This window comes from Balaenoptera borealis (assembly GCF_965194805.1).
Source record: "Balaenoptera borealis genome assembly, chromosome: 4".
Classification (NCBI taxonomy): Eukaryota; Metazoa; Chordata; class Mammalia; order Artiodactyla; family Balaenopteridae; genus Balaenoptera; species Balaenoptera borealis.
Window position 1 is genome coordinate 21576080 of NC_138861.1, and position 288358 is coordinate 21864437.

A 288358-nucleotide genomic window follows, 5' to 3' on the forward strand; every position below is an offset into this window, starting at 1 on the left:
AATGTGATTTCTTTATAATGGGTGTGTTCCTTATCTTATCCTAGTGTCTAAACTCTTCTCCATGAATGGACCCCCAAATAATATTCCTTTACGTGCTAAGGGGTATCTAGAGAGTAGGATAGGTTTAATAACTACCCTAACCCCAACGCGTACCCTAACCCTAACCCCTAACCTAACCCTAACACGTACCCTAATCCTAACCCGTACCCTAAACCGAGCCCTAACCCTAACACTAACCCTAACCCTAACCCTAACCCATACCCTACGCCATACCCGAACCCCTCCCCGAACCCGTACCCTAAGCCGTACCCTAAGCCTAACCCTAAGCCTAACCGTAACCCTAGGCTACCCTTGACTGCTTCTGCCTCCCATAGATTTCCTAAGCACTAGTGTTTTAAGGAACAGCTGAAAAAGAGAATCCTAATGTGATTTCTTTATAATGGGTGTGTTCCTTATCTTATCCTAGTGTCTAAACTCTTCTCCATGGCTGGACCCCCAAATAATATTCCTTTACGTGCTAAGGGGTATCTAGAGAGTGGGATAGGTTTAATAACTACCCTAACGCTAACGCGTACCCTAACCCTAACCCCTACCCTAACCCTAACACGTACCCTAAACCTAACCCGTACCCTAAACCGAGCCCTAACCCTAACACTAACCCTAACCCTAACAGTAACCCATACCCTACGCTGTACCCGAACCCCTCCCCGAACCCGTACCCTAAGCCGTACCCTAAGCCTAACCCTAAGCCTAACCCTAACCCTAGGCTACCCTTGACTGCTTCTGCCTCCCATAGATTTCCTAAGCACTAGTGTTTTAAGGAACAGCTTAAAAAGAGAATCCTAATGTGATTTCTTTATAATGGGTGTGTTCCTTATCTTATATTAGTTTCTAAACTCTTCTCCATGGCTGGACCCCCAAATAATATTCCTTTACGTGCTAAGGGGTATCTAGAGAGTGGGATAGGTTTAATAACTACCCTAACCCCAACGCGTACCCTAACCCTAACCCCTAACCTAACCCTAACACGTACCCTAATCCTAACCCGTACCCTAAACCGAGCCCTAACCCTAACACTAACCCTAACCCTAACCCTAACCCATACCCTACGCCATACCCGAACCCCTCCCCGAACCCGTACCCTAAGCCGTACCCTAAGCCTAACCCTAAGCCTAACCCTAACCCTAGGCTACCCTTGACTGCTTCTGTCTCCAATAGATTTCCTAAGCACTAGTGTTTTAAAGAACAGCTTAAAAAGAGAATCCTATTGTGATTTCTTTATAATGGGTGTGTTCCTTATCTTATCCTAGTGTCTAAACTCTTCCCCATGGCTGAACCCCCAAATAATATTCCTTAACGTGCTAAGGGGTATCTAGAGAATGGGATAGGTTTAATAACTACCCTAACCCTAACGCGTACCCTAACCCTAACCCCTACCCTAAACCTAACACGTACCCTAATCCTAACCCGTAACCTAAACCGAGCCCTAACCCTAACACTAACCCTAACCCTAACCCTAACCCCTACCCTACGCCGTACCCGAACCCCACCCCGAACCCGTACCCTAAGCCGTACCCTAAGCCTAACCCTAAGCCTAACCCTAACCCTAGGCTACCCTTGACTGCTTCTGCCTCCAATAGATTTCCTAAGCACTAGTGTTTTAAGGAACAGCTGAAAAAGAGAATCCTAATGTGATTTCTTTATAATGGGTGTGTTCCTTATCTTATCCTAGTGTCTAAACTCTTCCCCATGGCTGAACCCCCAAATAATATTCCTTTACGTGCTAAGGGGTATCTAGAGAGTGGGATAGGTTTAATAACTACCCTAACCCTAACGCGTACCCTAACCCTAACCCCTACCCTAACCCTAACATGTACCCTAACCATAACCCGTTCCGTAAACCGAGCCATAACCCTAACCCTAACCCATACCCTACGCTGTACCCGAACCCCTCCCCGAACCCGTACACTAAGCGGTACCCTAAGCCTAACCCTAAGCCTAACCCTCACCCTAGGCTACCCTTGACTGCTTCTGCCTCCCATAGATTTCCTAAGCACTAGTGTTTTAAGGAACAGCTTAAAAAGAGAATCCTAATGTGATTTCTTTATAATGGGTGTGTTCCTTATCTTATCCTAGTGTCTAAACTCTTCTCCATGGCTGGACCACGAAATAATATTCCTTTACGTGCTAAGGGGTATCTAGAGAGTGGGATAGGTTTAATAACTACCCTAACCCCAACGCGTACCCTAACCCTAACCCCTAACCTAACCCTAACACGTACCCTAATCCTAACCCGTACCCTAAACCGAGCCCTAACCCTAACACTAACCCTAACCCTAACCCTAACCCATACCCTACGCCATACCCGAACCCCTCCCCGAACCCGTACCCTAAGCCGTACCCTAAGCCTAACCCTAAGCCTAACCCTAACCCTAGGCTACCCTTGACTGCTTCTGCCTCCCATAGATTTCCTAAGCACTAGTGTTTTAAGGAACAGCTGAAAAAGAGAATCCTAATGTGATTTCTTTATAATGGATGTGTTCCTTATCTTATCCTAGTGTCTAAACTCTTCTCCATGGCTGGACCCCCAAATACTATTCCTTTACGTGCTAAGGGGTATCTAGAGAGTGGGATAGGTTTAATAACTACCCTAACCCTAATGCGTACCCTAACCCTAACCCCTACCCTAACCCTAACACGTACCCTAATCCTAACCCGTACCCTAAACCGAGCCCTAACCCTAACACTAACCCTAACCCTAACCCTAACCCATACCCTACTCCGTACCCGAACCCCTCCCCGAACCCGTACCCTAAGCCGTACCCTAAGCCTAACCCTAAGCCTAACCCTAACCCTAGGCTACCCTTGACTGCTTCTGCCTCCAATAGATTTCCTAAGCACTAGTGTTTTAAGGAACAGCTGAAAAAGAGAATCCTAATGTGATTTCTTTATAATGGGTGTGTTCCTTATCTTATCCTAGTGTCTAAACTCTTCTCCATGGCTGGACCCCCAAATAATATTCCTTTACGTGCTAAGGGGTATCTAGAGAGTGGGATAGGTTTAATAACTACCCTAACCCTAACGCGTACCCTAACCCTAACCCCTACCCTAACACTAACACGTACCATAACCATAACCTGTTCCGTAAACCGAGCCCTAACCCTAACACTAACCCTAACCCTAAACCATACCCTACGCCGTACCCGAACCCCTCCCCGAACCCATACCGTAAGCCGTACCCTAAGCCTAACCCTAAGCCTAACCCTAACCCTAGGCTACCCTTGACTGCTTCTGTCTCCAATAGATTTCCTAAGCACTAGTGTTTTAAAGAACAGCTTAAAAAGAGAATCCTATTGTGATTTCTTTATAATGGGTGTGTTCCTTATCTTATCTTAGTGTCTAAACTCTTCCCCATGGCTGAACGCCCAAATAATATTCCTTTACGTGCTAAGGGGTATCTAGAGAGTGGGATAGGTTTAATAACTACCCTAACCCTAACGCGTACCCTAACCCTAACCCCTACGCTAACCCTAACACGTACCCTAATCCTAACCCGTAACCTAAACCGAGCCCTAGCCCTAACACTAACCCTAACCCTAACCCTAACCCATACGCTACGCCGTACCCGAACCCCTCCCCGAACCCGTACCCTAAGCCGTACCCTAACCCTAACCCTAAGCCTAACCATAACCCTAGGCTACCCTTGTCTGCTTCTGCCTCCAATAGATTTCCTAAGCACTAGTGTTTTAAGGAACAGCTGAAAAACAGAATCCTAATGTGATTTCTTTATAATGGGTGTGTTCCTTATCTTATCCTAGTGTCTAAACTCTTCTCCATGACTGGACCCCCAAATAATATTCCTTTACGTGCTAAGGGGTATCTAGAGAGTGGGATAGGTTTAATAACTACCCTAAACCTAACGCGTACCCTAACCCTAACCCCTACCCTAACCCTAACACGTACCCTAATCCTAACCCGTACCCTAAACCGAGCCCTAACCCTAACACTAACCCTAACCCTAACCCTAACCCATACCCTACGCCGTACCCGAACCCCTCCCCAAACCCGTACCCGAAGCCGTACCCTAAGCCTAACCCTAACCCTAGGCTACCCTTGACTGCTTCTGCCTCCAATAGATTTCCTAAGCACTAGTGTTTTAAGGAACAGCTTAAAAAGAGAATCCTAATGTGATTTCTTTATAATGGGTGTGTTCCTTATCTTATCCTAGTGTCTAAACTCTTCTCCATGGCTGGACCACGAAATAATATTCCTTTACGTGCTAAGGGGTATCTAGAGAGTGGGATAGGTTTAATAACTACCCTAACCCCAACGCGTACCCTAAACCTAACCCCTAACCTAACCCTAACACGTACCCTAATCCTAACCCGTACCCTAAACCGAGGCCTAACCCTAAAACTAAACCTAACCCTAACCCTAACCCATACCCTACGGCGTACCCGAACCCCTCCCTGAACCCGTACCATAAGCCGTACCCTAAGTCTAACCCTAAGCCCAACCCTAACCCTAGGCTACCCTTGACTGCTTCTGCCTCCCATAGATTTCCTAAGCACTAGTGTTTTAAGGAACAGCTTAAAAAGAGAATCCTAATGTGATTTCTTTATAATGGGTGTGTTCCTTATCTTATCCTAGTGTCTAAACTCTTCTCCATGGCTGGACCCCCAAATAATATTCCTTTACGTGCTAAGGGGTATCTAGAGAGTGGGATAGGTTTAATAACTACCCTAAACCTAACGCGTACCCTAACCCTAACCCCTACCCTAACCCTAACACGTACCCTAATCCTAACCCGTACCCTAAACCGAGCCCTAACCCTAACACTAACCCTAACCCTAACCCTAACCCATACCCTACGCCGTACCCGAACCCCTCCCCGAACCCATACCCTAAGCCGTACCCTAAGCCTAACCCTAAGCGTAACCCTAACCTTATGCTACCCTTGACTGCTTCTGCCTCCAATAGATTTCCTAAGCACTAGTGTTTTAAGGAACAGCTGAAAAAGAGAATCCTAATGTGATTTCTTTATAATGGGTGTGTTCCTTATCTTATCCTAGTGTCTAAACTCTTCCCCATGGCTGAACCCCCAAATAATATTCCTTAACGTGCTAAGGGGTATCTAGAGAATGGGATAGGTTTAATAACTACCCTAACCCTAACGCGTACCCTAACCCTAACCCCTACCCTAACCCTAACACGTACCCTAATCCTAACCCGTACCCTAAACCGAGCCCTAACCCTAACACTAACCCTAACCCTAACCCTAACCCATACCCTACTCCGTACCCGAACCCCTCCCCGAACCCGTACCCTAAGCCGTACCCTAAGCCTAACCCTAAGCCTAACCCTAACCCTAGGCTACCCTTGACTGCTTCTGCCTCCAATAGATTTCCTAAGCACTAGTGTTTTAAGGAACAGCTGAAAAAGAGAATCCTAATGTGATTTCTTTATAATGGGTGTGTTCCTTATCTTATCCTAGTGTCTAAACTCTTCTCCATGGCTGGACCCCCAAATAATATTCCTTTACGTGCTAAGGGGTATCTAGAGAGTGGGATAGGTTTAATAACTACCCTAACCCTAACGCGTACCCTAACCCTAACCCCTACCCTAACACTAACACGTACCATAACCATAACCTGTTCCGTAAACCGAGCCCTAACCCTAACACTAACCCTAACCCTAAACCATACCCTACGCCGTACCCGAACCCCTCCCCGAACCCATACCGTAAGCCGTACCCTAAGCCTAACCCTAAGCCTAACCCTAACCCTAGGCTACCCTTGACTGCTTCTGTCTCCAATAGATTTCCTAAGCACTAGTGTTTTAAAGAACAGCTTAAAAAGAGAATCCTATTGTGATTTCTTTATAATGGGTGTGTTCCTTATCTTATCTTAGTGTCTAAACTCTTCCCCATGGCTGAACGCCCAAATAATATTCCTTTACGTGCTAAGGGGTATCTAGAGAGTGGGATAGGTTTAATAACTACCCTAACCCTAACGCGTACCCTAACCCTAACCCCTACGCTAACCCTAACACGTACCCTAATCCTAACCCGTAACCTAAACCGAGCCCTAGCCCTAACACTAACCCTAACCCTAACCCTAACCCATACGCTACGCCGTACCCGAACCCCTCCCCGAACCCGTACCCTAAGCCGTACCCTAAGCCTAACCCTAAGCCTAACCATAACCCTAGGCTACCCTTGTCTGCTTCTGCCTCCAATAGATTTCCTAAGCACTAGTGTTTTAAGGAAGAGCTGAAAAACAGAATCCTAATGTGATTTCTTTATAATGGGTGTGTTCCTTATCTTATCCTAGTGTCTAAACTCTTCTCCATGACTGGACCCCCAAATAATATTCCTTTACGTGCTAAGGGGTATCTAGAGAGTGGGATAGGTTTAATAACTACCCTAAACCTAACGCGTACCCTAACCCTAACCCCTACCCTAACGCTAACACGTACCCTAATCCTAACCCGTACCCTAAACCGAGCCCTAACCCTAACACTAACCCTAACCCTAACCCTAACGCATACCCTACGCCGTACCCGAACCCCTCCCCGAACCCGTACCCGAAGCCGTACCCTAAGCCTAACCCTAACCCTAGGCTACCCTTGACTGCTTCTGCCTCCAATAGATTTCCTAAGCACTAGTGTTTTAAGGAACAGCTTAAAAAGAGAATCCTAATGTGATTTCTTTATAATGGGTGTGTTCCTTATCTTATCCTAGTGTCTAAACTCTTCTCCATGGCTGGACCACGAAATAATATTCCTTTACGTGCTAAGGGGTATCTAGAGAGTGGGATAGGTTTAATAACTACCCTAACCCCAACGCGTACCCTAAACCTAACCCCTAACCTAACCCTAACACGTACCCTAATCCTAACCCGTACCCTAAACCGAGGCCTAACCCTAACACTAAACCTAACCCTAACCCTAACCCATACCCTACGGCGTACCCGAACCCCTCCCTGAACCCGTACCATAAGCCGTACCCTAAGTCTAACCCTAAGCCCAACCCTAACCCTAGGCTACCCTTGACTGCTTCTGCCTCCCATAGATTTCCTAAGCACTAGTGTTTTAAGGAACAGCTGAAAAAGAGAATCCTAATGTGATTTCTTTATAATGGGTGTGTTCCTTATCTTATCCTAGTGTCTAAACTCTTCTCCATGGCTGGACCCCCAAATAATATTCCTTTACGTGCTAAGGGGTATCTAGAGAGTGGGATAGGTTTAATAACTACCCTAACGCTAACGCGTACCCTAACCCTAACCCCTACCCTAACCCTAACACGTACCCTAATCCTAACCCGTACCCTAAACCGAGCCCTAACCCTAACACTAACCCTAACCCTAACCCATACCCTACGCCGTACCCGAACCCCTCCCCGAACCCATACCCTAAGCCGTACCCTAAGCCTAACCCTAAGCGTAACCCTAACCTTAGGCTACCCTTGACTGCTTCTGCCTCCAATAGATTTCCTAAGCACTAGTGTTTTAAGGAACAGCTGAAAAAGAGAATCCTAATGTGATTTCTTTATAATGGGTGTGTTCCTTATCTTATCCTAGTGTCTAAAGTCTTCTCCATGGCTGGACCCCCAAATAATATTCCTTTACGTGCTAAGGGGTATCTAGAGAGTGGGATAGGTTTAATAACTACCCTAACCCTAACGCGTACCCTAACCCTAACCCCTACCCTAACCCTAACATGTACCCTAACCATAACCCGTTCCGTAAACCGAGCCCTAACCCTAACACTAACCCTAACCCTAACCCATACCCTACGCTGTACCCGAACCCCTCCCCGAACCCGTACCCTAAGCGGTACCCTAAGCCTAACCCTAAGCCTAACCCTAACCCTAGTCTACCCTTGACTGCTTCTGTCTCCAATAGATTTCCGAAGCACTAGTGTTTTAAGGAACAGCTGAAAAAGAGAATCCTAATGTGATTTCTTTATAATGGGTGTGTTCCTTATCTTATCCTAGTGTCTAAACTCTTCTCCATGGCTGGACCCTCAAATATTATTCCTTTACGTGCTAAGGGGTATCTAGAGAGTGGGATAGGTTTAATCACTACCCTAACACTAATGTGTACCCTAACCCTAACCCCTACCCTAACCCTAACACGTACCCTAATCCTAACCCGTACCCTAAACCGAGCCCTAACCCTAACACTAACCCTAACCCTAACCCTAACCCATACCCTACGCTGTACTCGAACCCGTACACTAAGCTGTACCCTAAGCCTAACCCTAAGCCTAACCCTAACCCTAGGCTACCCTTGACTGCTTCTGCCTCCCATAGATTTCCTAAGCACTAGTGTTTTAAGAAACAGCTTAAAAAGAGAATCCTAATGTGATTTCTTTATAATGGGTGTGTTCCTTATCTTATCCTAGTGTCTAAACTCTTCTCCATGGCTGGACCACGAAATAATATTCCTTTACGTGCTAAGGGGTATCTAGAGAGTGGGATAGGTTTAATAACTACCCTAACCCCAACGCGTACCCTAACCCTAACCCCTAACCTAACCCTAACACGTACCCTAATCCTAACCCGTAACCTAAACCGAGCCCTAACCCTAACACTAACCCTAACCCTAACCCTAACCCATACCCTACGCCATACCCGAAACCCTCCCCGAACCCGTACCCTAAGCCGTACCCTAAGCCTAACCCTAAGCCTAACCCTAACCCTAGGCTACCCTTGACTGCTTCTGTCTCCAATAGATTTCCTAAGCACTAGTGTTTTAAAGAACAGCTTAAAAAGAGAATCCTATTGTGATTTCTTTATAATGGGTGTGTTCCTTATCTTATCCTAGTGTCTAAACTCTTCCCCATGGCTGAACCCCCAAATAATATTCCTTAACGTGCTAAGGGGTATCTAGAGAATGGGATAGGTTTAATAACTACCCTAACCCTAACGCGTACCCTAACCCTAACCCCTACCCTAACCCTAACACGTACCCTAATCCTAACCCGTACCCTAAACCGAGCCCTAACCCTAACACTAACCCTAACCCTAACCCTAACCCATACCCTACTCCGTACCCGAACCCCTCCCCGAACCCGTACCCTAAGCCGTACCCTAAGCCTAACCCTAAGCCTAACCCTAACCCTAGGCTACCCTTGACTGCTTCTGCCTCCAATAGATTTCCTAAGCACTAGTGTTTTAAGGAACAGCTGAAAAAGAGAATCCTAATGTGATTTCTTTATAATGGGTGTGTTCCTTATCTTATCCTAGTGTCTAAACTCTTCTCCATGGCTGGACCCCCAAATAATATTCCTTTACGTGCTAAGGGGTATCTAGAGAGTGGGATAGGTTTAATAACTACCCTAACCCTAACGCGTACCCTAACCCTAACCCCTACCCTAACACTAACACGTACCATAACCATAACCTGTTCCGTAAACCGAGCCCTAACCCTAACACTAACCCTAACCCTAAACCATACCCTACGCCGTACCCGAACCCCTCCCCGAACCCATACCGTAAGCCGTACCCTAAGCCTAACCCTAAGCCTAACCCTAACCCTAGGCTACCCTTGACTGCTTCTGTCTCCAATAGATTTCCTAAGCACTAGTGTTTTAAAGAACAGCTTAAAAAGAGAATCCTATTGTGATTTCTTTATAATGGGTGTGTTCCTTATCTTATCTTAGTGTCTAAACTCTTCCCCATGGCTGAACGCCCAAATAATATTCCTTTACGTGCTAAGGGGTATCTAGAGAGTGGGATAGGTTTAATAACTACCCTAACCCTAACGCGTACCCTAACCCTAACCCCTACGCTAACCCTAACACGTACCCTAATCCTAACCCGTAACCTAAACCGAGCCCTAGCCCTAACACTAACCCTAACCCTAACCCTAACCCATACGCTACGCCGTACCCAAACCCCTCCCCGAACCCGTACCCTAAGCCGTACCCTAAGCCTAACCCTAAGCCTAACCATAACCCTAGGCTACCCTTGTCTGCTTCTGCCTCCAATAGATTTCCTAAGCACTAGTGTTTTAAGGAACAGCTGAAAAACAGAATCCTAATGTGATTTCTTTATAATGGGTGTGTTCCTTATCTTATCCTAGTGTCTAAACTCTTCTCCATGACTGGACCCCCAAATAATATTCCTTTACGTGCTAAGGGGTATCTAGAGAGTGGGATAGGTTTAATAACTACCCTAAACCTAACGCGTACCCTAACCCTAACCCCTACCCTAACCCTAACACGTACCCTAATCCTAACCCGTACCCTAAACCGAGCCCTAACCCTAACACTAACCCTAACCCTAACCCTAACCCATACCCTACGCCGTACCCGAACCCCTCCCCGAACCCGTACCCGAAGCCGTACCCTAAGCCTAACCCTAACCCTAGGCTACCCTTGACTGCTTCTGCCTCCAATAGATTTCCTAAGCACTAGTGTTTTAAGGAACAGCTTAAAAAGAGAATCCTAATGTGATTTCTTTATAATGGGTGTGTTCCTTATCTTATCCTAGTGTCTAAACTCTTCTCCATGGCTGGACCACGAAATAATATTCCTTTACGTGCTAAGGGGTATCTAGAGAGTGGGATAGGTTTAATAACTACCCTAACCCCAACGCGTACCCTAAACCTAACCCCTAACCTAACCCTAACACGTACCCTAATCCTAACCCGTACCCTAAACCGAGGCCTAACCCTAACACTAAACCTAACCCTAACCCTAACCCATACCCTACGGCGTACCCGAACCCCTCCCTGAACCCGTACCATAAGCCGTACCCTAAGTCTAACCCTAAGCCCAACCCTAACCCTAGGCTACCCTTGACTGCTTCTGCCTCCCATAGATTTCCTAAGCACTAGTGTTTTAAGGAACAGCTTAAAAAGAGAATCCTAATGTGATTTCTTTATAATGGGTGTGTTCCTTATCTTATCCTAGTGTCTAAACTCTTCTCCATGGCTGGACCCCCAAATAATATTCCTTTACGTGCTAAGGGGTATCTAGAGAGTGGGATAGGTTTAATAACTACCCTAACGCTAACGCGTACCCTAACCCTAACCCCTACCCTAACCCTAACACGTACCCTAATCCTAACCCGTACCCTAAACCGAGCCCTAACCCTAACACTAACCCTAACCCTAACCCTAACCCATACCCTACGCCGTACCCGAACCCCTCCCCGAACCCATACCCTAAGCCGTACCCTAAGCCTAACCCTAAGCGTAACCCTAACCTTGGGCTACCCTTGACTGCTTCTGCCTCCAATAGATTTCCTAAGCACTAGTGTTTTAAGGAACAGCTGAAAAAGAGAATCCTAATGTGATTTCTTTATAATGGGTGTGTTCCTTATCTTATCCTAGTGTCTAAACTCTTCTCCATGGCTGGACCCCCAAATAATATTCCTTTACGTGCTAAGGGGTATCTAGAGAGTGGGATAGGTTTAATAACTACCCTAACCCTAACGCGTACCCTAACCCTAACCCCTACCCTAACCCTAACATGTACCCTAACCATAACCCGTTCCGTAAACCGAGCCCTAACCCTAACACTAACCCTAACCCTAACCCATACCCTACGCTGTACCCGAACCCCTCCCCGAACCCGTACCCTAAGCCGTACCCTAAGCCTAACCCTAAGCCTAACCCTAACCCTAGTCTACCCTTGACTGCTTCTGTCTCCAATAGATTTCCGAAGCACTAGTGTTTTAAGGAACAGCTGAAAAAGAGAATCCTAATGTGATTTCTTTATAATGGGTGTGTTCCTTATCTTATCCTAGTGTCTAAACTCTTCTCCATGGCTGGACCCTCAAATATTATTCCTTTACGTGCTAAGGGGTATCTAGAGAGTGGGATAGGTTTAATAACTACCCTAACCCTAATGCGTACCCTAACCCTAACCCCTACCCTAACCCTAACACGTACCCTAATCCTAACCCGTACCCTAAACCGAGCCCTAACCCTAACACTAACCCTAACCCTAACCCTAACCCATACCCTACGCTGTACCCGAACCCGTACACTAAGCTGTACCCTAAGCCTAACCCTAAGCCTAACCCTAACCCTAGGCTACCCTTGACTGCTTCTGCCTCCCATAGATTTCCTAAGCACTAGTGTTTTAAGAAACAGCTTAAAAAGAGAATCCTAATGTGATTTCTTTATAATGGGTGTGTTCCTTATCTTATCCTAGTGTCTAAACTCTTCTCCATGGCTGGACCCCCAAATACTATTCCTTTACGTGCTAAGGGGTATCTAGAGAGTGGGATAGGTTTAATAACTACCCTAAACCTAATGCGTACCCTAACCCTAACCCCTACCCTAACCCTAACACGTACCCTAATCCTAACTCGTACCCTAAACCAAGCCCTAACCCTAACACTAACCCTAACCCTAACCCTAAGCCATACCATAAGCCGTACGCGAACACCTCCCCAAACCCGTACCCTACGCCGTACACTAAGCCTAACCCTAAGCCTAACCCTAACCCTAGGCTACCCTTGACTGCTTCTGCCTCCAATAGATTTCCTAAGCACTAGTGTTTTAAGGAACAGCTGAAAAAGAGAATCCTAATGTGATTTCTTTATACTGGGTGTGTTCCTTACCTTATCCTAGTGTCTAAACTCTTCTCCATGGCTGGACCCCCAAATAATATTCCTTTACGTGCTAAGGGGTATCTAGAGAGTGGGATAGGTTTAATAACTACCCAAACGCTAACGCGTACCCTAACGCTAACCCCTACCCTAACCCTAACACTTACCCTAATCCTAACCCGTACCCTAAACCGAGCCCTAACCCTAACACTAACCCTAACCCTAACCCTAACCCATACCCTACGCCGTACCTGAACCCCTCCCCGAACCCGTACCCTAAGTCGTACCCTAAGCCGAACCCTAAGCCTAACCCTAACCCTAGGCTACCCTTGACTGCTTCTGTCTCCAATATATTTCCTAAGCACTAGTGTTTTAAGGAACAGCTGAAAAAGAGAATCCTAATGTGATTTCTTTATAATGGGTGTGTTCCTTATCTTATCCTAGTGTCTAAACTCTTCTCCATTGCTGGACCCCCAAATAATATTCCTTTACGTGCTAAGGGGTATCTAGAGAGTGGGATAGGTTTAATAACTACCCTAACCCTAACGCGTACCCTAACCCTAACCCCTACCCTAACCCTAACACGTACCCTAATCCTAACCCATACCCTAAACCGAGCCCTAACCCTAACACTAACCCTAACCCTAACCCATACCCTACGCCGTACCCGAACCCCTCCCCGAACCCGTACCCTAAGCCGTACCCTAAGCCTAACCCTAAGCCTAACCCTAACCCTAGGCTACCCTTGACTGCTTCTGCCTCCAATAGATTTCCTAAGCACTAGTGTTTTAAGGAAAAGCTTAAAAAGAGAATCCTAATGTGATTTCTTTATAATGGGTGTGTTCCTTATCTTATCCTAGTGTCTAAACTCTTCTCCATGGCTGGACCCCCAAATAATATTCCTTTACGTGCTAAGGGGTATCTAGAGAGTGGGATAGGTTTAATAACTACCCAAACCCTAACGCGTACCCTAACCCTAACCCCTACCCTAACCCTAACACGTACCCTAACCATAACCCGTTCCGTAAACCGAGCCCTAACCCTAACACTAACCCTAACCCTAACCCTAACGCATACCCTACGCTGTACCCGAACCCCTCCCCGAACCCATACACTAAGCGGTACCCTAAGCCTAACCCTAAGCCTAACCCTAACCCTAGTCTACCCTTGACTGCTTCTGCCTCCCATAGATTTCCTAAGCACTAGTGTTTTAAGGAACAGCTTAAAAAGGGAATCCTAATGTGATTTCTTTATAATGGGTGTGTTCCTCATCTTATCCTAGTGTCTAAACTCTTCTCCATGGCTGGACCACGAAATAATATTCCTTTACGTGCTAAGGGGTATCTAGAGAGTGGGATAGGTTTAATAACTACCCTAACCCCAACGCGTACCCTAACACAAACCCGTAACCTAACCCTAACACGTATCCTAATCCTAACCCTTAACCTAAACCGAGCCCTAACCCTAACACTAACGCTAATACTAACCCTAACCCATACCCTACGCCATACCCGAACCCCTCCCCGAACCCGTACCCTAAGCCGTAACCTAAGCCTAACCCTAACCCTAGGCTACCCTTGACTGCTTCTGCCTCCAATAGATTTCCTAAGCACTAGTGTTTTAAGGAACAGCTGAAAAAGAGAATCCTAATGTGATTTCTTTATAATGGGTGTGTTCCTTATCTTATCCTAGTGTCTAAACTCTTCTCCATGGCTGGACCCCCAAATAATATTCCTTTACGTGCTAAGGGGTATCTAGAGAGTGGGATAGGTTTAATAACTACCCTAACCCTAATGCGTACCCTAAACCTAACCCCTACCCTAACCCTAACACGTACCCTAATCCTAACCCGTACCCTAAACCGAGCCCTAACCCTAACACTAACCGTAACCCTAACCCTAACCCATACCCTACGCCGTACCCGAACCCCTCCCCGAACCCGTACCCTAAGCCTAACCCTAAGCCTAACCCTAACCCTAGGCTAACCTTGACTGCTTCTGCCTCCAATAGATTTCCTAAGCACTAGTGTTTTAAGGAACAGCTTAAAAAGAGAATCCTAATGTGATTTCTTTATAATGGGTGTGTTCCTTATCTTATCCTACTGTCTAAACTCTTCCCCATGGCTGAACCCCCAAATAATATTCCTTAACGTGCTAAGGGGTATCTAGAGAATGGGATAGGTTTAATAACTACCCTAACCCTAACGCGTACCCTAACCCTAACCCCTACCCTAACCCTAACACGTACCCTAATCCTAACCCGTACCCTAAACCGAGCCCTAACCCTAACACTAACCCTAACCCTAACCCTAACCCCTACCCTACGCCGTACCCGAACCCCTCCCCGAACCCGTACCCTAAGCCGTACCCTAAGCCTAACCCTAAGCCTAACCCTAACCCTAGGCTACCCTTGACTGCTTCTGCCTCCAATAGATTTCCTAAGCACTAGTGTTTTAAGGAACAGCTGAAAAAGAGAATCCTAATGTGATTTCTTTATAATGGGTGTGTTCCTTATCTTATCCTAGTGTCTAAACTCTTCCCCATGGCTGAACCCCCAAATAATATTCCTTTACGTGCTAAGGGGTATCTAGAGAGTGGGATAGGTTTAATAACTACCCTAACCCCAACGCGTACCCTAACCCTAACCCCTAACCTAACCCTAACAGGTACCCTAATCCTAACCCGTACCCTAAACCGAGCCCTAACCCTAACACTAACCCTAACCCTAACCCTAAACCATACCCTACGCCACACCCGAACCCCTCCCCGAACCCGTACCCTAAGCCGTACCCTAAGCCTAACCCTAAGCCTAACCCTAAACCTAGGCTACCCATGACTGCTTCTGCCTCCAATAGATTTCCTAAGCACTAGTGTTTTAAGGAACAGCTGAAAAAGAGAATCCTAATGTGATTTCTTTATAATGGGTGTGTTCCTTATCTTATCCTAGTGTCTAAACTCTTCTCCATGGCTGGACCCCCAAATAATATTCCTTTACGTGCTAAGGGGTATCTAGAGAGTGGGATAGGTTTAATAACTACACTAACGCTAACGCGTACCCTAACCCTAACCCGTACCCTAACCCTAACACGTACCCTAAACCTAACCCGTACCCTAAACCGAGCCCTAACCCTAACACTAACCCTAACCCTAACAGTAACCCATACCCTACGCTGTACCCGAACCCCTCCCCGAACCCGTACCCTAAGCCGTACCCTAAGCCTAACCTTAAGCCTAACCCTAACCCTAGGCTACCCTTGACAGCTTCTGGCTCCCATAGATTTCCTAAGCACTAGTGTTTTAAGGAACAGCTTAAAAAGAGAATCCTAATGTGATTTCTTTATAATGGGTGTGTTCCTTATCTTACCCTAGTGTCTAAACTCTTCTCCATGGCTGGACCCCCAAATAATATTCCTTTACGTGCTAAGGGGTATCTAGAGAGTGGGATAGGTTTAATAACTACCCTAACCCCAACGCGTACCCTAACCCTAACCCCTAACCTAACCCTAACACGTACCCTAATCCTAACCCGTACCCTAAACCGAGCCCTAACCCTAACACTAACCCTAACCCTAACCCTAACCCATACCCTACGCCATACCCGAACCCCTCCCCGAACCCGTACCCTAAGCCGTACCCTAAGCCTAACCCTAAGCCTAACCCTAACCCTAGGCTACCCTTGACTGCTTCTGCCTCCCATAGATTTCCTAAGCACTAGTGTTTTAAGGAACAGCTGAAAAAGAGAATCCTAATGTGATTTCTTTATAATGGATGTGTTCCTTATCTTATCCTAGTGTCTAAACTCTTCTCCATGGCTGGACCCCCAAATACTATTCCTTTACGTGCTAAGGGGTATCTAGAGAGTGGGATAGGTTTAATAACTACCCTAACCCTAATGCGTACCCTAACCCTAACCCCTACCCTAACCCTAACACGTACCCTAATCCTAACCCGTACCCTAAACCGAGCCCTAACCCTAACACTAACCCTAACCCTAACCCTAACCCATACCCTACGCCGTACCCGAACCCCTCCCCGAACCCATACACTAAGCGGTACCCTAAGCCTAACACCAAGCCTAACACTTACCCTAGGCTACCCTTGACTGCTTCTGCCTCCCATAGATTTCCTAAGCACTAGTGTTTTAAGGAACAGCTTAAAAAGAGAATCCTAATGTGATTTCTTTATAATGGGTGTGTTCCTTATCTTATCCTAGTGTCTAAACTCTTCTCCATGGCTGGACCACGAAATAATATTCCTTTACGTGCTAAGGGGTATCTAGAGAGTGGGATAGGTTTAATAACTACCCTAACCCCAACGCGTACCCTAACCCTAACCCCTAACCTAACCCTAACACGTACCCTAATCCTAACCCGTAACCTAAACCGAGCCCTAACCCTAACACTAACCCTAACCCTAACCCTAACCCATACCCTACTCCGTACCCGAACCCCTCCCCGAACCCGTACCCTAAGCCGTACCCTAAGCCTAACCCTAAGCCTAACCCTAACCCTAGGCTACCCTTGACTGCTTCTGCCTCCAATAGATTTCCTAAGCACTAGTGTTTTAAGGAACAGCTGAAAAAGAGAATCCTAATGTGATTTCTTTATAATGGGTGTGTTCCTTATCTTATCCTAGTGTCTAAACTCTTCTCCATGGCTGGACCCCCAAATAATATTCCTTTACGTGCTAAGGGGTATCTAGAGAGTGGGATAGGTTTAATAACTACCCTAACCCTAACGCGTACCCTAACCCTAACCCCTACCCTAACACTAACACGTACCATAACCATAACCTGTTCCGTAAACCGAGCCCTAACCCTAACACTAACCCTAACCCTAAACCATACCCTACGCCGTACCCGAACCCCTCCCCGAACCCATACCGTAAGCCGTACCCTAAGCCTAACCCTAAGCCTAACCCTAACCCTAGGCTACCCTTGACTGCTTCTGTCTCCAATAGATTTCCTAAGCACTAGTGTTTTAAAGAACAGCTTAAAAAGAGAATCCTATTGTGATTTCTTTATAATGGGTGTGTTCCTTATCTTATCTTAGTGTCTAAACTCTTCCCCATGGCTGAACGCCCAAATAATATTCCTTTACGTGCTAAGGGGTATCTAGAGAGTGGGATAGGTTTAATAACTACCCTAACCCTAACGCGTACCCTAACCCTAACCCCTACGCTAACCCTAACACGTACCCTAATCCTAACCCGTAACCTAAACCGAGCCCTAGCCCTAACACTAACCCTAACCCTAACCCTAACCCATACGCTACGCCGTACCCGAACCCCTCCCCGAACCCGTACCCTAAGCCGTACCCTAAGCCTAACCCTAAGCCTAACCATAACCCTAGGCTACCCTTGTCTGCTTCTGCCTCCAATAGATTTCCTAAGCACTAGTGTTTTAAGGAACAGCTGAAAAACAGAATCCTAATGTGATTTCTTTATAATGGGTGTGTTCCTTATCTTATCCTAGTGTCTAAACTCTTCTCCATGACTGGACCCCCAAATAATATTCCTTTACGTGCTAAGGGGTATCTAGAGAGTGGGATAGGTTTAATAACTACCCTAAACCTAACGCGTACCCTAACCCTAACCCCTACCCTAACCCTAACACGTACCCTAATCCTAACCCGTACCCTAAACCGAGCCCTAACCCTAACACTAACCCTAACCCTAACCCTAACCCATACCCTACGCCGTACCCGAACCCCTCCCCGAACCCGTACCCGAAGCCGTACCCTAAGCCTAACCCTAACCCTAGGCTACCCTTGACTGCTTCTGCCTCCAATAGATTTCCTAAGCACTAGTGTTTTAAGGAACAGCTTAAAAAGAGAATCCTAATGTGATTTCTTTATAATGGGTGTGTTCCTTATCTTATCCTAGTGTCTAAACTCTTCTCCATGGCTGGACCACGAAATAATATTCCTTTACGTGCTAAGGGGTATCTAGAGAGTGGGATAGGTTTAATAACTACCCTAACCCCAACGCGTACCCTAAACCTAACCCCTAACCTAACCCTAACACGTACCCTAATCCTAACCCGTACCCTAAACCGAGGCCTAACCCTAACACTAAACCTAACCCTAACCCTAACCCATACCCTACGGCGTACCCGAACCCCTCACTGAACCCGTACCATAAGCCGTACCCTAAGTCTAACCCTAAGCCCAACCCTAACCCTAGGCTACCCTTGACTGCTTCTGCCTCCCATAGATTTCCTAAGCACTAGTGTTTTAAGGAACAGCTTAAAAAGAGAATCCTAATGTGATTTCTTTATAATGGGTGTGTTCCTTATCTTATCCTAGTGTCTAAACTCTTCTCCATGGCTGGACCCCCAAATAATATTCCTTTACGTGCTAAGGGGTATCTAGAGAGTGGGATAGGTTTAATAACTACCCTAACGCTAACGCGTACCCTAACCCTAACCCCTACCCTAACCCTAACACGTACCCTAATCCTAACCCGTACCCTAAACCGAGCCCTAACCCTAACACTAACCCTAACCCTAACCCTAACCCATACCCTACGCCGTACCCGAACCCCTCCCCGAACCCATACCCTAAGCCGTACCCTAAGCCTAACCCTAAGCGTAACCCTAACCTTAGGCTACCCTTGACTGCTTCTGCCTCCAATAGATTTCCTAAGCACTAGTGTTTTAAGGAACAGCTGAAAAAGAGAATCCTAATGTGATTTCTTTATAATGGGTGTGTTCCTTATCTTATCCTAGTGTCTAAACTCTTCTCCATGGCTGGACCCCCAAATAATATTCCTTTACGTGCTAAGGGGTATCTAGAGAGTGGGATAGGTTTAATAACTACCCTAACCCTAACGCGTACCCTAACCCTAACCCCTACCCTAACCCTAACATGTACCCTAACCATAACCCGTTCCGTAAACCGAGCCCTAACCCTAACACTAACCCTAACCCTAACCCATACCCTACGCTGTACCCGAACCCCTCCCCGAACCCGTACCCTAAGCCGTACCCTAAGCCTAACCCTAAGCCTAACCCTAACCCTAGTCTACCCTTGACTGCTTCTGTCTCCAATAGATTTCCGAAGCACTAGTGTTTTAAGGAACAGCTGAAAAAGAGAATCCTAATGTGATTTCTTTATAATGGGTGTGTTCCTTATCTTATCCTAGTGTCTAAACTCTTCTCCATGGCTGGACCCTCAAATATTATTCCTTTACGTGCTAAGGGGTATCTAGAGAGTGGGATAGGTTTAATAACTACCCTAACCCTAATGCGTACCCTAACCCTAACCCCTACCCTAACCCTAACACGTACCCTAATCCTAACCCGTACCCTAAACCGAGCCCTAACCCTAACACTAACCCTAACCCTAACCCTAACCCATACCCTACGCTGTACCCGAACCCGTACACTAAGCTGTACCCTAAGCCTAACCCTAAGCCTAACCCTAACCCTAGGCTACCCTTGACTGCTTCTGCCTCCCATAGATTTCCTAAGCACTAGTGTTTTAAGAAACAGCTTAAAAAGAGAATCCTAATGTGATTTCTTTATAATGGGTGTGTTCCTTATCTTATCCTAGTGTCTAAACTCTTCTCCATGGCTGGACCCCCAAATACTATTCCTTTACGTGCTAAGGGGTATCTAGAGAGTGGGATAGGTTTAATAACTACCCTAAACCTAATGCGTACCCGAACCCTAACCCCTACCCTAACCCTAACACGTACCCTAATCCTAACTCGTACCCTAAACCAAGCCCTAACCCTAACACTAACCCTAACCCTAACCCTAAGCCATACCATAAGCCGTACCCGAACACCTCCCCAAACCCGTACCCTACGCCGTACACTAAGCCTAACCCTAAGCCTAACCCTAACCCTAGGCTACCCTTGACTGCTTCTGCCTCCAATAGATTTCCTAAGCACTAGTGTTTTAAGGAACAGCTGAAAAAGAGAATCCTAATGTGATTTCTTTATAATGGGTGTGTTCCTCATCTTATCCTAGTGTCTAAACTCTTCTCCATGGCTGGACCACGAAATAATATTCCTTTACGTGCTAAGGGGTATCTAGAGAGTGGGATAGGTTTAATAACTACCCTAACCCCAACGCGTACCCTAACACAAACCCGTAACCTAACCCTAACACGTATCCTAATCCTAACCCTTAACCTAAACCGAGCCCTAACCCTAACACTAACGCTAATACTAACCCTAACCCATACCCTACGCCATACCCGAACCCCTCCCCGAACCCGTACCCTAAGCCGTAACCTAAGCCTAACCCTAACCCTAGGCTACCCTTGACTGCTTCTGCCTCCAATAGATTTCCTAAGCACTAGTGTTTTAAGGAACAGCTGAAAAAGAGAATCCTAATGTGATTTCTTTATAATGGGTGTGTTCCTTATCTTATCCTAGTGTCTAAACTCTTCTCCATGGCTGGACCCCCAAATAATATTCCTTTACGTGCTAAGGGGTATCTAGAGAGTGGGATAGGTTTAATAACTACCCTAACCCTAATGCGTACCCTAAACCTAACCCCTACCCTAACCCTAACACGTACCCTAATCCTAACCCGTACCCTAAACCGAGCCCTAACCCTAACACTAACCGTAACCCTAACCCTAACCCATACCCTACGCCGTACCCGAACCCCTCCCCGAACCCGTACCCTAAGCCTAACCCTAAGCCTAACCCTAACCCTAGGCTAACCTTGACTGCTTCTGCCTCCCATAGATTTCCTAAGCACTAGTGTTTTAAGGAACAGCTTAAAAAGAGAATCCTAATGTGATTTCTTTATAATGGGTGTGTTCCTTATCTTATCCTACTGTCTAAACTCTTCCCCATGGCTGAACCCCCAAATAATATTCCTTAACGTGCTAAGGGGTATCTAGAGAATGGGATAGGTTTAATAACTACCCTAACCCTAACGCGTACCCTAACCCTAACCCCTACCCTAACCCTAACACGTACCCTAATCCTAACCCGTACCCTAAACCGAGCCCTAACCCTAACACTAACCCTAACCCTAACCCTAACCCCTACCCTACGCCGTACCCGAACCCCTCCCCGAACCCGTACCCTAAGCCGTACCCTAAGCCTAACCCTAAGCCTAACCCTAACCCTAGGCTACCCTTGACTGCTTCTGCCTCCAATAGATTTCCTAAGCACTAGTGTTTTAAGGAACAGCTGAAAAAGAGAATCCTAATGTGATTTCTTTATAATGGGTGTGTTCCTTATCTTATCCTAGTGTCTAAACTCTTCCCCATGGCTGAACCCCCAAATAATATTCCTTTACGTGCTAAGGGGTATCTAGAGAGTGGGATAGGTTTAATAACTACCCTAACCCTAACGCGTACCCTAACCCTAACCCCTACCCTAACCCTAACATGTACCCTAACCATAACCCGTTCCGTAAACCGAGCCATAACCCTAACCCTAACCCATACCCTACGCTGTACCCGAACCCCTCCCCGAACCCGTACACTAAGCGGTACCCTAAGCCTAACCCTAAGCCTAACCCTCACCCTAGGCTACCCTTGACTGCTTCTGCCTCCCATAGATTTCCTAAGCACTAGTGTTTTAAGGAACAGCTTAAAAAGAGAATCCTAATGTGATTTCTTTATAATGGGTGTGTTCCTTATCTTATCCTAGTGTCTAAACTCTTCTCCATGGCTGGACCACGAAATAATATTCCTTTACGTGCTAAGGGGTATCTAGAGAGTGGGATAGGTTTAATAACTACCCTAACCCCAACGCGTACCCTAACCCTAACCCCTAACCTAACCCTAACAGGTACCCTAATCCTAACCCGTACCCTAAACCGAGCCCTAACCCTAACACTAACCCTAACCCTAACCCTAAACCATACCCTACGCCACACCCGAACCCCTCCCCGAACCCGTACCCTAAGCCGTACCCTAAGCCTAACCCTAAGCCTAACCCTAAACCTAGGCTACCCATGACTGCTTCTGCCTCCAATAGATTTCCTAAGCACTAGTGTTTTAAGGAACAGCTGAAAAAGAGAATCCTAATGTGATTTCTTTATAATGGGTGTGTTCCTTATCTTATCCTAGTGTCTAAACTCTTCTCCATGGCTGGACCCCCAAATAATATTCCTTTACGTGCTAAGGGGTATCTAGAGAGTGGGATAGGTTTAATAACTACCCTAACGCTAACGCGTACCCTAACCCTAACCCGTACCCTAACCCTAACACGTACCCTAAACCTAACCCGTACCCTAAACCGAGCCCTAACCCTAACACTAACCCTAACCCTAACAGTAACCCATACCCTACGCTGTACCCGAACCCCTCCCCGAACCCGTACCCTAAGCCGTACCCTAAGCCTAACCTTAAGCCTAACCCTAACCCTAGGCTACCCTTGACAGCTTCTGGCTCCCATAGATTTCCTAAGCACTAGTGTTTTAAGGAACAGCTTAAAAAGAGAATCCTAATGTGATTTCTTTATAATGGGTGTGTTCCTTATCTTACCCTAGTGTCTAAACTCTTCTCCATGGCTGGACCCCCAAATAATATTCCTTTACGTGCTAAGGGGTATCTAGAGAGTGGGATAGGTTTAATAACTACCCTAACCCCAACGCGTACCCTAACCCTAACCCCTAACCTAACCCTAACACGTACCCTAATCCTAACCCGTACCCTAAACCGAGCCCTAACCCTAACACTAACCCTAACCCTAACCCTAACCCATACCCTACGCCATACCCGAACCCCTCCCCGAACCCGTACCCTAAGCCGTACCCTAAGCCTAACCCTAAGCCTAACCCTAACCCTAGGCTACCCTTGACTGCTTCTGCCTCCCATAGATTTCCTAAGCACTAGTGTTTTAAGGAACAGCTGAAAAAGAGAATCCTAATGTGATTTCTTTATAATGGATGTGTTCCTTATCTTATCCTAGTGTCTAAACTCTTCTCCATGGCTGGACCCCCAAATACTATTCCTTTACGTGCTAAGGGGTATCTAGAGAGTGGGATAGGTTTAATAACTACCCTAACCCTAATGCGTACCCTAACCCTAACCCCTACCCTAACCCTAACACGTACCCTAATCCTAACCCGTACCCTAAACCGAGCCCTAACCCTAACACTAACCCTAACCCTAACCCTAACCCATACCCTACGCCGTACCCGAACCCCTCCCCGAACCCATACACTAAGCGGTACCCTAAGCCTAACACCAAGCCTAACACTTACCCTAGGCTACCCTTGACTGCTTCTGCCTCCCATAGATTTCCTAAGCACTAGTGTTTTAAGGAACAGCTTAAAAAGAGAATCCTAATGTGATTTCTTTATAATGGGTGTGTTCCTTATCTTATCCTAGTGTCTAAACTCTTCTCCATGGCTGGACCACGAAATAATATTCCTTTACGTGCTAAGGGGTATCTAGAGAGTGGGATAGGTTTAATAACTACCCTAACCCCAACGCGTACCCTAACCCTAACCCCTAACCTAACCCTAACACGTACCCTAATCCTAACCCGTAACCTAAACCGAGCCCTAACCCTAACACTAACCCTAACCCTAACCCTAACCCATACCCTACGCCATACCCGAAACCCTCCCCGAACCCGTACCCTAAGCCGTACCCTAAGCCTAACCCTAAGCCTAACCCTAACCCTAGGCTACCCTTGACTGCTTCTGTCTCCAATAGATTTCCTAAGCACTAGTGTTTTAAAGAACAGCTTAAAAAGAGAATCCTATTGTGATTTCTTTATAATGGGTGTGTTCCTTATCTTATCCTAGTGTCTAAACTCTTCCCCATGGCTGAACCCCCAAATAATATTCCTTAACGTGCTAAGGGGTATCTAGAGAATGGGATAGGTTTAATAACTACCCTAACCCTAACGCGTACCCTAACCCTAACCCCTACCCTAACCCTAACACGTACCCTAATCCTAACCCGTACCCTAAACCGAGCCCTAACCCTAACACTAACCCTAACCCTAACCCTAACCCATACCCTACTCCGTACCCGAACCCCTCCCCGAACCCGTACCCTAAGCCGTACCCTAAGCCTAACCCTAAGCCTAACCCTAACCCTAGGCTACCCTTGACTGCTTCTGCCTCCAATAGATTTCCTAAGCACTAGTGTTTTAAGGAACAGCTGAAAAAGAGAATCCTAATGTGATTTCTTTATAATGGGTGTGTTCCTTATCTTATCCTAGTGTCTAAACTCTTCTCCATGGCTGGACCCCCAAATAATATTCCTTTACGTGCTAAGGGGTATCTAGAGAGTGGGATAGGTTTAATAACTACCCTAACCCTAACGCGTACCCTAACCCTAACCCCTACCCTAACACTAACACGTACCATAACCATAACCTGTTCCGTAAACCGAGCCCTAACCCTAACACTAACCCTAACCCTAAACCATACCCTACGCCGTACCCGAACCCCTCCCCGAACCCATACCGTAAGCCGTACCCTAAGCCTAACCCTAAGCCTAACCCTAACCCTAGGCTACCCTTGACTGCTTCTGTCTCCAATAGATTTCCTAAGCACTAGTGTTTTAAAGAACAGCTTAAAAAGAGAATCCTATTGTGATTTCTTTATAATGGGTGTGTTCCTTATCTTATCTTAGTGTCTAAACTCTTCCCCATGGCTGAACGCCCAAATAATATTCCTTTACGTGCTAAGGGGTATCTAGAGAGTGGGATAGGTTTAATAACTACCCTAACCCTAACGCGTACCCTAACCCTAACCCCTACGCTAACCCTAACACGTACCCTAATCCTAACCCGTAACCTAAACCGAGCCCTAGCCCTAACACTAACCCTAACCCTAACCCTAACCCATACGCTACGCCGTACCCGAACCCCTCCCCGAACCCGTACCCTAAGCCGTACCCTAAGCCTAACCCTAAGCCTAACCATAACCCTAGGCTACCCTTGTCTGCTTCTGCCTCCAATAGATTTCCTAAGCACTAGTGTTTTAAGGAACAGCTGAAAAACAGAATCCTAATGTGATTTCTTTATAATGGGTGTGTTCCTTATCTTATCCTAGTGTCTAAACTCTTCTCCATGACTGGACCCCCAAATAATATTCCTTTACGTGCTAAGGGGTATCTAGAGAGTGGGATAGGTTTAATAACTACCCTAAACCTAACGCGTACCCTAACCCTAACCCCTACCCTAACCCTAACACGTACCCTAATCCTAACCCGTACCCTAAACCGAGCCCTAACCCTAACACTAACCCTAACCCTAACCCTAACCCATACCCTACGCCGTACCCGAACCCCTCCCCGAACCCGTACCCGAAGCCGTACCCTAAGCCTAACCCTAACCCTAGGCTACCCTTGACTGCTTCTGCCTCCAATAGATTTCCTAAGCACTAGTGTTTTAAGGAACAGCTTAAAAAGAGAATCCTAATGTGATTTCTTTATAATGGGTGTGTTCCTTATCTTATCCTAGTGTCTAAACTCTTCTCCATGGCTGGACCACGAAATAATATTCCTTTACGTGCTAAGGGGTATCTAGAGAGTGGGATAGGTTTAATAACTACCCTAACCCCAACGCGTACCCTAAACCTAACCCCTAACCTAACCCTAACACGTACCCTAATCCTAACCCGTACCCTAAACCGAGGCCTAACCCTAACACTAAACCTAACCCTAACCCTAACCCATACCCTACGGCGTACCCGAACCCCTCACTGAACCCGTACCATAAGCCGTACCCTAAGTCTAACCCTAAGCCCAACCCTAACCCTAGGCTACCCTTGACTGCTTCTGCCTCCCATAGATTTCCTAAGCACTAGTGTTTTAAGGAACAGCTTAAAAAGAGAATCCTAATGTGATTTCTTTATAATGGGTGTGTTCCTTATCTTATCCTAGTGTCTAAACTCTTCTCCATGGCTGGACCCCCAAATAATATTCCTTTACGTGCTAAGGGGTATCTAGAGAGTGGGATAGGTTTAATAACTACCCTAACGCTAACGCGTACCCTAACCCTAACCCCTACCCTAACCCTAACACGTACCCTAATCCTAACCCGTACCCTAAACCGAGCCCTAACCCTAACACTAACCCTAACCCTAACCCTAACCCATACCCTACGCCGTACCCGAACCCCTCCCCGAACCCATACCCTAAGCCGTACCCTAAGCCTAACCCTAAGCGTAACCCTAACCTTAGGCTACCCTTGACTGCTTCTGCCTCCAATAGATTTCCTAAGCACTAGTGTTTTAAGGAACAGCTGAAAAAGAGAATCCTAATGTGATTTCTTTATAATGGGTGTGTTCCTTATCTTATCCTAGTGTCTAAACTCTTCTCCATGGCTGGACCCCCAAATAATATTCCTTTACGTGCTAAGGGGTATCTAGAGAGTGGGATAGGTTTAATAACTACCCTAACCCTAACGCGTACCCTAACCCTAACCCCTACCCTAACCCTAACATGTACCCTAACCATAACCCGTTCCGTAAACCGAGCCCTAACCCTAACACTAACCCTAACCCTAACCCATACCCTACGCTGTACCCGAACCCCTCCCCGAACCCGTACCCTAAGCCGTACCCTAAGCCTAACCCTAAGCCTAACCCTAACCCTAGTCTACCCTTGACTGCTTCTGTCTCCAATAGATTTCCGAAGCACTAGTGTTTTAAGGAACAGCTGAAAAAGAGAATCCTAATGTGATTTCTTTATAATGGGTGTGTTCCTTATCTTATCCTAGTGTCTAAACTCTTCTCCATGGCTGGACCCTCAAATATTATTCCTTTACGTGCTAAGGGGTATCTAGAGAGTGGGATAGGTTTAATAACTACCCTAACCCTAATGCGTACCCTAACCCTAACCCCTACCCTAACCCTAACACGTACCCTAATCCTAACCCGTACCCTAAACCGAGCCCTAACCCTAACACTAACCCTAACCCTAACCCTAACCCATACCCTACGCTGTACCCGAACCCGTACACTAAGCTGTACCCTAAGCCTAACCCTAAGCCTAACCCTAACCCTAGGCTACCCTTGACTGCTTCTGCCTCCCATAGATTTCCTAAGCACTAGTGTTTTAAGAAACAGCTTAAAAAGAGAATCCTAATGTGATTTCTTTATAATGGGTGTGTTCCTTATCTTATCCTAGTGTCTAAACTCTTCTCCATGGCTGGACCCCCAAATACTATTCCTTTACGTGCTAAGGGGTATCTAGAGAGTGGGATAGGTTTAATAACTACCCTAAACCTAATGCGTACCCGAACCCTAACCCCTACCCTAACCCTAACACGTACCCTAATCCTAACTCGTACCCTAAACCAAGCCCTAACCCTAACACTAACCCTAACCCTAACCCTAAGCCATACCATAAGCCGTACCCGAACACCTCCCCAAACCCGTACCCTACGCCGTACACTAAGCCTAACCCTAAGCCTAACCCTAACCCTAGGCTACCCTTGACTGCTTCTGCCTCCAATAGATTTCCTAAGCACTAGTGTTTTAAGGAACAGCTGAAAAAGAGAATCCTAATGTGATTTCTTTATACTGGGTGTGTTCCTTACCTTATCCTAGTGTCTAAACTCTTCTCCATGGCTGGACCCCCAAATAATATTCCTTTACGTGCTAAGGGGTATCTAGAGAGTGGGATAGGTTTAATAACTACCCAAACGCTAACGCGTACCCTAACGCTAACCCCTACCCTAACCCTAACACTTACCCTAATCCTAACCCGTACCCTAAACCGAGCCCTAACCCTAACACTAACCCTAACCCTAACCCTAACCCATACCCTACGCCGTACCCGAACCCCTCCCCGAACCCGTACCCTAAGTCGTACCCTAAGCCGAACCCTAAGCCTAACCCTAACCCTAGGCTACCCTTGACTGCTTCTGTCTCCAATATATTTCCTAAGCACTAGTGTTTTAAGGAACAGCTGAAAAAGAGAATCCTAATGTGATTTCTTTATAATGGGTGTGTTCCTTAACTTATCCTAGTGTCTAAACTCTTCTCCATTGCTGGACCCCCAAATAATATTCCTTTACGTGCTAAGGGGTATCTAGAGAGTGGGATAGGTTTAATAACTACCCTAACCCTAACGCGTACCCTAACCCTAACCCCTACCCTAACCCTAACACGTACCCTAATCCTAACCCATACCCTAAACCGAGCCCTAACCCTAACACTAACCCTAACCCTAACCCATACCCTACGCCGTACCCGAACCCCTCCCCGAACCCGTACCCTAAGCCGTACCCTAAGCCTAACCCTAAGCCTAACCCTAACCCTAGGCTACCCTTGACTGCTTCTGCCTCCAATAGATTTCCTAAGCACTAGTGTTTTAAGGAAAAGCTTAAAAAGAGAATCCTAATGTGATTTCTTTATAATGGGTGTGTTCCTTATCTTATCCTAGTGTCTAAACTCTTCTCCATGGCTGGACCCCCAAATAATATTCCTTTACGTGCTAAGGGGTATCTAGAGAGTGGGATAGGTTTAATAACTACCCAAACCCTAACGCGTACCCTAACCCTAACCCCTACCCTAACCCTAACACGTACCCTAACCATAACCCGTTCCGTAAACCGAGCCCTAACCCTAACACTAACCCTAACCCTAACCCTAACGCATACCCTACGCTGTACCCGAACCCCTCCCCGAACCCATACACTAAGCGGTACCCTAAGCCTAACCCTAAGCCTAACCCTAACCCTAGTCTACCCTTGACTGCTTCTGCCTCCCATAGATTTCCTAAGCACTAGTGTTTTAAGGAACAGCTTAAAAAGGGAATCCTAATGTGATTTCTTTATAATGGGTGTGTTCCTCATCTTATCCTAGTGTCTAAACTCTTCTCCATGGCTGGACCACGAAATAATATTCCTTTACGTGCTAAGGGGTATCTAGAGAGTGGGATAGGTTTAATAACTACCCTAACCCCAACGCGTACCCTAACACAAACCCGTAACCTAACCCTAACACGTATCCTAATCCTAACCCTTAACCTAAACCGAGCCCTAACCCTAACACTAACGCTAATACTAACCCTAACCCATACCCTACGCCATACCCGAACCCCTCCCCGAACCCGTACCCTAAGCCGTAACCTAAGCCTAACCCTAACCCTAGGCTACCCTTGACTGCTTCTGCCTCCAATAGATTTCCTAAGCACTAGTGTTTTAAGGAACAGCTGAAAAAGAGAATCCTAATGTGATTTCTTTATAATGGGTGTGTTCCTTATCTTATCCTAGTGTCTAAACTCTTCTCCATGGCTGGACCCCCAAATAATATTCCTTTACGTGCTAAGGGGTATCTAGAGAGTGGGATAGGTTTAATAACTACCCTAACCCTAATGCGTACCCTAAACCTAACCCCTACCCTAACCCTAACACGTACCCTAATCCTAACCCGTACCCTAAACCGAGCCCTAACCCTAACACTAACCGTAACCCTAACCCTAACCCATACCCTACGCCGTACCCGAACCCCTCCCCGAACCCGTACCCTAAGCCTAACCCTAAGCCTAACCCTAACCCTAGGCTAACCTTGACTGCTTCTGCCTCCCATAGATTTCCTAAGCACTAGTGTTTTAAGGAACAGCTTAAAAAGAGAATCCTAATGTGATTTCTTTATAATGGGTGTGTTCCTTATCTTATCCTACTGTCTAAACTCTTCCCCATGGCTGAACCCCCAAATAATATTCCTTAACGTGCTAAGGGGTATCTAGAGAATGGGATAGGTTTAATAACTACCCTAACCCTAACGCGTACCCTAACCCTAACCCCTACCCTAACCCTAACACGTACCCTAATCCTAACCCGTACCCTAAACCGAGCCCTAACCCTAACACTAACCCTAACCCTAACCCTAACCCCTACCCTACGCCGTACCCGAACCCCTCCCCGAACCCGTACCCTAAGCCGTACCCTAAGCCTAACCCTAAGCCTAACCCTAACCCTAGGCTACCCTTGACTGCTTCTGCCTCCAATAGATTTCCTAAGCACTAGTGTTTTAAGGAAAAGCTTAAAAAGAGAATCCTAATGTGATTTCTTTATAATGGGTGTGTTCCTTATCTTATCCTAGTGTCTAAACTCTTCTCCATGGCTGGACCCCCAAATAATATTCCTTTACGTGCTAAGGGGTATCTAGAGAGTGGGATAGGTTTAATAACTACCCAAACCCTAACGCGTACCCTAACCCTAACCCCTACCCTAACCCTAACACGTACCCTAACCATAACCCGTTCCGTAAACCGAGCCCTAACCCTAACACTAACCCTAACCCTAACCCTAACGCATACCCTACGCTGTACCCGAACCCCTCCCCGAACCCATACACTAAGCGGTACCCTAAGCCTAACCCTAAGCCTAACCCTAACCCTAGTCTACCCTTGACTGCTTCTGCCTCCCATAGATTTCCTAAGCACTAGTGTTTTAAGGAACAGCTTAAAAAGGGAATCCTAATGTGATTTCTTTATAATGGGTGTGTTCCTCATCTTATCCTAGTGTCTAAACTCTTCTCCATGGCTGGACCACGAAATAATATTCCTTTACGTGCTAAGGGGTATCTAGAGAGTGGGATAGGTTTAATAACTACCCTAACCCCAACGCGTACCCTAACACAAACCCGTAACCTAACCCTAACACGTATCCTAATCCTAACCCTTAACCTAAACCGAGCCCTAACCCTAACACTAACGCTAATACTAACCCTAACCCATACCCTACGCCATACCCGAACCCCTCCCCGAACCCGTACCCTAAGCCGTAACCTAAGCCTAACCCTAACCCTAGGCTACCCTTGACTGCTTCTGCCTCCAATAGATTTCCTAAGCACTAGTGTTTTAAGGAACAGCTGAAAAAGAGAATCCTAATGTGATTTCTTTATAATGGGTGTGTTCCTTATCTTATCCTAGTGTCTAAACTCTTCTCCATGGCTGGACCCCCAAATAATATTCCTTTACGTGCTAAGGGGTATCTAGAGAGTGGGATAGGTTTAATAACTACCCTAACCCTAATGCGTACCCTAAACCTAACCCCTACCCTAACCCTAACACGTACCCTAATCCTAACCCGTACCCTAAACCGAGCCCTAACCCTAACACTAACCGTAACCCTAACCCTAACCCATACCCTACGCCGTACCCGAACCCCTCCCCGAACCCGTACCCTAAGCCTAACCCTAAGCCTAACCCTAACCCTAGGCTAACCTTGACTGCTTCTGCCTCCCATAGATTTCCTAAGCACTAGTGTTTTAAGGAACAGCTTAAAAAGAGAATCCTAATGTGATTTCTTTATAATGGGTGTGTTCCTTATCTTATCCTACTGTCTAAACTCTTCCCCATGGCTGAACCCCCAAATAATATTCCTTAACGTGCTAAGGGGTATCTAGAGAATGGGATAGGTTTAATAACTACCCTAACCCTAACGCGTACCCTAACCCTAACCCCTACCCTAACCCTAACACGTACCCTAATCCTAACCCGTACCCTAAACCGAGCCCTAACCCTAACACTAACCCTAACCCTAACCCTAACCCCTACCCTACGCCGTACCCGAACCCCTCCCCGAACCCGTACCCTAAGCCGTACCCTAAGCCTAACCCTAAGCCTAACCCTAACCCTAGGCTACCCTTGACTGCTTCTGCCTCCAATAGATTTCCTAAGCACTAGTGTTTTAAGGAACAGCTGAAAAAGAGAATCCTAATGTGATTTCTTTATAATGGGTGTGTTCCTTATCTTATCCTAGTGTCTAAACTCTTCCCCATGGCTGAACCCCCAAATAATATTCCTTTACGTGCTAAGGGGTATCTAGAGAGTGGGATAGGTTTAATAACTACCCTAACCCTAACGCGTACCCTAACCCTAACCCCTACCCTAACCCTAACATGTACCCTAACCATAACCCGTTCCGTAAACCGAGCCATAACCCTAACCCTAACCCATACCCTACGCTGTACCCGAACCCCTCCCCGAACCCGTACACTAAGCGGTACCCTAAGCCTAACCCTAAGCCTAACCCTCACCCTAGGCTACCCTTGACTGCTTCTGCCTCCCATAGATTTCCTAAGCACTAGTGTTTTAAGGAACAGCTTAAAAAGAGAATCCTAATGTGATTTCTTTATAATGGGTGTGTTCCTTATCTTATCCTAGTGTCTAAACTCTTCTCCATGGCTGGACCACGAAATAATATTCCTTTACGTGCTAAGGGGTATCTAGAGAGTGGGATAGGTTTAATAACTACCCTAACCCCAACGCGTACCCTAACCCTAACCCCTAACCTAACCCTAACAGGTACCCTAATCCTAACCCGTACCCTAAACCGAGCCCTAACCCTAACACTAACCCTAACCCTAACCCTAAACCATACCCTACGCCACACCCGAACCCCTCCCCGAACCCGTACCCTAAGCCGTACCCTAAGCCTAACCCTAAGCCTAACCCTAAACCTAGGCTACCCATGACTGCTTCTGCCTCCAATAGATTTCCTAAGCACTAGTGTTTTAAGGAACAGCTGAAAAAGAGAATCCTAATGTGATTTCTTTATAATGGGTGTGTTCCTTATCTTATCCTAGTGTCTAAACTCTTCTCCATGGCTGGACCCCCAAATAATATTCCTTTACGTGCTAAGGGGTATCTAGAGAGTGGGATAGGTTTAATAACTACCCTAACGCTAACGCGTACCCTAACCCTAACCCGTACCCTAACCCTAACACGTACCCTAAACCTAACCCGTACCCTAAACCGAGCCCTAACCCTAACACTAACCCTAACCCTAACAGTAACCCATACCCTACGCTGTACCCGAACCCCTCCCCGAACCCGTACCCTAAGCCGTACCCTAAGCCTAACCTTAAGCCTAACCCTAACCCTAGGCTACCCTTGACAGCTTCTGGCTCCCATAGATTTCCTAAGCACTAGTGTTTTAAGGAACAGCTTAAAAAGAGAATCCTAATGTGATTTCTTTATAATGGGTGTGTTCCTTATCTTACCCTAGTGTCTAAACTCTTCTCCATGGCTGGACCCCCAAATAATATTCCTTTACGTGCTAAGGGGTATCTAGAGAGTGGGATAGGTTTAATAACTACCCTAACCCCAACGCGTACCCTAACCCTAACCCCTAACCTAACCCTAACACGTACCCTAATCCTAACCCGTACCCTAAACCGAGCCCTAACCCTAACACTAACCCTAACCCTAACCCTAACCCATACCCTACGCCATACCCGAACCCCTCCCCGAACCCGTACCCTAAGCCGTACCCTAAGCCTAACCCTAAGCCTAACCCTAACCCTAGGCTACCCTTGACTGCTTCTGCCTCCCATAGATTTCCTAAGCACTAGTGTTTTAAGGAACAGCTGAAAAAGAGAATCCTAATGTGATTTCTTTATAATGGATGTGTTCCTTATCTTATCCTAGTGTCTAAACTCTTCTCCATGGCTGGACCCCCAAATACTATTCCTTTACGTGCTAAGGGGTATCTAGAGAGTGGGATAGGTTTAATAACTACCCTAACCCTAATGCGTACCCTAACCCTAACCCCTACCCTAACCCTAACACGTACCCTAATCCTAACCCGTACCCTAAACCGAGCCCTAACCCTAACACTAACCCTAACCCTAACCCTAACCCATACCCTACGCCGTACCCGAACCCCTCCCCGAACCCATACACTAAGCGGTACCCTAAGCCTAACACCAAGCCTAACACTTACCCTAGGCTACCCTTGACTGCTTCTGCCTCCCATAGATTTCCTAAGCACTAGTGTTTTAAGGAACAGCTTAAAAAGAGAATCCTAATGTGATTTCTTTATAATGGGTGTGTTCCTTATCTTATCCTAGTGTCTAAACTCTTCTCCATGGCTGGACCACGAAATAATATTCCTTTACGTGCTAAGGGGTATCTAGAGAGTGGGATAGGTTTAATAACTACCCTAACCCCAACGCGTACCCTAACCCTAACCCCTAACCTAACCCTAACACGTACCCTAATCCTAACCCGTAACCTAAACCGAGCCCTAACCCTAACACTAACCCTAACCCTAACCCTAACCCATACCCTACGCCATACCCGAAACCCTCCCCGAACCCGTACCCTAAGCCGTACCCTAAGCCTAACCCTAAGCCTAACCCTAACCCTAGGCTACCCTTGACTGCTTCTGTCTCCAATAGATTTCCTAAGCACTAGTGTTTTAAAGAACAGCTTAAAAAGAGAATCCTATTGTGATTTCTTTATAATGGGTGTGTTCCTTATCTTATCCTAGTGTCTAAACTCTTCCCCATGGCTGAACCCCCAAATAATATTCCTTAACGTGCTAAGGGGTATCTAGAGAATGGGATAGGTTTAATAACTACCCTAACCCTAACGCGTACCCTAACCCTAACCCCTACCCTAACCCTAACACGTACCCTAATCCTAACCCGTACCCTAAACCGAGCCCTAACCCTAACACTAACCCTAACCCTAACCCTAACCCATACCCTACTCCGTACCCGAACCCCTCCCCGAACCCGTACCCTAAGCCGTACCCTAAGCCTAACCCTAAGCCTAACCCTAACCCTAGGCTACCCTTGACTGCTTCTGCCTCCAATAGATTTCCTAAGCACTAGTGTTTTAAGGAACAGCTGAAAAAGAGAATCCTAATGTGATTTCTTTATAATGGGTGTGTTCCTTATCTTATCCTAGTGTCTAAACTCTTCTCCATGGCTGGACCCCCAAATAATATTCCTTTACGTGCTAAGGGGTATCTAGAGAGTGGGATAGGTTTAATAACTACCCTAACCCTAACGCGTACCCTAACCCTAACCCCTACCCTAACACTAACACGTACCATAACCATAACCTGTTCCGTAAACCGAGCCCTAACCCTAACACTAACCCTAACCCTAAACCATACCCTACGCCGTACCCGAACCCCTCCCCGAACCCATACCGTAAGCCGTACCCTAAGCCTAACCCTAAGCCTAACCCTAACCCTAGGCTACCCTTGACTGCTTCTGTCTCCAATAGATTTCCTAAGCACTAGTGTTTTAAAGAACAGCTTAAAAAGAGAATCCTATTGTGATTTCTTTATAATGGGTGTGTTCCTTATCTTATCTTAGTGTCTAAACTCTTCCCCATGGCTGAACGCCCAAATAATATTCCTTTACGTGCTAAGGGGTATCTAGAGAGTGGGATAGGTTTAATAACTACCCTAACCCTAACGCGTACCCTAACCCTAACCCCTACGCTAACCCTAACACGTACCCTAATCCTAACCCGTAACCTAAACCGAGCCCTAGCCCTAACACTAACCCTAACCCTAACCCTAACCCATACGCTACGCCGTACCCGAACCCCTCCCCGAACCCGTACCCTAAGCCGTACCCTAAGCCTAACCCTAAGCCTAACCATAACCCTAGGCTACCCTTGTCTGCTTCTGCCTCCAATAGATTTCCTAAGCACTAGTGTTTTAAGGAACAGCTGAAAAACAGAATCCTAATGTGATTTCTTTATAATGGGTGTGTTCCTTATCTTATCCTAGTGTCTAAACTCTTCTCCATGACTGGACCCCCAAATAATATTCCTTTACGTGCTAAGGGGTATCTAGAGAGTGGGATAGGTTTAATAACTACCCTAAACCTAACGCGTACCCTAACCCTAACCCCTACCCTAACCCTAACACGTACCCTAATCCTAACCCGTACCCTAAACCGAGCCCTAACCCTAACACTAACCCTAACCCTAACCCTAACCCATACCCTACGCCGTACCCGAACCCCTCCCCGAACCCGTACCCGAAGCCGTACCCTAAGCCTAACCCTAACCCTAGGCTACCCTTGACTGCTTCTGCCTCCAATAGATTTCCTAAGCACTAGTGTTTTAAGGAACAGCTTAAAAAGAGAATCCTAATGTGATTTCTTTATAATGGGTGTGTTCCTTATCTTATCCTAGTGTCTAAACTCTTCTCCATGGCTGGACCACGAAATAATATTCCTTTACGTGCTAAGGGGTATCTAGAGAGTGGGATAGGTTTAATAACTACCCTAACCCCAACGCGTACCCTAAACCTAACCCCTAACCTAACCCTAACACGTACCCTAATCCTAACCCGTACCCTAAACCGAGGCCTAACCCTAACACTAAACCTAACCCTAACCCTAACCCATACCCTACGGCGTACCCGAACCCCTCACTGAACCCGTACCATAAGCCGTACCCTAAGTCTAACCCTAAGCCCAACCCTAACCCTAGGCTACCCTTGACTGCTTCTGCCTCCCATAGATTTCCTAAGCACTAGTGTTTTAAGGAACAGCTTAAAAAGAGAATCCTAATGTGATTTCTTTATAATGGGTGTGTTCCTTATCTTATCCTAGTGTCTAAACTCTTCTCCATGGCTGGACCCCCAAATAATATTCCTTTACGTGCTAAGGGGTATCTAGAGAGTGGGATAGGTTTAATAACTACCCTAACGCTAACGCGTACCCTAACCCTAACCCCTACCCTAACCCTAACACGTACCCTAATCCTAACCCGTACCCTAAACCGAGCCCTAACCCTAACACTAACCCTAACCCTAACCCTAACCCATACCCTACGCCGTACCCGAACCCCTCCCCGAACCCATACCCTAAGCCGTACCCTAAGCCTAACCCTAAGCGTAACCCTAACCTTAGGCTACCCTTGACTGCTTCTGCCTCCAATAGATTTCCTAAGCACTAGTGTTTTAAGGAACAGCTGAAAAAGAGAATCCTAATGTGATTTCTTTATAATGGGTGTGTTCCTTATCTTATCCTAGTGTCTAAACTCTTCTCCATGGCTGGACCCCCAAATAATATTCCTTTACGTGCTAAGGGGTATCTAGAGAGTGGGATAGGTTTAATAACTACCCTAACCCTAACGCGTACCCTAACCCTAACCCCTACCCTAACCCTAACATGTACCCTAACCATAACCCGTTCCGTAAACCGAGCCCTAACCCTAACACTAACCCTAACCCTAACCCATACCCTACGCTGTACCCGAACCCCTCCCCGAACCCGTACCCTAAGCCGTACCCTAAGCCTAACCCTAAGCCTAACCCTAACCCTAGTCTACCCTTGACTGCTTCTGTCTCCAATAGATTTCCGAAGCACTAGTGTTTTAAGGAACAGCTGAAAAAGAGAATCCTAATGTGATTTCTTTATAATGGGTGTGTTCCTTATCTTATCCTAGTGTCTAAACTCTTCTCCATGGCTGGACCCTCAAATATTATTCCTTTACGTGCTAAGGGGTATCTAGAGAGTGGGATAGGTTTAATAACTACCCTAACCCTAATGCGTACCCTAACCCTAACCCCTACCCTAACCCTAACACGTACCCTAATCCTAACCCGTACCCTAAACCGAGCCCTAACCCTAACACTAACCCTAACCCTAACCCTAACCCATACCCTACGCTGTACCCGAACCCGTACACTAAGCTGTACCCTAAGCCTAACCCTAAGCCTAACCCTAACCCTAGGCTACCCTTGACTGCTTCTGCCTCCCATAGATTTCCTAAGCACTAGTGTTTTAAGAAACAGCTTAAAAAGAGAATCCTAATGTGATTTCTTTATAATGGGTGTGTTCCTTATCTTATCCTAGTGTCTAAACTCTTCTCCATGGCTGGACCCCCAAATACTATTCCTTTACGTGCTAAGGGGTATCTAGAGAGTGGGATAGGTTTAATAACTACCCTAAACCTAATGCGTACCCGAACCCTAACCCCTACCCTAACCCTAACACGTACCCTAATCCTAACTCGTACCCTAAACCAAGCCCTAACCCTAACACTAACCCTAACCCTAACCCTAAGCCATACCATAAGCCGTACCCGAACACCTCCCCAAACCCGTACCCTACGCCGTACACTAAGCCTAACCCTAAGCCTAACCCTAACCCTAGGCTACCCTTGACTGCTTCTGCCTCCAATAGATTTCCTAAGCACTAGTGTTTTAAGGAACAGCTGAAAAAGAGAATCCTAATGTGATTTCTTTATAATGGGTGTGTTCCTCATCTTATCCTAGTGTCTAAACTCTTCTCCATGGCTGGACCACGAAATAATATTCCTTTACGTGCTAAGGGGTATCTAGAGAGTGGGATAGGTTTAATAACTACCCTAACCCCAACGCGTACCCTAACACAAACCCGTAACCTAACCCTAACACGTATCCTAATCCTAACCCTTAACCTAAACCGAGCCCTAACCCTAACACTAACGCTAATACTAACCCTAACCCATACCCTACGCCATACCCGAACCCCTCCCCGAACCCGTACCCTAAGCCGTAACCTAAGCCTAACCCTAACCCTAGGCTACCCTTGACTGCTTCTGCCTCCAATAGATTTCCTAAGCACTAGTGTTTTAAGGAACAGCTGAAAAAGAGAATCCTAATGTGATTTCTTTATAATGGGTGTGTTCCTTATCTTATCCTAGTGTCTAAACTCTTCTCCATGGCTGGACCCCCAAATAATATTCCTTTACGTGCTAAGGGGTATCTAGAGAGTGGGATAGGTTTAATAACTACCCTAACCCTAATGCGTACCCTAAACCTAACCCCTACCCTAACCCTAACACGTACCCTAATCCTAACCCGTACCCTAAACCGAGCCCTAACCCTAACACTAACCGTAACCCTAACCCTAACCCATACCCTACGCCGTACCCGAACCCCTCCCCGAACCCGTACCCTAAGCCTAACCCTAAGCCTAACCCTAACCCTAGGCTAACCTTGACTGCTTCTGCCTCCCATAGATTTCCTAAGCACTAGTGTTTTAAGGAACAGCTTAAAAAGAGAATCCTAATGTGATTTCTTTATAATGGGTGTGTTCCTTATCTTATCCTACTGTCTAAACTCTTCCCCATGGCTGAACCCCCAAATAATATTCCTTAACGTGCTAAGGGGTATCTAGAGAATGGGATAGGTTTAATAACTACCCTAACCCTAACGCGTACCCTAACCCTAACCCCTACCCTAACCCTAACACGTACCCTAATCCTAACCCGTACCCTAAACCGAGCCCTAACCCTAACACTAACCCTAACCCTAACCCTAACCCCTACCCTACGCCGTACCCGAACCCCTCCCCGAACCCGTACCCTAAGCCGTACCCTAAGCCTAACCCTAAGCCTAACCCTAACCCTAGGCTACCCTTGACTGCTTCTGCCTCCAATAGATTTCCTAAGCACTAGTGTTTTAAGGAACAGCTGAAAAAGAGAATCCTAATGTGATTTCTTTATAATGGGTGTGTTCCTTATCTTATCCTAGTGTCTAAACTCTTCCCCATGGCTGAACCCCCAAATAATATTCCTTTACGTGCTAAGGGGTATCTAGAGAGTGGGATAGGTTTAATAACTACCCTAACCCTAACGCGTACCCTAACCCTAACCCCTACCCTAACCCTAACATGTACCCTAACCATAACCCGTTCCGTAAACCGAGCCATAACCCTAACCCTAACCCATACCCTACGCTGTACCCGAACCCCTCCCCGAACCCGTACACTAAGCGGTACCCTAAGCCTAACCCTAAGCCTAACCCTCACCCTAGGCTACCCTTGATTGCTTCTGCCTCCCATAGATTTCCTAAGCACTAGTGTTTTAAGGAACAGCTTAAAAAGAGAATCCTAATGTGATTTCTTTATAATGGGTGTGTTCCTTATCTTATCCTAGTGTCTAAACTCTTCTCCATGGCTGGACCACGAAATAATATTCCTTTACGTGCTAAGGGGTATCTAGAGAGTGGGATAGGTTTAATAACTACCCTAACCCCAACGCGTACCCTAACCCTAACCCCTAACCTAACCCTAACAGGTACCCTAATCCTAACCCGTACCCTAAACCGAGCCCTAACCCTAACACTAACCCTAACCCTAACCCTAAACCATACCCTACGCCACACCCGAACCCCTCCCCGAACCCGTACCCTAAGCCGTACCCTAAGCCTAACCCTAAGCCTAACCCTAAACCTAGGCTACCCATGACTGCTTCTGCCTCCAATAGATTTCCTAAGCACTAGTGTTTTAAGGAACAGCTGAAAAAGAGAATCCTAATGTGATTTCTTTATAATGGGTGTGTTCCTTATCTTATCCTAGTGTCTAAACTCTTCTCCATGGCTGGACCCCCAAATAATATTCCTTTACGTGCTAAGGGGTATCTAGAGAGTGGGATAGGTTTAATAACTACCCTAACGCTAACGCGTACCCTAACCCTAACCCGTACCCTAACCCTAACACGTACCCTAAACCTAACCCGTACCCTAAACCGAGCCCTAACCCTAACACTAACCCTAACCCTAACAGTAACCCATACCCTACGCTGTACCCGAACCCCTCCCCGAACCCGTACCCTAAGCCGTACCCTAAGCCTAACCTTAAGCCTAACCCTAACCCTAGGCTACCCTTGACAGCTTCTGGCTCCCATAGATTTCCTAAGCACTAGTGTTTTAAGGAACAGCTTAAAAAGAGAATCCTAATGTGATTTCTTTATAATGGGTGTGTTCCTTATCTTACCCTAGTGTCTAAACTCTTCTCCATGGCTGGACCCCCAAATAATATTCCTTTACGTGCTAAGGGGTATCTAGAGAGTGGGATAGGTTTAATAACTACCCTAACCCCAACGCGTACCCTAACCCTAACCCCTAACCTAACCCTAACACGTACCCTAATCCTAACCCGTACCCTAAACCGAGCCCTAACCCTAACACTAACCCTAACCCTAACCCTAACCCATACCCTACGCCATACCCGAACCCCTCCCCGAACCCGTACCCTAAGCCGTACCCTAAGCCTAACCCTAAGCCTAACCCTAACCCTAGGCTACCCTTGACTGCTTCTGCCTCCCATAGATTTCCTAAGCACTAGTGTTTTAAGGAACAGCTGAAAAAGAGAATCCTAATGTGATTTCTTTATAATGGATGTGTTCCTTATCTTATCCTAGTGTCTAAACTCTTCTCCATGGCTGGACCCCCAAATACTCTTCCTTTACGTGCTAAGGGGTATCTAGAGAGTGGGATAGGTTTAATAACTACCCTAACCCTAATGCGTACCCTAACCCTAACCCCTACCCTAACCCTAACACGTACCCTAATCCTAACCCGTACCCTAAACCGAGCCCTAACCCTAACACTAACCCTAACCCTAACCCTAACCCATACCCTACGCCGTACCCGAACCCCTCCCCGAACCCATACACTAAGCGGTACCCTAAGCCTAACACCAAGCCTAACACTTACCCTAGGCTACCCTTGACTGCTTCTGCCTCCCATAGATTTCCTAAGCACTAGTGTTTTAAGGAACAGCTTAAAAAGAGAATCCTAATGTGATTTCTTTATAATGGGTGTGTTCCTTATCTTATCCTAGTGTCTAAACTCTTCTCCATGGCTGGACCACGAAATAATATTCCTTTACGTGCTAAGGGGTATCTAGAGAGTGGGATAGGTTTAATAACTACCCTAACCCCAACGCGTACCCTAACCCTAACCCCTAACCTAACCCTAACACGTACCCTAATCCTAACCCGTAACCTAAACCGAGCCCTAACCCTAACACTAACCCTAACCCTAACCCTAACCCATACCCTACGCCATACCCGAAACCCTCCCCGAACCCGTACCCTAAGCCGTACCCTAAGCCTAACCCTAAGCCTAACCCTAACCCTAGGCTACCCTTGACTGCTTCTGTCTCCAATAGATTTCCTAAGCACTAGTGTTTTAAAGAACAGCTTAAAAAGAGAATCCTATTGTGATTTCTTTATAATGGGTGTGTTCCTTATCTTATCCTAGTGTCTAAACTCTTCCCCATGGCTGAACCCCCAAATAATATTCCTTAACGTGCTAAGGGGTATCTAGAGAATGGGATAGGTTTAATAACTACCCTAACCCTAACGCGTACCCTAACCCTAACCCCTACCCTAACCCTAACACGTACCCTAATCCTAACCCGTACCCTAAACCGAGCCCTAACCCTAACACTAACCCTAACCCTAACCCTAACCCATACCCTACTCCGTACCCGAACCCCTCCCCGAACCCGTACCCTAAGCCGTACCCTAAGCCTAACCCTAAGCCTAACCCTAACCCTAGGCTACCCTTGACTGCTTCTGCCTCCAATAGATTTCCTAAGCACTAGTGTTTTAAGGAACAGCTGAAAAAGAGAATCCTAATGTGATTTCTTTATAATGGGTGTGTTCCTTATCTTATCCTAGTGTCTAAACTCTTCTCCATGGCTGGACCCCCAAATAATATTCCTTTACGTGCTAAGGGGTATCTAGAGAGTGGGATAGGTTTAATAACTACCCTAACCCTAACGCGTACCCTAACCCTAACCCCTACCCTAACACTAACACGTACCATAACCATAACCTGTTCCGTAAACCGAGCCCTAACCCTAACACTAACCCTAACCCTAAACCATACCCTACGCCGTACCCGAACCCCTCCCCGAACCCATACCGTAAGCCGTACCCTAAGCCTAACCCTAAGCCTAACCCTAACCCTAGGCTACCCTTGACTGCTTCTGTCTCCAATAGATTTCCTAAGCACTAGTGTTTTAAAGAACAGCTTAAAAAGAGAATCCTATTGTGATTTCTTTATAATGGGTGTGTTCCTTATCTTATCTTAGTGTCTAAACTCTTCCCCATGGCTGAACGCCCAAATAATATTCCTTTACGTGCTAAGGGGTATCTAGAGAGTGGGATAGGTTTAATAACTACCCTAACCCTAACGCGTACCCTAACCCTAACCCCTACGCTAACCCTAACACGTACCCTAATCCTAACCCGTAACCTAAACCGAGCCCTAGCCCTAACACTAACCCTAACCCTAACCCTAACCCATACGCTACGCCGTACCCGAACCCCTCCCCGAACCCGTACCCTAAGCCGTACCCTAAGCCTAACCCTAAGCCTAACCATAACCCTAGGCTACCCTTGTCTGCTTCTGCCTCCAATAGATTTCCTAAGCACTAGTGTTTTAAGGAACAGCTGAAAAACAGAATCCTAATGTGATTTCTTTATAATGGGTGTGTTCCTTATCTTATCCTAGTGTCTAAACTCTTCTCCATGACTGGACCCCCAAATAATATTCCTTTACGTGCTAAGGGGTATCTAGAGAGTGGGATAGGTTTAATAACTACCCTAAACCTAACGCGTACCCTAACCCTAACCCCTACCCTAACCCTAACACGTACCCTAATCCTAACCCGTACCCTAAACCGAGCCCTTACCCTAACACTAACCCTAACCCTAACCCTAACCCATACCCTACGCCGTACCCGAACCCCTCCCCGAACCCGTACCCGAAGCCGTACCCTAAGCCTAACCCTAACCCTAGGCTACCCTTGACTGCTTCTGCCTCCAATAGATTTCCTAAGCACTAGTGTTTTAAGGAACAGCTTAAAAAGAGAATCCTAATGTGATTTCTTTATAATGGGTGTGTTCCTTATCTTATCCTAGTGTCTAAACTCTTCTCCATGGCTGGACCACGAAATAATATTCCTTTACGTGCTAAGGGGTATCTAGAGAGTGGGATAGGTTTAATAACTACCCTAACCCCAACGCGTACCCTAAACCTAACCCCTAACCTAACCCTAACACGTACCCTAATCCTAACCCGTACCCTAAACCGAGGCCTAACCCTAACACTAAACCTAACCCTAACCCTAACCCATACCCTACGGCGTACCCGAACCCCTCACTGAACCCGTACCATAAGCCGTACCCTAAGTCTAACCCTAAGCCCAACCCTAACCCTAGGCTACCCTTGACTGCTTCTGCCTCCCATAGATTTCCTAAGCACTAGTGTTTTAAGGAACAGCTTAAAAAGAGAATCCTAATGTGATTTCTTTATAATGGGTGTGTTCCTTATCTTATCCTAGTGTCTAAACTCTTCTCCATGGCTGGACCCCCAAATAATATTCCTTTACGTGCTAAGGGGTATCTAGAGAGTGGGATAGGTTTAATAACTACCCTAACGCTAACGCGTACCCTAACCCTAACCCCTACCCTAACCCTAACACGTACCCTAATCCTAACCCGTACCCTAAACCGAGCCCTAACCCTAACACTAACCCTAACCCTAACCCTAACCCATACCCTACGCCGTACCCGAACCCCTCCCCGAACCCATACCCTAAGCCGTACCCTAAGCCTAACCCTAAGCGTAACCCTAACCTTAGGCTACCCTTGACTGCTTCTGCCTCCAATAGATTTCCTAAGCACTAGTGTTTTAAGGAACAGCTGAAAAAGAGAATCCTAATGTGATTTCTTTATAATGGGTGTGTTCCTTATCTTATCCTAGTGTCTAAACTCTTCTCCATGGCTGGACCCCCAAATAATATTCCTTTACGTGCTAAGGGGTATCTAGAGAGTGGGATAGGTTTAATAACTACCCTAACCCTAACGCGTACCCTAACCCTAACCCCTACCCTAACCCTAACATGTACCCTAACCATAACCCGTTCCGTAAACCGAGCCCTAACCCTAACACTAACCCTAACCCTAACCCATACCCTACGCTGTACCCGAACCCCTCCCCGAACCCGTACCCTAAGCCGTACCCTAAGCCTAACCCTAAGCCTAACCCTAACCCTAGTCTACCCTTGACTGCTTCTGTCTCCAATAGATTTCCGAAGCACTAGTGTTTTAAGGAACAGCTGAAAAAGAGAATCCTAATGTGATTTCTTTATAATGGGTGTGTTCCTTATCTTATCCTAGTGTCTAAACTCTTCTCCATGGCTGGACCCTCAAATATTATTCCTTTACGTGCTAAGGGGTATCTAGAGAGTGGGATAGGTTTAATAACTACCCTAACCCTAATGCGTACCCTAACCCTAACCCCTACCCTAACCCTAACACGTACCCTAATCCTAACCCGTACCCTAAACCGAGCCCTAACCCTAACACTAACCCTAACCCTAACCCTAACCCATACCCTACGCTGTACCCGAACCCGTACACTAAGCTGTACCCTAAGCCTAACCCTAAGCCTAACCCTAACCCTAGGCTACCCTTGACTGCTTCTGCCTCCCATAGATTTCCTAAGCACTAGTGTTTTAAGAAACAGCTTAAAAAGAGAATCCTAATGTGATTTCTTTATAATGGGTGTGTTCCTTATCTTATCCTAGTGTCTAAACTCTTCTCCATGGCTGGACCCCCAAATACTATTCCTTTACGTGCTAAGGGGTATCTAGAGAGTGGGATAGGTTTAATAACTACCCTAAACCTAATGCGTACCCGAACCCTAACCCCTACCCTAACCCTAACACGTACCCTAATCCTAACTCGTACCCTAAACCAAGCCCTAACCCTAACACTAACCCTAACCCTAACCCTAAGCCATACCATAAGCCGTACCCGAACACCTCCCCAAACCCGTACCCTACGCCGTACACTAAGCCTAACCCTAAGCCTAACCCTAACCCTAGGCTACCCTTGACTGCTTCTGCCTCCAATAGATTTCCTAAGCACTAGTGTTTTAAGGAACAGCTGAAAAAGAGAATCCTAATGTGATTTCTTTATACTGGGTGTGTTCCTTACCTTATCCTAGTGTCTAAACTCTTCTCCATGGCTGGACCCCCAAATAATATTCCTTTACGTGCTAAGGGGTATCTAGAGAGTGGGATAGGTTTAATAACTACCCAAACGCTAACGCGTACCCTAACGCTAACCCCTACCCTAACCCTAACACTTACCCTAATCCTAACCCGTACCCTAAACCGAGCCCTAACCCTAACACTAACCCTAACCCTAACCCTAACCCATACCCTACGCCGTACCCGAACCCCTCCCCGAACCCGTACCCTAAGTCGTACCCTAAGCCGAACCCTAAGCCTAACCCTAACCCTAGGCTACCCTTGACTGCTTCTGTCTCCAATATATTTCCTAAGCACTAGTGTTTTAAGGAACAGCTGAAAAAGAGAATCCTAATGTGATTTCTTTATAATGGGTGTGTTCCTTAACTTATCCTAGTGTCTAAACTCTTCTCCATTGCTGGACCCCCAAATAATATTCCTTTACGTGCTAAGGGGTATCTAGAGAGTGGGATAGGTTTAATAACTACCCTAACCCTAACGCGTACCCTAACCCTAACCCCTACCCTAACCCTAACACGTACCCTAATCCTAACCCATACCCTAAACCGAGCCCTAACCCTAACACTAACCCTAACCCTAACCCATACCCTACGCCGTACCCGAACCCCTCCCCGAACCCGTACCCTAAGCCGTACCCTAAGCCTAACCCTAAGCCTAACCCTAACCCTAGGCTACCCTTGACTGCTTCTGCCTCCAATAGATTTCCTAAGCACTAGTGTTTTAAGGAAAAGCTTAAAAAGAGACTCCTAATGTGATTTCTTTATAATGGGTGGTTTCCTTATCTTATCCTAGTGTCTAAACTCTTCTCCATGGCTGGACCCCCAAATAATATTCCTTTACGTGCTAAGGGGTATCTAGAGAGTGGGATAGGTTTAATAACTACCCAAACCCTAACGCGTACCCTAACCCTAACCCCTACCCTAACCCTAACACGTACCCTAACCATAACCCGTTCCGTAAACCGAGCCCTAACCCTAACACTAACCCTAACCCTAACCCTAACGCATACCCTACGCTGTACCCGAACCCCTCCCCGAACCCATACACTAAGCGGTACCCTAAGCCTAACCCTAAGCCTAAACCTAACCCTAGTCTACCCTTGACTGCTTCTGCCTCCCATAGATTTCCTAAGCACTAGTGTTTTAAGGAACAGCTTAAAAAGGGAATCCTAATGTGATTTCTTTATAATGGGTGTGTTCCTCATCTTATCCTAGTGTCTAAACTCTTCTCCATGGCTGGACCACGAAATAATATTCCTTTACGTGCTAAGGGGTATCTAGAGAGTGGGATAGGTTTAATAACTACCCTAACCCCAACGCGTACCCTAACACAAACCCGTAACCTAACCCTAACACGTATCCTAATCCTAACCCTTAACCTAAACCGAGCCCTAACCCTAACACTAACGCTAATACTAACCCTAACCCATACCCTACGCCATACCCGAACCCCTCCCCGAACCCGTACCCTAAGCCGTAACCTAAGCCTAACCCTAACCCTAGGCTACCCTTGACTGCTTCTGCCTCCAATAGATTTCCTAAGCACTAGTGTTTTAAGGAACAGCTGAAAAAGAGAATCCTAATGTGATTTCTTTATAATGGGTGTGTTCCTTATCTTATCCTAGTGTCTAAACTCTTCTCCATGGCTGGACCCCCAAATAATATTCCTTTACGTGCTAAGGGGTATCTAGAGAGTGGGATAGGTTTAATAACTACCCTAACCCTAATGCGTACCCTAAACCTAACCCCTACCCTAACCCTAACACGTACCCTAATCCTAACCCGTACCCTAAACCGAGCCCTAACCCTAACACTAACCGTAACCCTAACCCTAACCCATACCCTACGCCGTACCCGAACCCCTCCCCGAACCCGTACCCTAAGCCTAACCCTAAGCCTAACCCTAACCCTAGGCTAACCTTGACTGCTTCTGCCTCCCATAGATTTCCTAAGCACTAGTGTTTTAAGGAACAGCTTAAAAAGAGAATCCTAATGTGATTTCTTTATAATGGGTGTGTTCCTTATCTTATCCTACTGTCTAAACTCTTCCCCATGGCTGAACCCCCAAATAATATTCCTTAACGTGCTAAGGGGTATCTAGAGAATGGGATAGGTTTAATAACTACCCTAACCCTAACGCGTACCCTAACCCTAACCCCTACCCTAACCCTAACACGTACCCTAATCCTAACCCGTACCCTAAACCGAGCCCTAACCCTAACACTAACCCTAAACCTAACCCTAACCCCTACCCTACGCCGTACCCGAACCCCTCCCCGAACCCGTACCCTAAGCCGTACCCTAAGCCTAACCCTAAGCCTAACCCTAACCCTAGGCTACCCTTGACTGCTTCTGCCTCCAATAGATTTCCTAAGCACTAGTGTTTTAAGGAACAGCTGAAAAACAGAATCCTAATGTGATTTCTTTATAATGGGTGTGTTCCTTATCTTATCCTAGTGTCTAAACTCTTCCCCATGGCTGAACCCCCAAATAATATTCCTTTACGTGCTAAGGGGTATCTAGAGAGTGGGATAGGTTTAATAACTACCCTAACCCTAACGCGTACCCTAACCCTAACCCCTACCCTAACCCTAACATGTACCCTAACCATAACCCGTTCCGTAAACCGAGCCATAACCCTAACCCTAACCCATACCCTACGCTGTACCCGAACCCCTCCCCGAACCCGTACACTAAGCGGTACCCTAAGCCTAACCCTAAGCCTAACCCTCACCCTAGGCTACCCTTGACTGCTTCTGCCTCCCATAGATTTCCTAAGCACTAGTGTTTTAAGGAACAGCTTAAAAAGAGAATCCTAATGTGATTTCTTTATAATGGGTGTGTTCCTTATCTTATCCTAGTGTCTAAACTCTTCTCCATGGCTGGACCACGAAATAATATTCCTTTACGTGCTAAGGGGTATCTAGAGAGTGGGATAGGTTTAATAACTACCCTAACCCCAACGCGTACCCTAACCCTAACCCCTAACCTAACCCTAACAGGTACCCTAATCCTAACCCGTACCCTAAACCGAGCCCTAACCCTAACACTAACCCTAACCCTAACCCTAAACCATACCCTACGCCACACCCGAACCCCTCCCCGAACCCGTACCCTAAGCCGTACCCTAAGCCTAACCCTAAGCCTAACCCTAAACCTAGGCTACCCATGACTGCTTCTGCCTCCAATAGATTTCCTAAGCACTAGTGTTTTAAGGAACAGCTGAAAAAGAGAATCCTAATGTGATTTCTTTATAATGGGTGTGTTCCTTATCTTATCCTAGTGTCTAAACTCTTCTCCATGGCTGGACCCCCAAATAATATTCCTTTACGTGCTAAGGGGTATCTAGAGAGTGGGATAGGTTTAATAACTACCCTAACGCTAACGCGTACCCTAACCCTAACCCGTACCCTAACCCTAACACGTACCCTAAACCTAACCCGTACCCTAAACCGAGCCCTAACCCTAACACTAACCCTAACCCTAACAGTAACCCATACCCTACGCTGTACCCGAACCCCTCCCCGAACCCGTACCCTAAGCCGTACCCTAAGCCTAACCTTAAGCCTAACCCTAACCCTAGGCTACCCTTGACAGCTTCTGGCTCCCATAGATTTCCTAAGCACTAGTGTTTTAAGGAACAGCTTAAAAAGAGAATCCTAATGTGATTTCTTTATAATGGGTGTGTTCCTTATCTTACCCTAGTGTCTAAACTCTTCTCCATGGCTGGACCCCCAAATAATATTCCTTTACGTGCTAAGGGGTATCTAGAGAGTGGGATAGGTTTAATAACTACCCTAACCCCAACGCGTACCCTAACCCTAACCCCTAACCTAACCCTAACACGTACCCTAATCCTAACCCGTACCCTAAACCGAGCCCTAACCCTAACACTAACCCTAACCCTAACCCTAACCCATACCCTACGCCATACCCGAACCCCTCCCCGAACCCGTACCCTAAGCCGTACCCTAAGCCTAACCCTAAGCCTAACCCTAACCCTAGGCTACCCTTGACTGCTTCTGCCTCCCATAGATTTCCTAAGCACTAGTGTTTTAAGGAACAGCTGAAAAAGAGAATCCTAATGTGATTTCTTTATAATGGATGTGTTCCTTATCTTATCCTAGTGTCTAAACTCTTCTCCATGGCTGGACCCCCAAATACTATTCCTTTACGTGCTAAGGGGTATCTAGAGAGTGGGATAGGTTTAATAACTACCCTAACCCTAATGCGTACCCTAACCCTAACCCCTACCCTAACCCTAACACGTACCCTAATCCTAACCCGTACCCTAAACCGAGCCCTAACCCTAACACTAACCCTAACCCTAACCCTAACCCATACCCTACGCCGTACCCGAACCGCTCCCCGAACCCATACACTAAGCGGTACCCTAAGCCTAACACCAAGCCTAACACTTACCCTAGGCTACCCTTGACTGCTTCTGCCTCCCATAGATTTCCTAAGCACTAGTGTTTTAAGGAACAGCTTAAAAAGAGAATCCTAATGTGATTTCTTTATAATGGGTGTGTTCCTTATCTTATCCTAGTGTCTAAACTCTTCTCCATGGCTGGACCACGAAATAATATTCCTTTACGTGCTAAGGGGTATCTAGAGAGTGGGATAGGTTTAATAACTACCCTAACCCCAACGCGTACCCTAACCCTAACCCCTAACCTAACCCTAACACGTACCCTAATCCTAACCCGTAACCTAAACCGAGCCCTAACCCTAACACTAACCCTAACCCTAACCCTAACCCATACCCTACGCCATACCCGAAACCCTCCCCGAACCCGTACCCTAAGCCGTACCCTAAGCCTAACCCTAAGCCTAACCCTAACCCTAGGCTACCCTTGACTGCTTCTGTCTCCAATAGATTTCCTAAGCACTAGTGTTTTAAAGAACAGCTTAAAAAGAGAATCCTATTGTGATTTCTTTATAATGGGTGTGTTCCTTATCTTATCCTAGTGTCTAAACTCTTCCCCATGGCTGAACCCCCAAATAATATTCCTTAACGTGCTAAGGGGTATCTAGAGAATGGGATAGGTTTAATAACTACCCTAACCCTAACGCGTACCGTAACCCTAACCCCTACCCTAACCCTAACACGTACCCTAATCCTAACCCGTACCCTAAACCGAGCCCTAACCCTAACACTAACCCTAACCCTAACCCTAACCCATACCCTACGCCGTACCCGAACCCCTCCCCGAACCCGTACCCTAAGCCGTACCCTAAGCCTAACCCTAAGCCTAACCCTAACCCTAGGCTACCCTTGACTGCTTCTGCCTCCCATAGATTTCCTAAGCACTAGTGTTTTAAGGAACAGCTGAAAAAGAGAATCCTAATGTGATTTCTTTATAATGGGTGTGTTCCTTATCTTATCCTAGTGTCTAAACTCTTCTCCATGGCTGGACCCCCAAATAATATTCCTTTACGTGCTAAGGGGTATCTAGAGAGTGGGATAGGTTTAATAACTACCCTAACCCTAACGCGTACCCTAACCCTAACCCCTACCCTAACACTAACACGTACCATAACCATAACCTGTTCCGTAAACCGAGCCCTAACCCTAACACTAACCCTAACCCTAAACCATACCCTACGCCGTACCCGAATCCCTCCCCGAACCCATACCGTAAGCCGTACCCTAAGCCTAACCCTAAGCCTAACCCTAACCCTAGACTACCCTTGACTGCTTCTGTCTCCAATAGATTTCCTAAGCACTAGTGTTTTAAAGAACAGCTTAAAAAGAGAATCCTATTGTGATTTCTTTATAATGGGTGTGTTCCTTATCTTATCTTAGTGTCTAAACTCTTCCCCATGGCTGAACGCCCAAATAATATTCCTTTACGTGCTAAGGGGTATCTAGAGAGTGGGATAGGTTTAATAACTACCCTAACCCTAACGCGTACCCTAACCCTAACCCCTACGCTAACCCTAACACGTACCCTAATCCTAACCCGTAACCTAAACCGAGCCCTAGCCCTAACACTAACCCTAACCCTAACCCTAACCCATACGCTACGCCGTACCCGAACCCCTCCCCGAACCCGTACCCTAAGCCGTACCCTAAGCCTAACCCTAAGCCTAACCATAACCCTAGGCTACCCTTGTCTGCTTCTGCCTCCAATAGATTTCCTAAGCACTAGTGTTTTAAGGAACAGCTGAAAAACAGAATCCTAATGTGATTTCTTTATAATGGGTGTGTTCCTTATCTTATCCTAGTGTCTAAACTCTTCTCCATGGCTGGACCCCGAAATAATATTCCTTTACGTGCTAAGGGGTATCTAGAGAGTGGGATAGGTTTAATAACTACCCTAACCCCAACGCGTACCCTAACCCTAACCCCTACCCTAACCCTAACCCGTACCCTAATCCTAACCCGTACCCTAATCCGAGCCCTAACCCTAACACTAACCCTAACCCTAACCCTAACCCATACCCTACGCCGTACCCGAACCCCTCCCCGAACCCGTACCCGAAGCCATACCCTAAGCCTAACCCTAAGCCTAACCCTAACCCTAGGCTACCCTTGACTGCTTCTGCCTCCAATAGATTTCCTAAGCACTAGTGTTTTAAGGAACAGCTTAAAAAGAGAATCCTAATGTGATTTCTTTATAATGGGTGTGTTCCTTATCTTATCCTAGTGTCTAAACTCTTCTCCATGGCTGGACCACGAAATAATATTCCTTTACGTGCTAAGGGGTATCTAGAGAGTGGGATAGGTTTAATAACTACCCTAACCCCAACGCGTACCCTAAACCTAACCCCTAACCTAACCCTAACACGTACCCTAATCCTAACCCGTACCCTAAACCGAGCCCTAACCCTAACACTAAACCTAACCCTAACCCTAACCCATACCCTACGGCGTACCCTAACCCCTCCCTGAACCCGTACCATAAGCCGTACCCTAAGTCTAACCCTAAGCCCAACCCTAACCCTAGGCTACCCTTGACTGCTTCTGCCTCCCATAGATTTCCCAAGCACTAGTGTTTTAAGGAACAGCTGAAAAAGAGAATCCTAATGTGATTTCTTTATAATGGGTGTGTTCCTTATCTTATCCTAGTGTCTAAACTCTTCTCCATGGCTGGACCCCCAAATAATATTCCTTTACGTGCTAAGGGGTATCTAGAGAGTGGGATAGGTTTAATAACTACCCTAACGCTAACGCGTACCCTAACGCTAACCCCTACCCTAACCCTAACATGTACCCTAATCCTAACCCGTACTCTAAACCGAGCCCTAACCCTAACACTAACCCTAACACTAACCCTAACCCATACCCTACGCCGTACCCGAACCCCTCCCCGAAGCCGTACCCTAAGCGGTACCCGAAGCCTAACCCTAAGCCTAACCCTAACCCTAGGCTACCCTTGACTGCTTCTGCCTCCAATAGATTTCCTAAGCACTAGTGTTTTAAGGAACTGCTTAAAAAGAGAATCCTAATGCGATTTCTTTATAATGGGTGTGTTCCTTAACTTATCCTAGTGTCTAAACTCTTCTCCATGGCTGGACCCCCAAATAATATTCCTTTACGTGCTAAGGGGTATCTAGAGAGTGGGATAGGTTTAATAACTACCCTAACGCTAACGCGTACCCTAACCCTAACCCCTACCCTAACCCTAACACGTACCCTAAACCTAACCCGTACCCTAAACCGAGCCCTAACACTAACCCTAACCCTAACCCATACCCTACGCCATACCCGAACCCCTCCCCGAACCCGTACCCTAAGCCGTACCCTAAGCCTAACCCTAAGCCTAACCCTAACCCTAGTCTACCCTTGACTGCTTCTGTCTCCAATAGATTTCCGAAGCACTAGTGTTTTAAGGAACAGCTGAAAAAGAGAATCCTAATGTGATTTCTTTATAATGGGTGTGTTCCTTATCTTATCCTAGTGTCTAAACTCTTCTCCATGGCTGGACCCCCAAATATTATTCCTTTACGTGCTAAGGGGTATCTAGAGAGTGGGATAGGTTTAATAACTACCCTAACCCTAATGCGTACCCTAACCCTAACCCCTACCCTAACCCTGACACGTACCCTAATCCTAACCCGTACCCTAAACCGAGCCCTAACCCTAACACTAACCCTAACCCTAACCCTAACCCATACCCTACGCTGTACCCGAACCCGTACACTAAGCTGTACCCTAAGCCTAACCCTAAGCCTAACCCTAACCCTAGGCTACCCTTGACTGCTTCTGCCTCCCATAGATTTCCTAAGCACTAGTGTTTTAAGAAACAGCTTAAAAAGAGAATCCTAATGTGATTTCTTTATAATGGGTGTGTTCCTTATCTTATCCTAGTGTCTAAACTCTTCTCCATGGCTGGACCCCCAAATACTATTCCTTTACGTGCTAAGGGGTATCTAGAGAGTGGGATAGGTTTAATAACTACCCTAAACCTAATGCGTACCCTAACCCTAACCCCTACCCTAACCCTAACACGTACCCTAAACCTAACCCGTACCCTGAACCGAGCCCTAACCCTAACACTAACCCTAACCCTAACAGTAACCCATACCCTACGCTGTACCCGAACCCCTCCCCGAACCCGTACCCTAAGCCGTACCCTAAGCCTAACCCTAAGCCTAACCCTAACCCTAGGCTACCCTTGACTGCTTCTGCCTCCCATAGATTTCCTAAGCACTAGTGTTTTAAGGAAAAGCTTAAAAAGAGAATCCTAATGTGATTTCTTTATAATGGGTGTGTTCCTTATCTTATCCTAGTGTCTAAACTCTTCTCCATGGCTGGACCCCCAAATAATATTCCTTTACGTGCTAAGGGGTATCTAGAGAGTGGGATAGGTTTAATAACTACCCTAAACCTAACGCGTACCCTAACCCTAACCCCTACCCTAACCCTAACACGTACCCTAACCATAACCCGTTCCGTAAACCGAGCCCTAACCCTAACACTAACCCTAACCCTAACCCTAACCCATACCCTACGCTGTACCCGAACCCCTCCCCGAACCCATACACTAAGCGGTACCCTAAGCCTAACCCTAAGCCTAACCCTAACCCTAGTCTACCCTTGACTGCTTCTGCCTCCCATAGATTTCCTAAGCACTAGTGTTTTAAGGAACAGCTTAAAAAGGGAATCCTAATGTGATTTCTTTATAATGGGTGTGTTCCTCATCTTATCCTAGTGTCTAAACTCTTCTCCATGGCTGGACCACGAAATAATATTCCTTTACGTGCTAAGGGGTATCTAGAGAGTGGGATAGGTTTAATAACTACCCTAACCCCAACGCGTACCCTAACACAAACCCGTAACCTAACCCTAACACGTATCCTAATCCTAACCCTTAACCTAAACCGAGCCCTAACCCTAACACTAACGCTAATACTAACCCTAACCCATACCCTACGCCATACCCGAACCCCTCCCCGAACCCGTACCCTAAGCCGTAACCTAAGCCTAACCCTAACCCTAGGCTACCCTTGACTGCTTCTGCCTCCAATAGATTTCCTAAGCACTAGTGTTTTAAGGAACAGCTGAAAAAGAGAATCCTAATGTGATTTCTTTATAATGGGTGTGTTCCTTATCTTATCCTAGTGTCTAAACTCTTCTCCATGGCTGGACCCCCAAATAATATTCCTTTACGTGCTAAGGGGTATCTAGAGAGTGGGATAGGTTTAATAACTACCCTAACCCTAATGCGTACCCTAAACCTAACCCCTACCCTAACCCTAACACGTACCCTAATCCTAACCCGTACCCTAAACCGAGCCCTAACCCTAACACTAACCGTAACCCTAACCCTAACCCATACCCTACGCCGTACCCGAACCCCTCCCCGAACCCGTACCCTAAGCCTAACCCTAAGCCTAACCCTAACCCTAGGCTAACCTTGACTGCTTCTGCCTCCCATAGATTTCCTAAGCACTAGTGTTTTAAGGAACAGCTTAAAAAGAGAATCCTAATGTGATTTCTTTATAATGGGTGTGTTCCTTATCTTATCCTACTGTCTAAACTCTTCCCCATGGCTGAACCCCCAAATAATATTCCTTAACGTGCTAAGGGGTATCTAGAGAATGGGATAGGTTTAATAACTACCCTAACCCTAACGCGTACCCTAACCCTAACCCCTACCCTAACCCTAACACGTACCCTAATCCTAACCCGTACCCTAAACCGAGCCCTAACCCTAACACTAACCCTAAACCTAACCCTAACCCCTACCCTACGCCGTACCCGAACCCCTCCCCGAACCCGTACCCTAAGCCGTACCCTAAGCCTAACCCTAAGCCTAACCCTAACCCTAGGCTACCCTTGACTGCTTCTGCCTCCAATAGATTTCCTAAGCACTAGTGTTTTAAGGAACAGCTGAAAAACAGAATCCTAATGTGATTTCTTTATAATGGGTGTGTTCCTTATCTTATCCTAGTGTCTAAACTCTTCCCCATGGCTGAACCCCCAAATAATATTCCTTTACGTGCTAAGGGGTATCTAGAGAGTGGGATAGGTTTAATAACTACCCTAACCCTAACGCGTACCCTAACCCTAACCCCTACCCTAACCCTAACATGTACCCTAACCATAACCCGTTCCGTAAACCGAGCCATAACCCTAACCCTAACCCATACCCTACGCTGTACCCGAACCCCTCCCCGAACCCGTACACTAAGCGGTACCCTAAGCCTAACCCTAAGCCTAACCCTCACCCTAGGCTACCCTTGACTGCTTCTGCCTCCCATAGATTTCCTAAGCACTAGTGTTTTAAGGAACAGCTTAAAAAGAGAATCCTAATGTGATTTCTTTATAATGGGTGTGTTCCTTATCTTATCCTAGTGTCTAAACTCTTCTCCATGGCTGGACCACGAAATAATATTCCTTTACGTGCTAAGGGGTATCTAGAGAGTGGGATAGGTTTAATAACTACCCTAACCCCAACGCGTACCCTAACCCTAACCCCTAACCTAACCCTAACAGGTACCCTAATCCTAACCCGTACCCTAAACCGAGCCCTAACCCTAACACTAACCCTAACCCTAACCCTAAACCATACCCTACGCCACACCCGAACCCCTCCCCGAACCCGTACCCTAAGCCGTACCCTAAGCCTAACCCTAAGCCTAACCCTAAACCTAGGCTACCCATGACTGCTTCTGCCTCCAATAGATTTCCTAAGCACTAGTGTTTTAAGGAACAGCTGAAAAAGAGAATCCTAATGTGATTTCTTTATAATGGGTGTGTTCCTTATCTTATCCTAGTGTCTAAACTCTTCTCCATGGCTGGACCCCCAAATAATATTCCTTTACGTGCTAAGGGGTATCTAGAGAGTGGGATAGGTTTAATAACTACCCTAACGCTAACGCGTACCCTAACCCTAACCCGTACCCTAACCCTAACACGTACCCTAAACCTAACCCGTACCCTAAACCGAGCCCTAACCCTAACACTAACCCTAACCCTAACAGTAACCCATACCCTACGCTGTACCCGAACCCCTCCCCGAACCCGTACCCTAAGCCGTACCCTAAGCCTAACCTTAAGCCTAACCCTAACCCTAGGCTACCCTTGACAGCTTCTGGCTCCCATAGATTTCCTAAGCACTAGTGTTTTAAGGAACAGCTTAAAAAGAGAATCCTAATGTGATTTCTTTATAATGGGTGTGTTCCTTATCTTACCCTAGTGTCTAAACTCTTCTCCATGGCTGGACCCCCAAATAATATTCCTTTACGTGCTAAGGGGTATCTAGAGAGTGGGATAGGTTTAATAACTACCCTAACCCCAACGCGTACCCTAACCCTAACCCCTCACCTAACCCTAACACGTACCCTAATCCTAACCCGTACCCTAAACCGAGCCCTAACCCTAACACTAACCCTAACCCTAACCCTAACCCATACCCTACGCCATACCCGAACCCCTCCCCGAACCCGTACCCTAAGCCGTACCCTAAGCCTAACCCTAAGCCTAACCCTAACCCTAGGCTACCCTTGACTGCTTCTGCCTCCCATAGATTTCCTAAGCACTAGTGTTTTAAGGAACAGCTGAAAAAGAGAATCCTAATGTGATTTCTTTATAATGGATGTGTTCCTTATCTTATCCTAGTGTCTAAACTCTTCTCCATGGCTGGACCCCCAAATACTATTCCTTTACGTGCTAAGGGGTATCTAGAGAGTGGGATAGGTTTAATAACTACCCTAACCCTAATGCGTACCCTAACCCTAACCCCTACCCTAACCCTAACACGTACCCTAATCCTAACCCGTACCCTAAACCGAGCCCTAACCCTAACACTAACCCTAACCCTAACCCTAACCCATACCCTACGCCGTACCCGAACCCCTCCCCGAACCCATACACTAAGCGGTACCCTAAGCCTAACACCAAGCCTAACACTTACCCTAGGCTACCCTTGACTGCTTCTGCCTCCCATAGATTTCCTAAGCACTAGTGTTTTAAGGAACAGCTTAAAAAGAGAATCCTAATGTGATTTCTTTATAATGGGTGTGTTCCTTATCTTATCCTAGTGTCTAAACTCTTCTCCATGGCTGGACCACGAAATAATATTCCTTTACGTGCTAAGGGGTATCTAGAGAGTGGGATAGGTTTAATAACTACCCTAACCCCAACGCGTACCCTAACCCTAACCCCTAACCTAACCCTAACACGTACCCTAATCCTAACCCGTAACCTAAACCGAGCCCTAACCCTAACACTAACCCTAACCCTAACCCTAACCCATACCCTACGCCATACCCGAAACCCTCCCCGAACCCGTACCCTAAGCCGTACCCTAAGCCTAACCCTAAGCCTAACCCTAACCCTAGGCTACCCTTGACTGCTTCTGCCTCCAATAGATTTCCTAAGCACTAGTGTTTTAAGGAAAAGCTTAAAAAGAGAATCCTAATGTGATTTCTTTATAATGGGTGTGTTCCTTATCTTATCCTAGTGTCTAAACTCTTCTCCATGGCTGGACCCCCAAATAATATTCCTTTACGTGCTAAGGGGTATCTAGAGAGTGAGATAGGTTTAATAACTACCCAAACCCTAACGCGTACCCTAACCCTAACCCCTACCCTAACCCTAACACGTACCCTAACCATAACCCGTTCCGTAAACCGAGCCCTAACCCTAACACTAACCCTAACCCTAACCCTAACGCATACCCTACGCTGTACCCGAACCCCTCCCCGAACCCATACACTAAGCGGTACCCTAAGCCTAACCCTAAGCCTAACCCTAACCCTAGTCTACCCTTGACTGCTTCTGCCTCCCATAGATTTCCTAAGCACTAGTGTTTTAAGGAACAGCTTAAAAAGGGAATCCTAATGTGATTTCTTTATAATGGGTGTGTTCCTCATCTTATCCTAGTGTCTAAACTCTTCTCCATGGCTGGACCACGAAATAATATTCCTTTACGTGCTAAGGGGTATCTAGAGAGTGGGATAGGTTTAATAACTACCCTAACCCCAACGCGTACCCTAACACAAACCCGTAACCTAACCCTAACACGTATCCTAATCCTAACCCTTAAGCTAAACCGAGCCCTAACCCTAACACTAACGCTAATACTAACCCTAACCCATACCCTACGCCATACCCGAACCCCTCCCCGAACCCGTACCCTAAGCCGTAACCTAAGCCTAACCCTAACCCTAGGCTACCCTTGACTGCTTCTGCCTCCAATAGATTTCCTAAGCACTAGTGTTTTAAGGAACAGCTGAAAAAGAGAATCCTAATGTGATTTCTTTATAATGGGTGTGTTCCTTATCTTATCCTAGTGTCTAAACTCTTCTCCATGGCTGGACCCCCAAATAATATTCCTTTACGTGCTAAGGGGTATCTAGAGAGTGGGATAGGTTTAATAACTACCCTAACCCTAATGCGTACCCTAAACCTAACCCCTACCCTAACCCTAACACGTACCCTAATCCTAACCCGTACCCTAAACCGAGCCCTAACCCTAACACTAACCGTAACCCTAACCCTAACCCATACCCTACGCCGTACCCGAACCCCTCCCCGAACCCGTACCCTAAGCCTAACCCTAAGCCTAACCCTAACCCTAGGCTAACCTTGACTGCTTCTGCCTCCCATAGATTTCCTAAGCACTAGTGTTTTAAGGAACAGCTTAAAAAGAGAATCCTAATGTGATTTCTTTATAATGGGTGTGTTCCTTATCTTATCCTACTGTCTAAACTCTTCCCCATGGCTGAACCCCCAAATAATATTCCTTAACGTGCTAAGGGGTATCTAGAGAATGGGATAGGTTTAATAACTACCCTAACCCTAACGCGTACCCTAACCCTAACCCCTACCCTAACCCTAACACGTACCCTAATCCTAACCCGTACCCTAAACCGAGCCCTAACCCTAACACTAACCCTAACCCTAACCCTAACCCCTACCCTACGCCGTACCCGAACCCCTCCCCGAACCCGTACCCTAAGCCGTACCCTAAGCCTAACCCTAAGCCTAACCCTAACCCTAGGCTACCCTTGACTGCTTCTGCCTCCAATAGATTTCCTAAGCACTAGTGTTTTAAGGAAAAGCTTAAAAAGAGAATCCTAATGTGATTTCTTTATAATGGGTGTGTTCCTTATCTTATCCTAGTGTCTAAACTCTTCTCCATGGCTGGACCCCCAAATAATATTCCTTTACGTGCTAAGGGGTATCTAGAGAGTGGGATAGGTTTAATAACTACCCAAACCCTAACGCGTACCCTAACCCTAACCCCTACCCTAACCCTAACACGTACCCTAACCATAACCCGTTCCGTAAACCGAGCCCTAACCCTAACACTAACCCTAACCCTAACCCTAACGCATACCCTACGCTGTACCCGAACCCCTCCCCGAACCCATACACTAAGCGGTACCCTAAGCCTAACCCTAAGCCTAACCCTAACCCTAGTCTACCCTTGACTGCTTCTGCCTCCCATAGATTTCCTAAGCACTAGTGTTTTAAGGAACAGCTTAAAAAGGGAATCCTAATGTGATTTCTTTATAATGGGTGTGTTCCTCATCTTATCCTAGTGTCTAAACTCTTCTCCATGGCTGGACCACGAAATAATATTCCTTTACGTGCTAAGGGGTATCTAGAGAGTGGGATAGGTTTAATAACTACCCTAACCCCAACGCGTACCCTAACACAAACCCGTAACCTAACCCTAACACGTATCCTAATCCTAACCCTTAACCTAAACCGAGCCCTAACCCTAACACTAACGCTAATACTAACCCTAACCCATACCCTACGCCATACCCGAACCCCTCCCCGAACCCGTACCCTAAGCCGTAACCTAAGCCTAACCCTAACCCTAGGCTACCCTTGACTGCTTCTGCCTCCAATAGATTTCCTAAGCACTAGTGTTTTAAGGAACAGCTGAAAAAGAGAATCCTAATGTGATTTCTTTATAATGGGTGTGTTCCTTATCTTATCCTAGTGTCTAAACTCTTCTCCATGGCTGGACCCCCAAATAATATTCCTTTACGTGCTAAGGGGTATCTAGAGAGTGGGATAGGTTTAATAACTACCCTAACCCTAATGCGTACCCTAAACCTAACCCCTACCCTAACCCTAACACGTACCCTAATCCTAACCCGTACCCTAAACCGAGCCCTAACCCTAACACTAACCGTAACCCTAACCCTAACCCATACCCTACGCCGTACCCGAACCCCTCCCCGAACCCGTACCCTAAGCCTAACCCTAAGCCTAACCCTAACCCTAGGCTAACCTTGACTGCTTCTGCCTCCCATAGATTTCCTAAGCACTAGTGTTTTAAGGAACAGCTTAAAAAGAGAATCCTAATGTGATTTCTTTATAATGGGTGTGTTCCTTATCTTATCCTACTGTCTAAACTCTTCCCCATGGCTGAACCCCCAAATAATATTCCTTAACGTGCTAAGGGGTATCTAGAGAATGGGATAGGTTTAATAACTACCCTAACCCTAACGCGTACCCTAACCCTAACCCCTACCCTAACCCTAACACGTACCCTAATCCTAACCCGTACCCTAAACCGAGCCCTAACCCTAACACTAACCCTAACCCTAACCCTAACCCCTACCCTACGCCGTACCCGAACCCCTCCCCGAACCCGTACCCTAAGCCGTACCCTAAGCCTAACCCTAAGCCTAACCCTAACCCTAGGCTACCCTTGACTGCTTCTGCCTCCAATAGATTTCCTAAGCACTAGTGTTTTAAGGAACAGCTGAAAAAGAGAATCCTAATGTGATTTCTTTATAATGGGTGTGTTCCTTATCTTATCCTAGTGTGTAAACTCTTCCCCATGGCTGAACCCCCAAATAATATTCCTTTACGTGCTAAGGGGTATCTAGAGAGTGGGATAGGTTTAATAACTACCCTAACCCTAACGCGTACCCTAACCCTAACCCCTACCCTAACCCTAACATGTACCCTAACCATAACCCGTTCCGTAAACCGAGCCATAACCCTAACCCTAACCCATACCCTACGCTGTACCCGAACCCCTCCCCGAACCCGTACACTAAGCGGTACCCTAAGCCTAACCCTAAGCCTAACCCTCACCCTAGGCTACCCTTGACTGCTTCTGCCTCCCATAGATTTCCTAAGCACTAGTGTTTTAAGGAACAGCTTAAAAAGAGAATCCTAATGTGATTTCTTTATAATGGGTGTGTTCCTTATCTTATCCTAGTGTCTAAACTCTTCTCCATGGCTGGACCACGAAATAATATTCCTTTACGTGCTAAGGGGTATCTAGAGAGTGGGATAGGTTTAATAACTACCCTAACCCCAACGCGTACCCTAACCCTAACCCCTAACCTAACCCTAACAGGTACCCTAATCCTAACCCGTACCCTAAACCGAGCCCTAACCCTAACACTAACCCTAACCCTAACCCTAAACCATACCCTACGCCACACCCGAACCCCTCCCCGAACCCGTACCCTAAGCCGTACCCTAAGCCTAACCCTAAGCCTAACCCTAAACCTAGGCTACCCATGACTGCTTCTGCCTCCAATAGATTTCCTAAGCACTAGTGTTTTAAGGAACAGCTGAAAAAGAGAATCCTAATGTGATTTCTTTATAATGGGTGTGTTCCTTATCTTATCCTAGTGTCTAAACTCTTCTCCATGGCTGGACCCCCAAATAATATTCCTTTACGTGCTAAGGGGTATCTAGAGAGTGGGATAGGTTTAATAACTACCCTAACGCTAACGCGTACCCTAACCCTAACCCGTACCCTAACCCTAACACGTACCCTAAACCTAACCCGTACCCTAAACCGAGCCCTAACCCTAACACTAACCCTAACCCTAACAGTAACCCATACCCTACGCTGTACCCGAACCCCTCCCCGAACCCGTACCCTAAGCCGTACCCTAAGCCTAACCTTAAGCCTAACCCTAACCCTAGGCTACCCTTGACAGCTTCTGGCTCCCATAGATTTCCTAAGCACTAGTGTTTTAAGGAACAGCTTAAAAAGAGAATCCTAATGTGATTTCTTTATAATGGGTGTGTTCCTTATCTTACCCTAGTGTCTAAACTCTTCTCCATGGCTGGACCCCCAAATAATATTCCTTTACGTGCTAAGGGGTATCTAGAGAGTGGGATAGGTTTAATAACTACCCTAACCCCAACGCGTACCCTAACCCTAACCCCTAACCTAACCCTAACACGTACCCTAATCCTAACCCGTACCCTAAACCGAGCCCTAACCCTAACACTAACCCTAACCCTAACCCTAACCCATACCCTACGCCATACCCGAACCCCTCCCCGAACCCGTACCCTAAGCCGTACCCTAAGCCTAACCCTAAGCCTAACCCTAACCCTAGGCTACCCTTGACTGCTTCTGCCTCCCATAGATTTCCTAAGCACTAGTGTTTTAAGGAACAGCTGAAAAAGAGAATCCTAATGTGATTTCTTTATAATGGATGTGTTCCTTATCTTATCCTAGTGTCTAAACTCTTCTCCATGGCTGGACCCCCAAATACTATTCCTTTACGTGCTAAGGGGTATCTAGAGAGTGGGATAGGTTTAATAACTACCCTAACCCTAATGCGTACCCTAACCCTAACCCCTACCCTAACCCTAACACGTACCCTAATCCTAACCCGTACCCTAAACCGAGCCCTAACCCTAACACTAACCCTAACCCTAACCCTAACCCATACCCTACGCCGTACCCGAACCCCTCCCCGAACCCATACACTAAGCGGTACCCTAAGCCTAACACCAAGCCTAACACTTACCCTAGGCTACCCTTGACTGCTTCTGCCTCCCATAGATTTCCTAAGCACTAGTGTTTTAAGGAACAGCTTAAAAAGAGAATCCTAATGTGATTTCTTTATAATGGGTGTGTTCCTTATCTTATCCTAGTGTCTAAACTCTTCTCCATGGCTGGACCACGAAATAATATTCCTTTACGTGCTAAGGGGTATCTAGAGAGTGGGATAGGTTTAATAACTACCCTAACCCCAACGCGTACCCTAACCCTAACCCCTAACCTAACCCTAACACGTACCCTAATCCTAACCCGTAACCTAAACCGAGCCCTAACCCTAACACTAACCCTAACCCTAACCCTAACCCATACCCTACGCCATACCCGAAACCCTCCCCGAACCCGTACCCTAAGCCGTACCCTAAGCCTAACCCTAAGCCTAACCCTAACCCTAGGCTACCCTTGACTGCTTCTGTCTCCAATAGATTTCCTAAGCACTAGTGTTTTAAAGAACAGCTTAAAAAGAGAATCCTATTGTGATTTCTTTATAATGGGTGTGTTCCTTATCTTATCCTAGTGTCTAAACTCTTCCCCATGGCTGAACCCCCAAATAATATTCCTTAACGTGCTAAGGGGTATCTAGAGAATGGGATAGGTTTAATAACTACCCTAACCCTAACGCGTACCCTAACCCTAACCCCTACCCTAACCCTAACACGTACCCTAATCCTAACCCGTACCCTAAACCGAGCCCTAACCCTAACACTAACCCTAACCCTAACCCTAACCCATACCCTACTCCGTACCCGAACCCCTCCCCGAACCCGTACCCTAAGCCGTACCCTAAGCCTAACCCTAAGCCTAACCCTAACCCTAGGCTACCCTTGACTGCTTCTGCCTCCAATAGATTTCCTAAGCACTAGTGTTTTAAGGAACAGCTGAAAAAGAGAATCCTAATGTGATTTCTTTATAATGGGTGTGTTCCTTATCTTATCCTAGTGTCTAAACTCTTCTCCATGGCTGGACCCCCAAATAATATTCCTTTACGTGCTAAGGGGTATCTAGAGAGTGGGATAGGTTTAATAACTACCCTAACCCTAACGCGTACCCTAACCCTAACCCCTACCCTAACACTAACACGTACCATAACCATAACCTGTTCCGTAAACCGAGCCCTAACCCTAACACTAACCCTAACCCTAAACCATACCCTACGCCGTACCCGAACCCCTCCCCGAACCCATACCGTAAGCCGTACCCTAAGCCTAACCCTAAGCCTAACCCTAACCCTAGGCTACCCTTGACTGCTTCTGTCTCCAATAGATTTCCTAAGCACTAGTGTTTTAAAGAACAGCTTAAAAAGAGAATCCTATTGTGATTTCTTTATAATGGGTGTGTTCCTTATCTTATCTTAGTGTCTAAACTCTTCCCCATGGCTGAACGCCCAAATAATATTCCTTTACGTGCTAAGGGGTATCTAGAGAGTGGGATAGGTTTAATAACTACCCTAACCCTAACGCGTACCCTAACCCTAACCCCTACGCTAACCCTAACACGTACCCTAATCCTAACCCGTAACCTAAACCGAGCCCTAGCCCTAACACTAACCCTAACCCTAACCCTAACCCATACGCTACGCCGTACCCGAACCCCTCCCCGAACCCGTACCCTAAGCCGTACCCTAAGCCTAACCCTAAGCCTAACCATAACCCTAGGCTACCCTTGTCTGCTTCTGCCTCCAATAGATTTCCTAAGCACTAGTGTTTTAAGGAACAGCTGAAAAACAGAATCCTAATGTGATTTCTTTATAATGGGTGTGTTCCTTATCTTATCCTAGTGTCTAAACTCTTCTCCATGACTGGACCCCCAAATAATATTCCTTTACGTGCTAAGGGGTATCTAGAGAGTGGGATAGGTTTAATAACTACCCTAAACCTAACGCGTACCCTAACCCTAACCCCTACCCTAACCCTAACACGTACCCTAATCCTAACCCGTACCCTAAACCGAGCCCTAACCCTAACACTAACCCTAACCCTAACCCTAACCCATACCCTACGCCGTACCCGAACCCCTCCCCGAACCCGTACCCGAAGCCGTACCCTAAGCCTAACCCTAACCCTAGGCTACCCTTGACTGCTTCTGCCTCCAATAGATTTCCTAAGCACTAGTGTTTTAAGGAACAGCTTAAAAAGAGAATCCTAATGTGATTTCTTTATAATGGGTGTGTTCCTTATCTTATCCTAGTGTCTAAACTCTTCTCCATGGCTGGACCACGAAATAATATTCCTTTACGTGCTAAGGGGTATCTAGAGAGTGGGATAGGTTTAATAACTACCCTAACCCCAACGCGTACCCTAAACCTAACCCCTAACCTAACCCTAACACGTACCCTAATCCTAACCCGTACCCTAAACCGAGGCCTAACCCTAACACTAAACCTAACCCTAACCCTAACCCATACCCTACGGCGTACCCGAACCCCTCACTGAACCCGTACCATAAGCCGTACCCTAAGTCTAACCCTAAGCCCAACCCTAACCCTAGGCTACCCTTGACTGCTTCTGCCTCCCATAGATTTCCTAAGCACTAGTGTTTTAAGGAACAGCTTAAAAAGAGAATCCTAATGTGATTTCTTTATAATGGGTGTGTTCCTTATCTTATCCTAGTGTCTAAACTCTTCTCCATGGCTGGACCCCCAAATAATATTCCTTTACGTGCTAAGGGGTATCTAGAGAGTGGGATAGGTTTAATAACTACCCTAACGCTAACGCGTACCCTAACCCTAACCCCTACCCTAACCCTAACACGTACCCTAATCCTAACCCGTACCCTAAACCGAGCCCTAACCCTAACACTAACCCTAACCCTAACCCTAACCCATACCCTACGCCGTACCCGAACCCCTCCCCGAACCCATACCCTAAGCCGTACCCTAAGCCTAACCCTAAGCGTAACCCTAACCTTAGGCTACCCTTGACTGCTTCTGCCTCCAATAGATTTCCTAAGCACTAGTGTTTTAAGGAACAGCTGAAAAAGAGAATCCTAATGTGATTTCTTTATAATGGGTGTGTTCCTTATCTTATCCTAGTGTCTAAACTCTTCTCCATGGCTGGACCCCCAAATAATATTCCTTTACGTGCTAAGGGGTATCTAGAGAGTGGGATAGGTTTAATAACTACCCTAACCCTAACGCGTACCCTAACCCTAACCCCTACCCTAACCCTAACATGTACCCTAACCATAACCCGTTCCGTAAACCGAGCCCTAACCCTAACACTAACCCTAACCCTAACCCATACCCTACGCTGTACCCGAACCCCTCCCCGAACCCGTACCCTAAGCCGTACCCTAAGCCTAACCCTAAGCCTAACCCTAACCCTAGTCTACCCTTGACTGCTTCTGTCTCCAATAGATTTCCGAAGCACTAGTGTTTTAAGGAACAGCTGAAAAAGAGAATCCTAATGTGATTTCTTTATAATGGGTGTGTTCCTTATCTTATCCTAGTGTCTAAACTCTTCTCCATGGCTGGACCCTCAAATATTATTCCTTTACGTGCTAAGGGGTATCTAGAGAGTGGGATAGGTTTAATAACTACCCTAACCCTAATGCGTACCCTAACCCTAACCCCTACCCTAACCCTAACACGTACCCTAATCCTAACCCGTACCCTAAACCGAGCCCTAACCCTAACACTAACCCTAACCCTAACCCTAACCCATACCCTACGCTGTACCCGAACCCGTACACTAAGCTGTACCCTAAGCCTAACCCTAAGCCTAACCCTAACCCTAGGCTACCCTTGACTGCTTCTGCCTCCCATAGATTTCCTAAGCACTAGTGTTTTAAGAAACAGCTTAAAAAGAGAATCCTAATGTGATTTCTTTATAATGGGTGTGTTCCTTATCTTATCCTAGTGTCTAAACTCTTCTCCATGGCTGGACCCCCAAATACTATTCCTTTACGTGCTAAGGGGTATCTAGAGAGTGGGATAGGTTTAATAACTACCCTAAACCTAATGCGTACCCGAACCCTAACCCCTACCCTAACCCTAACACGTACCCTAATCCTAACTCGTACCCTAAACCAAGCCCTAACCCTAACACTAACCCTAACCCTAACCCTAAGCCATACCATAAGCCGTACCCGAACACCTCCCCAAACCCGTACCCTACGCCGTACACTAAGCCTAACCCTAAGCCTAACCCTAACCCTAGGCTACCCTTGACTGCTTCTGCCTCCAATAGATTTCCTAAGCACTAGTGTTTTAAGGAACAGCTGAAAAAGAGAATCCTAATGTGATTTCTTTATAATGGGTGTGTTCCTCATCTTATCCTAGTGTCTAAACTCTTCTCCATGGCTGGACCACGAAATAATATTCCTTTACGTGCTAAGGGGTATCTAGAGAGTGGGATAGGTTTAATAACTACCCTAACCCCAACGCGTACCCTAACACAAACCCGTAACCTAACCCTAACACGTATCCTAATCCTAACCCTTAACCTAAACCGAGCCCTAACCCTAACACTAACGCTAATACTAACCCTAACCCATACCCTACGCCATACCCGAACCCCTCCCCGAACCCGTACCCTAAGCCGTAACCTAAGCCTAACCCTAACCCTAGGCTACCCTTGACTGCTTCTGCCTCCAATAGATTTCCTAAGCACTAGTGTTTTAAGGAACAGCTGAAAAAGAGAATCCTAATGTGATTTCTTTATAATGGGTGTGTTCCTTATCTTATCCTAGTGTCTAAACTCTTCTCCATGGCTGGACCCCCAAATAATATTCCTTTACGTGCTAAGGGGTATCTAGAGAGTGGGATAGGTTTAATAACTACCCTAACCCTAATGCGTACCCTAAACCTAACCCCTACCCTAACCCTAACACGTACCCTAATCCTAACCCGTACCCTAAACCGAGCCCTAACCCTAACACTAACCGTAACCCTAACCCTAACCCATACCCTACGCCGTACCCGAACCCCTCCCCGAACCCGTACCCTAAGCCTAACCCTAAGCCTAACCCTAACCCTAGGCTAACCTTGACTGCTTCTGCCTCCCATAGATTTCCTAAGCACTAGTGTTTTAAGGAACAGCTTAAAAAGAGAATCCTAATGTGATTTCTTTATAATGGGTGTGTTCCTTATCTTATCCTACTGTCTAAACTCTTCCCCATGGCTGAACCCCCAAATAATATTCCTTAACGTGCTAAGGGGTATCTAGAGAATGGGATAGGTTTAATAACTACCCTAACCCTAACGCGTACCCTAACCCTAACCCCTACCCTAACCCTAACACGTACCCTAATCCTAACCCGTACCCTAAACCGAGCCCTAACCCTAACACTAACCCTAACCCTAACCCTAACCCCTACCCTACGCCGTACCCGAACCCCTCCCCGAACCCGTACCCTAAGCCGTACCCTAAGCCTAACCCTAAGCCTAACCCTAACCCTAGGCTACCCTTGACTGCTTCTGCCTCCAATAGATTTCCTAAGCACTAGTGTTTTAAGGAACAGCTGAAAAAGAGAATCCTAATGTGATTTCTTTATAATGGGTGTGTTCCTTATCTTATCCTAGTGTCTAAACTCTTCCCCATGGCTGAACCCCCAAATAATATTCCTTTACGTGCTAAGGGGTATCTAGAGAGTGGGATAGGTTTAATAACTACCCTAACCCTAACGCGTACCCTAACCCTAACCCCTACCCTAACCCTAACATGTACCCTAACCATAACCCGTTCCGTAAACCGAGCCATAACCCTAACCCTAACCCATACCCTACGCTGTACCCGAACCCCTCCCCGAACCCGTACACTAAGCGGTACCCTAAGCCTAACCCTAAGCCTAACCCTCACCCTAGGCTACCCTTGATTGCTTCTGCCTCCCATAGATTTCCTAAGCACTAGTGTTTTAAGGAACAGCTTAAAAAGAGAATCCTAATGTGATTTCTTTATAATGGGTGTGTTCCTTATCTTATCCTAGTGTCTAAACTCTTCTCCATGGCTGGACCACGAAATAATATTCCTTTACGTGCTAAGGGGTATCTAGAGAGTGGGATAGGTTTAATAACTACCCTAACCCCAACGCGTACCCTAACCCTAACCCCTAACCTAACCCTAACAGGTACCCTAATCCTAACCCGTACCCTAAACCGAGCCCTAACCCTAACACTAACCCTAACCCTAACCCTAAACCATACCCTACGCCACACCCGAACCCCTCCCCGAACCCGTACCCTAAGCCGTACCCTAAGCCTAACCCTAAGCCTAACCCTAAACCTAGGCTACCCATGACTGCTTCTGCCTCCAATAGATTTCCTAAGCACTAGTGTTTTAAGGAACAGCTGAAAAAGAGAATCCTAATGTGATTTCTTTATAATGGGTGTGTTCCTTATCTTATCCTAGTGTCTAAACTCTTCTCCATGGCTGGACCCCCAAATAATATTCCTTTACGTGCTAAGGGGTATCTAGAGAGTGGGATAGGTTTAATAACTACCCTAACGCTAACGCGTACCCTAACCCTAACCCGTACCCTAACCCTAACACGTACCCTAAACCTAACCCGTACCCTAAACCGAGCCCTAACCCTAACACTAACCCTAACCCTAACAGTAACCCATACCCTACGCTGTACCCGAACCCCTCCCCGAACCCGTACCCTAAGCCGTACCCTAAGCCTAACCTTAAGCCTAACCCTAACCCTAGGCTACCCTTGACAGCTTCTGGCTCCCATAGATTTCCTAAGCACTAGTGTTTTAAGGAACAGCTTAAAAAGAGAATCCTAATGTGATTTCTTTATAATGGGTGTGTTCCTTATCTTACCCTAGTGTCTAAACTCTTCTCCATGGCTGGACCCCCAAATAATATTCCTTTACGTGCTAAGGGGTATCTAGAGAGTGGGATAGGTTTAATAACTACCCTAACCCCAACGCGTACCCTAACCCTAACCCCTAACCTAACCCTAACACGTACCCTAATCCTAACCCGTACCCTAAACCGAGCCCTAACCCTAACACTAACCCTAACCCTAACCCTAACCCATACCCTACGCCATACCCGAACCCCTCCCCGAACCCGTACCCTAAGCCGTACCCTAAGCCTAACCCTAAGCCTAACCCTAACCCTAGGCTACCCTTGACTGCTTCTGCCTCCCATAGATTTCCTAAGCACTAGTGTTTTAAGGAACAGCTGAAAAAGAGAATCCTAATGTGATTTCTTTATAATGGATGTGTTCCTTATCTTATCCTAGTGTCTAAACTCTTCTCCATGGCTGGACCCCCAAATACTCTTCCTTTACGTGCTAAGGGGTATCTAGAGAGTGGGATAGGTTTAATAACTACCCTAACCCTAATGCGTACCCTAACCCTAACCCCTACCCTAACCCTAACACGTACCCTAATCCTAACCCGTACCCTAAACCGAGCCCTAACCCTAACACTAACCCTAACCCTAACCCTAACCCATACCCTACGCCGTACCCGAACCCCTCCCCGAACCCATACACTAAGCGGTACCCTAAGCCTAACACCAAGCCTAACACTTACCCTAGGCTACCCTTGACTGCTTCTGCCTCCCATAGATTTCCTAAGCACTAGTGTTTTAAGGAACAGCTTAAAAAGAGAATCCTAATGTGATTTCTTTATAATGGGTGTGTTCCTTATCTTATCCTAGTGTCTAAACTCTTCTCCATGGCTGGACCACGAAATAATATTCCTTTACGTGCTAAGGGGTATCTAGAGAGTGGGATAGGTTTAATAACTACCCTAACCCCAACGCGTACCCTAACCCTAACCCCTAACCTAACCCTAACACGTACCCTAATCCTAACCCGTAACCTAAACCGAGCCCTAACCCTAACACTAACCCTAACCCTAACCCTAACCCATACCCTACGCCATACCCGAAACCCTCCCCGAACCCGTACCCTAAGCCGTACCCTAAGCCTAACCCTAAGCCTAACCCTAACCCTAGGCTACCCTTGACTGCTTCTGTCTCCAATAGATTTCCTAAGCACTAGTGTTTTAAAGAACAGCTTAAAAAGAGAATCCTATTGTGATTTCTTTATAATGGGTGTGTTCCTTATCTTATCCTAGTGTCTAAACTCTTCCCCATGGCTGAACCCCCAAATAATATTCCTTAACGTGCTAAGGGGTATCTAGAGAATGGGATAGGTTTAATAACTACCCTAACCCTAACGCGTACCCTAACCCTAACCCCTACCCTAACCCTAACACGTACCCTAATCCTAACCCGTACCCTAAACCGAGCCCTAACCCTAACACTAACCCTAACCCTAACCCTAACCCATACCCTACTCCGTACCCGAACCCCTCCCCGAACCCGTACCCTAAGCCGTACCCTAAGCCTAACCCTAAGCCTAACCCTAACCCTAGGCTACCCTTGACTGCTTCTGCCTCCAATAGATTTCCTAAGCACTAGTGTTTTAAGGAACAGCTGAAAAAGAGAATCCTAATGTGATTTCTTTATAATGGGTGTGTTCCTTATCTTATCCTAGTGTCTAAACTCTTCTCCATGGCTGGACCCCCAAATAATATTCCTTTACGTGCTAAGGGGTATCTAGAGAGTGGGATAGGTTTAATAACTACCCTAACCCTAACGCGTACCCTAACCCTAACCCCTACCCTAACACTAACACGTACCATAACCATAACCTGTTCCGTAAACCGAGCCCTAACCCTAACACTAACCCTAACCCTAAACCATACCCTACGCCGTACCCGAACCCCTCCCCGAACCCATACCGTAAGCCGTACCCTAAGCCTAACCCTAAGCCTAACCCTAACCCTAGGCTACCCTTGACTGCTTCTGTCTCCAATAGATTTCCTAAGCACTAGTGTTTTAAAGAACAGCTTAAAAAGAGAATCCTATTGTGATTTCTTTATAATGGGTGTGTTCCTTATCTTATCTTAGTGTCTAAACTCTTCCCCATGGCTGAACGCCCAAATAATATTCCTTTACGTGCTAAGGGGTATCTAGAGAGTGGGATAGGTTTAATAACTACCCTAACCCTAACGCGTACCCTAACCCTAACCCCTACGCTAACCCTAACACGTACCCTAATCCTAACCCGTAACCTAAACCGAGCCCTAGCCCTAACACTAACCCTAACCCTAACCCTAACCCATACGCTACGCCGTACCCGAACCCCTCCCCGAACCCGTACCCTAAGCCGTACCCTAAGCCTAACCCTAAGCCTAACCATAACCCTAGGCTACCCTTGTCTGCTTCTGCCTCCAATAGATTTCCTAAGCACTAGTGTTTTAAGGAACAGCTGAAAAACAGAATCCTAATGTGATTTCTTTATAATGGGTGTGTTCCTTATCTTATCCTAGTGTCTAAACTCTTCTCCATGACTGGACCCCCAAATAATATTCCTTTACGTGCTAAGGGGTATCTAGAGAGTGGGATAGGTTTAATAACTACCCTAAACCTAACGCGTACCCTAACCCTAACCCCTACCCTAACCCTAACACGTACCCTAATCCTAACCCGTACCCTAAACCGAGCCCTTACCCTAACACTAACCCTAACCCTAACCCTAACCCATACCCTACGCCGTACCCGAACCCCTCCCCGAACCCGTACCCGAAGCCGTACCCTAAGCCTAACCCTAACCCTAGGCTACCCTTGACTGCTTCTGCCTCCAATAGATTTCCTAAGCACTAGTGTTTTAAGGAACAGCTTAAAAAGAGAATCCTAATGTGATTTCTTTATAATGGGTGTGTTCCTTATCTTATCCTAGTGTCTAAACTCTTCTCCATGGCTGGACCACGAAATAATATTCCTTTACGTGCTAAGGGGTATCTAGAGAGTGGGATAGGTTTAATAACTACCCTAACCCCAACGCGTACCCTAAACCTAACCCCTAACCTAACCCTAACACGTACCCTAATCCTAACCCGTACCCTAAACCGAGGCCTAACCCTAACACTAAACCTAACCCTAACCCTAACCCATACCCTACGGCGTACCCGAACCCCTCACTGAACCCGTACCATAAGCCGTACCCTAAGTCTAACCCTAAGCCCAACCCTAACCCTAGGCTACCCTTGACTGCTTCTGCCTCCCATAGATTTCCTAAGCACTAGTGTTTTAAGGAACAGCTTAAAAAGAGAATCCTAATGTGATTTCTTTATAATGGGTGTGTTCCTTATCTTATCCTAGTGTCTAAACTCTTCTCCATGGCTGGACCCCCAAATAATATTCCTTTACGTGCTAAGGGGTATCTAGAGAGTGGGATAGGTTTAATAACTACCCTAACGCTAACGCGTACCCTAACCCTAACCCCTACCCTAACCCTAACACGTACCCTAATCCTAACCCGTACCCTAAACCGAGCCCTAACCCTAACACTAACCCTAACCCTAACCCTAACCCATACCCTACGCCGTACCCGAACCCCTCCCCGAACCCATACCCTAAGCCGTACCCTAAGCCTAACCCTAAGCGTAACCCTAACCTTAGGCTACCCTTGACTGCTTCTGCCTCCAATAGATTTCCTAAGCACTAGTGTTTTAAGGAACAGCTGAAAAAGAGAATCCTAATGTGATTTCTTTATAATGGGTGTGTTCCTTATCTTATCCTAGTGTCTAAACTCTTCTCCATGGCTGGACCCCCAAATAATATTCCTTTACGTGCTAAGGGGTATCTAGAGAGTGGGATAGGTTTAATAACTACCCTAACCCTAACGCGTACCCTAACCCTAACCCCTACCCTAACCCTAACATGTACCCTAACCATAACCCGTTCCGTAAACCGAGCCCTAACCCTAACACTAACCCTAACCCTAACCCATACCCTACGCTGTACCCGAACCCCTCCCCGAACCCGTACCCTAAGCCGTACCCTAAGCCTAACCCTAAGCCTAACCCTAACCCTAGTCTACCCTTGACTGCTTCTGTCTCCAATAGATTTCCGAAGCACTAGTGTTTTAAGGAACAGCTGAAAAAGAGAATCCTAATGTGATTTCTTTATAATGGGTGTGTTCCTTATCTTATCCTAGTGTCTAAACTCTTCTCCATGGCTGGACCCTCAAATATTATTCCTTTACGTGCTAAGGGGTATCTAGAGAGTGGGATAGGTTTAATAACTACCCTAACCCTAATGCGTACCCTAACCCTAACCCCTACCCTAACCCTAACACGTACCCTAATCCTAACCCGTACCCTAAACCGAGCCCTAACCCTAACACTAACCCTAACCCTAACCCTAACCCATACCCTACGCTGTACCCGAACCCGTACACTAAGCTGTACCCTAAGCCTAACCCTAAGCCTAACCCTAACCCTAGGCTACCCTTGACTGCTTCTGCCTCCCATAGATTTCCTAAGCACTAGTGTTTTAAGAAACAGCTTAAAAAGAGAATCCTAATGTGATTTCTTTATAATGGGTGTGTTCCTTATCTTATCCTAGTGTCTAAACTCTTCTCCATGGCTGGACCCCCAAATACTATTCCTTTACGTGCTAAGGGGTATCTAGAGAGTGGGATAGGTTTAATAACTACCCTAAACCTAATGCGTACCCGAACCCTAACCCCTACCCTAACCCTAACACGTACCCTAATCCTAACTCGTACCCTAAACCAAGCCCTAACCCTAACACTAACCCTAACCCTAACCCTAAGCCATACCATAAGCCGTACCCGAACACCTCCCCAAACCCGTACCCTACGCCGTACACTAAGCCTAACCCTAAGCCTAACCCTAACCCTAGGCTACCCTTGACTGCTTCTGCCTCCAATAGATTTCCTAAGCACTAGTGTTTTAAGGAACAGCTGAAAAAGAGAATCCTAATGTGATTTCTTTATACTGGGTGTGTTCCTTACCTTATCCTAGTGTCTAAACTCTTCTCCATGGCTGGACCCCCAAATAATATTCCTTTACGTGCTAAGGGGTATCTAGAGAGTGGGATAGGTTTAATAACTACCCAAACGCTAACGCGTACCCTAACGCTAACCCCTACCCTAACCCTAACACTTACCCTAATCCTAACCCGTACCCTAAACCGAGCCCTAACCCTAACACTAACCCTAACCCTAACCCTAACCCATACCCTACGCCGTACCCGAACCCCTCCCCGAACCCGTACCCTAAGTCGTACCCTAAGCCGAACCCTAAGCCTAACCCTAACCCTAGGCTACCCTTGACTGCTTCTGTCTCCAATATATTTCCTAAGCACTAGTGTTTTAAGGAACAGCTGAAAAAGAGAATCCTAATGTGATTTCTTTATAATGGGTGTGTTCCTTAACTTATCCTAGTGTCTAAACTCTTCTCCATTGCTGGACCCCCAAATAATATTCCTTTACGTGCTAAGGGGTATCTAGAGAGTGGGATAGGTTTAATAACTACCCTAACCCTAACGCGTACCCTAACCCTAACCCCTACCCTAACCCTAACACGTACCCTAATCCTAACCCATACCCTAAACCGAGCCCTAACCCTAACACTAACCCTAACCCTAACCCATACCCTACGCCGTACCCGAACCCCTCCCCGAACCCGTACCCTAAGCCGTACCCTAAGCCTAACCCTAAGCCTAACCCTAACCCTAGGCTACCCTTGACTGCTTCTGCCTCCAATAGATTTCCTAAGCACTAGTGTTTTAAGGAAAAGCTTAAAAAGAGACTCCTAATGTGATTTCTTTATAATGGGTGGTTTCCTTATCTTATCCTAGTGTCTAAACTCTTCTCCATGGCTGGACCCCCAAATAATATTCCTTTACGTGCTAAGGGGTATCTAGAGAGTGGGATAGGTTTAATAACTACCCAAACCCTAACGCGTACCCTAACCCTAACCCCTACCCTAACCCTAACACGTACCCTAACCATAACCCGTTCCGTAAACCGAGCCCTAACCCTAACACTAACCCTAACCCTAACCCTAACGCATACCCTACGCTGTACCCGAACCCCTCCCCGAACCCATACACTAAGCGGTACCCTAAGCCTAACCCTAAGCCTAAACCTAACCCTAGTCTACCCTTGACTGCTTCTGCCTCCCATAGATTTCCTAAGCACTAGTGTTTTAAGGAACAGCTTAAAAAGGGAATCCTAATGTGATTTCTTTATAATGGGTGTGTTCCTCATCTTATCCTAGTGTCTAAACTCTTCTCCATGGCTGGACCACGAAATAATATTCCTTTACGTGCTAAGGGGTATCTAGAGAGTGGGATAGGTTTAATAACTACCCTAACCCCAACGCGTACCCTAACACAAACCCGTAACCTAACCCTAACACGTATCCTAATCCTAACCCTTAACCTAAACCGAGCCCTAACCCTAACACTAACGCTAATACTAACCCTAACCCATACCCTACGCCATACCCGAACCCCTCCCCGAACCCGTACCCTAAGCCGTAACCTAAGCCTAACCCTAACCCTAGGCTACCCTTGACTGCTTCTGCCTCCAATAGATTTCCTAAGCACTAGTGTTTTAAGGAACAGCTGAAAAAGAGAATCCTAATGTGATTTCTTTATAATGGGTGTGTTCCTTATCTTATCCTAGTGTCTAAACTCTTCTCCATGGCTGGACCCCCAAATAATATTCCTTTACGTGCTAAGGGGTATCTAGAGAGTGGGATAGGTTTAATAACTACCCTAACCCTAATGCGTACCCTAAACCTAACCCCTACCCTAACCCTAACACGTACCCTAATCCTAACCCGTACCCTAAACCGAGCCCTAACCCTAACACTAACCGTAACCCTAACCCTAACCCATACCCTACGCCGTACCCGAACCCCTCCCCGAACCCGTACCCTAAGCCTAACCCTAAGCCTAACCCTAACCCTAGGCTAACCTTGACTGCTTCTGCCTCCCATAGATTTCCTAAGCACTAGTGTTTTAAGGAACAGCTTAAAAAGAGAATCCTAATGTGATTTCTTTATAATGGGTGTGTTCCTTATCTTATCCTACTGTCTAAACTCTTCCCCATGGCTGAACCCCCAAATAATATTCCTTAACGTGCTAAGGGGTATCTAGAGAATGGGATAGGTTTAATAACTACCCTAACCCTAACGCGTACCCTAACCCTAACCCCTACCCTAACCCTAACACGTACCCTAATCCTAACCCGTACCCTAAACCGAGCCCTAACCCTAACACTAACCCTAAACCTAACCCTAACCCCTACCCTACGCCGTACCCGAACCCCTCCCCGAACCCGTACCCTAAGCCGTACCCTAAGCCTAACCCTAAGCCTAACCCTAACCCTAGGCTACCCTTGACTGCTTCTGCCTCCAATAGATTTCCTAAGCACTAGTGTTTTAAGGAACAGCTGAAAAACAGAATCCTAATGTGATTTCTTTATAATGGGTGTGTTCCTTATCTTATCCTAGTGTCTAAACTCTTCCCCATGGCTGAACCCCCAAATAATATTCCTTTACGTGCTAAGGGGTATCTAGAGAGTGGGATAGGTTTAATAACTACCCTAACCCTAACGCGTACCCTAACCCTAACCCCTACCCTAACCCTAACATGTACCCTAACCATAACCCGTTCCGTAAACCGAGCCATAACCCTAACCCTAACCCATACCCTACGCTGTACCCGAACCCCTCCCCGAACCCGTACACTAAGCGGTACCCTAAGCCTAACCCTAAGCCTAACCCTCACCCTAGGCTACCCTTGACTGCTTCTGCCTCCCATAGATTTCCTAAGCACTAGTGTTTTAAGGAACAGCTTAAAAAGAGAATCCTAATGTGATTTCTTTATAATGGGTGTGTTCCTTATCTTATCCTAGTGTCTAAACTCTTCTCCATGGCTGGACCACGAAATAATATTCCTTTACGTGCTAAGGGGTATCTAGAGAGTGGGATAGGTTTAATAACTACCCTAACCCCAACGCGTACCCTAACCCTAACCCCTAACCTAACCCTAACAGGTACCCTAATCCTAACCCGTACCCTAAACCGAGCCCTAACCCTAACACTAACCCTAACCCTAACCCTAAACCATACCCTACGCCACACCCGAACCCCTCCCCGAACCCGTACCCTAAGCCGTACCCTAAGCCTAACCCTAAGCCTAACCCTAAACCTAGGCTACCCATGACTGCTTCTGCCTCCAATAGATTTCCTAAGCACTAGTGTTTTAAGGAACAGCTGAAAAAGAGAATCCTAATGTGATTTCTTTATAATGGGTGTGTTCCTTATCTTATCCTAGTGTCTAAACTCTTCTCCATGGCTGGACCCCCAAATAATATTCCTTTACGTGCTAAGGGGTATCTAGAGAGTGGGATAGGTTTAATAACTACCCTAACGCTAACGCGTACCCTAACCCTAACCCGTACCCTAACCCTAACACGTACCCTAAACCTAACCCGTACCCTAAACCGAGCCCTAACCCTAACACTAACCCTAACCCTAACAGTAACCCATACCCTACGCTGTACCCGAACCCCTCCCCGAACCCGTACCCTAAGCCGTACCCTAAGCCTAACCTTAAGCCTAACCCTAACCCTAGGCTACCCTTGACAGCTTCTGGCTCCCATAGATTTCCTAAGCACTAGTGTTTTAAGGAACAGCTTAAAAAGAGAATCCTAATGTGATTTCTTTATAATGGGTGTGTTCCTTATCTTACCCTAGTGTCTAAACTCTTCTCCATGGCTGGACCCCCAAATAATATTCCTTTACGTGCTAAGGGGTATCTAGAGAGTGGGATAGGTTTAATAACTACCCTAACCCCAACGCGTACCCTAACCCTAACCCCTAACCTAACCCTAACACGTACCCTAATCCTAACCCGTACCCTAAACCGAGCCCTAACCCTAACACTAACCCTAACCCTAACCCTAACCCATACCCTACGCCATACCCGAACCCCTCCCCGAACCCGTACCCTAAGCCGTACCCTAAGCCTAACCCTAAGCCTAACCCTAACCCTAGGCTACCCTTGACTGCTTCTGCCTCCCATAGATTTCCTAAGCACTAGTGTTTTAAGGAACAGCTGAAAAAGAGAATCCTAATGTGATTTCTTTATAATGGATGTGTTCCTTATCTTATCCTAGTGTCTAAACTCTTCTCCATGGCTGGACCCCCAAATACTATTCCTTTACGTGCTAAGGGGTATCTAGAGAGTGGGATAGGTTTAATAACTACCCTAACCCTAATGCGTACCCTAACCCTAACCCCTACCCTAACCCTAACACGTACCCTAATCCTAACCCGTACCCTAAACCGAGCCCTAACCCTAACACTAACCCTAACCCTAACCCTAACCCATACCCTACGCCGTACCCGAACCCCTCCCCGAACCCATACACTAAGCGGTACCCTAAGCCTAACACCAAGCCTAACACTTACCCTAGGCTACCCTTGACTGCTTCTGCCTCCCATAGATTTCCTAAGCACTAGTGTTTTAAGGAACAGCTTAAAAAGAGAATCCTAATGTGATTTCTTTATAATGGGTGTGTTCCTTATCTTATCCTAGTGTCTAAACTCTTCTCCATGGCTGGACCACGAAATAATATTCCTTTACGTGCTAAGGGGTATCTAGAGAGTGGGATAGGTTTAATAACTACCCTAACCCCAACGCGTACCCTAACCCTAACCCCTAACCTAACCCTAACACGTACCCTAATCCTAACCCGTAACCTAAACCGAGCCCTAACCCTAACACTAACCCTAACCCTAACCCTAACCCATACCCTACGCCATACCCGAAACCCTCCCCGAACCCGTACCCTAAGCCGTACCCTAAGCCTAACCCTAAGCCTAACCCTAACCCTAGGCTACCCTTGACTGCTTCTGTCTCCAATAGATTTCCTAAGCACTAGTGTTTTAAAGAACAGCTTAAAAAGAGAATCCTATTGTGATTTCTTTATAATGGGTGTGTTCCTTATCTTATCCTAGTGTCTAAACTCTTCCCCATGGCTGAACCCCCAAATAATATTCCTTAACGTGCTAAGGGGTATCTAGAGAATGGGATAGGTTTAATAACTACCCTAACCCTAACGCGTACCGTAACCCTAACCCCTACCCTAACCCTAACACGTACCCTAATCCTAACCCGTACCCTAAACCGAGCCCTAACCCTAACACTAACCCTAACCCTAACCCTAACCCATACCCTACGCCGTACCCGAACCCCTCCCCGAACCCGTACCCTAAGCCGTACCCTAAGCCTAACCCTAAGCCTAACCCTAACCCTAGGCTACCCTTGACTGCTTCTGCCTCCCATAGATTTCCTAAGCACTAGTGTTTTAAGGAACAGCTGAAAAAGAGAATCCTAATGTGATTTCTTTATAATGGGTGTGTTCCTTATCTTATCCTAGTGTCTAAACTCTTCTCCATGGCTGGACCCCCAAATAATATTCCTTTACGTGCTAAGGGGTATCTAGAGAGTGGGATAGGTTTAATAACTACCCTAACCCTAACGCGTACCCTAACCCTAACCCCTACCCTAACACTAACACGTACCATAACCATAACCTGTTCCGTAAACCGAGCCCTAACCCTAACACTAACCCTAACCCTAAACCATACCCTACGCCGTACCCGAATCCCTCCCCGAACCCATACCGTAAGCCGTACCCTAAGCCTAACCCTAAGCCTAACCCTAACCCTAGACTACCCTTGACTGCTTCTGTCTCCAATAGATTTCCTAAGCACTAGTGTTTTAAAGAACAGCTTAAAAAGAGAATCCTATTGTGATTTCTTTATAATGGGTGTGTTCCTTATCTTATCTTAGTGTCTAAACTCTTCCCCATGGCTGAACGCCCAAATAATATTCCTTTACGTGCTAAGGGGTATCTAGAGAGTGGGATAGGTTTAATAACTACCCTAACCCTAACGCGTACCCTAACCCTAACCCCTACGCTAACCCTAACACGTACCCTAATCCTAACCCGTAACCTAAACCGAGCCCTAGCCCTAACACTAACCCTAACCCTAACCCTAACCCATACGCTACGCCGTACCCGAACCCCTCCCCGAACCCGTACCCTAAGCCGTACCCTAAGCCTAACCCTAAGCCTAACCATAACCCTAGGCTACCCTTGTCTGCTTCTGCCTCCAATAGATTTCCTAAGCACTAGTGTTTTAAGGAACAGCTGAAAAACAGAATCCTAATGTGATTTCTTTATAATGGGTGTGTTCCTTATCTTATCCTAGTGTCTAAACTCTTCTCCATGGCTGGACCCCGAAATAATATTCCTTTACGTGCTAAGGGGTATCTAGAGAGTGGGATAGGTTTAATAACTACCCTAACCCCAACGCGTACCCTAACCCTAACCCCTACCCTAACCCTAACCCGTACCCTAATCCTAACCCGTACCCTAATCCGAGCCCTAACCCTAACACTAACCCTAACCCTAACCCTAACCCATACCCTACGCCGTACCCGAACCCCTCCCCGAACCCGTACCCGAAGCCATACCCTAAGCCTAACCCTAAGCCTAACCCTAACCCTAGGCTACCCTTGACTGCTTCTGCCTCCAATAGATTTCCTAAGCACTAGTGTTTTAAGGAACAGCTTAAAAAGAGAATCCTAATGTGATTTCTTTATAATGGGTGTGTTCCTTATCTTATCCTAGTGTCTAAACTCTTCTCCATGGCTGGACCACGAAATAATATTCCTTTACGTGCTAAGGGGTATCTAGAGAGTGGGATAGGTTTAATAACTACCCTAACCCCAACGCGTACCCTAAACCTAACCCCTAACCTAACCCTAACACGTACCCTAATCCTAACCCGTACCCTAAACCGAGCCCTAACCCTAACACTAAACCTAACCCTAACCCTAACCCATACCCTACGGCGTACCCTAACCCCTCCCTGAACCCGTACCATAAGCCGTACCCTAAGTCTAACCCTAAGCCCAACCCTAACCCTAGGCTACCCTTGACTGCTTCTGCCTCCCATAGATTTCCCAAGCACTAGTGTTTTAAGGAACAGCTGAAAAAGAGAATCCTAATGTGATTTCTTTATAATGGGTGTGTTCCTTATCTTATCCTAGTGTCTAAACTCTTCTCCATGGCTGGACCCCCAAATAATATTCCTTTACGTGCTAAGGGGTATCTAGAGAGTGGGATAGGTTTAATAACTACCCTAACGCTAACGCGTACCCTAACGCTAACCCCTACCCTAACCCTAACATGTACCCTAATCCTAACCCGTACTCTAAACCGAGCCCTAACCCTAACACTAACCCTAACACTAACCCTAACCCATACCCTACGCCGTACCCGAACCCCTCCCCGAAGCCGTACCCTAAGCGGTACCCGAAGCCTAACCCTAAGCCTAACCCTAACCCTAGGCTACCCTTGACTGCTTCTGCCTCCAATAGATTTCCTAAGCACTAGTGTTTTAAGGAACTGCTTAAAAAGAGAATCCTAATGCGATTTCTTTATAATGGGTGTGTTCCTTAACTTATCCTAGTGTCTAAACTCTTCTCCATGGCTGGACCCCCAAATAATATTCCTTTACGTGCTAAGGGGTATCTAGAGAGTGGGATAGGTTTAATAACTACCCTAACGCTAACGCGTACCCTAACCCTAACCCCTACCCTAACCCTAACACGTACCCTAAACCTAACCCGTACCCTAAACCGAGCCCTAACACTAACCCTAACCCTAACCCATACCCTACGCCATACCCGAACCCCTCCCCGAACCCGTACCCTAAGCCGTACCCTAAGCCTAACCCTAAGCCTAACCCTAACCCTAGTCTACCCTTGACTGCTTCTGTCTCCAATAGATTTCCGAAGCACTAGTGTTTTAAGGAACAGCTGAAAAAGAGAATCCTAATGTGATTTCTTTATAATGGGTGTGTTCCTTATCTTATCCTAGTGTCTAAACTCTTCTCCATGGCTGGACCCCCAAATATTATTCCTTTACGTGCTAAGGGGTATCTAGAGAGTGGGATAGGTTTAATAACTACCCTAACCCTAATGCGTACCCTAACCCTAACCCCTACCCTAACCCTGACACGTACCCTAATCCTAACCCGTACCCTAAACCGAGCCCTAACCCTAACACTAACCCTAACCCTAACCCTAACCCATACCCTACGCTGTACCCGAACCCGTACACTAAGCTGTACCCTAAGCCTAACCCTAAGCCTAACCCTAACCCTAGGCTACCCTTGACTGCTTCTGCCTCCCATAGATTTCCTAAGCACTAGTGTTTTAAGAAACAGCTTAAAAAGAGAATCCTAATGTGATTTCTTTATAATGGGTGTGTTCCTTATCTTATCCTAGTGTCTAAACTCTTCTCCATGGCTGGACCCCCAAATACTATTCCTTTACGTGCTAAGGGGTATCTAGAGAGTGGGATAGGTTTAATAACTACCCTAAACCTAATGCGTACCCTAACCCTAACCCCTACCCTAACCCTAACACGTACCCTAAACCTAACCCGTACCCTGAACCGAGCCCTAACCCTAACACTAACCCTAACCCTAACAGTAACCCATACCCTACGCTGTACCCGAACCCCTCCCCGAACCCGTACCCTAAGCCGTACCCTAAGCCTAACCCTAAGCCTAACCCTAACCCTAGGCTACCCTTGACTGCTTCTGCCTCCCATAGATTTCCTAAGCACTAGTGTTTTAAGGAAAAGCTTAAAAAGAGAATCCTAATGTGATTTCTTTATAATGGGTGTGTTCCTTATCTTATCCTAGTGTCTAAACTCTTCTCCATGGCTGGACCCCCAAATAATATTCCTTTACGTGCTAAGGGGTATCTAGAGAGTGGGATAGGTTTAATAACTACCCTAAACCTAACGCGTACCCTAACCCTAACCCCTACCCTAACCCTAACACGTACCCTAACCATAACCCGTTCCGTAAACCGAGCCCTAACCCTAACACTAACCCTAACCCTAACCCTAACCCATACCCTACGCTGTACCCGAACCCCTCCCCGAACCCATACACTAAGCGGTACCCTAAGCCTAACCCTAAGCCTAACCCTAACCCTAGTCTACCCTTGACTGCTTCTGCCTCCCATAGATTTCCTAAGCACTAGTGTTTTAAGGAACAGCTTAAAAAGGGAATCCTAATGTGATTTCTTTATAATGGGTGTGTTCCTCATCTTATCCTAGTGTCTAAACTCTTCTCCATGGCTGGACCACGAAATAATATTCCTTTACGTGCTAAGGGGTATCTAGAGAGTGGGATAGGTTTAATAACTACCCTAACCCCAACGCGTACCCTAACACAAACCCGTAACCTAACCCTAACACGTATCCTAATCCTAACCCTTAACCTAAACCGAGCCCTAACCCTAACACTAACGCTAATACTAACCCTAACCCATACCCTACGCCATACCCGAACCCCTCCCCGAACCCGTACCCTAAGCCGTAACCTAAGCCTAACCCTAACCCTAGGCTACCCTTGACTGCTTCTGCCTCCAATAGATTTCCTAAGCACTAGTGTTTTAAGGAACAGCTGAAAAAGAGAATCCTAATGTGATTTCTTTATAATGGGTGTGTTCCTTATCTTATCCTAGTGTCTAAACTCTTCTCCATGGCTGGACCCCCAAATAATATTCCTTTACGTGCTAAGGGGTATCTAGAGAGTGGGATAGGTTTAATAACTACCCTAACCCTAATGCGTACCCTAAACCTAACCCCTACCCTAACCCTAACACGTACCCTAATCCTAACCCGTACCCTAAACCGAGCCCTAACCCTAACACTAACCGTAACCCTAACCCTAACCCATACCCTACGCCGTACCCGAACCCCTCCCCGAACCCGTACCCTAAGCCTAACCCTAAGCCTAACCCTAACCCTAGGCTAACCTTGACTGCTTCTGCCTCCCATAGATTTCCTAAGCACTAGTGTTTTAAGGAACAGCTTAAAAAGAGAATCCTAATGTGATTTCTTTATAATGGGTGTGTTCCTTATCTTATCCTACTGTCTAAACTCTTCCCCATGGCTGAACCCCCAAATAATATTCCTTAACGTGCTAAGGGGTATCTAGAGAATGGGATAGGTTTAATAACTACCCTAACCCTAACGCGTACCCTAACCCTAACCCCTACCCTAACCCTAACACGTACCCTAATCCTAACCCGTACCCTAAACCGAGCCCTAACCCTAACACTAACCCTAAACCTAACCCTAACCCCTACCCTACGCCGTACCCGAACCCCTCCCCGAACCCGTACCCTAAGCCGTACCCTAAGCCTAACCCTAAGCCTAACCCTAACCCTAGGCTACCCTTGACTGCTTCTGCCTCCAATAGATTTCCTAAGCACTAGTGTTTTAAGGAACAGCTGAAAAACAGAATCCTAATGTGATTTCTTTATAATGGGTGTGTTCCTTATCTTATCCTAGTGTCTAAACTCTTCCCCATGGCTGAACCCCCAAATAATATTCCTTTACGTGCTAAGGGGTATCTAGAGAGTGGGATAGGTTTAATAACTACCCTAACCCTAACGCGTACCCTAACCCTAACCCCTACCCTAACCCTAACATGTACCCTAACCATAACCCGTTCCGTAAACCGAGCCATAACCCTAACCCTAACCCATACCCTACGCTGTACCCGAACCCCTCCCCGAACCCGTACACTAAGCGGTACCCTAAGCCTAACCCTAAGCCTAACCCTCACCCTAGGCTACCCTTGACTGCTTCTGCCTCCCATAGATTTCCTAAGCACTAGTGTTTTAAGGAACAGCTTAAAAAGAGAATCCTAATGTGATTTCTTTATAATGGGTGTGTTCCTTATCTTATCCTAGTGTCTAAACTCTTCTCCATGGCTGGACCACGAAATAATATTCCTTTACGTGCTAAGGGGTATCTAGAGAGTGGGATAGGTTTAATAACTACCCTAACCCCAACGCGTACCCTAACCCTAACCCCTAACCTAACCCTAACAGGTACCCTAATCCTAACCCGTACCCTAAACCGAGCCCTAACCCTAACACTAACCCTAACCCTAACCCTAAACCATACCCTACGCCACACCCGAACCCCTCCCCGAACCCGTACCCTAAGCCGTACCCTAAGCCTAACCCTAAGCCTAACCCTAAACCTAGGCTACCCATGACTGCTTCTGCCTCCAATAGATTTCCTAAGCACTAGTGTTTTAAGGAACAGCTGAAAAAGAGAATCCTAATGTGATTTCTTTATAATGGGTGTGTTCCTTATCTTATCCTAGTGTCTAAACTCTTCTCCATGGCTGGACCCCCAAATAATATTCCTTTACGTGCTAAGGGGTATCTAGAGAGTGGGATAGGTTTAATAACTACCCTAACGCTAACGCGTACCCTAACCCTAACCCGTACCCTAACCCTAACACGTACCCTAAACCTAACCCGTACCCTAAACCGAGCCCTAACCCTAACACTAACCCTAACCCTAACAGTAACCCATACCCTACGCTGTACCCGAACCCCTCCCCGAACCCGTACCCTAAGCCGTACCCTAAGCCTAACCTTAAGCCTAACCCTAACCCTAGGCTACCCTTGACAGCTTCTGGCTCCCATAGATTTCCTAAGCACTAGTGTTTTAAGGAACAGCTTAAAAAGAGAATCCTAATGTGATTTCTTTATAATGGGTGTGTTCCTTATCTTACCCTAGTGTCTAAACTCTTCTCCATGGCTGGACCCCCAAATAATATTCCTTTACGTGCTAAGGGGTATCTAGAGAGTGGGATAGGTTTAATAACTACCCTAACCCCAACGCGTACCCTAACCCTAACCCCTCACCTAACCCTAACACGTACCCTAATCCTAACCCGTACCCTAAACCGAGCCCTAACCCTAACACTAACCCTAACCCTAACCCTAACCCATACCCTACGCCATACCCGAACCCCTCCCCGAACCCGTACCCTAAGCCGTACCCTAAGCCTAACCCTAAGCCTAACCCTAACCCTAGGCTACCCTTGACTGCTTCTGCCTCCCATAGATTTCCTAAGCACTAGTGTTTTAAGGAACAGCTGAAAAAGAGAATCCTAATGTGATTTCTTTATAATGGATGTGTTCCTTATCTTATCCTAGTGTCTAAACTCTTCTCCATGGCTGGACCCCCAAATACTATTCCTTTACGTGCTAAGGGGTATCTAGAGAGTGGGATAGGTTTAATAACTACCCTAACCCTAATGCGTACCCTAACCCTAACCCCTACCCTAACCCTAACACGTACCCTAATCCTAACCCGTACCCTAAACCGAGCCCTAACCCTAACACTAACCCTAACCCTAACCCTAACCCATACCCTACGCCGTACCCGAACCCCTCCCCGAACCCATACACTAAGCGGTACCCTAAGCCTAACACCAAGCCTAACACTTACCCTAGGCTACCCTTGACTGCTTCTGCCTCCCATAGATTTCCTAAGCACTAGTGTTTTAAGGAACAGCTTAAAAAGAGAATCCTAATGTGATTTCTTTATAATGGGTGTGTTCCTTATCTTATCCTAGTGTCTAAACTCTTCTCCATGGCTGGACCACGAAATAATATTCCTTTACGTGCTAAGGGGTATCTAGAGAGTGGGATAGGTTTAATAACTACCCTAACCCCAACGCGTACCCTAACCCTAACCCCTAACCTAACCCTAACACGTACCCTAATCCTAACCCGTAACCTAAACCGAGCCCTAACCCTAACACTAACCCTAACCCTAACCCTAACCCATACCCTACGCCATACCCGAAACCCTCCCCGAACCCGTACCCTAAGCCGTACCCTAAGCCTAACCCTAAGCCTAACCCTAACCCTAGGCTACCCTTGACTGCTTCTGTCTCCAATAGATTTCCTAAGCACTAGTGTTTTAAAGAACAGCTTAAAAAGAGAATCCTATTGTGATTTCTTTATAATGGGTGTGTTCCTTATCTTATCCTAGTGTCTAAACTCTTCCCCATGGCTGAACCCCCAAATAATATTCCTTAACGTGCTAAGGGGTATCTAGAGAATGGGATAGGTTTAATAACTACCCTAACCCTAACGCGTACCGTAACCCTAACCCCTACCCTAACCCTAACACGTACCCTAATCCTAACCCGTACCCTAAACCGAGCCCTAACCCTAACACTAACCCTAACCCTAACCCTAACCCATACCCTACGCCGTACCCGAACCCCTCCCCGAACCCGTACCCTAAGCCGTACCCTAAGCCTAACCCTAAGCCTAACCCTAACCCTAGGCTACCCTTGACTGCTTCTGCCTCCCATAGATTTCCTAAGCACTAGTGTTTTAAGGAACAGCTGAAAAAGAGAATCCTAATGTGATTTCTTTATAATGGGTGTGTTCCTTATCTTATCCTAGTGTCTAAACTCTTCTCCATGGCTGGACCCCCAAATAATATTCCTTTACGTGCTAAGGGGTATCTAGAGAGTGGGATAGGTTTAATAACTACCCTAACCCTAACGCGTACCCTAACCCTAACCCCTACCCTAACACTAACACGTACCATAACCATAACCTGTTCCGTAAACCGAGCCCTAACCCTAACACTAACCCTAACCCTAAACCATACCCTACGCCGTACCCGAATCCCTCCCCGAACCCATACCGTAAGCCGTACCCTAAGCCTAACCCTAAGCCTAACCCTAACCCTAGACTACCCTTGACTGCTTCTGTCTCCAATAGATTTCCTAAGCACTAGTGTTTTAAAGAACAGCTTAAAAAGAGAATCCTATTGTGATTTCTTTATAATGGGTGTGTTCCTTATCTTATCTTAGTGTCTAAACTCTTCCCCATGGCTGAACGCCCAAATAATATTCCTTTACGTGCTAAGGGGTATCTAGAGAGTGGGATAGGTTTAATAACTACCCTAACCCTAACGCGTACCCTAACCCTAACCCCTACGCTAACCCTAACACGTACCCTAATCCTAACCCGTAACCTAAACCGAGCCCTAGCCCTAACACTAACCCTAACCCTAACCCTAACCCATACGCTACGCCGTACCCGAACCCCTCCCCGAACCCGTACCCTAAGCCGTACCCTAAGCCTAACCCTAAGCCTAACCATAACCCTAGGCTACCCTTGTCTGCTTCTGCCTCCAATAGATTTCCTAAGCACTAGTGTTTTAAGGAACAGCTGAAAAACAGAATCCTAATGTGATTTCTTTATAATGGGTGTGTTCCTTATCTTACCCTAGTGTCTAAACTCTTCTCCATGGCTGGACCCCGAAATAATATTCCTTTACGTGCTAAGGGGTATCTAGAGAGTGGGATAGGTTTAATAACTACCCTAACCCCAACGCGTACCCTAACCCTAACCCCTACCCTAACCCTAACCCGTACCCTAATCCTAACCCGTACCCTAATCCGAGCCCTAACCCTAACACTAACCCTAACCCTAACCCTAACCCATACCCTACGCCGTACCCGAACCCCTCCCCGAACCCGTACCCGAAGCCATACCCTAAGCCTAACCCTAAGCCTAACCCTAACCCTAGGCTACCCTTGACTGCTTCTGCCTCCAATAGATTTCCTAAGCACTAGTGTTTTAAGGAACAGCTTAAAAAGAGAATCCTAATGTGATTTCTTTATAATGGGTGTGTTCCTTATCTTATCCTAGTGTCTAAACTCTTCTCCATGGCTGGACCACGAAATAATATTCCTTTACGTGCTAAGGGGTATCTAGAGAGTGGGATAGGTTTAATAACTACCCTAACCCCAACGCGTACCCTAAACCTAACCCCTAACCTAACCCTAACACGTACCCTAATCCTAACCCGTACCCTAAACCGAGCCCTAACCCTAACACTAAACCTAACCCTAACCCTAACCCATACCCTACGGCGTACCCTAACCCCTCCCTGAACCCGTACCATAAGCCGTACCCTAAGTCTAACCCTAAGCCCAACCCTAACCCTAGGCTACCCTTGACTGCTTCTGCCTCCCATAGATTTCCCAAGCACTAGTGTTTTAAGGAACAGCTGAAAAAGAGAATCCTAATGTGATTTCTTTATAATGGGTGTGTTCCTTATCTTATCCTAGTGTCTAAACTCTTCTCCATGGCTGGACCCCCAAATAATATTCCTTTACGTGCTAAGGGGTATCTAGAGAGTGGGATAGGTTTAATAACTACCCTAACGCTAACGCGTACCCTAACGCTAACCCCTACCCTAACCCTAACATGTACCCTAATCCTAACCCGTACTCTAAACCGAGCCCTAACCCTAACACTAACCCTAACACTAACCCTAACCCATACCCTACGCCGTACCCGAACCCCTCCCCGAAGCCGTACCCTAAGCGGTACCCGAAGCCTAACCCTAAGCCTAACCCTAACCCTAGGCTACCCTTGACTGCTTCTGCCTCCAATAGATTTCCTAAGCACTAGTGTTTTAAGGAACTGCTTAAAAAGAGAATCCTAATGCGATTTCTTTATAATGGGTGTGTTCCTTAACTTATCCTAGTGTCTAAACTCTTCTCCATGGCTGGACCCCCAAATAATATTCCTTTACGTGCTAAGGGGTATCTAGAGAGTGGGATAGGTTTAATAACTACCCTAACGCTAACGCGTACCCTAACCCTAACCCCTACCCTAACCCTAACACGTACCCTAAACCTAACCCGTACCCTAAACCGAGCCCTAACACTAACCCTAACCCTAACCCATACCCTACGCCATACCCGAACCCCTCCCCGAACCCGTACCCTAAGCCGTACCCTAAGCCTAACCCTAAGCCTAACCCTAACCCTAGTCTACCCTTGACTGCTTCTGTCTCCAATAGATTTCCGAAGCACTAGTGTTTTAAGGAACAGCTGAAAAAGAGAATCCTAATGTGATTTCTTTATAATGGGTGTGTTCCTTATCTTATCCTAGTGTCTAAACTCTTCTCCATGGCTGGACCCCCAAATATTATTCCTTTACGTGCTAAGGGGTATCTAGAGAGTGGGATAGGTTTAATAACTACCCTAACCCTAATGCGTACCCTAACCCTAACCCCTACCCTAACCCTGACACGTACCCTAATCCTAACCCGTACCCTAAACCGAGCCCTAACCCTAACACTAACCCTAACCCTAACCCTAACCCATACCCTACGCTGTACCCGAACCCGTACACTAAGCTGTACCCTAAGCCTAACCCTAAGCCTAACCCTAACCCTAGGCTACCCTTGACTGCTTCTGCCTCCCATAGATTTCCTAAGCACTAGTGTTTTAAGAAACAGCTTAAAAAGAGAATCCTAATGTGATTTCTTTATAATGGGTGTGTTCCTTATCTTATCCTAGTGTCTAAACTCTTCTCCATGGCTGGACCCCCAAATACTATTCCTTTACGTGCTAAGGGGTATCTAGAGAGTGGGATAGGTTTAATAACTACCCTAAACCTAATGCGTACCCTAACCCTAACCCCTACCCTAACCCTAACACGTACCCTAAACCTAACCCGTACCCTGAACCGAGCCCTAACCCTAACACTAACCCTAACCCTAACAGTAACCCATACCCTACGCTGTACCCGAACCCCTCCCCGAACCCGTACCCTAAGCCGTACCCTAAGCCTAACCCTAAGCCTAACCCTAACCCTAGGCTACCCTTGACTGCTTCTGCCTCCCATAGATTTCCTAAGCACTAGTGTTTTAAGGAAAAGCTTAAAAAGAGAATCCTAATGTGATTTCTTTATAATGGGTGTGTTCCTTATCTTATCCTAGTGTCTAAACTCTTCTCCATGGCTGGACCCCCAAATAATATTCCTTTACGTGCTAAGGGGTATCTAGAGAGTGGGATAGGTTTAATAACTACCCTAAACCTAACGCGTACCCTAACCCTAACCCCTACCCTAACCCTAACACGTACCCTAACCATAACCCGTTCCGTAAACCGAGCCCTAACCCTAACACTAACCCTAACCCTAACCCTAACCCATACCCTACGCTGTACCCGAACCCCTCCCCGAACCCATACACTAAGCGGTACCCTAAGCCTAACCCTAAGCCTAACCCTAACCCTAGTCTACCCTTGACTGCTTCTGCCTCCCATAGATTTCCTAAGCACTAGTGTTTTAAGGAACAGCTTAAAAAGGGAATCCTAATGTGATTTCTTTATAATGGGTGTGTTCCTCATCTTATCCTAGTGTCTAAACTCTTCTCCATGGCTGGACCACGAAATAATATTTCTTTACGTGCTAAGGGGTATCTAGAGAGTGGGATAGGTTTAATAACTACCATAACCCCAACGCGTACCCTAACACAAACCCGTAACCTAACCCTAACACGTATCCTAATCCTAACCCTTAACCTAAACCGAACCCTAACCCTAACACTAACGCTAACACTAACCCTAACCCATACCCTACGCCATACCCGAACCCCTCCCCGAACCCGTACCCTAAGCCGTAACCTAAGCCTAACCCTAACCCTAGGCTACCCTTGACTGCTTCTGCCTCCAATAGATTTCCTAAGCACTAGTGTTTTAAGGAACAGCTGAAAAAGAGAATCCTAATGTGATTTCTTTATAATGGGTGTGTTCCTTATCTTATCCTAGTGTCTAAACTCTTCTCCATGGCTGGACCCCCAAATAATATTCCTTTACGTGCTAAGGGGTATCTAGAGAGTGGGATAGGTTTAATAACTACCCTAACCCTAATGCGTACCCTAAACCTAACCCCTACCCTAACCCTAACACGTACCCTAATCCTAACCCGTACCCTAAACCGAGCCCTAACCCTAACACTAACCGTAACCCTAACCCTAACCCATACCCTACGCCGTACCCGAACCCCTCCCCGAACCCGTACCCTAAGCCTAACCCTAAGCCTAACCCTAACCCTAGGCTAACCTTGACTGCTTCTGCCTCCCATAGATTTCCTAAGCACTAGTGTTTTAAGGAACAGCTTAAAAAGAGAATCCTAATGTGATTTCTTTATAATGGGTGTGTTCCTTATCTTATCCTAGTGTCTAAACTCTTCTCCATGGCTGCACCACGAAATAATATTCCTTTACGTGCTAAGGGGTATCTAGAGAGTGGGATAGGTTTAATAACTACCCTAACGCTAACGCGTACCCTAACCCTAACCCCTACCCTAACACTAACACGTACCCTAAACCTAACCCGTACCCTAAACCGAGCCCTAACCCTAACACTAACCCTAACCCTAACAGTAACCCATACCCTACGCTGTACGCGAACCCCTCCCCGAACCCGTACCCTAAGCCGTACCCTAAGCCTAACCCTAAGCCTAACCCTAACCCTAGGCTACCCTTGAATGCTTCTGCCTCCAATAGATTTCCTAAGCACTAGTGTTTTAAGGAACAGCTGAAAAAGAGAATCCTAATGTGATTTCTTTATAATGGGTGTGTTCCTTATCTTATCCTAGTGTCTAAACTCTTCTCCATGGCTGGACCCCCAAAATAATATTCCTTTACGTGCTAAGGGGTATCTAGAGAGTGGGATAGGTTTAATAACTACCCTAACCCTAACGCGTACCCTAACCCTAACCCCTACCCTAACCCTAACACGTACCCTTACCATAACACGTTCCGTTAACCGAGCCCTAACCCTAACACTAACCCTAACCCTAACCCTAACCCATACCCTACGCTGTACCCGAACCCCTCCCCGAACCCATACACTAAGCGGTACCCTAAGCCTAACCCTAAGCCTAACCCTAACCCTAGTCTACCCTTGACTGCTTCTGCCTCCCATAGATTTCCTAAGCACTAGTGTTTTAAGGAACAGCTTAAAAAGAGAATCCTAATGTGATTTCTTTATAATGGGTGTGTTCCTTATCTTATCCTAGTGTCTAAACTCTTCTCCATGGCTGGACCACGAAATAATATTCCTTTATGTGCTAAGGGGTATCTAGAGAGTGCGATAGGTTTAATAACTACCCTAACCCCAACGCGTACCCTAACCCTAACCCCTAACTTAACCCTAACACGTACCCGAATCCCAACCCGTAACCTAAACCGATCCCTAACCCTAACACTAACCCTAACCGTAACTCTAACCCATACCCTACGCCATACCCGAACCCCTCCCCGAACCCGTACCCTAAGCCTAACCCTAAGCCTAACCCTAACCCTAGGCTACCCTTGACTGCTTCTGCCTCCAATAGATTTCCTAAGCACTAGTGTTTTAAGGAACAGCTGAAAAAGAGAATCCTAATGTGATTTCTTTATAATGGGTGTGTTCCTTATCTTATCCTAGTGTCTAAACTCTTCTCCATGGCTGGACCCCCAAATAATATTCCTTTACGTGCTAAGGGGTATCTAGAGAGTGGGATAGGTTTAATAACTACCCTAACCCTAACGCGTACCCTAACCCTAACCCCTACCCTAACCCTAACATGTACCCTAACCAAAACCCGTTCCGTAAACCGAGCCCTAAACCTAACCCTAACCCATACCCTATGCTGTACCCGAACCCCTCCCCGAACCCGTACACTAAGCGGTACCCTAAGCCTAACCCTAAGCCTAACCCTCACCCTAGGCTACCCTTGACTGCTTCTGCCTCTCATAGATTTCCTAAGCACTAGTGTTTTAAGGAACAGCTTAAAAAGAGAATCCTAATGTGATTTCTTTATAATGGGTGTGTTCCTTATCTTATCCTAGTGTCTAAACTCTTCTCCATGGCTGGACCACGAAATAATATTCCTTTACGTGCTAAGGGGTATCTAGAGAGTGGGATAGGTTTAATAACTACCCTAACCCCAACGCGTACCCTAACCCTAACCCCTAACCTAACCCTAACAGGTACCCTAATCCTAACCCGTACCCTAATCCGAGCCCTAACCCTAACACTAACCCTAACCCTAACCCTAAACCATACCCTACGCCACACCCGAACCCCTCCCCGAACCCATACCCTAAGCCGTACCCTAAGCCTAACCCTAAGCCTAACCCTCACCCTAGGCTACCCTTGACTGCTTCTGCCTCCAATAGATTTCCTAAGCACTAGTGTTTTAAGGAACAGCTGAAAAAGAGAATCCTAATGTGATTTCTTTATAATGGGTGTGTTCCTTATCTTATCCTAGTGTCTAAACTCTTCTCCATGGCTGGACCACGAAATAATATTCCTTTACGTGCTAAGGGGTATCTAGAGAGTGGGATAGGTTTAATAACTACCCTAACGCTAACGCGTACCCTAACGCTAACCCCTACCCTAACCCTAACATGTACCCTAATCCTAACCCGTACCCTAAACCGAGCCCTAACCCTAACACTAACCCTAATCCTAACCCTAACCCATACCCTACGCCGTACCCGAACCCCTCCCCGAAGCCGTACCCTAAGCGGTACCCGAAGCCTAACCCTAAGCCTAACCCTAACCCTAGGCTACCCTTGACTGCTTCTGCCTCCAATAGATTTCCTAAGCACTAGTGTTTTAAGGAACAGCTTAAAAAGAGAATCCTAATGCGATTTCTTTATAATGGGTGTGTTCCTTAACTTATCCTAGTGTCTAAACTCTTCTCCATGGCTGGACCCCCAAATAATATTCCTTTATGTGCTAAGGGGGATCTAGAGAGTGGGATAGGTTTAATAACTACCCTAACGCTAACGCGTACCCTAACCCTAACCCCTACCCTAAACGTAACACGTACCCTAAACCTAACCCGTACCCTAAACCGAGCCCTAACACTAACCCTAACCCTAACCCATACCCTACGCCATACCCGAACCCCTCCCCGAACCCGTACCCTAAGCCGTACCCTAAGCCTAACCCTAAGCCTAACCCTAACCCTAGTCTACCCTTGACTGCTTCTGCCTCCAATAGATTTCCGAAGCACTAGTGTTTTAAGGAACAGCTGAAAAAGAGAATCCTAATGTGATTTCTTTATAATGGGTGTGTTCCTTATCTTATCCTAGTGTCTAAACTCTTCTCCATGGCTGGACCCCCAAATATTATTCCTTTACGTGCTAAGGGGTATCTAGAGAGTGGGATAGGTTTAATAACTACCCTAACCCTAATGCGTACCCTAACCCTAACCCCTACCCTAACCCTAACACGTACCCTAATCCTAACCCGTACCCTAAACCGAGCCCTAACCCTAACACTAACCCTAACCCTAACCCTAACCCATACCCTACGCTGTACCCGAACCCGTACACTAAGCTGTACCCTAAGCCTAACCCTAAGCCTAACCCTAAGCCTAACCCTAACCCTAGGCTACCCTTGACTGCTTCTGCCTCCCATAGATTTCCTAAGCACTAGTGTTTTAAGAAACAGCTTAAAAAGAGAATCCTAATGTGATTTCTTTATAATGGGTGTGTTCCTTATCTTATCCTAGTGTCTAAACTCTCCTCCATGGCTGGACCCCCAAATACTATTCCTTTACGTGCTAAGGGGTATCTAGAGAGTGGGATAGGTTTAATAACTACCCTAAACCTAATGCGTACCCTAACCCTAACCCCTACCCTAACCCTAACACGTACCCTAATCCTAACCCGTACCCTAAACCAAGCCCTAACCCTAACACTAACCCTAAACCTAACCCTAAGCCATACCATAAGCCATACCCGAACACCTCCCCAAACCCGTACCCTACGCCGTACCCTAAGCCTAACCCTAAGCCTAACCCTAACCCTAGGCTACCCTTGACTGCTTCTGCCTCCAATAGATTTCCTAAGCACTAGTGTTTTAAGGAACAGCTGAAAAATAGAATCCTAATGTGATTTCTTTATAATGGGTGTGTTCCTTACCTTATCCTAGTGCCTAAACTCTTCTCCATTGCTGGACCCCCAAATAATATTCCTTTACGTGCTAAGGGGTATCTAGAGAGTGGGATAGGTTTAATAACTACCCTAACCCTAACGCGTACCCTAACCCTAACCCCTACCCTAACCCTAACACGTACCCTAAACCTAACCCGTACCCTGAACCGAGCCCTAACCCTAACACTAACCCTAACCCTAACAGTAACCCATACCCTACGTTGTACCCGAACCCCTCCTAGAACCCGTACCCTAAGCCGTACCCTAAGCCTAACCCTAAGCCTAACCATAACCCTAGGCTACCCTTGACTGCTTCTGCCTCCCATAGATTTCCTAAGCACTAGTGTTTTAAGGAAAAGCTTAAAAAGAGAATCCTAATGTGATTTCTTTATAATGGGTGTGTTCCTTATCTTATCCTAGTGTCTAAACTCTTCTCCATGGCTGGACCCCCAAATAATATTCCTTTACGTGCTAAGGGGTATCTAGAGAGTGGGATAGGTTTAATAACTACCCTAACCCTAACGCGTACCCTAACCCTAACCCCTACCCTAACCCTAACACGTACCCTAACCATAACCCGTTCCGTAAACCGAGCCCTAACCCTAACACTAACCCTAACCCTAACCCTAACCCATACCCTACGCTGTACCCGAACCCCTCCCCGAACCCATACACTAAGCGGTACCCTAAGCCTAACCCTAAGCCTAACCCTAACCCTAGTCTACCCTTGACTGCTTCTGCCTCCCATAGATTTCCTAAGCACTAGTGTTTTAAGGAACAGCTTAAAAAGGGAATCCTAATGTGATTTCTTTATAATGGGTGTGTTCCTCATCTTATCCTAGTGTCTAAACTCTTCTCCATGGCTGGACCACGAAATAATATTCCTTTACGTGCTAAGGGGTATCTAGAGAGTGGGATAGGTTTAATAACTACCCTAACCCCAACGCGTACCCTAACACTAACCCGTAACCTAACCCTAACACGTATCCTAATCCTAACCCTTAACCTAAACCGAGCCCTAACCCTAACACTAACGCTAACACTAACCCTAACCCATACCCTACGCCATACCCGAACCCCTCCCCGAACCCGTACCCTAAGCCGTACCCTAAGCCTAACCCTAACCCTAGGCTACCCTTGACTGCTTCTGCCTCCAATAGATTTCCTAAGCACTAGTGTTTTAAGGAACAGCTGAAAAAGAGAATCCTAATGTGATTTCTTTATAATGGGTGTGTTCCTTATCTTATCCTAGTGTCTAAACTCTTCTCCATGGCTGGACCCCCAAATAATATTCCTTTACGTGCTAAGGGGTATCTAGAGAGTGGGATAGGTTTAATAACTACCCTAACCCTAATGCGTACCCTAAACCTAACCCCTACCCTAACCCTAACACGTACCCTAATCCTAACCCGTACCCTAAACCGAGCCCTAACCCTAACACTAACCGTAACCCTAACCCTAACACATACCCTACGCCGTACCCGAACCCCTCCCCGAACCCGTACCCTAAGCCTAACCCTAAGCCTAGCCCTAACCCTAGGCTATCCTTGACTGCTTCTGCCTCCCATAGATTTCCTAAGCACTAGTGTTTTAAGGAACAGCTTAAAAAGAGAATCCTAATGTGATTTCTTTATAATGGGTGTGTTCCTTATCTTATCCTAGTGTCTAAACTCTTCTCCATGGCTGGACCACGAAATAATATTCCTTTACGTGCTAAGGGGTATCTAGAGAGTGGGATAGGTTTAATAACTACCCTAACGCTAACGCGTACCCTAACCCTAACCCCTACCCTAACACTAACACGTACCCTAAACCTAACCCGTACCCTAAACCGAGCCCTAACCCTAACACTAACCCTAAGCCTAACAGTAACCCATACCCTACGCTGTACGCGAACCCCTCCCCGAACCCGTACCCTAAGCCGTACCCTAAGCCTAACCCGAAGCCTAACCCTAACCCTTGGCTACCCTTGAATGCTTCTGCCTCCAATAGATTTCCTAAGCACTAGTGTTTTAAGGAACAGCTGAAAAAGAGAATCCTAATGTGATTTCTTTATAATGGGTGTGTTCCTTATCTTATCCTAGTGTCTAAACTCTTCTCCATGGCTGGACCCCCAAAATAATATTCCTTTACGTGCTAAGGGGTATCTAGAGAGTGGGATAGGTTTAATAACTACCCTAACCCTAACGCGTACCCTAACCCTAACCCCTACCCTAACCCTAACACGTACCCTTACCATAACACGTTCCGTAAACCGAGCCCTAACTCTAACACTAACCCTAACCCTAACCCTAACCCATACCCTACGCTGTACCCGAACCCCTCCCCGAACCCATACACTAAGCGGTACCCTAAGCCTAACCCTAAGCCTAACCCTAACCCTAGTCTACCCTTGACTGCTTCTGCCTCCCATAGATTTCCTAAGCACTAGTGTTTTAAGGAACAGCTTAAAAAGAGAATCCTAATGTGATTTCTTTATAATGGGTGTGTTCCTTATCTTATCCTAGTGTCTAAACTCTTCTCCATGGCTGGACCACGAAATAATATTACCTTACGTGCTAAGGGGTATCTAGAGAGTGCGATAGGTTTAATAACTACCCTAACCCCAACGCGTACCCTAACCCTAACCCCTAACCTAACACTAACACGTACCCGAATCCCAACCCGTAACCTAAACCGATCCCTAACCCTAACACTAACCCTAACCGTAACTCTAACCCATACCCTACGCCATACCCGAACCCCTCCCCGAACCCGTACCCTAAGCCTAACCCTAAGCCTAACCCTAACCCTAGGCTACCCTTGACTGCTTCTGCCTCCAATAGATTTCCTAAGCACTAGTGTTTTAAGGAACAGCTGAAAAAGAGAATCCTAATGTGATTTCTTTATAATGGGTGTGTTCCTTATCTTATCCTAGTGTCTAAACTCTTCTCCATGGCTGGACCCCCAAATAATATTCCTTTACGTGCTAAGGGGTATCTAGAGAGTGGGATAGGTTTAATAACTACCCTAACCCTAACGCGTACCCTAACCCTAACCCCTACCCTAACCCTAACATGTACCCTAACCAAAACCCGTTCCGTAAACCGAGCCCTAAACCTAACCCTAACCCATACCCTACGCTGTACCCGAACCCCTCCCCGAACCCGTACACTAAGCGGTACCCTAAGCCTAACCCTAAGCCTAACCCTCACCCTAGGCTACCCTTGACTGCTTCTGCCTCCAATAGATTTCCTAAGCACTAGTGTTTTAAGGAACAGCTTAAAAAGAGAATCCTAATGTGATTTCTTTATAATGGGTGTGTTCCTTATCTTATCCTACTGTCTAAACTCTTCTCCATGGCTGGACCACGAAATAATATTCCTTTACGTGCTAAGGGGTATCTAGAGAGTGGGATAGGTTTAATAACTACCCTAACCCCAACGCGTACCCTAACCCTAACCCCTAACCTAACCCTAACAGGTACCCTAATCCTAACCCGTACCCTAAACCGAGCCCTAACCCTAACACTAACCCTAACCCTAACCCTAAACCATACCCTACGCCACACCCGAACCCCTCCCCGAACCCGTACCCTAAGCCGTACCCTAAGCCTAACCCTAAGCCTAACCCTCACCCTAGGCTACCCTTGACTGCTTCTGCCTCCAATAGATTTCCTAAGCACTAGTGTTTTAAGGAACAGCTGAAAAACAGAATCCTAATGTGATTTCTTTATAATGGGTGTGTTCCTTATCTTACCCTAGTGTCTAAACTCTTCTCCATGGCTGGACCCCGAAATAATATTCCTTTACGTGCTAAGGGGTATCTAGAGAGTGGGATAGGTTTAATAACTACCCTAACCCCAACGCGTACCCTAACCCTAACCCCTACCCTAACCCTAACCCGTACCCTAATCCTAACCCGTACCCTAATCCGAGCCCTAACCCTAACACTAACCCTAACCCTAACCCTAACCCATACCCTACGCCGTACCCGAACCCCTCCCCGAACCCGTACCCGAAGCCATACCCTAAGCCTAACCCTAAGCCTAACCCTAACCCTAGGCTACCCTTGACTGCTTCTGCCTCCAATAGATTTCCTAAGCACTAGTGTTTTAAGGAACAGCTTAAAAAGAGAATCCTAATGTGATTTCTTTATAATGGGTGTGTTCCTTATCTTATCCTAGTGTCTAAACTCTTCTCCATGGCTGGACCACGAAATAATATTCCTTTACGTGCTAAGGGGTATCTAGAGAGTGGGATAGGTTTAATAACTACCCTAACCCCAACGCGTACCCTAAACCTAACCCCTAACCTAACCCTAACACGTACCCTAATCCTAACCCGTACCCTAAACCGAGCCCTAACCCTAACACTAAACCTAACCCTAACCCTAACCCATACCCTACGGCGTACCCTAACCCCTCCCTGAACCCGTACCATAAGCCGTACCCTAAGTCTAACCCTAAGCCCAACCCTAACCCTAGGCTACCCTTGACTGCTTCTGCCTCCCATAGATTTCCCAAGCACTAGTGTTTTAAGGAACAGCTGAAAAAGAGAATCCTAATGTGATTTCTTTATAATGGGTGTGTTCCTTATCTTATCCTAGTGTCTAAACTCTTCTCCATGGCTGGACCCCCAAATAATATTCCTTTACGTGCTAAGGGGTATCTAGAGAGTGGGATAGGTTTAATAACTACCCTAACGCTAACGCGTACCCTAACGCTAACCCCTACCCTAACCCTAACATGTACCCTAATCCTAACCCGTACTCTAAACCGAGCCCTAACCCTAACACTAACCCTAACACTAACCCTAACCCATACCCTACGCCGTACCCGAACCCCTCCCCGAAGCCGTACCCTAAGCGGTACCCGAAGCCTAACCCTAAGCCTAACCCTAACCCTAGGCTACCCTTGACTGCTTCTGCCTCCAATAGATTTCCTAAGCACTAGTGTTTTAAGGAACTGCTTAAAAAGAGAATCCTAATGCGATTTCTTTATAATGGGTGTGTTCCTTAACTTATCCTAGTGTCTAAACTCTTCTCCATGGCTGGACCCCCAAATAATATTCCTTTACGTGCTAAGGGGTATCTAGAGAGTGGGATAGGTTTAATAACTACCCTAACGCTAACGCGTACCCTAACCCTAACCCCTACCCTAACCCTAACACGTACCCTAAACCTAACCCGTACCCTAAACCGAGCCCTAACACTAACCCTAACCCTAACCCATACCCTACGCCATACCCGAACCCCTCCCCGAACCCGTACCCTAAGCCGTACCCTAAGCCTAACCCTAAGCCTAACCCTAACCCTAGTCTACCCTTGACTGCTTCTGTCTCCAATAGATTTCCGAAGCACTAGTGTTTTAAGGAACAGCTGAAAAAGAGAATCCTAATGTGATTTCTTTATAATGGGTGTGTTCCTTATCTTATCCTAGTGTCTAAACTCTTCTCCATGGCTGGACCCCCAAATATTATTCCTTTACGTGCTAAGGGGTATCTAGAGAGTGGGATAGGTTTAATAACTACCCTAACCCTAATGCGTACCCTAACCCTAACCCCTACCCTAACCCTGACACGTACCCTAATCCTAACCCGTACCCTAAACCGAGCCCTAACCCTAACACTAACCCTAACCCTAACCCTAACCCATACCCTACGCTGTACCCGAACCCGTACACTAAGCTGTACCCTAAGCCTAACCCTAAGCCTAACCCTAACCCTAGGCTACCCTTGACTGCTTCTGCCTCCCATAGATTTCCTAAGCACTAGTGTTTTAAGAAACAGCTTAAAAAGAGAATCCTAATGTGATTTCTTTATAATGGGTGTGTTCCTTATCTTATCCTAGTGTCTAAACTCTTCTCCATGGCTGGACCCCCAAATACTATTCCTTTACGTGCTAAGGGGTATCTAGAGAGTGGGATAGGTTTAATAACTACCCTAAACCTAATGCGTACCCTAACCCTAACCCCTACCCTAACCCTAACACGTACCCTAAACCTAACCCGTACCCTGAACCGAGCCCTAACCCTAACACTAACCCTAACCCTAACAGTAACCCATACCCTACGCTGTACCCGAACCCCTCCCCGAACCCGTACCCTAAGCCGTACCCTAAGCCTAACCCTAAGCCTAACCCTAACCCTAGGCTACCCTTGACTGCTTCTGCCTCCCATAGATTTCCTAAGCACTAGTGTTTTAAGGAAAAGCTTAAAAAGAGAATCCTAATGTGATTTCTTTATAATGGGTGTGTTCCTTATCTTATCCTAGTGTCTAAACTCTTCTCCATGGCTGGACCCCCAAATAATATTCCTTTACGTGCTAAGGGGTATCTAGAGAGTGGGATAGGTTTAATAACTACCCTAAACCTAACGCGTACCCTAACCCTAACCCCTACCCTAACCCTAACACGTACCCTAACCATAACCCGTTCCGTAAACCGAGCCCTAACCCTAACACTAACCCTAACCCTAACCCTAACCCATACCCTACGCTGTACCCGAACCCCTCCCCGAACCCATACACTAAGCGGTACCCTAAGCCTAACCCTAAGCCTAACCCTAACCCTAGTCTACCCTTGACTGCTTCTGCCTCCCATAGATTTCCTAAGCACTAGTGTTTTAAGGAACAGCTTAAAAAGGGAATCCTAATGTGATTTCTTTATAATGGGTGTGTTCCTCATCTTATCCTAGTGTCTAAACTCTTCTCCATGGCTGGACCACGAAATAATATTTCTTTACGTGCTAAGGGGTATCTAGAGAGTGGGATAGGTTTAATAACTACCATAACCCCAACGCGTACCCTAACACAAACCCGTAACCTAACCCTAACACGTATCCTAATCCTAACCCTTAACCTAAACCGAACCCTAACCCTAACACTAACGCTAACACTAACCCTAACCCATACCCTACGCCATACCCGAACCCCTCCCCGAACCCGTACCCTAAGCCGTAACCTAAGCCTAACCCTAACCCTAGGCTACCCTTGACTGCTTCTGCCTCCAATAGATTTCCTAAGCACTAGTGTTTTAAGGAACAGCTGAAAAAGAGAATCCTAATGTGATTTCTTTATAATGGGTGTGTTCCTTATCTTATCCTAGTGTCTAAACTCTTCTCCATGGCTGGACCCCCAAATAATATTCCTTTACGTGCTAAGGGGTATCTAGAGAGTGGGATAGGTTTAATAACTACCCTAACCCTAATGCGTACCCTAAACCTAACCCCTACCCTAACCCTAACACGTACCCTAATCCTAACCCGTACCCTAAACCGAGCCCTAACCCTAACACTAACCGTAACCCTAACCCTAACCCATACCCTACGCCGTACCCGAACCCCTCCCCGAACCCGTACCCTAAGCCTAACCCTAAGCCTAACCCTAACCCTAGGCTAACCTTGACTGCTTCTGCCTCCCATAGATTTCCTAAGCACTAGTGTTTTAAGGAACAGCTTAAAAAGAGAATCCTAATGTGATTTCTTTATAATGGGTGTGTTCCTTATCTTATCCTAGTGTCTAAACTCTTCTCCATGGCTGCACCACGAAATAATATTCCTTTACGTGCTAAGGGGTATCTAGAGAGTGGGATAGGTTTAATAACTACCCTAACGCTAACGCGTACCCTAACCCTAACCCCTACCCTAACACTAACACGTACCCTAAACCTAACCCGTACCCTAAACCGAGCCCTAACCCTAACACTAACCCTAACCCTAACAGTAACCCATACCCTACGCTGTACGCGAACCCCTCCCCGAACCCGTACCCTAAGCCGTACCCTAAGCCTAACCCTAAGCCTAACCCTAACCCTAGGCTACCCTTGAATGCTTCTGCCTCCAATAGATTTCCTAAGCACTAGTGTTTTAAGGAACAGCTGAAAAAGAGAATCCTAATGTGATTTCTTTATAATGGGTGTGTTCCTTATCTTATCCTAGTGTCTAAACTCTTCTCCATGGCTGGACCCCCAAAATAATATTCCTTTACGTGCTAAGGGGTATCTAGAGAGTGGGATAGGTTTAATAACTACCCTAACCCTAACGCGTACCCTAACCCTAACCCCTACCCTAACCCTAACACGTACCCTTACCATAACACGTTCCGTTAACCGAGCCCTAACCCTAACACTAACCCTAACCCTAACCCTAACCCATACCCTACGCTGTACCCGAACCCCTCCCCGAACCCATACACTAAGCGGTACCCTAAGCCTAACCCTAAGCCTAACCCTAACCCTAGTCTACCCTTGACTGCTTCTGCCTCCCATAGATTTCCTAAGCACTAGTGTTTTAAGGAACAGCTTAAAAAGAGAATCCTAATGTGATTTCTTTATAATGGGTGTGTTCCTTATCTTATCCTAGTGTCTAAACTCTTCTCCATGGCTGGACCACGAAATAATATTCCTTTATGTGCTAAGGGGTATCTAGAGAGTGCGATAGGTTTAATAACTACCCTAACCCCAACGCGTACCCTAACCCTAACCCCTAACTTAACCCTAACACGTACCCGAATCCCAACCCGTAACCTAAACCGATCCCTAACCCTAACACTAACCCTAACCGTAACTCTAACCCATACCCTACGCCATACCCGAACCCCTCCCCGAACCCGTACCCTAAGCCTAACCCTAAGCCTAACCCTAACCCTAGGCTACCCTTGACTGCTTCTGCCTCCAATAGATTTCCTAAGCACTAGTGTTTTAAGGAACAGCTGAAAAAGAGAATCCTAATGTGATTTCTTTATAATGGGTGTGTTCCTTATCTTATCCTAGTGTCTAAACTCTTCTCCATGGCTGGACCCCCAAATAATATTCCTTTACGTGCTAAGGGGTATCTAGAGAGTGGGATAGGTTTAATAACTACCCTAACCCTAACGCGTACCCTAACCCTAACCCCTACCCTAACCCTAACATGTACCCTAACCAAAACCCGTTCCGTAAACCGAGCCCTAAACCTAACCCTAACCCATACCCTATGCTGTACCCGAACCCCTCCCCGAACCCGTACACTAAGCGGTACCCTAAGCCTAACCCTAAGCCTAACCCTCACCCTAGGCTACCCTTGACTGCTTCTGCCTCTCATAGATTTCCTAAGCACTAGTGTTTTAAGGAACAGCTTAAAAAGAGAATCCTAATGTGATTTCTTTATAATGGGTGTGTTCCTTATCTTATCCTAGTGTCTAAACTCTTCTCCATGGCTGGACCACGAAATAATATTCCTTTACGTGCTAAGGGGTATCTAGAGAGTGGGATAGGTTTAATAACTACCCTAACCCCAACGCGTACCCTAACCCTAACCCCTAACCTAACCCTAACAGGTACCCTAATCCTAACCCGTACCCTAATCCGAGCCCTAACCCTAACACTAACCCTAACCCTAACCCTAAACCATACCCTACGCCACACCCGAACCCCTCCCCGAACCCATACCCTAAGCCGTACCCTAAGCCTAACCCTAAGCCTAACCCTCACCCTAGGCTACCCTTGACTGCTTCTGCCTCCAATAGATTTCCTAAGCACTAGTGTTTTAAGGAACAGCTGAAAAAGAGAATCCTAATGTGATTTCTTTATAATGGGTGTGTTCCTTATCTTATCCTAGTGTCTAAACTCTTCTCCATGGCTGGACCACGAAATAATATTCCTTTACGTGCTAAGGGGTATCTAGAGAGTGGGATAGGTTTAATAACTACCCTAACGCTAACGCGTACCCTAACGCTAACCCCTACCCTAACCCTAACATGTACCCTAATCCTAACCCGTACCCTAAACCGAGCCCTAACCCTAACACTAACCCTAATCCTAACCCTAACCCATACCCTACGCCGTACCCGAACCCCTCCCCGAAGCCGTACCCTAAGCGGTACCCGAAGCCTAACCCTAAGCCTAACCCTAACCCTAGGCTACCCTTGACTGCTTCTGCCTCCAATAGATTTCCTAAGCACTAGTGTTTTAAGGAACAGCTTAAAAAGAGAATCCTAATGCGATTTCTTTATAATGGGTGTGTTCCTTAACTTATCCTAGTGTCTAAACTCTTCTCCATGGCTGGACCCCCAAATAATATTCCTTTATGTGCTAAGGGGGATCTAGAGAGTGGGATAGGTTTAATAACTACCCTAACGCTAACGCGTACCCTAACCCTAACCCCTACCCTAAACGTAACACGTACCCTAAACCTAACCCGTACCCTAAACCGAGCCCTAACACTAACCCTAACCCTAACCCATACCCTACGCCATACCCGAACCCCTCCCCGAACCCGTACCCTAAGCCGTACCCTAAGCCTAACCCTAAGCCTAACCCTAACCCTAGTCTACCCTTGACTGCTTCTGCCTCCAATAGATTTCCGAAGCACTAGTGTTTTAAGGAACAGCTGAAAAAGAGAATCCTAATGTGATTTCTTTATAATGGGTGTGTTCCTTATCTTATCCTAGTGTCTAAACTCTTCTCCATGGCTGGACCCCCAAATATTATTCCTTTACGTGCTAAGGGGTATCTAGAGAGTGGGATAGGTTTAATAACTACCCTAACCCTAATGCGTACCCTAACCCTAACCCCTACCCTAACCCTAACACGTACCCTAATCCTAACCCGTACCCTAAACCGAGCCCTAACCCTAACACTAACCCTAACCCTAACCCTAACCCATACCCTACGCTGTACCCGAACCCGTACACTAAGCTGTACCCTAAGCCTAACCCTAAGCCTAACCCTAAGCCTAACCCTAACCCTAGGCTACCCTTGACTGCTTCTGCCTCCCATAGATTTCCTAAGCACTAGTGTTTTAAGAAACAGCTTAAAAAGAGAATCCTAATGTGATTTCTTTATAATGGGTGTGTTCCTTATCTTATCCTAGTGTCTAAACTCTCCTCCATGGCTGGACCCCCAAATACTATTCCTTTACGTGCTAAGGGGTATCTAGAGAGTGGGATAGGTTTAATAACTACCCTAAACCTAATGCGTACCCTAACCCTAACCCCTACCCTAACCCTAACACGTACCCTAATCCTAACCCGTACCCTAAACCAAGCCCTAACCCTAACACTAACCCTAAACCTAACCCTAAGCCATACCATAAGCCATACCCGAACACCTCCCCAAACCCGTACCCTACGCCGTACCCTAAGCCTAACCCTAAGCCTAACCCTAACCCTAGGCTACCCTTGACTGCTTCTGCCTCCAATAGATTTCCTAAGCACTAGTGTTTTAAGGAACAGCTGAAAAATAGAATCCTAATGTGATTTCTTTATAATGGGTGTGTTCCTTACCTTATCCTAGTGCCTAAACTCTTCTCCATTGCTGGACCCCCAAATAATATTCCTTTACGTGCTAAGGGGTATCTAGAGAGTGGGATAGGTTTAATAACTACCCTAACCCTAACGCGTACCCTAACCCTAACCCCTACCCTAACCCTAACACGTACCCTAAACCTAACCCGTACCCTGAACCGAGCCCTAACCCTAACACTAACCCTAACCCTAACAGTAACCCATACCCTACGTTGTACCCGAACCCCTCCTAGAACCCGTACCCTAAGCCGTACCCTAAGCCTAACCCTAAGCCTAACCATAACCCTAGGCTACCCTTGACTGCTTCTGCCTCCCATAGATTTCCTAAGCACTAGTGTTTTAAGGAAAAGCTTAAAAAGAGAATCCTAATGTGATTTCTTTATAATGGGTGTGTTCCTTATCTTATCCTAGTGTCTAAACTCTTCTCCATGGCTGGACCCCCAAATAATATTCCTTTACGTGCTAAGGGGTATCTAGAGAGTGGGATAGGTTTAATAACTACCCTAACCCTAACGCGTACCCTAACCCTAACCCCTACCCTAACCCTAACACGTACCCTAACCATAACCCGTTCCGTAAACCGAGCCCTAACCCTAACACTAACCCTAACCCTAACCCTAACCCATACCCTACGCTGTACCCGAACCCCTCCCCGAACCCATACACTAAGCGGTACCCTAAGCCTAACCCTAAGCCTAACCCTAACCCTAGTCTACCCTTGACTGCTTCTGCCTCCCATAGATTTCCTAAGCACTAGTGTTTTAAGGAACAGCTTAAAAAGGGAATCCTAATGTGATTTCTTTATAATGGGTGTGTTCCTCATCTTATCCTAGTGTCTAAACTCTTCTCCATGGCTGGACCACGAAATAATATTCCTTTACGTGCTAAGGGGTATCTAGAGAGTGGGATAGGTTTAATAACTACCCTAACCCCAACGCGTACCCTAACACTAACCCGTAACCTAACCCTAACACGTATCCTAATCCTAACCCTTAACCTAAACCGAGCCCTAACCCTAACACTAACGCTAACACTAACCCTAACCCATACCCTACGCCATACCCGAACCCCTCCCCGAACCCGTACCCTAAGCCGTACCCTAAGCCTAACCCTAACCCTAGGCTACCCTTGACTGCTTCTGCCTCCAATAGATTTCCTAAGCACTAGTGTTTTAAGGAACAGCTGAAAAAGAGAATCCTAATGTGATTTCTTTATAATGGGTGTGTTCCTTATCTTATCCTAGTGTCTAAACTCTTCTCCATGGCTGGACCCCCAAATAATATTCCTTTACGTGCTAAGGGGTATCTAGAGAGTGGGATAGGTTTAATAACTACCCTAACCCTAATGCGTACCCTAAACCTAACCCCTACCCTAACCCTAACACGTACCCTAATCCTAACCCGTACCCTAAACCGAGCCCTAACCCTAACACTAACCGTAACCCTAACCCTAACACATACCCTACGCCGTACCCGAACCCCTCCCCGAACCCGTACCCTAAGCCTAACCCTAAGCCTAGCCCTAACCCTAGGCTATCCTTGACTGCTTCTGCCTCCCATAGATTTCCTAAGCACTAGTGTTTTAAGGAACAGCTTAAAAAGAGAATCCTAATGTGATTTCTTTATAATGGGTGTGTTCCTTATCTTATCCTAGTGTCTAAACTCTTCTCCATGGCTGGACCACGAAATAATATTCCTTTACGTGCTAAGGGGTATCTAGAGAGTGGGATAGGTTTAATAACTACCCTAACGCTAACGCGTACCCTAACCCTAACCCCTACCCTAACACTAACACGTACCCTAAACCTAACCCGTACCCTAAACCGAGCCCTAACCCTAACACTAACCCTAAGCCTAACAGTAACCCATACCCTACGCTGTACGCGAACCCCTCCCCGAACCCGTACCCTAAGCCGTACCCTAAGCCTAACCCGAAGCCTAACCCTAACCCTTGGCTACCCTTGAATGCTTCTGCCTCCAATAGATTTCCTAAGCACTAGTGTTTTAAGGAACAGCTGAAAAAGAGAATCCTAATGTGATTTCTTTATAATGGGTGTGTTCCTTATCTTATCCTAGTGTCTAAACTCTTCTCCATGGCTGGACCCCCAAAATAATATTCCTTTACGTGCTAAGGGGTATCTAGAGAGTGGGATAGGTTTAATAACTACCCTAACCCTAACGCGTACCCTAACCCTAACCCCTACCCTAACCCTAACACGTACCCTTACCATAACACGTTCCGTAAACCGAGCCCTAACTCTAACACTAACCCTAACCCTAACCCTAACCCATACCCTACGCTGTACCCGAACCCCTCCCCGAACCCATACACTAAGCGGTACCCTAAGCCTAACCCTAAGCCTAACCCTAACCCTAGTCTACCCTTGACTGCTTCTGCCTCCCATAGATTTCCTAAGCACTAGTGTTTTAAGGAACAGCTTAAAAAGAGAATCCTAATGTGATTTCTTTATAATGGGTGTGTTCCTTATCTTATCCTAGTGTCTAAACTCTTCTCCATGGCTGGACCACGAAATAATATTACCTTACGTGCTAAGGGGTATCTAGAGAGTGCGATAGGTTTAATAACTACCCTAACCCCAACGCGTACCCTAACCCTAACCCCTAACCTAACACTAACACGTACCCGAATCCCAACCCGTAACCTAAACCGATCCCTAACCCTAACACTAACCCTAACCGTAACTCTAACCCATACCCTACGCCATACCCGAACCCCTCCCCGAACCCGTACCCTAAGCCTAACCCTAAGCCTAACCCTAACCCTAGGCTACCCTTGACTGCTTCTGCCTCCAATAGATTTCCTAAGCACTAGTGTTTTAAGGAACAGCTGAAAAAGAGAATCCTAATGTGATTTCTTTATAATGGGTGTGTTCCTTATCTTATCCTAGTGTCTAAACTCTTCTCCATGGCTGGACCCCCAAATAATATTCCTTTACGTGCTAAGGGGTATCTAGAGAGTGGGATAGGTTTAATAACTACCCTAACCCTAACGCGTACCCTAACCCTAACCCCTACCCTAACCCTAACATGTACCCTAACCAAAACCCGTTCCGTAAACCGAGCCCTAAACCTAACCCTAACCCATACCCTACGCTGTACCCGAACCCCTCCCCGAACCCGTACACTAAGCGGTACCCTAAGCCTAACCCTAAGCCTAACCCTCACCCTAGGCTACCCTTGACTGCTTCTGCCTCCAATAGATTTCCTAAGCACTAGTGTTTTAAGGAACAGCTTAAAAAGAGAATCCTAATGTGATTTCTTTATAATGGGTGTGTTCCTTATCTTATCCTACTGTCTAAACTCTTCTCCATGGCTGGACCACGAAATAATATTCCTTTACGTGCTAAGGGGTATCTAGAGAGTGGGATAGGTTTAATAACTACCCTAACCCCAACGCGTACCCTAACCCTAACCCCTAACCTAACCCTAACAGGTACCCTAATCCTAACCCGTACCCTAAACCGAGCCCTAACCCTAACACTAACCCTAACCCTAACCCTAAACCATACCCTACGCCACACCCGAACCCCTCCCCGAACCCGTACCCTAAGCCGTACCCTAAGCCTAACCCTAAGCCTAACCCTCACCCTAGGCTACCCTTGACTGCTTCTGCCTCCAATAGATTTCCTAAGCACTAGTGTTTTAAGGAACAGCTGAAAAAGAGAATCCTAATGTGATTTCTTTATAATGGGTGTGTTCCTTATCTTATCCTAGTGTCTAAACTCTTCTCCATGGCTGGACCCCCAAATAATATTCCTTTACGTGCTAAGGGGTATCTAGAGAGTGGGATAGGTTTAATAACTACCCTAACGCTAACGCGTACCCTAACCCTAACCCCTACCCTAACCGTAACACGTACCCTAAACCTAACCCGTACCCTAAACCGAGCCCTAACACTAACCCTAACCCTAACCCATACCCTACGCCATACCCGAACCCCTCCCCGAACCCGTACCCTAAGCCGTACCCTAAGCCTAACCCTAAGCCTAACCCTAACCCTAGTCTACCCTTGACTGCTTCTGCCTCCAATAGATTTCCGAAGCACTAGTGTTTTAAGGAACAGCTGAAAAAGAGAATCCTAATGTGATTTCTTTATAATGGGTGTGTTCCTTATCTTATCCTAGTGTCTAAACTCTTCTCCATGGCTGGACCCCCAAATATTATTCCTTTACGTGCTAAGGGGTATCTAGAGAGTGGGATAGGTTTAATAACTACCCTAACCCTAATGCGTACCCTAACCCTAACCCCTACCCTAACCCTAACACGTACCCTAATCCTAACCCGTACCCTAAACCGAGCCCTAACCCTAACACTAACCCTAACCCTAACCCTAACCCATACCCTACGCTGTACCCGAACCCGTACACTAAGCTGTACCCTAAGCCTAACCCTAAGCCTAACCCTAAGCCTAACCCTAACCCTAGGCTACCCTTGACTGCTTCTGCCTCCCATAGATTTCCTAAGCACTAGTGTTTTAAGAAACAGCTTAAAAAGAGAATCCTAATGTGATTTCTTTATAATGGGTGTGTTCCTTATCTTATCCTAGTGTCTAAACTCTTCTCCATGGCTGGACCCCCAAATACTATTCCTTTACGTGCTAAGGGGTATCTAGAGAGTGGGATAGGTTTAATAACTACCCTAAACCTAATGCGTACCCTAACCCTAACCCCTACCCTAACCCTAACACGTACCCTAATCCTAACCCGTACCCTAAACCAAGCCCTAACCCTAACACTAACCCTAAACCTAACCCTAAGCCATACCATAAGCCATACCCGAACACCTCCCCAAACCCGTACCCTACGCCGTACCCTAAGCCTAACCCTAAGCCTAACCCTAACCCTAGGCTACCCTTGACTGCTTCTGCCTCCAATAGATTTCCTAAGCACTAGTGTTTTAAGGAACAGCTGAAAAATAGAATCCTAATGTGATTTCTTTATAATGGGTGTGTTCCTTACGTTATCCTAGTGTCTAAACTCTTCTCCATGGCTGGACCCCCAAATAATATTCCTTTACGTGCTAAGGGGTATCTAGAGAGTGGGATAGGTTTAATAACTACCCTAACGCTAATGCGTACCCTAACGCTAACCCCTACCCTAACCCTAACACTTACCCTAATCCTAACCCGTACCCTAAACCGAGCCCTAACCCTAACACTAACCCTAACCCTAACCCTTACCCTACGCCGTACCCGAACCCCTCACCGAACCCGTACCCTAAGCCGTACCCTAAGCCTAACCCTAAGCCTAACCCTAACCCTAGGCTACCCTTGACTGCTTCTGTCTCCAATATATTTCCTAAGCACTAGTGTTTTAAGGAACAGCTGAAAAAGAGAATCCTAATGTGATTTCTTTATAATGGGTGTGTTCCTTATCTTATCCTAGTGCCTAAACTCTTCTCCATTGCTGGACCCCCAAATAATATTCCTTTACGTGCTAAGGGGTATCTAGAGAGTGGGATAGGTTTAATAACTACCCTAACCCTAACGCGTACCCTAACCCTAACCCCTACCCTAACCCTAACACGTACCCTAATCCTAACCCGTACCCTAAACCGAGCCCTAACCCTAACACTAACCCTAACCCTAACCCATACCCTACGCCGTACCCGAACCCCTCCCCGAACCCGTACCCGAAGCCGTACCCTAAGCCTAACCCTAAGCCTAACCCTAACCCTAGGCTACCCTTGACTGGTTCTGCCTCCAATAGATTTCCTAAGCACTAGTGTTTTAAGGAACAGCTTAAAAAGAGAATCCTAAAGTGATTTCTTTATAATGGGTGTGTTCCTTATCTTATCCTAGTGTCTAAACTCTTCTCCATGGCTGGACCCCCAATTAATATTCCTTTACGTGCTAAGGGGTATCTAGAGATTGGGATAGGTTTAATAACTACCCTAACGCTAACGCATACCCTAACCCTAACCCCTACCCTAACCCTAACTCGTACCCTAAACCTAACCCGTACCCTGAACCGAGCCCTAACCCTAACACTAACCCTAACCCTAACAGTAACCCATACCCTACGCTGTACCCGAACCCCTCCTAGAACCCGTACCCTAAGCCGTACCCTAAGCCTAACCCTAAGCCTAACCCTAACGCTAGGCTACCCTTGACTGCTTCTGCCTCCCATAGATTTCCTAAGCACTAGTGTTTTAAGGAAAAGCTTAAAAGAGAATCCTAATGTGATTTCTTTATAATGGGTGTGTTCCTTATCTTATCCTAGTGTCTAAACTCTTCTCCATGGCTGGACCCCCAAATAATATTCCTTTACGTGCTAAGGGGTATCTAGAGAGTGGGATAGGTTTAATAACTACCCTAACCCTAACGCGTACCCTAACCCTAACCCCTACCCTAACCGTAACACGTACCCTAACCATAACCCGTTCCGTAAACCGAGCCCTAACCCTAACACTAACCCTAACCCTAACCCTAACCCATACCCTACGCTGTACCCGAACCCCTCCCCGAACCCATACACTAAGCGGTACCCTAAGCCTAACCCTAAGCCTAACCCTAACCCTAGTCTACCCTTGACTGCTTCTGCCTCCCATAGATTTCCTAAGCACTAGTGTTTTAAGGAACAGCTTAAAAAGGGAATCCTAATGTGATTTCTTTATAATGGGTGTGTTCCTCATCTTATCCTAGTGTCTAAACTCTTCTCCATGGCTGGACCACGAAATAATATTCCTTTACGTGCTAAGGGGTATCTAGAGAGTGGGATAGGTTTAATAACTACCCTAACCCCAACGCGTACCCTAACACTAACCCGTAACCTAACCCTAACACGTATCCTAATCCTAACCCTTAACCTAAACCGAGCCCTAACCCTAACACTAACGCTAACACTAACCCTAACCCATACCCTACGCCATACCCGAACCCCTCCCCGAACCCGTACCCTAAGCCGTACCCTAAGCCTAACCCTAACCCTAGGCTACCCTTGACTGCTTCTGCCTCCAATAGATTTCCTAAGCACTAGTGTTTTAAGGAACAGCTGAAAAAGAGAATCCTAATGTGATTTCTTTATAATGGGTGTGTTCCTTATCTTATCCTAGTGTCTAAACTCTTCTCCATGGCTGGACCCCCAAATAATATTCCTTTACGTGCTAAGGGGTATCTAGAGAGTGGGATAGGTTTAATAACTACCCTAACCCTAATGCGTACCCTAACCCTAACCCCTACCCTAACCCTAACACGTACCCTAATCCTAACCCGTACCCTAAACCGAGCCCTAACCCTAACACTAACCGTAACCCTAACCCTAACACATACCCTACGCCGTACCCGAACCCCTCCCCGAACCCGTACCCTAAGCCTAACCCTAAGCCTAGCCCTAACCCTAGGCTAACCTTGACTGCTTCTGCCTCCCATAGATTTCCTAAGCACTAGTGTTTTAAGGAACAGCTTAAAAAGAGAATCCTAATGTGATTTCTTTATAATGGGTGTGTTCCTTATCTTATCCTAGTGTCTAAACTCTTCTCCATGGCTGGACCACGAAATAATATTCCTTTACGTGCTAAGGGGTATCTAGAGATTGGGATAGGTTTAATAACTACCCTAACGCTAACGCGTACCCTAACCCTAACCCCTACCCTAACACTAACACGTACCCTAAACCTAACCCGTACCCTAAACCGAGCCCTAACCCTAACACTAACCCTAACCCTAACAGTAACCCATACCCTACGCTGTACGCGAACCCCTCCCCGAACCCGTACCCTAAGCCGTACCCTAAGCCTAACCCTAAGCCTAACCCTAACCCTTGGCTACCCTTGAATGCTTCTGCCTCCAATAGATTTCCTAAGCACTAGTGTTTTAAGGAACAGCTGAAAAAGAGAATCCTAATGTGATTTCTTTATAATGGGTGTGTTCCTTATCTTATCCTAGTGTCTAAACTCTTCTCCATGGCTGGACCCCCAAAATAATATTCCTTTACGTGCTAAGGGGTATCTAGAGAGTGGGATAGGTTTAATAACTACCCTAACCCTAACGCGTACCCTAACCCTAACCCCTACCCTAACCCTAACAGGTACCCTTACCATAACACGTTCCGTAAACCGAGCCCTAACCCTAACACTAACCCTAACCCTAACCCTAACCCATACCCTACGCTGTACCCGAACCCCTCCCCGAACCCATACACTAAGCGGTACCCTAAGCCTAACCCTAAGCCTAACCCTAACCCTAGTCTACCCTTGACTGCTTCTGCCTCCCATAGATTTCCTAAGCACTAGTGTTTTAAGGAACAGCTTAAAAAGAGAATCCTAATGTGATTTCTTTATAATGGGTGTGTTCCTTATCTTATCCTAGTGTCTAAACTCTTCTCCATGGCTGGACCACGAAATAATATTCCTTTACGTGCTAAGGGGTATCTAGAGAGTGGGATAGGTTTAATAACTACCCTAACCCCAACGCGTACCCTAACCCTAACCCCTAACCTAACCCTAACACGTACCCGAATCCCAACCCGTAACCTAAACCGATCCCTAACCCTAACACTAACCCTAACCGTAACTCTAACCCATACCCTACGCCATACCCGAACCCCTCCCCGAACCCGTACCCTAAGCCTAACCCTAAGCCTAACCCTAACCCTAGGCTACCCTTGACTGCTTCTGCCTCCAATAGATTTCCTAAGCACTAGTGTTTTAAGGAACAGCTGAAAAAGAGAATCCTAATGTGATTTCTTTATAATGGGTGTGTTCCTTATCTTATCCTAGTGTCTAAACTCTTCTCCATGGCTGGACCCCCAAATAATATTCCTTTACGTGCTAAGGGGTATCTAGAGAGTGGGATAGGTTTAATAACTACCCTAACGCTAACGCGTACCCTAACCCTAACCCCTACCCTAACCGTAACACGTACCCTAAACCTAACCCGTACCCTAAACCGAGCCCTAACACTAACCCTAACCCTAACCCATACCCTACGCCATACCCGAACCCCTCCCCGAACCCGTACCCTAAGCCGTACCCTAAGCCTAACCCTAAGCCTAACCCTAACCCTAGTCTACCCTTGACTGCTTCTGCCTCCAATAGATTTCCGAAGCACTAGTGTTTTAAGGAACAGCTGAAAAAGAGAATCCTAATGTGATTTCTTTATAATGGGTGTGTTCCTTATCTTATCCTAGTGTCTAAACTCTTCTCCATGGCTGGACCCCCAAATATTATTCCTTTACGTGCTAAGGGGTATCTAGAGAGTGGGATAGGTTTAATAACTACCCTAACCCTAATGCGTACCCTAACCCTAACCCCTACCCTAACCCTAACACGTACCCTAATCCTAACCCGTACCCTAAACCGAGCCCTAACCCTAACACTAACACTAACCCTAACCCTAACCCATACCCTACGCTGTACCCGAACCCGTACACTAAGCTGTACCCTAAGCCTAACCCTAAGCCTAACCCTAAGCCTAACCCTAACCCTAGGCTACCCTTGACTGCTTCTGCCTCCCATAGATTTCCTAAGCACTAGTGTTTTAAGAAACAGCTTAAAAAGAGAATCCTAATGTGATTTCTTTATAATGGGTGTGTTCCTTATCTTATCCTAGTGTCTAAACTCTTCTCCATGGCTGGACCCCCAAATACTATTCCTTTACGTGCTAAGGGGTATCTAGAGAGTGGGATAGGTTTAATAACTACCCTAAACCTAATGCGTACCCTAACCCTAACCCCTACCCTAACCCTAACACGTACCCTAATCCTAACCCGTACCCTAAACCAAGCCCTAACCCTAACACTAACCCTAAACCTAACCCTAAGCCATACCATAAGCCATACCCGAACACCTCCCCAAACCCGTACCCTACGCCGTACCCTAAGCCTAACCCTAAGCCTAACCCTAACCCTAGGCTACCCTTGACTGCTTCTGCCTCCAATAGATTTCCTAAGCAGTAGTGTTTTAAGGAACAGCTGAAAAATAGAATCCTAATGTGATTTCTTTATAATGGGTGTGTTCCTTACGTTATCCTAGTGTCTAAACTCTTCTCCATGGCTGGACCCCCAAATAATATTCCTTTACGTGCTAAGGGGTATCTAGAGAGTGGGATAGGTTTAATAACTACCCTAACGCTAATGCGTACCCTAACGCTAACCCCTACCCTAACCCTAACACTTACCCTAATCCTAACCCGTACCCTAAACCGAGCCCTAACCCTAACACTAACCCTAACCCTAACCCTTACCCTACGCCGTACCCGAACCCCTCACCGAACCCGTACCCTAAGTCGTACCCTAAGCCTAACCCTAAGCCTAACCCTAACCCTAGGCTACCCTTGACTGCTTCTGTCTCCAATATATTTCCTAAGCACTAGTGTTTTAAGGAACAGCTGAAAAAGAGAATCCTAATGTGATTTCTTTATAATGGGTGTGTTCCTTATCTTATCCTAGTGCCTAAACTCTTCTCCATTGCTGGACCCCCAAATAATATTCCTTTACGTGCTAAGGGGTATCTAGAGAGTGGGATAGGTTTAATAACTACCCTAACCCTAACGCGTACCCTAACCCTAACCCCTACCCTAACCCTAACACGTACCCTAATCCTAACCCGTACCCTAAACCGAGCCCTAACCCTAACACTAACCCTAACCCTAACCCATACCCTACGCCGTACCCGAACCCCTCCCCGAACCCGTACCCGAAGCCGTACCCTAAGCCTAACCCTAAGCCTAACCCTAACCCTAGGCTACCCTTGACTGGTTCTGCCTCCAATAGATTTCCTAAGCACTAGTGTTTTAAGGAACAGCTTAAAAAGAGAATCCTAAAGTGATTTCTTTATAATGGGTGTGTTCCTTATCTTATCCTAGTGTCTAAACTCTTCTCCATGGCTGGACCCCCAATTAATATTCCTTTACGTGCTAAGGGGTATCTAGAGATTGGGATAGGTTTAATAACTACCCTAACGCTAACGCATACCCTAACCCTAACCCCTACCCTAACCCTAACACGTACCCTAAACCTAACCCGTACCCTGAACCGAGCCCTAACCCTAACACTAACCCTAACCCTAACAGTAACCCATACCCTACGCTGTACCCGAACCCCTCCTAGAACCCGTACCCTAAGCCGTACCCTAAGCCTAACCCTAAGCCTAACCCTAACGCTAGGCTACCCTTGACTGCTTCTGCCTCCCATAGATTTCCTAAGCACTAGTGTTTTAAGGAAAAGCTTAAAAGAGAATCCTAATGTGATTTCTTTATAATGGGTGTGTTCCTTATCTTATCCTAGTGTCTAAACTCTTCTCCATGGCTGGACCCCCAAATAATATTCCTTTACGTGCTAAGGGGTATCTAGAGAGTGGGATAGGTTTAATAACTACCCTAACCCTAACGCGTACCCTAACCCTAACCCCTACCCTAACCGTAACACGTACCCTAACCATAACCCGTTCCGTAAACCGAGCCCTAACCCTAACACTAACCCTAACCCTAACCCTAACCCATACCCTACGCTGTACCCGAACCCCTCCCCGAACCCATACACTAAGCGGTACCCTAAGCCTAACCCTAAGCCTAACCCTAACCCTAGTCTACCCTTGACTGCTTCTGCCTCCCATAGATTTCCTAAGCACTAGTGTTTTAAGGAACAGCTTAAAAAGGGAATCCTAATGTGATTTCTTTATAATGGGTGTGTTCCTCATCTTATCCTAGTGTCTAAACTCTTCTCCATGGCTGGACCACGAAATAATATTCCTTTACGTGCTAAGGGGTATCTAGAGAGTGGGATAGGTTTAATAACTACCCTAACCCCAACGCGTACCCTAACACTAACCCGTAACCTAACCCTAACACGTATCCTAATCCTAACCCTTAACCTAAACCGAGCCCTAACCCTAACACTAACGCTAACACTAACCCTAACCCATACCCTACGCCATACCCGAACCCCTCCCCGAACCCGTACCCTAAGCCGTACCCTAAGCCTAACCCTAACCCTAGGCTACCCTTGACTGCTTCTGCCTCCAATAGATTTCCTAAGCACTAGTGTTTTAAGGAACAGCTGAAAAAGAGAATCCTAATGTGATTTCTTTATAATGGGTGTGTTCCTTATCTTATCCTAGTGTCTAAACTCTTCTCCATGGCTGGACCCCCAAATAATATTCCTTTACGTGCTAAGGGGTATCTAGAGAGTGGGATAGGTTTAATAACTACCCTAACCCTAATGCGTACCCTAACCCTAACCCCTACCCTAACCCTAACACGTACCCTAATCCTAACCCGTACCCTAAACCGAGCCCTAACCCTAACACTAACCGTAACCCTAACCCTAACACATACCCTACGCCGTACCCGAACCCCTCCCCGAACCCGTACCCTAAGCCTAACCCTAAGCCTAGCCCTAACCCTAGGCTAACCTTGACTGCTTCTGCCTCCCATAGATTTCCTAAGCACTAGTGTTTTAAGGAACAGCTTAAAAAGAGAATCCTAATGTGATTTCTTTATAATGGGTGTGTTCCTTATCTTATCCTAGTGTCTAAACTCTTCTCCATGGCTGGACCACGAAATAATATTCCTTTACGTGCTAAGGGGTATCTAGAGATTGGGATAGGTTTAATAACTACCCTAACGCTAACGCGTACCCTAACCCTAACCCCTACCCTAACACTAACACGTACCCTAAACCTAACCCGTACCCTAAACCGAGCCCTAACCCTAACACTAACCCTAACCCTAACAGTAACCCATACCCTACGCTGTACGCGAACCCCTCCCCGAACCCGTACCCTAAGCCGTACCCTAAGCCTAACCCTAAGCCTAACCCTAACCCTTGGCTACCCTTGAATGCTTCTGCCTCCAATAGATTTCCTAAGCACTAGTGTTTTAAGGAACAGCTGAAAAAGAGAATCCTAATGTGATTTCTTTATAATGGGTGTGTTCCTTATCTTATCCTAGTGTCTAAACTCTTCTCCATGGCTGGACCCCCAAAATAATATTCCTTTACGTGCTAAGGGGTATCTAGAGAGTGGGATAGGTTTAATAACTACCCTAACCCTAACGCGTACCCTAACCCTAACCCCTACCCTAACCCTAACAGGTACCCTTACCATAACACGTTCCGTAAACCGAGCCCTAACCCTAACACTAACCCTAACCCTAACCCTAACCCATACCCTACGCTGTACCCGAACCCCTCCCCGAACCCATACACTAAGCGGTACCCTAAGCCTAACCCTAAGCCTAACCCTAACCCTAGTCTACCCTTGACTGCTTCTGCCTCCCATAGATTTCCTAAGCACTAGTGTTTTAAGGAACAGCTTAAAAAGAGAATCCTAATGTGATTTCTTTATAATGGGTGTGTTCCTTATCTTATCCTAGTGTCTAAACTCTTCTCCATGGCTGGACCACGAAATAATATTCCTTTACGTGCTAAGGGGTATCTAGAGAGTGGGATAGGTTTAATAACTACCCTAACCCCAACGCGTACCCTAACCCTAACCCCTAACCTAACCCTAACACGTACCCGAATCCCAACCCGTAACCTAAACCGATCCCTAACCCTAACACTAACCCTAACCGTAACTCTAACCCATACCCTACGCCATACCCGAACCCCTCCCCGAACCCGTACCCTAAGCCTAACCCTAAGCCTAACCCTAACCCTAGGCTACCCTTGACTGCTTCTGCCTCCAATAGATTTCCTAAGCACTAGTGTTTTAAGGAACAGCTGAAAAAGAGAATCCTAATGTGATTTCTTTATAATGGGTGTGTTCCTTATCTTATCCTAGTGTCTAAACTCTTCTCCATGGATGGACCCCCAAATAATATTCCTTTACGTGCTAAGGGGTATCTAGAGAGTGGGATAGGTTTAATAACTACCCTAACCCTAACGCGTACCCTAACCCTAACCCCTACCCTAACCCTAACATGTACCCTAACCATAACCCGTTCCGTAAACCGAGCCATAACCCTAACCCTAACCCATACCCTACGCTGTACCCGAACCCCTCCCCGAACCCGTACACTAAGCGGTACCCTAAGCCTAACCCTAAGCCTAACCCTCACCCTAGGCTACCCTTGACTGCTTCTGCCTCCCATAGATTTCCTAAGCACTAGTGTTTTAAGGAACAGCTTAAAAAGAGAATCCTAATGTGATTTCTTTATAATGGGTGTGTTCCTTATCTTATCCTAGTGTCTAAACTCTTCTCCATGGCTGGACCACGAAATAATATTCCGTTACGTGCTAAGGGGTATCTAGAGAGTGGGATAGGTTTAATAACTACCCTAACCCCAATGCGTACCCTAACCCTAACCCCTAACCTAACCCTAACAGGTACCCTAATCCTAACCCGTACCCTAAACCGAGCCCTAACCCTAACACTAACCCTAACCCTAACCCTAAACCATACCCTACGCCACACCCGAACCCCTCCCCGAACCCGTACCCTAAGCCGTACCCTAAGCCTAACCCTAAGCCTAACCCTAACCCTAGGCTACACTTGACTGCTTCTGCCTCCAATAGATTTCCTAAGCACTAGTGTTTTAAGGAACAGCTGAAAAAGAGAATCCTAATGTGATTTCTTTATAATGGGTGTGTTCCTTATCTTATCTTAGTGTCTAAACTCTTCTCCATGGCTGGACCCCCAAATAATATTCCTTTACGTGCTAAGGGGTATCTAGAGAGTGGGATAGGTTTAATAACTACCCTAACCCTAACGCGTACCCTAACCCTAACCCCTACCCTAACCCTAACACGTAACCTAACCATAACCCGTTCCCTAAACCGAGCCCTAACCCTAACACTAACCCTAACTCTAACCCTAACCCATACCCTACGCCGTACACGAACCCCTCCCCGAACCCGTACCCTAAGCCGTACCCTAAGCCTAACCCTAAGCCTAACCCTAATCCTAGGCTACCCTTGACTGCTTCTGCCTCCCATAGATTTCCTAAGCACTAGTGTTTTAAGGAACAGCTTAAAAAGAGAATCCTAATGCGATTTCTTTATAATGGGTGTGTTCCTTAACTTATCCTAGTGTCTAAACTCTTCTCCATGGCTGGACCCCCAAATAATATTCCTTTACGTGCTAAGGGGTATCTAGAGAGTGGGATAGGTTTAATAACTACCCTAACGCTAACGCGTACCCTAACCCTAACCCCTACCATAAACCTAACACATACCCTAAACCGAGCCCTAACCCTAACACTAACCCTAACCCTAACCCTAACCCATACCCTACGCCATACCCGAACCCCTCCCCGAACCCGTACCCTAAGCCGTACCCTAAGCCTAACCCTAAGCCTAACCCTAACCCTAGGCTACCCTTGACTGCTTCTGCCTCCCATAGATTTCCTAAGCACTAGTGTTTTAAGGAACAGCTGAAAAAGAGAATCCTAATGTGATTTCTTTATAATGGGTGTGATCCTTATCTTATCCTAGTGTCTAAACTCTTCTCCATGGCTGGACCAGGAAATAATATTCCTTTACGTGCTAAGGGGTATCTAGAGAGTGGGATAGGTTTAATAACTACCCTAACCCCAACGCGTACCCTAACCCTAACCCCTACCCTAACACGTACCCTAATCCTAACCCGTACCCTAAACCGAGCCCTAACCCTAACACTAACCGTAACCCTAACACTAACCCATACCCTATGCCATACCCGAACCCCTCCCCGAACCCGTACCCTAAGCCGTACCCTAAGCCTAACCCTAAGCCTAACCCTAACCCTAGGCTACCCTTGACTGCTTCTGCCTCCCATAGATTTCCTAAGCACTAGTGTTTTAAGGAACAGCTTAAAAAGAGAATCCTAATGTGATTTCTTTATAATGGGTGTGTTCCTTATCTTATCCTAGTGTCTAAACTCTTCTCCATGGCTGGACCCCCAAATACTTTTCCTTTACGTGCTAAGGGGTATCTAGAGAGTGGGATAGGTTTAATAACTACCCTAACCCTAATGCGTACCCTAACCCTAACCCCTACCCTAACCCTAACACGTACCCTAATCCTAACCCGTACCCTAAACCAAGCCCTAACCCTAACACTAACCCTAACCCTAACCCTAAGCCATACCATACGCCGTACCAGAACCCCTCCCCAAACCCGTACCCTAAGCAGTACCCTAAGCCTAACCCTAAGCCCAACCCTAACCCTAGCCTACCCTTGACTGCTTCTGCCTCCAATAGATTTCCTAAGCACTAGTGTTTTAAGGAACAGCTGAAAAAGAGAATCCTAATGTGATTTCTTTATAATGGGTGTGTTCCTTATCTTATCCTAGTGTCTAAACTCTTCTCCATGGCTGGACCCCCAAATAATATTCCTTTACGTGCTAAGGGGTATCTAGAGAGTGGGATAGGTTTAATAACTACCCTAACGCTAACGCGTACCCTAACGCTAACCCCTACCCTAACCCTAACACGTACCCTAATCCTAACCCGTACCCTAATCCGAGCCCTAACCCTAACACTAACCCTAACCCTAACCCTAAGCCATACCCTACGCCGTACCCGAACCCCTCACCGAACCCGTACCCAAAGTCGTACCCTAAGCTTAACCCTAAGCCTAACCCTAACCCTAGGCTACCCTTGACTGCTTCTGCCTCCAATAGATTTCCTAAGCACTAGTGTTTTAAGGAACAGCTGAAAAAGAGAATCCTAATGTGATTTCTTTATAATGGGTGTGTTCCTTATCTTATCCTAGTGTCTAAACTCTTCTCCATGGCTGGACCCCCAAATAATATTCCTTTACGTGCTAAGGGGTATCTAGAGAGTGGGATAGGTTTAATAACTACCCTAACGCTAACGCGTACCCTAACCCTAACCCCTACCCTAACCCTAAGACGTAACCTAAACATAACCCGTTCCCTAAACCGAGCCCTAACCCTAACACTAACCCTAACCCTAACCCATACCCTACGCCGTACCCGAACCCCTCCCCGAACCCATACCCTAAGCCATACCCTAAGCCTAACCCTAAGCCTAACCCTAAACCTAGGCTACCCTTGACTGCTTCTGCCTCCAATAGATTTCCTAAGCACTAGTGTTTTAAGGAACAGCTTAAAAAGAGAATCCTAATGTGATTTCTTTATAATGGGTGTGTTCCTTATCTTATCCTAGTGTCTAAACTCTTCTCCATGGCTGGACCCCCAAATAATATTCCTTTACGTGCTAAGGGGTATCTAGAGAGTGGGATAGGTTTAATAACTACCCTAACGCTAACGCATACCCTAACCCTAACCCCTAACCTAACCCTAACACGTACCCTAAACCTAACCCGTACCCTAAACCGAGCCCTAACCCTAACACTAACCCTAACCCTAACAGTAACCCATACCCTATGCTGTACTCAAACCCCTCCCCGAACCCGTACCCTAAGCCGTACCCTAAGCCTAACCCTAAGCCTAACCCTAACCCTAGGCTACCCTTGACTGCTTCTGCCTCCCATAGATTTCCTAAGCACTAGTGTTTTAAGGAACAGCTTAAAAAGAGAATCCTAATGTGATTTCTTTATAATGGGTGTGTTCCTTATCTTATCCTAGTGTCTAAACTCTTCTCCATGGCTGGACCACGAAATAATATTCCTTTACGTGCTAAGGGGTATCTAGAGAGTGGGATAGGTTTAATAACTACCCTAACCCCAACGCGTACCCTAACCCTAACCCCTAACCTAACCCTAACAGGTACCCTAATCCTAACCCGTACCCTAAACCGAGCCCTAACCCTAACACTAACCCTAACCCTAACCCTAAACCATACCCTACGCCATACCCGAACCCCTCCCCGAACCCGTACCCTAAGCCGTACCCTAAGCCTAACCCTAAGCCTAACCCTAACCCTAGGCTACCCTTGACTGCTTCTGCCTCCAATAGATTTCCTAAGCACTAGTGTTTTAAGGAACAGCTGAAAAAGAGAATCCTAATGTGATGTCTTTATAATGGGTGTGTTCCTTATCTTATCCTAGTGTCTAAACTCTTCTCCATGGCTGGACCCCCAAATAATATTCCTTTACGTGCTAAGGGGTATCTAGAGAGTGGGATAGGTTTAATAACTACCCTATCCCTAACGCGTACCCTAACCCTAACCCCTACCCTAACCATAACACGTACCCTAATACTAACCCGTACCCTAAACCGAGCCCTAACCCTAACACTAACCCTAACCCTAACCGTAACCCATACCCTATGCCGTAACCGAACCCCTCCCCGAACCCATACACTAAGCGGAACCCTAAGCCTAACCCTAAGCCTAACCCTAACCCTCGTCTACCCTTGACTGCTTCTGCCTCCCATAGATTTCCTAAGCACTAGTGTTTTAAGGAACAGCTTAAAAAGGGAATCCTACTGTGATTTCTTTATAATGGGTGTGTTCCTTATCTTATCCTAGTGTCTAAACTCTTCTCCATGGCTGGACCACGAAATAATATTCCTTTACGTGCTAAGGGGTATCTAGAGAGTGGGATAGGTTTAATAACTACCCTAACCCCAACGCGTACCCTAACACTAACCCGTAACCTAACCCGAACACGTATCCTAATCCTAACCCTTAACCTAAACCGAGCCCTAACCCTAACACTAACGCTAACACTAACCCTAACCCATACCCTACGCCATACCCGAACCCCTCCCCGAACCCGTACCCTAAGCCGTACCCTAAGCCTAACCCTAACTCTAGGCTACCCTTGACTGCTTCTGCCTCCAATAGATTTCCTAAGCACTAGTGTTTTAAGGAACAGCTGAAAAAGAGAATCCTAATGTGATTTCTTTATAATGGGTGTGTTCCTTATCTTATCCTAGTGTCTAAACTCTTCTCCATGGCTGGACCCCCAAATAATATTCCTTTACGTGCTAAGGGGTATCTAGAGAGTGGGATAGGTTTAATAACTACCCTAACCCTAATGCGTACCCTAAACCTAACCCCTACCCTAACCCTAACACGTACCCTAATCCTAACCCGTACCCTAAACAGAGCCCTAACCCTAACACTAACCGTAACCCTAACCCTAACCCATACCCTACGCCGTACCCGAACCCCTCCCCGAACCCGTACCCTAAGCCTAACCCTAAGCCTAACCCTAACCCTAGGCTAACCTTGACTGCTTCTGCCTCCCATAGATTTCCTAAGCACTAGTGTTTTAAGGAACAGCTTAAAAAGAGAATCCTAATGTGATTTCTTTATAATGGGTGTGTTCCTTATCTTATCCTAGTGTCTAAACTCTTCTCCATGGCTGGACCACGAAATAATATTCCTTTACATGCTAAGGGGTATCTAGAGAGTGGGATAGGTTTAATAACTACCCTAACCCTAATGCGTACCCTAACCCTAACCCCTACCCTAACCCTAACACGTACCCTAATCCTAACCCGTACCCTAAACCAAGCCCTAACCCTAACAGTAACCCTAACCCTAACCCTAAGCCATACCATACGCCGTACCCGAACCCCTCCCCAAACCCGTACCCTAAGCAGTACCCTAAGCCTAACCCTAAGCCTAACCCTAACCCTAGCCTACCCTTGACTGCTTCTGCCTCCAATAGATTTCCTAAGCACTAGTGTTTTAAGGAACAGCTGAAAAAGAGAATCCTAATGTGATTTCTTTATAATGGGTGTGTTCCTTATCTTATCCTAGTGTCTAAACTCTTCTCCATGGCTGGACCCCCAAATAATATTCCTTTACGTGCTAAGGGGTATCTAGAGAGTGGGATAGGTTTAATAACTACCCTAACGCTAACGCGTACCCTAACGCTAACCCCTACCCTAACCCTAACACGTACCCTAATCCTAACCCGTACCCTAAACCGAGCCCTAACCCTAACACTAACCCTAAGCCTAACAGTAACCCATACCCTACGCTGTACCCCAACCCCTCCCCGAACCCGTACCCTAAGCCGTACCCTAAGCCTAACCCTAAGCCTAACCCTAACCCTTGGCTACCCTTGAATGCTTCTGCCTCCAATAGATTTCCTAAGCACTAGTGTTTTAAGGAACAGCTGAAAAAGAGAATCCTAATGTGATTTCTTTATAATGGGTGTGTTCCTTATCTTATCCTAGTGTCTAAACTCTTCTCCATGGCTGGACCCCCAAAATAATATTCCTTTACGTGCCAAGGGGTATCTAGAGAGTGGGATAGGTTTAATAACTACCCTAACCCTAACGCGTACCCTAACCCTAACCCCTACCCTAACCCTAACACGTACCCTTACCATAACACGTTCCGTAAACCGAGTCCTAACCCTAACACTAACCCTAACCCTAACCCTAACCCATACCCTACGCTGTACCCGAACCCCTCCCCGAACCCATACACTAAGCGGTACCCTAAGCCTAACCCTAAGCCTAACCCTAACCCTAGTCTACCCTTGACTGCTTCTGCCTCCCATAGATTTCCTAAGCACTAGTGTTTTAAGGAACAGCTTAAAAAGAGAATCCTAATGTGATTTCTTTATAATGGGTGTGTTCCTTATCTTATCCTAGTGTCTAAACTCTTCTCCATGGCTGGACCACGAAATAATATTCCTTTACGTGCTAAGGGGTATCTACAGAGTGCGATAGGTTTAATAACTACCCTAACCCCAACGCGTACCCTAACCCTAACCCCTGACCTAACCCTAACACGTACCCGAATCCCAACCCGTAACCTAAACCGATCCCTAACCCTAACACTAACCCTAACCGTAACTCTAACCCATACCCTACGCCATACCCGAACCCCTCCCCGAACCCGTACCCTAAGCCTAACCCTAAGCCTAACCCTAACCCTAGGCTACCCTTGACTGCTTCTGCCTCCAATAGATTTCCTAAGCACTAGTGTTTTAAGGAACAGCTGAAAAAGAGAATCCTAATGTGATTTCTTTATAATGGGTGTGTTCCTTATCTTATCCTAGTGTCTAAACTCTTCTCCATGGATGGACCCCCAAATAATATTCCTTTACGTGCTAAGGGGTATCTAGAGAGTGGGATAGGTTTAATAACTACCCTAACCCTAACGCGTACCCTAACCCTAACCCCTACCCTAACCCTAACATGTACCCTAACCATAAACCGTTCCGTGAACCGAGCCATAACCCTAACCCTAACCCTAACCCTAACCGAGCCCTAACCCTAAGACTAACCCTAACCCTAACCCTAAACCATACCCTACGCCACACCCGAACCCCTCCCCGAACCCGTACCCTAAGCCGTACCCTAAGCCTAACCCTAAGCCTAACCCTAACCCTAGGCTACACTTGACTGCTTCTGCCTCCAATAGATTTCCTAAGCACTAGTGTTTTAAGGAACAGCTGAAAAAGAGAATCCTAATGTGATTTCTTTATAATGGGTGTGTTCCTTATCTTATCTTAGTGTCTAAACTCTTCTCCATGGCTGGACCCCCAAATAATATTCCTTTACGTGCTAAGGGGTATCTAGAGAGCGGGATAGGTTTAATAACTACCCTAACCCTAACGCGTACCCTAACCCTAACCCCTACCCTAACCCTAACACGTAACCTAACCATAACCCGTTCCCTAAACCGAGCCCTAACCCTAACACTAACCCTAACTCTAACCCTAACCCATACCCTACGCCGTACACGAACCCCTCCCCGAACCCGTACCCTAAGCCGTACCCTAAGCCTAACCCTAAGCCTAACCCTAATCCTAGGCTACCCTTGACTGCTTCTGCCTCCCATAGATTTCCTAAGCACTAGTGTTTTAAGGAACAGCTTAAAAAGAGAATCCTAATGCGATTTCTTTATAATGGGTGTGTTCCTTAACTTATCCTAGTGTCTAAACTCTTCTCCATGGCTGGACCCCCAAATAATATTCCTTTACGTGCTAAGGGGTATCTAGAGAGTGGGATAGGTTTAATAACTACCCTAACGCTAACACGTACCCTAACCCTAACCCCTACCATAAACCTAACACATACACTAAACCGAGCCCTAACCCTAACACTAACCCTAACCCTAACCGTAACCCATACCCTACGCCATACCCGAACCCCGCCCCGAACCCGTACCCTAAGCCGTACCCTAAGCCTAACCCTAAGCCTAACCCTAACCCTAGGCTACCCTTGACTGCTTCTGCCTCCCATAGATTTCCTAAGCACTAGTGTTTTAAGGAACAGCTGAAAAAGAGAATCCTAATGTGATTTCTTTATAATGGGTGTGATCCTTATCTTATCCTAGTGTCTAAACTCTTCTCCATGGCTGGACCAGGAAATAATATTCCTTTACGTGCTAAGGGGTATCTAGAGAGTGGGATAGGTTTAATAACTACCCTAACCCTAACGCGTACCCTAACCCTAACCCCTACCCTAACACTAACACGTACCATAACCATAACCTGTTCCGTAAACCGAGCCCTAACCCTAACACTAACCCTAACCCTAAACCATACCCTACGCCGTACCCGAACCCCTCCCCGAACCCATACCGTAAGCCGTACCCTAAGCCTAACCCTAAGCCTAACCCTAACCCTAGGCTACCCTTGACTGCTTCTGTCTCCAATAGATTTCCTAAGCACTAGTGTTTTAAAGAACAGCTTAAAAAGAGAATCCTATTGTGATTTCTTTATAATGGGTGTGTTCCTTATCTTATCTTAGTGTCTAAACTCTTCCCCATGGCTGAACGCCCAAATAATATTCCTTTACGTGCTAAGGGGTATCTAGAGAGTGGGATAGGTTTAATAACTACCCTAACCCTAACGCGTACCCTAACCCTAACCCCTACGCTAACCCTAACACGTACCCTAATCCTAACCCGTAACCTAAACCGAGCCCTAGCCCTAACACTAACCCTAACCCTAACCCTAACCCATACGCTACGCCGTACCCGAACCCCTCCCCGAACCCGTACCCTAAGCCGTACCCTAAGCCTAACCCTAAGCCTAACCATAACCCTAGGCTACCCTTGTCTGCTTCTGCCTCCAATAGATTTCCTAAGCACTAGTGTTTTGAGGAACAGCTGAAAAACAGAATCCTAATGTGATTTCTTTATAATGGGTGTGTTCCTTATCTTATCCTAGTGTCTAAACTCTTCTCCATGACTGGACCCCCAAATAATATTCCTTTACGTGCTAAGGGGTATCTAGAGAGTGGGATAGGTTTAATAACTACCCTAAACCTAACGCGTACCCTAACCCTAACCCCTACCCTAACCCTAACACGTACCCTAATCCTAACCCGTACCCTAAACCGAGCCCTAACCCTAACACTAACCCTAACCCTAACCCTAACCCATACCCTACGCCGTACCCGAACCCCTCCCCGAACCCGTACCCGAAGCCGTACCCTAAGCCTAACCCTAACCCTAGGCTACCCTTGACTGCTTCTGCCTCCAATAGATTTCCTAAGCACTAGTGTTTTAAGGAACAGCTTAAAAAGAGAATCCTAATGTGATTTCTTTATAATGGGTGTGTTCCTTATCTTATCCTAGTGTCTAAACACTTCTCCATGGCTGGACCACGAAATAATATTCCTTTACGTGCTAAGGTGTATCTAGAGAGTGGGATAGGTTTAATAACTACCCTAACCCCAACGCGTACCCTAAACCTAACCCCTAACCTAACCCTAACACGTACCCTAATCCTAAACCGTACCCTAAACCGAGCCCTAACCCTAACACTAAACCTAACCCTAACCCTAACCCATACCCTACGGCGTACCCGAACCCCTCCCTGAACCCGTACCATAAGCCGTACCCTAAGTCTAACCCTAAGCCCAACCCTAACCCTAGGCTACCCTTGACTGCTTCTGCCTCCCATAGATTTCCTAAGCACTAGTGTTTTAAGGAACAGCTTAAAAAGAGAATCCTAATGTGATTTCTTTATAATGGGTGTGTTCCTTATCTTATCCTAGTGTCTAAACTCTTCTCCATGGCTGGACCCCCAAATAATATTCCTTTACGTGCTAAGGGGTATCTAGAGAGTGGGATAGGTTTAATAACTACCCTAACGCTAACGCGTACCCTAACCCTAACCCCTACCCTAACCCTAACACGTACCCTAATCCTAACCCGTGCCCTAAACCGAGCCCTAACCCTAACACTAACCCTAACCCTAACCCTAACCCATACCCTACGCCGTACCCGAACCCCTCCCCGAACCCATACCCTAAGCCGTACCCTAAGCCTAACCCTAAGCGTAACCCTAACCTTAGGCTACCCTTGACTGCTTCTGCCTCCAATAGATTTCCTAAGCACTAGTGTTTTAAGGAACAGCTTAAAAAGAGAATCCTAATGTGATTTCTTTATAATGGGTGTGTTCCTTATCTTATCCTAGTGTCTAAACTCTTCTCCATGGCTGGACCCCCAAATAATATTCCTTTACGTGCTAAGGGGTATCTAGAGAGTGGGATAGGTTTAATAACTACCCTAACCCTAACGCGTACCCTAACCCTAACCCCTACCCTAACCCTAACATGTACCCTAACCATAACCCGTTCCGTAAACCGAGCCCTAACCCTAACACTAACCCTAACCCTAACCCATACCCTACGCTGTACCCGAACCCCTCCCCGAACCCGTACACTAAGCGTTACCCTAAGCCTAACCCTAAGCTTAACCCTAACCCTAGGCTACCCTTGACTGCTTCTGCCTCCCATAGATTTCCTAAGCACTAGTGTTTTAAGGAACAGCTTAAAAAGAGAATCCTAATGTGATTTATTTATAATGGGTGTGTTCCTTATCTTATCCTAGTGTCTAAACTCTTCTCCATGGCTGGACCCCCAAATAATATTCCTTTACGTGCTAAGGGGTATCTAGAGAGTGGGATAGGTTTAATTACTACCCTAACCCCAACGCGTACCCTAACCCTAACCCCTAACCTAACCCTAACACGTACCCTAATCCTAACCCGTACCCTAAACCGAGCCCTAACCCTAACACTAACTCTAACCCTAACCCTAACCCATACCCTATGCCATACCCGAACCCCTCCCCGAACCCGTACCCTAAGCCGTACCCTAAGCCTAACCCTAAGCCTAACCCTCACCCTAGGCTACCCTTGACTGCTTCTGCCTCCAATAGATTTCCTAAGCACTAGTGTTTTAAGGAACAGCTGAAAAAGAGAATCCTAATGTGATTTCTTTATAATGGGTGTGTTCCTTATCTTATCCTAGTGTCTAAACTCTTCTCCATGGCTGGACCCCCAAATAATATTCCTTTACGTGCTAAGGGGTATCTAGAGAGTGGGATAGGTTTAATAACTACCCTAACGCTAACGCGTACCCTAACGCTAACCCCTACCCTAACCCTAACATGTACCCTAATCCTAACCTGTACCCTAAACCGAGCCCTAACCCTAACACTAACCCTAACCCTAACCCTAACCCATACCCTACGCCGTACCCGAACCCCTCCCCGAAGCCGTACCCTAAGCGGTACGCGAAGCCTAACCCTAAGCCTAATCCTAAACCTAGGCTACCCTTGACTGCTTCTGCCTCCAATAGATTTCCTAAGCACTAGTGTTTTAAGGAACAGCTTAAAAAGAGAATCCTAATGTGATTTCTTTATAATGGGTGTGTTCCTTAACTTATCCTAGTGTCTAACCTCTTCTCCATGGCTGGACCCCCAAATAATATTCCTTTACGTGCTAAGGGGTATCTAGAGAGTGGGATAGGTTTAATAACTACCCTAACGCTAACGCGTACCCTAACCCTAACCCCTACCCTAACCCTAACCCGTACCCTAAACCTAACCCGTACCCTAAACCGAGCCCTAACACTAACCCTAACCCTAACCCATACCCTACGCCATACCCGAACCCCTCCCCGAACCCGTACCCTAAGCCGTACCCTAAGCCTAACCCTAACCCTAACCCTAACCCTAGTCTACCCTTGAATGCTTCTGTCTCCAATAGATTTCCGAAGCACTAGTGTTTTAAGGAACAGCTGAAAAAGAGAATCCTAATGTGATTTCTTTATAATGGGTGTGTTCCTTATCTTATCCTAGTGTCTAAACTCTTCTCCATGGCTGGACCCCCAAATATTATTCCTTTACGTGCTAAGGGGTATCTAGAGAGTGGGATAGGTTTAATAACTACCCTAACCCTAATGCGTACCCTAACCCTAACCCCTACCCTAACCCTAACACGTACCCTAATCCTAACCCGTACCCTAAACCGAGCCCTAACCCTAACACTAACCCTAACCCTAACCCTAACCCATACCCTACGCTGTACCCGAACCCGTACACTAAGCTGTACACTAAGACTAACCCTAAGCCTAACCCTAACCCTAGGCTACCCTTGACTGCTTCTGCCTCCCATAGATTTCCTAAGCACTAGTGTTTTAAGAAACAGCTTAAAAAGAGAATCCTAATGTGATTTCTTTATAATGGGTGTGTTCCTTATCTTATCCTAGTGTCTAAACTCTTCTCCATGGCTGGACCCCCAAATACTATTCCTTTACGTGCTAAGGGGTATCTAGAGAGTGGGATAGGTTTAATAACTACCCTAAACCTAATGCGTACCCTAACCCTAACCCCTACCCTAACCCTAACACGTACCCTAATCCTAACTCGTACCCTAAACCAAGCCCTAACCCTAACACTAACCCTAACCCTAACCCTAAGCCATACCATAAGCCGTACCCGAACACCTCCCCAAACCCGTACCCTACGCCGTACACTAAGCCTAACCCTAAGCCTAACCCTAACCCTAGGCTACCCTTTACTGCTTCTGCCTCCAATAGATTTCCTAAGCACTAGTGTTTTAAGGAACAGCTGAAAAATAGAATCCTAATGTGATTTCTTTATAATGGGTGTGTTCCTTACCATATCCTAGTGTCTAAACTCTTCTCCATGGCTGGACCCCCAAATAATATTCCTTTACGTGCTAAGGGGTATCTAGAGAGTGGGATAGGTTTAATAACTACCCAAACGCTAACGCGTACCCTAACGCTAACCCCTACCCTAACCCTAACACTTACCCTAATCCTAACCCGTACCCTAAACCGAGCCCTAACCCTAACACTAACCCTAACCCTAACCCTAACCCATACCCTACGCCGTACCCGAACCCCTCACCGAACCCGTACCCTAAGTCGTACCCTAAGCTGAACCCTAAGCCTAACCCTAACACTAGGCTACCCTTGACTGCTTCTGTCTCCAATATATTTCCTAAGCACTAGTGTTTTAAGGAACAGCTGAAAAAGAGAATCCTAATGTGATTTCTTTATAATGGGTGTGTTCCTTATCTTATCCTAGTGTCTAAACTCTTCTCCATGGCTGGACCCCCAAATAATATTCCTTTACGTGCTAAGGGGTATCTAGAGAGTGGGATAGGTTTAATAACTACCCTAACGCTAACGCGTACCCTAACCCTAACCCCTACCCTAACACTAACACGTACCCTAAACCTAACCCGAACCCTAAACCGAGCCCTAACCCTAACACTAACCCTAACCCTAACAGTAACCCATACCCTACGCTGTACGCGAACCCCTCCCCGAACCCGTACCCTAAGCCGTACCCTAAGCCTAACCCTAAGCCTAACCCTAACCCTAGGCTACCCTTGAATGCTTCTGCCTCCAATAGATTTCCTAAGCACTAGTGTTTTAAGGAACAGCTGAAAAAGAGAATCCTAATGTGATTTCTTTATCATGGGTGTGTTCCTTATCTTATCCTAGTGTCTAAACTCTTCTCCATGGCTGGACCCCCAAAATAATATTCCTTTACGTGCTAAGGGGTATCTAGAGAGTGGGATAGGTTTAATAACTACCCTAACCCTAACGCGTACCCTAACCCTAACCCCTACCCTAACCCTAACACGTACCCTTACCATAACACGTTCCGTAAACCGAGCCCTAACCCTAACACTAACCCTAACCCTAACCCATACCCTACGCTGTACCCGAACCCCTCCCCGAACCCATACACTAAGCGGTACCCTAAGCCTAACCCTAAGCCTAACCCTAACCCTAGTCTACCCTTGACTGCTTCTGCCTCCCATAGATTTCCTAAGCACTAGTGTCTTAAGGAACAGCTTAAAAAGAAAATCCTAATGTGATTTCTTTATAATGGGTGTGTTCCTTATCTTATCCTACTGTCTAAACTCTTCTCCATGGCTGGACCACGAAATAATATTCCTTTACGTGCTAAGGGGTATCTAGAGAGTGGGATAGGTTTAATAACTACCCTAACCCAAACGCGTACCCTAACCCTAACCCCTAACCTAACCCTAACACGTACCCGAATCCCAACCCGTAACCTAAACCGATCCCTAACCCTAACACTAACCCTAACCCTAACCCTAACCCTAACCCTAACCCTAACCCTAACCCTAACCCTAACCCTAACCCTAACCCTAACCCGTTCCCTAAACCGAGCCCTAACCCTAACACTAACCCTAACCCTAACCCTAACCCATACCCTACGCCGTACACGAACCCCTCCCCGAACCCGTACCCTAAGCCGTACCCTAAGCCTAACCCTAAGCCTAACCCTAAACCTAGGCTACCCTTGACTGCTTCTGCCTCCAATAGATTTCCTAAGCACTAGTGTTTTAAGGAACAGCTTAAAAAGAGAATCCTAATGTGATTTCTTTATAATGGGTGTGTTCCTTATCTTATCCTAGTGTCTAAACTCTTCTCCATGGCTGGACCCCCAAATAATATTCCTTTACGTGCTAAGGGGTATCTAGAGAGTGGGATAGGTTTAATAACTACCCTAACGCTAACGCGTACCCTAACCCTAACCCGTACCCTAACCCTAACACGTACCCTAATCCTAACCCGTACCCTAACACGAGCCCTAACCCTAACACTAACCCTAACCCTAACCCTAACCCGTACCCTCCGCCGTACCCGAACCCCTCCCCGAACCCGTACCCTAAGCCGTACCCTAAGCCTAACCCTAAGCCTAACCCTAACCCTAGGCTACCCTTGACTGCTTCTGCCTCCCATAGATTTCCTAAGCACTAGTGTTTTAAGGAACAGCTTAAAAAGAGAATCCTAATGTGATTTCTTTATAATGGGTGTGTTCCTTATCTTATCCTAGTGTCTAAACTCTTCTCCATGGCTGGACCACGAAATAATATTCCTTTACGTGCTAAGGGGTATCTAGAGAGTGGGATAGGTTTAATACCTACCCTAACCCCAACGCGTAACCTAACCCTAACCCCTAACCTAACCCTAACAGGTACCCTAATCCTAACCCGTACCCTAAACCGAGCCCTAACCCTAACACTAACCCTAACCCTAACCCTAAACCATACCCTATGCCACACCCGAACCCCTCCCCGAACCCGTACCCTAAGCCGTACCCTAAGCCTAACCCTAAGCCTAACCCTAACCCTAGGCTACACTTGACTGCTTCTGCCTCCCATAGATTTCCTAAGCACTAGTGTTTTAAGGAACAGCTGAAAAAGAGAATCCTAATGTGATTTCTTTATAATGGGTGTGTTCCTTATCTTATCTTAGTGTCTAAACTCTTCTCCATGGCTGGACTCCCAAATAATATTCCTTTACGTGCTAAGGGGTATCTAGAGAGTGGGATAGGTTTAATAACTACCCTAACCCTAACGCGTACCCTAACCCTAACCCCTACCCTAACCCTAACACGTAACCTAACCATAACCCGTTCCCTAAACCGAGCCCTAACCCTAACACTAACCCTAACCCTAATCCTAACCCATACCCTACGCCGTACACGAACCCCTCCCCGAACCCGTACCCTAAGCCGTACCCTAAGCCTAACCCTAAGCCTAACCCTAAACCTAGGCTACCCTTGACTGCTTCTGCCTCCAATAGATTTCCTAAGCACTAGTGTTTTAAGGAACAGCTGAAAAAGAGAATCCTAATGTGATTTCTTTATAATGGGTGTGTTCCTTATCTTATCCTAGTGTCTAAACTCTTCTCCATGGCTGGACCCCCAAATAATATTCCTTTACGTGCTAAGGGGTATCTAGAGAGTGGGATAGGTTTAATAACTACCCTAACGCTAACGCGTACCCTAACCCTAACCCGTACCCTAACCCTAACACGTACCCTAAACCTAACCCGTACCCTAATCCGAGCCCTAACCCTAACACTAACCCTAACCCTAACAGTAACCCATACCCTACGCTGTACCCAAACCCCTCCCCGAACCCGTACCCTAAGCCGTACCCTAAGCCTAACCCTAAGCCTAACCCTAACCCTAGGCTACCCTTGACAGCTTCTGCCTCCCATAGATTTCCTAAGCACTAGTGTTTTAAGGAACAGCTTAAAAAGAGAATCCTAATGTGATTTCTTTATAATGGGTGTGTTCCTTATCTTATCCTAGTGTCTAAACTCTTCTCCATGAATGGACCCCCAAATAATATTCCTTTACGTGCTAAGGGGTATCTAGAGAGTAGGATAGGTTTAATAACTACCCTAACCCCAACGCGTACCCTAACCCTAACCCCTAACCTAACCCTAACACGTACCCTAATCCTAACCCGTACCCTAAACCGAGCCCTAACCCTAACACTAACCCTAACCCTAACCCTAACCCATACCCTACGCCATACCCGAACCCCTCCCCGAACCCGTACCCTAAGCCGTACCCTAAGCCTAACCCTAAGCCTAACCGTAACCCTAGGCTACCCTTGACTGCTTCTGCCTCCCATAGATTTCCTAAGCACTAGTGTTTTAAGGAACAGCTGAAAAAGAGAATCCTAATGTGATTTCTTTATAATGGGTGTGTTCCTTATCTTATCCTAGTGTCTAAACTCTTCTCCATGGCTGGACCCCCAAATAATATTCCTTTACGTGCTAAGGGGTATCTAGAGAGTGGGATAGGTTTAATAACTACCCTAACGCTAACGCGTACCCTAACCCTAACCCCTACCCTAACCCTAACACGTACCCTAAACCTAACCCGTACCCTAAACCGAGCCCTAACCCTAACACTAACCCTAACCCTAACAGTAACCCATACCCTACGCTGTACCCGAACCCCTCCCCGAACCCGTACCCTAAGCCGTACCCTAAGCCTAACCCTAAGCCTAACCCTAACCCTAGGCTACCCTTGACTGCTTCTGCCTCCCATAGATTTCCTAAGCACTAGTGTTTTAAGGAACAGCTTAAAAAGAGAATCCTAATGTGATTTCTTTATAATGGGTGTGTTCCTTATCTTATATTAGTTTCTAAACTCTTCTCCATGGCTGGACCCCCAAATAATATTCCTTTACGTGCTAAGGGGTATCTAGAGAGTGGGATAGGTTTAATAACTACCCTAACCCCAACGCGTACCCTAACCCTAACCCCTAACCTAACCCTAACACGTACCCTAATCCTAACCCGTACCCTAAACCGAGCCCTAACCCTAACACTAACCCTAACCCTAACCCTAACCCATACCCTACGCCATACCCGAACCCCTCCCCGAACCCGTACCCTAAGCCGTACCCTAAGCCTAACCCTAAGCCTAACCCTAACCCTAGGCTACCCTTGACTGCTTCTGTCTCCAATAGATTTCCTAAGCACTAGTGTTTTAAAGAACAGCTTAAAAAGAGAATCCTATTGTGATTTCTTTATAATGGGTGTGTTCCTTATCTTATCCTAGTGTCTAAACTCTTCCCCATGGCTGAACCCCCAAATAATATTCCTTAACGTGCTAAGGGGTATCTAGAGAATGGGATAGGTTTAATAACTACCCTAACCCTAACGCGTACCCTAACCCTAACCCCTACCCTAAACCTAACACGTACCCTAATCCTAACCCGTAACCTAAACCGAGCCCTAACCCTAACACTAACCCTAACCCTAACCCTAACCCCTACCCTACGCCGTACCCGAACCCCACCCCGAACCCGTACCCTAAGCCGTACCCTAAGCCTAACCCTAAGCCTAACCCTAACCCTAGGCTACCCTTGACTGCTTCTGCCTCCAATAGATTTCCTAAGCACTAGTGTTTTAAGGAACAGCTGAAAAAGAGAATCCTAATGTGATTTCTTTATAATGGGTGTGTTCCTTATCTTATCCTAGTGTCTAAACTCTTCCCCATGGCTGAACCCCCAAATAATATTCCTTTACGTGCTAAGGGGTATCTAGAGAGTGGGATAGGTTTAATAACTACCCTAACCCTAACGCGTACCCTAACCCTAACCCCTACCCTAACCCTAACATGTACCCTAACCATAACCCGTTCCGTAAACCGAGCCATAACCCTAACCCTAACCCATACCCTACGCTGTACCCGAACCCCTCCCCGAACCCGTACACTAAGCGGTACCCTAAGCCTAACCCTAAGCCTAACCCTCACCCTAGGCTACCCTTGACTGCTTCTGCCTCCCATAGATTTCCTAAGCACTAGTGTTTTAAGGAACAGCTTAAAAAGAGAATCCTAATGTGATTTCTTTATAATGGGTGTGTTCCTTATCTTATCCTAGTGTCTAAACTCTTCTCCATGGCTGGACCACGAAATAATATTCCTTTACGTGCTAAGGGGTATCTAGAGAGTGGGATAGGTTTAATAACTACCCTAACCCCAACGCGTACCCTAACCCTAACCCCTAACCTAACCCTAACACGTACCCTAATCCTAACCCGTACCCTAAACCGAGCCCTAACCCTAACACTAACCCTAACCCTAACCCTAACCCATACCCTACGCCATACCCGAACCCCTCCCCGAACCCGTACCCTAAGCCGTACCCTAAGCCTAACCCTAAGCCTAACCCTAACCCTAGGCTACCCTTGACTGCTTCTGCCTCCCATAGATTTCCTAAGCACTAGTGTTTTAAGGAACAGCTGAAAAAGAGAATCCTAATGTGATTTCTTTATAATGGATGTGTTCCTTATCTTATCCTAGTGTCTAAACTCTTCTCCATGGCTGGACCCCCAAATACTATTCCTTTACGTGCTAAGGGGTATCTAGAGAGTGGGATAGGTTTAATAACTACCCTAACCCTAATGCGTACCCTAACCCTAACCCCTACCCTAACCCTAACACGTACCCTAATCCTAACCCGTACCCTAAACCGAGCCCTAACCCTAACACTAACCCTAACCCTAACCCTAACCCATACCCTACTCCGTACCCGAACCCCTCCCCGAACCCGTACCCTAAGCCGTACCCTAAGCCTAACCCTAAGCCTAACCCTAACCCTAGGCTACCCTTGACTGCTTCTGCCTCCAATAGATTTCCTAAGCACTAGTGTTTTAAGGAACAGCTGAAAAAGAGAATCCTAATGTGATTTCTTTATAATGGGTGTGTTCCTTATCTTATCCTAGTGTCTAAACTCTTCTCCATGGCTGGACCCCCAAATAATATTCCTTTACGTGCTAAGGGGTATCTAGAGAGTGGGATAGGTTTAATAACTACCCTAACCCTAACGCGTACCCTAACCCTAACCCCTACCCTAACACTAACACGTACCATAACCATAACCTGTTCCGTAAACCGAGCCCTAACCCTAACACTAACCCTAACCCTAAACCATACCCTACGCCGTACCCGAACCCCTCCCCGAACCCATACCGTAAGCCGTACCCTAAGCCTAACCCTAAGCCTAACCCTAACCCTAGGCTACCCTTGACTGCTTCTGTCTCCAATAGATTTCCTAAGCACTAGTGTTTTAAAGAACAGCTTAAAAAGAGAATCCTATTGTGATTTCTTTATAATGGGTGTGTTCCTTATCTTATCTTAGTGTCTAAACTCTTCCCCATGGCTGAACGCCCAAATAATATTCCTTTACGTGCTAAGGGGTATCTAGAGAGTGGGATAGGTTTAATAACTACCCTAACCCTAACGCGTACCCTAACCCTAACCCCTACGCTAACCCTAACACGTACCCTAATCCTCACCCGTAACCTAAACCGAGCCCTAGCCCTAACACTAACCCTAACCCTAACCCTAACCCATACGCTACGCCGTACCCGAACCCCTCCCCGAACCCGTACCCTAAGCCGTACCCTAACCCTAACCCTAAGCCTAACCATAACCCTAGGCTACCCTTGTCTGCTTCTGCCTCCAATAGATTTCCTAAGCACTAGTGTTTTAAGGAACAGCTGAAAAACAGAATCCTAATGTGATTTCTTTATAATGGGTGTGTTCCTTATCTTATCCTAGTGTCTAAACTCTTCTCCATGACTGGACCCCCAAATAATATTCCTTTACGTGCTAAGGGGTATCTAGAGAGTGGGATAGGTTTAATAACTACCCTAAACCTAACGCGTACCCTAACCCTAACCCCTACCCTAACCCTAACACGTACCCTAATCCTAACCCGTACCCTAAACCGAGCCCTAACCCTAACACTAACCCTAACCCTAACCCTAACCCATACCCTACGCCGTACCCGAACCCCTCCCCGAACCCGTACCCGAAGCCGTACCCTAAGCCTAACCCTAACCCTAGGCTACCCTTGACTGCTTCTGCCTCCAATAGATTTCCTAAGCACTAGTGTTTTAAGGAACAGCTTAAAAAGAGAATCCTAATGTGATTTCTTTATAATGGGTGTGTTCCTTATCTTATCCTAGTGTCTAAACTCTTCTCCATGGCTGGACCACGAAATAATATTCCTTTACGTGCTAAGGGGTATCTAGAGAGTGGGATAGGTTTAATAACTACCCTAACCCCAACGCGTACCCTAAACCTAACCCCTAACCTAACCCTAACACGTACCCTAATCCTAACCCGTACCCTAAACCGAGGCCTAACCCTAAAACTAAACCTAACCCTAACCCTAACCCATACCCTACGGCGTACCCGAACCCCTCCCTGAACCCGTACCATAAGCCGTACCCTAAGTCTAACCCTAAGCCCAACCCTAACCCTAGGCTACCCTTGACTGCTTCTGCCTCCCATAGATTTCCTAAGCACTAGTGTTTTAAGGAACAGCTTAAAAAGAGAATCCTAATGTGATTTCTTTATAATGGGTGTGTTCCTTATCTTATCCTAGTGTCTAAACTCTTCTCCATGGCTGGACCCCCAAATAATATTCCTTTACGTGCTAAGGGGTATCTAGAGAGTGGGATAGGTTTAATAACTACCCTAAACCTAACGCGTACCCTAACCCTAACCCCTACCCTAACCCTAACACGTACCCTAATCCTAACCCGTACCCTAAACCGAGCCCTAACCCTAACACTAACCCTAACCCTAACCCTAACCCATACCCTACGCCGTACCCGAACCCCTCCCCGAACCCATACCCTAAGCCGTACCCTAAGCCTAACCCTAAGCGTAACCCTAACCTTATGCTACCCTTGACTGCTTCTGCCTCCAATAGATTTCCTAAGCACTAGTGTTTTAAGGAACAGCTGAAAAAGAGAATCCTAATGTGATTTCTTTATAATGGGTGTGTTCCTTATCTTATCCTAGTGTCTAAACTCTTCCCCATGGCTGAACCCCCAAATAATATTCCTTAACGTGCTAAGGGGTATCTAGAGAATGGGATAGGTTTAATAACTACCCTAACCCTAACGCGTACCCTAACCCTAACCCCTACCCTAACCCTAACACGTACCCTAATCCTAACCCGTACCCTAAACCGAGCCCTAACCCTAACACTAACCCTAACCCTAACCCTAACCCATACCCTACTCCGTACCCGAACCCCTCCCCGAACCCGTACCCTAAGCCGTACCCTAAGCCTAACCCTAAGCCTAACCCTAACCCTAGGCTACCCTTGACTGCTTCTGCCTCCAATAGATTTCCTAAGCACTAGTGTTTTAAGGAACAGCTGAAAAAGAGAATCCTAATGTGATTTCTTTATAATGGGTGTGTTCCTTATCTTATCCTAGTGTCTAAACTCTTCTCCATGGCTGGACCCCCAAATAATATTCCTTTACGTGCTAAGGGGTATCTAGAGAGTGGGATAGGTTTAATAACTACCCTAACCCTAACGCGTACCCTAACCCTAACCCCTACCCTAACACTAACACGTACCATAACCATAACCTGTTCCGTAAACCGAGCCCTAACCCTAACACTAACCCTAACCCTAAACCATACCCTACGCCGTACCCGAACCCCTCCCCGAACCCATACCGTAAGCCGTACCCTAAGCCTAACCCTAAGCCTAACCCTAACCCTAGGCTACCCTTGACTGCTTCTGTCTCCAATAGATTTCCTAAGCACTAGTGTTTTAAAGAACAGCTTAAAAAGAGAATCCTATTGTGATTTCTTTATAATGGGTGTGTTCCTTATCTTATCTTAGTGTCTAAACTCTTCCCCATGGCTGAACGCCCAAATAATATTCCTTTACGTGCTAAGGGGTATCTAGAGAGTGGGATAGGTTTAATAACTACCCTAACCCTAACGCGTACCCTAACCCTAACCCCTACGCTAACCCTAACACGTACCCTAATCCTAACCCGTAACCTAAACCGAGCCCTAGCCCTAACACTAACCCTAACCCTAACCCTAACCCATACGCTACGCCGTACCCGAACCCCTCCCCGAACCCGTACCCTAAGCCGTACCCTAAGCCTAACCCTAAGCCTAACCATAACCCTAGGCTACCCTTGTCTGCTTCTGCCTCCAATAGATTTCCTAAGCACTAGTGTTTTAAGGAAGAGCTGAAAAACAGAATCCTAATGTGATTTCTTTATAATGGGTGTGTTCCTTATCTTATCCTAGTGTCTAAACTCTTCTCCATGACTGGACCCCCAAATAATATTCCTTTACGTGCTAAGGGGTATCTAGAGAGTGGGATAGGTTTAATAACTACCCTAAACCTAACGCGTACCCTAACCCTAACCCCTACCCTAACCCTAACACGTACCCTAATCCTAACCCGTACCCTAAACCGAGCCCTAACCCTAACACTAACCCTAACCCTAACCCTAACCCATACCCTACGCCGTACCCGAACCCCTCCCCGAACCCGTACCCGAAGCCGTACCCTAAGCCTAACCCTAACCCTAGGCTACCCTTGACTGCTTCTGCCTCCAATAGATTTCCTAAGCACTAGTGTTTTAAGGAACAGCTTAAAAAGAGAATCCTAATGTGATTTCTTTATAATGGGTGTGTTCCTTATCTTATCCTAGTGTCTAAACTCTTCTCCATGGCTGGACCACGAAATAATATTCCTTTACGTGCTAAGGGGTATCTAGAGAGTGGGATAGGTTTAATAACTACCCTAACCCCAACGCGTACCCTAAACCTAACCCCTAACCTAACCCTAACACGTACCCTAATCCTAACCCGTACCCTAAACCGAGGCCTAACCCTAACACTAAACCTAACCCTAACCCTAACCCATACCCTACGGCGTACCCGAACCCCTCCCTGAACCCGTACCATAAGCCGTACCCTAAGTCTAACCCTAAGCCCAACCCTAACCCTAGGCTACCCTTGACTGCTTCTGCCTCCCATAGATTTCCTAAGCACTAGTGTTTTAAGGAACAGCTGAAAAAGAGAATCCTAATGTGATTTCTTTATAATGGGTGTGTTCCTTATCTTATCCTAGTGTCTAAACTCTTCTCCATGGCTGGACCCCCAAATAATATTCCTTTACGTGCTAAGGGGTATCTAGAGAGTGGGATAGGTTTAATAACTACCCTAACGCTAACGCGTACCCTAACCCTAACCCCTACCCTAACCCTAACACGTACCCTAATCCTAACCCGTACCCTAAACCGAGCCCTAACCCTAACACTAACCCTAACCCTAACCCATACCCTACGCCGTACCCGAACCCCTCCCCGAACCCATACCCTAAGCCGTACCCTAAGCCTAACCCTAAGCGTAACCCTAACCTTAGGCTACCCTTGACTGCTTCTGCCTCCAATAGATTTCCTAAGCACTAGTGTTTTAAGGAACAGCTGAAAAAGAGAATCCTAATGTGATTTCTTTATAATGGGTGTGTTCCTTATCTTATCCTAGTGTCTAAAGTCTTCTCCATGGCTGGACCCCCAAATAATATTCCTTTACGTGCTAAGGGGTATCTAGAGAGTGGGATAGGTTTAATAACTACCCTAACCCTAACGCGTACCCTAACCCTAACCCCTACCCTAACCCTAACATGTACCCTAACCATAACCCGTTCCGTAAACCGAGCCCTAACCCTAACACTAACCCTAACCCTAACCCATACCCTACGCTGTACCCGAACCCCTCCCCGAACCCGTACCCTAAGCGGTACCCTAAGCCTAACCCTAAGCCTAACCCTAACCCTAGTCTACCCTTGACTGCTTCTGTCTCCAATAGATTTCCGAAGCACTAGTGTTTTAAGGAACAGCTGAAAAAGAGAATCCTAATGTGATTTCTTTATAATGGGTGTGTTCCTTATCTTATCCTAGTGTCTAAACTCTTCTCCATGGCTGGACCCTCAAATATTATTCCTTTACGTGCTAAGGGGTATCTAGAGAGTGGGATAGGTTTAATCACTACCCTAACCCTAATGTGTACCCTAACCCTAACCCCTACCCTAACCCTAACACGTACCCTAATCCTAACCCGTACCCTAAACCGAGCCCTAACCCTAACACTAACCCTAACCCTAACCCTAACCCATACCCTACGCTGTACTCGAACCCGTACACTAAGCTGTACCCTAAGCCTAACCCTAAGCCTAACCCTAACCCTAGGCTACCCTTGACTGCTTCTGCCTCCCATAGATTTCCTAAGCACTAGTGTTTTAAGAAACAGCTTAAAAAGAGAATCCTAATGTGATTTCTTTATAATGGGTGTGTTCCTTATCTTATCCTAGTGTCTAAACTCTTCTCCATGGCTGGACCACGAAATAATATTCCTTTACGTGCTAAGGGGTATCTAGAGAGTGGGATAGGTTTAATAACTACCCTAACCCCAACGCGTACCCTAACCCTAACCCCTAACCTAACCCTAACACGTACCCTAATCCTAACCCGTAACCTAAACCGAGCCCTAACCCTAACACTAACCCTAACCCTAACCCTAACCCATACCCTACGCCATACCCGAAACCCTCCCCGAACCCGTACCCTAAGCCGTACCCTAAGCCTAACCCTAAGCCTAACCCTAACCCTAGGCTACCCTTGACTGCTTCTGTCTCCAATAGATTTCCTAAGCACTAGTGTTTTAAAGAACAGCTTAAAAAGAGAATCCTATTGTGATTTCTTTATAATGGGTGTGTTCCTTATCTTATCCTAGTGTCTAAACTCTTCCCCATGGCTGAACCCCCAAATAATATTCCTTAACGTGCTAAGGGGTATCTAGAGAATGGGATAGGTTTAATAACTACCCTAACCCTAACGCGTACCCTAACCCTAACCCCTACCCTAACCCTAACACGTACCCTAATCCTAACCCGTACCCTAAACCGAGCCCTAACCCTAACACTAACCCTAACCCTAACCCTAACCCATACCCTACTCCGTACCCGAACCCCTCCCCGAACCCGTACCCTAAGCCGTACCCTAAGCCTAACCCTAAGCCTAACCCTAACCCTAGGCTACCCTTGACTGCTTCTGCCTCCAATAGATTTCCTAAGCACTAGTGTTTTAAGGAACAGCTGAAAAAGAGAATCCTAATGTGATTTCTTTATAATGGGTGTGTTCCTTATCTTATCCTAGTGTCTAAACTCTTCTCCATGGCTGGACCCCCAAATAATATTCCTTTACGTGCTAAGGGGTATCTAGAGAGTGGGATAGGTTTAATAACTACCCTAACCCTAACGCGTACCCTAACCCTAACCCCTACCCTAACACTAACACGTACCATAACCATAACCTGTTCCGTAAACCGAGCCCTAACCCTAACACTAACCCTAACCCTAAACCATACCCTACGCCGTACCCGAACCCCTCCCCGAACCCATACCGTAAGCCGTACCCTAAGCCTAACCCTAAGCCTAACCCTAACCCTAGGCTACCCTTGACTGCTTCTGTCTCCAATAGATTTCCTAAGCACTAGTGTTTTAAAGAACAGCTTAAAAAGAGAATCCTATTGTGATTTCTTTATAATGGGTGTGTTCCTTATCTTATCTTAGTGTCTAAACTCTTCCCCATGGCTGAACGCCCAAATAATATTCCTTTACGTGCTAAGGGGTATCTAGAGAGTGGGATAGGTTTAATAACTACCCTAACCCTAACGCGTACCCTAACCCTAACCCCTACGCTAACCCTAACACGTACCCTAATCCTAACCCGTAACCTAAACCGAGCCCTAGCCCTAACACTAACCCTAACCCTAACCCTAACCCATACGCTACGCCGTACCCAAACCCCTCCCCGAACCCGTACCCTAAGCCGTACCCTAAGCCTAACCCTAAGCCTAACCATAACCCTAGGCTACCCTTGTCTGCTTCTGCCTCCAATAGATTTCCTAAGCACTAGTGTTTTAAGGAACAGCTGAAAAACAGAATCCTAATGTGATTTCTTTATAATGGGTGTGTTCCTTATCTTATCCTAGTGTCTAAACTCTTCTCCATGACTGGACCCCCAAATAATATTCCTTTACGTGCTAAGGGGTATCTAGAGAGTGGGATAGGTTTAATAACTACCCTAAACCTAACGCGTACCCTAACCCTAACCCCTACCCTAACCCTAACACGTACCCTAATCCTAACCCGTACCCTAAACCGAGCCCTAACCCTAACACTAACCCTAACCCTAACCCTAACCCATACCCTACGCCGTACCCGAACCCCTCCCCGAACCCGTACCCGAAGCCGTACCCTAAGCCTAACCCTAACCCTAGGCTACCCTTGACTGCTTCTGCCTCCAATAGATTTCCTAAGCACTAGTGTTTTAAGGAACAGCTTAAAAAGAGAATCCTAATGTGATTTCTTTATAATGGGTGTGTTCCTTATCTTATCCTAGTGTCTAAACTCTTCTCCATGGCTGGACCACGAAATAATATTCCTTTACGTGCTAAGGGGTATCTAGAGAGTGGGATAGGTTTAATAACTACCCTAACCCCAACGCGTACCCTAAACCTAACCCCTAACCTAACCCTAACACGTACCCTAATCCTAACCCGTACCCTAAACCGAGGCCTAACCCTAACACTAAACCTAACCCTAACCCTAACCCATACCCTACGGCGTACCCGAACCCCTCCCTGAACCCGTACCATAAGCCGTACCCTAAGTCTAACCCTAAGCCCAACCCTAACCCTAGGCTACCCTTGACTGCTTCTGCCTCCCATAGATTTCCTAAGCACTAGTGTTTTAAGGAACAGCTTAAAAAGAGAATCCTAATGTGATTTCTTTATAATGGGTGTGTTCCTTATCTTATCCTAGTGTCTAAACTCTTCTCCATGGCTGGACCCCCAAATAATATTCCTTTACGTGCTAAGGGGTATCTAGAGAGTGGGATAGGTTTAATAACTACCCTAACGCTAACGCGTACCCTAACCCTAACCCCTACCCTAACCCTAACACGTACCCTAATCCTAACCCGTACCCTAAACCGAGCCCTAACCCTAACACTAACCCTAACCCTAACCCTAACCCATACCCTACGCCGTACCCGAACCCCTCCCCGAACCCATACCCTAAGCCGTACCCTAAGCCTAACCCTAAGCGTAACCCTAACCTTGGGCTACCCTTGACTGCTTCTGCCTCCAATAGATTTCCTAAGCACTAGTGTTTTAAGGAACAGCTGAAAAAGAGAATCCTAATGTGATTTCTTTATAATGGGTGTGTTCCTTATCTTATCCTAGTGTCTAAACTCTTCTCCATGGCTGGACCCCCAAATAATATTCCTTTACGTGCTAAGGGGTATCTAGAGAGTGGGATAGGTTTAATAACTACCCTAACCCTAACGCGTACCCTAACCCTAACCCCTACCCTAACCCTAACATGTACCCTAACCATAACCCGTTCCGTAAACCGAGCCCTAACCCTAACACTAACCCTAACCCTAACCCATACCCTACGCTGTACCCGAACCCCTCCCCGAACCCGTACCCTAAGCCGTACCCTAAGCCTAACCCTAAGCCTAACCCTAACCCTAGTCTACCCTTGACTGCTTCTGTCTCCAATAGATTTCCGAAGCACTAGTGTTTTAAGGAACAGCTGAAAAAGAGAATCCTAATGTGATTTCTTTATAATGGGTGTGTTCCTTATCTTATCCTAGTGTCTAAACTCTTCTCCATGGCTGGACCCTCAAATATTATTCCTTTACGTGCTAAGGGGTATCTAGAGAGTGGGATAGGTTTAATAACTACCCTAACCCTAATGCGTACCCTAACCCTAACCCCTACCCTAACCCTAACACGTACCCTAATCCTAACCCGTACCCTAAACCGAGCCCTAACCCTAACACTAACCCTAACCCTAACCCTAACCCATACCCTACGCTGTACCCGAACCCGTACACTAAGCTGTACCCTAAGCCTAACCCTAAGCCTAACCCTAACCCTAGGCTACCCTTGACTGCTTCTGCCTCCCATAGATTTCCTAAGCACTAGTGTTTTAAGAAACAGCTTAAAAAGAGAATCCTAATGTGATTTCTTTATAATGGGTGTGTTCCTTATCTTATCCTAGTGTCTAAACTCTTCTCCATGGCTGGACCCCCAAATACTATTCCTTTACGTGCTAAGGGGTATCTAGAGAGTGGGATAGGTTTAATAACTACCCTAAACCTAATGCGTACCCTAACCCTAACCCCTACCCTAACCCTAACACGTACCCTAATCCTAACTCGTACCCTAAACCAAGCCCTAACCCTAACACTAACCCTAACCCTAACCCTAAGCCATACCATAAGCCGTACGCGAACACCTCCCCAAACCCGTACCCTACGCCGTACACTAAGCCTAACCCTAAGCCTAACCCTAACCCTAGGCTACCCTTGACTGCTTCTGCCTCCAATAGATTTCCTAAGCACTAGTGTTTTAAGGAACAGCTGAAAAAGAGAATCCTAATGTGATTTCTTTATACTGGGTGTGTTCCTTACCTTATCCTAGTGTCTAAACTCTTCTCCATGGCTGGACCCCCAAATAATATTCCTTTACGTGCTAAGGGGTATCTAGAGAGTGGGATAGGTTTAATAACTACCCAAACGCTAACGCGTACCCTAACGCTAACCCCTACCCTAACCCTAACACTTACCCTAATCCTAACCCGTACCCTAAACCGAGCCCTAACCCTAACACTAACCCTAACCCTAACCCTAACCCATACCCTACGCCGTACCCGAACCCCTCCCCGAACCCGTACCCTAAGTCGTACCCTAAGCCGAACCCTAAGCCTAACCCTAACCCTAGGCTACCCTTGACTGCTTCTGTCTCCAATATATTTCCTAAGCACTAGTGTTTTAAGGAACAGCTGAAAAAGAGAATCCTAATGTGATTTCTTTATAATGGGTGTGTTCCTTATCTTATCCTAGTGTCTAAACTCTTCTCCATTGCTGGACCCCCAAATAATATTCCTTTACGTGCTAAGGGGTATCTAGAGAGTGGGATAGGTTTAATAACTACCCTAACCCTAACGCGTACCCTAACCCTAACCCCTACCCTAACCCTAACACGTACCCTAATCCTAACCCATACCCTAAACCGAGCCCTAACCCTAACACTAACCCTAACCCTAACCCATACCCTACGCCGTACCCGAACCCCTCCCCGAACCCGTACCCTAAGCCGTACCCTAAGCCTAACCCTAAGCCTAACCCTAACCCTAGGCTACCCTTGACTGCTTCTGCCTCCAATAGATTTCCTAAGCACTAGTGTTTTAAGGAAAAGCTTAAAAAGAGAATCCTAATGTGATTTCTTTATAATGGGTGTGTTCCTTATCTTATCCTAGTGTCTAAACTCTTCTCCATGGCTGGACCCCCAAATAATATTCCTTTACGTGCTAAGGGGTATCTAGAGAGTGGGATAGGTTTAATAACTACCCAAACCCTAACGCGTACCCTAACCCTAACCCCTACCCTAACCCTAACACGTACCCTAACCATAACCCGTTCCGTAAACCGAGCCCTAACCCTAACACTAACCCTAACCCTAACCCTAACGCATACCCTACGCTGTACCCGAACCCCTCCCCGAACCCATACACTAAGCGGTACCCTAAGCCTAACCCTAAGCCTAACCCTAACCCTAGTCTACCCTTGACTGCTTCTGCCTCCCATAGATTTCCTAAGCACTAGTGTTTTAAGGAACAGCTTAAAAAGGGAATCCTAATGTGATTTCTTTATAATGGGTGTGTTCCTCATCTTATCCTAGTGTCTAAACTCTTCTCCATGGCTGGACCACGAAATAATATTCCTTTACGTGCTAAGGGGTATCTAGAGAGTGGGATAGGTTTAATAACTACCCTAACCCCAACGCGTACCCTAACACAAACCCGTAACCTAACCCTAACACGTATCCTAATCCTAACCCTTAACCTAAACCGAGCCCTAACCCTAACACTAACGCTAATACTAACCCTAACCCATACCCTACGCCATACCCGAACCCCTCCCCGAACCCGTACCCTAAGCCGTAACCTAAGCCTAACCCTAACCCTAGGCTACCCTTGACTGCTTCTGCCTCCAATAGATTTCCTAAGCACTAGTGTTTTAAGGAACAGCTGAAAAAGAGAATCCTAATGTGATTTCTTTATAATGGGTGTGTTCCTTATCTTATCCTAGTGTCTAAACTCTTCTCCATGGCTGGACCCCCAAATAATATTCCTGTACGTGCTAAGGGGTATCTAGAGAGTGGGATAGGTTTAATAACTACCCTAACCCTAATGCGTACCCTAAACCTAACCCCTACCCTAACCCTAACACGTACCCTAATCCTAACCCGTACCCTAAACCGAGCCCTAACCCTAACACTAACCGTAACCCTAACCCTAACCCATACCCTACGCCGTACCCGAACCCCTCCCCGAACCCGTACCCTAAGCCTAACCCTAAGCCTAACCCTAACCCTAGGCTAACCTTGACTGCTTCTGCCTCCCATAGATTTCCTAAGCACTAGTGTTTTAAGGAACAGCTTAAAAAGAGAATCCTAATGTGATTTCTTTATAATGGGTGTGTTCCTTATCTTATCCTACTGTCTAAACTCTTCCCCATGGCTGAACCCCCAAATAATATTCCTTAACGTGCTAAGGGGTATCTAGAGAATGGGATAGGTTTAATAACTACCCTAACCCTAACGCGTACCCTAACCCTAACCCCTACCCTAACCCTAACACGTACCCTAATCCTAACCCGTACCCTAAACCGAGCCCTAACCCTAACACTAACCCTAACCCTAACCCTAACCCCTACCCTACGCCGTACCCGAACCCCTCCCCGAACCCGTACCCTAAGCCGTACCCTAAGCCTAACCCTAAGCCTAACCCTAACCCTAGGCTACCCTTGACTGCTTCTGCCTCCAATAGATTTCCTAAGCACTAGTGTTTTAAGGAACAGCTGAAAAAGAGAATCCTAATGTGATTTCTTTATAATGGGTGTGTTCCTTATCTTATCCTAGTGTCTAAACTCTTCCCCATGGCTGAACCCCCAAATAATATTCCTTTACGTGCTAAGGGGTATCTAGAGAGTGGGATAGGTTTAATAACTACCCTAACCCTAACGCGTACCCTAACCCTAACCCCTACCCTAACCCTAACATGTACCCTAACCATAACCCGTTCCGTAAACCGAGCCATAACCCTAACCCTAACCCATACCCTACGCTGTACCCGAACCCCTCCCCGAACCCGTACACTAAGCGGTACCCTAAGCCTAACCCTAAGCCTAACCCTCACCCTAGGCTACCCTTGACTGCTTCTGCCTCCCATAGATTTCCTAAGCACTAGTGTTTTAAGGAACAGCTTAAAAAGAGAATCCTAATGTGATTTCTTTATAATGGGTGTGTTCCTTATCTTATCCTAGTGTCTAAACTCTTCTCCATGGCTGGACCACGAAATAATATTCCTTTACGTGCTAAGGGGTATCTAGAGAGTGGGATAGGTTTAATAACTACCCTAACCCCAACGCGTACCCTAACCCTAACCCCTAACCTAACCCTAACAGGTACCCTAATCCTAACCCGTACCCTAAACCGAGCCCTAACCCTAACACTAACCCTAACCCTAACCCTAAACCATACCCTACGCCACACCCGAACCCCTCCCCGAACCCGTACCCTAAGCCGTACCCTAAGCCTAACCCTAAGCCTAACCCTAAACCTAGGCTACCCATGACTGCTTCTGCCTCCAATAGATTTCCTAAGCACTAGTGTTTTAAGGAACAGCTGAAAAAGAGAATCCTAATGTGATTTCTTTATAATGGGTGTGTTCCTTATCTTATCCTAGTGTCTAAACTCTTCTCCATGGCTGGACCCCCAAATAATATTCCTTTACGTGCTAAGGGGTATCTAGAGAGTGGGATAGGTTTAATAACTACCCTAACGCTAACGCGTACCCTAACCCTAACCCGTACCCTAACCCTAACACGTACCCTAAACCTAACCCGTACCCTAAACCGAGCCCTAACCCTAACACTAACCCTAACCCTAACAGTAACCCATACCCTACGCTGTACCCGAACCCCTCCCCGAACCCGTACCCTAAGCCGTACCCTAAGCCTAACCTTAAGCCTAACCCTAACCCTAGGCTACCCTTGACAGCTTCTGGCTCCCATAGATTTCCTAAGCACTAGTGTTTTAAGGAACAGCTTAAAAAGAGAATCCTAATGTGATTTCTTTATAATGGGTGTGTTCCTTATCTTACCCTAGTGTCTAAACTCTTCTCCATGGCTGGACCCCCAAATAATATTCCTTTACGTGCTAAGGGGTATCTAGAGAGTGGGATAGGTTTAATAACTACCCTAACCCCAACGCGTACCCTAACCCTAACCCCTAACCTAACCCTAACACGTACCCTAATCCTAACCCGTACCCTAAACCGAGCCCTAACCCTAACACTAACCCTAACCCTAACCCTAACCCATACCCTACGCCATACCCGAACCCCTCCCCGAACCCGTACCCTAAGCCGTACCCTAAGCCTAACCCTAAGCCTAACCCTAACCCTAGGCTACCCTTGACTGCTTCTGCCTCCCATAGATTTCCTAAGCACTAGTGTTTTAAGGAACAGCTGAAAAAGAGAATCCTAATGTGATTTCTTTATAATGGATGTGTTCCTTATCTTATCCTAGTGTCTAAACTCTTCTCCATGGCTGGACCCCCAAATACTATTCCTTTACGTGCTAAGGGGTATCTAGAGAGTGGGATAGGTTTAATAACTACCCTAACCCTAATGCGTACCCTAACCCTAACCCCTACCCTAACCCTAACACGTACCCTAATCCTAACCCGTACCCTAAACCGAGCCCTAACCCTAACACTAACCCTAACCCTAACCCTAACCCATACCCTACGCCGTACCCGAACCCCTCCCCGAACCCATACACTAAGCGGTACCCTAAGCCTAACACCAAGCCTAACACTTACCCTAGGCTACCCTTGACTGCTTCTGCCTCCCATAGATTTCCTAAGCACTAGTGTTTTAAGGAACAGCTTAAAAAGAGAATCCTAATGTGATTTCTTTATAATGGGTGTGTTCCTTATCTTATCCTAGTGTCTAAACTCTTCTCCATGGCTGGACCACGAAATAATATTCCTTTACGTGCTAAGGGGTATCTAGAGAGTGGGATAGGTTTAATAACTACCCTAACCCCAACGCGTACCCTAACCCTAACCCCTAACCTAACCCTAACACGTACCCTAATCCTAACCCGTAACCTAAACCGAGCCCTAACCCTAACACTAACCCTAACCCTAACCCTAACCCATACCCTACGCCATACCCGAAACCCTCCCCGAACCCGTACCCTAAGCCGTACCCTAAGCCTAACCCTAAGCCTAACCCTAACCCTAGGCTACCCTTGACTGCTTCTGTCTCCAATAGATTTCCTAAGCACTAGTGTTTTAAAGAACAGCTTAAAAAGAGAATCCTATTGTGATTTCTTTATAATGGGTGTGTTCCTTATCTTATCCTAGTGTCTAAACTCTTCCCCATGGCTGAACCCCCAAATAATATTCCTTAACGTGCTAAGGGGTATCTAGAGAATGGGATAGGTTTAATAACTACCCTAACCCTAACGCGTACCCTAACCCTAACCCCTACCCTAACCCTAACACGTACCCTAATCCTAACCCGTACCCTAAACCGAGCCCTAACCCTAACACTAACCCTAACCCTAACCCTAACCCATACCCTACTCCGTACCCGAACCCCTCCCCGAACCCGTACCCTAAGCCGTACCCTAAGCCTAACCCTAAGCCTAACCCTAACCCTAGGCTACCCTTGACTGCTTCTGCCTCCAATAGATTTCCTAAGCACTAGTGTTTTAAGGAACAGCTGAAAAAGAGAATCCTAATGTGATTTCTTTATAATGGGTGTGTTCCTTATCTTATCCTAGTGTCTAAACTCTTCTCCATGGCTGGACCCCCAAATAATATTCCTTTACGTGCTAAGGGGTATCTAGAGAGTGGGATAGGTTTAATAACTACCCTAACCCTAACGCGTACCCTAACCCTAACCCCTACCCTAACACTAACACGTACCATAACCATAACCTGTTCCGTAAACCGAGCCCTAACCCTAACACTAACCCTAACCCTAAACCATACCCTACGCCGTACCCGAACCCCTCCCCGAACCCATACCGTAAGCCGTACCCTAAGCCTAACCCTAAGCCTAACCCTAACCCTAGGCTACCCTTGACTGCTTCTGTCTCCAATAGATTTCCTAAGCACTAGTGTTTTAAAGAACAGCTTAAAAAGAGAATCCTATTGTGATTTCTTTATAATGGGTGTGTTCCTTATCTTATCTTAGTGTCTAAACTCTTCCCCATGGCTGAACGCCCAAATAATATTCCTTTACGTGCTAAGGGGTATCTAGAGAGTGGGATAGGTTTAATAACTACCCTAACCCTAACGCGTACCCTAACCCTAACCCCTACGCTAACCCTAACACGTACCCTAATCCTAACCCGTAACCTAAACCGAGCCCTAGCCCTAACACTAACCCTAACCCTAACCCTAACCCATACGCTACGCCGTACCCGAACCCCTCCCCGAACCCGTACCCTAAGCCGTACCCTAAGCCTAACCCTAAGCCTAACCATAACCCTAGGCTACCCTTGTCTGCTTCTGCCTCCAATAGATTTCCTAAGCACTAGTGTTTTAAGGAAGAGCTGAAAAACAGAATCCTAATGTGATTTCTTTATAATGGGTGTGTTCCTTATCTTATCCTAGTGTCTAAACTCTTCTCCATGACTGGACCCCCAAATAATATTCCTTTACGTGCTAAGGGGTATCTAGAGAGTGGGATAGGTTTAATAACTACCCTAAACCTAACGCGTACCCTAACCCTAACCCCTACCCTAACCCTAACACGTACCCTAATCCTAACCCGTACCCTAAACCGAGCCCTAACCCTAACACTAACCCTAACCCTAACCCTAACCCATACCCTACGCCGTACCCGAACCCCTCCCCGAACCCGTACCCGAAGCCGTACCCTAAGCCTAACCCTAACCCTAGGCTACCCTTGACTGCTTCTGCCTCCAATAGATTTCCTAAGCACTAGTGTTTTAAGGAACAGCTTAAAAAGAGAATCCTAATGTGATTTCTTTATAATGGGTGTGTTCCTTATCTTATCCTAGTGTCTAAACTCTTCTCCATGGCTGGACCACGAAATAATATTCCTTTACGTGCTAAGGGGTATCTAGAGAGTGGGATAGGTTTAATAACTACCCTAACCCCAACGCGTACCCTAAACCTAACCCCTAACCTAACCCTAACACGTACCCTAATCCTAACCCGTACCCTAAACCGAGGCCTAACCCTAACACTAAACCTAACCCTAACCCTAACCCATACCCTACGGCGTACCCGAACCCCTCACTGAACCCGTACCATAAGCCGTACCCTAAGTCTAACCCTAAGCCCAACCCTAACCCTAGGCTACCCTTGACTGCTTCTGCCTCCCATAGATTTCCTAAGCACTAGTGTTTTAAGGAACAGCTTAAAAAGAGAATCCTAATGTGATTTCTTTATAATGGGTGTGTTCCTTATCTTATCCTAGTGTCTAAACTCTTCTCCATGGCTGGACCCCCAAATAATATTCCTTTACGTGCTAAGGGGTATCTAGAGAGTGGGATAGGTTTAATAACTACCCTAACGCTAACGCGTACCCTAACCCTAACCCCTACCCTAACCCTAACACGTACCCTAATCCTAACCCGTACCCTAAACCGAGCCCTAACCCTAACACTAACCCTAACCCTAACCCTAACCCATACCCTACGCCGTACCCGAACCCCTCCCCGAACCCATACCCTAAGCCGTACCCTAAGCCTAACCCTAAGCGTAACCCTAACCTTAGGCTACCCTTGACTGCTTCTGCCTCCAATAGATTTCCTAAGCACTAGTGTTTTAAGGAACAGCTGAAAAAGAGAATCCTAATGTGATTTCTTTATAATGGGTGTGTTCCTTATCTTATCCTAGTGTCTAAACTCTTCTCCATGGCTGGACCCCCAAATAATATTCCTTTACGTGCTAAGGGGTATCTAGAGAGTGGGATAGGTTTAATAACTACCCTAACCCTAACGCGTACCCTAACCCTAACCCCTACCCTAACCCTAACATGTACCCTAACCATAACCCGTTCCGTAAACCGAGCCCTAACCCTAACACTAACCCTAACCCTAACCCATACCCTACGCTGTACCCGAACCCCTCCCCGAACCCGTACCCTAAGCCGTACCCTAAGCCTAACCCTAAGCCTAACCCTAACCCTAGTCTACCCTTGACTGCTTCTGTCTCCAATAGATTTCCGAAGCACTAGTGTTTTAAGGAACAGCTGAAAAAGAGAATCCTAATGTGATTTCTTTATAATGGGTGTGTTCCTTATCTTATCCTAGTGTCTAAACTCTTCTCCATGGCTGGACCCTCAAATATTATTCCTTTACGTGCTAAGGGGTATCTAGAGAGTGGGATAGGTTTAATAACTACCCTAACCCTAATGCGTACCCTAACCCTAACCCCTACCCTAACCCTAACACGTACCCTAATCCTAACCCGTACCCTAAACCGAGCCCTAACCCTAACACTAACCCTAACCCTAACCCTAACCCATACCCTACGCTGTACCCGAACCCGTACACTAAGCTGTACCCTAAGCCTAACCCTAAGCCTAACCCTAACCCTAGGCTACCCTTGACTGCTTCTGCCTCCCATAGATTTCCTAAGCACTAGTGTTTTAAGAAACAGCTTAAAAAGAGAATCCTAATGTGATTTCTTTATAATGGGTGTGTTCCTTATCTTATCCTAGTGTCTAAACTCTTCTCCATGGCTGGACCCCCAAATACTATTCCTTTACGTGCTAAGGGGTATCTAGAGAGTGGGATAGGTTTAATAACTACCCTAAACCTAATGCGTACCCGAACCCTAACCCCTACCCTAACCCTAACACGTACCCTAATCCTAACTCGTACCCTAAACCAAGCCCTAACCCTAACACTAACCCTAACCCTAACCCTAAGCCATACCATAAGCCGTACCCGAACACCTCCCCAAACCCGTACCCTACGCCGTACACTAAGCCTAACCCTAAGCCTAACCCTAACCCTAGGCTACCCTTGACTGCTTCTGCCTCCAATAGATTTCCTAAGCACTAGTGTTTTAAGGAACAGCTGAAAAAGAGAATCCTAATGTGATTTCTTTATACTGGGTGTGTTCCTTACCTTATCCTAGTGTCTAAACTCTTCTCCATGGCTGGACCCCCAAATAATATTCCTTTACGTGCTAAGGGGTATCTAGAGAGTGGGATAGGTTTAATAACTACCCAAACGCTAACGCGTACCCTAACGCTAACCCCTACCCTAACCCTAACACTTACCCTAATCCTAACCCGTACCCTAAACCGAGCCCTAACCCTAACACTAACCCTAACCCTAACCCTAACCCATACCCTACGCCGTACCCGAACCCCTCCCCGAACCCGTACCCTAAGTCGTACCCTAAGCCGAACCCTAAGCCTAACCCTAACCCTAGGCTACCCTTGACTGCTTCTGTCTCCAATATATTTCCTAAGCACTAGTGTTTTAAGGAACAGCTGAAAAAGAGAATCCTAATGTGATTTCTTTATAATGGGTGTGTTCCTTATCTTATCCTAGTGTCTAAACTCTTCTCCATTGCTGGACCCCCAAATAATATTCCTTTACGTGCTAAGGGGTATCTAGAGAGTGGGATAGGTTTAATAACTACCCTAACCCTAACGCGTACCCTAACCCTAACCCCTACCCTAACCCTAACACGTACCCTAATCCTAACCCATACCCTAAACCGAGCCCTAACCCTAACACTAACCCTAACCCTAACCCATACCCTACGCCGTACCCGAACCCCTCCCCGAACCCGTACCCTAAGCCGTACCCTAAGCCTAACCCTAAGCCTAACCCTAACCCTAGGCTACCCTTGACTGCTTCTGCCTCCAATAGATTTCCTAAGCACTAGTGTTTTAAGGAAAAGCTTAAAAAGAGAATCCTAATGTGATTTCTTTATAATGGGTGTGTTCCTTATCTTATCCTAGTGTCTAAACTCTTCTCCATGGCTGGACCCCCAAATAATATTCCTTTACGTGCTAAGGGGTATCTAGAGAGTGGGATAGGTTTAATAACTACCCAAACCCTAACGCGTACCCTAACCCTAACCCCTACCCTAACCCTAACACGTACCCTAACCATAACCCGTTCCGTAAACCGAGCCCTAACCCTAACACTAACCCTAACCCTAACCCTAACGCATACCCTACGCTGTACCCGAACCCCTCCCCGAACCCATACACTAAGCGGTACCCTAAGCCTAACCCTAAGCCTAACCCTAACCCTAGTCTACCCTTGACTGCTTCTGCCTCCCATAGATTTCCTAAGCACTAGTGTTTTAAGGAACAGCTTAAAAAGGGAATCCTAATGTGATTTCTTTATAATGGGTGTGTTCCTCATCTTATCCTAGTGTCTAAACTCTTCTCCATGGCTGGACCACGAAATAATATTCCTTTACGTGCTAAGGGGTATCTAGAGAGTGGGATAGGTTTAATAACTACCCTAACCCCAACGCGTACCCTAACACAAACCCGTAACCTAACCCTAACACGTATCCTAATCCTAACCCTTAACCTAAACCGAGCCCTAACCCTAACACTAACGCTAATACTAACCCTAAGCCATACCCTACGCCATACCCGAACCCCTCCCCGAACCCGTACCCTAAGCCGTAACCTAAGCCTAACCCTAACCCTAGGCTACCCTTGACTGCTTCTGCCTCCAATAGATTTCCTAAGCACTAGTGTTTTAAGGAACAGCTGAAAAAGAGAATCCTAATGTGATTTCTTTATAATGGGTGTGTTCCTTATCTTATCCTAGTGTCTAAACTCTTCTCCATGGCTGGACCCCCAAATAATATTCCTTTACGTGCTAAGGGGTATCTAGAGAGTGGGATAGGTTTAATAACTACCCTAACCCTAATGCGTACCCTAAACCTAACCCCTACCCTAACCCTAACACGTACCCTAATCCTAACCCGTACCCTAAACCGAGCCCTAACCCTAACACTAACCCTAACCCTAACCCTAACCCATACCCTACGCTGTACCCGAACCCCTCCCCGAACCCGTACCCTAAGCCGTACCCTAAGCCTAACCCTAAGCCTAACCCTAACCCTAGTCTACCCTTGACTGCTTCTGTCTCCAATAGATTTCCGAAGCACTAGTGTTTTAAGGAACAGCTGAAAAAGAGAATCCTAATGTGATTTCTTTATAATTGGTGTGTTCCTTATCTTATCCTAGTGTCTAAACTCTTCTCCATGGCTGGACCCTCAAATATTATTCCTTTACGTGCTAAGGGGTATCTAGAGAGTGGGATAGGTTTAATCACTACCCTAACCCTAATGTGTACCCTAACCCTAACCCCTACCCTAACCCTAACACGTACCCTAATCCTAACCCGTACCCTAAACCGAGCCCTAACCCTAACACTAACCCTAACCCTAACCCTAACCCATACCCTACGCTGTACTCGAACCCGTACACTAAGCTGTACCCTAAGCCTAACCCTAAGCCTAACCCTAACCCTAGGCTACCCTTGACTGCTTCTGCCTCCCATAGATTTCCTAAGCACTAGTGTTTTAAGAAACAGCTTAAAAAGAGAATCCTAATGTGATTTCTTTATAATGGGTGTGTTCCTTATCTTATCCTAGTGTCTAAACTCTTCTCCATGGCTGGACCACGAAATAATATTCCTTTACGTGCTAAGGGGTATCTAGAGAGTGGGATAGGTTTAATAACTACCCTAACCCCAACGCGTACCCTAACCCTAACCCCTAACCTAACCCTAACACGTACCCTAATCCTAACCCGTAACCTAAACCGAGCCCTAACCCTAACACTAACCCTAACCCTAACCCTAACCCATACCCTACGCCATACCCGAAACCCTCCCCGAACCCGTACCCTAAGCCGTACCCTAAGCCTAACCCTAAGCCTAACCCTAACCCTAGGCTACCCTTGACTGCTTCTGTCTCCAATAGATTTCCTAAGCACTAGTGTTTTAAAGAACAGCTTAAAAAGAGAATACTATTGTGATTTCTTTATAATGGGTGTGTTCCTTATCTTATCCTAGTGTCTAAACTCTTCCCCATGGCTGAACCCCCAAATAATATTCCTTAACGTGCTAAGGGGTATCTAGAGAATGGGATAGGTTTAATAACTACCCTAACCCTAACGCGTACCCTAACCCTAACCCCTACCCTAACCCTAACACGTACCCTAATCCTAACCCGTACCCTAAACCGAGCCCTAACCCTAACACTAACCCTAACCCTAACCCTAACCCATACCCTACTCCGTACCCGAACCCCTCCCCGAACCCGTACCCTAAGCCGTACCCTAAGCCTAACCCTAAGCCTAACCCTAACCCTAGGCTACCCTTGACTGCTTCTGCCTCCAATAGATTTCCTAAGCACTAGTGTTTTAAGGAACAGCTGAAAAAGAGAATCCTAATGTGATTTCTTTATAATGGGTGTGTTCCTTATCTTATCCTAGTGTCTAAACTCTTCTCCATGGCTGGACCCCCAAATAATATTCCTTTACGTGCTAAGGGGTATCTAGAGAGTGGGATAGGTTTAATAACTACCCTAACCCTAACGCGTACCCTAACCCTAACCCCTACCCTAACACTAACACGTACCATAACCATAACCTGTTCCGTAAACCGAGCCCTAACCCTAACACTAACCCTAACCCTAAACCATACCCTACGCCGTACCCGAACCCCTCCCCGAACCCATACCGTAAGCCGTACCCTAAGCCTAACCCTAAGCCTAACCCTAACCCTAGGCTACCCTTGACTGCTTCTGTCTCCAATAGATTTCCTAAGCACTAGTGTTTTAAAGAACAGCTTAAAAAGAGAATCCTATTGTGATTTCTTTATAATGGGTGTGTTCCTTATCTTATCTTAGTGTCTAAACTCTTCCCCATGGCTGAACGCCCAAATAATATTCCTTTACGTGCTAAGGGGTATCTAGAGAGTGGGATAGGTTTAATAACTACCCTAACCCTAACGCGTACCCTAACCCTAACCCCTACGCTAACCCTAACACGTACCCTAATCCTAACCCGTAACCTAAACCGAGCCCTAGCCCTAACACTAACCCTAACCCTAACCCTAACCCATACGCTACGCCGTACCCAAACCCCTCCCCGAACCCGTACCCTAAGCCGTACCCTAAGCCTAACCCTAAGCCTAACCATAACCCTAGGCTACCCTTGTCTGCTTCTGCCTCCAATAGATTTCCTAAGCACTAGTGTTTTAAGGAACAGCTGAAAAACAGAATCCTAATGTGATTTCTTTATAATGGGTGTGTTCCTTATCTTATCCTAGTGTCTAAACTCTTCTCCATGACTGGACCCCCAAATAATATTCCTTTACGTGCTAAGGGGTATCTAGAGAGTGGGATAGGTTTAATAACTACCCTAAACCTAACGCGTACCCTAACCCTAACCCCTACCCTAACCCTAACACGTACCCTAATCCTAACCCGTACCCTAAACCGAGCCCTAACCCTAACACTAACCCTAACCCTAACCCTAACCCATACCCTACGCCGTACCCGAACCCCTCCCCGAACCCGTACCCGAAGCCGTACCCTAAGCCTAACCCTAACCCTAGGCTACCCTTGACTGCTTCTGCCTCCAATAGATTTCCTAAGCACTAGTGTTTTAAGGAACAGCTTAAAAAGAGAATCCTAATGTGATTTCTTTATAATGGGTGTGTTCCTTATCTTATCCTAGTGTCTAAACTCTTCTCCATGGCTGGACCACGAAATAATATTCCTTTACGTGCTAAGGGGTATCTAGAGAGTGGGATAGGTTTAATAACTACCCTAACCCCAACGCGTACCCTAAACCTAACCCCTAACCTAACCCTAACACGTACCCTAATCCTAACCCGTACCCTAAACCGAGGCCTAACCCTAACACTAAACCTAACCCTAACCCTAACCCATACCCTACGGCGTACCCGAACCCCTCCCTGAACCCGTACCATAAGCCGTACCCTAAGTCTAACCCTAAGCCCAACCCTAACCCTAGGCTACCCTTGACTGCTTCTGCCTCCCATAGATTTCCTAAGCACTAGTGTTTTAAGGAACAGCTTAAAAAGAGAATCCTAATGTGATTTCTTTATAATGGGTGTGTTCCTTATCTTATCCTAGTGTCTAAACTCTTCTCCATGGCTGGACCCCCAAATAATATTCCTTTACGTGCTAAGGGGTATCTAGAGAGTGGGATAGGTTTAATAACTACCCTAACGCTAACGCGTACCCTAACCCTAACCCCTACCCTAACCCTAACACGTACCCTAATCCTAACCCGTACCCTAAACCGAGCCCTAACCCTAACACTAACCCTAACCCTAACCCTAACCCATACCCTACGCCGTACCCGAACCCCTCCCCGAACCCATACCCTAAGCCGTACCCTAAGCCTAACCCTAAGCGTAACCCTAACCTTGGGCTACCCTTGACTGCTTCTGCCTCCAATAGATTTCCTAAGCACTAGTGTTTTAAGGAACAGCTGAAAAAGAGAATCCTAATGTGATTTCTTTATAATGGGTGTGTTCCTTATCTTATCCTAGTGTCTAAACTCTTCTCCATGGCTGGACCCCCAAATAATATTCCTTTACGTGCTAAGGGGTATCTAGAGAGTGGGATAGGTTTAATAACTACCCTAACCCTAACGCGTACCCTAACCCTAACCCCTACCCTAACCCTAACATGTACCCTAACCATAACCCGTTCCGTAAACCGAGCCCTAACCCTAACACTAACCCTAACCCTAACCCATACCCTACGCTGTACCCGAACCCCTCCCCGAACCCGTACCCTAAGCCGTACCCTAAGCCTAACCCTAAGCCTAACCCTAACCCTAGTCTACCCTTGACTGCTTCTGTCTCCAATAGATTTCCGAAGCACTAGTGTTTTAAGGAACAGCTGAAAAAGAGAATCCTAATGTGATTTCTTTATAATGGGTGTGTTCCTTATCTTATCCTAGTGTCTAAACTCTTCTCCATGGCTGGACCCTCAAATATTATTCCTTTACGTGCTAAGGGGTATCTAGAGAGTGGGATAGGTTTAATAACTACCCTAACCCTAATGCGTACCCTAACCCTAACCCCTACCCTAACCCTAACACGTACCCTAATCCTAACCCGTACCCTAAACCGAGCCCTAACCCTAACACTAACCCTAACCCTAACCCTAACCCATACCCTACGCTGTACCCGAACCCGTACACTAAGCTGTACCCTAAGCCTAACCCTAAGCCTAACCCTAACCCTAGGCTACCCTTGACTGCTTCTGCCTCCCATAGATTTCCTAAGCACTAGTGTTTTAAGAAACAGCTTAAAAAGAGAATCCTAATGTGATTTCTTTATAATGGGTGTGTTCCTTATCTTATCCTAGTGTCTAAACTCTTCTCCATGGCTGGACCCCCAAATACTATTCCTTTACGTGCTAAGGGGTATCTAGAGAGTGGGATAGGTTTAATAACTACCCTAAACCTAATGCGTACCCTAACCCTAACCCCTACCCTAACCCTAACACGTACCCTAATCCTAACTCGTACCCTAAACCAAGCCCTAACCCTAACACTAACCCTAACCCTAACCCTAAGCCATACCATAAGCCGTACGCGAACACCTCCCCAAACCCGTACCCTACGCCGTACACTAAGCCTAACCCTAAGCCTAACCCTAACCCTAGGCTACCCTTGACTGCTTCTGCCTCCAATAGATTTCCTAAGCACTAGTGTTTTAAGGAACAGCTGAAAAAGAGAATCCTAATGTGATTTCTTTATACTGGGTGTGTTCCTTACCTTATCCTAGTGTCTAAACTCTTCTCCATGGCTGGACCCCCAAATAATATTCCTTTACGTGCTAAGGGGTATCTAGAGAGTGGGATAGGTTTAATAACTACCCAAACGCTAACGCGTACCCTAACGCTAACCCCTACCCTAACCCTAACACTTACCCTAATCCTAACCCGTACCCTAAACCGAGCCCTAACCCTAACACTAACCCTAACCCTAACCCTAACCCATACCCTACGCCGTACCCGAACCCCTCCCCGAACCCGTACCCTAAGTCGTACCCTAAGCCGAACCCTAAGCCTAACCCTAACCCTAGGCTACCCTTGACTGCTTCTGTCTCCAATATATTTCCTAAGCACTAGTGTTTTAAGGAACAGCTGAAAAAGAGAATCCTAATGTGATTTCTTTATAATGGGTGTGTTCCTTATCTTATCCTAGTGTCTAAACTCTTCTCCATTGCTGGACCCCCAAATAATATTCCTTTACGTGCTAAGGGGTATCTAGAGAGTGGGATAGGTTTAATAACTACCCTAACCCTAACGCGTACCCTAACCCTAACCCCTACCCTAACCCTAACACGTACCCTAATCCTAACCCATACCCTAAACCGAGCCCTAACCCTAACACTAACCCTAACCCTAACCCATACCCTACGCCGTACCCGAACCCCTCCCCGAACCCGTACCCTAAGCCGTACCCTAAGCCTAACCCTAAGCCTAACCCTAACCCTAGGCTACCCTTGACTGCTTCTGCCTCCAATAGATTTCCTAAGCACTAGTGTTTTAAGGAAAAGCTTAAAAAGAGAATCCTAATGTGATTTCTTTATAATGGGTGTGTTCCTTATCTTATCCTAGTGTCTAAACTCTTCTCCATGGCTGGACCCCCAAATAATATTCCTTTACGTGCTAAGGGGTATCTAGAGAGTGGGATAGGTTTAATAACTACCCAAACCCTAACGCGTACCCTAACCCTAACCCCTACCCTAACCCTAACACGTACCCTAACCATAACCCGTTCCGTAAACCGAGCCCTAACCCTAACACTAACCCTAACCCTAACCCTAACGCATACCCTACGCTGTACCCGAACCCCTCCCCGAACCCATACACTAAGCGGTACCCTAAGCCTAACCCTAAGCCTAACCCTAACCCTAGTCTACCCTTGACTGCTTCTGCCTCCCATAGATTTCCTAAGCACTAGTGTTTTAAGGAACAGCTTAAAAAGGGAATCCTAATGTGATTTCTTTATAATGGGTGTGTTCCTCATCTTATCCTAGTGTCTAAACTCTTCTCCATGGCTGGACCACGAAATAATATTCCTTTACGTGCTAAGGGGTATCTAGAGAGTGGGATAGGTTTAATAACTACCCTAACCCCAACGCGTACCCTAACACAAACCCGTAACCTAACCCTAACACGTACCCTAATCCTAACCCGTACCCTAAACCGAGCCCTAACCCTAACACTAACCGTAACCCTAACCCTAACCCATACCCTACGCCGTACCCGAACCCCTCCCCGAACCCGTACCCTAAGCCTAACCCTAAGCCTAACCCTAACCCTAGGCTAACCTTGACTGCTTCTGCCTCCCATAGATTTCCTAAGCACTAGTGTTTTAAGGAACAGCTTAAAAAGAGAATCCTAATGTGATTTCTTTATAATGGGTGTGTTCCTTATCTTATCCTACTGTCTAAACTCTTCCCCATGGCTGAACCCCCAAATAATATTCCTTAACGTGCTAAGGGGTATCTAGAGAATGGGATAGGTTTAATAACTACCCTAACCCTAACGCGTACCCTAACCCTAACCCCTACCCTAACCCTAACACGTACCCTAATCCTAACCCGTACCCTAAACCGAGCCCTAACCCTAACACTAACCCTAACCCTAACCCTAACCCCTACCCTACGCCGTACCCGAACCCCTCCCCGAACCCGTACCCTAAGCCGTACCCTAAGCCTAACCCTAAGCCTAACCCTAACCCTAGGCTACCCTTGACTGCTTCTGCCTCCAATAGATTTCCTAAGCACTAGTGTTTTAAGGAACAGCTGAAAAAGAGAATCCTAATGTGATTTCTTTATAATGGGTGTGTTCCTTATCTTATCCTAGTGTCTAAACTCTTCCCCATGGCTGAACCCCCAAATAATATTCCTTTACGTGCTAAGGGGTATCTAGAGAGTGGGATAGGTTTAATAACTACCCTAACCCTAACGCGTACCCTAACCCTAACCCCTACCCTAACCCTAACATGTACCCTAACCATAACCCGTTCCGTAAACCGAGCCATAACCCTAACCCTAACCCATACCCTACGCTGTACCCGAACCCCTCCCCGAACCCGTACACTAAGCGGTACCCTAAGCCTAACCCTAAGCCTAACCCTCACCCTAGGCTACCCTTGACTGCTTCTGCCTCCCATAGATTTCCTAAGCACTAGTGTTTTAAGGAACAGCTTAAAAAGAGAATCCTAATGTGATTTCTTTATAATGGGTGTGTTCCTTATCTTATCCTAGTGTCTAAACTCTTCTCCATGGCTGGACCACGAAATAATATTCCTTTACGTGCTAAGGGGTATCTAGAGAGTGGGATAGGTTTAATAACTACCCTAACCCCAACGCGTACCCTAACCCTAACCCCTAACCTAACCCTAACAGGTACCCTAATCCTAACCCGTACCCTAAACCGAGCCCTAACCCTAACACTAACCCTAACCCTAACCCTAAACCATACCCTACGCCACACCCGAACCCCTCCCCGAACCCGTACCCTAAGCCGTACCCTAAGCCTAACCCTAAGCCTAACCCTAAACCTAGGCTACCCATGACTGCTTCTGCCTCCAATAGATTTCCTAAGCACTAGTGTTTTAAGGAACAGCTGAAAAAGAGAATCCTAATGTGATTTCTTTATAATGGGTGTGTTCCTTATCTTATCCTAGTGTCTAAACTCTTCTCCATGGCTGGACCCCCAAATAATATTCCTTTACGTGCTAAGGGGTATCTAGAGAGTGGGATAGGTTTAATAACTACCCTAACGCTAACGCGTACCCTAACCCTAACCCGTACCCTAACCCTAACACGTACCCTAAACCTAACCCGTACCCTAAACCGAGCCCTAACCCTAACACTAACCCTAACCCTAACAGTAACCCATACCCTACGCTGTACCCGAACCCCTCCCCGAACCCGTACCCTAAGCCGTACCCTAAGCCTAACCTTAAGCCTAACCCTAACCCTAGGCTACCCTTGACAGCTTCTGGCTCCCATAGATTTCCTAAGCACTAGTGTTTTAAGGAACAGCTTAAAAAGAGAATCCTAATGTGATTTCTTTATAATGGGTGTGTTCCTTATCTTACCCTAGTGTCTAAACTCTTCTCCATGGCTGGACACCCAAATAATATTCCTTTACGTGCTAAGGGGTATCTAGAGAGTGGGATAGGTTTAATAACTACCCTAACCCCAACGCGTACCCTAACCCTAACCCCTAACCTAACCCTAACACGTACCCTAATCCTAACCCGTACCCTAAACCGAGCCCTAACCCTAACACTAACCCTAACCCTAACCCTAACCCATACCCTACGCCATACCCGAACCCCTCCCCGAACCCGTACCCTAAGCCGTACCCTAAGCCTAACCCTAAGCCTAACCCTAACCCTAGGCTACCCTTGACTGCTTCTGCCTCCCATAGATTTCCTAAGCACTAGTGTTTTAAGGAACAGCTGAAAAAGAGAATCCTAATGTGATTTCTTTATAATGGATGTGTTCCTTATCTTATCCTAGTGTCTAAACTCTTCTCCATGGCTGGACCCCCAAATACTATTCCTTTACGTGCTAAGGGGTATCTAGAGAGTGGGATAGGTTTAATAACTACCCTAACCCTAATGCGTACCCTAACCCTAACCCCTACCCTAACCCTAACACGTACCCTAATCCTAACCCGTACCCTAAACCGAGCCCTAACCCTAACACTAACCCTAACCCTAACCCTAACCCATACCCTACGCCGTACCCGAACCCCTCCCCGAACCCATACACTAAGCGGTACCCTAAGCCTAACACCAAGCCTAACACTTACCCTAGGCTACCCTTGACTGCTTCTGCCTCCCATAGATTTCCTAAGCACTAGTGTTTTAAGGAACAGCTTAAAAAGAGAATTCTAATGTGATTTCTTTATAATGGGTGTGTTCCTTATCTTATCCTAGTGTCTAAACTCTTCTCCATGGCTGGACCACGAAATAATATTCCTTTACGTGCTAAGGGGTATCTAGAGAGTGGGATAGGTTTAATAACTACCCTAACCCCAACGCGTACCCTAACCCTAACCCCTAACCTAACCCTAACACGTACCCTAATCCTAACCCGTAACCTAAACCGAGCCCTAACCCTAACACTAACCCTAACCCTAACCCTAACCCATACCCTACGCCATACCCGAAACCCTCCCCGAACCCGTACCCTAAGCCGTACCCTAAGCCTAACCCTAAGCCTAACCCTAACCCTAGGCTACCCTTGACTGCTTCTGTCTCCAATAGATTTCCTAAGCACTAGTGTTTTAAAGAACAGCTTAAAAAGAGAATCCTATTGTGATTTCTTTATAATGGGTGTGTTCCTTATCTTATCCTAGTGTCTAAACTCTTCCCCATGGCTGAACCCCCAAATAATATTCCTTAACGTGCTAAGGGGTATCTAGAGAATGGGATAGGTTTAATAACTACCCTAACCCTAACGCGTACCCTAACCCTAACCCCTACCCTAACCCTAACACGTACCCTAATCCTAACCCGTACCCTAAACCGAGCCCTAACCCTAACACTAACCCTAACCCTAACCCTAACCCATACCCTACTCCGTACCCGAACCCCTCCCCGAACCCGTACCCTAAGCCGTACCCTAAGCCTAACCCTAAGCCTAACCCTAACCCTAGGCTACCCTTGACTGCTTCTGCCTCCAATAGATTTCCTAAGCACTAGTGTTTTAAGGAACAGCTGAAAAAGAGAATCCTAATGTGATTTCTTTATAATGGGTGTGTTCCTTATCTTATCCTAGTGTCTAAACTCTTCTCCATGGCTGGACCCCCAAATAATATTCCTTTACGTGCTAAGGGGTATCTAGAGAGTGGGATAGGTTTAATAACTACCCTAACCCTAACGCGTACCCTAACCCTAACCCCTACCCTAACACTAACACGTACCATAACCATAACCTGTTCCGTAAACCGAGCCCTAACCCTAACACTAACCCTAACCCTAAACCATACCCTACGCCGTACCCGAACCCCTCCCCGAACCCATACCGTAAGCCGTACCCTAAGCCTAACCCTAAGCCTAACCCTAACCCTAGGCTACCCTTGACTGCTTCTGTCTCCAATAGATTTCCTAAGCACTAGTGTTTTAAAGAACAGCTTAAAAAGAGAATCCTATTGTGATTTCTTTATAATGGGTGTGTTCCTTATCTTATCTTAGTGTCTAAACTCTTCCCCATGGCTGAACGCCCAAATAATATTCCTTTACGTGCTAAGGGGTATCTAGAGAGTGGGATAGGTTTAATAACTACCCTAACCCTAACGCGTACCCTAACCCTAACCCCTACGCTAACCCTAACACGTACCCTAATCCTAACCCGTAACCTAAACCGAGCCCTAGCCCTAACACTAACCCTAACCCTAACCCTAAACCATACGCTACGCCGTACCCGAACCCCTCCCCGAACCCGTACCCTAAGCCGTACCCTAAGCCTAACCCTAAGCCTAACCATAACCCTAGGCTACCCTTGTCTGCTTCTGCCTCCAATAGATTTCCTAAGCACTAGTGTTTTAAGGAACAGCTGAAAAACAGAATCCTAATGTGATTTCTTTATAATGGGTGTGTTCCTTATCTTATCCTAGTGTCTAAACTCTTCTCCATGACTGGACCCCCAAATAATATTCCTTTACGTGCTAAGGGGTATCTAGAGAGTGGGATAGGTTTAATAACTACCCTAAACCTAACGCGTACCCTAACCCTAACCCCTACCCTAACCCTAACACGTACCCTAATCCTAACCCGTACCCTAAACCGAGCCCTAACCCTAACACTAACCCTAACCCTAACCCTAACCCATACCCTACGCCGTACCCGAACCCCTCCCCGAACCCGTACCCGAAGCCGTACCCTAAGCCTAACCCTAACCCTAGGCTACCCTTGACTGCTTCTGCCTCCAATAGATTTCCTAAGCACTAGTGTTTTAAGGAACAGCTTAAAAAGAGAATCCTAATGTGATTTCTTTATAATGGGTGTGTTCCTTATCTTATCCTAGTGTCTAAACTCTTCTCCATGGCTGGACCACGAAATAATATTCCTTTACGTGCTAAGGGGTATCTAGAGAGTGGGATAGGTTTAATAACTACCCTAACCCCAACGCGTACCCTAAACCTAACCCCTAACCTATCCCTAACACGTACCCTAATCCTAACCCGTACCCTAAACCGAGGCCTAACCCTAACACTAAACCTAACCCTAACCCTAACCCATACCCTACGGCGTACCCGAACCCCTCACTGAACCCGTACCATAAGCCGTACCCTAAGTCTAACCCTAAGCCCAACCGTAACCCTAGGCTACCCTTGACTGCTTCTGCCTCCCATAGATTTCCTAAGCACTAGTGTTTTAAGGAACAGCTTAAAAAGAGAATCCTAATGTAATTTCTTTATAATGGGTGTGTTCCTTATCTTATCCTAGTGTCTAAACTCTTCTCCATGGCTGGACCCCCAAATAATATTCCTTTACGTGCTAAGGGGTATCTAGAGAGTGGGATAGGTTTAATAACTACCCTAACGCTAACGCGTACCCTAACCCTAACCCCTACCCTAACCCTAACACGTACCCTAATCCTAACCCGTACCCTAAACCGAGCCCTAACCCTAACACTAACCCTAACCCTAACCCTAACCCATACCCTACGCCGTACCCGAACCCCTCCCCGAACCCATACCCTAAGCCGTACCCTAAGCCTAACCCTAAGCGTAACCCTAACCTTAGGCTACCCTTGACTGCTTCTGCCTCCAATAGATTTCCTAAGCACTAGTGTTTTAAGGAACAGCTGAAAAAGAGAATCCTAATGTGATTTCTTTATAATGGGTGTGTTCCTTATCTTATCCTAGTGTCTAAACTCTTCTCCATGGCTGGACCCCCAAATAATATTCCTTTACGTGCTAAGGGGTATCTAGAGAGTGGGATAGGTTTAATAACTACCCTAACCCTAACGCGTACCCTAACCCTAACCCCTACCCTAACCCTAACATGTACCCTAACCATAACCCGTTCCGTAAACCGAGCCCTAACCCTAACACTAACCCTAACCCTAACCCATACCCTACGCTGTACCCGAACCCCTCCCCGAACCCGTACCCTAAGCCGTACCCTAAGCCTAACCCTAAGCCTAACCCTAACCCTAGTCTACCCTTGACTGCTTCTGTCTCCAATAGATTTCCGAAGCACTAGTGTTTTAAGGAACAGCTGAAAAAGAGAATCCTAATGTGATTTCTTTATAATGGGTGTGTTCCTTATCTTATCCTAGTGTCTAAACTCTTCTCCATGGCTGGACCCTCAAATATTATTCCTTTACGTGCTAAGGGGTATCTAGAGAGTGGGATAGGTTTAATAACTACCCTAACCCTAATGCGTACCCTAACCCTAACCCCTACCCTAACCCTAACACGTACCCTAATCCTAACCCGTACCCTAAACCGAGCCCTAACCCTAACACTAACCCTAACCCTAACCCTAACCCATACCCTACGCTGTACCCGAACCCGTACACTAAGCTGTACCCTAAGCCTAACCCTAAGCCTAACCCTAACCCTAGGCTACCCTTGACTGCTTCTGCCTCCCATAGATTTCCTAAGCACTAGTGTTTTAAGAAACAGCTTAAAAAGAGAATCCTAATGTGATTTCTTTATAATGGGTGTGTTCCTTATCTTATCCTAGTGTCTAAACTCTTCTCCATGGCTGGACCCCCAAATACTATTCCTTTACGTGCTAAGGGGTATCTAGAGAGTGGGATAGGTTTAATAACTACCCTAAACCTAATGCGTACCCGAACCCTAACCCCTACCCTAACCCTAACACGTACCCTAATCCTAACTCGTACCCTAAACCAAGCCCTAACCCTAACACTAACCCTAACCCTAACCCTAAGCCATACCATAAGCCGTACCCGAACACCTCCCCAAACCCGTACCCTACGCCGTACACTAAGCCTAACCCTAAGCCTAACCCTAACCCTAGGCTACCCTTGACTGCTTCTGCCTCCAATAGATTTCCTAAGCACTAGTGTTTTAAGGAACAGCTGAAAAAGAGAATCCTAATGTGATTTCTTTATACTGGGTGTGTTCCTTACCTTATCCTAGTGTCTAAACTCTTCTCCATGGCTGGACCCCCAAATAATATTCCTTTACGTGCTAAGGGGTATCTAGAGAGTGGGATAGGTTTAATAACTACCCAAACGCTAACGCGTACCCTAACGCTAACCCCTACCCTAACCCTAACACTTACCCTAATCCTAACCCGTACCCTAAACCGAGCCCTAACCCTAACACTAACCCTAACCCTAACCCTAACCCATACCCTACGCCGTACCCGAACCCCTCCCCGAACCCGTACCCTAAGTCGTACCCTAAGCCGAACCCTAAGCCTAACCCTAACCCTAGGCTACCCTTGACTGCTTCTGTCTCCAATATATTTCCTAAGCACTAGTGTTTTAAGGAACAGCTGAAAAAGAGAATCCTAATGTGATTTCTTTATAATGGGTGTGTTCCTTATCTTATCCTAGTGTCTAAACTCTTCTCCATTGCTGGACCCCCAAATAATATTCCTTTACGTGCTAAGGGGTATCTAGAGAGTGGGATAGGTTTAATAACTACCCTAACCCTAACGCGTACCCTAACCCTAACCCCTACCCTAACCCTAACACGTACCCTAATCCTAACCCATACCCTAAACCGAGCCCTAACCCTAACACTAACCCTAACCCTAACCCATACCCTACGCCGTACCCGAACCCCTCCCCGAACCCGTACCCTAAGCCGTACCCTAAGCCTAACCCTAAGCCTAACCCTAACCCTAGGCTACCCTTGACTGCTTCTGCCTCCAATAGATTTCCTAAGCACTAGTGTTTTAAGGAAAAGCTTAAAAAGAGAATCCTAATGTGATTTCTTTATAATGGGTGTGTTCCTTATCTTATCCTAGTGTCTAAACTCTTCTCCATGGCTGGACCCCCAAATAATATTCCTTTACGTGCTAAGGGGTATCTAGAGAGTGGGATAGGTTTAATAACTACCCAAACCCTAACGCGTACCCTAACCCTAACCCCTACCCTAACCCTAACACGTACCCTAACCATAACCCGTTCCGTAAACCGAGCCCTAACCCTAACACTAACCCTAACCCTAACCCTAACGCATACCCTACGCTGTACCCGAACCCCTCCCCGAACCCATACACTAAGCGGTACCCTAAGCCTAACCCTAAGCCTAACCCTAACCCTAGTCTACCCTTGACTGCTTCTGCCTCCCATAGATTTCCTAAGCACTAGTGTTTTAAGGAACAGCTTAAAAAGGGAATCCTAATGTGATTTCTTTATAATGGGTGTGTTCCTCATCTTATCCTAGTGTCTAAACTCTTCTCCATGGCTGGACCACGAAATAATATTCCTTTACGTGCTAAGGGGTATCTAGAGAGTGGGATAGGTTTAATAACTACCCTAACCCCAACGCGTACCCTAACACAAACCCGTAACCTAACCCTAACACGTATCCTAATCCTAACCCTTAACCTAAACCGAGCCCTAACCCTAACACTAACGCTAATACTAACCCTAAGCCATACCCTACGCCATACCCGAACCCCTCCCCGAACCCGTACCCTAAGCCGTAACCTAAGCCTAACCCTAACCCTAGGCTACCCTTGACTGCTTCTGCCTCCAATAGATTTCCTAAGCACTAGTGTTTTAAGGAACAGCTGAAAAAGAGAATCCTAATGTGATTTCTTTATAATGGGTGTGTTCCTTATCTTATCCTAGTGTCTAAACTCTTCTCCATGGCTGGACCCCCAAATAATATTCCTTTACGTGCTAAGGGGTATCTAGAGAGTGGGATAGGTTTAATAACTACCCTAACCCTAATGCGTACCCTAAACCTAACCCCTACCCTAACCCTAACACGTACCCTAATCCTAACCCGTACCCTAAACCGAGCCCTAACCCTAACACTAACCGTAACCCTAACCCTAACCCATACCCTACGCCGTACCCGAACCCCTCCCCGAACCCGTACCCTAAGCCTAACCCTAAGCCTAACCCTAACCCTAGGCTAACCTTGACTGCTTCTGCCTCCCATAGATTTCCTAAGCACTAGTGTTTTAAGGAACAGCTTAAAAAGAGAATCCTAATGTGATTTCTTTATAATGGGTGTGTTCCTTATCTTATCCTACTGTCTAAACTCTTCCCCATGGCTGAACCCCCAAATAATATTCCTTAACGTGCTAAGGGGTATCTAGAGAATGGGATAGGTTTAATAACTACCCTAACCCTAACGCGTACCCTAACCCTAACCCCTACCCTAACCCTAACACGTACCCTAATCCTAACCCGTACCCTAAACCGAGCCCTAACCCTAACACTAACCCTAACCCTAACCCTAACCCCTACCCTACGCCGTACCCGAACCCCTCCCCGAACCCGTACCCTAAGCCGTACCCTAAGCCTAACCCTAAGCCTAACCCTAACCCTAGGCTACCCTTGACTGCTTCTGCCTCCAATAGATTTCCTAAGCACTAGTGTTTTAAGGAACAGCTGAAAAACAGAATCCTAATGTGATTTCTTTATAATGGGTGTGTTCCTTATCTTATCCTAGTGTCTAAACTCTTCCCCATGGCTGAACCCCCAAATAATATTCCTTTACGTGCTAAGGGGTATCTAGAGAGTGGGATAGGTTTAATAACTACCCTAACCCTAACGCGTACCCTAACCCTAACCCCTACCCTAACCCTAACATGTACCCTAACCATAACCCGTTCCGTAAACCGAGCCATAACCCTAACCCTAACCCATACCCTACGCTGTACCCGAACCCCTCCCCGAACCCGTACACTAAGCGGTACCCTAAGCCTAACCCTAAGCCTAACCCTCACCCTAGGCTACCCTTGACTGCTTCTGCCTCCCATAGATTTCCTAAGCACTAGTGTTTTAAGGAACAGCTTAAAAAGAGAATCCTAATGTGATTTCTTTATAATGGGTGTGTTCCTTATCTTATCCTAGTGTCTAAACTCTTCTCCATGGCTGGACCACGAAATAATATTCCTTTACGTGCTAAGGGGTATCTAGAGAGTGGGATAGGTTTAATAACTACCCTAACCCCAACGCGTACCCTAACCCTAACCCCTAACCTAACCCTAACAGGTACCCTAATCCTAACCCGTACCCTAAACCGAGCCCTAACCCTAACACTAACCCTAACCCTAACCCTAAACCATACCCTACGCCACACCCGAACCCCTCCCCGAACCCGTACCCTAAGCCGTACCCTAAGCCTAACCCTAAGCCTAACCCTAAACCTAGGCTACCCATGACTGCTTCTGCCTCCAATAGATTTCCTAAGCACTAGTGTTTTAAGGAACAGCTGAAAAAGAGAATCCTAATGTGATTTCTTTATAATGGGTGTGTTCCTTATCTTATCCTAGTGTCTAAACTCTTCTCCATGGCTGGACCCCCAAATAATATTCCTTTACGTGCTAAGGGGTATCTAGAGAGTGGGATAGGTTTAATAACTACCCTAACGCTAACGCGTACCCTAACCCTAACCCGTACCCTAACCCTAACGCGTACCCTAACCCTAACCCCTACCCTAACACTAACACGTACCATAACCATAACCTGTTCCGTAAACCGAGCCCTAACCCTAACACTAACCCTAACCCTAAACCATACCCTACGCCGTACCCGAATCCCTCCCCGAACCCATACCGTAAGCCGTACCCTAAGCCTAACCCTAAGCCTAACCCTAACCCTAGGCTACCCTTGACTGCTTCTGTCTCCAATAGATTTCCTAAGCACTAGTGTTTTAAAGAACAGCTTAAAAAGAGAATCCTATTGTGATTTCTTTATAATGGGTGTGTTCCTTATCTTATCTTAGTGTCTAAACTCTTCCCCATGGCTGAACGCCCAAATAATATTCCTTTACGTGCTAAGGGGTATCTAGAGAGTGGGATAGGTTTAATAACTACCCTAACCCTAACGCGTACCCTAACCCTAACCCCTACGCTAACCCTAACACGTACCCTAATCCTAACCCGTAACCTAAACCGAGCCCTAGCCCTAACACTAACCCTAACCCTAACCCTAACCCATACGCTACGCCGTACCCGAACCCCTCCCCGAACCCGTACCCTAAGCCGTACCCTAAGCCTAACCCTAAGCCTAACCATAACCCTAGGCTACCCTTGTCTGCTTCTGCCTCCAATAGATTTCCTAAGCACTAGTGTTTTAAGGAACAGCTGAAAAACAGAATCCTAATGTGATTTCTTTATAATGGGTGTGTTCCTTATCTTATCCTAGTGTCTAAACTCTTCTCCATGGCTGGACCCCGAAATAATATTCCTTTACGTGCTAAGGGGTATCTAGAGAGTGGGATAGGTTTAATAACTACCCTAACCCCAACGCGTACCCTAACCCTAACCCCTACCCTAACCCTAACCCGTACCCTAATCCTAACCCGTACCCTAATCCGAGCCCTAACCCTAACACTAACCCTAACCCTAACCCTAACCCATACCCTACGCCGTACCCGAACCCCTCCCCGAACCCGTACCCGAAGCCATACCCTAAGCCTAACCCTAAGCCTAACCCTAACCCTAGGCTACCCTTGACTGCTTCTGCCTCCAATAGATTTCCTAAGCACTAGTGTTTTAAGGAACAGCTTAAAAAGAGAATCCTAATGTGATTTCTTTATAATGGGTGTGTTCCTTATCTTATCCTAGTGTCTAAACTCTTCTCCATGGCTGGACCACGAAATAATATTCCTTTACGTGCTAAGGGGTATCTAGAGAGTGGGATAGGTTTAATAACTACCCTAACCCCAACGCGTACCCTAAACCTAACCCCTAACCTAACCCTAACACGTACCCTAATCCTAACCCGTACCCTAAACCGAGCCCTAACCCTAACACTAAACCTAACCCTAACCCTAACCCATACCCTACGGCGTACCCGAACCCCTCCCTGAACCCGTACCATAAGCCGTACCCTAAGTCTAACCCTAAGCCCAACCCTAACCCTAGGCTACCCTTGACTGCTTCTGCCTCCCATAGATTTCCCAAGCACTAGTGTTTTAAGGAACAGCTGAAAAAGAGAATCCTAATGTGATTTCTTTATAATGGGTGTGTTCCTTATCTTATCCTAGTGTCTAAACTCTTCTCCATGGCTGGACCCCCAAATAATATTCCTTTACGTGCTAAGGGGTATCTAGAGAGTGGGATAGGTTTAATAACTACCCTAACGCTAACGCGTACCCTAACGCTAACCCCTACCCTAACCCTAACATGTACCCTAATCCTAACCCGTACTCTAAACCGAGCCCTAACCCTAACACTAACCCTAACACTAACCCTAACCCATACCCTACGCCGTACCCGAACCCCTCCCCGAAGCCGTACCCTAAGCGGTACCCGAAGCCTAACCCTAAGCCTAACCCTAACCCTAGGCTACCCTTGACTGCTTCTGCCTCCAATAGATTTCCTAAGCACTAGTGTTTTAAGGAACTGCTTAAAAAGAGAATCCTAATGCGATTTCTTTATAATGGGTGTGTTCCTTAACTTATCCTAGTGTCTAAACTCTTCTCCATGGCTGGACCCCCAAATAATATTCCTTTACGTGCTAAGGGGTATCTAGAGAGTGGGATAGGTTTAATAACTACCCTAACGCTAACGCGTACCCTAACCCTAACCCCTACCCTAACCCTAACACGTACCCTAAACCTAACCCGTACCCTAAACCGAGCCCTAACACTAACCCTAACCCTAACCCATACCCTACGCCATACCCGAACCCCTCCCCGAACCCGTACCCTAAGCCGTACCCTAAGCCTAACCCTAAGCCTAACCCTAACCCTAGTCTACCCTTGACTGCTTCTGTCTCCAATAGATTTCCGAAGCACTAGTGTTTTAAGGAACAGCTGAAAAAGAGAATCCTAATGTGATTTCTTTATAATGGGTGTGTTCCTTATCTTATCCTAGTGTCTAAACTCTTCTCCATGGCTGGACCCCCAAATATTATTCCTTTACGTGCTAAGGGGTATCTAGAGAGTGGGATAGGTTTAATAACTACCCTAACCCTAATGCGTACCCTAACCCTAACCCCTACCCTAACCCTGACACGTACCCTAATCCTAACCCGTACCCTAAACCGAGCCCTAACCCTAACACTAACCCTAACCCTAACCCTAACCCATACCCTACGCTGTACCCGAACCCGTACACTAAGCTGTACCCTAAGCCTAACCCTAAGCCTAACCCTAACCCTAGGCTACCCTTGACTGCTTCTGCCTCCCATAGATTTCCTAAGCACTAGTGTTTTAAGAAACAGCTTAAAAAGAGAATCCTAATGTGATTTCTTTATAATGGGTGTGTTCCTTATCTTATCCTAGTGTCTAAACTCTTCTCCATGGCTGGACCCCCAAATACTATTCCTTTACGTGCTAAGGGGTATCTAGAGAGTGGGATAGGTTTAATAACTACCCTAAACCTAATGCGTACCCTAACCCTAACCCCTACCCTAACCCTAACACGTACCCTAAACCTAACCCGTACCCTGAACCGAGCCCTAACCCTAACACTAACCCTAACCCTAACAGTAACCCATACCCTACGCTGTACCCGAACCCCTCCCCGAACCCGTACCCTAAGCCGTACCCTAAGCCTAACCCTAAGCCTAACCCTAACCCTAGGCTACCCTTGACTGCTTCTGCCTCCCATAGATTTCCTAAGCACTAGTGTTTTAAGGAACAGCTGAAAAAGAGAATCCTAATGTGATTTCTTTATAATGGGTGTGTTCCTTATCTTATCCTAGTGTCTAAACTCTTCTCCATGGCTGGACCCCCAAATAATATTCCTTTACGTGCTAAGGGGTATCTAGAGAGTGGGATAGGTTTAATAACTACCCTAAACCTAACGCGTACCCTAACCCTAACCCCTACCCTAACCCTAACACGTACCCTAACCATAACCCGTTCCGTAAACCGAGCCCTAACCCTAACACTAACCCTAACCCTAACCCTAACCCATACCCTACGCTGTACCCGAACCCCTCCCCGAACCCATACACTAAGCGGTACCCTAAGCCTAACCCTAAGCCTAACCCTAACCCTAGTCTACCCTTGACTGCTTCTGCCTGCCATAGATTTCCTAAGCACTAGTGTTTTAAGGAACAGCTTAAAAAGGGAATCCTAATGTGATTTCTTTATAATGGGTGTGTTCCTCATCTTATCCTAGTGTCTAAACTCTTCTCCATGGCTGGACCACGAAATAATATTTCTTTACGTGCTAAGGGGTATCTAGAGAGTGGGATAGGTTTAATAACTACCATAACCCCAACGCGTACCCTAACACAAACCCGTAACCTAACCCTAACACGTATCCTAATCCTAACCCTTAACCTAAACCGAACCCTAACCCTAACACTAACGCTAACACTAACCCTAACCCATACCCTACGCCATACCCGAACCCCTCCCCGAACCCGTACCCTAAGCCGTAACCTAAGCCTAACCCTAACCCTAGGCTACCCTTGACTGCTTCTGCCTCCAATAGATTTCCTAAGCACTAGTGTTTTAAGGAACAGCTGAAAAAGAGAATCCTAATGTGATTTCTTTATAATGGGTGTGTTCCTTATCTTATCCTAGTGTCTAAACTCTTCTCCATGGCTGGACCCCCAAATAATATTCCTTTACGTGCTAAGGGGTATCTAGAGAGTGGGATAGGTTTAATAACTACCCTAACCCTAATGCGTACCCTAAACCTAACCCCTACCCTAACCCTAACACGTACCCTAATCCTAACCCGTACCCTAAACCGAGCCCTAACCCTAACACTAACCGTAACCCTAACCCTAACCCATACCCTACGCCGTACCCGAACCCCTCCCCGAACCCGTACCCTAAGCCTAACCCTAAGCCTAACCCTAACCCTAGGCTAACCTTGACTGCTTCTGCCTCCCATAGATTTCCTAAGCACTAGTGTTTTAAGGAACAGCTTAAAAAGAGAATCCTAATGTGATTTCTTTATAATGGGTGTGTTCCTTATCTTATCCTAGTGTCTAAACTCTTCTCCATGGCTGCACCACGAAATAATATTCCTTTACGTGCTAAGGGGTATCTAGAGAGTGGGATAGGTTTAATAACTACCCTAACGCTAACGCGTACCCTAACCCTAACCCCTACCCTAACACTAACACGTACCCTAAACCTAACCCGTACCCTAAACCGAGCCCTAACCCTAACACTAACCCTAACCCTAACAGTAACCCATACCCTACGCTGTACGCGAACCCCTCCCCGAACCCGTACCCTAAGCCGTACCCTAAGCCTAACCCTAAGCCTAACCCTAACCCTAGGCTACCCTTGAATGCTTCTGCCTCCAATAGATTTCCTAAGCACTAGTGTTTTAAGGAACAGCTGAAAAAGAGAATCCTAATGTGATTTCTTTATAATGGGTGTGTTCCTTATCTTATCCTAGTGTCTAAACTCTTCTCCATGGCTGGACCCCCAAAATAATATTCCTTTACGTGCTAAGGGGTATCTAGAGAGTGGGATAGGTTTAATAACTACCCTAACCCTAACGCGTACCCTAACCCTAACCCCTACCCTAACCCTAACACGTACCCTTACCATAACACGTTCCGTTAACCGAGCCCTAACCCTAACACTAACCCTAACCCTAACCCTAACCCATACCCTACGCTGTACCCGAACCCCTCCCCGAACCCATACACTAAGCGGTACCCTAAGCCTAACCCTAAGCCTAACCCTAACCCTAGTCTACCCTTGACTGCTTCTGCCTCCCATAGATTTCCTAAGCACTAGTGTTTTAAGGAACAGCTTAAAAAGAGAATCCTAATGTGATTTCTTTATAATGGGTGTGTTCCTTATCTTATCCTAGTGTCTAAACTCTTCTCCATGGCTGGACCACGAAATAATATTCCTTTATGTGCTAAGGGGTATCTAGAGAGTGCGATAGGTTTAATAACTACCCTAACCCCAACGCGTACCCTAACCCTAACCCCTAACTTAACCCTAACACGTACCCGAATCCCAACCCGTAACCTAAACCGATCCCTAACCCTAACACTAACCCTAACCGTAACTCTAACCCATACCCTACGCCATACCCGAACCCCTCCCCGAACCCGTACCCTAAGCCTAACCCTAAGCCTAACCCTAACCCTAGGCTACCCTTGACTGCTTCTGCCTCCAATAGATTTCCTAAGCACTAGTGTTTTAAGGAACAGCTGAAAAAGAGAATCCTAATGTGATTTCTTTATAATGGGTGTGTTCCTTATCTTATCCTAGTGTCTAAACTCTTCTCCATGGCTGGACCCCCAAATAATATTCCTTTACGTGCTAAGGGGTATCTAGAGAGTGGGATAGGTTTAATAACTACCCTAACCCTAACGCGTACCCTAACCCTAACCCCTACCCTAACCCTAACATGTACCCTAACCAAAACCCGTTCCGTAAACCGAGCCCTAAACCTAACCCTAACCCATACCCTATGCTGTACCCGAACCCCTCCCCGAACCCGTACACTAAGCGGTACCCTAAGCCTAACCCTAAGCCTAACCCTCACCCTAGGCTACCCTTGACTGCTTCTGCCTCTCATAGATTTCCTAAGCACTAGTGTTTTAAGGAACAGCTTAAAAAGAGAATCCTAATGTGATTTCTTTATAATGGGTGTGTTCCTTATCTTATCCTAGTGTCTAAACTCTTCTCCATGGCTGGACCACGAAATAATATTCCTTTACGTGCTAAGGGGTATCTAGAGAGTGGGATAGGTTTAATAACTACCCTAACCCCAACGCGTACCCTAACCCTAACCCCTAACCTAACCCTAACAGGTACCCTAATCCTAACCCGTACCCTAATCCGAGCCCTAACCCTAACACTAACCCTAACCCTAACCCTAAACCATACCCTACGCCACACCCGAACCCCTCCCCGAACCCATACCCTAAGCCGTACCCTAAGCCTAACCCTAAGCCTAACCCTCACCCTAGGCTACCCTTGACTGCTTCTGCCTCCAATAGATTTCCTAAGCACTAGTGTTTTAAGGAACAGCTGAAAAAGAGAATCCTAATGTGATTTCTTTATAATGGGTGTGTTCCTTATCTTATCCTAGTGTCTAAACTCTTCTCCATGGCTGGACCACGAAATAATATTCCTTTACGTGCTAAGGGGTATCTAGAGAGTGGGATAGGTTTAATAACTACCCTAACGCTAACGCGTACCCTAACGCTAACCCCTACCCTAACCCTAACATGTACCCTAATCCTAACCCGTACCCTAAACCGAGCCCTAACCCTAACACTAACCCTAATCCTAACCCTAACCCATACCCTACGCCGTACCCGAACCCCTCCCCGAAGCCGTACCCTAAGCGGTACCCGAAGCCTAACCCTAAGCCTAACCCTAACCCTAGGCTACCCTTGACTGCTTCTGCCTCCAATAGATTTCCTAAGCACTAGTGTTTTAAGGAACAGCTTAAAAAGAGAATCCTAATGCGATTTCTTTATAATGGGTGTGTTCCTTAACTTATCCTAGTGTCTAAACTCTTCTCCATGGCTGGACCCCCAAATAATATTCCTTTATGTGCTAAGGGGGATCTAGAGAGTGGGATAGGTTTAATAACTACCCTAACGCTAACGCGTACCCTAACCCTAACCCCTACCCTAAACGTAACACGTACCCTAAACCTAACCCGTACCCTAAACCGAGCCCTAACACTAACCCTAACCCTAACCCATACCCTACGCCATACCCGAACCCCTCCCCGAACCCGTACCCTAAGCCGTACCCTAAGCCTAACCCTAAGCCTAACCCTAACACTAGTCTACCCTTGACTGCTTCTGCCTCCAATAGATTTCCGAAGCACTAGTGTTTTAAGGAACAGCTGAAAAAGAGAATCCTAATGTGATTTCTTTATAATGGGTGTGTTCCTTATCTTATCCTAGTGTCTAAACTCTTCTCCATGGCTGGACCCCCAAATATTATTCCTTTACGTGCTAAGGGGTATCTAGAGAGTGGGATAGGTTTAATAACTACCCTAACCCTAATGCGTACCCTAACCCTAACCCCTACCCTAACCCTAACACGTACCCTAATCCTAACCCGTACCCTAAACCGAGCCCTAACCCTAACACTAACCCTAACCCTAACCCTAACCCATACCCTACGCTGTACCCGAACCCGTACACTAAGCTGTACCCTAAGCCTAACCCTAAGCCTAACCCTAAGCCTAACCCTAACCCTAGGCTACCCTTGACTGCTTCTGCCTCCCATAGATTTCCTAAGCACTAGTGTTTTAAGAAACAGCTTAAAAAGAGAATCCTAATGTGATTTCTTTATAATGGGTGTGTTCCTTATCTTATCCTAGTGTCTAAACTCTTCTCCATGGCTGGACCCCCAAATACTATTCCTTTACGTGCTAAGGGGTATCTAGAGAGTGGGATAGGTTTAATAACTACCCTAAACCTAATGCGTACCCTAACCCTAACCCCTACCCTAACCCTAACACGTACCCTAATCCTAACCCGTACCCTAAACCAAGCCCTAACCCTAACACTAACCCTAAACCTAACCCTAAGCCATACCATAAGCCATACCCGAACACCTCCCCAAACCCGTACCCTACGCCGTACCCTAAGCCTAACCCTAAGCCTAACCCTAACCCTAGGCTACCCTTGACTGCTTCTGCCTCCAATAGATTTCCTAAGCACTAGTGTTTTAAGGAACAGCTGAAAAATAGAATCCTAATGTGATTTCTTTATAATGGGTGTGTTCCTTACCTTATCCTAGTGCCTAAACTCTTCTCCATTGCTGGACCCCCAAATAATATTCCTTTACGTGCTAAGGGGTATCTAGAGAGTGGGATAGGTTTAATAACTACCCTAACCCTAACGCGTACCCTAACCCTAACCCCTACCCTAACCCTAACACGTACCCTAAACCTAACCCGTACCCTGAACCGAGCCCTAACCCTAACACTAACCCTAACCCTAACAGTAACCCATACCCTACGTTGTACCCGAACCCCTCCTAGAACCCGTACCCTAAGCCGTACCCTAAGCCTAACCCTAAGCCTAACCCTAACCCTAGGCTACCCTTGACTGCTTCTGCCTCCCATAGATTTCCTAAGCACTAGTGTTTTAAGGAAAAGCTTAAAAAGAGAATCCTAATGTGATTTCTTTATAATGGGTGTGTTCCTTATCTTATCCTAGTGTCTAAACTCTTCTCCATGGCTGGACCCCCAAATAATATTCCTATACGTGCTAAGGGGTATCTAGAGAGTGGGATAGGTTTAATAACTACCCTAACCCTAACGCGTACCCTAACCCTAACCCCTACCCTAACCCTAACACGTACCCTAACCATAACCCGTTCCGTAAACCGAGCCCTAACCCTAACACTAACCCTAACCCTAACCCTAACCCATACCCTACGCTGTACCCGAACCCCTCCCCGAACCCATACACTAAGCGGTACCCTAAGCCTAACCCTAAGCCTAACCCTAACCCTAGTCTACCCTTGACTGCTTCTGCCTCCCATAGATTTCCTAAGCACTAGTGTTTTAAGGAACAGCTTAAAAAGGGAATCCTAATGTGATTTCTTTATAATGGGTGTGTTCCTCATCTTATCCTAGTGTCTAAACTCTTCTCCATGGCTGGACCACGAAATAATATTCCTTTACGTGCTAAGGGGTATCTAGAGAGTGGGATAGGTTTAATAACTACCCTAACCCCAACGCGTACCCTAACACTAACCCGTAACCTAACCCTAACACGTATCCTAATCCTAACCCTTAACCTAAACCGAGCCCTAACCCTAACACTAACGCTAACACTAACCCTAACCCATACCCTACGCCATACCCGAACCCCTCCCCGAACCCGTACCCTAAGCCGTACCCTAAGCCTAACCCTAACCCTAGGCTACCCTTGACTGCTTCTGCCTCCAATAGATTTCCTAAGCACTAGTGTTTTAAGGAACAGCTGAAAAAGAGAATCCTAATGTGATTTCTTTATAATGGGTGTGTTCCTTATCTTATCCTAGTGTCTAAACTCTTCTCCATGGCTGGACCCCCAAATAATATTCCTTTACGTGCTAAGGGGTATCTAGAGAGTGGGATAGGTTTAATAACTACCCTAACCCTAATGCGTACCCTAAACCTAACCCCTACCCTAACCCTAACACGTACCCTAATCCTAACCCGTACCCTAAACCGAGCCCTAACCCTAACACTAACCGTAACCCTAACCCTAACACATACCCTACGCCGTACCCGAACCCCTCCCCGAACCCGTACCCTAAGCCTAACCCTAAGCCTAGCCCTAACCCTAGGCTATCCTTGACTGCTTCTGCCTCCCATAGATTTCCTAAGCACTAGTGTTTTAAGGAACAGCTTAAAAAGAGAATCCTAATGTGATTTCTTTATAATGGGTGTGTTCCTTATCTTATCCTAGTGTCTAAACTCTTCTCCATGGCTGGACCACGAAATAATATTCCTTTACGTGCTAAGGGGTATCTAGAGAGTGGGATAGGTTTAATAACTACCCTAACGCTAACGCGTACCCTAACCCTAACCCCTACCCTAACACTAACACGTACCCTAAACCTAACCCGTACCCTAAACCGAGCCCTAACCCTAACACTAACCCTAAGCCTAACAGTAACCCATACCCTACGCTGTACGCGAACCCCTCCCCGAACCCGTACCCTAAGCCGTACCCTAAGCCTAACCCGAAGCCTAACCCTAACCCTTGGCTACCCTTGAATGCTTCTGCCTCCAATAGATTTCCTAAGCACTAGTGTTTTAAGGAACAGCTGAAAAAGAGAATCCTAATGTGATTTCTTTATAATGGGTGTGTTCCTTATCTTATCCTAGTGTCTAAACTCTTCTCCATGGCTGGACCCCCAAAATAATATTCCTTTACGTGCTAAGGGGTATCTAGAGAGTGGGATAGGTTTAATAACTACCCTAACCCTAACGCGTACCCTAACCCTAACCCCTACCCTAACCCTAACACGTACCCTTACCATAACACGTTCCGTAAACCGAGCCCTAACCCTAACACTAACCCTAACCCTAACCCTAACCCATACCCTACGCTGTACCCGAACCCCTCCCCGAACCCATACACTAAGCGGTACCCTAAGCCTAACCCTAAGCCTAACCCTAACCCTAGTCTACCCTTGACTGCTTCTGCCTCCCATAGATTTCCTAAGCACTAGTGTTTTAAGGAACAGCTTAAAAAGAGAATCCTAATGTGATTTCTTTATAATGGGTGTGTTCCTTATCTTATCCTAGTGTCTAAACTCTTCTCCATGGCTGGACCACGAAATAATATTACCTTACGTGCTAAGGGGTATCTAGAGAGTGCGATAGGTTTAATAACTACCCTAACCCCAACGCGTACCCTAACCCTAACCCCTAACCTAACACTAACACGTACCCGAATCCCAACCCGTAACCTAAACCGATCCCTAACCCTAACACTAACCCTAACCGTAACTCTAACCCATACCCTACGCCATACCCGAACCCCTCCCCGAACCCGTACCCTAAGCCTAACCCTAAGCCTAACCCTAACCCTAGGCTACCCTTGACTGCTTCTGCCTCCAATAGATTTCCTAAGCACTAGTGTTTTAAGGAACAGCTGAAAAAGAGAATCCTAATGTGATTTCTTTATAATGGGTGTGTTCCTTATCTTATCCTAGTGTCTAAACTCTTCTCCATGGCTGGACCCCCAAATAATATTCCTTTACGTGCTAAGGGGTATCTAGAGAGTGGGATAGGTTTAATAACTACCCTAACCCTAACGCGTACCCTAACCCTAACCCCTACCCTAACCCTAACATGTACCCTAACCAAAACCCGTTCCGTAAACCGAGCCCTAAACCTAACCCTAACCCATACCCTACGCTGTACCCGAACCCCTCCCCGAACCCGTACACTAAGCGGTACCCTAAGCCTAACCCTAAGCCTAACCCTCACCCTAGGCTACCCTTGACTGCTTCTGCCTCCAATAGATTTCCTAAGCACTAGTGTTTTAAGGAACAGCTTAAAAAGAGAATCCTAATGTGATTTCTTTATAATGGGTGTGTTCCTTATCTTATCCTACTGTCTAAACTCTTCTCCATGGCTGGACCACGAAATAATATTCCTTTACGTGCTAAGGGGTATCTAGAGAGTGGGATAGGTTTAATAACTACCCTAACCCCAACGCGTACCCTAACCCTAACCCCTAACCTAACCCTAACAGGTACCCTAATCCTAACCCGTACCCTAAACCGAGCCCTAACCCTAACACTAACCCTAACCCTAACCCTAAACCATACCCTACGCCACACCCGAACCCCTCCCCGAACCCGTACCCTAAGCCGTACCCTAAGCCTAACCCTAAGCCTAACCCTCACCCTAGGCTACCCTTGACTGCTTCTGCCTCCAATAGATTTCCTAAGCACTAGTGTTTTAAGGAACAGCTGAAAAAGAGAATCCTAATGTGATTTCTTTATAATGGGTGTGTTCCTTATCTTATCCTAGTGTCTAAACTCTTCTCCATGGCTGGACCCCCAAATAATATTCCTTTACGTGCTAAGGGGTATCTAGAGAGTGGGATAGGTTTAATAACTACCCTAACGCTAACGCGTACCCTAACCCTAACCCCTACCCTAACCGTAACACGTACCCTAAACCTAACCCGTACCCTAAACCGAGCCCTAACACTAACCCTAACCCTAACCCATACCCTACGCCATACCCGAACCCCTCCCCGAACCCGTACCCTAAGCCGTACCCTAAGCCTAACCCTAAGCCTAACCCTAACCCTAGTCTACCCTTGACTGCTTCTGCCTCCAATAGATTTCCGAAGCACTAGTGTTTTAAGGAACAGCTGAAAAAGAGAATCCTAATGTGATTTCTTTATAATGGGTGTGTTCCTTATCTTATCCTAGTGTCTAAACTCTTCTCCATGGCTGGACCCCCAAATATTATTCCTTTACGTGCTAAGGGGTATCTAGAGAGTGGGATAGGTTTAATAACTACCCTAACCCTAATGCGTACCCTAACCCTAACCCCTACCCTAACCCTAACACGTACCCTAATCCTAACCCGTACCCTAAACCGAGCCCTAACCCTAACACTAACCCTAACCCTAACCCTAACCCATACCCTACGCTGTACCCGAACCCGTACACTAAGCTGTACCCTAAGCCTAACCCTAAGCCTAACCCTAAGCCTAACCCTAACCCTAGGCTACCCTTGACTGCTTCTGCCTCCCATAGATTTCCTAAGCACTAGTGTTTTAAGAAACAGCTTAAAAAGAGAATCCTAATGTGATTTCTTTATAATGGGTGTGTTCCTTATCTTATCCTAGTGTCTAAACTCTTCTCCATGGCTGGACCCCCAAATACTATTCCTTTACGTGCTAAGGGGTATCTAGAGAGTGGGATAGGTTTAATAACTACCCTAAACCTAATGCGTACCCTAACCCTAACCCCTACCCTAACCCTAACACGTACCCTAATCCTAACCCGTACCCTAAACCAAGCCCTAACCCTAACACTAACCCTAAACCTAACCCTAAGCCATACCATAAGCCATACCCGAACACCTCCCCAAACCCGTACCCTACGCCGTACCCTAAGCCTAACCCTAAGCCTAACCCTAACCCTAGGCTACCCTTGACTGCTTCTGCCTCCAATAGATTTCCTAAGCACTAGTGTTTTAAGGAACAGCTGAAAAATAGAATCCTAATGTGATTTCTTTATAATGGGTGTGTTCCTTACGTTATCCTAGTGTCTAAACTCTTCTCCATGGCTGGACCCCCAAATAATATTCCTTTACGTGCTAAGGGGTATCTAGAGAGTGGGATAGGTTTAATAACTACCCTAACGCTAATGCGTACCCTAACGCTAACCCCTACCCTAACCCTAACACTTACCCTAATCCTAACCCGTACCCTAAACCGAGCCCTAACCCTAACACTAACCCTAACCCTAACCCTTACCCTACGCCGTACCCGAACCCCTCACCGAACCCGTACCCTAAGTCGTACCCTAAGCCTAACCCTAAGCCTAACCCTAACCCTAGGCTACCCTTGACTGCTTCTGTCTCCAATATATTTCCTAAGCACTAGTGTTTTAAGGAACAGCTGAAAAAGAGAATCCTAATGTGATTTCTTTATAATGGGTGTGTTCCTTATCTTATCCTAGTGCCTAAACTCTTCTCCATTGCTGGACCCCCAAATAATATTCCTTTACGTGCTAAGGGGTATCTAGAGAGTGGGATAGGTTTAATAACTACCCTAACCCTAACGCGTACCCTAACCCTAACCCCTACCCTAACCCTAACACGTACCCTAATCCTAACCCGTACCCTAAACCGAGCCCTAACCCTAACACTAACCCTAACCCTAACCCATACCCTACGCCGTACCCGAACCCCTCCCCGAACCCGTACCCGAAGCCGTACCCTAAGCCTAACCCTAAGCCTAACCCTAACCCTAGGCTACCCTTGACTGGTTCTGCCTCCAATAGATTTCCTAAGCACTAGTGTTTTAAGGAACAGCTTAAAAAGAGAATCCTAAAGTGATTTCTTTATAATGGGTGTGTTCCTTATCTTATCCTAGTGTCTAAACTCTTCTCCATGGCTGGACCCCCAATTAATATTCCTTTACGTGCTAAGGGGTATCTAGAGATTGGGATAGGTTTAATAACTACCCTAACGCTAACGCATACCCTAACCCTAACCCCTACCCTAACCCTAACACGTACCCTAAACCTAACCCGTACCCTGAACCGAGCCCTAACCCTAACACTAACCCTAACCCTAACAGTAACCCATACCCTACGCTGTACCCGAACCCCTCCTAGAACCCGTACCCTAAGCCGTACCCTAAGCCTAACCCTAAGCCTAACCCTAACGCTAGGCTACCCTTGACTGCTTCTGCCTCCCATAGATTTCCTAAGCACTAGTGTTTTAAGGAAAAGCTTAAAAGAGAATCCTAATGTGATTTCTTTATAATGGGTGTGTTCCTTATCTTATCCTAGTGTCTAAACTCTTCTCCATGGCTGGACCCCCAAATAATATTCCTTTACGTGCTAAGGGGTATCTAGAGAGTGGGATAGGTTTAATAACTACCCTAACCCTAACGCGTACCCTAACCCTAACCCCTACCCTAACCCTAACACGTACCCTAACCATAACCCGTTCCGTAAACCGAGCCCTAACCCTAACACTAACCCTAACCCTAACCCTAACCCATACCCTACGCTGTACCCGAACCCCTCCCCGAACCCATACACTAAGCGGTACCCTAAGCCTAACCCTAAGCCTAACCCTAACCCTAGTCTACCCTTGACTGCTTCTGCCTCCCATAGATTTCCTAAGCACTAGTGTTTTAAGGAACAGCTTAAAAAGGGAATCCTAATGTGATTTCTTTATAATGGGTGTGTTCCTCATCTTATCCTAGTGTCTAAACTCTTCTCCATGGCTGGACCACGAAATAATATTCCTTTACGTGCTAAGGGGTATCTAGAGAGTGGGATAGGTTTAATAACTACCCTAACCCCAACGCGTACCCTAACACTAACCCGTAACCTAACCCTAACACGTATCCTAATCCTAACCCTTAACCTAAACCGAGCCCTAACCCTAACACTAACGCTAACACTAACCCTAACCCATACCCTACGCCATACCCGAACCCCTCCCCGAACCCGTACCCTAAGCCGTACCCTAAGCCTAACCCTAACCCTAGGCTACCCTTGACTGCTTCTGCCTCCAATAGATTTCCTAAGCACTAGTGTTTTAAGGAACAGCTGAAAAAGAGAATCCTAATGTGATTTCTTTATAATGGGTGTGTTCCTTATCTTATCCTAGTGTCTAAACTCTTCTCCATGGCTGGACCCCCAAATAATATTCCTTTACGTGCTAAGGGGTATCTAGAGAGTGGGATAGGTTTAATAACTACCCTAACCCTAATGCATACCCTAACCCTAACCCCTACCCTAACCCTAACACGTACCCTAATCCTAACCCGTACCCTAAACCGAGCCCTAACCCTAACACTAACCGTAACCCTAACCCTAACACATACCCTACGCCGTACCCGAACCCCTCCCCGAACCCGTACCCTAAGCCTAACCCTAAGCCTAGCCCTAACCCTAGGCTAACCTTGACTGCTTCTGCCTCCCATAGATTTCCTAAGCACTAGTGTTTTAAGGAACAGCTTAAAAAGAGAATCCTAATGTGATTTCTTTATAATGGGTGTGTTCCTTATCTTATCCTAGTGTCTAAACTCTTCTCCATGGCTGGACCACGAAATAATATTCCTTTACGTGCTAAGGGGTATCTAGAGATTGGGATAGGTTTAATAACTACCCTAACGCTAACGCGTACCCTAACCCTAACCCCTACCCTAACACTAACACGTACCCTAAACCTAACCCGTACCCTAAACCGAGCCCTAACCCTAACACTAACCCTAACCCTAACAGTAACCCATACCCTACGCTGTACGCGAACCCCTCCCCGAACCCGTACCCTAAGCCGTACCCTAAGCCTAACCCTAAGCCTAACCCTAACCCTTGGCTACCCTTGAATGCTTCTGCCTCCAATAGATTTCCTAAGCACTAGTGTTTTAAGGAACAGCTGAAAAAGAGAATCCTAATGTGATTTCTTTATAATGGGTGTGTTCCTTATCTTATCCTAGTGTCTAAACTCTTCTCCATGGCTGGACCCCCAAAATAATATTCCTTTACGTGCTAAGGGGTATCTAGAGAGTGGGATAGGTTTAATAACTACCCTAACCCTAACGCGTACCCTAACCCTAACCCCTACCCTAACCCTAACAGGTACCCTTACCATAACACGTTCCGTAAACCGAGCCCTAACCCTAACACTAACCCTAACCCTAACCCTAACCCATACCCTACGCTGTACCCGAACCCCTCCCCGAACCCATACACTAAGCGGTACCCTAAGCCTAACCCTAAGCCTAACCCTAACCCTAGTCTACCCTTGACTGCTTCTGCCTCCCATAGATTTCCTAAGCACTAGTGTTTTAAGGAACAGCTTAAAAAGAGAATCCTAATGTGATTTCTTTATAATGGGTGTGTTCCTTATCTTATCCTAGTGTCTAAACTCTTCTCCATGGCTGGACCACGAAATAATATTCCTTTACGTGCTAAGGGGTATCTAGAGAGTGGGATAGGTTTAATAACTACCCTAACCCCAACGCGTACCCTAACCCTAACCCCTAACCTAACCCTAACACGTACCCGAATCCCAACCCGTAACCTAAACCGATCCCTAACCCTAACACTAACCCTAACCGTAACTCTAACCCATACCCTACGCCATACCCGAACCCCTCCCCGAACCCGTACCCTAAGCCTAACCCTAAGCCTAACCCTAACCCTAGGCTACCCTTGACTGCTTCTGCCTCCAATAGATTTCCTAAGCACTAGTGTTTTAAGGAACAGCTGAAAAAGAGAATCCTAATGTGATTTCTTTATAATGGGTGTGTTCCTTATCTTATCCTAGTGTCTAAACTCTTCTCCATGGATGGACCCCCAAATAATATTCCTTTACGTGCTAAGGGGTATCTAGAGAGTGGGATAGGTTTAATAACTACCCTAACCCTAACGCGTACCCTAACCCTAACCCCTACCCTAACCCTAACATGTACCCTAACCATAACCCGTTCCGTAAACCGAGCCATAACCCTAACCCTAACCCATACCCTACGCTGTACCCGAACCCCTCCCCGAACCCGTACACTAAGCGGTACCCTAAGCCTAACCCTAAGCCTAACCCTCACCCTAGGCTACCCTTGACTGCTTCTGCCTCCCATAGATTTCCTAAGCACTAGTGTTTTAAGGAACAGCTTAAAAAGAGAATCCTAATGTGATTTCTTTATAATGGGTGTGTTCCTTATCTTATCCTAGTGTCTAAACTCTTCTCCATGGCTGGACCACGAAATAATATTCCGTTACGTGCTAAGGGGTATCTAGAGAGTGGGATAGGTTTAATAACTACCCTAACCCCAATGCGTACCCTAACCCTAACCCCTAACCTAACCCTAACAGGTACCCTAATCCTAACCCGTACCCTAAACCGAGCCCTAACCCTAACACTAACCCTAACCCTAACCCTAAACCATACCCTACGCCACACCCGAACCCCTCCCCGAACCCGTACCCTAAGCCGTACCCTAAGCCTAACCCTAAGCCTAACCCTAACCCTAGGCTACACTTGACTGCTTCTGCCTCCAATAGATTTCCTAAGCACTAGTGTTTTAAGGAACAGCTGAAAAAGAGAATCCTAATGTGATTTCTTTATAATGGGTGTGTTCCTTATCTTATCTTAGTGTCTAAACTCTTCTCCATGGCTGGACCCCCAAATAATATTCCTTTACGTGCTAAGGGGTATCTAGAGAGTGGGATAGGTTTAATAACTACCCTAACCCTAACGCGTACCCTAACCCTAACCCCTACCCTAACCCTAACACGTAACCTAACCATAACCCGTTCCCTAAACCGAGCCCTAACCCTAACACTAACCCTAACTCTAACCCTAACCCATACCCTACGCCGTACACGAACCCCTCCCCGAACCCGTACCCTAAGCCGTACCCTAAGCCTAACCCTAAGCCTAACCCTAATCCTAGGCTACCCTTGACTGCTTCTGCCTCCCATAGATTTCCTAAGCACTAGTGTTTTAAGGAACAGCTTAAAAAGAGAATCCTAATGCGATTTCTTTATAATGGGTGTGTTCCTTAACTTATCCTAGTGTCTAAACTCTTCTCCATGGCTGGACCCCCAAATAATATTCCTTTACGTGCTAAGGGGTATCTAGAGAGTGGGATAGGTTTAATAACTACCCTAACGCTAACGCGTACCCTAACCCTAACCCCTACCATAAACCTAACACATACCCTAAACCGAGCCCTAACCCTAACACTAACCCTAACCCTAACCCTAACCCATACCCTACGCCATACCCGAACCCCTCCCCGAACCCGTACCCTAAGCCGTACCCTAAGCCTAACCCTAAGCCTAACCCTAACCCTAGGCTACCCTTGACTGCTTCTGCCTCCCATAGATTTCCTAAGCACTAGTGTTTTAAGGAACAGCTGAAAAAGAGAATCCTAATGTGATTTCTTTATAATGGGTGTGATCCTTATCTTATCCTAGTGTCTAAACTCTTCTCCATGGCTGGACCAGGAAATAATATTCCTTTACGTGCTAAGGGGTATCTAGAGAGTGGGATAGGTTTAATAACTACCCTAACCCCAACGCGTACCCTAACCCTAACCCCTACCCTAACACGTACCCTAATCCTAACCCGTACCCTAAACCGAGCCCTAACCCTAACACTAACCGTAACCCTAACACTAACCCATACCCTATGCCATACCCGAACCCCTCCCCGAACCCGTACCCTAAGCCGTACCCTAAGCCTAACCCTAAGCCTAACCCTAACCCTAGGCTACCCTTGACTGCTTCTGCCTCCCATAGATTTCCTAAGCACTAGTGTTTTAAGGAACAGCTTAAAAAGAGAATCCTAATGTGATTTCTTTATAATGGGTGTGTTCCTTATCTTATCCTAGTGTCTAAACTCTTCTCCATGGCTGGACCCCCAAATACTCTTCCTTTACGTGCTAAGGGGTATCTAGAGAGTGGGATAGGTTTAATAACTACCCTAACCCTAATGCGTACCCTAACCCTAACCCCTACCCTAACCCTAACACGTACCCTAATCCTACCCCGTACCCTAAACCAAGCCCTAACCCTAACACTAACCCTAACCCTAACCCTAAGCCATACCATACGCCGTACCCGAACCCCTCCCCAAACCCGTACCCTAAGCAGTACCCTAAGCCTAACCCTAAGCCCAACCCTAACCCTAGCCTACCCTTGACTGCTTCTGCCTCCAATAGATTTCCTAAGCACTAGTGTTTTAAGGAACAGCTGAAAAAGAGAATCCTAATGTGATTTCTTTATAATGGGTGTGTTCCTTATCTTATCCTAGTGTCTAAACTCTTCTCCATGGCTGGACCCCCAAATAATATTCCTTTACGTGCTAAGGGGTATCTAGAGAGTGGGATAGGTTTAATAACTACCCTAACGCTAACGCGTACCCTAACGCTAACCCCTACCCTAACCCTAACACGTACCCTAATCCTAACCCGTACCCTAATCCGAGCCCTAACCCTAACACTAACCCTAACCCTAACCCTAAGCCATACCCTACGCCGTACCCGAACCCCTCACCGAACCCGTACCCTAAGTCGTACCCTAAGCTTAACCCTAAGCCTAACCCTAACCCTAGGCTACCCTTGACTGCTTCTGCCTCCAATAGATTTCCTAAGCACTAGTGTTTTAAGGAACAGCTGAAAAAGAGAATCCTAATGTGATTTCTTTATAATGGGTGTGTTCCTTATCTTATCCTAGTGTCTAAACTCTTCTCCATGGCTGGACCCCCAAATAATATTCCTTTACGTGCTAAGGGGTATCTAGAGAGTGGGATAGGTTTAATAACTACCCTAACGCTAACGCGTACCCTAACCCTAACCCCTACCCTAACCCTAACACGTAACCTAAACATAACCCGTTCCCTAAACCGAGCCCTAACCCTAACACTAACCCTAACCCTAACCCATACCCTACGCCGTACCCGAACCCCTCCCCGAACCCATACCCTAAGCCATACCCTAAGCCTAACCCTAAGCCTAACCCTAAACCTAGGCTACCCTTGACTGCTTCTGCCTCCAATAGATTTCCTAAGCACTAGTGTTTTAAGGAACAGCTTAAAAAGAGAATCCTAATGTGATTTCTTTATAATGGGTGTGTTCCTTATCTTATCCTAGTGTCTAAACTCTTCTCCATGGCTGGACCCCCAAATAATATTCCTTTACGTGCTAAGGGGTATCTAGAGAGTGGGATAGGTTTAATAACTACCCTAACGCTAACGCATACCCTAACCCTAACCCCTAACCTAACCCTAACACGTACCCTAAACCTAACCCGTACCCTAAACCGAGCCCTAACCCTAACACTAACCCTAACCCTAACAGTAACCCATACCCTACGCTGTACTCAAACCCCTCCCCGAACCCGTACCCTAAGCCGTACCCTAAGCCTAACCCTAAGCCTAACCCTAACCCTAGGCTACCCTTGACTGCTTCTGCCTCCCATAGATTTCCTAAGCACTAGTGTTTTAAGGAACAGCTTAAAAAGAGAATCCTAATGTGATTTCTTTATAATGGGTGTGTTCCTTATCTTATCCTAGTGTCTAAACTCTTCTCCATGGCTGGACCACGAAATAATATTCCTTTACGTGCTAAGGGGTATCTAGAGAGTGGGATAGGTTTAATAACTACCCTAACCCCAACGCGTACCCTAACCCTAACCCCTAACCTAACCCTAACAGGTACCCTAATCCTAACCCGTACCCTAAACCGAGCCCTAACCCTAACACTAACCCTAACCCTAACCCTAAACCATACCCTACGCCATACCCGAACCCCTCCCCGAACCCGTACCCTAAGCCGTACCCTAAGCCTAACCCTAAGCCTAACCCTAACCCTAGGCTACCCTTGACTGCTTCTGCCTCCAATAGATTTCCTAAGCACTAGTGTTTTAAGGAACAGCTGAAAAAGAGAATCCTAATGTGATGTCTTTATAATGGGTGTGTTCCTTATCTTATCCTAGTGTCTAAACTCTTCTCCATGGCTGGACCCCCAAATAATATTCCTTTACGTGCTAAGGGGTATCTAGAGAGTGGGATAGGTTTAATAACTACCCTATCCCTAACGCGTACCCTAACCCTAACCCCTACCCTAACCATAACACGTACCCTAATACTAACCCGTACCCTAAACCGAGCCCTAACCCTAACACTAACCCTAACCCTAACCGTAACCCATACCCTATGCCGTAACCGAACCCCTCCCCGAACCCATACACTAAGCGGAACCCTAAGCCTAACCCTAAGCCTAACCCTAACCCTCGTCTACCCTTGACTGCTTCTGCCTCCCATAGATTTCCTAAGCACTAGTGTTTTAAGGAACAGCTTAAAAAGGGAATCCTACTGTGATTTCTTTATAATGGGTGTGTTCCTTATCTTATCCTAGTGTCTAAACTCTTCTCCATGGCTGGACCACGAAATAATATTCCTTTACGTGCTAAGGGGTATCTAGAGAGTGGGATAGGTTTAATAACTACCCTAACCCCAACGCGTACCCTAACACTAACCCGTAACCTAACCCGAACACGTATCCTAATCCTAACCCTTAACCTAAACCGAGCCCTAACCCTAACACTAACGCTAACACTAACCCTAACCCATACCCTACGCCATACCCGAACCCCTCCCCGAACCCGTACCCTAAGCCGTACCCTAAGCCTAACCCTAACTCTAGGCTACCCTTGACTGCTTCTGCCTCCAATAGATTTCCTAAGCACTAGTGTTTTAAGGAACAGCTGAAAAAGAGAATCCTAATGTGATTTCTTTATAATGGGTGTGTTCCTTATCTTATCCTAGTGTCTAAACTCTTCTCCATGGCTGGACCCCCAAATAATATTCCTTTACGTGCTAAGGGGTATCTAGAGAGTGGGATAGGTTTAATAACTACCCTAACCCTAATGCGTACCCTAAACCTAACCCCTACCCTAACCCTAACACGTACCCTAATCCTAACCCGTACCCTAAACAGAGCCCTAACCCTAACACTAACCGTAACCCTAACCCTAACCCATACCCTACGCCGTACCCGAACCCCTCCCCGAACCCGTACCCTAAGCCTAACCCTAAGCCTAACCCTAACCCTAGGCTAACCTTGACTGCTTCTGCCTCCCATAGATTTCCTAAGCACTAGTGTTTTAAGGAACAGCTTAAAAAGAGAATCCTAATGTGATTTCTTTATAATGGGTGTGTTCCTTATCTTATCCTAGTGTCTAAACTCTTCTCCATGGCTGGACCACGAAATAATATTCCTTTACATGCTAAGGGGTATCTAGAGAGTGGGATAGGTTTAATAACTACCCTAACCCTAATGCGTACCCTAACCCTAACCCCTACCCTAACCCTAACACGTACCCTAATCCTAACCCGTACCCTAAACCAAGCCCTAACCCTAACAGTAACCCTAACCCTAACCCTAAGCCATACCATACGCCGTACCCAAACCCCTCCCCAAACCCGTACCCTAAGCAGTACCCTAAGCCTAACCCTAAGCCTAACCCTAACCCTAGCCTACCCTTGACTGCTTCTGCCTCCAATAGATTTCCTAAGCACTAGTGTTTTAAGGAACAGCTGAAAAAGAGAATCCTAATGTGATTTCTTTATAATGGGTGTGTTCCTTATCTTATCCTAGTGTCTAAACTCTTCTCCATGGCTGGACCCCCAAATAATATTCCTTTACGTGCTAAGGGGTATCTAGAGAGTGGGATAGGTTTAATAACTACCCTAACGCTAACGCGTACCCTAACGCTAACCCCTACCCTAACCCTAACACGTACCCTAATCCTAACCCGTACCCTAAACCGAGCCCTAACCCTAACACTAACCCTAAGCCTAACAGTAACCCATACCCTACGCTGTACCCGAACCCCTCCCCGAACCCGTACCCTAAGCCGTACCCTAAGCCTAACCCTAAGCCTAACCCTAACCCTTGGCTACCCTTGAATGCTTCTGCCTCCAATAGATTTCCTAAGCACTAGTGTTTTAAGGAACAGCTGAAAAAGAGAATCCTAATGTGATTTCTTTATAATGGGTGTGTTCCTTATCTTATCCTAGTGTCTAAACTCTTCTCCATAGCTGGACCCCCAAAATAATATTCCTTTACGTGCCAAGGGGTATCTAGAGAGTGGGATAGGTTTAATAACTACCCTAACCCTAACGCGTACCCTAACCCTAACCCCTACCCTAACCCTAACACGTACCCTTACCATAACACGTTCCGTAAACCGAGTCCTAACCCTAACACTAACCCTAACCCTAACCCTAACCCATACCCTACGCTGTACCCGAACCCCTCCCCGAACCCATACACTAAGCGGTACCCTAAGCCTAACCCTAAGCCTAACCCTAACCCTAGTCTACCCTTGACTGCTTCTGCCTCCCATAGATTTCCTAAGCACTAGTGTTTTAAGGAACAGCTTAAAAAGAGAATCCTAATGTGATTTCTTTATAATGGGTGTGTTCCTTATCTTATCCTAGTGTCTAAACTCTTCTCCATGGCTGGACCACGAAATAATATTCCTTTACGTGCTAAGGGGTATCTACAGAGTGCGATAGGTTTAATAACTACCCTAACCCCAACGCGTACCCTAACCCTAACCCCTGACCTAACCCTAACACGTACCCGAATCCCAACCCGTAACCTAAACCGATCCCTAACCCTAACACTAACCCTAACCGTAACTCTAACCCATACCCTACGCCATACCCGAACCCCTCCCCGAACCCGTACCCTAAGCCTAACCCTAAGCCTAACCCTAACCCTAGGCTACCCTTGACTGCTTCTGCCTCCAATAGATTTCCTAAGCACTAGTGTTTTAAGGAACAGCTGAAAAAGAGAATCCTAATGTGATTTCTTTATAATGGGTGTGTTCCTTATCTTATCCTAGTGTCTAAACTCTTCTCCATGGATGGACCCCCAAATAATATTCCTTTACGTGCTAAGGGGTATCTAGAGAGTGGGATAGGTTTAATAACTACCCTAACCCTAACGCGTACCCTAACCCTAACCCCTACCCTAACCCTAACATGTACCCTAACCATAAACCGTTCCGTGAACCGAGCCATAACCCTAACCCTAACCCTAACCCTAACCGAGCCCTAACCCTAAGACTAACCCTAACCCTAACCCTAAACCATACCCTACGCCACACCCGAACCCCTCCCCGAACCCGTACCCTAAGCCGTACCCTAAGCCTAACCCTAAGCCTAACCCTAACCCTAGGCTACACTTGACTGCTTCTGCCTCCAATAGATTTCCTAAGCACTAGTGTTTTAAGGAACAGCTGAAAAAGAGAATCCTAATGTGATTTCTTTATAATGGGTGTGTTCCTTATCTTATCTTAGTGTCTAAACTCTTCTCCATGGCTGGACCCCCAAATAATATTCCTTTACGTGCTAAGGGGTATCTAGAGAGCGGGATAGGTTTAATAACTACCCTAACCCTAACGCGTACCCTAACCCTAACCCCTACCCTAACCCTAACACGTAACCTAACCATAACCCGTTCCCTAAACCGAGCCCTAACCCTAACACTAACCCTAACTCTAACCCTAACCCATACCCTACGCCGTACACGAACCCCTCCCCGAACCCGTACCCTAAGCCGTACCCTAAGCCTAACCCTAAGCCTAACCCTAATCCTAGGCTACCCTTGACTGCTTCTGCCTCCCATAGATTTCCTAAGCACTAGTGTTTTAAGGAACAGCTTAAAAAGAGAATCCTAATGCGATTTCTTTATAATGGGTGTGTTCCTTAACTTATCCTAGTGTCTAAACTCTTCTCCATGGCTGGACCCCCAAATAATATTCCTTTACGTGCTAAGGGGTATCTAGAGAGTGGGATAGGTTTAATAACTACCCTAACGCTAACACGTACCCTAACCCTAACCCCTACCATAAACCTAACACATACACTAAACCGAGCCCTAACCCTAACACTAACCCTAACCCTAACCCTAACCCATACCCTACGCCATACCCGAACCCCGCCCCGAACCCGTACCCTAAGCCGTACCCTAAGCCTAACCCTAAGCCTAACCCTAACCCTAGGCTACCCTTGACTGCTTCTGCCTCCCATAGATTTCCTAAGCACTAGTGTTTTAAGGAACAGCTGAAAAAGAGAATCCTAATGTGATTTCTTTATAATGGGTGTGATCCTTATCTTATCCTAGTGTCTAAACTCTTCTCCATGGCTGGACCAGGAAATAATATTCCTTTACGTGCTAAGGGGTATCTAGAGAGTGGGATAGGTTTAATAACTACCCTAACCCTAACGCGTACCCTAACCCTAACCCCTACCCTAACCCTAACACGTAACCTAAACATAACCCGTTCCCTAAACCGAGCCCTAACCCTAACACTAACCCTAACCCTAACCCATACCCTACGCCGTACCCGAACCCCTCCCCGAACCCATACCCTAAGACATACCCTAAGCCTAACCCTAAGCCTAACCCTAAACCTAGGCTACCCTTGACTGCTTCTGCCTCCAATAGATTTCCTAAGCACTAGTGTTTTAAGGAACAGCTTAAAAAGAGAATCCTAATGTGATTTCTTTATAATGGGTGTGTTCCTTATCTTATCCTAGTGTCTAAACTCTTCTCCATGGCTGGACCCCCAAATAATATTCCTTTACGTGCTAAGGGGTATCTAGAGAGTGGGATAGGTTTAATAACTACCCTAACGCTAACGCATACCCTAACCCTAACCCCTAACCTAACCCTAACACGTACCCTAAACCTAACCCGTACCCTAAACCGAGCCCTAACCCTAACACTAACCCTAACCCTAACAGTAACCCATACCCTACGCTGTACTCAAACCCCTCCCCGAACCCGTACCCTAAGCCGTACCCTAAGCCTAACCCTAAGCCTAACCCTAACCCTAGGCTACCCTTGACTGCTTCTGCCTCCCATAGATTTCCTAAGCACTAGTGTTTTAAGGAACAGCTTAAAAAGAGAATCCTAATGTGATTTCTCTATAATGGGTGTGTTCCTTATCTTATCCTAGTGTCTAAACTCTTCTCCATGGCTGGACCACGAAATAATATTCCTTTACGTGCTAAGGGGTATCTAGAGAGTGGGATAGGTTTAATAACTACCCTAACCCCAACGCGTACCCTAACCCTAACCCCTAACCTAACCCTAACAGGTACCCTAATCCTAACCCGTACCCTAAACCGAGCCCTAACCCTAACACTAACCCTAACCCTAACCCTAAACCATACCCTACGCCATACCCGAACCCCTCCCCGAACCCGTACCCTAAGCCGTACCCTAAGCCTAACCCTAAGCCTAACCCTAACCCTAGGCTACCCTTGACTGCTTCTGCCTCCAATAGATTTCCTAAGCACTAGTGTTTTAAGGAACAGCTGAAAAAGAGAATCCTAATGTGATGTCTTTATAATGGGTGTGTTCCTTATCTTATCCTAGTGTCTAAACTCTTCTCCATGGCTGGACCCCCAAATAATATTCCTTTACGTGCTAAGGGGTATCTAGAGAGTGGGATAGGTTTAATAACTACCCTAACCCTAACGCGTACCCTAACCCTAACCCCTACCCTAACCATAACACGTACCCTAATCCTAACCCGTACCCTAAACCGAGCCCTAACCCTAACACTAACCCTAACCCTAACCGTAACCCATACCCTACGCCGTAACCGAACCCCTCCCCGAACCCATACACTAAGCGGTACCCTAAGCCTAACCCTAACTCTAGGCTACCCTTGACTGCTTCTGCCTCCAATAGATTTCCTAAGCACTAGTGTTTTAAGGAACAGCTGAAAAAGAGAATCCTAATGTGATTTCTTTATAATGGGTGTGTTCCTTATCTTATCCTAGTGTCTAAACTCTTCTCCATGGCTGGACCACGAAATAATATTCCTTTACGTGCTAAGGGGTATCTAGAGAGTGGGATAGGTTTAATAACTACCCTAACCCTAATGCGTACCCTAAACCTAACCCCTACCCTAACCCTAACACGTACCCTAATCCTAACCCGTACCCTAAACCGAGCCCTAACCCTAACACTAACCGTAACCCTAACCCTAACCCATACCCTACACCGTACCCGAACCCCTCCCCGAACCCGTACCCTAAGCCTAACCCTAAGCCTAACCCTAACCCTAGGCTAACCTTGACTGCTTCTGCCTCCCATAGATTTCCTAAGCACTAGTGTTTTAAAGAACAACTTAAAAAGAGAATCCTAATGTGATTTCTTTATAATGGGTGTGTTCCTTATCTTATCCTAGTGTCTAAACTCTTCTCCATGGCTGGACCACGAAATAATATTCCTTTACGTGCTAAGGGGTATCTAGAGAGTGGGATAGGTTTAATAACTACCCTAACGCTAACGCGTACCCTAACGCTAACCCCTACCCTAACCCTAACATGTACCCTAATCCTAACCCGTACCCTAAACCGAGCCCTAACCCTAACACTAACCCTAATCCTAACCCTAACCCATACCCTACGCCGTACCCGAACCCCTCCCCGAAGCCGTACCCTAAGCGGTACCCGAAGCCTAACCCTAAGCCTAACCCTAACCCTAGGCTACCCTTGACTGCTTCTGCCTCCAATAGATTTCCTAAGCACTAGTGTTTTAAGGAACAGCTTAAAAAGAGAATCCTAATGCGATTTCTTTATAATGGGTGTGTTCCTTAACTTATCCTAGTGTCTAAACTCTTCTCCATGGCTGGACCCCCAAATAATATTCCTTTATGTGCTAAGGGGGATCTAGAGAGTGGGATAGGTTTAATAACTACCCTAACGCTAACGCGTACCCTAACCCTAACCCCTACCCTAAACGTAACACGTACCCTAAACCTAACCCGTACCCTAAACCGAGCCCTAACACTAACCCTAACCCTAACCCATACCCTACGCCATACCCGAACCCCTCCCCGAACCCGTACCCTAAGCCGTACCCTAAGCCTAACCCTAAGCCTAACCCTAACCCTAGTCTACCCTTGACTGCTTCTGCCTCCAATAGATTTCCGAAGCACTAGTGTTTTAAGGAACAGCTGAAAAAGAGAATCCTAATGTGATTTCTTTATAATGGGTGTGTTCCTTATCTTATCCTAGTGTCTAAACTCTTCTCCATGGCTGGACCCCCAAATATTATTCCTTTACGTGCTAAGGGGTATCTAGAGAGTGGGATAGGTTTAATAACTACCCTAACCCTAATGCGTACCCTAACCCTAACCCCTACCCTAACCCTAACACGTACCCTAATCCTAACCCGTACCCTAAACCGAGCCCTAACCCTAACACTAACCCTAACCCTAACCCTAACCCATACCCTACGCTGTACCCGAACCCGTACACTAAGCTGTACCCTAAGCCTAACCCTAAGCCTAACCCTAAGCCTAACCCTAACCCTAGGCTACCCTTGACTGCTTCTGCCTCCCATAGATTTCCTAAGCACTAGTGTTTTAAGAAACAGCTTAAAAAGAGAATCCTAATGTGATTTCTTTATAATGGGTGTGTTCCTTATCTTATCCTAGTGTCTAAACTCTCCTCCATGGCTGGACCCCCAAATACTATTCCTTTACGTGCTAAGGGGTATCTAGAGAGTGGGATAGGTTTAATAACTACCCTAAACCTAATGCGTACCCTAACCCTAACCCCTACCCTAACCCTAACACGTACCCTAATCCTAACCCGTACCCTAAACCAAGCCCTAACCCTAACACTAACCCTAAACCTAACCCTAAGCCATACCATAAGCCATACCCGAACACCTCCCCAAACCCGTACCCTACGCCGTACCCTAAGCCTAACCCTAAGCCTAACCCTAACCCTAGGCTACCCTTGACTGCTTCTGCCTCCAATAGATTTCCTAAGCACTAGTGTTTTAAGGAACAGCTGAAAAATAGAATCCTAATGTGATTTCTTTATAATGGGTGTGTTCCTTACCTTATCCTAGTGCCTAAACTCTTCTCCATTGCTGGACCCCCAAATAATATTCCTTTACGTGCTAAGGGGTATCTAGAGAGTGGGATAGGTTTAATAACTACCCTAACCCTAACGCGTACCCTAACCCTAACCCCTACCCTAACCCTAACACGTACCCTAAACCTAACCCGTACCCTGAACCGAGCCCTAACCCTAACACTAACCCTAACCCTAACAGTAACCCATACCCTACGTTGTACCCGAACCCCTCCTAGAACCCGTACCCTAAGCCGTACCCTAAGCCTAACCCTAAGCCTAACCCTAACCCTAGGCTACCCTTGACTGCTTCTGCCTCCCATAGATTTCCTAAGCACTAGTGTTTTAAGGAAAAGCTTAAAAAGAGAATCCTAATGTGATTTCTTTATAATGGGTGTGTTCCTTATCTTATCCTAGTGTCTAAACTCTTCTCCATGGCTGGACCCCCAAATAATATTCCTTTACGTGCTAAGGGGTATCTAGAGAGTGGGATAGGTTTAATAACTACCCTAACCCTAACGCGTACCCTAACCCTAACCCCTACCCTAACCCTAACACGTACCCTAACCATAACCCGTTCCGTAAACCGAGCCCTAACCCTAACACTAACCCTAACCCTAACCCTAACCCATACCCTACGCTGTACCCGAACCCCTCCCCGAACCCATACACTAAGCGGTACCCTAAGCCTAACCCTAAGCCTAACCCTAACCCTAGTCTACCCTTGACTGCTTCTGCCTCCCATAGATTTCCTAAGCACTAGTGTTTTAAGGAACAGCTTAAAAAGGGAATCCTAATGTGATTTCTTTATAATGGGTGTGTTCCTCATCTTATCCTAGTGTCTAAACTCTTCTCCATGGCTGGACCACGAAATAATATTCCTTTACGTGCTAAGGGGTATCTAGAGAGTGGGATAGGTTTAATAACTACCCTAACCCCAACGCGTACCCTAACACTAACCCGTAACCTAACCCTAACACGTATCCTAATCCTAACCCTTAACCTAAACCGAGCCCTAACCCTAACACTAACGCTAACACTAACCCTAACCCATACCCTACGCCATACCCGAACCCCTCCCCGAACCCGTACCCTAAGCCGTACCCTAAGCCTAACCCTAACCCTAGGCTACCCTTGACTGCTTCTGCCTCCAATAGATTTCCTAAGCACTAGTGTTTTAAGGAACAGCTGAAAAAGAGAATCCTAATGTGATTTCTTTATAATGGGTGTGTTCCTTATCTTATCCTAGTGTCTAAACTCTTCTCCATGGCTGGACCCCCAAATAATATTCCTTTACGTGCTAAGGGGTATCTAGAGAGTGGGATAGGTTTAATAACTACCCTAACCCTAATGCGTACCCTAAACCTAACCCCTACCCTAACCCTAACACGTACCCTAATCCTAACCCGTACCCTAAACCGAGCCCTAACCCTAACACTAACCGTAACCCTAACCCTAACACATACCCTACGCCGTACCCGAACCCCTCCCCGAACCCGTACCCTAAGCCTAACCCTAAGCCTAGCCCTAACCCTAGGCTATCCTTGACTGCTTCTGCCTCCCATAGATTTCCTAAGCACTAGTGTTTTAAGGAACAGCTTAAAAAGAGAATCCTAATGTGATTTCTTTATAATGGGTGTGTTCCTTATCTTATCCTAGTGTCTAAACTCTTCTCCATGGCTGGACCACGAAATAATATTCCTTTACGTGCTAAGGGGTATCTAGAGAGTGGGATAGGTTTAATAACTACCCTAACGCTAACGCGTACCCTAACCCTAACCCCTACCCTAACACTAACACGTACCCTAAACCTAACCCGTACCCTAAACCGAGCCCTAACCCTAACACTAACCCTAAGCCTAACAGTAACCCATACCCTACGCTGTACGCGAACCCCTCCCCGAACCCGTACCCTAAGCCGTACCCTAAGCCTAACCCGAAGGCTAACCCTAACCCTTGGCTACCCTTGAATGCTTCTGCCTCCAATAGATTTCCTAAGCACTAGTGTTTTAAGGAACAGCTGAAAAAGAGAATCCTAATGTGATTTCTTTATAATGGGTGTGTTCCTTATCTTATCCTAGTGTCTAAACTCTTCTCCATGGCTGGACCCCCAAAATAATATTCCTTTACGTGCTAAGGGGTATCTAGAGAGTGGGATAGGTTTAATAACTACCCTAACCCTAACGCGTACCCTAACCCTAACCCCTACCCTAACCCTAACACGTACCCTTACCATAACACGTTCCGTAAACCGAGCCCTAACCCTAACACTAACCCTAACCCTAACCCTAACCCATACCCTACGCTGTACCCGAACCCCTCCCCGAACCCATACACTAAGCGGTACCCTAAGCCTAACCCTAAGCCTAACCCTAACCCTAGTCTACCCTTGACTGCTTCTGCCTCCCATAGATTTCCTAAGCACTAGTGTTTTAAGGAACAGCTTAAAAAGAGAATCCTAATGTGATTTCTTTATAATGGGTGTGTTCCTTATCTTATCCTAGTGTCTAAACTCTTCTCCATGGCTGGACCACGAAATAATATTACCTTACGTGCTAAGGGGTATCTAGAGAGTGCGATAGGTTTAATAACTACCCTAACCCCAACGCGTACCCTAACCCTAACCCCTAACCTAACACTAACACGTACCCGAATCCCAACCCGTAACCTAAACCGATCCCTAACCCTAACACTAACCCTAACCGTAACTCTAACCCATACCCTACGCCATACCCGAACCCCTCCCCGAACCCGTACCCTAAGCCTAACCCTAAGCCTAACCCTAACCCTAGGCTACCCTTGACTGCTTCTGCCTCCAATAGATTTCCTAAGCACTAGTGTTTTAAGGAACAGCTGAAAAAGAGAATCCTAATGTGATTTCTTTATAATGGGTGTGTTCCTTATCTTATCCTAGTGTCTAAACTCTTCTCCATGGCTGGACCCCCAAATAATATTCCTTTACGTGCTAAGGGGTATCTAGAGAGTGGGATAGGTTTAATAACTACCCTAACCCTAACGCGTACCCTAACCCTAACCCCTACCCTAACCCTAACATGTACCCTAACCAAAACCCGTTCCGTAAACCGAGCCCTAAACCTAACCCTAACCCATACCCTACGCTGTACCCGAACCCCTCCCCGAACCCGTACACTAAGCGGTACCCTAAGCCTAACCCTAAGCCTAACCCTCACCCTAGGCTACCCTTGACTGCTTCTGCCTCCAATAGATTTCCTAAGCACTAGTGTTTTAAGGAACAGCTTAAAAAGAGAATCCTAATGTGATTTCTTTATAATGGGTGTGTTCCTTATCTTATCCTACTGTCTAAACTCTTCTCCATGGCTGGACCACGAAATAATATTCCTTTACGTGCTAAGGGGTATCTAGAGAGTGGGATAGGTTTAATAACTACCCTAACCCCAACGCGTACCCTAACCCTAACCCCTAACCTAACCCTAACAGGTACCCTAATCCTAACCCGTACCCTAAACCGAGCCCTAACCCTAACACTAACCCTAACCCTAACCCTAAACCATACCCTACGCCACACCCGAACCCCTCCCCGAACCCGTACCCTAAGCCGTACCCTAAGCCTAACCCTAAGCCTAACCCTCACCCTAGGCTACCCTTGACTGCTTCTGCCTCCAATAGATTTCCTAAGCACTAGTGTTTTAAGGAACAGCTGAAAAAGAGAATCCTAATGTGATTTCTTTATAATGGGTGTGTTCCTTATCTTATCCTAGTGTCTAAACTCTTCTCCATGGCTGGACCCCCAAATAATATTCCTTTACGTGCTAAGGGGTATCTAGAGAGTGGGATAGGTTTAATAACTACCCTAACGCTAACGCGTACCCTAACCCTAACCCCTACCCTAACCGTAACACGTACCCTAAACCTAACCCGTACCCTAAACCGAGCCCTAACACTAACCCTAACCCTAACCCATACCCTACGCCATACCCGAACCCCTCCCCGAACCCGTACCCTAAGCCGTACCCTAAGCCTAACCCTAAGCCTAACCCTAACCCTAGTCTACCCTTGACTGCTTCTGCCTCCAATAGATTTCCGAAGCACTAGTGTTTTAAGGAACAGCTGAAAAAGAGAATCCTAATGTGATTTCTTTATAATGGGTGTGTTCCTTATCTTATCCTAGTGTCTAAACTCTTCTCCATGGCTGGACCCCCAAATATTATTCCTTTACGTGCTAAGGGGTATCTAGAGAGTGGGATAGGTTTAATAACTACCCTAACCCTAATGCGTACCCTAACCCTAACCCCTACCCTAACCCTAACACGTACCCTAATCCTAACCCGTACCCTAAACCGAGCCCTAACCCTAACACTAACCCTAACCCTAACCCTAACCCATACCCTACGCTGTACCCGAACCCGTACACTAAGCTGTACCCTAAGCCTAACCCTAAGCCTAACCCTAAGCCTAACCCTAACCCTAGGCTACCCTTGACTGCTTCTGCCTCCCATAGATTTCCTAAGCACTAGTGTTTTAAGAAACAGCTTAAAAAGAGAATCCTAATGTGATTTCTTTATAATGGGTGTGTTCCTTATCTTATCCTAGTGTCTAAACTCTTCTCCATGGCTGGACCCCCAAATACTATTCCTTTACGTGCTAAGGGGTATCTAGAGAGTGGGATAGGTTTAATAACTACCCTAAACCTAATGCGTACCCTAACCCTAACCCCTACCCTAACCCTAACACGTACCCTAATCCTAACCCGTACCCTAAACCAAGCCCTAACCCTAACACTAACCCTAAACCTAACCCTAAGCCATACCATAAGCCATACCCGAACACCTCCCCAAACCCGTACCCTACGCCGTACCCTAAGCCTAACCCTAAGCCTAACCCTAACCCTAGGCTACCCTTGACTGCTTCTGCCTCCAATAGATTTCCTAAGCACTAGTGTTTTAAGGAACAGCTGAAAAATAGAATCCTAATGTGATTTCTTTATAATGGGTGTGTTCCTTACGTTATCCTAGTGTCTAAACTCTTCTCCATGGCTGGACCCCCAAATAATATTCCTTTACGTGCTAAGGGGTATCTAGAGAGTGGGATAGGTTTAATAACTACCCTAACGCTAATGCGTACCCTAACGCTAACCCCTACCCTAACCCTAACACTTACCCTAATCCTAACCCGTACCCTAAACCGAGCCCTAACCCTAACACTAACCCTAACCCTAACCCTTACCCTACGCCGTACCCGAACCCCTCACCGAACCCGTACCCTAAGTCGTACCCTAAGCCTAACCCTAAGCCTAACCCTAACCCTAGGCTACCCTTGACTGCTTCTGTCTCCAATATATTTCCTAAGCACTAGTGTTTTAAGGAACAGCTGAAAAAGAGAATCCTAATGTGATTTCTTTATAATGGGTGTGTTCCTTATCTTATCCTAGTGCCTAAACTCTTCTCCATTGCTGGACCCCCAAATAATATTCCTTTACGTGCTAAGGGGTATCTAGAGAGTGGGATAGGTTTAATAACTACCCTAACCCTAACGCGTACCCTAACCCTAACCCCTACCCTAACCCTAACACGTACCCTAATCCTAACCCGTACCCTAAACCGAGCCCTAACCCTAACACTAACCCTAACCCTAACCCATACCCTACGCCGTACCCGAACCCCTCCCCGAACCCGTACCCGAAGCCGTACCCTAAGCCTAACCCTAAGCCTAACCCTAACCCTAGGCTACCCTTGACTGGTTCTGCCTCCAATAGATTTCCTAAGCACTAGTGTTTTAAGGAACAGCTTAAAAAGAGAATCCTAAAGTGATTTCTTTATAATGGGTGTGTTCCTTATCTTATCCTAGTGTCTAAACTCTTCTCCATGGCTGGACCCCCAATTAATATTCCTTTACGTGCTAAGGGGTATCTAGAGATTGGGATAGGTTTAATAACTACCCTAACGCTAACGCATACCCTAACCCTAACCCCTACCCTAACCCTAACACGTACCCTAAACCTAACCCGTACCCTGAACCGAGCCCTAACCCTAACACTAACCCTAACCCTAACAGTAACCCATACCCTACGCTGTACCCGAACCCCTCCTAGAACCCGTACCCTAAGCCGTACCCTAAGCCTAACCCTAAGCCTAACCCTAACGCTAGGCTACCCTTGACTGCTTCTGCCTCCCATAGATTTCCTAAGCACTAGTGTTTTAAGGAAAAGCTTAAAAGAGAATCCTAATGTGATTTCTTTATAATGGGTGTGTTCCTTATCTTATCCTAGTGTCTAAACTCTTCTCCATGGCTGGACCCCCAAATAATATTCCTTTACGTGCTAAGGGGTATCTAGAGAGTGGGATAGGTTTAATAACTACCCTAACCCTAACGCGTACCCTAACCCTAACCCCTACCCTAACCCTAACACGTACCCTAACCATAACCCGTTCCGTAAACCGAGCCCTAACCCTAACACTAACCCTAACCCTAACCCTAACCCATACCCTACGCTGTACCCGAACCCCTCCCCGAACCCATACACTAAGCGGTACCCTAAGCCTAACCCTAAGCCTAACCCTAACCCTAGTCTACCCTTGACTGCTTCTGCCTCCCATAGATTTCCTAAGCACTAGTGTTTTAAGGAACAGCTTAAAAAGGGAATCCTAATGTGATTTCTTTATAATGGGTGTGTTCCTCATCTTATCCTAGTGTCTAAACTCTTCTCCATGGCTGGACCACGAAATAATATTCCTTTACGTGCTAAGGGGTATCTAGAGAGTGGGATAGGTTTAATAACTACCCTAACCCCAACGCGTACCCTAACACTAACCCGTAACCTAACCCTAACACGTATCCTAATCCTAACCCTTAACCTAAACCGAGCCCTAACCCTAACACTAACGCTAACACTAACCCTAACCCATACCCTACGCCATACCCGAACCCCTCCCCGAACCCGTACCCTAAGCCGTACCCTAAGCCTAACCCTAACCCTAGGCTACCCTTGACTGCTTCTGCCTCCAATAGATTTCCTAAGCACTAGTGTTTTAAGGAACAGCTGAAAAAGAGAATCCTAATGTGATTTCTTTATAATGGGTGTGTTCCTTATCTTATCCTAGTGTCTAAACTCTTCTCCATGGCTGGACCCCCAAATAATATTCCTTTACGTGCTAAGGGGTATCTAGAGAGTGGGATAGGTTTAATAACTACCCTAACCCTAATGCGTACCCTAACCCTAACCCCTACCCTAACCCTAACACGTACCCTAATCCTAACCCGTACCCTAAACCGAGCCCTAACCCTAACACTAACCGTAACCCTAACCCTAACACATACCCTACGCCGTACCCGAACCCCTCCCCGAACCCGTACCCTAAGCCTAACCCTAAGCCTAGCCCTAACCCTAGGCTAACCTTGACTGCTTCTGCCTCCCATAGATTTCCTAAGCACTAGTGTTTTAAGGAACAGCTTAAAAAGAGAATCCTAATGTGATTTCTTTATAATGGGTGTGTTCCTTATCTTATCCTAGTGTCTAAACTCTTCTCCATGGCTGGACCACGAAATAATATTCCTTTACGTGCTAAGGGGTATCTAGAGAGTGGGATAGGTTTAATAACTACCCTAACGCTAACGCGTACCCTAACCCTAACCCCTACCCTAACACTAACACGTACCCTAAACCTAACCCGTACCCTAAACCGAGCCCTAACCCTAACACTAACCCTAACCCTAACAGTAACCCATACCCTACGCTGTACGCGAACCCCTCCCCGAACCCGTACCCTAAGCCGTACCCTAAGCCTAACCCTAAGCCTAACCCTAACCCTTGGCTACCCTTGAATGCTTCTGCCTCCAATAGATTTCCTAAGCACTAGTGTTTTAAGGAACAGCTGAAAAAGAGAATCCTAATGTGATTTCTTTATAATGGGTGTGTTCCTTATCTTATCCTAGTGTCTAAACTCTTCTCCATGGCTGGACCCCCAAAATAATATTCCTTTACGTGCTAAGGGGTATCTAGAGAGTGGGATAGGTTTAATAACTACCCTAACCCTAACGCGTACCCTAACCCTAACCCCTACCCTAACCCTAACAGGTACCCTTACCATAACACGTTCCGTAAACCGAGCCCTAACCCTAACACTAACCCTAACCCTAACCCTAACCCATACCCTACGCTGTACCCGAACCCCTCCCCGAACCCATACACTAAGCGGTACCCTAAGCCTAACCCTAAGCCTAACCCTAACCCTAGTCTACCCTTGACTGCTTCTGCCTCCCATAGATTTCCTAAGCACTAGTGTTTTAAGGAACAGCTTAAAAAGAGAATCCTAATGTGATTTCTTTATAATGGGTGTGTTCCTTATCTTATCCTAGTGTCTAAACTCTTCTCCATGGCTGGACCACGAAATAATATTCCTTTACGTGCTAAGGGGTATCTAGAGAGTGGGATAGGTTTAATAACTACCCTAACCCCAACGCGTACCCTAACCCTAACCCCTAACCTAACCCTAACACGTACCCGAATCCCAACCCGTAACCTAAACCGATCCCTAACCCTAACACTAACCCTAACCGTAACTCTAACCCATACCCTACGCCATACCCGAACCCCTCCCCGAACCCGTACCCTAAGCCTAACCCTAAGCCTAACCCTAACCCTAGGCTACCCTTGACTGCTTCTGCCTCCAATAGATTTCCTAAGCACTAGTGTTTTAAGGAACAGCTGAAAAAGAGAATCCTAATGTGATTTCTTTATAATGGGTGTGTTCCTTATCTTATCCTAGTGTCTAAACTCTTCTCCATGGATGGACCCCCAAATAATATTCCTTTACGTGCTAAGGGGTATCTAGAGAGTGGGATAGGTTTAATAACTACCCTAACCCTAACGCGTACCCTAACCCTAACCCCTACCCTAACCCTAACATGTACCCTAACCATAACCCGTTCCGTAAACCGAGCCATAACCCTAACCCTAACCCATACCCTACGCTGTACCCGAACCCCTCCCCGAACCCGTACACTAAGCGGTACCCTAAGCCTAACCCTAAGCCTAACCCTCACCCTAGGCTACCCTTGACTGCTTCTGCCTCCCATAGATTTCCTAAGCACTAGTGTTTTAAGGAACAGCTTAAAAAGAGAATCCTAATGTGATTTCTTTATAATGGGTGTGTTCCTTATCTTATCCTAGTGTCTAAACTCTTCTCCATGGCTGGACCACGAAATAATATTCCGTTACGTGCTAAGGGGTATCTAGAGAGTGGGATAGGTTTAATAACTACCCTAACCCCAATGCGTACCCTAACCCTAACCCCTAACCTAACCCTAACAGGTACCCTAATCCTAACCCGTACCCTAAACCGAGCCCTAACCCTAACACTAACCCTAACCCTAACCCTAAACCATACCCTACGCCACACCCGAACCCCTCCCCGAACCCGTACCCTAAGCCGTACCCTAAGCCTAACCCTAAGCCTAACCCTAACCCTAGGCTACACTTGACTGCTTCTGCCTCCAATAGATTTCCTAAGCACTAGTGTTTTAAGGAACAGCTGAAAAAGAGAATCCTAATGTGATTTCTTTATAATGGGTGTGTTCCTTATCTTATCTTAGTGTCTAAACTCTTCTCCATGGCTGGACCCCCAAATAATATTCCTTTACGTGCTAAGGGGTATCTAGAGAGTGGGATAGGTTTAATAACTACCCTAACCCTAACGCGTACCCTAACCCTAACCCCTACCCTAACCCTAACACGTAACCTAACCATAACCCGTTCCCTAAACCGAGCCCTAACCCTAACACTAACCCTAACTCTAACCCTAACCCATACCCTACGCCGTACACGAACCCCTCCCCGAACCCGTACCCTAAGCCGTACCCTAAGCCTAACCCTAAGCCTAACCCTAATCCTAGGCTACCCTTGACTGCTTCTGCCTCCCATAGATTTCCTAAGCACTAGTGTTTTAAGGAACAGCTTAAAAAGAGAATCCTAATGCGATTTCTTTATAATGGGTGTGTTCCTTAACTTATCCTAGTGTCTAAACTCTTCTCCATGGCTGGACCCCCAAATAATATTCCTTTACGTGCTAAGGGGTATCTAGAGAGTGGGATAGGTTTAATAACTACCCTAACGCTAACGCGTACCCTAACCCTAACCCCTACCATAAACCTAACACATACCCTAAACCGAGCCCTAACCCTAACACTAACCCTAACCCTAACCCTAACCCATACCCTACGCCATACCCGAACCCCTCCCCGAACCCGTACCCTAAGCCGTACCCTAAGCCTAACCCTAAGCCTAACCCTAACCCTAGGCTACCCTTGACTGCTTCTGCCTCCCATAGATTTCCTAAGCACTAGTGTTTTAAGGAACAGCTGAAAAAGAGAATCCTAATGTGATTTCTTTATAATGGGTGTGATCCTTATCTTATCCTAGTGTCTAAACTCTTCTCCATGGCTGGACCAGGAAATAATATTCCTTTACGTGCTAAGGGGTATCTAGAGAGTGGGATAGGTTTAATAACTACCCTAACCCCAACGCGTACCCTAACCCTAACCCCTACCCTAACACGTACCCTAATCCTAACCCGTACCCTAAACCGAGCCCTAACCCTAACACTAACCGTAACCCTAACACTAACCCATACCCTATGCCATACCCGAACCCCTCCCCGAACCCGTACCCTAAGCCGTACCCTAAGCCTAACCCTAAGCCTAACCCTAACCCTAGGCTACCCTTGACTGCTTCTGCCTCCCATAGATTTCCTAAGCACTAGTGTTTTAAGGAACAGCTTAAAAAGAGAATCCTAATGTGATTTCTTTATAATGGGTGTGTTCCTTATCTTATCCTAGTGTCTAAACTCTTCTCCATGGCTGGACCCCCAAATACTCTTCCTTTACGTGCTAAGGGGTATCTAGAGAGTGGGATAGGTTTAATAACTACCCTAACCCTAATGCGTACCCTAACCCTAACCCCTACCCTAACCCTAACACGTACCCTAATCCTACCCCGTACCCTAAACCAAGCCCTAACCCTAACACTAACCCTAACCCTAACCCTAAGCCATACCATACGCCGTACCCGAACCCCTCCCCAAACCCGTACCCTAAGCAGTACCCTAAGCCTAACCCTAAGCCCAACCCTAACCCTAGCCTACCCTTGACTGCTTCTGCCTCCAATAGATTTCCTAAGCACTAGTGTTTTAAGGAACAGCTGAAAAAGAGAATCCTAATGTGATTTCTTTATAATGGGTGTGTTCCTTATCTTATCCTAGTGTCTAAACTCTTCTCCATGGCTGGACCCCCAAATAATATTCCTTTACGTGCTAAGGGGTATCTAGAGAGTGGGATAGGTTTAATAACTACCCTAACGCTAACGCGTACCCTAACGCTAACCCCTACCCTAACCCTAACACGTACCCTAATCCTAACCCGTACCCTAATCCGAGCCCTAACCCTAACACTAACCCTAACCCTAACCCTAAGCCATACCCTACGCCGTACCCGAACCCCTCACCGAACCCGTACCCTAAGTCGTACCCTAAGCTTAACCCTAAGCCTAACCCTAACCCTAGGCTACCCTTGACTGCTTCTGCCTCCAATAGATTTCCTAAGCACTAGTGTTTTAAGGAACAGCTGAAAAAGAGAATCCTAATGTGATTTCTTTATAATGGGTGTGTTCCTTATCTTATCCTAGTGTCTAAACTCTTCTCCATGGCTGGACCCCCAAATAATATTCCTTTACGTGCTAAGGGGTATCTAGAGAGTGGGATAGGTTTAATAACTACCCTAACGCTAACGCGTACCCTAACCCTAACCCCTACCCTAACCCTAACACGTAACCTAAACATAACCCGTTCCCTAAACCGAGCCCTAACCCTAACACTAACCCTAACCCTAACCCATACCCTACGCCGTACCCGAACCCCTCCCCGAACCCATACCCTAAGCCATACCCTAAGCCTAACCCTAAGCCTAACCCTAAACCTAGGCTACCCTTGACTGCTTCTGCCTCCAATAGATTTCCTAAGCACTAGTGTTTTAAGGAACAGCTTAAAAAGAGAATCCTAATGTGATTTCTTTATAATGGGTGTGTTCCTTATCTTATCCTAGTGTCTAAACTCTTCTCCATGGCTGGACCCCCAAATAATATTCCTTTACGTGCTAAGGGGTATCTAGAGAGTGGGATAGGTTTAATAACTACCCTAACGCTAACGCATACCCTAACCCTAACCCCTAACCTAACCCTAACACGTACCCTAAACCTAACCCGTACCCTAAACCGAGCCCTAACCCTAACACTAACCCTAACCCTAACAGTAACCCATACCCTACGCTGTACTCAAACCCCTCCCCGAACCCGTACCCTAAGCCGTACCCTAAGCCTAACCCTCAGCCTAACCCTAACCCTAGGCTACCCTTGACTGCTTCTGCCTCCCATAGATTTCCTAAGCACTAGTGTTTTAAGGAACAGCTTAAAAAGAGAATCCTAATGTGATTTCTTTATAATGGGTGTGTTCCTTATCTTATCCTAGTGTCTAAACTCTTCTCCATGGCTGGACCACGAAATAATATTCCTTTACGTGCTAAGGGGTATCTAGAGAGTGGGATAGGTTTAATAACTACCCTAACCCCAACGCGTACCCTAACCCTAACCCCTAACCTAACCCTAACAGGTACCCTAATCCTAACCCGTACCCTAAACCGAGCCCTAACCCTAACACTAACCCTAACCCTAACCCTAAACCATACCCTACGCCATACCCGAACCCCTCCCCGAACCCGTACCCTAAGCCGTACCCTAAGCCTAACCCTAAGCCTAACCCTAACCCTAGGCTACCCTTGACTGCTTCTGCCTCCAATAGATTTCCTAAGCACTAGTGTTTTAAGGAACAGCTGAAAAAGAGAATCCTAATGTGATGTCTTTATAATGGGTGTGTTCCTTATCTTATCCTAGTGTCTAAACTCTTCTCCATGGCTGGACCCCCAAATAATATTCCTTTACGTGCTAAGGGGTATCTAGAGAGTGGGATAGGTTTAATAACTACCCTATCCCTAACGCGTACCCTAACCCTAACCCCTACCCTAACCATAACACGTACCCTAATACTAACCCGTACCCTAAACCGAGCCCTAACCCTAACACTAACCCTAACCCTAACCGTAACCCATACCCTATGCCGTAACCGAACCCCTCCCCGAACCCATACACTAAGCGGTACCCTAAGCCTAACCCTAAGCCTAACCCTAACCCTCGTCTACCCTTGACTGCTTCTGCCTCCCATAGATTTCCTAAGCACTAGTGTTTTAAGGAACAGCTTAAAAAGGGAATCCTACTGTGATTTCTTTATAATGGGTGTGTTCCTTATCTTATCCTAGTGTCTAAACTCTTCTCCATGGCTGGACCACGAAATAATATTCCTTTACGTGCTAAGGGGTATCTAGAGAGTGGGATAGGTTTAATAACTACCCTAACCCCAACGCGTACCCTAACACTAACCCGTAACCTAACCCGAACACGTATCCTAATCCTAACCCTTAACCTAAACCGAGCCCTAACCCTAACACTAACGCTAACACTAACCCTAACCCATACCCTACGCCATACCCGAACCCCTCCCCGAACCCGTACCCTAAGCCGTACCCTAAGCCTAACCCTAACTCTAGGCTACCCTTGACTGCTTCTGCCTCCAATAGATTTCCTAAGCACTAGTGTTTTAAGGAACAGCTGAAAAAGAGAATCCTAATGTGATTTCTTTATAATGGGTGTGTTCCTTATCTTATCCTAGTGTCTAAACTCTTCTCCATGGCTGGACCCCCAAATAATATTCCTTTACGTGCTAAGGGGTATCTAGAGAGTGGGATAGGTTTAATAACTACCCTAACCCTAATGCGTACCCTAAACCTAACCCCTACCCTAACCCTAACACGTACCCTAATCCTAACCCGTACCCTAAACAGAGCCCTAACCCTAACACTAACCGTAACCCTAACCCTAACCCATACCCTACGCCGTACCCGAACCCCTCCCCGAACCCGTACCCTAAGCCTAACCCTAAGCCTAACCCTAACCCTAGGCTAACCTTGACTGCTTCTGCCTCCCATAGATTTCCTAAGCACTAGTGTTTTAAGGAACAGCTTAAAAAGAGAATCCTAATGTGATTTCTTTATAATGGGTGTGTTCCTTATCTTATCCTAGTGTCTAAACTCTTCTCCATGGCTGGACCACGAAATAATATTCCTTTACATGCTAAGGGGTATCTAGAGAGTGGGATAGGTTTAATAACTACCCTAACCCTAATGCGTACCCTAACCCTAACCCCTACCCTAACCCTAACACGTACCCTAATCCTAACCCGTACCCTAAACCAAGCCCTAACCCTAACAGTAACCCTAACCCTAACCCTAAGCCATACCATACGCCGTACCCGAACCCCTCCCCAAACCCGTACCCTAAGCAGTACCCTAAGCCTAACCCTAAGCCTAACCCTAACCCTAGCCTACCCTTGACTGCTTCTGCCTCCAATAGATTTCCTAAGCACTAGTGTTTTAAGGAACAGCTGAAAAAGAGAATCCTAATGTGATTTCTTTATAATGGGTGTGTTCCTTATCTTATCCTAGTGTCTAAACTCTTCTCCATGGCTGGACCCCCAAATAATATTCCTTTACGTGCTAAGGGGTATCTAGAGAGTGGGATAGGTTTAATAACTACCCTAACGCTAACGCGTACCCTAACGCTAACCCCTACCCTAACCCTAACACGTACCCTAATCCTAACCCGTACCCTAAACCGAGCCCTAACCCTAACACTAACCCTAAGCCTAACAGTAACCCATACCCTACGCTGTACCCGAACCCCTCCCCGAACCCGTACCCTAAGCCGTACCCTAAGCCTAACCCTAAGCCTAACCCTAACCCTTGGCTACCCTTGAATGCTTCTGCCTCCAATAGATTTCCTAAGCACTAGTGTTTTAAGGAACAGCTGAAAAAGAGAATCCTAATGTGATTTCTTTATAATGGGTGTGTTCCTTATCTTATCCTAGTGTCTAAACTCTTCTCCATGGCTGGACCCCCAAAATAATATTCCTTTACGTGCCAAGGGGTATCTAGAGAGTGGGATAGGTTTAATAACTACCCTAACCCTAACGCGTACCCTAACCCTAACCCCTACCCTAACCCTAACACGTACCCTTACCATAACACGTTCCGTAAACCGAGCCCTAACCCTAACACTAACCCTAACCCTAACCCTAACCCATACCCTACGCTGTACCCGAACCCCTCCCCGAACCCATACACTAAGCGGTACCCTAAGCCTAACCCTAAGCCTAACCCTAACCCTAGTCTACCCTTGACTGCTTCTGCCTCCCATAGATTTCCTAAGCACTAGTGTTTTAAGGAACAGCTTAAAAAGAGAATCCTAATGTGATTTCTTTATAATGGGTGTGTTCCTTATCTTATCCTAGTGTCTAAACTCTTCTCCATGGCTGGACCACGAAATAATATTCCTTTACGTGCTAAGGGGTATCTACAGAGTGCGATAGGTTTAATAACTACCCTAACCCCAACGCGTACCCTAACCCTAACCCCTGACCTAACCCTAACACGTACCCGAATCCCAACCCGTAACCTAAACCGATCCCTAACCCTAACACTAACCCTAACCGTAACTCTAACCCATACCCTACGCCATACCCGAACCCCTCCCCGAACCCGTACCCTAAGCCTAACCCTAAGCCTAACCCTAACCCTAGGCTACCCTTGACTGCTTCTGCCTCCAATAGATTTCCTAAGCACTAGTGTTTTAAGGAACAGCTGAAAAAGAGAATCCTAATGTGATTTCTTTATAATGGGTGTGTTCCTTATCTTATCCTAGTGTCTAAACTCTTCTCCATGGATGGACCCCCAAATAATATTCCTTTACGTGCTAAGGGGTATCTAGAGAGTGGGATAGGTTTAATAACTACCCTAACCCTAACGCGTACCCTAACCCTAACCCCTACCCTAACCCTAACATGTACCCTAACCATAAACCGTTCCGTGAACCGAGCCATAACCCTAACCCTAACCCTAACCCTAACCGAGCCCTAACCCTAAGACTAACCCTAACCCTAACCCTAAACCATACCCTACGCCACACCCGAACCCCTCCCCGAACCCGTACCCTAAGCCGTACCCTAAGCCTAACCCTAAGCCTAACCCTAACCCTAGGCTACACTTGACTGCTTCTGCCTCCAATAGATTTCCTAAGCACTAGTGTTTTAAGGAACAGCTGAAAAAGAGAATCCTAATGTGATTTCTTTATAATGGGTGTGTTCCTTATCTTATCTTAGTGTCTAAACTCTTCTCCATGGCTGGACCCCCAAATAATATACCTTTACGTGCTAAGGGGTATCTAGAGAGCGGGATAGGTTTAATAACTACCCTAACCCTAACGCGTACCCTAACCCTAACCCCTACCCTAACCCTAACACGTAACCTAACCATAACCCGTTCCCTAAACCGAGCCCTAACCCTAACACTAACCCTAACTCTAACCCTAACCCATACCCTACGCCGTACACGAACCCCTCCCCGAACCCGTACCCTAAGCCGTACCCTAAGCCTAACCCTAAGCCTAACCCTAATCCTAGGCTACCCTTGACTGCTTCTGCCTCCCATAGATTTCCTAAGCACTAGTGTTTTAAGGAACAGCTTAAAAAGAGAATCCTAATGCGATTTCTTTATAATGGGTGTGTTCCTTAACTTATCCTAGTGTCTAAACTCTTCTCCATGGCTGGACCCCCAAATAATATTCCTTTACGTGCTAAGGGGTATCTAGAGAGTGGGATAGGTTTAATAACTACCCTAACGCTAACACGTACCCTAACCCTAACCCCTACCATAAACCTAACACATACACTAAACCGAGCCCTAACCCTAACACTAACCCTAACCCTAACCCTAACCCATACCCTACGCCATACCCGAACCCCACCCCGAACCCGTACCCTAAGCCGTACCCTAAGCCTAACCCTAAGCCTAACCCTAACCCTAGGCTACCCTTGACTGCTTCTGCCTCCCATAGATTTCCTAAGCACTAGTGTTTTAAGGAACAGCTGAAAAAGAGAATCCTAATGTGATTTCTTTATAATGGGTGTGATCCTTATCTTATCCTAGTGTCTAAATTCTTCTCCATGGCTGGACCAGGAAATAATATTCCTTTACGTGCTAAGGGGTATCTAGAGAGTGGGATAGGTTTAATAACTACCCTAACCCTAACGCGTACCCTAACCCTAACCCCTACCCTAACCCTAACACGTAACCTAAACATAACCCGTTCCCTAAACCGAGCCCTAACCCTAACACTAACCCTAACCCTAACCCATACCCTACGCCGTACCCGAACCCCTCCCCGAACCCATACCCTAAGACATACCCTAAGCCTAACCCTAAGCCTAACCCTAAACCTAGGCTACCCTTGACTGCTTCTGCCTCCAATAGATTTCCTAAGCACTAGTGTTTTAAGGAACAGCTTAAAAAGAGAATCCTAATGTGATTTCTTTATAATGGGTGTGTTCCTTATCTTATCCTAGTGTCTAAACTCTTCTCCATGGCTGGACCCCCAAATAATATTCCTTTACGTGCTAAGGGGTATCTAGAGAGTGGGATAGGTTTAATAACTACCCTAACGCTAACGCATACCCTAACCCTAACCCCTAACCTAACCCTAACACGTACCCTAAACCTAACCCGTACCCTAAACCGAGCCCTAACCCTAACACTAACCCTAACCCTAACAGTAACCCATACCCTACGCTGTACTCAAACACCTCCCCGAACCCGTACCCTAAGCCGTACCCTAAGCCTAACCCTAAGCCTAACCCTAACCCTAGGCTACCCTTGACTGCTTCTGCCTCCCATAGATTTCCTAAGCACTAGTGTTTTAAGGAACAGCTTAAAAAGAGAATCCTAATGTGATTTCTTTATAATGGGTGTGTTCCTTATCTTATCCTAGTGTCTAAACTCTTCTCCATGGCTGGACCACGAAATAATATTCCTTTACGTGCTAAGGGGTATCTAGAGAGTGGGATAGGTTTAATAACTACCCTAACCCCAACGCGTACCCTAACCCTAACCCCTAACCTAACCCTAACAGGTACCCTAATCCTAACCCGTACCCTAAACCGAGCCCTAACCCTAACACTAACCCTAACCCTAACCCTAAACCATACCCTACGCCATACCCGAACCCCTCCCCGAACCCGTACCCTAAGCCGTACCCTAAGCCTAACCCTAAGCCTAACCCTAACCCTAGGCTACCCTTGACTGCTTCTGCCTCCAATAGATTTCCTAAGCACTAGTGTTTTAAGGAACAGCTGAAAAAGAGAATCCTAATGTGATGTCTTTATAATGGGTGTGTTCCTTATCTTATCCTAGTGTCTAAACTCTTCTCCATGGCTGGACCCCCAAATAATATTCCTTTACGTGCTAAGGGGTATCTAGAGAGTGGGATAGGTTTAATAACTACCCTAACCCTAACGCGTACCCTAACCCTAACCCCTACCCTAACCATAACACGTACCCTAATCCTAACCCGTACCCTAAACCGAGCCCTAACCCTAACACTAACCCTAACCCTAACCGTAACCCATACCCTACGCCGTAACCGAACCCCTCCCCGAACCCATACACTAAGCGGTACCCTAAGCCTAACCCTAACTCTAGGCTACCCTTGACTGCTTCTGCCTCCAATAGATTTCCTAAGCACTAGTGTTTTAAGGAACAGCTGAAAAAGAGAATCCTAATGTGATTTCTTTATAATGGGTGTGTTCCTTATCTTATCCTAGTGTCTAAACTCTTCTCCATGGCTGGACCACGAAATAATATTCCTTTACGTGCTAAGGGGTATCTAGAGAGTGGGATAGGTTTAATAACTACCCTAACCCTAATGCGTACCCTAAACCTAACCCCTACCCTAACCCTAACACGTACCCTAATCCTAACCCGTACCCTAAACCGAGCCCTAACCCTAACACTAACCGTAACCCTAACCCTAACCCATACCCTACGCCGTACCCGAACCCCTCCCCGAACCCGTACCCTAAGCCTAACCCTAAGCCTAACCCTAACCCTAGGCTAACCTTGACTGCTTCTGCCTCCCATAGATTTCCTAAGCACTAGTGTTTTAAAGAACAACTTAAAAAGAGAATCCTAATGTGATTTCTTTATAATGGGTGTGTTCCTTATCTTATCCTAGTGTCTAAACTCTTCTCCATGGCTGGACCACGAAATAATATTCCTTTACGTGCTAAGGGGTATCTAGAGAGTGGGATAGGTTTAATAACTACCCTAACCCTAATGCGTACCCTAACCCTAACACCTACCCTAACCCTAACACGTACCCTAATCCTAACCCGTACCCTAAACCAAGCCCTAACCCTAACAGTAACCCTAACCCTAACCCTAAGCCATACCATACACCGTACACGAACCCCTCCCCAAACCCGTACCCTAAGCAGTACCCTAAGCCTAACCCTAAGCCTAACCCTAACCCTAGCCTACCCTTGACTGCTTCTGCCTCCAAGAGATTTCCTAAGCACTAGTGTTTTAAGGAACAGCTGAAAAAGAGAATCCTAATGTGATTTCTTTATAATGGGTGTGTTCCTTATCTTATCCTAGTGTCTAAACTCTTCTCCATGGCTGGACCCCCAAATAATATTCCTTTACGTGCTAAGGGGTATCTAGAGAGTGGGATAGGTTTAATAACTACCCTAACGCTAACGCGTACCCTAACGCTAACCCCTACCCTAACCCTAACACGTACCCTAATCCTAACCCGTACCCTAAACCGAGCCCTAACCCTAACACTAACCCTAACCCTAACCCTAACCCATACCCTACGCCGTACCCGAACCCCTCACCGAACCCGTACCCTAAGTCGTACCCTAAGCTTAACCGTAAGCCTAACCCTAACACTAGGCTACCCTTGACTGCTTCTGCCTCCAATAGATTTCCTAAGCACTAGTGTTTTAAGGAACAGCTGAAAAAGAGAATCCTAATGTGATTTCTTTATAATGGGTGAGTTCCTTATCTTATCCTAGTGTCTAAACTCTTCTCCATGGCTGGACCCCCAAATAATATTCCTTTACGTGCTAAGGGGTATCTAGAGAGTGGGATAGGTTTAATAACTACCCTAACGCTAACGCGTACCCTAACGCTAACCCCTACCCTAACCCTAACACGTACCCTAATCCTAACCCGTACCCTAAACCGAGCCCTAACCCTAACACTAACCCTAACCCTAACCCTAACCCATACCCTGCGCCGTACCCGAACCCCTCCCCGAACCCGTACCCTAAGTCGTACCCTAAGCTTAACCCTAAGCCTAACCCTAACCCTAGGCTACCCTTGACTGCTTCTGCCTCCAATAGATTTCCTAAGCACTAGTGTTTTAAGGAACAGCTGAAAAAGAGAATCCTAATGTGATTTCTTTATAATGGGTGTGTTCCTTATCTTATCCTAGTGTCTAAACTCTTCTCCATGGCTGGACCCCCAAATAATATTCCTTTACGTGCTAATGGGTATCTAGAGCGTGGGATAGGTTTAATAACTACCCTAACACTAACGCGTACCCTAACCCTAACCCCTACCCTAACCCTAACACGTACCCTAATCCTAACCCGTACCCTAAACTGAGCCCTAACCCTAACAGTAACCCTAACCCTAACCCATACCCTACGCCGTACCCGAACCCCTCCCCGAACCCGTACCCGAAGCCGTACCCTAAGCCTAACCCTAAGCCTAACCCTAACCCTAGGCTACCCTTGACTGCTTCTACCTCCAATAGATATCCTAAGCACTAGTGTTTTAAGGAACAGCTGAAAAAGAGAATCCTAATGTGATTTCTTTATAATGGGTGTGTTCCTTATCTTATCTTAGTGTCTAAACTCTTCTCCATGGCTGGACCCCCAAATAATATTCCTTTACGTGCTAAGGGGTATCTAGAGAGTGGGATAGGTTTAATAACTACCCTAACCCTAACGCGTACCCTAACCCTAACCCCTACCCTAACCCTAACACGTAACCTAACCATAACCCGTTCCCTAAACCGAGCCCTAACCCTAACACTAACCCTAACCCTAACCCATACCCTACGCCGTACTCGAACCCCTCCCCGAACCCGTACCCTATGCCATACCCTAAGCCTAACCCTAAGCCTAACCCTAAACCTAGGCTACCCTTGACTGCTTCTGCCTCCAATAGATTTCCTAAGCACTAGTGTTTTAAGGAACAGCTTAAAAAGAGAATCCTAATGTGATTTCTTTATAATGGGTGTGTTCCTTATCTTATCCTAGTGTCTAAACTCTTCTCCATGGCTGGACCCCCAAATAATATTCCTTTACGTGCTAAGGGGTATCTAGAGAGTGGGATAGGTTTAATAACTACCCTAACGCTAACGCGTACCCTAACCCTAACCCCTACCCTAACCCTAACACGTACCCTAAACCTAACCCGTACCCTAAACCGAGCCCTAACCCTAACACTAACCCTAACCCTAACAGTAACCCATACCCTACGCTGTACCCGAACCCCTCCCCGAACCCGTACCCTAAGCCGTACCCTAAGCCTAACCCTAAGCCTAACCCTAACCCTAGGCTACCCTTGACTGCTTCTGCCTCCCATAGATTTCCTAAGCACTAGTGTTTTAAGGAACAGCTTAAAAAGAGAATCCTAATGTGATTTGTTTATAATGGGTGTGTTCCTTATCTTATTCTAGTGTCTAAACTCTTCTCCATGGCTGGACCACGAAATAATATTCTTTTACGTGCTAAGGGGTATCTAGAGAGTGGGATAGGTTTAATAACTACCCTAACCCCAACACGTACCCTAACCCTAACCCCTACCCTAACCCTAACACGTACCCTAATCCTAACGCGTACCCTAAACCGAGCCCTAACCCTAACCCTAACCCTAACCCATACCCTACGCCATACCCGAACCCCTCCCCAAACCCGTACCCTAAGCCGTACCCTAAGCCTAACCCTAAGCCTAACCCTAACCCTAGGCTACCCTTGACTGCTTCTGCCTCCAATAGATTTCCTAAGCACTAGTGTTTTAAGGAACAGCTGAAAAAGAGAATCCTAATGTGATTTCTTTATAATGGGTGTGTTCCTTATCTTATCCTAGTGTCTAAACTCTTCTCCATGGCTGGACCCTCAAATAATATTCCTTTACGTGCTAAGGGGTATCTAGAGAGTGGGATAGGTTTAATAACTACCCTAACCCTAACGCGTACCCTAACGCTAACCCCTACCCTAACCCTAACACGTACCCTAATCCTAACCCGTACCCTAAACCGAGCCCTAACCCTAACACTAACCCTAACCCTAACCCTAACCCATACCCTACGCCGTACCCGAACCCCTCACCGAACCCGTACCCTAAGTCGTACCCTAAGCTTAACCCTAAGCCTAACCCTAACCCTAGGCTACCCTTGACTGCTTCTGCCTCCAATACATTTCCTAAGCACTAGTGTTTTAAGGAACAGCTGAAAAAGAGAATCCTAATGTGATTTCTTTATAATGGGTGTGTTCCTTATCTTATCCTAGTGTCTAAACTCTTCTCCATGGCTGGACCCCCAAATAATATTCCTTTACGTGCTAAGGGGTATCTAGAGAGTGGGATAGGTTTAATAACTACTCTAACGCTAACGCGTACCTTAACCCTAACCCCTACCCTAACCCTAACACGTACCCTAATCCTAACCCGTACCCTAAACTGAGCCCTAACCCTAACACTAACCCTAACCCTAACACATACCCTACGCCGTACCCGAACCCCTCCCCGAACCCGTACCCGAAGCCGTACCCTAAGCCTAACCCTAAGCCTAACCCTAACCCTAGGCTACCCTTGACTGCTTCTGCCTCCAATAGATTTCCTAAGCACTAGTGTTTTAAGGAACAGCTTAAAAAGAGAATCCTAATGTGATTTCTTAATAGTGGGTGTGTTCCTTATCTTATTCTAGTGTCTAAACTCTTCTCCATGGTTGGACCCCCAAATAATATTCCTTTACGTGGTAAGGGGTATCTAGAGAGTGGGATAGGTTTAATAACTACCCTAACCCTAACCCCTACCCTAACCCTAACACGTACCCTAATCCTAAACCATACCATAATCCGAGCCCTAACCCTAACACTAACCCTAACCCTAACCCATACCCTACACCGTACCCGAAACCCTCCCCGAACCCGTACCCTAAGCCGTACCCTAAACCTAACCCTAAGCCTAACCCTAACCCTAGGCTACCCTTGAATGCTTCTGCCTCCAATAGATTTCCTAAGCACTAGTGTTTTAAGGAACAGCTGAAAAAGAGAATCCTAATGTGATTTCTTTATAATGGGTGTGTTCCTTATCTTATCCTAGTGTCTAAACTCTTCTCCATGGCTGGACCCCCAAATAATATTCCTTTACGTGCTAAGGGGTATCTAGAGAGTGGGATAGGTTTAATAACTACCCTAACGCTAACGCGTACCCTAACGCTAACCCCTACCCTAACCCTAACACGTACCCTAAACCTAACCCGTACCCTAAACCGAGCCCTAACCCTAACACTAACCCTAACCCTAACCCTAACCCATACCCTACGCCGTACCCGAACCCCTCCCCGAACCCGTACCCTAAGTCGTACCCTAAGCTTAACCCTAAGCCTAACCCTAACCCTAGGCTACCCTTGACTGCTTCTGCCTCCAATAGATTTCCTAAGCACTAGTGTTTTAAGGAACAGCTGAAAAAGAGAATCCTAATGTGATTTCTTTATAATGGGTGTGTTCCTTATCTTATCCTAGTGTCTAAACTCTTCTCCATGGCTGGACCCCCAAATAATATTCCTTTACGTGCTAAGGGGTATCTAGAGAGTGGGATAGGTTTAATAACTACCCTAACACTAACGCGTACCCTAACCCTAACCCCTACCCTAACCCTAACACGTACCCTAATCCTAACCCGTACCCTAAACCGAGCCCTAACCCTAACAGTAACCCTAACCCTAACCCATACCCTACGCCGTACCCGAACCCCTCCCCGAACCCGTACCCGAAGCCGTACCCTAAGCCTAACCCTAAGCCTAACCCTAACCCTAGGCTACCCTTGACTGCTTCTACCTCCAATAGATATCCTAAGCACTAGTGTTTTAAGGAACAGGTGAAAAAGAGAATCCTAATGTGATTTCTTTATAATGGGTGTGTTCCTTATCTTATCTTAGTGTCTAAACTCTTCTCCATGGCTGGACCCCCAAATAATATTCCTTTACGTGCTAAGGGGTATCTAGAGAGTGGGATAGGTTTAATAACTACCCTAACCCTAACGTGTACCCTAACCCTAAATCCTACCCTAACCCTAACACGTAACCTAACCATAACCCGTTCCCTAAACCGAGCCCTAACCCTAACACTAACCCTAACCCTAACCCATACCCTACGCCGTACCCGAACCCCTCCCCGAACCCGTACCCTAAGCCGTACCCTAAGCCTAACCCTAAGCCTAACCCTAACCCTAGCCTACCCTTGACTGCTTCTGCCTCCAATAGATTTCCTAAGCACTAGTGTTTTAAGGAACAGCTTAAAAAGAGAATCCTAATGTGATTTCTTTATAATGGGTGTGTTCCTTATCTTATCCTAGTGTCTAAACTCTTCTCCATGGCTGGACCCCCAAATAATATTCCTTTACGTGCTAAGGGGTATCTAGAGAGTGGGATAGGTTTAATAACTACCCTAACGCTAACGCGTACCCTAACCCTAACCCCTAACCTAACCCTAACACGTACCCTAAACCTAACCCGTACCCTAAACCGAGCCCTAAACCTAACACTAACCCTAACCCTAACCCTAACCCATACCCTACGCCATACCCGAACCCCTCCCCGACCCCGTACCTAAGCCGTACTCTAAGCCTAAACCTAAGCCTAACCCTAACCCTAGGCTACCATTGACTGCTTCTACCTCCAATAGATTTCCTATGCACTAGTGTTTTAAAGAACAGCTTAAAAAGAGAATCCTAATGTGATTTCTTTATAATGGGTGTGTTCCTTATCTTATCCTAGTGTCTAAACTCTTCTCCATGGCTGGACCCCCAAATATTATTCCTTTACGTGCTAAGGGGTATCTAGAGAGCGGGATAGGTTTAATAACTACCCTAACCCTAACGCGTACCCTAACCCTAACGCCTACCCTAACCCTAACCCGTACCCTAATCCTAACCCGTACCCTAAACCGAGCCCTAACCCTAACACTAACACTAACACTAACCCTAATCCATACCCTACGCCGTACCCGAACCCTTCCCCGAACCCGTAACCTAAGCCGTACCCTAAGCCTAACCCTAAGCCTATCTCTAACCCTAGGCTACCCTTGACTGCTTCTGCCTCCAATAGATTTCCTAAGCACTAGTGTTTCAGGGAACAGCTGAAAAAGAAAATCCTAATGTGATTTCATTTTAATGGGTGTGTTCCTTATCTTATCCTAGTGTCTAAACTCTTCTCCATGGCTGGACCCCCAAATAATATTCCTTTACGTGCTAAGGGGTATCTAGAGAGTGGGATAGGTATAATAACTACCCTAACCCTAATGCGTACCCTAACCCTAACCCCTACCGTAACCCTAACACGTACCCTAATTCTACCCCGTACCCTAAACCGAGCCCTAAACCTAACACTAACCCTAACCCTAACCCTAACCCATACCCTACGCCGTACCCGAACCCCTCCCCGAACCCGTACCCTAAGCCGTACCCTAAGCCTAACCCTAAGCCTAACCCTAACCCTAGGCTACCCTTGAATGCTTCTGCCTCCAATAGATTTCCTAAGCACTAGTGTTTTAAGGAACATCTTAAAAAGAGAATCCTAATGTGATTTCTTTATAATGGGTGTGTTCCTTATCTTATCCTAGTGTCTAAACTCTTCTCCATGGCTGGACCCCCTAATAATATTCCTTTATGTGCTAAGGGCTATCTAGAGAGTGGGATAGGTTTAATAACTTCCCTAACCCTAATGCGTACACTAACCCTAACCCCTACCCTAACCCTAACACGTACCCTAATCCTAACCCGTACTCTAAACCGAGCCCTAACCCTAACACTAACCCTAACCCTAACCCATACCCTACGCCGTACCCGAACCCCTCCCCGAACCCGTACCCTAAGCCGTACCCTAAGCCTAACCCTAACCCTAGGCTACCCTTGTCTGCTTCTGCCTCCAATAGATTTCCTAAGCACTAGTGTTTTAAGGAACAGCTGAAAAACAGAATCCTAATGTGATTTCTTTATAATGGGTGTGTTCCTTATCTTATCCTAGTGTCTAAACTCTTCTCCATGGCTGGACCCCCAAATAATATTCCTTTACGTGCTAAGGGGTATCTAGAGAGCGGGATAGGTTTAACAACTACCCTAACCCTAACACGTACCCTAACCCTAACGCCTACCCTAAACCTAACCCGTACCCTAATCCTAACCCGTACCCTAAACCGAGCCCTAACCCTAACACTAACACTAACTCTAACCCTAATCCATACCCTACGCCGTACCCGAACCCTTCCCCGAACCCGTACCCTAAGCCGTACCCTAAGCCTAACCCTAAGCCTAACCCTAACCCTAGGCTACCCTTGACTGCTTCTGCGTCCAATAGATTTCCTAAGCACTAGTGTTTTAGGGAACAACTAAAAAAGAAAATCCTAATGTGATTTCATTTTAATGGGTGTGTTCCTTATCTTATCCTAGTGTCTAAACTCTTCTCCATGGCTGGACCCCCAAATAATATTCCTTTACGTGCTAAGGGGTATCTAGAGAGTGGAATAGGTTTAATAACTACCCTAACCCTAATGCGTACCCTAACCCTAACCCCTACCGTAACCCTAACACGTACCCTAATTCTACCCCGTACCCTAAACCGAGCCCTAAACCTAACACTAACCCTAACCCTAACCCTAACCCATACCCTACGCCATACCCGAACCCCTCCCCGAACCCGTACCCTAAGCCGTACCCTAAGCCTAACCCTAAGCCTAACCCTAACCCTAGGCTACCCTTGAATGCTTCTGCCTCCAATAGATTTCCTAAGCACTAGTGTTTTAAGGAACATCTTAAAAAGAGAATCCTAATGTGATTTCTTTATAATGGGTGTGTTCCTTATCTTATCCTAGTGTCTAAACTCTTCTCCATGGCTGGACCCCCTAATAATATTCCTTTATGTGCTAAGGGGTATCTAGAGAGTGGGATAGGTTTAATAACTTCCCTAACCCTAATGCGTACCCTAACCCTAACCCCTACCCTAACCCTAACACGTACCCTAATCCTAACCCGTACTCTAAACCGAGCCCTAAACCTAACACTAACCCTAACCCTAACCCATACCCTAGGCCGTACCTGAACCCCTCCCCGAACCCGTACCCTAAGCCGTACCCTAAGCCTAACCCTAAGCCTAACCCTAACCCTAGGCTACCCTTGACTGCTTCTGCCTCCAATAGATTTCCTAAGCACTAGTGTTTTAAGGAACAGCTGAAAAAGAGAATCCTAATGTGATTTCCTTATAATGGGTGTGTTCCTTATCTTATCCTAGTGTCTAAACTCTTCTCCATGGCTGGACCCCCAAATAATATTCCTTTACGTGCTACGGGGTATCTAGAGAATGGGATAGTTTTAATAACTACCCTAACGCTAACGTGTACCCTAACGCTAACCCCTACCCTAACCCTAACACGTACCCTAATCCTAACCCGTACCCTAAACCGAGCCCTAACCCTAACACTAACCCTAACCCTAACCCTAACCCATACCCTACGCCGTACCCGAACCCCTCCCCGAACCCATACCCTAAGCCGTACCGTAAGCCTAACCCTATGCCTAACCCTAACCCTAGGCTACCCTTGACTGCTTCTGCCTCCAATAGATTTCCTAAGCACTAGTGTTTTAAGGAACAGCTGAAAAAGAGAATCCTAATGTGATTTCTTCATAATGGGTGTGTTCCTTATCTTATCCTAGTGTCTAAACTCTTCTCCATGGCTGGACCCCCAAATAATATTCCTTTACGTGCTAAGGGGTATCTAGAGAGTGGGATAGGTTTAATAACTACCCTAACCCTAACGCGTACCCTAACCCTAACCCCTACCCTAACCATAACACGTACCCTAATCCTAACCCGTACCCTAAACCGAGCCCTAACCCTAACACTAACCCTAACCCTAACCGTAACCCATACCCTACGCCGTACCCGAAACCCTCACCGTACCCGTACCCTAAGTCGTACCCTAAGCTTAACCCTAAGCCTAACACTAACCCTAGGCTACCCTTGACTGCTTCTGCCTCCAGTAGATTTCCTAAGCACTAGTGTTTTAAGGAACAGCTGAAAAAGAGAATCCTAATGTGATGTCTTTATAATGGGTGTGTTCCTTATCTTATCCTAGTGTCTAAACTCTTCTCCATGGCTGGACCCCCAAATACTCTTCCTTTACGTGCTAAGGGGTATCTAGAGAGTGGGATAGGTTTAATAACTACCCTAACCCTAATGCGTACCCTAACCCTAACCCCTACCCTAACCCTAACACGTACCCTAATCCTACCCCGTACCCTAAACCAAGCCCTAACCCTAACACTAACCCTAACCCTAACCCTAAGCCATACCATACGCCGTACCCGAACCCCTCCCCAAACCCGTACCCTAAGCAGTACCCTAAGCCTAACCCTAAGCCCAACCCTAACCCTAGCCTACCCTTGACTGCTTCTGCCTCCAATAGATTTCCTAAGCACTAGTGTTTTAAGGAACAGCTGAAAAAGAGAATCCTAATGTGATTTCTTTATAATGGGTGTGTTCCTTATCTTATCCTAGTGTCTAAACTCTTCTCCATGGCTGGACCCCCAAATAATATTCCTTTACGTGCTAAGGGGTATCTAGAGAGTGGGATAGGTTTAATAACTACCCTAACGCTAACGCGTACCCTAACGCTAACCCCTACCCTAACCCTAACACGTACCCTAATCCTAACCCGTACCCTAATCCGAGCCCTAACCCTAACACTAACCCTAACCCTAACCCTAAGCCATACCCTACGCCGTACCCGAACCCCTCACCGAACCCGTACCCTAAGTCGTACCCTAAGCTTAACCCTAAGCCTAACCCTAACCCTAGGCTACCCTTGACTGCTTCTGCCTCCAATAGATTTCCTAAGCACTAGTGTTTTAAGGAACAGCTGAAAAAGAGAATCCTAATGTGATTTCTTTATAATGGGTGTGTTCCTTATCTTATCCTAGTGTCTAAACTCTTCTCCATGGCTGGACCCCCAAATAATATTCCTTTACGTGCTAAGGGGTATCTAGAGAGTGGGATAGGTTTAATAACTACCCTAACGCTAACGCGTACCCTAACCCTAACCCCTACCCTAACCCTAACACGTAACCTAAACATAACCCGTTCCCTAAACCGAGCCCTAACCCTAACACTAACCCTAACCCTAACCCATACCCTACGCCGTACCCGAACCCCTCCCCGAACCCATACCCTAAGCCATACCCTAAGCCTAACCCTAAGCCTAACCCTAAACCTAGGCTACCCTTGACTGCTTCTGCCTCCAATAGATTTCCTAAGCACTAGTGTTTTAAGGAACAGCTTAAAAAGAGAATCCTAATGTGATTTCTTTATAATGGGTGTGTTCCTTATCTTATCCTAGTGTCTAAACTCTTCTCCATGGCTGGACCCCCAAATAATATTCCTTTACGTGCTAAGGGGTATCTAGAGAGTGGGATAGGTTTAATAACTACCCTAACGCTAACGCATACCCTAACCCTAACCCCTAACCTAACCCTAACACGTACCCTAAACCTAACCCGTACCCTAAACCGAGCCCTAACCCTAACACTAACCCTAACCCTAACAGTAACCCATACCCTACGCTGTACTCAAACCCCTCCCCGAACCCGTACCCTAAGCCGTACCCTAAGCCTAACCCTAAGCCTAACCCTAACCCTAGGCTACCCTTGACTGCTTCTGCCTCCCATAGATTTCCTAAGCACTAGTGTTTTAAGGAACAGCTTAAAAAGAGAATCCTAATGTGATTTCTTTATAATGGGTGTGTTCCTTATCTTATCCTAGTGTCTAAACTCTTCTCCATGGCTGGACCACGAAATAATATTCCTTTACGTGCTAAGGGGTATCTAGAGAGTGGGATAGGTTTAATAACTACCCTAACCCCAACGCGTACCCTAACCCTAACCCCTAACCTAACCCTAACAGGTACCCTAATCCTAACCCGTACCCTAAACCGAGCCCTAACCCTAACACTAACCCTAACCCTAACCCTAAACCATACCCTACGCCATACCCGAACCCCTCCCCGAACCCGTACCCTAAGCCGTACCCTAAGCCTAACCCTAAGCCTAACCCTAACCCTAGGCTACCCTTGACTGCTTCTGCCTCCAATAGATTTCCTAAGCACTAGTGTTTTAAGGAACAGCTGAAAAAGAGAATCCTAATGTGATGTCTTTATAATGGGTGTGTTCCTTATCTTATCCTAGTGTCTAAACTCTTCTCCATGGCTGGACCCCCAAATAATATTCCTTTACGTGCTAAGGGGTATCTAGAGAGTGGGATAGGTTTAATAACTACCCTATCCCTAACGCGTACCCTAACCCTAACCCCTACCCTAACCATAACACGTACCCTAATACTAACCCGTACCCTAAACCGAGCCCTAACCCTAACACTAACCCTAACCCTAACCGTAACCCATACCCTATGCCGTAACCGAACCCCTCCCCGAACCCATACACTAAGCGGTACCCTAAGCCTAACCCTAAGCCTAACCCTAACCCTCGTCTACCCTTGACTGCTTCTGCCTCCCATAGATTTCCTAAGCACTAGTGTTTTAAGGAACAGCTTAAAAAGGGAATCCTACTGTGATTTCTTTATAATGGGTGTGTTCCTTATCTTATCCTAGTGTCTAAACTCTTCTCCATGGCTGGACCACGAAATAATATTCCTTTACGTGCTAAGGGGTATCTAGAGAGTGGGATAGGTTTAATAACTACCCTAACCCCAACGCGTACCCTAACACTAACCCGTAACCTAACCCGAACACGTATCCTAATCCTAACCCTTAACCTAAACCGAGCCCTAACCCTAACACTAACGCTAACACTAACCCTAACCCATACCCTACGCCATACCCGAACCCCTCCCCGAACCCGTACCCTAAGCCGTACCCTAAGCCTAACCCTAACTCTAGGCTACCCTTGACTGCTTCTGCCTCCAATAGATTTCCTAAGCACTAGTGTTTTAAGGAACAGCTGAAAAAGAGAATCCTAATGTGATTTCTTTATAATGGGTGTGTTCCTTATCTTATCCTAGTGTCTAAACTCTTCTCCATGGCTGGACCCCCAAATAATATTCCTTTACGTGCTAAGGGGTATCTAGAGAGTGGGATAGGTTTAATAACTACCCTAACCCTAATGCGTACCCTAAACCTAACCCCTACCCTAACCCTAACACGTACCCTAATCCTAACCCGTACCCTAAACAGAGCCCTAACCCTAACACTAACCGTAACCCTAACCCTAACCCATACCCTACGCCGTACCCGAACCCCTCCCCGAACCCGTACCCTAAGCCTAACCCTAAGCCTAACCCTAACCCTAGGCTAACCTTGACTGCTTCTGCCTCCCATAGATTTCCTAAGCACTAGTGTTTTAAGGAACAGCTTAAAAAGAGAATCCTAATGTGATTTCTTTATAATGGGTGTGTTCCTTATCTTATCCTAGTGTCTAAACTCTTCTCCATGGCTGGACCACGAAATAATATTCCTTTACATGCTAAGGGGTATCTAGAGAGTGGGATAGGTTTAATAACTACCCTAACCCTAATGCGTACCCTAACCCTAACCCCTACCCTAACCCTAACACGTACCCTAATCCTAACCCGTACCCTAAACCAAGCCCTAACCCTAACAGTAACCCTAACCCTAACCCTAAGCCATACCATACGCCGTACCCGAACCCCTCCCCAAACCCGTACCCTAAGCAGTACCCTAAGCCTAACCCTAAGCCTAACCCTAACCCTAGCCTACCCTTGACTGCTTCTGCCTCCAATAGATTTCCTAAGCACTAGTGTTTTAAGGAACAGCTGAAAAAGAGAATCCTAATGTGATTTCTTTATAATGGGTGTGTTCCTTATCTTATCCTAGTGTCTAAACTCTTCTCCATGGCTGGACCCCCAAATAATATTCCTTTACGTGCTAAGGGGTATCTAGAGAGTGGGATAGGTTTAATAACTACCCTAACGCTAACGCGTACCCTAACGCTAACCCCTACCCTAACCCTAACACGTACCCTAATCCTAACCCGTACCCTAAACCGAGCCCTAACCCTAACACTAACCCTAAGCCTAACAGTAACCCATACCCTACGCTGTACCCGAACCCCTCCCCGAACCCGTACCCTAAGCCGTACCCTAAGCCTAACCCTAAGCCTAACCCTAACCCTTGGCTACCCTTGAATGCTTCTGCCTCCAATAGATTTCCTAAGCACTAGTGTTTTAAGGAACAGCTGAAAAAGAGAATCCTAATGTGATTTCTTTATAATGGGTGTGTTCCTTATCTTATCCTAGTGTCTAAACTCTTCTCCATGGCTGGACCCCCAAAATAATATTCCTTTACGTGCCAAGGGGTATCTAGAGAGTGGGATAGGTTTAATAACTACCCTAACCCTAACGCGTACCCTAACCCTAACCCCTACCCTAACCCTAACACGTACCCTTACCATAACACGTTCCGTAAACCGAGCCCTAACCCTAACACTAACCCTAACCCTAACCCTAACCCATACCCTACGCTGTACCCGAACCCCTCCCCGAACCCATACACTAAGCGGTACCCTAAGCCTAACCCTAAGCCTAACCCTAACCCTAGTCTACCCTTGACTGCTTCTGCCTCCCATAGATTTCCTAAGCACTAGTGTTTTAAGGAACAGCTTAAAAAGAGAATCCTAATGTGATTTCTTTATAATGGGTGTGTTCCTTATCTTATCCTAGTGTCTAAACTCTTCTCCATGGCTGGACCACGAAATAATATTCCTTTACGTGCTAAGGGGTATCTACAGAGTGCGATAGGTTTAATAACTACCCTAACCCCAACGCGTACCCTAACCCTAACCCCTGACCTAACCCTAACACGTACCCGAATCCCAACCCGTAACCTAAACCGATCCCTAACCCTAACACTAACCCTAACCGTAACTCTAACCCATACCCTACGCCATACCCGAACCCCTCCCCGAACCCGTACCCTAAGCCTAACCCTAAGCCTAACCCTAACCCTAGGCTACCCTTGACTGCTTCTGCCTCCAATAGATTTCCTAAGCACTAGTGTTTTAAGGAACAGCTGAAAAAGAGAATCCTAATGTGATTTCTTTATAATGGGTGTGTTCCTTATCTTATCCTAGTGTCTAAACTCTTCTCCATGGATGGACCCCCAAATAATATTCCTTTACGTGCTAAGGGGTATCTAGAGAGTGGGATAGGTTTAATAACTACCCTAACCCTAACGCGTACCCTAACCCTAACCCCTACCCTAACCCTAACATGTACCCTAACCATAAACCGTTCCGTGAACCGAGCCATAACCCTAACCCTAACCCTAACCCTAACCGAGCCCTAACCCTAAGACTAACCCTAACCCTAACCCTAAACCATACCCTACGCCACACCCGAACCCCTCCCCGAACCCGTACCCTAAGCCGTACCCTAAGCCTAACCCTAAGCCTAACCCTAACCCTAGGCTACACTTGACTGCTTCTGCCTCCAATAGATTTCCTAAGCACTAGTGTTTTAAGGAACAGCTGAAAAAGAGAATCCTAATGTGATTTCTTTATAATGGGTGTGTTCCTTATCTTATCTTAGTGTCTAAACTCTTCTCCATGGCTGGACCCCCAAATAATATTCCTTTACGTGCTAAGGGGTATCTAGAGAGCGGGATAGGTTTAATAACTACCCTAACCCTAACGCGTACCCTAACCCTAACCCCTACCCTAACCCTAACACGTAACCTAACCATAACCCGTTCCCTAAACCGAGCCCTAACCCTAACACTAACCCTAACTCTAACCCTAACCCATACCCTACGCCGTACACGAACCCCTCCCCGAACCCGTACCCTAAGCCGTACCCTAAGCCTAACCCTAAGCCTAACCCTAATCCTAGGCTACCCTTGACTGCTTCTGCCTCCCATAGATTTCCTAAGCACTAGTGTTTTAAGGAACAGCTTAAAAAGAGAATCCTAATGCGATTTCTTTATAATGGGTGTGTTCCTTAACTTATCCTAGTGTCTAAACTCTTCTCCATGGCTGGACCCCCAAATAATATTCCTTTACGTGCTAAGGGGTATCTAGAGAGTGGGATAGGTTTAATAACTACCCTAACGCTAACACGTACCCTAACCCTAACCCCTACCATAAACCTAACACATACACTAAACCGAGCCCTAACCCTAACACTAACCCTAACCCTAACCCTAACCCATACCCTACGCCATACCCGAACCCCGCCCCGAACCCGTACCCTAAGCCGTACCCTAAGCCTAACCCTAAGCCTAACCCTAACCCTAGGCTACCCTTGACTGCTTCTGCCTCCCATAGATTTCCTAAGCACTAGTGTTTTAAGGAACAGCTGAAAAAGAGAATCCTAATGTGATTTCTTTATAATGGGTGTGATCCTTATCTTATCCTAGTGTCTAAACTCTTCTCCATGGCTGGACCAGGAAATAATATTCCTTTACGTGCTAAGGGGTATCTAGAGAGTGGGATAGGTTTAATAACTACCCTAACCCTAACGCGTACCCTAACCCTAACCCCTACCCTAACCCTAACACGTAACCTAAACATAACCCGTTCCCTAAACCGAGCCCTAACCCTAACACTAACCCTAACCCTAACCCATACCCTACGCCGTACCCGAACCCCTCCCCGAACCCATACCCTAAGACATACCCTAAGCCTAACCCTAAGCCTAACCCTAAACCTAGGCTACCCTTGACTGCTTCTGCCTCCAATAGATTTCCTAAGCACTAGTGTTTTAAGGAACAGCTTAAAAAGAGAATCCTAATGTGATTTCTTTATAATGGGTGTGTTCCTTATCTTATCCTAGTGTCTAAACTCTTCTCCATGGCTGGACCCCCAAATAATATTCCTTTACGTGCTAAGGGGTATCTAGAGAGTGGGATAGGTTTAATAACTACCCTAACGCTAACGCATACCCTAACCCTAACCCCTAACCTAACCCTAACACGTACCCTAAACCTAACCCGTACCCTAAACCGAGCCCTAACCCTAACACTAACCCTAACCCTAACAGTAACCCATACCCTACGCTGTACTCAAACCCCTCCCCGAACCCGTACCCTAAGCCGTACCCTAAGCCTAACCCTAAGCCTAACCCTAACCCTAGGCTACCCTTGACTGCTTCTGCCTCCCATAGATTTCCTAAGCACTAGTGTTTTAAGGAACAGCTTAAAAAGAGAATCCTAATGTGATTTCTTTATAATGGGTGTGTTCCTTATCTTATCCTAGTGTCTAAACTCTTCTCCATGGCTGGACCACGAAATAATATTCCTTTACGTGCTAAGGGGTATCTAGAGAGTGGGATAGGTTTAATAACTACCCTAACCCCAACGCGTACCCTAACCCTAACCCCTAACCTAACCCTAACAGGTACCCTAATCCTAACCCGTACCCTAAACCGAGCCCTAACCCTAACACTAACCCTAACCCTAACCCTAAACCATACCCTACGCCATACCCGAACCCCTCCCCGAACCCGTACCCTAAGCCGTACCCTAAGCCTAACCCTAAGCCTAACCCTAACCCTAGGCTACCCTTGACTGCTTCTGCCTCCAATAGATTTCCTAAGCACTAGTGTTTTAAGGAACAGCTGAAAAAGAGAATCCTAATGTGATGTCTTTATAATGGGTGTGTTCCTTATCTTATCCTAGTGTCTAAACTCTTCTCCATGGCTGGACCCCCAAATAATATTCCTTTACGTGCTAAGGGGTATCTAGAGAGTGGGATAGGTTTAATAACTACCCTAACCCTAACGCGTACCCTAACCCTAACCCCTACCCTAACCATAACACGTACCCTAATCCTAACCCGTACCCTAAACCGAGCCCTAACCCTAACACTAACCCTAACCCTAACCGTAACCCATACCCTACGCCGTAACCGAACCCCTCCCCGAACCCATACACTAAGCGGTACCCTAAGCCTAACCCTAACTCTAGGCTACCGTTGACTGCTTCTGCCTCCAATAGATTTCCTAAGCACTAGTGTTTTAAGGAACAGCTGAAAAAGAGAATCCTAATGTGATTTCTTTATAATGGGTGTGTTCCTTATCTTATCCTAGTGTCTAAACTCTTCTCCATGGCTGGACCACGAAATAATATTCCTTTACGTGCTAAGGGGTATCTAGAGAGTGGGATAGGTTTAATAACTACCCTAACCCTAATGCGTACCCTAAACCTAACCCCTACCCTAACCCTAACACGTACCCTAATCCTAACCCGTACCCTAAACCGAGCCCTAACCCTAACACTAACCGTAACCCTAACCCTAACCCATACCCTACGCCGTACCCGAACCCCTCCCCGAACCCGTACCCTAAGCCTAACCCTAAGCCTAACCCTAACCCTAGGCTAACCTTGACTGCTTCTGCCTCCCATAGATTTCCTAAGCACTAGTGTTTTAAAGAACAACTTAAAAAGAGAATCCTAATGTGATTTCTTTATAATGGGTGTGTTCCTTATCTTATCCTAGTGTCTAAACTCTTCTCCATGGCTGGACCACGAAATAATATTCCTTTACGTGCTAAGGGGTATCTAGAGAGTGGGATAGGTTTAATAACTACCCTAACCCTAATGCGTACCCTAACCCTAACACCTACCCTAACCCTAACACGTACCCTAATCCTAACCCGTACCCTAAACCAAGCCCTAACCCTAACAGTAACCCTAACCCTAACCCTAAGCCATACCATACACCGTACACGAACCCCTCCCCAAACCCGTACCCTAAGCAGTACCCTAAGCCTAACCCTAAGCCTAACCCTAACCCTAGCCTACCCTTGACTGCTTCTGCCTCCAAGAGATTTCCTAAGCACTAGTGTTTTAAGGAACAGCTGAAAAAGAGAATCCTAATGTGATTTCTTTATAATGGGTGTGTTCCTTATCTTATCCTAGTGTCTAAACTCTTCTCCATGGCTGGACCCCCAAATAATATTCCTTTACGTGCTAAGGGGTATCTAGAGAGTGGGATAGGTTTAATAACTACCCTAACGCTAACGCGTACCCTAACGCTAACCCCTACCCTAACCCTAACACGTACCCTAATCCTAACCCGTACCCTAAACCGAGCCCTAACCCTAACACTAACCCTAACCCTAACCCTAACCCATACCCTACGCCGTACCCGAACCCCTCACCGAACCCGTACCCTAAGTCGTACCCTAAGCTTAACCGTAAGCCTAACCCTAACACTAGGCTACCCTTGACTGCTTCTGCCTCCAATAGATTTCCTAAGCACTAGTGTTTTAAGGAACAGCTGAAAAAGAGAATCCTAATGTGATTTCTTTATAATGGGTGAGTTCCTTATCTTATCCTAGTGTCTAAACTCTTCTCCATGGCTGGACCCCCAAATAATATTCCTTTACGTGCTAAGGGGTATCTAGAGAGTGGGATAGGTTTAATAACTACCCTAACGCTAACGCGTACCCTAACGCTAACCCCTACCCTAACCCTAACACGTACCCTAATCCTAACCCGTACCCTAAACCGAGCCCTAACCCTAACACTAACCCTAACCCTAACCCTAACCCATACCCTGCGCCGTACCCGAACCCCTCCCCGAACCCGTACCCTAAGTCGTACCCTAAGCTTAACCCTAAGCCTAACCCTAACCCTAGGCTACCCTTGACTGCTTCTGCCTCCAATAGATTTCCTAAGCACTAGTGTTTTAAGGAACAGCTGAAAAAGAGAATCCTAATGTGATTTCTTTATAATGGGTGTGTTCCTTATCTTATCCTAGTGTCTAAACTCTTCTCCATGGCTGGACCCCCAAATAATATTCCTTTACGTGCTAATGGGTATCTAGAGCGTGGGATAGGTTTAATAACTACCCTAACACTAACGCGTACCCTAACCCTAACCCCTACCCTAACCCTAACACGTACCCTAATCCTAACCCGTACCCTAAACTGAGCCCTAACCCTAACAGTAACCCTAACCCTAACCCATACCCTACGCCGTACCCGAACCCCTCCCCGAACCCGTACCCGAAGCCGTACCCTAAGCCTAACCCTAAGCCTAACCCTAACCCTAGGCTACCCTTGACTGCTTCTACCTCCAATAGATATCCTAAGCACTAGTGTTTTAAGGAACAGCTGAAAAAGAGAATCCTAATGTGATTTCTTTATAATGGGTGTGTTCCTTATCTTATCTTAGTGTCTAAACTCTTCTCCATGGCTGGACCCCCAAATAATATTCCTTTACGTGCTAAGGGGTATCTAGAGAGTGGGATAGGTTTAATAACTACCCTAACCCTAACGCGTACCCTAACCCTAACCCCTACCCTAACCCTAACACGTAACCTAACCATAACCCGTTCCCTAAACCGAGCCCTAACCCTAACACTAACCCTAACCCTAACCCATACCCTACGCCGTACTCGAACCCCTCCCCGAACCCGTACCCTATGCCATACCCTAAGCCTAACCCTAAGCCTAACCCTAAACCTAGGCTACCCTTGACTGCTTCTGCCTCCAATAGATTTCCTAAGCACTAGTGTTTTAAGGAACAGCTTAAAAAGAGAATCCTAATGTGATTTCTTTATAATGGGTGTGTTCCTTATCTTATCCTAGTGTCTAAACTCTTCTCCATGGCTGGACCCCCAAATAATATTCCTTTACGTGCTAAGGGGTATCTAGAGAGTGGGATAGGTTTAATAACTACCCTAACGCTAACGCGTACCCTAACCCTAACCCCTAACCTAACCCTAACACGTACCCTAAACCTAACCCGTACCCTAAACCGAGCCCTAACCCTAACACTAACCCTAACCCTAACAGTAACCCATACCCTACGCTGTACCCGAACCCCTCCCCGAACCCGTACCCGAAGCCGTACCCTAAGCCTAACCCTAAGCCTAACCCTAACCCTAGGCTACCCTTGACTGCTTCTGCCTCCCATAGATTTCCTAAGCACTAGTGTTTTAAGGAACAGCTTAAAAAGAGAATCCTAATGTGATTTGTTTATAATGGGTGTGTTCCTTATCTTATTCTAGTGTCTAAACTCTTCTCCATGGCTGGACCACGAAATAATATTCTTTTACGTGCTAAGGGGTATCTAGAGAGTGGGATAGGTTTAATAACTACCCTAACCCCAACACGTACCCTAACCCTAACCCCTACCCTAACCCTAACACGTACCCTAATCCTAACGCGTACCCTAAACCGAGCCCTAACCCTAACCCTAACCCTAACCCATACCCTACGCCATACCCGAACCCCTCCCCAAACCCGTACCCTAAGCCGTACCCTAAGCCTAACCCTAAGCCTAACCCTAACCCTAGGCTACCCTTGACTGCTTCTGCCTCCAATAGATTTCCTAAGCACTAGTGTTTTAAGGAACAGCTGAAAAAGAGAATCCTAATGTGATTTCTTTATAATGGGTGTGTTCCTTATCTTATCCTAGTGTCTAAACTCTTCTCCATGGCTGGACCCTCAAATAATATTCCTTTACGTGCTAAGGGGTATCTAGAGAGTGGGATAGGTTTAATAACTACCCTAACCCTAACGCGTACCCTAACGCTAACCCCTACCCTAACCCTAACACGTACCCTAATCCTAACCCGTACCCTAAACCGAGCCCTAACCCTAACACTAACCCTAACCCTAACCCTAACCCATACCCTACGCCGTACCCGAACCCCTCACCGAACCCGTACCCTAAGTCGTACCCTAAGCTTAACCCTAAGCCTAACCCTAACCCTAGGCTACCCTTGACTGCTTCTGCCTCCAATACATTTCCTAAGCACTAGTGTTTTAAGGAACAGCTGAAAAAGAGAATCCTAATGTGATTTCTTTATAATGGGTGTGTTCCTTATCTTATCCTAGTGTCTAAACTCTTCTCCATGGCTGGACCCCCAAATAATATTCCTTTACGTGCTAAGGGGTATCTAGAGAGTGGGATAGGTTTAATAACTACTCTAACGCTAACGCGTACCTTAACCCTAACCCCTACCCTAACCCTAACACGTACCCTAATCCTAACCCGTACCCTAAACTGAGCCCTAACCCTAACACTAACCCTAACCCTAACACATACCCTACGCCGTACCCGAACCCCTCCCCGAACCCGTACCCGAAGCCGTACCCTAAGCCTAACCCTAAGCCTAACCCTAACCCTAGGCTACCCTTGACTGCTTCTGCCTCCAATAGATTTCCTAAGCACTAGTGTTTTAAGGAACAGCTTAAAAAGAGAATCCTAATGTGATTTCTTAATAGTGGGTGTGTTCCTTATCTTATTCTAGTGTCTAAACTCTTCTCCATGGTTGGACCCCCAAATAATATTCCTTTACGTGGTAAGGGGTATCTAGAGAGTGGGATAGGTTTAATAACTACCCTAACCCTAACCCCTACCCTAACCCTAACACGTACCCTAATCCTAAACCATACCATAATCCGAGCCCTAACCCTAACACTAACCCTAACCCTAACCCATACCCTACACCGTACCCGAAACCCTCCCCGAACCCGTACCCTAAGCCGTACCCTAAACCTAACCCTAAGCCTAACCCTAACCCTAGGCTACCCTTGAATGCTTCTGCCTCCAATAGATTTCCTAAGCACTAGTGTTTTAAGGAACAGCTGAAAAAGAGAATCCTAATGTGATTTCTTTATAATGGGTGTGTTCCTTATCTTATCCTAGTGTCTAAACTCTTCTCCATGGCTGGACCCCCAAATAATATTCCTTTACGTGCTAAGGGGTATCTAGAGAGTGGGATAGGTTTAATAACTACCCTAACGCTAACGCGTACCCTAACGCTAACCCCTACCCTAACCCTAACACGTACCCTAAACCTAACCCGTACCCTAAACCGAGCCCTAACCCTAACACTAACCCTAACCCTAACCCTAACCCATACCCTACGCCGTACCCGAACCCCTCCCCGAACCCGTACCCTAAGTCGTACCCTAAGCTTAACCCTAAGCCTAACCCTAACCCTAGGCTACCCTTGACTGCTTCTGCCTCCAATAGATTTCCTAAGCACTAGTGTTTTAAGGAACAGCTGAAAAAGAGAATCCTAATGTGATTTCTTTATAATGGGTGTGTTCCTTATCTTATCCTAGTGTCTAAACTCTTCTCCATGGCTGGACCCCCAAATAATATTCCTTTACGTGCTAAGGGGTATCTAGAGAGTGGGATAGGTTTAATAACTACCCTAACACTAACGCGTACCCTAACCCTAACCCCTACCCTAACCCTAACACGTACCCTAATCCTAACCCGTACCCTAAACCGAGCCCTAACCCTAACAGTAACCCTAACCCTAACCCATACCCTACGCCGTACCCGAACCCCTCCCCGAACCCGTACCCGAAGCCGTACCCTAAGCCTAACCCTAAGCCTAACCCTAACCCTAGGCTACCCTTGACTGCTTCTACCTCCAATAGATATCCTAAGCACTAGTGTTTTAAGGAACAGGTGAAAAAGAGAATCCTAATGTGATTTCTTTATAATGGGTGTGTTCCTTATCTTATCTTAGTGTCTAAACTCTTCTCCATGGCTGGACCCCCAAATAATATTCCTTTACGTGCTAAGGGGTATCTAGAGAGTGGGATAGGTTTAATAACTACCCTAACCCTAACGTGTACCCTAACCCTAAATCCTACCCTAACCCTAACACGTAACCTAACCATAACCCGTTCCCTAAACCGAGCCCTAACCCTAACACTAACCCTAACCCTAACCCATACCCTACGCCGTACCCGAACCCCTCCCCGAACCCGTACCCTAAGCCGTACCCTAAGCCTAACCCTAAGCCTAACCCTAACCCTAGCCTACCCTTGACTGCTTCTGCCTCCAATAGATTTCCTAAGCACTAGTGTTTTAAGGAACAGCTTAAAAAGAGAATCCTAATGTGATTTCTTTATAATGGGTGTGTTCCTTATCTTATCCTAGTGTCTAAACTCTTCTCCATGGCTGGACCCCCAAATAATATTCCTTTACGTGCTAAGGGGTATCTAGAGAGTGGGATAGGTTTAATAACTACCCTAACGCTAACGCGTACCCTAACCCTAACCCCTAACCTAACCCTAACACGTACCCTAAACCTAACCCGTACCCTAAACCGAGCCCTAAACCTAACACTAACCCTAACCCTAACCCTAACCCATACCCTACGCCATACCCGAACCCCTCCCCGACCCCGTACCTAAGCCGTACTCTAAGCCTAAACCTAAGCCTAACCCTAACCCTAGGCTACCATTGACTGCTTCTGCCTCCAATAGATTTCCTATGCACTAGTGTTTTAAAGAACAGCTTAAAAAGAGAATCCTAATGTGATTTCTTTATAATGGGTGTGTTCCTTATCTTATCCTAGTGTCTAAACTCTTCTCCATGGCTGGACCCCCAAATATTATTCCTTTACGTGCTAAGGGGTATCTAGAGAGCGGGATAGGTTTAATAACTACCCTAACCCTAACGCGTACCCTAACCCTAACGCCTACCCTAACCCTAACCCGTACCCTAATCCTAACCCGTACCCTAAACCGAGCCCTAACCCTAACACTAACACTAACACTAACCCTAATCCATACCCTACGCCGTACCCGAACCCTTCCCCGAACCCGTAACCTAAGCCGTACCCTAAGCCTAACCCTAAGCCTATCTCTAACCCTAGGCTACCCTTGACTGCTTCTGCCTCCAATAGATTTCCTAAGCACTAGTGTTTCAGGGAACAGCTGAAAAAGAAAATCCTAATGTGATTTCATTTTAATGGGTGTGTTCCTTATCTTATCCTAGTGTCTAAACTCTTCTCCATGGCTGGACCCCCAAATAATATTCCTTTACGTGCTAAGGGGTATCTAGAGAGTGGGATAGGTATAATAACTACCCTAACCCTAATGCGTACCCTAACCCTAACCCCTACCGTAACCCTAACACGTACCCTAATTCTACCCCGTACCCTAAACCGAGCCCTAAACCTAACACTAACCCTAACCCTAACCCTAACCCATACCCTACGCCGTACCCGAACCCCTCCCCGAACCCGTACCCTAAGCCGTACCCTAAGCCTAACCCTAAGCCTAACCCTAACCCTAGGCTACCCTTGAATGCTTCTGCCTCCAATAGATTTCCTAAGCACTAGTGTTTTAAGGAACATCTTAAAAAGAGAATCCTAATGTGATTTCTTTATAATGGGTGTGTTCCTTATCTTATCCTAGTGTCTAAACTCTTCTCCATGGCTGGACCCCCTAATAATATTCCTTTATGTGCTAAGGGCTATCTAGAGAGTGGGATAGGTTTAATAACTTCCCTAACCCTAATGCGTACACTAACCCTAACCCCTACCCTAACCCTAACACGTACCCTAATCCTAACCCGTACTCTAAACCGAGCCCTAACCCTAACACTAACCCTAACCCTAACCCATACCCTACGCCGTACCCGAACCCCTCCCCGAACCCGTACCCTAAGCCGTACCCTAAGCCTAACCCTAACCCTAGGCTACCCTTGACTGCTTCTGTCTCCAATAGATTTCCTAAGCACTAGTGTTTTAAGGAACAGCTTAAAAAGAGAATCCTAATGTGATTTCTTTATAATGGGTGTGTTCCTTATCTTATCCTAGTGTCTAAACTCTTCTCCATGGCTGGACCCCCAAATAATATTCCTTTACGTGCTAAGGGGTATCTAGAGAGCGGGATAGGTTTAACAACTACCCTAACCCTAACACGTACCCTAACCCTAACGCCTACCCTAAACCTAACCCGTACCCTAATCCTAACCCGTACCCTAAACCGAGCCCTAACCCTAACACTAACACTAACTCTAACCCTAATCCATACCCTACGCCGTACCCGAACCCTTCCCCGAACCCGTACCCTAAGCCGTACCCTAAGCCTAACCCTAAGCCTAACCCTAACCCTAGGCTACCCTTGACTGCTTCTGCGTCCAATAGATTTCCTAAGCACTAGTGTTTTAGGGAACAACTAAAAAAGAAAATCCTAATGTGATTTCATTTTAATGGGTGTGTTCCTTATCTTATCCTAGTGTCTAAACTCTTCTCCATGGCTGGACCCCCAAATAATATTCCTTTACGTGCTAAGGGGTATCTAGAGAGTGGAATAGGTTTAATAACTACCCTAACCCTAATGCGTACCCTAACCCTAACCCCTACCGTAACCCTAACACGTACCCTAATTCTACCCCGTACCCTAAACCGAGCCCTAAACCTAACACTAACCCTAACCCTAACCCTAACCCATACCCTACGCCATACCCGAACCCCTCCCCGAACCCGTACCCTAAGCCGTACCCTAAGCCTAACCCTAAGCCTAACCCTAACCCTAGGCTACCCTTGAATGCTTCTGCCTCCAATAGATTTCCTAAGCACTAGTGTTTTAAGGAACATCTTAAAAAGAGAATCCTAATGTGATTTCTTTATAATGGGTGTGTTCCTTATCTTATCCTAGTGTCTAAACTCTTCTCCATGGCTGGACCCCCTAATAATATTCCTTTATGTGCTAAGGGGTATCTAGAGAGTGGGATAGGTTTAATAACTTCCCTAACCCTAATGCGTACCCTAACCCTAACCCCTACCCTAACCCTAACACGTACCCTAATCCTAACCCGTACTCTAAACCGAGCCCTAAACCTAACACTAACCCTAACCCTAACCCATACCCTAGGCCGTACCTGAACCCCTCCCCGAACCCGTACCCTAAGCCGTACCCTAAGCCTAACCCTAAGCCTAACCCTAACCCTAGGCTACCCTTGACTGCTTCTGCCTCCAATAGATTTCCTAAGCACTAGTGTTTTAAGGAACAGCTGAAAAAGAGAATCCTAATGTGATTTCCTTATAATGGGTGTGTTCCTTATCTTATCCTAGTGTCTAAACTCTTCTCCATGGCTGGACCCCCAAATAATATTCCTTTACGTGCTACGGGGTATCTAGAGAATGGGATAGTTTTAATAACTACCCTAACGCTAACGTGTACCCTAACGCTAACCCCTACCCTAACCCTAACACGTACCCTAATCCTAACCCGTACCCTAAACCGAGCCCTAACCCTAACACTAACCCTAACCCTAACCCTAACCCATACCCTACGCCGTACCCGAACCCCTCCCCGAACCCATACCCTAAGCCGTACCGTAAGCCTAACCCTATGCCTAACCCTAACCCTAGGCTACCCTTGACTGCTTCTGCCTCCAATAGATTTCCTAAGCACTAGTGTTTTAAGGAACAGCTGAAAAAGAGAATCCTAATGTGATTTCTTCATAATGGGTGTGTTCCTTATCTTATCCTAGTGTCTAAACTCTTCTCCATGGCTGGACCCCCAAATAATATTCCTTTACGTGCTAAGGGGTATCTAGAGAGTGGGATAGGTTTAATAACTACCCTAACCCTAACGCGTACCCTAACCCTAACCCCTACCCTAACCATAACACGTACCCTAATCCTAACCCGTACCCTAAACCGAGCCCTAACCCTAACACTAACCCTAACCCTAACCGTAACCCATACCCTACGCCGTACCCGAAACCCTCACCGTACCCGTACCCTAAGTCGTACCCTAAGCTTAACCCTAAGCCTAACACTAACCCTAGGCTACCCTTGACTGCTTCTGCCTCCAGTAGATTTCCTAAGCACTAGTGTTTTAAGGAACAGCTGAAAAAGAGAATCCTAATGTGATGTCTTTATAATGGGTGTGTTCCTTATCTTATCCTAGTGTCTAAACTCTTCTCCATGGCTGGACCCCCAAATAATATTCCTTTACGTGCTAAGGGGTATCTAGAGAGTGGGATAGGTTTAATAACTACCCTAACCCTAACGCGTACCCTAACCCTAACCCCTACCCTAAACCTAACACGTACCCTAATCCTAACCCGTACCCTAAACCGAGCCCTAACCCTAACACTAACCCTAACCCTAACCCATACCCTACGCCGTACCCGAACCCCTCCCCGAACCCGTACCCGAAGCCGTACCCTAAGCCTAACCCTAAGCCTAACCCTAACCCTAGGCTACCCTTGAATGCTTCTGCCTCCAATAGATATCCTAAGCACTAGTGTTTTAAGGAACAGCTGAAAAAGAGAATCCTAATGTTATTTCTTTATAATGGGTGTGTTCCTTATCTTATCTTAGTGTCTAAACTCTTCTCCATGGCTGGACCCCCAAATAATATTCCTTTACGTGCTAAGGGGTATCTAGAGAGTGGGATAGGTTTAATAACTACCCTAACCCTAACGCGTACCCTAACCCTAACCCCTACCCTAACCCTAACACGTAACCTAAACATAACCCGTTCCCTAAACCGAGCCCTAACCCTAACACTAACCCTAACCCTAACCCTAACCCATACCCTACGCCGTACACGAACCTCTCCCCGAACCCGTACCCTAAGCCGTACCCTAAGCCTAACCCTAAGCCTAAGCCTAAACCTAGGCTACCCTTGACTGCTTCTGCCTCCAATAGATTTCCTAAGCACTAGTGTTTTAAGGAACAGCTTAAAAAGAGAATCCTAATGCGATTTCTTTATAATGGGTGTGTTCCTTAACTTATCCTAGTGTCTAAACTCTTCTCCATGGCTGGACCCCCAAATAATATTCCTTTACGTGCTAAGGGGTATCTAGAGAGTGGGATAGGTTTAATAACTACCCTAACGCTAACGCGTACCCTAACCCTAACCCCTACCCTAAACCTAACACGTACCCTAAACCTAACCCGTACCCTAAACCGAGCCCTAACCCTAACACTAACCCTAACCCTAACCCTAACCCATACCCTACGCCATACCCGAACCCCTCCCCGAACCCGTACCCTAAGCCGTACCCTAAGCCTAACCCTAAGCCTAACCCTAACCCTAGGCTACCCTTGACTGCTTCTGCCTCCAGTAGATTTCCTAAGCACTAGTGTTTTAAGGAACAGCTGAAAAAGAGAATCCTAATGTGATTTCTTTATAATGGGTGTGTTCCTTATCTTATTCTAGTGTCTAAACTCTTCTCCATGGCTGGACCCTCAAATAATATTCCTTTACGTGCTAAGGGGTATCTAGAGAGTGGGATAGGTTTAATAACTACCCTAACCCTAACGCGTACACTAACGCTAACCCCTACCCTAACCCTAACACGTACCCTAATCCTAACCCGTACCCTAAACCGAGCCCTAACCCTAACACTAACCCTAACCCTAACCCTAACCCATACCCTACGCCGTACCCGAACCCCTCCCCGAACCCGTACCCTAAGCCTAACCCTAAGCCTAACCCTAACCCTAGGCTACCCTTGAATGCTTCTGCCTCCAATAGATTTCCTAAGCACTAGTGTTTTAAGGAACATCTTAAAAAGAGAATCCTAATGTGATTTCTTTATAATGGGTGTGTTCCTTATCTTATCCTAGTGTCTAAACTCTTCTCCATGGCTGGACCCCCTAATAATATTCCTTTATGTGCTAAGGGCTATCTAGAGAGTGGGATAGGTTTAATAACTTCCCTAACCCTAATGCGTACCCTAACCCTAACCCCTACCCTAACCCTAACACGTACCCTAATCCTAACCCGTACTCTAAACCGAGCCCTAACCCTAACACTAACCCTAACCCTAACCCATACCCTACGCCGTACCCGAACCCCTCCCCGAACCCGTACCCTAAGCCGTACCCTAAGCCTAACCCTAACCCTAGGCTACCCTTGACTGCTTCTGTCTCCAATAGATTTCCTAAGCACTAGTGTTTTAAGGAACAGCTTAAAAAGAGAATCCTAATGTGATTTCTTTATAATGGGTGTGTTCCTTATCTTATCCTAGTGTCTAAACTCTTCTCCATGGCTGGACCCCCAAATAATATTCCTTTACGTGCTAAGGGGTAAATAGAGAGCGGGATAGGTTTAACAACTACCCTAACCCTAACACGTACCCTAACCCTAACACCTACCCTAACCCTAACCCGTACCCTAATCCTAACCCGTACCCTAAACCGAGCCCTAACCCTAACACTAACACTAACTCTAACCCTAATCCATACCCTACGCCGTACCCGAACCCTTCCCCGAACCCGTACCGGAAGCCGTACCCTAAGCCTAACCCTAAGCCTAACCCTAACCCTAGGCTACCCTTGACTGCTTCTGTCTCCAATAGATTTCCTAAGCACTAGTGTTTTAAGGAACAGCTTAAAAAGAGAATCCTAATGTGATTTCTTTATAATGGGTGTGTTCCTTATCTTATCCTAGTGTCTAAACTCTTCTCCATGGCTGGACCCCCAAATAATATTCCTTTACGTGCTAAGGGGTATCTAGAGAGCGGGATAGGTTTAACAACTACCCTAACCCTAACACGTACCCTAACCCTAACACCTACCCTAACCCTAACCCGTACCCTAATCCTAACCCGTACCCTAAACCGAGCCCTAACCCTAACACTAACACTAACTCTAACCCTAATCCATACCCTACGCCGTACCCGAACCCTTCCCCGAACCCGTAACCTAAGCCGTACCCTAAGCCTAACCCTAAGCCTAACCCTAACCCTAGGCTACCCTTGACTGCTTCTGCGTCCAATAGATTTCCTAAGCACTAGTGTTTTAGGGAACAGCTGAAAAAGAAAATCCTAATGTGATTTCATTTTAATGGGTGTGTTCCTTATCTTATCCTAGTGTCTAAACTCTTCTCCATGGCTGGACCCCCAAATAATATTCCTTTACGTGCTAAGGGGTATCTAGAGAGTGGAATAGGTTTAATAACTACCCTAACCCTAATGCGTACCCTAACCCTAACCTCTACCGTAACCCTAACACGTACCCTAATTCTACCCCGTACCCTAAACCGAGCCCTAAACCTAACACTAACCCTAACCCTAACCCTAACCCATACCCTACGCCATACCCGAACCCCTCCCCGAACCCGTACCCTAAGCCGTACCCTAAGCATAACCCTAAGCCTAACCCTAACCCTAGGCTACCCTTGAATGCTTCTGCCTCCAATAGATTTCCTAAGCACTAGTGTTTTAAGGAACATCTTAAAAAGAGAATCCTAATGTGATTTCTTTATAATGGGTGTGTTCCTTATCTTATCCTAGTGTCTAAACTCTTCTCCATGGCTGGACCCCCTAATAATATTCCTTTATGTGCTAAGGGGTATCTAGAGAGTGGGATAGGTTTAATAACTTCCCTAACCCTAATGCGTACCCTAACCCTAACCCCTACCCTAAACCTAACACGTACCCTAATCCTAACCCGTACTCTAAACCGAGCCCTAACCCTAACACTAACCCTAACCCTAACCCATACCCTAGGCCGTACCTGAACCCCTCCCCGAACCCGTACCCTAAGCCGTACCCTAAGCCTAACCCTAAGCCTAACCCTAACCCTAGGCTACCCTTGACTGCTTCTGCATCCAATAGATTTCCTAAGCACTAGTGTTTTAAGGAACAGCTTAAAAAGAGGATCCTAATGTGATTTCTTTATAATGGGTGTGTTCCTTATCTTATTCTAGTGTCTAAACTCTTCTCCATGGTTGGACCCCCAAATAATATTCCTTTACGTGGTAAGGGGTATCTAGAGAGTGGGATAGGTTTAATAACTACCCTAACCCTAACCCCTACCCTAACCCTAACACGTACCCTAATCCTAAACCATACCATAATCCGAGCCCTAACCCTAACACTAACCCTAACCCTAACCCATACCCTACACCGTACCCGAAACCCTCCCCGAACCCGTACCCTAAGCCGTACCCTAACCCTAACCCTAAGCCTAACCCTAACCCTAGGCTACCCTTGAATGCTTCTGCCTCCAATAGATTTCCTAAGCACTAGTGTTTTAAGGAACAGCTGAAAAAGAGAATCCTAATGTGATTTCTTTATAATGGGTGTGTTCCTTATCTTATCCTCGTGTCTAAACTCTTCTCCATGGCTGGACCCCCAAATAATATTCCTTTACGTGCTAAGGGGTATCTAGAGAGTGGGATAGGTTTAATAACTACCCTAACGCTAACGCGTACCCTAACGCTAACCCCTACCCTAACCCTAACACGTACCCTAATCCTAACCCGTACCCTAAACCGAGCCCTAACCCTAACACTAACCCTAACCCTAACCCTAACCCATACCATACGCCGTACCCGAACCCCTCCCCGAACCCGTACCCTAAGCCATACCCTAAGCCTAACCCTAAGCCTAACCCTAACCCTAGCCTACCCTTGACTACTTCTGCCTCCAATAGATTTCCTAAGCACTAGTGTTTTAAGGAACAGCTTAAAAAGAGAATCCTAATGTGATTTCTTTATAATGGGTGTGTTCCTTATCTTATCCTAGTGTCTAAACTCTTCTCCATGGCTGGACCCCCAAATAATATTCCTTTACGTGCTAAGGGGTATCTAGAGAGTGGGATAGGTTTAATAACTACCCTAACGCTCACGCGTACCCTAACCCTAACCCCTAACCTAACCCTAACACGTACCCTAAACCTAACCCGTACCCTAAACCGAGCCCTAACCCTAACACTAACCCTAACCCTAACAGTAACCCATACCCTACGCTGTACCCGAACCCCTCCCCGAACCCGTACCCTAAGCCGTACCCTAAGCCTAACCCTAAGCCTAACCCTAACCCTAGGCTACCCTTGACTGCTTCTGCCTCCCATAGATTTCCTAAGCACTAGTGTTTTAAGGAACAGCTTAAAAAGAGAATCCTCATGTGATTTCTTTATAATGGGTGTGTTCCTTATCTTATCCTAGTGTCTAAACTCTTCTCCATGGCTGGACCACGAAATAATATTCTTTTACGTGCTAAGGGGTATCTAGAGAGTGGGATAGGTTTAATAACTACCCTAACGCTAACGCGTACCCTAACGCTAACCCCTACCCTAACCCTAACACGTACCCTAAACCTAACCCGTACCCTAAACCGAGCCCTAACCCTAACACTAACCCTAACCCTAACCCTAACCCATACCCTACGCCGTACCCGAACCCCTCCCCGAACCCGTACCCTAAGTCGTACCCTAAGCTTAACCCTAAGCCTAACCCTAACCCTAGGCTACCCTTGACTGCTTCTGCCTCCAATAGATTTCCTAAGCACTAGTGTTTTAAGGAACAGCTGAAAAAGAGAATCCTAATGTGATTTCTTTATAATGGGTGTGTTCCTTATCTTATCCTAGTGTCTAAACTCTTCTCCATGGCTGGACCCCCAAATAATATTCCTTTACGTGCTAAGGGGTATCTAGAGAGTGGGATAGGTTTAATAACTACCCTAACACTAACGCGTACCCTAACCCTAACCCCTACCCTAACCCTAACACGTACCCTAATCCTAACCCGTACCCTAAACCGAGCCCTAACCCTAACAGTAACCCTAACCCTAACCCATACCCTACGCCGTACCCGAACCCCTCCCCGAACCCGTACCCGAAGCCGTACCCTAAGCCTAACCCTAAGCCTAACCCTAACCCTAGGCTACCCTTGACTGCTTCTACCTCCAATAGATATCCTAAGCACTAGTGTTTTAAGGAACAGGTGAAAAAGAGAATCCTAATGTGATTTCTTTATAATGGGTGTGTTCCTTATCTTATCTTAGTGTCTAAACTCTTCTCCATGGCTGGACCCCCAAATAATATTCCTTTACGTGCTAAGGGGTATCTAGAGAGTGGGATAGGTTTAATAACTACCCTAACCCTAACGTGTACCCTAACCCTAACCCCTACCCTAACCCTAACACGTAACCTAACCATAACCCGTTCCCTAAACCGAGCCCTAACCCTAACACTAACCCTAACCCTAACCCATACCCTACGCCGTACCCGAACCCCTCCCCGAACCCGTACCCTAAGCCGTACCCTAAGCCTAACCCTAAGCCTAACCCTAACCCTAGCCTACCCTTGACTGCTTCTGCCTCCAATAGATTTCCTAAGCACTAGTGTTTTAAGGAACAGCTTAAAAAGAGAATCCTAATGTGATTTCTTTATAATGGGTGTGTTCCTTATCTTATCCTAGTGTCTAAACTCTTCTCCATGGCTGGACCCCCAAATAATATTCCTTTACGTGCTAAGGGGTATCTAGAGAGTGGGATAGGTTTAATAACTACCCTAACGCTAACGCGTACCCTAACCCTAACCCCTAACCTAACCCTAACACGTACCCTAAACCTAACCCGTACCCTAAACCGAGCCCTAAACCTAACACTAACCCTAACCCTAACCCTAACCCATACCCTACGCCATACCCGAACCCCTCCCCGACCCCGTACCTAAGCCGTACTCTAAGCCTAAACCTAAGCCTAACCCTAACCCTAGGCTACCATTGACTGCTTCTGCCTCCAATAGATTTCCTATGCACTAGTGTTTTAAAGAACAGCTTAAAAAGAGAATCCTAATGTGATTTCTTTATAATGGGTGTGTTCCTTATCTTATCCTAGTGTCTAAACTCTTCTCCATGGCTGGACCCCCAAATATTATTCCTTTACGTGCTAAGGGGTATCTAGAGAGCGGGATAGGTTTAATAACTACCCTAACCCTAACGCGTACCCTAACCCTAACGCCTACCCTAACCCTAACCCGTACCCTAATCCTAACCCGTACCCTAAACCGAGCCCTAACCCTAACACTAACACTAACACTAACCCTAATCCATACCCTACGCCGTACCCGAACCCTTCCCCGAACCCGTAACCTAAGCCGTACCCTAAGCCTAACCCTAAGCCTATCTCTAACCCTAGGCTACCCTTGACTGCTTCTGCCTCCAATAGATTTCCTAAGCACTAGTGTTTCAGGGAACAGCTGAAAAAGAAAATCCTAATGTGATTTCATTTTAATGGGTGTGTTCCTTATCTTATCCTAGTGTCTAAACTCTTCTCCATGGCTGGACCCCCAAATAATATTCCTTTACGTGCTAAGGGGTATCTAGAGAGTGGGATAGGTTTAATAACTACCCTAACCCTAATGCGTACCCTAACCCTAACCCCTACCGTAACCCTAACACGTACCCTAATTCTACCCCGTACCCTAAACCGAGCCCTAAACCTAACACTAACCCTAACCCTAACCCTAACCCATACCCTACGCCGTACCCGAACCCCTCCCCGAACCCGTACCCTAAGCCGTACCCTAAGCCTAACCCTAAGCCTAACCCTAACCCTAGGCTACCCTTGAATTCTTCTGCCTCCAATAGATTTCCTAAGCACTAGTGTTTTAAGGAACATCTTAAAAAGAGAATCCTAATGTGATTTCTTTATAATGGGTGTGTTCCTTATCTTATCCTAGTGTCTAAACTCTTCTCCATGGCTGGACCCCCTAATAATATTCCTTTATGTGCTAAGGGCTATCTAGAGAGTGGGATAGGTTTAATAACTTCCCTAACCCTAATGCGTACACTAACCCTAACCCCTACCCTAACCCTAACACGTACCCTAATCCTAACCCGTACTCTAAACCGAGCCCTAACCCTAACACTAACCCTAACCCTAACCCATACCCTACGCCGTACCCGAACCCCTCCCCGAACCCGTACCCTAAGCCGTACCCTAAGCCTAACCCTAACCCTAGGCTACCCTTGACTGCTTCTGTCTCCAATAGATTTCCTAAGCACTAGTGTTTTAAGGAACAGCTTAAAAAGAGAATCCTAATGTGATTTCTTTATAATGGGTGTGTTCCTTATCTTATCCTAGTGTCTAAACTCTTCTCCATGGCTGGACCCCCAAATAATATTCCTTTACGTGCTAAGGGGTATCTAGAGAGCGGGATAGGTTTAACAACTACCCTAACCCTAACACGTACCCTAACCCTAACGCCTACCCTAAACCTAACCCGTACCCTAATCCTAACCCGTACCCTAAACCGAGCCCTAACCCTAACACTAACACTAACTCTAACCCTAATCCATACCCTACGCCGTACCCGAACCCTTCCCCGAACCCGTACCCTAAGCCGTACCCTAAGCCTAACCCTAAGCCTAACCCTAACCCTAGGCTACCCTTGACTGCTTCTGCGTCCAATAGATTTCCTAAGCACTAGTGTTTTAGGGAACAACTAAAAAAGAAAATCCTAATGTGATTTCATTTTAATGGGTGTGTTCCTTATCTTATCCTAGTGTCTAAACTCTTCTCCATGGCTGGACCCCCAAATAATATTCCTTTACGTGCTAAGGGGTATCTAGAGAGTGGAATAGGTTTAATAACTACCCTAACCCTAATGCGTACCCTAACCCTAACCCCTACCGTAACCCTAACACGTACCCTAATTCTACCCCGTACCCTAAACCGAGCCCTAAACCTAACACTAACCCTAACCCTAACCCTAACCCATACCCTACGCCATACCCGAACCCCTCCCCGAACCCGTACCCTAAGCCGTACCCTAAGCCTAACCCTAAGCCTAACCCTAACCCTAGGCTACCCTTGAATGCTTCTGCCTCCAATAGATTTCCTAAGCACTAGTGTTTTAAGGAACATCTTAAAAAGAGAATCCTAATGTGATTTCTTTATAATGGGTGTGTTCCTTATCTTATCCTAGTGTCTAAACTCTTCTCCATGGCTGGACCCCCTAATAATATTCCTTTATGTGCTAAGGGGTATCTAGAGAGTGGGATAGGTTTAATAACTTCCCTAACCCTAATGCGTACCCTAACCCTAACCCCTACCCTAACCCTAACACGTACCCTAATCCTAACCCGTACTCTAAACCGAGCCCTAAACCTAACACTAACCCTAACCCTAACCCATACCCTAGGCCGTACCTGAACCCCTCCCCGAACCCGTACCCTAAGCCGTACCCTAAGCCTAACCCTAAGCCTAACCCTAACCCTAGGCTACCCTTGACTGCTTCTGCCTCCAATAGATTTCCTAAGCACTAGTGTTTTAAGGAACAGCTGAAAAAGAGAATCCTAATGTGATTTCCTTATAATGGGTGTGTTCCTTATCTTATCCTAGTGTCTAAACTCTTCTCCATGGCTGGACCCCCAAATAATATTCCTTTACGTGCTACGGGGTATCTAGAGAATGGGATAGTTTTAATAACTACCCTAACGCTAACGTGTACCCTAACGCTAACCCCTACCCTAACCCTAACACGTACCCTAATCCTAACCCGTACCCTAAACCGAGCCCTAACCCTAACACTAACCCTAACCCTAACCCTAACCCATACCCTACGCCGTACCCGAACCCCTCCCCGAACCCATACCCTAAGCCGTACCGTAAGCCTAACCCTATGCCTAACCCTAACCCTAGGCTACCCTTGACTGCTTCTGCCTCCAATAGATTTCCTAAGCACTAGTGTTTTAAGGAACAGCTGAAAAAGAGAATCCTAATGTGATTTCTTCATAATGGGTGTGTTCCTTATCTTATCCTAGTGTCTAAACTCTTCTCCATGGCTGGACCCCCAAATAATATTCCTTTACGTGCTAAGGGGTATCTAGAGAGTGGGATAGGTTTAATAACTACCCTAACCCTAACGCGTACCCTAACCCTAACCCCTACCCTAACCATAACACGTACCCTAATCCTAACCCGTACCCTAAACCGAGCCCTAACCCTAACACTAACCCTAACCCTAACCGTAACCCATACCCTACGCCGTACCCGAAACCCTCACCGTACCCGTACCCTAAGTCGTACCCTAAGCTTAACCCTAAGCCTAACACTAACCCTAGGCTACCCTTGACTGCTTCTGCCTCCAGTAGATTTCCTAAGCACTAGTGTTTTAAGGAACAGCTGAAAAAGAGAATCCTAATGTGATGTCTTTATAATGGGTGTGTTCCTTATCTTATCCTAGTGTCTAAACTCTTCTCCATGGCTGGACCCCCAAATAATATTCCTTTACGTGCTAAGGGGTATCTAGAGAGTGGGATAGGTTTAATAACTACCCTAACCCTAACGCGTACCCTAACCCTAACCCCTACCCTAAACCTAACACGTACCCTAATCCTAACCCGTACCCTAAACCGAGCCCTAACCCTAACACTAACCCTAACCCTAACCCATACCCTACGCCGTACCCGAACCCCTCCCCGAACCCGTACCCGAAGCCGTACCCTAAGCCTAACCCTAAGCCTAACCCTAACCCTAGGCTACCCTTGAATGCTTCTGCCTCCAATAGATATCCTAAGCACTAGTGTTTTAAGGAACAGCTGAAAAAGAGAATCCTAATGTGATTTCTTTATAATGGGTGTGTTCCTTATCTTATCTTAGTGTCTAAACTCTTCTCCATGGCTGGACCCCCAAATAATATTCCTTTACGTGCTAAGGGGTATCTAGAGAGTGGGATAGGTTTAATAACTACCCTAACCCTAACGCGTACCCTAACCCTAACGCGTACCCTAACCCTAACACGTAACCTAAACATAACCCGTTCCCTAAACCGAGCCCTAACCCTAACACTAACCCTAACCCTAACCTTAACCCATACCCTACGCCGTACACGAACCTCTCCCCGAACCCGTACCCTAAGCCGTACCCTAAGCCTAACCCTAAGCCTAAGCCTAAACCTAGGCTACCCTTGACTGCTTCTGCCTCCAATAGATTTCCTAAGCACTAGTGTTTTAAGGAACAGCTTAAAAAGAGAATCCTAATGCGATTTCTTTATAATGGGTGTGTTCCTTAACTTATCCTAGTGTCTAAACTCTTCTCCATGGCTGGACCCCCAAATAATATTCCTTTACGTGCTAAGGGGTATCTAGAGAGTGGGATAGGTTTAATAACTACCCTAACGCTAACGCGTACCCTAACCCTAACCCCTACCCTAAACCTAACACGTACCCTAAACCTAACCCGTACCCTAAACCGAGCCCTAACCCTAACACTAACCCTAACCCTAACCCTAACCCATACCCTACGCCATACCCGAACCCCTCCCCGAACCCGTACCCTAAGCCGTACCCTAAGCCTAACCCTAAGCCTAACCCTAACCCTAGGCTACCCTTGACTGCTTCTGCCTCCAGTAGATTTCCTAAGCACTAGTGTTTTAAGGAACAGCTGAAAAAGAGAATCCTAATGTGATTTCTTTATAATGGGTGTGTTCCTTATCTTATTCTAGTGTCTAAACTCTTCTCCATGGCTGGACCCTCAAATAATATTCCTTTACGTGCTAAGGGGTATCTAGAGAGTGGGATAGGTTTAATAACTACCCTAACCCTAACGCGTACACTAACGCTAACCCCTACCCTAACCCTAACACGTACCCTAATCCTAACCCGTACCCTAAACCGAGCCCTAACCCTAACACTAACCCTAACCCTAACCCTAACCCATACCCTACGCCGTACCCGAACCCCTCCCCGAACCCGTACCCTAAGCCGTACCCTAAGCCTAACCCTAACCCTAGGCTACCCTTGAATGCTTCTGCCTCCAATAGATTTCCTAAGCACTAGTGTTTTAAGGAACATCTTAAAAAGAGAATCCTAATGTGATTTCTTTATAATGGGTGTGTTCCTTATCTTATCCTAGTGTCTAAACTCTTCTCCATGGCTGGACCCCCTAATAATATTCCTTTATGTGCTAAGGGCTATCTAGAGAGTGGGATAGGTTTAATAACTTCCCTAACCCTAATGCGTACCCTAACCCTAACCCCTACCCTAACCCTAACACGTACCCTAATCCTAACCCGTACTCTAAACCGAGCCCTAACCCTAACACTAACCCTAACCCTAACCCATACCCTACGCCGTACCCGAACCCCTCCCCGAACCCGTACCCTAAGCCGTACCCTAAGCCTAACCCTAACCCTAGGCTACCCTTGACTGCTTCTGTCTCCAATAGATTTCCTAAGCACTAGTGTTTTAAGGAACAGCTTAAAAAGAGAATCCTAATGTGATTTCTTTATAATGGGTGTGTTCCTTATCTTATCCTAGTGTCTAAACTCTTCTCCATGGCTGGACCCCCAAATAATATTCCTTTACGTGCTAAGGGGTAAATAGAGAGCGGGATAGGTTTAACAACTACCCTAACCCTAACACGTACCCTAACCCTAACACCTACCCTAACCCTAACCCGTACCCTAATCCTAACCCGTACCCTAAACCGAGCCCTAACCCTAACACTAACACTAACTCTAACCCTAATCCATACCCTACGCCGTACCCGAACCCTTCCCCGAACCCGTACCGGAAGCCGTACCCTAAGCCTAACCCTAAGCCTAACCCTAACCCTAGGCTACCCTTGACTGCTTCTGTCTCCAATAGATTTCCTAAGCACTAGTGTTTTAAGGAACAGCTTAAAAAGAGAATCCTAATGTGATTTCTTTATAATGGGTGTGTTCCTTATCTTATCCTAGTGTCTAAACTCTTCTCCATGGCTGGACCCCCAAATAATATTCCTTTACGTGCTAAGGGGTATCTAGAGAGCGGGATAGGTTTAACAACTACCCTAACCCTAACACGTACCCTAACCCTAACACCTACCCTAACCCTAACCCGTACCCTAATCCTAACCCGTACCCTAAACCGAGCCCTAACCCTAACACTAACACTAACTCTAACCCTAATCCATACCCTACGCCGTACCCGAACCCTTCCCCGAACCCGTAACCTAAGCCGTACCCTAAGCCTAACCCTAAGCCTAACCCTAACCCTAGGCTACCCTTGACTGCTTCTGCGTCCAATAGATTTCCTAAGCACTAGTGTTTTAGGGAACAGCTGAAAAAGAAAATCCTAATGTGATTTCATTTTAATGGGTGTGTTCCTTATCTTATCCTAGTGTCTAAACTCTTCTCCATGGCTGGACCCCCAAATAATATTCCTTTACGTGCTAAGGGGTATCTAGAGAGTGGAATAGGTTTAATAACTACCCTAACCCTAATGCGTACCCTAACCCTAACCTCTACCGTAACCCTAACACGTACCCTAATTCTACCCCGTACCCTAAACCGAGCCCTAAACCTAACACTAACCCTAACCCTAACCCTAACCCATACCCTACGCCATACCCGAACCCCTCCCCGAACCCGTACCCTAAGCCGTACCCTAAGCATAACCCTAAGCCTAACCCTAACCCTAGGCTACCCTTGAATGCTTCTGCCTCCAATAGATTTCCTAAGCACTAGTGTTTTAAGGAACATCTTAAAAAGAGAATCCTAATGTGATTTCTTTATAATGGGTGTGTTCCTTATCTTATCCTAGTGTCTAAACTCTTCTCCATGGCTGGACCCCCTAATAATATTCCTTTATGTGCTAAGGGGTATCTAGAGAGTGGGATAGGTTTAATAACTTCCCTAACCCTAATGCGTACCCTAACCCTAACCCCTACCCTAAACCTAACACGTACCCTAATCCTAACCCGTACTCTAAACCGAGCCCTAACCCTAACACTAACCCTAACCCTAACCCATACCCTAGGCCGTACCTGAACCCCTCCCCGAACCCGTACCCTAAGCCGTACCCTAAGCCTAACCCTAAGCCTAACCCTAACCCTAGGCTACCCTTGACTGCTTCTGCATCCAATAGATTTCCTAAGCACTAGTGTTTTAAGGAACAGCTTAAAAAGAGGATCCTAATGTGATTTCTTTATAATGGGTGTGTTCCTTATCTTATTCTAGTGTCTAAACTCTTCTCCATGGTTGGACCCCCAAATAATATTCCTTTACGTGGTAAGGGGTATCTAGAGAGTGGGATAGGTTTAATAACTACCCTAACCCTAACCCCTACCCTAACCCTAACACGTACCCTAATCCTAAACCATACCATAATCCGAGCCCTAACCCTAACACTAACCCTAACCCTAACCCATACCCTACACCGTACCCGAAACCCTCCCCGAACCCGTACCCTAAGCCGTACCCTAACCCTAACCCTAAGCCTAACCCTAACCCTAGGCTACCCTTGAATGCTTCTGCCTCCAATAGATTTCCTAAGCACTAGTGTTTTAAGGAACAGCTGAAAAAGAGAATCCTAATGTGATTTCTTTATAATGGGTGTGTTCCTTATCTTATCCTCGTGTCTAAACTCTTCTCCATGGCTGGACCCCCAAATAATATTCCTTTACGTGCTAAGGGGTATCTAGAGAGTGGGATAGGTTTAATAACTACCCTAACGCTAACGCGTACCCTAACGCTAACCCCTACCCTAACCCTAACACGTACCCTAATCCTAACCCGTACCCTAAACCGAGCCCTAACCCTAACACTAACCCTAACCCTAACCCTAACCCATACCATACGCCGTACCCGAACCCCTCCCCGAACCCGTACCCTAAGCCATACCCTAAGCCTAACCCTAAGCCTAACCCTAACCCTAGCCTACCCTTGACTACTTCTGCCTCCAATAGATTTCCTAAGCACTAGTGTTTTAAGGAACAGCTTAAAAAGAGAATCCTAATGTGATTTCTTTATAATGGGTGTGTTCCTTATCTTATCCTAGTGTCTAAACTCTTCTCCATGGCTGGACCCCCAAATAATATTCCTTTACGTGCTAAGGGGTATCTAGAGAGTGGGATAGGTTTAATAACTACCCTAACGCTCACGCGTACCCTAACCCTAACCCCTAACCTAACCCTAACACGTACCCTAAACCTAACCCGTACCCTAAACCGAGCCCTAACCCTAACACTAACCCTAACCCTAACAGTAACCCATACCCTACGCTGTACCCGAACCCCTCCCCGAACCCGTACCCTAAGCCGTACCCTAAGCCTAACCCTAAGCCTAACCCTAACCCTAGGCTACCCTTGACTGCTTCTGCCTCCCAAAGATTTCCTAAGCACTAGTGTTTTAAGGAACAGCTTAAAAAGAGAATCCTCATGTGATTTCTTTATAATGGGTGTGTTCCTTATCTTATCCTAGTGTCTAAACTCTTCTCCATGGCTGGACCACGAAATAATATTCTTTTACGTGCTAAGGGGTATCTAGAGAGTGGGATAGGTTTAATAACTACCCTAACCCTAATGCGTACCCTAACCCTAACCCCTACCCTAACCCTAACCCCTACCCTAACCCTAACACGTACCCTAATCCTAACCCGTACCCTAAACCAAGCCCTAACCCTAACACTAACCCTAACCCTAACCCTAAGCCATACCATACGCCGTACCCGAACCCCTCCCCAAACCCGTACCCTAAGCAGTACCCTAAGCCTAACCCTAAGCCTAACCCTAACCCTAGGCTACCCTTGACTGCTTCTACCTCCAATAGATATCCTAAGCACTAGTGTTTTAAGGAACAGCTGAAAAAGTGAATCCTAATGTGATTTCTTTATAATGGGTGTGTTCCTTATCTTATCTTAGTGTCTAAACTCTTCTCCATGGCTGGACCCCCAAATAATATTTTTACGTGCTAATTGGTATCTAGAGAGTGGGATAGGTTTAATAACTACCCTAACCCTAACGCGTACCCTAACCCTAACCCCTACCCTAACCCTAACACGTAACCTAACCATAACCCGTTCCCTAAACCGAGCCCTAACCCTAACACTAACCCTAACCCTAACCCATACCCTACGCCGTACTCGAACCCCTCCCCGAACCCGTACCCTAAGCCATACCCTAAGCCTAACCCTAAGCCTAACCCTAAACCTAGGCTACCCTTGACTGCTTCTGCCTCCCATAGATTTCCTAAGCACTAGTGTTTTAAGGAACAGCTTAAAAAGAGAATCCTAATGTGATTTCTTTATAATGGGTGTGTTCCTTATCTTATCCTAGTGTCTAAACTCTTCTCCATGGCTGGACCCCCAAATAATATTCCTTTACGTGCTAAGGGGTATCTAGAGAGTGGGATAGGTTTAATAACTACCCTAACGCTAACGCGTACCCTAACCCTAACCCCTAACCTAACCCTAACACGTACCCTAAACCTAACCCGTACCCTAAACCGAGCCCTAACCCTAACACTAACCCTAACCCTAACAGTAACCCATACCCTACGCTGTACCCGAACCCCTCCCCGAACCCGTACCCTAAGCCGTACCCTAAGCCTAACCCTAAGCCTAACCCTAACCCTAGGCTACCCTTGACTGCTTCTGCCTCCCATAGATTTCCTAAGCACTAGTGTTTTAAGGAACAGCTTAAAAAGAGAATCCTAATGTGATTTGTTTATAATGGGTGTGTTCCTTATCTTATTCTAGTGTCTAAACTCTTCTCCATGGCTGGACCACGAAATAATATTCTTTTACGTGCTAAGGGGTATCTAGAGAGTGGGATAGGTTTAATAACTACCCTAACCCCAACACGTACCCTAACCCTAACCCCTACCCTAACCCTAACACGTACCCTAATCCTAACGCGTACCCTAAACCGAGCCCTAACCCTAACCCTAACCCTAACCCATACCCTACGCCATACCCGAACCCCTCCCCAAACCCGTACCCTAAGCCGTACCCTAAGCCTAACCCTAAGCCTAACCCTAACCCTAGGCTACCCTTGACTGCTTCTGCCTCCAATAGATTTCCTAAGCACTAGTGTTTTAAGGAACAGCTGAAAAAGAGAATCCTAATGTGATTTCTTTATAATGGGTGTGTTCCTTATCTTATCCTAGTGTCTAAACTCTTCTCCATGGCTGGACCCTCAAATAATATTCCTTTACGTGCTAAGGGGTATCTAGAGATTGGGATAGGTTTAATAACTACCCTAACCCTAACGCGTACCCTAACGCTAACCCCTACCCTAACCCTAACACGTACCCTAATCCTAACCCGTACCCTAAACCGAGCCCTAACCCTAACACTAACCCTAACCCTAACCCTAACCCATACCCTACGCCGTACCCGAACCCCTCACCGAACCCGTACCCTAAGTCGTACCCTAAGCTTAACCCTAAGCCTAACCCTAACCCTAGGCTACCCTTGACTGCTTCTGCCTCCAATACATTTCCTAAGCACTAGTGTTTTAAGGAACAGCTGAAAAAGAGAATCCTAATGTGATTTCTTTATAATGGGTGTGTTCCTTATCTTATCCTAGTGTCTAAACTCTTCTCCATGGCTGGACCCCCAAATAATATTCCTTTACGTGCTAAGGGGTATCTAGAGAGTGGGATAGGTTTAATAACTACTCTAACGCTAACGCGTACCCTAACCCTAACCCCTACCCTAACCCTAACACGTACCCTAATCCTAACCCGTACCCTAAACTGAGCCCTAACCCTAACACTAACCCTAACCCTAACACATACCCTACGCCGTACCCGAACCCCTCCCCGAACCCGTACCCGAAGCCGTACCCTAAGCCTAACCCTAAGCCTAACCCTAACCCTAGGCTACCCTTGACTGCTTCTGCCTCCAATAGATTTCCTAAGCACTAGTGTTTTAAGGAACAGCTTAAAAAGAGAATCCTAATGTGATTTCTTAATAGTGGGTGTGTTCCTTATCTTATTCTAGTGTCTAAACTCTTCTCCATGGTTGGACCCCCAAATAATATTCCTTTACGTGGTAAGGGGTATCTAGAGAGTGGGATAGGTTTAATAACTACCCTAACACTAACCCCTACCCTAACCCTAACACGTACCCTAATCCTAAACCATACCATAATCCGAGCCCTAACCCTAACACTAACCCTAACCCTAACCCATACCCTACACCGTACCCGAAACCCTCCCCGAACCCGTACCCTAAGCCGTACCCTAAACCTAACCCTAAGCCTAACCCTAACCCTAGGCTACCCTTGAATGCTTCTGCCTCCAATAGATTTCCTAAGCACTAGTGTTTTAAGGAACAGCTGAAAAAGAGAATCCTAATGTGATTTCTTTATAATGGGTGTGTTCCTTATCTTATCCTAGTGTCTAAACTCTTCTCCATGGCTGGACCCCCAAATAATATTCCTTTACGTGCTAAGGGGTATCTAGAGAGTGGGATAGGTTTAATAACTACCCTAACGCTAACGCGTACCCTAACGCTAACCCCTACCCTAACCCTAACACGTACCCTAAACCTAACCCGTACCCTAAACCGAGCCCTAACCCTAACACTAACCCTAACCCTAACCCTAACCCATACCCTACGCCGTACCCGAACCCCTCCCCGAACCCGTACCCTAAGTCGTACCCTAAGCTTAACCCTAAGCCTAACCCTAACCCTAGGCTACCCTTGACTGCTTCTGCCTCCAATAGATTTCCTAAGCACTAGTGTTTTAAGGAACAGCTGAAAAAGAGAATCCTAATGTGATTTCTTTATAATGGGTGTGTTCCTTATCTTATCCTAGTGTCTAAACTCTTCTCCATGGCTGGACCCCCAAATAATATTCCTTTACGTGCTAAGGGGTATCTAGAGAGTGGGATAGGTTTAATAACTACCCTAACACTAACGCGTACCCTAACCCTAACCCCTACCCTAACCCTAACACGTACCCTAATCCTAACCCGTACCCTAAACCGAGCCCTAACCCTAACAGTAACCCTAACCCTAACCCATACCCTACGCCGTACCCGAACCCCTCCCCGAACCCGTACCCGAAGCCGTACCCTAAGCCTAACCCTAAGCCTAACCCTAACCCTAGGCTACCCTTGACTGCTTCTACCTCCAATAGATATCCTAAGCACTAGTGTTTTAAGGAACAGGTGAAAAAGAGAATCCTAATGTGATTTCTTTATAATGGGTGTGTTCCTTATCTTATCTTAGTGTCTAAACTCTTCTCCATGGCTGGACCCCCAAATAATATTCCTTTACGTGCTAAGGGGTATCTAGAGAGTGGGATAGGTTTAATAACTACCCTAACCCTAACGTGTACCCTAACCCTAACCCCTACCCTAACCCTAACACGTAACCTAACCATAACCCGTTCCCTAAACCGAGCCCTAACCCTAACACTAACCCTAACCCTAACCCATACCCTACGCCGTACCCGAACCCCTCCCCGAACCCGTACCCTAAGCCGTACCCTAAGCCTAACCCTAAGCCTAACCCTAACCCTAGCCTACCCTTGACTGCTTCTGCCTCCAATAGATTTCCTAAGCACTAGTGTTTTAAGGAACAGCTTAAAAAGAGAATCCTAATGTGATTTCTTTATAATGGGTGTGTTCCTTATCTTATCCTAGTGTCTAAACTCTTCTCCATGGCTGGACCCCCAAATAATATTCCTTTACGTGCTAAGGGGTATCTAGAGAGTGGGATAGGTTTAATAACTACCCTAACGCTAACGCGTACCCTAACCCTAACCCCTAACCTAACCCTAACACGTACCCTAAACCTAACCCGTACCCTAAACCGAGCCCTAAACCTAACACTAACCCTAACCCTAACCCTAACCCATACCCTACGCCATACCCGAACCCCTCCCCGACCCCGTACCTAAGCCGTACTCTAAGCCTAAACCTAAGCCTAACCCTAACCCTAGGCTACCATTGACTGCTTCTGCCTCCAATAGATTTCCTATGCACTAGTGTTTTAAAGAACAGCTTAAAAAGAGAATCCTAATGTGATTTCTTTATAATGGGTGTGTTCCTTATCTTATCCTAGTGTCTAAACTCTTCTCCATGGCTGGACCCCCAAATATTATTCCTTTACGTGCTAAGGGGTATCTAGAGAGCGGGATAGGTTTAATAACTACCCTAACCCTAACGCGTACCCTAACCCTAACGCCTACCCTAACCCTAACCCGTACCCTAATCCTAACCCGTACCCTAAACCGAGCCCTAACCCTAACACTAACACTAACACTAACCCTAATCCATACCCTACGCCGTACCCGAACCCTTCCCCGAACCCGTAACCTAAGCCGTACCCTAAGCCTAACCCTAAGCCTATCTCTAACCCTAGGCTACCCTTGACTGCTTCTGCCTCCAATAGATTTCCTAAGCACTAGTGTTTCAGGGAACAGCTGAAAAAGAAAATCCTAATGTGATTTCATTTTAATGGGTGTGTTCCTTATCTTATCCTAGTGTCTAAACTCTTCTCCATGGCTGGACCCCCAAATAATATTCCTTTACGTGCTAAGGGGTATCTAGAGAGTGGGATAGGTTTAATAACTACCCTAACCCTAATGCGTACCCTAACCCTAACCCCTACCGTAACCCTAACACGTACCCTAATTCTACCCCGTACCCTAAACCGAGCCCTAAACCTAACACTAACCCTAACCCTAACCCTAACCCATACCCTACGCCGTACCCGAACCCCTCCCCGAACCCGTACCCTAAGCCGTACCCTAAGCCTAACCCTAAGCCTAACCCTAACCCTAGGCTACCCTTGAATTCTTCTGCCTCCAATAGATTTCCTAAGCACTAGTGTTTTAAGGAACATCTTAAAAAGAGAATCCTAATGTGATTTCTTTATAATGGGTGTGTTCCTTATCTTATCCTAGTGTCTAAACTCTTCTCCATGGCTGGACCCCCTAATAATATTCCTTTATGTGCTAAGGGCTATCTAGAGAGTGGGATAGGTTTAATAACTTCCCTAACCCTAATGCGTACACTAACCCTAACCCCTACCCTAACCCTAACACGTACCCTAATCCTAACCCGTACTCTAAACCGAGCCCTAACCCTAACACTAACCCTAACCCTAACCCATACCCTACGCCGTACCCGAACCCCTCCCCGAACCCGTACCCTAAGCCGTACCCTAAGCCTAACCCTAACCCTAGGCTACCCTTGACTGCTTCTGTCTCCAATAGATTTCCTAAGCACTAGTGTTTTAAGGAACAGCTTAAAAAGAGAATCCTAATGTGATTTCTTTATAATGGGTGTGTTCCTTATCTTATCCTAGTGTCTAAACTCTTCTCCATGGCTGGACCCCCAAATAATATTCCTTTACGTGCTAAGGGGTATCTAGAGAGCGGGATAGGTTTAACAACTACCCTAACCCTAACACGTACCCTAACCCTAACGCCTACCCTAAACCTAACCCGTACCCTAATCCTAACCCGTACCCTAAACCGAGCCCTAACCCTAACACTAACACTAACTCTAACCCTAATCCATACCCTACGCCGTACCCGAACCCTTCCCCGAACCCGTACCCTAAGCCGTACCCTAAGCCTAACCCTAAGCCTAACCCTAACCCTAGGCTACCCTTGACTGCTTCTGCGTCCAATAGATTTCCTAAGCACTAGTGTTTTAGGGAACAACTAAAAAAGAAAATCCTAATGTGATTTCATTTTAATGGGTGTGTTCCTTATCTTATCCTAGTGTCTAAACTCTTCTCCATGGCTGGACCCCCAAATAATATTCCTTTACGTGCTAAGGGGTATCTAGAGAGTGGAATAGGTTTAATAACTACCCTAACCCTAATGCGTACCCTAACCCTAACCCCTACCGTAACCCTAACACCTACCCTAATTCTACCCCGTACCCTAAACCGAGCCCTAAACCTAACACTAACCCTAACCCTAACCCTAACCCATACCCTACGCCATACCCGAACCCCTCCCCGAACCCGTACCCTAAGCCGTACCCTAAGCCTAACCCTAAGCCTAACCCTAACCCTAGGCTACCCTTGAATGCTTCTGCCTCCAATAGATTTCCTAAGCACTAGTGTTTTAAGGAACATCTTAAAAAGAGAATCCTAATGTGATTTCTTTATAATGGGTGTGTTCCTTATCTTATCCTAGTGTCTAAACTCTTCTCCATGGCTGGACCCCCTAATAATATTCCTTTATGTGCTAAGGGGTATCTAGAGAGTGGGATAGGTTTAATAACTTCCCTAACCCTAATGCGTACCCTAACCCTAACCCCTACCCTAACCCTAACACGTACCCTAATCCTAACCCGTACTCTAAACCGAGCCCTAAACCTAACACTAACCCTAACCCTAACCCATACCCTAGGCCGTACCTGAACCCCTCCCCGAACCCGTACCCTAAGCCGTACCCTAAGCCTAACCCTAAGCCTAACCCTAACCCTAGGCTACCCTTGACTGCTTCTGCCTCCAATAGATTTCCTAAGCACTAGTGTTTTAAGGAACAGCTGAAAAAGAGAATCCTAATGTGATTTCCTTATAATGGGTGTGTTCCTTATCTTATCCTAGTGTCTAAACTCTTCTCCATGGCTGGACCCCCAAATAATATTCCTTTACGTGCTACGGGGTATCTAGAGAATGGGATAGTTTTAATAACTACCCTAACGCTAACGTGTACCCTAACGCTAACCCCTACCCTAACCCTAACACGTACCCTAATCCTAACCCGTACCCTAAACCGAGCCCTAACCCTAACACTAACCCTAACCCTAACCCTAACCCATACCCTACGCCGTACCCGAACCCCTCCCCGAACCCATACCCTAAGCCGTACCGTAAGCCTAACCCTATGCCTAACCCTAACCCTAGGCTACCCTTGACTGCTTCTGCCTCCAATAGATTTCCTAAGCACTAGTGTTTTAAGGAACAGCTGAAAAAGAGAATCCTAATGTGATTTCTTCATAATGGGTGTGTTCCTTATCTTATCCTAGTGTCTAAACTCTTCTCCATGGCTGGACCCCCAAATAATATTCCTTTACGTGCTAAGGGGTATCTAGAGAGTGGGATAGGTTTAATAACTACCCTAACCCTAACGCGTACCCTAACCCTAACCCCTACCCTAACCATAACACGTACCCTAATCCTAACCCGTACCCTAAACCGAGCCCTAACCCTAACACTAACCCTAACCCTAACCGTAACCCATACCCTACGCCGTACCCGAAACCCTCACCGTACCCGTACCCTAAGTCGTACCCTAAGCTTAACCCTAAGCCTAACACTAACCCTAGGCAACCCTTGACTGCTTCTGCCTCCAGTAGATTTCCTAAGCACTAGTGTTTTAAGGAACAGCTGAAAAAGAGAATCCTAATGTGATGTCTTTATAATGGGTGTGTTCCTTATCTTATCCTAGTGTCTAAACTCTTCTCCATGGCTGGACCCCCAAATAATATTCCTTTACGTGCTAAGGGGTATCTAGAGAGTGGGATAGGTTTAATAACTACCCTAACCCTAACGCGTACCCTAACCCTAACCCCTACCCTAAACCTAACACGTACCCTAATCCTAACCCGTACCCTAAACCGAGCCCTAACCCTAACACTAACCCTAACCCTAACCCATACCCTACGCCGTACCCGAACCCCTCCCCGAACCCGTACCCGAAGCCGTACCCTAAGCCTAACCCTAAGCCTAACCCTAACCCTAGGCTACCCTTGAATGCTTCTGCCTCCAATAGATATCCTAAGCACTAGTGTTTTAAGGAACAGCTGAAAAAGAGAATCCTAATGTGATTTCTTTATAATGGGTGTGTTCCTTATCTTATCTTAGTGTCTAAACTCTTCTCCATGGCTGGACCCCCAAATAATATTCCTTTACGTGCTAAGGGGTATCTAGAGAGTGGGATAGGTTTAATAACTACCCTAACCCTAACGCGTACCCTAACCCTAACGCGTACCCTAACCCTAACACGTAACCTAAACATAACCCGTTCCCTAAACCGAGCCCTAACCCTAACACTAACCCTAACCCTAACCCTAACCCATACCCTACGCCGTACACGAACCTCTCCCCGAACCCGTACCCTAAGCCGTACCCTAAGCCTAACCCTAAGCCTAAGCCTAAACCTAGGCTACCCTTGACTGCTTCTGCCTCCAATAGATTTCCTAAGCACTAGTGTTTTAAGGAACAGCTTAAAAAGAGAATCCTAATGCGATTTCTTTATAATGGGTGTGTTCCTTAACTTATCCTAGTGTCTAAACTCTTCTCCATGGCTGGACCCCCAAATAATATTCCTTTACGTGCTAAGGGGTATCTAGAGAGTGGGATAGGTTTAATAACTACCCTAACGCTAACGCGTACCCTAACCCTAACCCCTACCCTAAACCTAACACGTACCCTAAACCTAACCCGTACCCTAAACCGAGCCCTAACCCTAACACTAACCCTAACCCTAACCCTAACCCATACCCTACGCCATACCCGAACCCCTCCCCGAACCCGTACCCTAAGCCGTACCCTAAGCCTAACCCTAAGCCTAACCCTAACCCTAGGCTACCCTTGACTGCTTCTGCCTCCAGTAGATTTCCTAAGCACTAGTGTTTTAAGGAACAGCTGAAAAAGAGAATCCTAATGTGATTTCTTTATAATGGGTGTGTTCCTTATCTTATTCTAGTGTCTAAACTCTTCTCCATGGCTGGACCCTCAAATAATATTCCTTTACGTGCTAAGGGGTATCTAGAGAGTGGGATAGGTTTAATAACTACCCTAACCCTAACGCGTACACTAACGCTAACCCCTACCCTAACCCTAACACGTACCCTAATCCTAACCCGTACCCTAAACCGAGCCCTAACCCTAACACTAACCCTAACCCTAACCCTAACCCATACCCTACGCCGTACCCGAACCCCTCCCCGAACCCGTACCCTAAGCCTAACCCTAAGCCTAACCCTAACCCTAGGCTACCCTTGAATGCTTCTGCCTCCAATAGATTTCCTAAGCACTAGTGTTTTAAGGAACATCTTAAAAAGAGAATTCTAATGTGATTTCTTTATAATGGGTGTGTTCCTTATCTTATCCTAGTGTCTAAACTCTTCTCCATGGCTGGACCCCCTAATAATATTCCTTTATGTGCTAAGGGCTATCTAGAGAGTGGGATAGGTTTAATAACTTCCCTAACCCTAATGCGTACCCTAACCCTAACCCCTACCCTAACCCTAACACGTACCCTAATCCTAACCCGTACTCTAAACCGAGCCCTAACCCTAACACTAACCCTAACCCTAACCCATACCCTACGCCGTACCCGAACCCCTCCCCGAACCCGTACCCTAAGCCGTACCCTAAGCCTAACCCTAACCCTAGGCTACCCTTGACTGCTTCTGTCTCCAATAGATTTCCTAAGCACTAGTGTTTTAAGGAACAGCTTAAAAAGTGAATCCTAATGTGATTTCTTTATAATGGGTGTGTTCCTTATCTTATCCTAGTGTCTAAACTCTTCTCCATGGCTGGACCCCCAAATAATATTCCTTTACGTGCTAAGGGGTAAATAGAGAGCGGGATAGGTTTAACAACTACCCTAACCCTAACACGTACCCTAACCCTAACACCTACCCTAACCCTAACCCGTACCCTAATCCTAACCCGTACCCTAAACCGAGCCCTAACCCTAACACTAACACTAACTCTAACCCTAATCCATACCCTACGCCGTACCCGAACCCTTCCCCGAACCCGTACCGGAAGCCGTACCCTAAGCCTAACCCTAAGCCTAACCCTAACCCTAGGCTACCCTTGACTGCTTCTGTCTCCAATAGATTTCCTAAGCACTAGTGTTTTAAGGAACAGCTTAAAAAGAGAATCCTAATGTGATTTCTTGTATAATGGGTGTGTTCCTTATCTTATCCTAGTGTCTAAACTCTTCTCCATGGCTGGACCCCCAAATAATATTCCTTTACGTGCTAAGGGGTATCTAGAGAGCGGGATAGGTTTAACAACTACCCTAACCCTAACACGTACCCTAACCCTAACACCTACCCTAACCCTAACCCGTACCCTAATCCTAACCCGTACCCTAAACCGAGCCCTAACCCTAACACTAACACTAACTCTAACCCTAATCCATACCCTACGCCGTACCCGAACCCTTCCCCGAACCCGTAACCTAAGCCGTACCCTAAGCCTAACCCTAAGCCTAACCCTAACCCTAGGCTACCCTTGACTGCTTCTGCGTCCAATAGATTTCCTAAGCACTAGTGTTTTAGGGAACAGCTGAAAAAGAAAATCCTAATGTGATTTCATTTTAATGGGTGTGTTCCTTATCTTATCCTAGTGTCTAAACTCTTCTCCATGGCTGGACCCCCAAATAATATTCCTTTACGTGCTAAGGGGTATCTAGAGAGTGGAATAGGTTTAATAACTACCCTAACCCTAATGCGTACCCTAACCCTAACCTCTACCGTAACCCTAACACGTACCCTAATTCTACCCCGTACCCTAAACCGAGCCCTAAACCTAACACTAACCCTAACCCTAACCCTAATCCATACCCTACGCCATAGCCGAACCCCTCCCCGAACCCGTACCCTAAGCCATACCCTAAGCATAACCCTAAGCCTAACCCTAACCCTAGGCTACCCTTGAATGCTTCTGCCTCCAATAGATTTCCTAAGCACTAGTGTTTTAAGGAACATCTTAAAAAGAGAATCCTAATGTGATTTCTTTATAATGGGTGTGTTCCTTATCTTATCCTAGTGTCTAAACTCTTCTCCATGGCTGGACCCCCTAATAATATTCCTTTATGTGCTAAGGGGTATCTAGAGAGTGGGATAGGTTTAATAACTTCCCTAACCCTAATGCGTACCCTAACCCTAACCCCTACCCTAAACCTAACACGTACCCTAATCCTAACCCGTACTCTAAACCGAGCCCTAACCCTAACACTAACCCTAACCCTAACCCATACCCTAGGCCGTACCTGAACCCCTCCCCGAACCCGTACCCTAAGCCGTACCCTAAGCCTAACCCTAAGCCTAACCCTAACCCTAGGCTACCCTTGACTGCTTCTGCATCCAATAGATTTCCTAAGCACTAGTGTTTTAAGGAACAGCTTAAAAAGAGGATCCTAATGTGATTTCTTTATAATGGGTGTGTTCCTTATCTTATTCTAGTGTCTAAACTCTTCTCCATGGTTGGACCCCCAAATAATATTCCTTTACGTGGTAAGGGGTATCTAGAGAGTGGGATAGGTTTAATAACTACCCTAACCCTAACCCCTACCCTAACCCTAACACGTACCCTAATCCTAAACCATACCATAATCCGAGCCCTAACCCTAACACTAACCCTAACCCTAACCCATACCCTACACCGTACCCGAAACCCTCCCCGAACCCGTACCCTAAGCCGTACCCTAACCCTAACCCTAAGCCTAACCCTAACCCTAGGCTACCCTTGACTGCTTCTGCCTCCAATAGATTTCCTAAGCACTAGTGTTTTAAGGAACAGCTGAAAAAGAGAATCCTAATGTGATTTCTTTATAATGGGTGTGTTCCTTATCTTATCCTCGTGTCTAAACTCTTCTCCATGGCTGGACCCCCAAATAATATTCCTTTACGTGCTAAGGGGTATCTAGAGAGTGGGATAGGTTTAATAACTACCCTAACGCTAACGCGTACCCTAACGCTAACCCCTACCCTAACCCTAACACGTACCCTAATCCTAACCCGTACCCTAAACCGAGCCCTAACCCTAACACTAACCCTAACCCTAACCCTAACCCATACCATACGCCGTACCCGAACCCCTCCCCGAACCCGTACCCTAAGCCATACCCTAAGCCTAACCCTAAGCCTAACCCTAACCCTAGCCTACCCTTGACTACTTCTGCCTCCAATAGATTTCCTAAGCACTAGTGTTTTAAGGAACAGCTTAAAAAGAGAATCCTAATGTGATTTCTTTATAATGGGTGTGTTCCTTATCTTATCCTAGTGTCTAAACTCTTCTCCATGGCTGGACCCCCAAATAATATTCCTTTACGTGCTAAGGGGTATCTAGAGAGTGGGATAGGTTTAATAACTACCCTAACGCTAACGCGTACCCTAACCCTAACCCCTAACCTAACCCTAACACGTACCCTAAACCTAACCCGTACCCTAAACCGAGCCCTAACCCTAACACTAACCCTAACCCTAACAGTAACCCATACCCTACGCTGTACCCGAACCCCTCCCCGAACCCGTACCCTAAGCCGTACCCTAAGCCTAACCCTAAGCCTAACCCTAACCCTAGGCTACCCTTGACTGCTTCTGCCTCCCATAGATTTCCTAAGCACTAGTGTTTTAAGGAACAGCTTAAAAAGAGAATCCTAATGTGATTTCTTTATAATGGGTGTGTTCCTTATCTTATCCTAGTGTCTAAACTCTTCTCCATGGCTGGACCACGAAATAATATTCTTTTACGTGCTAAGGGGTATCTAGAGAGTGGGATAGGTTTAATAACTACCCTAACCCCAACACGTACCCTAACCCTAACCCCTACCCTAACCCTAACACGTACCCTAATCCTAACCCGTACCCTAAACCGAGCCCTAACCCTAACACTAACCCTAACCCTAACCCTAACCCATACCCTACGCCATACCCGAACCCCTCCCCGAACCCGTACCCTAAGCCGTACCCTAAGCCTAACCCTAAGCCTAACCCTAACCCTAGGCTACCCTTGACTGCTTCTGCCTCCCATAGATTTCCTAAGCACTAGTGTTTTAAGGAACAGCTTAAAAAGAGAATCCTAATGTGATTTCTTTATAATGGGTGTGTTCCTTATCTTATCCTAGTGTCTAAACTCTTCTCCATGGCTGGACCCCCAAATACTCTTCCTTTACGTGCTAAGGGGTATGTAGAGAGTGGGATAGGTTTAATAACTACCCTAACCCTAATGCGTACCCTAACCCTAACCCCTACCCTAACCCTAACCCCTACCCTAACCCTAACACGTACCCTAATCCTAACCCGTACCCTAAACCAAGCCCTAACCCTAACACTAACCCTAACCCTAACCCTAAGCCATACCATACGCCGTACCCGAACCCCTCCCCAAACCCGTACCCTAAGCAGTACCCTAAGCCTAACCCTAAGCCTAACCCTAACCCTAGCCTACCCTTGACTGCTTCTGCCTCCAATAGATTTCCTAAGCACTAGTGTTTTAAGGAACAGCTGAAAAAGAGAATCCTAATGTGATTTCTTTATAATGGGTGTGTTCCTTATCTTATCCTAGTGTCTAAACTCTTCTCCATGGCTGGACCCCCAAATAATATTCCTTTACGTGCTAAGGGGTATCTAGAGAGTGGGATAGGTTTAATAACTACCCTAACGCTAACGCGTACCCTAACGCTAACCCCTACCCTAACCCTAACACGTACCCTAATCCTAACCCGTACCCTAAACCGAGCCCTAACCCTAACACTAACCCTAACCCTAACCCTAACCCATACTCTACGCCGTACCCGAACCCCTCCCCGAACCCGTACCCTAAGTCGTACCCTAAGCTTAACCCTAAGCCTAACCCTAACCCTAGGCTACCCTTGACTGCTTCTGCCTCCAATAGATTTCCTAAGCACTAGTGTTTTAAGGAACAGCTGAAAAAGAGAATCCTAATGTGATTTCTTTATAATGGGTGTGTTCCTTATCTTATCCTAGTGTCTAAACTCTTCTCCATGGCTGGACCCCCAAATAATATTCCTTTACGTGCTAAGGGGTATCTAGAGAGTGGGATAGGTTTAATAACTACCCTAACACTAACGCGTACCCTAACCCTAACCCCTACCCTAACCCTAACACGTACCCTAATCCTAACCCGTACCCTAAACCGAGCCCTAACCCTAACAGTAACCCTAACCCTAACCCATACCCTACGCCGTACCCGAACCCCTCCCCGAACCCGTACCCGAAGCCATACCCTAAGCCTAACCCTAAGCCTAACCCTAACCCTAGGCTACGCTTGACTGCTTCTACCTCCAATAGATATCCTAAGCACTAGTGTTTTAAGGAACAGCTGAAAAAGAGAATCCTAATGTGATTTCTTTATAATGGGTGTGTTCCTTATCTTATCTTAGTGTCTAAACTCTTCTCCATGGCTGGACCCCCAAATAATATTCCTTTACGTGCTAAGGGGTATCTAGAGAGTGGGATAGGTTTAATAACTACCCTAACCCTAACGCGTACCCTAACCCTAACCCCTACCCTAACACGTAACCTAACCATAACCCGTTCCCTAAACCGAGCCCTAACCCTAACACTAACCCTAACCCTAACCCATACCCTACGCCGTACCCGAACCCCTCCCCGAACCCGTACCCTAAGCCATACCCTAAGCCTAACCCTAAGCCTAACCCTAAACCTAGGCTACCCTTGACTGCTTCTGCCTCCAATAGATTTCCTAAGCACTAGTGTTTTAAGGAACAGCTTAAAAAGAGAATCCTAGTGTGATTTCTTTATAATGGGTGTGTTCCTTATCTTATCCTAGTGTCTAAACTCTTCTCCATGGCTGGACCCCCAAATAATATTCCTTTACGTGCTAAGGGGTATCTAGAGAGCGGGATAGGTTTAACAACTACCCTAACCCTAACACGTACCCTAACCCTAACGCCTACCCTAACCCTAACCCGTACCCTAATCCTAACCCGTACCCTAAACCGAGCCCTAACCCTAACACTAACACTAACTCTAACCCTAATCCATACCCTACGCCGTACCCGAACCCTTCCCCGAACCCGTACCCTAAGCCGTACCCTAAGCCTAACCCTAACCCTAGGCTACCCTTGACTGCTTCTGCGTCCAATAGATTTCCTAAGCACTAGTGTTTTAGGGAACAGCTGAAAAAGAAAATCCTAATGTGATTTCATTGTAATGGGTGTGTTCCTTATCTTATCCTAGTGTCTAAACTCTTCTCCATGGCTGGACCCCCAAATAATATTCCTTTACGTGCTAAGGGGTATCTAGAGAGTGGAATAGGTTTAATAACTACCCTAACCCTAATGCGTACCCTAACCCTAACCCCTACCGTAACCCTAACACGTACCCTAATTCTACCCCGTACCCTAAACCGAGCCCTAAACCTAACACTAACCCTAACCCTAACCCTAACCCATACCCTACGCCATACCCGAACCCCTCCCCGAACCCGTACCCTAAGCCGTACCCTAAGCCTAACCCTAAGCCTAACCCTAACCCTAGGCTACCCTTGAATGCTTCTGCCTCCAATAGATTTCCTAAGCACTAGTGTTTTAAGGAACATCTTAAAAAGAGAATCCTAATGTGATTTCTTTATAATGGGTGTGTTCCTTATCTTATCCTAGTGTCTAAACTCTTTTCCATGGCTGGACCCCCTAATAATATTCCTTTATGTGCTAAGGGGTATCTAGAGAGTGGGATAGGTTTAATAACTTCCCTAACCCTAATGCGTACCCTAACCCTAACCCCTACCCTAACCCTAACACGTACCCTAATCCTAACCCGTACTCTAAACCGAGCCCTAACCCTAACACTAACCCTAACCCTAACCCATACCCTAGGCCGTACCTGAACCCCTCCCCGAACCCGTACCCTAAACCGTACCCTAAGCCTAACCCTAAACCTAGGCTACCCTTGACTGCTTCTGTCTCCAATAGATTTCCTAAGCACTAGTGTTTTAAGGAACAGCTTAAAAAGAGAATCCTAATGTGATTTCTTTATAATGGGTGTGTTCCTTATCTTATCCTAGTGTCTAAACTCTTCTCCATGGCTGGACCCCCAAATAATATTCCTTTACGTGCTAAGGGGTATCTAGAGAGTGGGATAGGTTTAATAACTACCCTAACGCTAACGCGTACCCTAACCCTAACCCCTAACCTAACCCTAACACGTACCCTAATCCTAACCCGTACCCTAAACCGAGCCCTAACCCTAACAATAACCCTAACCCTAACAGTAACCCATACCCTACGCTGTACTCGAACCCCTCCCCGAACCCGTACCCTAAGCCGTACCCTAAGCCTAACCCTAAGCCTAACCCTAACCCTAGGCTACCCTTGACTGCTTCTGCCTCCCATAGATTTCCTAAGCACTAGTGTTTTAAGGAACAGCTGAAAAAGGGAATCCTAAAGTGATTTCTTTATAATGGGTGTGTTCCTTATCTTATCCTAGTGTCTAAACTCTTCTCCATGGCTGGACCACGAAATAATATTCCTTTACGTGCTAAGGGGTATCTAGAGAGTGGGATAGGTTTAATAACTACCCTAACCCCAACGCGTACCCTAACCCTAACCCCTAACCTAACCCTAACAGGTACCCTAATCCTAACCCGTACCCTAAACCGAGCCCTAACCCTAACACTAACCCTAACCCTAACCCTAAACCATACCCTACGCCATACCCGAACCCCTCCCCGAACCCGTACCCTAAGCCGTACCCTAAGCCTAACCCTAAGCCTAACCCTAACCCTAGGCTACACTTGACTGCTTCTGCCTCCAATAGATTTCCTAAGCACTAGTGTTTTAAGGAACAGCTGAAAAAGAGAATCCTAATGTGATTTCCTTATAATGGGTGTGTTCCTTATCTTATCCTAGTGTCTAAACTCTTCTCCATGGCTGGACCCCCAAATAATATTCCTTTACGTGCTACGGGGTATCTAGAGAATGGGATAGTTTTAATAACTACCCTAACGCTAACGTGTACCCTAACGCTAACCCCTACCCTAACCCTAACACGTACCCTAATCCTAACCCGTACCCTAAACCGAGCCCTAACCCTAACACTAACCCTAACCCTAACCCTAACCCATACCCTACGCCGTACCCGAACCCCTCCCCGAACCCATACCCTAAGCCGTACCGTAAGCCTAACCCTATGCCTAACCCTAACCCTAGGCTACCCTTGACTGCTTCTGCCTCCAATAGATTTCCTAAGCACTAGTGTTTTAAGGAACAGCTGAAAAAGAGAATCCTAATGTGATTTCTTCATAATGGGTGTGTTCCTTATCTTATCCTAGTGTCTAAACTCTTCTCCATGGCTGGACCCCCAAATAATATTCCTTTACCTGCTAAGGGGTATCTAGAGAGTGGGATAGGTTTAATAACTACCCTAACCCTAACGCGTACCCTAACCCTAACCCCTACCCTAACCATAACACGTACCCTAATCCTAACCCGTACCCTAAACCGAGCCCTAACCCTAACACTAACCCTAACCCTAACCGTAACCCATACCCTACGCCGTACCCGAAACCCTCACCGAACCCGTACCCTAAGTCGTACCCTAAGCTTAACCCTAAGCCTAAGCCTAAACCTAGGCTACCCTTGACTGCTTCTGCCTCCCATAGATTTCCTAAGCACTAGTGTTTTAAGGAACAGCTTAAAAAGAGAATCCTAATGCGATTTCTTTATAATGGGTGTGTTCCTTAACTTATCCTAGTGTCTAAACTCTTCTCCATGGCTGGACCCCCAAATATTATTCCTTTACGTGCTAAGGGGTATCTAGAGAGCGGGATAGGTTTAATAACTACCCTAACCCTAACGCGTACCCTAACCCTAACGCCTACCCTAACCCTAACCCGTACCCTAATCCTAACCCGTACCCTAAACCGAGCCCTAACCCTAACACTAACACTAACACTAACCCTAATCCATACCCTACGCCGTACCCGAACCCTTCCCCGAACCCGTAACCTAAGCCGTACCCTAAGCCTAAACCTAAGCCTATCTCTAACCCTAGGCTACCCTTGACTGCTTCTGCCTCCAATAGATTTCCTAAGCACTAGTGTTTCAGGGAACAGCTGAAAAAGAAAATCCTAATGTGATTTAATTTTAATGGGTGTGTTCCTTATCTTATCCTAGTGTCTAAACTCTTCTCCATGGCTGGACCCCCAAATAATATTCCTTTACGTGCTAAGGGGTATCTAGAGAGTGGGATAGGTTTAATAACTACCCTAACCCTAATGCGTACACTAACCCTAAACCCTACCGTAACCCTAACACGTACCCTAATTCTACCCCGTACCCTAAACCGAGCCCTAAACCTAACACTAACCCTAACCCTAACCCTAACCCATACCCTACGCCGTACCCGAACCCATCCCCGAACCCGTACCCTAAGCCGTACCCTAAGCCTAACCCTAAGCCTAACCCTAACCCTAGGCTACCGTTGAATGCTTCTGCCTCCAATAGATTTCCTAAGCACTAGTGTTTTAAGGAACATCTTAAAAAGAGAATCCTAATGTGATTTCTTTATAATGGGTGTGTTCCTTATCTTATCCTAGTGTCTAAACTCTTCTCCATGGCTGGACCCCCTAATAATATTCCTTTATGTGCTAAGGGCTATCTAGAGAGTGGGATAGGTTTAATAACTTCCCTAACCCTAATGCGTACCCTAACCCTAACCCCTACCCTAACCCTAACACATACCCTAATCCTAACCCGTACTCTAAACCGAGCCCTAACCCTAACACTAACCCTAACCCTAACCCATACCCTACGCCGTACCCGAACCCCTCCCCGAACCCGTACCCTAAGCCGTACCCTAAGCCTAACCCTAACCCTAGG